The sequence below is a fragment of the Microtus pennsylvanicus genome, chromosome 7, assembly GCF_037038515.1.
Source record: "Microtus pennsylvanicus isolate mMicPen1 chromosome 7, mMicPen1.hap1, whole genome shotgun sequence".
Lineage (NCBI taxonomy): Eukaryota > Metazoa > Chordata > Mammalia > Rodentia > Cricetidae > Microtus > Microtus pennsylvanicus.
Genome location: NC_134585.1, coordinates 8,484,520 through 8,770,310, shown reverse-complemented (window position 1 = coordinate 8,770,310; position 285,791 = coordinate 8,484,520). Strand labels below are relative to the sequence as shown.

Below are 285,791 nucleotides of genomic sequence, written 5' to 3'. Positions count from 1 at the left end.
TAATCCCAGCATTCAGGAGGCAGAGGCAAGATGATCTCTGAGTTCCAGGACAGCCTGGTCTACAGAGTGAGTTCCAGGACAGTCAGGGCTAACAGAGAAACTCTGTCTCGAAAACAAAACAAAGCAAAACCCCCAAATCAAACATTTCTATCCCTGAAGGAACGATGCTGAGGAGGCTGGCTGACTCCACATCCCCCTAGAGAATCACAGGAGCCCTGGTTGGGGATGCCTTCCTGTCTGAGATGATCCCAGAGGTGTCAGCCTATCATCTAACTTCCTCCTTAACTGAGGCAGGAGGATACCATATGCCTCTGGTGCTTGGGGAGGTCGGGAAGTGTGGCATATACCACAGGGAATGAGGGACCACCAGCCTGTGGGGAGCAGTGATAATCGCCAGTGTAGCATACTTCATCCACCTGAGTTTGATGTCACCATAGCGATTCTGAGCTGGAGACTCCACTGTCATCCTCAGCGAGAAGCTAAGGAAACTGAGGCCAGTCAGGTGGGAGAGTTGGCCCCAGGTCAAGCAGCCAGAAGCAGGAGAAGAGAGAGATCAGGCTGAACCTTGGGTCCTGGTGTCAGCCCCATCTCCCAGCTGTTGTGGAATATCAGCTGAAGATGTGTTACATTTGTTTATGCTGGGAAACATTCATTTAATGATGTGAAGATGTGTTGCATTCTTTTATGTTGCATTTGTTTAACTCTGTGAAGCTGTGTTACTTTGCCTGTCTAAAACACCTGATTGGTCTAATAAAAAGCTAAATGGCCAATCACTAGGCAGGAGAGGGATAGGTAGGGCTGGAAGAAAGAATAAATAGGAGGAGAAAAAGAGACAATGGAGGATTGAGAAAAGAAGGAGAGGAGGGTGCCAGGGGCTTGTCACCCAACTACACAGTCAGACAAGGAATAAGAAGTAAAGAAAAGGGCTGAAGAGATGGCTCAGCGGTTAAGATTGCTCTTCCAAAGGACCGGGTTCAACTCCCAACATCCATATGGCAGCTCACACCTGTCTGTAACTCTAGTTCCAGGGGAACCTGACACCTTCACACAGACATACACACAGGCAAAACACCAATAAACACAAAATAAAAATAATAAATTATTTTTTTAAAAAGTAAAGAAAACATATACAGAAATAGAGAAAGGTAAAATCCCAGAGGCAAAGGGTAGATGGGTTAATTTAAGAAAAGCAGGCAAGAAACCAACCAAACTAAGGCCGGGCATTTATAAGTAAGGATAAGACTCTGTGTATTTATTTGGGAGCTGGGTGGTGGGCCCCTAAACTGCCAAAAACCAAAAAATAAAAAAATAGCCACTACACCCAGCCTTGCAGTAGGAAGCCTAGGAGGGTAGTCTGTTGTCCTCTACTGGGCTCTGCAGGGGCTCCCCCCCCCACCTTAGGGGCTATCATCAGGGGTGCAATTGTTCCCTACGGGATTCCACGGAGGCTGACTGCCCCACCACCCAAACTGGCTGCGGTCAGTGCCCAGTTTGCTTTACATGGGCAGGGCACTCTCCCGCTCCAGGCTGGGGTGCTACGGAAACCCTTCAGTATGAAGTTCACTTCCTCCCGCCCTCGTGGCTCAGGCTCCAATCTGAAGAAATAAAAGTCAGGCAAGTCCCTGCTGCTTCCCAGGGAAGTCCCAGCAAAGTCCCCATTCCTGCCCAGTGTGGGCAGCAAGGGTAATTTTAGCCCAAATGGGAAAGGGGCTTTCTTCACCCCGGGAGGCTGGCTGGACAGACTGTGTCCATCACTTGCTCTCCGCAGGCTCTCTGGCTGTTGTTCAAAGGTGGTGCAGCCACGCCTCCAGGCAGTGGGAAGGTTTAGTCGAGAGCCCACAAACACCTACAATGTAGTGTGTATGTGTGGGAGCAACTAGACACCCCCTAGGCTGGCACCCCGTGATTAAATAGCACTAAAACACTTCCCTAGGGGAGAATGGTGGCTCTCATCTGTAATCCCAGCACTCAAGAGGCTGAGGCCACACACACGTGAACTATGAGCTCCACTTATCTCTGGGGCTTGTCATTGTGCGTCTACCCAGCTGGTTGTCACGTGAGCTGTCTGAGGATACCAGAGCAGTGCTGCCTCCTGGAGCAGTGTACCCTTCCAGTCACCAGCACCTATGACAGGAAGGCAAGACCAGAAACAATGTGGGGAGAGGACACAGAAAAAGAGGTGCCTGGGCTCCTGACTATAACAGGGACTCAGGGACAGACCCCTGGTTGCAGACAGCAGCATTGGAGGGGCTTGGATACATCCACAGGTCATCTTGAAGGTCACGATGTTTTCTCCGCTGTCCTGCACATTCTGTTCCTCCATTTTTATTTATTTGTTTGTTTGCTTGTTATGTCAGGGTTTCTCTGTGTAACAGCCCAGCCCTAGCTGTCCTGGAATTCACTTATATAGACTAGGTTGGTGTCGAACTCAAACTCAGAGATCGGCTTCCCTCTGCCTCCCAAGTGCTGGGATTGAAGGCGTGTGCCACCACGCCTGTCTCTGTCCCTCCATTTCTGCTCTGCTCATCGACCCCAAGAGGTCTGGCTCCTATTCCACAGGTCTGCAAGAGGTATGGTCCCTGGGCCCTGAGGCAGCAGAGATAGACAAGAGAGACCCCGTGGAGCCACGACTAGGGGTACTCCAAAAAGTCAAGTATGAAGAAAGAGGGGAACGGTAGTGGGAGAGACACCAAGCAGAGTGGTTAACACCAGAGGAGGGGTGGAGGAGTAGAGAGGACCTTTTGAGACAGAAGGAATGATAGTATGAAGATCCTGGGGCAGAGATGTTCAGACTTAGAGGGGTTTAGGTCAGAGCTCGAGGGCCAAGGTGGAGCTGGGGGCAGCGTACTCTAGGAATACGGCCTGAACTGAGTGTTAGGACGTGCCACCCCATGCAGACAAAGCTTCTACACGGGCAGGTGTCCCTTCGGGGCACCAGTTCTGCCAGCCAGCACTATCCCGTGCCTCCCGGCTGACCTGGAGACTCCACTTTCACACTCGGGGTTTCCCCAGGGCTGTCTCTGTGACAAGGCGTGTGTCTAGGAAAGTCCCTAGAGCCAAGAACCAAGAAGGAAAGTTCAGCCTTCGGCTGTGGTCACTTAGACTGTGGAATGCTGGACAGGAGCTAGTTGCCGGTCCTGCCTGTGTACACCAGGATGCTCTGCGGTTGCCAGGTGTTATGTTTCTGTCTGGGGGCACTGGACCCCAGGATAACATTCCTCCCCCTCCACCCTCACTGGACCCAGCGGCCTTCTAAGGTCCTCTCCTCTAGTTGACTGGGGAGGAGCATGGTCCACAGCTGCAGGGCAGAGGGCTCCCTGGGGCACTGGGTAAAGCAAAGGAGAGGGAAGCAGGTTGTACCCTAACTGTCCTTCAGAAGCTGAAGAGGGTGATGTAAGGGCAACCGAGAGACAGGGGGCAGGGGTGTGGGTAGCATCTGCCCACAGAGCCTGCCATGGCCACAGAGGTCATCATTTGTTGGGTCTGGAGGACATGTGTCTTGCCTTTGGGCCTCAGCGGGTCGCGAACAGAAGAGCCTGAAGCCAGGGGACACAGTTAGAGTCCACGAGGCAGAAAAGGACGTGTGGTCCCCTACCTCACAGGAGGGGTCTTACGTACGACCTCAGCTAGGACAGCCTGACAACAGCCTCCAGCCCATTTCGTAGTGACTAGCAACTTCTGGAATTCTCACGTGACATCTCTGGGGCACCCAGTCGTCAGAATGAGTGGAAGTAGACAGGGCTGAGCCAGGGATGGAAGGTCCGGTGTGGCCCAGGTGAAGAGGACCACAGGAATGGTAACTGAAGGCAGCAAGGGGTTTATTAGTCCAGATACCCAGGCTGTCAAAACACAGAGACTAAAAAGTCAAAAAATAAAAGGGCTAAAAATAAGACGGAAACCCCCACTCCCTAATGATCGGGCCCTGACTGACTGCTTAGATCCTGGCCCAGTAATTGCAATGCCTCGTACGAAAAATTCAACCTCATCCCAATGACCCTGGCATCTGACCTCAAAGAGCAAAGACTTACTACCTCAGGATCGAGGTGCCCTCTTGACCTCTATTCTGTGATACCACAAATATGGCCCAGGAAGTGAGAACAGGAGACTTGCAGCTGTAAAAAGAACCCCATTCTCTCAGGGAGGCAATCTCTCTCTCAGACACACACAAACACACGTGTGCATGCACACACGAACACATGTTGTCGCTTTCTGTGTTTTTGCCATAATGTCTGTCCTTCACTAAAATTTTTCTGTCTATTCTGGTCTGGTATCTGGGGGTCATCATTTCTAGCGTGACAGACATCAGGAATAAAAGGCCACACAAAACTCAGAATGCCACCCCAAACTCCCATTAGCCCACTCGAGGCTGTGGGAAGCATGTCTGCAGTATGGGGGGGGGGGGACTGAAGGGCTAAGCCGTGTTGGGGAAGGGGGAGTGCTGGAATTTGAGTGTGCTGAGGGGCGAGGTAGGGGTGCAAGCGTGGTCTCCCTTGGCCATTTTCACTATGGATCCGAGTGTGTTCCTCTCTGTAGACTTTTCAGGGGTGCACAGCACCTCTGTAAGTAGAGGGAAGTGTGTTCATTGAGGCTGAGTCAGGCTAGGAGTTTCTGACGGGCTAGGGCCTTTCCTGCCTCTGCCGAAGAGGGAAGGACTCGAGTCCAGAGACTTCTGGCTCAGCTCCACTCAAGACTGCACCTGCTGTGGTCCCCAGAGGCAACTTTGGACACAGGAAATCAAACAGTAGTGCAGGGGTAAGAATCAATGACTTCCTTTTAGGAAGATTAGAAAGTTCTGGAATGGTCACACAGCCATGCTAGTTGCTTAATACCACCAGACTGTACACCCACAAACGGTTTCTAGACATGTATATTGTTATGTCATATATTTTCAATACAATTTTAAAAATACTGGTTTTTAGAACAATTTTTTTCAGTAAAATATGGGGTGAACATCTGAACATCCGGCGTTAGGAGCCATGGAACCTGGCCTCAATGTTGCCTCCCCAACCTGCAGACTTTGCTTAAATGGACGTCTGGCAAGCTGTTGGGGGCTCCAAGGAAACGGGAACTACTTTTGTGGTGTGGGTCATGGGCCAGACAGCTTTTACTACTACCCAGTCATCCTGAAATCCAAGCCAACACTCAGGCACTGAACACTTCCTAAATAGTCCTGAGACCAGAGACCAGACTTCCAGTGACAGATGACACTTAGCTAAGATCATAAGAGCCACAGCCCAGCGAATGGGTGTTCTGGGGTTTTCTCTCTACTGCTTTCTTGGGGCGCATGCCTCATCCACCTGTGGTTTTACTGGTTCTATCTGTGTCCGTGTGGAGCATGGCTAGTCAGGGAAGGTGGTCACTTGGTATCTCTGTCCACGTTGGTCTAGCTACCCAGAAGATGGCCTCTGAGCAGAAGTAAGCTCTTCCCCCACAGCCTGTCTCCAAACCTGTCCTCATCTCCAATAGTGAGGCGAGCAGGGTCCCTCCCGCAGTCTCAAGCCTCCAATAAGGGCACTGTGGAGCAGCCTACAGTTGAGTCTGGGTGTTGGTCGACACTGGTTCACTCCTGCCCAGATTGGCTCTGTCACTGCAAACCTGGCCTCGCCTGTTCCTCCAGCAGGTATCCAACAGCAGGTTAGCAAGAGGACATGGCTTAGACGGCGCCAAGAGCTGTCATCAGGAGGGCATGGTCAAGTCAGCCCAGAAGCACTGGGGAGGAGGTTGGATGGGTGGATGCCGCACACCCAGGCTTCGGAGTTGCAGAGGAAGGGAGGGGAGGGGCTGAGAGTACCTTGGGAACCCGCAGGCTAGAGTGTCCTCTTGCCCTGCCTTTTGGGGATCCTTGCTTTGAGTCAGCCACATGGAAGCGGGGGAAATGGTGACAGTACCGTGTAGCCATGCTGCTGATTCCTGGTGAGCGACCACATGACTTGGGGATAGCCTTCAATGCCAGCACAGACATCTTGGCTTGGCCCGTGGCATTCCAGGACTTCAGAGATGGGACCTGTCCTTGCATCTACTGTCTGGTTTCCCTCTAAGGGGGATTCTCCTTATTGCTGAGAGATGTAGAAACGGAGGCACGCGCAGATTGCCCTAACAGCTGCCCAGAGGTCCCTTACTCAAGCGCTCTGGCCCTGAACACCAGGATGGACAGGGTGCTGCACGGCCCCTGGTGGGCGGGGGGCAGCAGCTGGTTTCCCTCTGAGGTGAACCTTGTGGCAGTATATTCTAGAGCCCCATATTCAAAGGCACTTCTTGGAGAATGGTTAGAGTAACTTCCAGAAGCTCCTGTGAGTGGGATCTCCCCCCCGCAAAGAGGGGCTGAAATATCTGGGCAGGCTCAGGCAGCTGTGATCTGTGTGTCCTAACAGATAAGCAAGTGTGTGGTCTAAGTTCGACACTCAGGGGCCAAAGATCCCTATCTGCTGTTGTGAGCTCTAGACAGATGCGCTTAGGCCTGGCAGCCAACAGAAGGGATTTCAGTGTGGCTACCAATGCTATGAGTGGCGTTGACAACCCGGGGCCACTCCTTGCTCGGGTTTGGTCTCCACTGTACAGGAGGCCTTATTCAGGATGGCTGCAGGACAAAGATAGGTCAGCGTCAATACAGCAAGGATGGGGAAAGACAACAGGGTGTTGGTGGGCTGCTGGAGGGATTGCCAACCATGGGAAAGGATCCGTGCCGAAGGTGGGTCATGGGCACAGACATCTAAGGTGTGTTGGGAGGTCGGTCATTATTTGAGGGTCACATTCTGAGGCCAGGGCGGCAGTCTTGTGACTCTATGTTACAAGGCCACACGCAGAAGCCATGTGAAGTCCAGGCTTCCTCAGGAAGAAGACTCAGAGCCTGCACTACAGCACTGTTGTCAAGTCACTCGGTTACGGTGTGAAGCCACTTACCACGGTGGAGAGCTGTCCGTGCCGCAAAGTAGGAGGCATGCAGAGGCAGATCTGTGACACTAGAAGGGGGATGGGGGGTGCCAGGTATCTGCATCTGCATAGGCTCTCCGAAGAGACACTGTTCAAGGGCATGCTGGGGCTGTACCTGGGAGCCTTTGTCATGTCAGTGAGACCGCGTCACAAAAAGGTTCCCCCCAAAAGCAAAGACTGTCAAAAAACAAACAAGAGAACAACAACAAAACCGCACAGAAGCAGGCACGAGGAATCTCTTTCTGATCTGTTGGTCACGAGAGTCTAAGATACCTCCAAAAACAACACAAGCTATTGCTGTGGCCCTTGGTGGCCTTCCAGAGGTTGAAGGTAAGTCTTTATTGCTGAAAACACTATACGTTTTGAACACAGGACTTCTCCGCGAGGACTAACTTTCATAGAACCAGAACACACTATACATACTGCCAAGGAAAGGAAGAAATCCAACAGTCCTTCCCAGCTAGGACACCTAGAAACCACAACAACAGCATTGTACGATATCCATAAGGGTGCAATAGTGGTCCTCGTATCTTGGTAGTGACCAATAGCTCTTGGTTAGGCTTAAGGCTGGCTCAACTAGAGAGAAATCATGCCTGTTACTGGAAACCCATGCAATTACCTGAGGCTGGGGAGGTCACGGGTGATAGAGGAGAGCCTACTGTTGGCACTTTACTAAGCCAGCACACTTCCTAACTGCATTCTAAATACTTACAACCCCAGCTCTCACCACCCATCAAAGACGCTTCTCTCTGCAACAGATGGAGACCATTACAAAAACCCACAACTGATCAAAATGCAGAGATTAACTAATCACAAGGAGCCCGAGCCCAATGGATGCATCTACAACACAACCCTTGCATCTCAGGCTTAGGGATCGTCGCTGAAGAGAGTGGAAGGATTGTAAGAGGCAGAGCACCAGGAAATCTCTTGTGAGATTGTGTCTCCTAGAAACGACAGGGAAACGTCACTCGTGATACGTCAACAACATGGCCACCTAAACAAGACCTGGATAAGGACACCACCGACAGACATGCTAACATGGAAGGGGGAGATCGCACAGCCCCCCCCCCCCCCAAGACAAAGAACCGCAGGCAGCCAACAAATGCCGAGAGTGGGAAAATTCATCTTCCCCAGAGCTCATTCCCTTAACTGACTAATACCATCTGGTCAGCCCCGAACCCATATACATATAAGCAACACTAAACAGACTCAGCAGGTTGTATTTATACAGCTAGGGCCATTCCACAGAGAAACCCTGTCTTGAAAAATCCAAATAAAATAAATAATAAATCAAAATAGATAAGAGACGGTAAGGTGGCAGCAACCACCTGTGTCTCAGAGGGAAGTTACAAGGGTACCCCCAAGCTCTGAGCAAACACTGCAGGAGAACTACATCACTCTGAAATCCAGAGTGAAGAACAGGTGACAGACAGCTGGGTGCCCAAGCCCCCTGGGGCCCCAGCTCCCGTTGATCCAGAGTCCAGCTGACCTCAGACATTCTAGGAAGTGTCCCTGCTTCCCTGGCAACAAAGAAAGGGGGAAGGGCCTCTGCTAGGGCCAGCTGACCTCCAGTGCATGGTGGACTTTGCCTGGGCCATAAAAGAGGTCACAGAGAGTGGGGACTCACTGTAGTGAGCTCTGTGGACTCCTAGGGAGGCTGTGGGGCCTCCTTGCCTAGGTCCAGGCCAGCTAAGCTCCCTGGGCCTAGGGGAGGACCCCACACTAACTGGATTCTGTGTGCCCATGATGTCCATGGGTAGGTGGCTCTGTCCTCCAGGACAAACTACTGGACTTTGTTCTTGCATACAATATCTTCATTGCTCAGAAAACACCCTGAGGAGAAAGTCCTCAAGACTAAAACACCCTTCTTGGCTCTGTCTTCACTGGGGAAGCTGAACACTACTCCAACATCAGCTATGACAACAGGAGTCCTGAGGGAGGTGGCAAGAATGGCTGTGGCCTCAAGGACACTTTGAGGGGGCACTGGGTCACATGCATCACCAAGATCAGGGACGCTGCCACAGTGCATTCTAGGCAGTGGCTGTGTACACCAGGATGCACGAACACCATACATTTTCTTCCTCTTGCCGTTTCCACTAACCTGATTATACTATCTCTACAACAGAAACTTAATGGTGAACAGGGATGGGGATTTGGGGCAGACCCGGGGCAGGCGTTCCTTCTCCCTCCAAGGCAGCTGGGGTCTCCAGCGATTAGGATACATCATCCGCTCCACGCCCCCTGAGCTGCAGCATCTCCTACTTCCTAGCGCCAGAGTACTCATGGTCCAAGACATCCTAGCTTCCCAGGAAGGCCCAGAGGGGGCTGAAGCCCCTCTTGGAAAGGGGTGTTGGGGTTGAGACTCTACGAGGAGTGCAGGGAAGAGGTCTGCGAGGCCGCTCTCACTGGAGGTGACGGGCTGCAGGGCAGGGACAAGCTGAAGTTTTGGGTTTGGTGCTCCAGGGATCACTGAGATGGGCTGTCCTTTTGGTTAGGGGATTTATGATGAGTTATGAATATCACTGGAAAACAGCATGGCAGGAACTCTGATGAGTTTGGGAACAGAGTTTCTTCTTAGAGGTTTCAGAGAGAGGGGAGGCTGGGTACCAAATGGCTGATGAGGAGCCGGAGGGACTTGTTCAGAGTCAGGTGGCTGAGTCTTACAAAGCAGCAAGAGAGGGTCCTGCATTTGGGGGAAGGAACGCGACTTGAGGATGTAGGGAGGAGAGAGGAGAAGGGGCTCCTTTAGTCAATGTTTGTCTATCTTACGGGGTGTGTCACCAGCAGGCCCCAATAGCTTGGAGTCTGGTAGCCTAGGACCTGCATACAGGACCAGCTATGAGAGAGAAGAGGGGCATAGATGCAGATGGGTGCGACTTGAGCAGCCTCACCTGTGGGTTCTGATTGGCTCAGATGCCCAGGGCTGGTTCTGGGAGTTTGGGAGTCGGAGTTTCTAGCCTTGCCTTTAGTTTGGTGCTGTCTGATTCTGGTAGGTCACCAGGGCAGGGAAACTCTTAGAAGGAAGCCAGTCTCTGTCCTGGGGATACAGTCAGGCCTAGGAGAGGAGGTACATGTGTGCTCAGACTCTTTCCCTCCCAAGTCTGGGAGGCAACGCCCCTTCCTGGGCAGATGATCTGGGAGTCCTGGACCAGAAGGCTGTCTCTTCTGCCTTCTCCAGAAGCCATGCAGGCTCTAGATGCAGCTCCAGTGCAGCAGTGAACTGAGGGGCACGGAGGTCAGGCTGTCCTCAAAGTCCTCAAGGTCACTACACGATGATTGATTGGCACAGTGGCTTTCAGGATGTCCTTCCCTGGGAGAGCCTGTGTGACTGCAACTGCCGAGGAGAGATGACCGCATTTGCTGGACACAGAGACACCACCTGTTTAGCACCACCCACGAGGCAGGAGCAAAATGGTACCACTGAGGCTTGGCAAGATCCAAGCTCAGGTCCCTAGCACCCACGTAAGAGCTGGCTGTGGTAGCATGTACCAGCACACTGAGAGCTGGGGAGAGGCAGAGATGGGTCCTGGAGCTGACTAGTTAGCTGGTCTAGCCCAAGTGGTGAGCACCTGGTTCAGGGATCCTTTCTCAAAAAATAAGGCGGAGGGCAGCCATTGAGGAAGACATCCGATATTGACCTCTGACCTCTACATGCATCCACACATAAACACATATAAACATGCACATCCACAAAGTCCCACCTATAAACTTAACAAGTGCACGTTGGGAACATATAAGCACATGGTTGTATTAAAAGTCTATTGCAGGAAGGGTGTCAACAACTTTACCTGGATCCCGGGAGGAAGACACTTAACGCTGGTGAAGGGGATGGAGTGTCAGGGAACTGATAATCGAAAGATTCCTCATTGTTCCTGAGCCTTCCGCTCAGCCTGGCCCTCACTGTTGGTCACTGCTTTCTCAAACTGTCTCTCTCCATCTGTTTTGGTTTTTTCCTTTTTTGTTTTTTGGTTGTTTTTCCTGCATGTATGTCAGATCCCCTGGGGCTGGAGTCACTGATGGTTGGTCAGCAAGCATGCAGGTGCTGGGAATTGAACCCAGGCCCTGTAGAAGAACAGCTAGTGCTCTTAATCCCTGAGCCATCTCTCTAACCCTCTGTCCATTTATTTGGCCATCAGATGTGATCCAGTACCTCGCTCCAAGGCTCAGTTCCCCCTGTGGGCCACTCCCCGTGCAAGCTGTTAATAGGGTGTCTAACCACCATGATTCTTCTTATCTCTGTCTGCCTCTGTCTCCAGGAAGCCTCTCAAACTCCTTGAAGTCAGGGGCTGCTGCTTTAACCCTTTGCAGCCATCCTGAGACCCCTGTATCTGTACGGAGACTGAATCGCTGTGTGATGTGTAATTGTGACCCAAAAGTTAATAGTAGCGATCAACACTAGAATGAGTGAATAAGTTGCCCACTGTCCTCAGAAAAGATCAGATCTGCTTGGTAGACTGCAGCTAATAAAGCCAACCTAGCTTGCACACGTGGTTTTTATTTGATAAATTCTGACATCGTGCGGAGATATGAATGGTCCTCCGATATTACAGTGTGGAAATCTGGCCCGTGTGCTCTGTTTTCTCGCTATCAACTGTGTCTCTGGTGACTCATTTGATAAAGAACTAGTCTTTCTTGTCCCCAATCGAAAGAGTCCCTGGCTGGGAATCCCCTGAGAAGATCAACTTCCTCTCCAGACAGCGTGGTAGTGACCGTGACTGTCTCCCTGTCACCTGCTCTGCGGTCAGGTAGCACCTGCCCTGGCCTGGCCCTCTATAGGAACCTCTGGGTTAGGTGAGGGGTCAGGAACCATGGGAGGCTCCCAAAGGCATAGGGATTTACCCTGCACATCACAATCCAAGTGTCCAAGCAAAGACACACACACACTGCCCTTCCCGTAGGTGACCACCCGGCTATCCCACTGCAGAGGCTGCTGGGAGAGTGACTTCCCTTCCCAGGAGCTATGTTTCCCTGTCCCTCAGCCATTACCCATGACCCTGTCACCAGCATTCAGCAAGCGAAGCTGAGACCACCAAGACTTCCCTAGTCTTTCTTTCTCCAGGTCTGTGGGTGAGAGGAAGATGGGGGTCCTGCCCACGCTGCTAAGTTAACTCAGGTCCCCTATGGAATCAGTCCTGGACAGGATTACCTGTCCCTTCCTTCCCACTTCCTTCCTCACTGCCATCTTTCCTCTGCGATCCTACCACATGCACTGGGAACCCCTCCCTTCTCTTGACTTGGTCACCTGGGGACCTCACAGGTGGCTTATGTCAGGAACAGTGATGTCCTTTGGAAGTACCAAGTCTCTTCTGAACGTGACTGCATCCCTGGTTTCCTCATATGAGTACTGCAGAAGACCAGACTGAAACAGGTCCAGCCATACAGAGTGTGCAGAGCTAGGCATGAGGCCTGGGCACCCCAATGGGGAGGGGGAACATCGATGCTATGGCTGAAGTTCCAATGTGTGTCCTTTGCTATGGTAGCATAGTAAATTAATTACGGGGCTTAATCCAGACAAATCAACAGTGTTCTGTCATTTTCAATGCAAACGGGCCCAGTATCTCCCAGACACTGCCGGAGTCCTGGGGCACCCATGGAGGCCAGAACACAGCCTTTCTGTGACAGACCCCTGGAACTTCCTGTTTGGGGCCATGTCAGAAACACCAAAAGATGCTCAATGTGAAATATTTTAGTACTTCTGCTATTTGGCTCAAACCAGGAAGTTCAAGGATGCATGACACAAGACAGAAAACAGTAAAAGAACATTTTAAAAATATTGAAAAGATGCTGTAATGTGAGGACAATCCCAACAAATTCCCTTCCTTGTCTGGAAGACTAACACCCTTCTCTCTCAGAGCCAGGAGCTAAGGGCACACATGGGCGCATGGGTCTCTCAGGGAGCTGCAAGCAGAGTCCAAGAGTGAGGGGGTCAACAGCCCTGCTGTGCGATGGTTTCCTTCAGGAAGTGCTGGCCCTGTCACAGAGCTGGGGCTTGGCGGGGGCGTTTTTGGCAGTGTCTGTCCTGTGAAGTATCCTGAACCGCTGTCCTGCAGCCAGAGTCCCTGAATAAGGAGTACCAGGTAGCAGACGGGACACAGCCCTGCCTGTGAGGATCCAGGCATAGGCACTGAGTATAGATGAGGAGCTCACTGAGGTCCCTCCTGTGAACCACTGTGTCTCTGACATGCACCCCACTCGTGCCTCAGCTTTGTTCTGTGAGTGGGCTCATCTGTGTCCTCAGAGAATTCATTAGAGACATCATGTCAGTCTCAGAGAACGGGACCTTCTCTAATGGCAGATGTGACTGGAATTGTATTATTTAGGACTAGGGTCCTCTAAGAGGGGACATTGTGGATATGGAGGAGGCCATGAAGATGTGGAAGTCATGAGGAAATGGAGGCCATGAAGAGACAGAAATGATGAGAAGGTGGAGATGATGAGGGGGATGGAGAGGATGAGGGGATGGAGAGGATGAGGGGATGGAGAGGACAAGGGGATGGAGAGGACAAGGGGATGGAGAGGATGAGGGGATGGAGAGGATGAGGGGATGGAGAGGACGAGGGGATGGAGAGGACGAGGGGATGGAGAGGACGAGGGGATGGAGAGGATGAGGGGATGGAGAGGACGAGGGGATGGAGAGGATGAGGGGATGGGGAGGACGAGGGGATGGAGAGGATGAGGGGATGGAGAGGATGAGGGGATGGGGAGGACGAGGGGATGGAGAGGACGAGGGGGATGGAGAGGATGAGGGGATGGAGAGGACGAGGGGATGGAGAGGATGAGGGGATGGAGAGGATGAGGGGATGGAGAGGACGAGGGGATGGAGAGGACGAGGGGATGGAGAGGATGAGGGGATGGAGAGGATGAGGAATAGAAATGACGAGTCATGATAAATCAGCGGCCATAAGGAGAGGAGGGAGGTCATAAGGAGACAGGGACCATAAGGAAATGGAGGCCACAGTCAGGACAGTGCTGCTCCACACTAACTGATACCCAGGATGCCCTGCAGTCACTGAGAAGGCCTAGGATGGGTCCTCCACAGCCTTGTAAGGGGCTAGCTCTCTGACATTTAGGACCCTATGATGCCGGCATGCTCATTTTGCAGGTATGCAATGACTAGATGAGCTAAAACATGTCTGTTGCCTGTGAGTAATAGGGGACTGGCAGGCTCCAGAGAGCCAAAAGGATCAGATGAGATTGTGAGCCAAACCTTGAGAGTAACCAAGGAACTGAGGATAGACCTGGCAGCTGGGGTGGAGGAGCTAGAATATGGCCCAGAAGGTCCCAGATGGAAGACACACATTCCCACTCAGCTCTCCATATCTTCCTGTAATTATTGCCAACATCACTTGTATCAGGAGCCAACCATTGGCCTCGAAGCTGGTAAACTAGGGCCAGACAGGGTGTGCCATTTCTAGAGCCCTGCTTATGTGCGATCTCGCTTGGCCCTCATAGAAATCTAGAAGTGGGTTCTGTGGTTGTCCCTGGACTCCACATGTACCTCATACATGTCCAGACAATAGCTCGTATGAGTCAGACACAATCCCTTCCAAACGACTACCCAGAAAACCAAGCAAGCGTAAAAAGGATCGCTGCTACGTGACAGGCTTTCTGTGGGCATATGCCAGAGGGCAAACAGCACCCAGGGTGGAGATGTACCATCACCGGCAAAGGGGTGCTCAAGTGACTATACCCACAGCTCAGGTCAGGAGGAGTCTCAGGAGCGGAAGCCTCACCCCCACCTCCGGGAGACCCAGGGCACAGAACAGCATGTCCTTACCACAGATGGCAGGCATTAACTCCCTGCCGGCTTCTGGTTCTCCTGGCTTCTTCATGCCCAGTGGTGAGAGGCTTCTTAGAGCCCTGGCTGGACAGCACCAATACCTGCTCAGCTCACTCCTGTTCCCACTCACCCTCTGCCATTCCTTGCTGGGGCTGAACAACCTCTCTAAGTGTTCAGCCTGGTGGCCCTGGCTTTCTCATAGCTGTACTTTGTTCTAAGCAGACGGTTCCCACTGCTGAGCAACAGACTAATGGCTTCTGGGACAGGACACAGCCTGGCCATTGTCTGCCACTCCCCATTCGATGGCCCACCTAAGAACAAACACACATCCTAACTTACACCCCACAAGCCAGCCACTCACGTTTCCAGGCCTGTGATACGGCACTAGGAACCATGCCTGCTGGCCTTGGATAGTAGGATGTCTTTCGTGTGTGTGTCTTGAGACAGGGTTTCTCTGTGTATCCCTGGTTGTCCTGGAACTTGCTCTATAGTCCAGGCTGGCCTAGAACTCACAGAGAATCACCTGCCTCTGCCTCCCAAGTGCTGGGATTAAAGGAGTGTACAACCACTGCTTGGCTCCTGTGTCTTTGTATCCTTTCTGTTGCTATGATAAACATTATGACCAAAAATGACGCGGGTAAGAAAGGGTTGTCTCATCTGACCCTTCAAGCAACAGCTTGTCACCGAGGGGAGCCAGGCCATGACCTGAAGGAGAGACCGCAGAGGAAGGCTGCTTGCTGGACTGTCCTTCACGCTCTACCTCTCCTACACATCCCAGAACTACCTGGTGACGGTCCTCCCACATCAATTAGCCATCACGATAATGCCCCACAGACATGTCTACTGATCACGCTGATGGAGGCATCCCTCAGTTGAGGGTCAGGTGTGTCAAGGTGACAGCTACGACCAGCCATCACACAACATCTTCACCTCAACTTGGAGCCCCCCTGCTGTCTCCACTGGAACTCCCTTCCTGTGGCTCCTCCTCGGATCCTCCCTCTTGGTTCTCAGCACCCAACCCCATGGGTAAGAGGGATGTAGCCAGTTGGCAGCTGCCAGCAGTCTGCCCTGGCTCACCTGGGTACCGTAAGTTCCCAGAGTTCTGCTCAGCCTGAGGCCTCAGCTCTCCACCCCACCACCCCGCTCCTTTTCCAACCACCACCATCCTGGATGGGCAGGTGTCTGGGAACCGGGTGACACCTGGCAAGGGGCATTTGGGACAAGCACCCAGCTGCCTGGTCGGCTGCAGCAGCTGCTCACTCATCCCTCAGACGCAGCTTCGGTGCAGGCTGTAAGTGCTGTCACGTGTGGTGGTGCTGGGACCCAAGGCTGAGTAGGAATGGCCCCTGGAGTGCCGCATCTCATGGGGACACGGCCCTAGGATCGGTAGAGCGAAGGAAAGTCACGAGTTTCCTGCCTAGGTGGCTTCCTGGTGTATAATGTACTCTTCCCAAACTTGGCGGCTTCAAGTAGCTTCCCTTCCTCTGCTCAAGATGTCAGCCAGGTGCTAACTTTCCCCAGCATCCATGGCTCTGCAGTCACTTGGTCTGTGGCAATGGTACACTCCAGCCTGTGGTCCCAGTGCCTTGTCTCTCAAGTAGCCAGCAGGTCATGAGAAGGAAGGAGATTGAAGACGTGGCTGAGACCGCCTGGGAAGATTCAGGCCCCGCCCATTCTTCAGACTATCCCTTGACCCCTTCTCCTCTTCCCATCTAGGGTTGGTGACTCCATGAAAGCAGCAGAGGCCCAGGAGGAGCCCTGGGAGAAATCAGAGCCAGGAGCAGGCCTTCATTCTGTAGCCCTGAGGCGGCTCCAGGCAGCAAAGGCCAGGGCCCCGTCTGAGAACTCACAGAACTGGCCTGAACTGAGTTTAGGTTAAGAGCAGTCTCAGGACAGAAGGCCCACAGTGAGACACAGGGCATGCCAGGAGCCGAAGCCATAGAAACAGCTCTTTCTTCAGGCTAGGCTCCAGGTGAAAATCAGCTGGGGGGGGGGGGCTCAATATCCTGCCAAGTGGGGGAAGGAGCGTCAGCCTACACAGTGGCAGGCAGCAAAATCAGCCTTCAACATCAGGAAGAGGTAGAGAGCCGGACGAAACAGAGCGCTTCAGATGCTCACCGTAACACAGGCACCTTCTCCTCCCATAGTTACATTAATTGCTTCAGAGAGGGTCAGCGTCAGAGCAAGGAAGTATCAGGGATAAAGTGACCCTCCACAATAATAAGGGGTCAGGGTGAAGTGAGTTCCACAAAGATACAGCAATCTGTGGCATGCTAGGACGGACATGTGCCTAGCAGGGTCAAGACCCGAGGCAACACTCACAGACCACATGGAGCAGCAGATACACCCACGATTAGTCAAGACTGCAGCACCTCTCCAGAAGAAAGGAAGTCAGAAAGACAGTGCTGAGGTCAGCAATACCATCGACTGTGGCGATGGATAGTTCTGGGGGCTGGGGCCAGCAGAGGCAGAAATGCGTTCTTCTCTAGCTTTCAAGGAATGCCCCTCAGTACAGACCACACTCGGGGCCATGAACACCCCCCACTGAAAGGGATAGAAAATCAGACGTGGGACATCCTCGGATGATCACGACAAAATTAAATTCCATAGCTGGAAAATCCCCAAACACTCGCCGATTAAACAACACATCATAAATAACACATAGGTCAGGAATCTGGAGAGAATTTTACAAACATTTTGAACTAAATGAAAACGAAAACAGAACTTAACAACAATTGTGGGATTCAGGGCAAACTGTGACTGGGAAAAAACATCTGCCCTGGAATGTGTGTATCAGAGATGATGGAACCTAAGCTGATGCCTCAGGACACCAAATACAGAAGAATAAAATAAATCCAAAGTGAGAGAAGAGAGAAAGAGACCAAAATGGAATCAATAAAACCTAAAGCTGGCTCTCTGAAAAGATCAATGTCCTCATTCAGTTCCTAGCCAAACTAAAGACGATATCGGGAACAGGAGAGGGGCCACCATGAATTGTGAACACCGTGTCCACAAATTGCATACAATGGGTGCAATGGGCACAACCTGCCAACACTCATACAGAAGAGACAACAGTCTACAAAGGTTCCATCCATCCGTCTGTCTGTCTAGGTCTATGAATCTGTCTAAGAAACAGAAGTGACTGTCAACTTTCCAAACCGAAAGACCCAGGTCCAGAGGCCCAGAGGCTCACTGGACAATTCTCCACTTGTGGGAGGACATTATGCAACTGCGACTCTCTCTTTCAGAAGACAAAAGCAGAAGGAATGTGTCCTAGCTCATCTGCGAGGCCCACATTTCCCTACCCACACCAGACAGACGTCACAGAAGAAGAAACCTCATCCTCTCTCACGACAACAGATGGCAGAGAGCCTCAGCAGGGTTAGCAGATCCGGGCCAGTGATGTAGGAAAGGATCCCACACCACAACCAAGTGAGACCGCCCAGATGCGTTAGCAAACACAGGCCAACAATGTAGGAAAGGAATCCCACACCACAACCATGTGAGACTGTCCAGATATAAAAGGCTGCTTCAACACCAGGAATCTGGGCTATATCATCTATATCAGAGGTTAAAGAAGAAAATCCCATCAATAAGAGTGGTAGAGGGGACATTCCTCAGCTCAATAAAGACATCCGAAGAGCACGAACAGCTAATATCACACAGTGGCGAGAAACTAGGCGGGCGCCCCTCCCATCATTCCTCCTCAGTATCACACTGGAGATCCTACTCAGTGCAATATGGAAAGAAAAGGAAAAAAATGATTATCTATGTAGAAAACCAAAAGAATGGGTGTGTGCGCACATGTGCACACACACATACACACAGGCACACACACACTCCCCTACCTACCTCTCCCAAAACTAAGAAGCAACATATGAAGGTTGCAGAATTCAAAGCCAATCGCTTTCCTACAGGCCAACAACAAACAGCTAGAATTTGAAATTTAAAATACATTGACCCTAGTATCTACAGACTGAAACACTTAGGTATAAACCTAACAAAATAGGTGTAAGATATATGAAAAAAGAAAAAAAAATCAAAGTTCTGAGGAAACAGTTATCCCACGAGCTCGGACACAAAGGCTGTGCTTGTCCAGGCGAGGACCCCGCTGCCTCATCCGTGGACTCACACAATCCCAGCTGAAGTCTCAGCAGGTGGTTTTGCAGTGGAATAGTTCTGTTATCAAGTGTGCACTGAAAAGTCTCCACGTTGCTGAAGAACAACGACAGGAAGCGACGGGGCCTGACAGGACACTTGCCTGTGGTGTCCGGCTGAAAGGATGGAGTGGTGATGGTCAGTGGGCAGACAGCCATGGGAAAGCACTGACGTCCATGGCAGACCCTCGGAAATACAGTTGGCTGGCCTGGACCACAGAGTGGACGCAGTACAGGGAAGCAAAGAAAGTTCTTCCAAAAGGTGGTGTTTGTGGATATCCACGTTTTATTAGTTCCCTTTTCGTTTGTTTCTGGATATAACACCGTAACCAAAAGCTTCTTGTGAGTTTATTTTGGCTCACCAATCCCAGAGGGGGAGGCATGACAGCAGGCAGCCAGAGCAGGAGACTGGCTGGTCACTTTGCATCCACACTCATGGGGCAGAGAGAACAGGAAGCAGGTGAGACTACAAACCCTCAAAGCTCACCCCCAGTGATGCACTGCCCCCAGCAAGGTTGCATCTCCTAACGGTTCTGTAACCTCCCCAAACACCACCAACAACTGGGACCAAGAGTTCAAATACCTGAGACTGTGGGGGAATGTTTCCCGTTCAAACCATCACATACAGGGCTGGAGAGATGGCTCAGCAGTTAAGGGCACTGGCTACTCTTCTAGGGGACCCAGGTTTAATTCCCAGTACAAATATGGCACTTTACAACTGTCTGTAACTCCAGTTCCAGGGGATCTGACACCCTCACACAGATACATACACAGGCAAAACACCAATACATATGAAGTAAAAACAAATTAAAAATGACAAAACCCATCACACAATTCAAAAACAAAAAGCCAGAATACAAGCACATCTTTCACCTTCACGTTAGCTCGAACTGGAGCACAAACTTAAATGCACAAAGCAAAGCTTGGAAAGCCCCAGTTGATCACAGAAGAAGAAAGCTAGAGGATTTTTTTTTTTTTTGAGACAGTCTCATATAGTCCAGACTGGCTTCCAATTCTCTGTGCAACCAAGGATGACCTGGAGTTCCTAATTCTCCTGATTGCCTCCCGGTGCTGGGATTCCGGGCATGTGCCGCCACACCTGGTGTATGATGCTACCAGTGTGATGGCAAGTGGGTTTGAGTGACAGCTCCACAGTCAGGAAAGGATGGAAATAGAAGAACCAACCAGAAAAGGTAGTGTAGGGGCAGAAGTCCTTGGAAGCCCCGAGAGTGTGCATATGTTGACATGGGCATGGCTATGTCGAGGGTGCCGAAGCCTCAGTCCTGCAGGAGGGGCAAAACCTCACCCAGGTGAGGACCAAGAAGATTGGCAAAGCTCTCCTCGGGGTCCACACGAGTGTTGATGATTGATCAGAATTTATAAAGACGAGCAAATGCCGCTTCCTCCTCGCAGGTGTTTACAGCCTGAGACTGCCTGCCCGCCCACAGAGACACGGGGAGACTAGCTATCCCTTCCCCCTGTGCTGTTCATAATAAACACGGCGAGGTTCCTGCTGGCTGCAGCAGGTGTCCTCTCTCCGTGTGTGCACACCCACCCCGGACCCCAGCCTTCCTCCATGTGTGTCTGCCCCTTCTTCCTTCCCTTGCCACCGCTGGTCAGGACTCCAGGGCCCAAGCTTCAAGGGTCCTGAAATGGGTAGGAGGAGAGAGGCTGAGGTAGGTGCTCAGGGTGGCCAAGGCAGGTGGGGTGAAGACAAGAGGAGCCCCTGGGAACTCATTTTGAGACTTGCTGGCTTAAATGGAGGCGTGTGTGAAGTAGACCTGAAGGCAGGGGCCGTGGGATTCCCATGAGGGCTTCTGAAGATGGTAAAGTGTAGGATATAAGCGGGGGTGGGGAGTAGGGGACAGTTTAGCAGGCCCTTGGTCATGATCAGCTCTGAGAACCCGCGGAAGGTCCCAAGGTAGGTCCACTGTGCCCCCTAGTGGTGGTACCTAAAATGACAGCCTTACTTATGAGCTGTGTGGACTCGACTCTATGCACATGTCTCTAGGGATAGGACTTATTACAAGAATCACAGATCTCAAAAATAAAGTAGTTATTATAGTTAGTTTTTTTACTGACAGGTAGTTCATATAAGAGTGTCGTTTTCAAATACTTCAGAGAAGTGGTTAGGGAGACGCCTCTGGGTAAAGGTCACCAAGCCTGATGACCTGAGTTCAGTCCCTAGAATTCCACTTGGAGGAGAGAACTCGGACCCCCACATGCACACCTGTGCTAAACACACAGGTATAAAATAAATTCTTAAGAAATGAATAAAGTATTTCAGAGAATGTAAAAAACAAAAAATCACTCACCCTGGCTGCTCCCTTGTTGGTGGGCCCGACCCCTTCCCTGCCTCCCTGTCAGTGTGTCCACTCCCACCTGGAGCTCATCTGCCAACAAGCCCTTACTAGCTCCACGAAAGCAAGGAGCGTGGTCTCTTATTCGGTGGATTGCACCTGGCAGACAGTGGGGACTCGATCATTTCCAGGTGCTAACAGCTAAGTTCTGGCCTCACCGAATGCTTCCTCACCACAAGTACAGTCACAGCACACCTGTGACACTGATGGTCCAGGCCAGGCAGGGGTCTGGTTTATGCTAGGTGTGCTGGTCACACTTGGTCACTTCTGTGTGAAGTCAGGGAGGATGTCCATGGGGACAACTGAACCCACCCGCACAGCTGAGCACTTGAGCAGAAACTGCCCAGGGACCACCCAGTGCCTGTCGCTAACAGCGCTGACCTTGACCTTGGGGGTCTCTCATGGAGTTCACTCCCCTCTCAGTTACCTGTGGTGTGTGGCAGACATGAGAAAGGACAAAAGCAGGTCACACCTAAGCTCAAGTTCCACTTGTGGACACGGGACATTCCGGAACATCTAAGGACATCCAGGCCACATTGTAGGTAGGGCCCGAAGTGGGTGCAGGTTCTGGGGGTACCATCCTCCTTTGGGGTGCTCAGAGGCCATTGTACCCTTATGCTCAGCTGGCACAGCTCAGCAAGGGGACAAGCAGCTGCCAGCCTAAACATGATGGGGCGGAAGCTTCCTCTCTAGAAGTAAACCTGAGCTCCCTGCCCACCAGACACCAATGGACATGGCTTACCAAACGAAGATTTGTCAGAAGACTGCAGATCTCTAGCTGCAGAAAGGCAGACAAGTGGGGAGCGGCACCAACAGACTCTGCCCAGGGGATGCCAAGAGGGCAGAGATGTGACTAACAGCAGCAAGCACCTCAGGAGACACCACCAGACCTAGTTGCAATCCCGAGTCCTAGTGTAGTGAATGTTATATGGTGCATCTACCAATCACGGTGGGAGAAATACTGAGTGCCCTCTGGGCTCTGCTGGAAAAGCCAGTCTAGCAGCCTACAGCTGGTGCGGTGCTGGAGCACGGGAGACCCACGAGGATGCAAGGATGCTCATTAGCGCCTACATCAGCCAACTCAGTACAGCCAGGTGGGCCGACGAGCCAACACAAGGCTGAAGCAAAAATATTCAGGAGCTGGGTGGGGAAGGCTGAGCAGAGCAACACGCGTCACAGGACAGGGATGTCACTCTGGGTGGCCTTGGTGGACTAGACAGGCAGGAAGCAGGGGCTTTGGGTGGATGGTATCAGTTCTGTATGTCTACTGTGGAAACTCACTTAAGGGAAGCTGTATACATATATGAAGCTTCAAGAGGTTCACTTCTGGGGAGTGAGGAGGTCAGACCCAGGGGTAGGCTCTGCAGGTAACCCAGGAGGGGGCTACCTGGCCTGCAGTGCAGGGACCATGAGTGTATGCCATAGGTCCTGGTAAGATGTCTAAAGCTCAGACCACCAAGAATCATGGTCTCTGGAGGAATCAGTCTGAGAAGCAGCAAGGGCCATTCTCCCTGTGGCTGTGTATGTGTGTGTGTGTGTGTGTGTGTGTGTGTGAAGAAGGGTACCGGGAGACGGTAGACATCCTGCTACGGAGGCTCCCTGCCTGGCCTAACTCCGCTTCTGCCCAGCATCTGACATAACTGAGCTAAAGGAGTCTTCCAGTGCAGTGCTACAGTCACTGCTACCAAGGCCAAGAACCCTCAGGCTGCCTGGCTGTTCAGAAGAGAATGTTCTGGATCAGATGAAGTGTGCTCAGACCTCCACCAGACCACTCTGACACTTTTCCATAAGGGGACAAGTGCAGAGGGCAGCACCAGGGCACCACCGCCCTTCACTTTTCCTTCTTTACCCAGGTCCCACAATCTCACAGCCTGGGGCAGCTTCCTAGACCCGGCAGCGGGCCAGCACATGGAGACCCACTCCTGGGGACTTCCCCGTTTCCCTGGGACTCATCGAAACCTCACAGTATGGGTACCATTCACTAGTTTCAGAAGGCCTGAGACAAAGCTGAAAGTAGTTTCCAGTGTGGAAAGGAGTTTATTCTGTGGCTGCAGGGACTGCCTGCTACAGAATTCCCCTGGCTTTAGTTAGCCTGTGTTTACTTTGGGTGCGAGAATGTTTCTTTATCCACAAACAAGGTCTGTCTTCTTATCACACGGGGGTCTGATAATGAAAACCTAAAATGTTTTCTTCTTTTAAAACTTGAGTCCCCAGTCCATCTGACCTAGTATTGTAGAATGTAAATGCTTCAAGCAGATCCTTCCAATGGGGACACAGAGAGGCAGGCCCCCACTGCTGAAGCTCCCGATGCTATTGAGGCCCATGGAGGAGCTCTGAGCTTCCTGCTGGTAGAAGGAGCTGGGTCGAGCCCATCACGGATGGAGGCAAAGCTCCTTCTTCAGGCAGAAAGCAACTATTCTTCTAACAAAAAGGCAACTCTTGTCCTTGCTGAATGGAGCCCAGGCAGTGCTACTTTCCTGTGAGTTCCAGCACCTTCTTCACCATAGCCCCAATCCCGTCGTGGATGTGATGGAGTGCTGTCTCGCACATGAAGGCCGGGGTCGTGACCACCTTGTTTTTCTGGTCTACATGAGCTTCGTGCGTAGCTGTTAGGGAAAACACAGCACCGGCAGGACCACAGGGAATGCGGGGAAGAGGCCCACCCACTCTGTCTTGCAGCTCCTTTGCTGCTCAAGGACACCACGGTACCAAGTCTGCACCTGCTGTACTGCTGTCACCCAACTAAACAAGGAGGACTAGCTCCCGACTCACAGGTACTCAAGAGAAAGAAAATGTGACCTACTGGGGAGGGGGGCACTACCTGATAACAGCTTGCATGCTGGCCCCACATGGCAGGGGGAGGTAAAACTCACCCTAGCTAGGCCCCCGCAGGCTTCAGCAGTGGAAACTGAGGGGCCCGCTAGAGCAAGCTAGGAGCCCTGCTCACTTCTCCCACACTGTCTTATTTCCTTCTGTGGTCACCAGCAACAGTTCCTAATCCTCCAGGTCCCAGAGTCCTGCCCTAGCCGGCACTCCTCATAGACCACCTAACCTTGTGGGGACCAGGCATTGCAGCAGAAATATGGATCCCCTGGCCAGCTGTGGAGTCAGTATTCCACCAGCCTGTCTGTGGCATACCAAGATAGCTCCACCCCTCAACACGGGTAGGCCCTGTCCTCCTGCCAGGGGCTGCCTTAAAGTAAGCCCAGCAACCATAATCCCTGTAGAGAAGGCTGTCCGCCACAGACACCTTCAATGACCAAATGAATGACACTAATGTGCTACCTGACACCACACTGACCGACCGCCAGAAAGGATATGGTCACACCCTTCACACAGTGCTTGGCACCCAGGGCTTTGATGGCTTCTGCAGTTCCAGCGTAAGGCCACTTGCCACCTTCCTCTTGCTCGTGGCCCACGGTGACCTCGACACCTTTGATCACTTTGGCTGCGAGGACAGGCGCGATGCAGCACAAGCTGAAAGTTGAAGGAGCTGTGTCAGCATGGGGGGCACACTGAGAGCGAGGACTGAGGATGTCTGGTCCCCAGGCGCTGCTGCTTGAGAGCCTTGCCCCAGGCTTGTGGCACTGGGCAGCCCTGGGCACAGATGGCTGCGAGGGAAGCTGAGGGGTCAGGGAAGCCAAACTCTGCACTGCCATCTGGTGGCCCACTGTCTACAGCAGCGGCTTTAAACCAGGGGTTGGGTGGGGTGGACCGACCCTTTCACAGGGCTTGCACATCAGATATTTACACTATGATTGTTAACAGTGGCAAAATTACAGTTATAAAGTAGCAATGAAATAATTTTATGGTTGGAGGTCACCACAACTTGAGGACATGTAGTATTAGGAAGGTTGAGGATCACTGGTGTAGAGTGCCTAGCATAGGTAACAGCCCTGCATGTCCTCATGACCTTCAAAAGTGAGCTGCCCCGGCACAGGTGGTAATCCCAGCACTCAGTAGGCAGATGGATCTCTGCGAGTTCAATCAAGGCCAGCTTGGTCTGCATAGTGAGTTCCAGGCCAGTCAAAGCTGGTAAGACTCAAAACCAAAGTGAGCAGCCCTGAGACACAGGAGGTGGGCAACTGGGCCTAGTGAACATGGGCTGGGCTCACATGGCTGCCCTACCTAGGGGCCAGTCCCACTTCTACCACACTCCCAGGCCATCGCTGGTCTTACTGGGTTCTAGCTGGTGGAGCTATCATACCAAGAGCTGGCAATGTGCTAGGAACTCCCACAACCCTCTGGCATCCTCCTGAACCCCTGTGCATCACCTACCCGATGGGCTTCCGGGCCCCGTGGAACTCCTTTAGAACGCGCTCTACTTCCTTGTTAACCGTGCAGTCCTTCCCATCCACGGCAAACGTGCTCCTGCCACGAGAGGAGAGGCTCTGCTCAGTGGTGGCCCCATAGTCTCCGGGTGGCCCGCTGGACAGCAGTGTGTCCCAGCGTGGCCACATGCCAGGTGGGCAGTCTATCACACTGAATGCCTAACTGTGTATCTAGCTTCTCATTCACCAGCCAGCAGGTGCTTTCAGAGGGTTAGTTCACAACAAGCATGGCATGAAGCATGGCAGCAGGCAGGCATGGCACTGGGGCAGTAGCTAAGAGCTTACATCTGATCTGCAAGTTGGCAGGCAGAGAGACAGACAGACAGAGACTGACCGACTACATGAACTTTTGAAACCTCGAGGCCTACCCCCTTTGATAACTTTCTGCAACCACACCACACCTCCTAATCCTTTCAAAGGATTCTACCAAATAGGGACCAAGCATTCAATCATATGAGCCTAGGGCCACTGTCATTCAAACCACCATGGAAGGACAGCTCTGTGTGAGAACTGACACTTGCAAGGACAAGGCAGGAGAGTTTGCTGAGACCTGATTCACAGCATGGAGGTCAATAAGACTGCCCAGCTCACCCAGAGAGCTTCCAGGCAGAAGCAGAGAACCCCCTGCTGGTTTTGCTAAAGTGACCCCAGCCCCTTGTAAAAGAGCTGGCACTACTGTGCTCTAGACCCTTACACTTGGACACGCACAGGTTTTTGGCAGCTCCAAAGCCTCCAGGAAAAATGGCGGCATCATGGTTGGCAGCTTTGAGCTGGGCCAGACTGGTGATCTTGCCTCGGGCAATCCTTGCTGATTCTGCCAAAACATTCCTGGAAAGAACACAGAAGGAGCAAAGGATCAGGGTGTAGGCAGGGCCAGGACACAGGTACCACTGGAGACTTTTCTTGGACATGGCTCAAGAAATGAGTAGGCTCACACATGGAGACTGAATTCTCCCCGATTCGCACATCCAGGCAACATCTGGAGACAGTGACAGGATTCTAGTGACCTACAAAAACAACAGCCTTGCAGGCTGGCCTCAGGATCCACAATAGGTTACCTGGAATCAGGGGTCAGTAGCAACTGGAGGCCCATCAAGTATCCACAGCAGGCAGGATTCAGTGCTCCTCACCGGAGGGGGGTAGTACAGGAAACTACTTTTAAGGATGCCTGAAGCCACCTGAACATCAGACACAGCAGGAAGCTACTGCTGCCTTACTTGGGCTTGTATAACAGGGAGGAAGGGCAAATTCAGGGGCCTGGGGCCTGGACAGAGAAGGAAATGGCTGGGATCCCAACAGACAGCCTGAGCAGTTAAAGTTCCTCTCCCTACTCTTTCAGTCTCAGCCCTCAGGCCACCTTGCAAGCAGGCCTCAGATAGGAAATGTAGTTGTGGCCAGGTGGTGGTGGTGCACGCCTTTAATTTTAGCACTTGCGAGGCAGAGGCAGGCAGATCTCTGAGTTTGAGGCCGGCCTGGTCTACAGAGCAAGTTCCAGGACAGCTAAGACTGTTACACAGAGAAACCCTATCTTGAAAAACCAAAACAACAACAAAAATGTAGTTGTGCTGGGCATGGTGGCACATGCCTTTGATCTTAGTATTTGGGAGGAAGAGGCAGGTGACTTTCTTATGAATTCAAGGCTAGATTGGTCTACACAGTGAGTTCCAGGCCTGTTAGGGCCAAATAGACCCTATCTCAAAAAGCCAAAAACCAAAACCAAATAAAAAAAAAGTAGCTGTAAATTAGCTAGAGGGACACAACACAGTGCCACACAATGATTAGCAAGAACACACTACAACCACCTCACATCCAGAGGGAGGACAACAGTGGCTACTGCCATTCCCACAATGCTCGCAGGGAGGTCAGAACCACTGTGCCCATGGACGCGCATTTCCAGAACAGCTGGATGATGGCTGGTGTGAAGAACACACGCTCCACCGCATAACCTAGAAGGCTGCAGGACAGAAGCTGCCGTGGGAAGAGGGGTCCTGAACGGTCCGTCCCTTACCCCATACCTGCTTTCGCTCTCAGAGGGCTGTCCCTTGGTGTGGTCAATCACATGCATCTGAGGGACATCAGGAGCAAAGATCTGGACCTCAGCCCCGCCTCGGCTCAGGTGGACCAGGATCCTACGTGGAGAAAATCCAACATGGTGTCACTTCCAAATGTGTCCTGTAGACTCATTTTACAAATGAACTTTCACCAAGTGCAGGATGTGAGGGGGGGAGTCCTAATTTGTAGGACACCTTGTTGCTTTTTATAAACCAGTTCCCACCACTAATAGACCTCTGAGAGGGGCGGGTGGAACCAGAGCACGTAGGTAGGTGCACCAAGCGGTCTCTACAATTCCTTTTACCGACTGGTGAGCAGCGGCGGTTGCTGACTCAGCAGATGTTGCTTTTTTGTGGGGGGTATGTTCTGGGCCCCAGGCTGCTGCCAGGCACTTTGCCTTCTTCACCCAGGCCCCAGGAGGCACCTTTTAGTCTTGCCTGTGCTAACTGTGGGCTTGAACTTAACACGATGTGAACTCACTGTATGTGGTTATGCTTCTGCCGTTTAAACCAAGGGAGTGTTTACGAACTTTGAGGACTTACGCAGAGGCCTCGTGGATCTCGGTCCCGTCATAGACTCCGCAGCCCGACAGCACCTGCAGGAGGAGAGGCACTGATGAGGGCGAAGGGCCCGGTAGGAAATCACCAAGAGGAGAGGAAGGCTGAATTCCTGCAGAGGCCGACCTTGGGAGGCCAGCTGGGCGACCCCAGTCTGCGGGGAGTGAGCCAGGGGAGGAGGTTGGCCTGGGAGTCTGTCTGGCCATGCACTCACCAACGCCACCCTGGCCCCGGGCCGCGGTGAGGAGCTGTGAAGGGCAGCGCGCTGGGAGGGAGTATGGTGGCGTCCCGACAGCGGTGCGAGCGCAGAAACCAGCCTCGGCGCCACCAGAGCCCTGACGGCGGCCATAGCGAAGGACACACAGCAGCCTTGTTGGTGAGCAGTAGGGCGGAGTCGCTCCTGGCCAATGGAGGCGCGCGATGCGCGCCCTTTCCGCCCCTGAGGGCCGGTGGGCGGGACCGCGCCTGCGCAGTGGTCAACAGAGCGCAGGAATAGCGGGTAACTGCTCTGGAAAAGATTATCGAGCAAGCCCGGCCGGCCGCCGAGCTCAGAACACGCCGCCCCCACCCCCGACAAAGGATACTGGTAGGCGGGACTGCACCTGCCCAATGCACGGCGATATGTGGGACACGCCCCTTCCCCGGTTTTGAGAGGGCTGAGGAAAGTCTGGGCAGTTGCCAGCTTAGGGCTTTGCCATGAGTGTTTTGGTGGCTAGGCCCGGCCTGCCTAGTGCTTGAAGGGCACTCATTGCGGAGTAGGCCGCCCAGATTGCCCACTGCAGCTCCATTCTGTGCAATCACCAAAAATGCCTGTAAACAGCGTAGTTCCCCAAACAATGGGGTCGTAACTGCGCAAGCCTAGCTTCTCCCATCACCCAGTGTGCTCTGAATGCCCCTGCAGGTTCCTCATTGGTCACGGTCCTGCCAATCACTGTGCACTGGCTGCTTCAGAGGAGGGCTGAGCACCTACCTGCTCTTTCGTTTTTTTCAGTTTTTGTTTTGGAGACAGGGTTTCTCCGTGTAACAGCCCTGGCTGTCCTGAACTCCTGGCCTCTACCTCACAGAGATCTGCCTGCCTCTGCCTCCTGAGTGCTGGGATTAAAGCCGTGGTGGCTGCATTTGATGGAAGGCTTGTTACAGTCCAGTGTCCATAGCTCCCAAAGTGTGACTGCTGGTTCCTTACCATTGTGAGAGCTGTCAAAGGTGGCTTCTTTCAGCTCCTAGGGGGCGATCCTTAGAACAGCGTTTGGAAATCAGCTGCCAGGTGTTTCTATCTTAAGATGGCAGCCCTTTCACATTAGAAGACATATGATGGAGATAGGCCTGGGGAGTAGAGCGTATGTAGAAGCCAGGGAGTGCACAGACGTGGGCGTGGTAGTCCAATATTTATTGGAAGCCGGGGCACAGATACTCAATGGAGTGGCAGTAATTTGCATCTGACCTCGTCCACAGGGACGGAATGGGCATGGTTACCGAGAAGCAGGCCTGAAAGGCACTCCAAAGGGTGTGAGCCCTGCTTCTGGTATAGTAATTAAACTTCAAGTTCGAGATGGGTGATGGCTCAAGTGTGGCTCGGTAGTACCTGCCTGCCACTCCTCAAGCCCTGTTCCACGTTCAGCACCACACAGACAAAAAGGGTAGGGCTTCAAAAAACTGTATCCACTGCTGCAAACAGAAATCTCAGGAGGGCTAAAACAAGTGAGGCCCCATTTGGGCAGCCAGGATCCTGACCCTGTGCAGGCAAGACGTGAGCCCCCATTCCGAGCTACACACAGAAACACTGTGCAGGAACAGGAAACCCGGAGATACCAGACTGAGCTCTGGTTTCTCTCCATACTGTGGTCAAGCCCGAGTGTATTTCAGGTGACCAGGACAATGGCGCACCCCGACTGTGACACTAGGTGTCACATAGATCCATTCCTGCGGCCTGGACAGAGGCCAATGGGCAGTTTCCGGCATGAGAGTTGGGACCTGTGGGAGACTTCACTGGTGAGCTGACACGCTGGAGTTGGTCAACCGCTGAAGTATCAGTAGAGCGCCCCTCTGGCATGAAGGGACTGTCCCCTCTCCCGTGTAACCTGTGCACACTGGCACTGATCTAGCATGAAGGGACTGTCCCTCTCCCGTGTAACCTGTGCACACTGGTACTGGTCTGGGCAGGCTTCCCTAGCCAGCTGTGAGCTGTCACATCCACCCTCCTGCGTCAGCCCAGCACACTTTCTGGCTCACTCCGTATACCTACAGATGACCAGGGCCACAGGCCTGAGCAGACAACCACTCTGGCCTTTCCTGCTTAGCTGAAGACAATGTCTCACCCAGGACACACTATAAACATCAGGAACTCAAAGTCGAGAAGTGAAGTCCTCACATTTTTAAAAAAGCTTTCCAACCCTAAGTTGGGAAAAAAGGTTCATTCTCAGAAGTCCGTATTAAAAATATAAATAACCGGCAGAAGCTTGCAAGTCCACACTTCTCAGAAGTCTATATGCAGGATCACCACAACGCCAGCATTCTGGACCTACAGCACACACGTGCCCATGGTATGCATCCCAATCCTGGACCTGAAAGGTTGGCTTATTGCCTCATGACAGCATGTGCAGTCTCACAGCAAAAGAGTCCTGGTTGCAGGGTTCTGAGGCCTCTGGCATCGCTCACTTTCTGGGCTCAGGGGGCGCAGTGGTTCCATCTCTAATCAGGCCATAAGGCGGTGCTTCTACACCAGCATCTCCAGTCAGTCAGTCAGGCTGTGAGGTGGGGCTTCTACACCAGCCATCAGTCAGTCAGTCAGGCTGTGAGGTGGGGCTTCTACACCAGCATCTCCTCTTCTTCCTCATCATCCGCAGCCATCCCGAGTAGGTGTAGACTGTCATCATCAGACGCGTCTGTGTCCTCTTCTGTGTCTAAAGGCTCCAGAGTGCGCTTTACACCCCGCTGCTTGGAAACTGCCAGAGCGTACTGGATGTTGTAACGGTTCCAGTTACAGCTGGGGACACAGGACATTAGGTCAGCAAAAGCATCCCACTCTGCCCCCACCAGCAGGACTGGATGCAACTGTTCCCCAAAATTACTCCTCCTCTCTCAGGCTGATTCAGTTCCTGCTGCACCCAGTGCAGGGCAGCGTCTGGCCTGCTCTCCTTGCTGGCCCTTCCATTATAGCCTTTACAGAGTCAGGGGCCCACTCTCTACATTCACAGGACTAAGGGGAAGTCTCAGACCTTATCTGCCAGAGCCATGGTTGAGAGCAAAACCCAGCAGAAAGGAAAAGCCGCACCTTGCATTTATGGGTGCCATGGCTATCAAACAGGGCTGCCTCACAAATGTACACAAAGCTAAAAATGCCTACTATGCCTTGGCAAAACAAACAAACAAACAACCAGGAACAAGGCTTGGAGGAGGAAACGGAGATGTGAGAGTATTCTCTTACAGATCTGTGGAGTCAGGGATGCATCAGCCAGGGAAAGATTAATTAAGCTTAGCCAAGCAGACCACCATACCCTAGCACAAGCACCTCCAACACCAGTCTTTCTGCAGCTAGGCAGGAAAAATGGGCACAAGGAAGAAGGGCTTGCTCTAGATTCAGAAGCATTATAAAGATAATCAGGAGGACTATGGGACCACAGTGCCCAGGTACCAGCCTCTCTCACGGACCTGAATGGAGAGACTAGTAGCAGGGTATCTCACAGATCACCACAAACCACCTGGAGGAGGCTGAGGAAAGGAAGGACTGACATGGGCTCATTCTAGCTAGCACTGTCAAAGTACTGCATATCAACACTGCCATCCCAGGGAAACCTGCACACACTGGTCAGATCCCAGAAATCAACTCTACCTGGCAGCAAGATGCACGCACAGCCACCTCTCATTGCCCAGAGACGATGTGTGAATCCAGGCTAGGCGGCCTGATCCTGCAATTCTGAAGTGACCATCCCCAGGGTGGCAGGCTCTCACTACATCTCAGGCATATCCTACCTCCACCCGACCAACTGTGCAAGTGCTCGTGTGTCCTCACTTTAACGTCAGACAGCCAGAGGTGATCATCACACTCAGATCACAGTTCACCCAGCAGAGCAGAACATGCACTGTGACACCAGAGTATTCTGTCCCCAAATCAGACAGCACAGGGAGCAATCCTGACTAGTATCAGCCTCACTAGCCCTACCCTGCCCTGCCGCCCCCCCCAACCCCCAGGCACGTACAGCTTGGAAACGTCATCCAGATGCCGCTGGAGGCCCTTCTGAAGGAACTGGACCACAGGCAGCAAGTGCCCCGCCCTGGAAAGAAGAAGTTGTCAGTGTGCATGTGCAGAGAAAGCTTCCCTGTGGCCATGATCAAATGGCTCGGTGACTTGACTAGCAGGTGAAGAGCAAGGGGGAACCCATTTTATACCTGGACTTCAGCTGCTGTCCGTGTGACATAAGTAACTTCTGGGTCCATATAAGGTAAAATTCAAGGTGCCTGGACTCTTCAAAGGAGGCAGCTAAGAACTCAAGCACTTTCTCTACATACAGCTCAGGAAGAGAAGCGCTGACAACATCAACTGCAAAAGAAAAGCCAGGCTCAGTTTGCAAAGAAGTTGCCAGGAAGGAGGGACACGGAGTTCCTCTATATTAGCAGAACAGGGCTGGTGGTCCTGGCTTACTTTCGTCCTGTGGCACAGCCTCCAGGGCCTCCTGTGCCAGTTTCCTCTCATTGAGCCGGAAAGCCATGAGGATGGCACGGGTAAACTCCCTCTGTCGTAGTGCCTCACGGATCCGCCCAGGCGTCACACTGGTGTCCAGCTCAAATGGGTCGAAGAGCATCTGGGCATCCAGAGAGAAGATGAGGAGCCCTTCTGTGCTGGTGGCCGCCCAGCAGCGTCCTATGGAGCAAGCAGCACAGGAACTTCCTCAAAACTTGAAAGCTCATTTAGGCCCCACTTCAGAGCGTCTGTCAACAGACTGCTGGCAGACATTCTCCCAGGATTGCGGCTCAGATGCCCACTTCCTCAGGTTGGTCCAGGAGTCAGCAGGCTTCCCAAACAGGGAAGAACAGGACAGACCTGAGCCTTGAAGGCTATAGTTTGTGCTGCAGTTGCTCAAGCTACCCACGCCAAGGGTGTGCCCACACACGGCATAATCAATCAATGGTGACCTATCTTAGAAAACCAAAGCTGCACAATTGTGTAACAGGGCAGATGGGACAGATCTGGGCTTCAGGCTGTGGTTTATGGACAGCTGGTCTACCTCCCACAATGGGAAGCGAGACACAGAGTGATCACCTTCAAACGTGTCTGACACAGAACGACAACACACCATACCTCACCCTGTCCCCTCCACCAGTGCAGCAGTGTTCAGGACCCTAGACCCTGGCTGCTGCAACGGAGGATACAAACCTAGCAAGCCTCAGGCCTAGGCAGACCCTTGAACACACTGAAGGAGAGAGGCACTAGCAGTAGCTGAGGTTTTGAGAGTCTGCCACCTAGGAAGGACACCTGGACTGCCATTCCCAGGAACAGGGTTCAGGACCCCACTATAGCTAGTATGGTATGGAAGGAATTTCACAGCTGTCCACATCAAGAGCCAGGCTAAACATGGAACCAGCCATTTCCTATCCCCAGGACATCAATGCTTAGAGCCTGCCAGCGGCAGCTTAACCCTCCCCCTGCTAACGAGGGTAACCCAGGCTCACCAGTGGGAGAGAAGCGTAGAGAAGTTACCCTGATTTCAGGTTTGAAGTGTCTGGAACTCATATCACCTGAGGAGGAAAAACAATTGTACTTACTTGACTGCCCTCTGCGGTCAGCCTTCAGGTCCACTGTGCTGCCCAACGACAGTCACAGGGACCTACAAAGAACAGCTTTCTCAGAGTTCAGGAGGGAAGCAGCCCTTCTAACCCTGTCACAGTGCTGTGCCTCAGGGAGCTGGGCATCAGTGCACAGGTCTGAGAGCATCTGCTGGCCAGCAGACAGCTCTGGCTGGCCCAGGGAAAGCCTCCAGAAAGGTAATGCAGAAACAGCTAGACTCCTCACTGCAGCCCCACGGAGGGAGCAGCAGTGTCATCAAGAAAAGTAGGTGGTGGACAGGTAAAGGGGCACCTGCTCACCTTTCCTTACACCCGGCAAGGGAATTGCGACGCCATTCTCCTCCCCAGCATCTTGATCAATGAGTGCCAAATTGCCAAACTCTGTCATCTTTCTTCGGTTCAGAAATTCCTAGGATAGAAGCCACCCTCATCTCACTCTTGCCCATATCACCAACCATGCCTTAACCCTACCCAAAGCACCTTCCTCCAGAGCATGCGCACGTACGCATGCCCACAAAGACAGCTGTAGGCAGCCACAGGCTAGCTCAGAGGCCTCACCCATACTCCTGAGGCAAACCGAAGTATGAGGAGGGTTTTGGGCACAGACTGGTGAACAAAAAGGGCAGATACCCGAAGGGTAGTGAGGACACAGCCCTTTAACACTGGGGCTGCACAGAGGGCAAGGACAGGCAGAAAGCTGTGCCTGGCTAAGACCTGCCTTTGTTCTCTTCCTTCCTTAGTTTCTTCCTTTACAGGGCTCTGAAGAAGCCTGTTAACTGTCCTGAGCCAGTTTATACCATATGCTCCTGTCTTCCAAGCAACCTAACCAAGCACTATCAGTCCCAAAGAAGGTAAAGATGCCAGGTCCTGGGGTGTGGACTCTTCTGGGCAGTCAGGCCAGTATAGCCTTCCCACTTTGCCATAGCCACATGCCACGTGCCAACCCTTTGGCTCACTCAAGGCCCATGGAGCCAAAACACCTGCTTACCTCCATGGCATCCAGAGACAGGTTGCAGGAAAGCTCAAACCTCTTCACCAGGATCTGCTCCCTGACGTGATAAAGGCACACAAACTTGGACATGCCTCCTGCCAGAATGTTCTGCCCATCCGCAGAGTAACACAGGGTAGTGAAAGCCCTGGGAGGAAGACACAGTTCCTCAAGCACTTTGACATGTGGACTCAAAAGTCACCTGGAGTAGGTGGGAACCCCACAGTGACACCCTCACACTATTGTTGCTCAAGGTTCTCTGGTCAACCTTAGCAACCTTATGACCCCCAAAGCAACACATAGCCAGATGGCACCACCTAGGGGGCCCACGGGAGACAGTCCAGAATCGGTCAGAACTATGTGGTTCTAGTTGGGCACAAGAGGGCAGGAAAAGCAGCACACATGCTATCGGCCCTCTTGGCCTCTCAATGGGACCACACCAGGCTGATGGCAATGGCTTGCCAACTGGAGAACTCCTTATCTACAGTGTAAAGACCAGCAAATCCACAGCACCTCCTTAATGGGTATGATATGGACTTGCTTGGATCTCTTTGCTATAGAGGCTCAGGCCCCACCCACCTCCACTAGGGACTAGTTGCATTTAGCAAACAAGCCAGAAAAGGAGCCTCTGTGCCCTGTGCTGGTCACCCCCCACTCCTGTCAGAAGAGTTGACACTCACTTGCCCTTGGCTGAATGTTTGGCTGTGATCTTGTCCAGCTCCTTCCTGCCTGTCTTGAGATCATGCCTGCCCTCGATGGAGCCCACCTGTACAGCGTTCTCAGGGTCCCAGAAGACGATCTGTGAGTTCAGTGTGGCCACAGCTAGCTCTGCACCATCAGGCCGAAAAGCCACTGACAGGGCTAGAGAGAGACCAACATCAGGCCCAGGAGAGCAGCACCAACCCTGAAAGGCAGCACAGTCCAGCCAGGAACAAACCAGCACCACTGGCTACCTCGGTGATGATGCAGAGGGGGCTTGGTGCCAAGACACACCAGTCTGACAGAGGGCCGTCGGGCTGGAGGTGAGTCACACCAAGATTGCCCCGAGGCAGTACAGAGTGACAGAATCTAAGGACAGGTCTGAGGCAGGAAGCACACAGGTCCCGGTAGCACAGTCTGCTCCGGGCACTCCCTGGGACTCAGTGGTGTTAGCTCTGGAAAGCAACAGGGAACTTGACAAAAGCACAAGGGCTCCCTGCCTGATGCAGCCTGCCAACGGGCTAAACAACCAGTTTCCTCTGGTCACGACACCAACCTTGGGGGCTGCTGCCTCTGCGGGTCTAGCATCATTCTCACCCCCACCCCCACTGAGCTCATGCCAAACACTCAGCTAGGATCAAGGAGGGGGCACTCTAGAGGAGATCAAGGCTGGAGAGCGATAGGAGAAAAATAGCTCTGGCCCTGGCCTGTCTGCAGACCCCAGCTCACCATCAGAGGTCAAAGCTAAGGTCTCTTTGGTCCTCCAGCTGTCAAACATGTCCCACAGGCGCACTGTCTTGTCCCAAGAGGCACTGGCCAGGATGGACTTCATTGGGTTAAAGCAAAGACCACTGATGGGCCCCTCATGGCCAGACAGAACCTACAGAGGCAGAGGAGCAGAGGCAGATGTGGGAAGGGCTGGAGCACTGATGCAGGCTGTCATGAGGGAGTGCGGGAAGGCCAGGCCGACCCCTCCATTAACCGCTGCGGCTTGTTACATGGAGCTCTGGGCCAAGCTCTGAACCCAGGTCCCTGAGCCCCAGCCACTGCATTGGTTTTATAAGGTGGAAAGCAGTGACAGTCCGGCCCACCTGCCACCCAGCACCCTAAGTCCATGCATGGTTCAGGGGAGCAGATGGCTCTTACATCAAGAAGTCTGCCCGTCTGCATGGACCACACAAAGATCTCGAAGGAGTCCTGAGCCCCTGCAGAGACGATTTCTCCACTCGAGTCAACAGCCACACAGGAGAACTGCGTGGGGCGTGGAGACGTGAAGGTGCGGAAATTCCGGTACCTGAAAACAAATAAGGTCAAGGCAGACTGCAATACACACCTGCACCTCTGGAGTGCCTGACCACACAGGAACTGGAGCCCTAGTGCTTGGAGGGGAACTCACCTGTGAAGGTCAAAGGCCCTCACAGTTCCATCCAAGGAGGAGGTGACAATGACGTGGCCAGTGGTGGTAAATGTTACACCAGTGACCCCGCTGGAATGTTCCGTAAAAGTGACAAAGCAGAAGCCACTGAGGGTATTCCATACCTTGACCTATAGCAGGAGCATACGGGAGCCATCAACACAGTCACCCGACCCCGTCCATGCAGCCTCAGACACAGGCACAGTGACTATACCAGGTGACGTCTAGAGAGGCCACCTGCCCCGCCAAAGTGGAGACTGAGGGCATGTGAGGGTGGCAATAGAGTTCTAGGCCCAGTAAGCGCCTGCCACTTCAGATGCTGGCTGCTGCCACTGTTACCCTTACAGAGTCAGAAACAGGGACATTCAGACACTCAAGACTCTGTCCTTTCAAAGTCTACTAAATAGTTAAAGTCTTTTGGGGCCCACTAAGGCTGTTAAACCTGAGAAATCAAAGCCAACTCTCCACCCACCTGGCCTACCCACAGCTCAGCCCAATGAAGCCCAATGCCCACCTTGCCATCGTCCCCACCAGTGACGATATACTGCCCATCAGGGGAGTAGGCCAGCGACACCATGCTGTTGAAGTGGCCCTGTTGCTTGAGCACATAGGATTCACTCTGCCACTCCCACACCAGCAGCTGGCCCAGGCCTGTGGGTACAGGAAAGCTGAGGTACTGTCTGGACACCTACCTCTGCACATAGCATGGGACAGGGTGTCCCCAACTACTCCTGCAGTACAGTCAGCTGGGGCTGGGCTCACCTTGAGCATTCCCTAAGAGCACAGCCCAAGGCAGCCCAGGGCATGGGGACTGGCCCCACCACTTGCAGCTGGGCAGGCTGCTAGACTGGAGCAGAGGCCAGGTCCAGGACACCTGCTACAGGCCAAGACCAAGGGGTTGTTGAAGGACTGACATTTAAGTGTGAGCCTCAGAAGATCAACAGTCTGCAGCCTTCACACCATCTTCGACTGCTGAGCTTCTGCTCAGGACAGGCCAAGGAAAGTCACTCTCCCCAGGGGAGCTGGCTTCTACTACAGGAGGTACAGTGCGGCACTCTGGCGCCTTACAAGCTCCAGTCTGGCTTCACTGGGCTCTGTCCCAAGACTCGACTTCAGGTCAGCTTTAGGGTGGAAGTTTCCCTTCTACTGCAGAGCAGAGAAACCAACCTGAGCAGCCGAAGGCGATCCAGTCCCCAGAGCTGTTGATGGCAACTGAAGCAACCCTCTGATCAGAGATACTGAAAAGGGCACAGGAAGAGCAGGGTGAACAGAAGTGGCCACCCTGTCCCCCGCTGCTCCCTCATCCCCCCCTGAGAAGAAGCACACTGGCATCTTCCTGCGGTTACTTGAGGAACTAGCACTTTAACACATTGTGTTCCTGAGGTAAGAACAGAATGAAAAAACCAAGGACAGAAAATGGACACCCAGGCACCTGAGACCGACACCTGTGGCTGGCGCGGAGGGCACAGATTGGTGGGAAGCCGCAGGCACATTCACCCCGGGCCTCACTGTGCATGTACAGAAGTGCCCCAGCGAGACAGACTCACCTCAGGGAGTGGATGAGGTTGAACTCTGGGAGCTCATGAAGATGGAAGATTCCAGAAGCAAAACCCGTGACCAAAAGATGAATCTTCTTATGATAAGCGGCAGCTGTCAGGTTGTTAAAGTCTCCTTCTTTATTCAAGAAGTACCTGGATCAATAGACAGAGGCACACAGGCTCTGTCACCAAGCTCGGGGTGGGTCTGGGTCTCCACTCGCACCCAGAAGCCTGGGTCAGGGGCACGCAAGATCAAGCTGCGCCCTGTGCTGCAAAAGCAGCACCGGCAGCTGCCGGGCCCAATGTTTCCTTCTAGCACGCTGCCTTCCCTAGCGGGTCCTGTCTGCATGAGGGAGACCCTGGGAGCACTTCTATGTTTCCTGAGTCTTCTTCAGAGGTTTCTTCCTTTATTGCCTGCAAACTCTAACCTTCTGTACTGGCACCTGCCCACAGGCACAGTGGATGCTCTCCCACTAGGATGAGACCAAGCACAACCCATCCTGGTCTTCGTCCTGCAGAGCCCTTCAGTCCACCCCTACCTGACACAGCAGGGTGGTGCTTTCCCATCCCACACATATGCCCACTCACAGCTATGAACTCTGCTCTCAGAGGCCATGAACAGTCTCTGTATATGACATCATTCATTTGGACCTGTCAGACCATGAGGCAGCAAGTCCTCTAGCCTTTAGGACAGGGTCTTACACCTACTACTTAAGGACCTCAATCCAGGCTTACAGACAAGGAGCTTGTTCTCTGGACCGAGGTCTAGGTGCTCCCCATTAAAGTCCCCACTTCAGGAGCACAGACCCAGAATACTCAGCCTTGGAGACATACTTGGCCAGCCGTGAGTACTTCACTTTCCCAACTTTCTCCTGTTCAGCTGGCATGGCCTTCCCTCGGATGGTGGTTTCTCGCTCCCCTTCCTCTTCATCCTCCTCCTCCTCCTCCTCTTCCTTCTTCTTCTGAAGTAGGTCTGCCTTCCAGCCCCTAGGGGCTTTCAGCTTTAGGCCCTCAGGGGGTGTGTCACACTGCCACACACACAGGGCTCCATCTTGGCTGAGCGAGTACAGCTGCAAGAGAAGCACCAGGGCTGGAAACAGGCCGTTCATTTGATGCCCGAGCCCTTGTATCAGGTGCCCCCTCCAGTGTGGCTTTTGGATTCCAACTCCACCAAGGGCCCTTTGACCTGGGGAGTGTCCAGGGCGAATCCCGAAAGACCCACAAGCAACCTAGCGGCAGCCTCATGGAGACTCAGAGTAGGAACTTCAGGCAAGGGGCGTACGTACATCCAGACTGTTGGACTCAAAGAAGCAGGCCACGATGGCGTCCTTATGTCCACCCAGGGCATAGTAGATGAGGTTGTCCCAGCGCTCAGCTCCAAACACCCATGTGGACATGTCTTTGCTTCCAACCACAAAGCACCTGGGATAGAGAACCATGCTCAGAGGCCATGACAGTGCCGCTCCCCTTCTGACCCCTCATGGACGACCACCAACCTCTCCTCAGCACCCAAGATGAGACAGAAACCCAAGATGCCTTCAGGGTAGGGACAATCAATGTATGAGGTGGGACCCAGGCCTCAGCAGCTCTAAAGCTCCCAGACAGCATAGCTGGCTTGGATGATCTTGACAAACTGAATGGAAACTTTTTTTTTGGGGGGGGGTTGGGGTTTCTCTGTAGCTGTGGAGCCTGTCCTGGAACTAGCTCTTATCGACCAGGCTGGCCTTGAACTCAGAGATCCACCTGCCTCCACCTCCCGAGTGCTGGGATTAAAGGCATGAGCCACCACCACCCAGCTCTGAATGGCAACTCTTATTTCTACAAAGATCTGAATTCTATTAGGTTTCCAGTGACAGATCAGAGAAGGAAGAATACTACAGGCCTCACTCAGAGCCAGGAGCTCAGTCTGGCTTTTGGAGGTTGCACCTAACCAGAAGAAGGCACATGGCACATTTTAAAATGCAGCCATGGCTTACAGGAAGGAGACTGCACTCTCCAGGGATAGTCCAAGGTGCCCCCCCAGCCTCACTTAGAGTCATCTGTCCAGTCGATGCATGTGGTCTCATCGTAGGGCCCAAAATAGGTTTTGTCCAAAACAAATGCATTGAATTCTCGCTTCTTTCCGGGGGCATGGTACATCTGAGCAATGTTGCCCTTAGTAATAACAAATTTTCTGCAGAGGAAACAGGGTCACAGGTGATACGGGGAACCGACAGTAGCTGGTCCAAGATCAGTACCCTGTATCTGCTCTTTACGGAGGGGCACCCACAGTGACACCCAGTCAGGAGACTGATGCTCTTACCTGCCATCGGGGGAGAAGGAGACGCTGTGCACGGAACCCTTGAAGTGGAAGTGGTGGAGCACCGACCTGCAGGCCAAGCTGACTAACAGAGCCTCGCCCCCTGCAAGAAGCCAGAGCAAGAAGGTGGCCACCCGACTCCAGGTGCAGCACATCTGCGATGAAATGCAGGAAGGTGCTGGACATGGGCACAGGTTGCTCGCACCCATGCCATCAAGTTCAGCTTGGCTGTGGTGATGCCCTTGTCACACAGTGCCTACCCACACGGGGACTATTACCTTCATCAACGATGATTGCAAGGCGACCATCTGGAGACAGCCCCACGCACTTGATGTTGTACTTGGTAGCCAGAGGCAGCGTATCTGATCTGTTGCTGAGAAACACAAAAACACGTACACAATTGGTCTCGTCACTTAGACAAGGGAGCCAGCTGGACTAACAGCTGACTCTCCTGCCATCGGGGCCTTTATGCCCTCCCAGGTAGGCTTGGCATTGACCCTGGATATTCTTTTTTTTTTTTTTAGAAAAAAAAAAAAAGATTTATTTATTATGTATACAGTATCCTCAGTGCTTTGCCTGCAGGCCAGAAGAGGGCACCAGATCTCATTACAGATGGTTGTGAGCCACCATATGGTTGCTGGGAATTGAACTCAGGGACTTTGTAAGAGCAGGTGGTGCTCTTAACCACTGAGCCATCGCTCCAGCCCCGACCCTGGATATTCTTAAAGAATGAGAACAGGGAAAGTACACGAAAGGAAAAGAAGCAAGCTTTGACTGGGCCGCGCAGGGTGTGTGTGTAATATCTATAAGTCCAAACAAGATCCCAATTTCATTATTTTGTCTGAGCTTTCTTTAATAAACGGGTTCTCTTTACTCCAAAGTCCCCGAGAAGATGCTATTTAAAGAAACAGCGACATAGAAGATGTCTATAACTCTACAGAGCCATCCGCAGTCATCACCAATAGGCAGAGCAGGTTCCCCTGCTGCCACATCCTACAGAGCCTGGAAACGGAGGTCCAGAGCTAGCCAACAAACTAAAGCAGCAGAACAGAGAGCACAGGGGCCTGAAACACTGGAGCCTCTTGCCCAGGCCATACAGGGTCAGCCCAGAGCCTCAGACAATCTTGGGTAGAGTTGAGTCATCCCCAGCCAGACAGAAAGGGGAAAGCACATTTGCTGGGGCTCACAAAGCTAAACCTGACCTTGAACTGCCAAGCTGCCCATTCTAGACCTCATCATCTCAGCAGGGTAGGGCTACTGAGCAAGGGTCCAGGGCAGCCTGAACGCTTCAAACCACTTGGCCTGGGGTCCTCAGAGGCTTTCCCTGATACAAGTGCTCACCTTTGAGCTAACCCTACTTGTCACCACCTCCGCAGAAGAGGTAGGGTCCCTTGGCAGGCAAGGCTGAAAGGCTCATGACTTTTCCTTTCTCTTTAAGGGTAATGTCGGTATCCCAGACACTAAAACAAAAATTAGGTACCCCAACAGCTAACTCTACCAGGACCTGTGGCCTCCTACATCTAGTAGCCCTGCAAGCCACATAGAGGAAGGCTAAGAGGACAGCTAGCCTTCATGTGTAGGCTAGAGCTGTTGTTGCTAACATCGCTTCTCCATACTTACTTCTTAAGGTCAAACACAGTGACTCTATTTCCCACAGGGCTGATAACAGAATTCCCATCGCAGGTAAAATTTAAGTTTCCACACCGATAAACTGTACCCAACAAATTCGAGAACTGCAAAGAAAATGAGGCCGTCTTAAAACAAAGGAAACAGTGCCAACTTTCTGAAATGGTGAAGGGAGGCGTTTGCGGAGGTGGCAAAGAACCTTACACCCAGGCAGGACAAGAACCCAACCTAATTCTCAGGAGCCCAGGGTTCCCACTAAGGTTAAGAAACTCCTAAGGCAAGAGGCCTTTGCCAGGCACAGAAGGGCATAAGATGCCCACTCCAGACCAGAGAGGCTGCATTAGTGAACAGGGCTCCAGGAGGAGCTCACCACACCAAACAGTGCTATACACCAGCGTCCCAATCTACTCGTTCAAGTATCAAACGCAAGCACTGCCATCCAGCAGACACAGCTCAGTGCAGACACCCGGACCTGTGTGCTATGACCAATATGAAGAGAAACGGCACACAGCCAATCGGACTGATACCCAAAAACAGCAGGGTCAGGAGTGCAGTCAGGTAGCTGCTAAGACGGACTGCCGAGGCTGAAACCTAAGGCAGGAATCGGTCAGGCCAAGGCCTGGGTTGTAAGTGGACAGCCATGCAACGCTAGAACACTGGGCAGAGCTTGGCTTCTAAGAGGTGTGACAGTTGCCGGGCGGTGGTGGCGCACGCCTTTAATCCCAGCACTCGAGAGGCAGAGGCAGGCGGATCTCTGTGAGTTCGAGACCCTGGTCTACAAGAGCTAGTTCCAGGACAGGCTCCAAAACCACAGAGAAAACCAAAAAAAAAAAAAAAAAAATAAGAGGTGTGACAAGTTCCAGGCGTGCTATGGAGACTGCTCCTAGGACTGGCGGCCCTGCAGAGAGCTGGATGTGGCTTGAGGTTCTTTCAGCAGCCAATTCTGTAACGTCTGACAGGATGAGTGAAGACAGGCTGGGTACAGCCCTTGAGACCCACTCTAGAGGAGTCGGAACTTCAGTGTGACTGGTAGAGGAAAAGGAGCAACAGCTTGCGACGGGCAGGCCCACCAGTGCTTCCACAGGCGGCCGATATGCCAAGGACCTCAGTTTCTCCTGCGTCCGCCAAGCCTTTGCTCGCCCTCCCGCTGCCCCCGCCCAGCCCGCTGCTCACCCGGTAAGCGAACTTCATCTTGCAGCACACGTGGGGGTCCGTCCTGAGCCACTTCCGAAATCCGAACTACCTCCGGCGTGCAGAAACGCACTTCCGGGGCGGGGCCACAACAAGAGCGTCCGGAGATGCCCCGCCCCCTCCCCGCCGCCAGCCGGCACTACGCAGGCGCTGGGAGAACTGGCTCAAAGAGACCCCTAGGACCAAGGAGAGCCCCGCTAATCTCTGGGTCTCGCTGTGCAGTTTCTGTGGGCTCCCGGGCAGATCACCGCATACTGGACTGTGACCGAGCCATCGCAAAAGAACCAAGTTCAAACGGAGTTTCTTCTTAAAATGTCTATTTTTAAGAGTTTAATGCTTACACTTATAACAATCTTAGTACAGTGGCTTTCCTCTGTCATATAACAGAATACTATGAAAATGGCACCAACTCCTTGGCTGTCAAGGCAGCCTTTACCTTCCCTAGCCCGAGTTCCAGAGAACAGCTACCAGCTGTCTTACAGAGAAAGGGCGTCTTTATGAGAAATAAAATCTTAAAGTTTTGTAGGGCTTATTTTAAACACCACAATGGAAGGGATTTACAGTGATCTGCCCAGTTCTTACATAAAAGGTGGCAAGTTTAATTTTTTTTAAAAACTTAACCTTGTTTTAAACTCTAGAGGAAAAGCCATGTTATTGCCTCTTCATGTGATTTCTTTTCTTGCCTGACTGCACAATGGGGCTGTAGGCAGGAGACATTAAATAAATTCCTACGTTACAATTCTTCCAATCACAGGAGACCCCAAGAAATTCACAATTATAACTTTCTTTCCTCCCGCCTGTAGCTACACGCGGTACCAGCTGTCTGTAAACACTGGTGCACTGGCTTCTGAGACACACTCCCTCTCTGGCTTTCCAACGTCTACCATCAGTTACATCTTCACCAAGCTAGCCTATCTCACACATACCCTTACAACAGAATCCAGCGAGTCTCCTAGCTCTTCCACAAACAGAAGAAACAAGGGTGAGTCTGGGTGACATCTCCCATCTTGAAAACACACATGTAGTTTCTGGGTAGCTAGAGAGGGGAAAAAATTCCTTGACAGATTTGATTTCATCCTATTTCCAGATGACAGAACTACCATCACCATTTTAGATTCCTCATTGTTTTATTCTAAATATATGTGATTAAAAAATCTTGAGAGAACTCAGGACTATGAAAAATCAAGGAGTGGTAACCTCGGGGCTAGACTCTACGCTCTAAAGGTGAGCAGTTCACCACACATGGGAGAGGGAGGCTAACAGGGCCAGGCGGGAGCTTTCCAGACAGGGCAAGTCTCAGAGACCTCCTCCTTCGTGGTCTTTGATGTCTGCAGGGCAATTGTAGAGTCTGACAGCAAACAGATTTCAGAGGGCCATAAACATTCAGTACGTATGCATAACTGGCTTGTCCAAGCTTATTAATTTTAAACTGCACATAAGTTTCAATAAATGTTTATTTTCTTTATGCATTCCTCCAATTCCTGCAAATGAGAGATCGGGGGCAGGGATAACACTGTCTTTTACTTACTGACTAAATTAAAAAGGAAAAACACCAAATACTGAAAATGTTGGCTTGGTTCTCCTGGCTTCTGCCTTGTGTTCCTGATTCCCTGTTCCCAAGCTGGGTTCCTGGGGGGCAACCACTGCTGAAGACGGCTCCTTCTTCCACTTTGCATCTCAAGTTCCACTCATGTAAGCCATGCCAATGAACCCGAGCACTCTATCTCATATGTACAAAAATACATCACTTCAGAGGAATGAAAATGTTTAATACATACAGCATGTATTTACAAGCTATGACTTCCACACCAGTAAAAACGAACACACATTTATTTTGCCTTGATTTTTGGTGCGACTTATACACAAACATTACATCAGTTAGTCTGTACTCTTAAAAATAATAAATCAACAATATGTACAATTAAATTTACAACCAAAAGTAAATGAACCCGTTGGTGCGGTATGACTGCGACCCAGGGGAGCTGCAGAGGCCCCACCAGGCCGAGACCTCCTTTGACCGACCAGAGCACGAGAGACCTCTCTTATCTTCACTCCACATGGAGCGTCTTCAGTTCCAAGACTTAAGGTGCAAAAGATGTCGATTATACAGCTACAATACATGAGCAGACTTTAAAGTGAGAGAAAGCATTTCACCCCCACATCCAACAATTATAATAAATATAGATTTAATTCCAAGTGCATATGATATTCAATCATTAGGGAGAATCGGGGATCCAGAACATCTAGCCTAAGCCATCTCCACACCACACTTCCCTGTGCTCTGGTCGTCTCTCCAGTGCCTTTCATGTGGCTTCTACAGATGGACCTTGTGATCTGCTGGGCATCCCAAGGCACAGAAGGGGCTATGTTCCTCCCACCCACCCCCACCCAAAAGGTGTTACTATAAAATCATAACTAGGGAATCTGGAGTGTAGGACAGGGTTTCATCCCTCAGGAGGCCCACAAGTCGCCAAGGGGCTGGACTGTATGAGCAAAGGGCACACAGTGCCGTAAGAAGGCTGTGGGATCTGCTCAAGGTCCACCTGGGAGAAACAGAAATGGACGGGAGCCACCCAGAGAAAGGCTGTGGGAGGAGACCAGTCTTGTGGGGAAGGTACATGAGTTAGGGATACCAGCATGGGGACAGGGTCAGGGATGAAAAAATAAAAATGAATCCTGTGTCATAGACAACATGAGGTGATTCTCTACTCCACTGAGCAGCTGAAGGACACTGTTCTCTGCGGCATCTGTAGCTAGGCAGAACTGCCAAAGTCTGGTTAGAGCTAGTGTGTTACCACAGACCACAATCCAACCAAAATCCCTAAAGTGCACTCATGGCCACTCTGGCTTCGCTGGCCCATGACATCGTCAGGTAACACTGACTTCCAGGACGTGGTCGTCTTGACTGGGAATGACCAGGATCTGCATGCCAGTGCTGGAGTTGAAGACCTGGCCAGCGGGCAGTGCCTGGAGCCGGGGCATAGGTAAGCCCTTATGTTCGCTGCTGGAAGCTGAGTGTGTGCTGCCTCTACTCCGCATGCTGCTGCAGTCCAGCTGGTCATCTAGGTGCTTGTCCACTGACAGGCTGTCATTTTCTATCCAGCTGTCTGTGGAATACATAGGAAGTCAGACTAAGCCACCGCAGCATGAGCCTGGGGAAGGGGGAAGCCAACCTGGACTATCACGTGGACCCAGGCGAATCACCTGAGTGTCACATTGTTACACAATTATTGTGGTTTCTGAAACTGGGATTTGGATTCATTTCTACTGGCCCTGAAAATATGTTTTAGCGTTTAAGCCTACCACATGAAGCTACAGTCTATTTAAATACAGAATTTATAATTCTAAAAGGTCTCAAACTGTTTAGTAGAAATCACACTTCAGATTTGGACTCTGAACTGGCAGTGTGGTTTGGTTCTCTCAAGATACCAAGTAGTGGCAGAAACTACCGTCCCCAGTTAGTTGTCTATTCATTCGTTCCCCCCAACCCTCCATCGCCATGGCTGGGGATACACCAGGCTGGCACTAAGAAAACTGTGCAGCCCACAATTTGGGAATTTTGTACTTTGTTTTAAAGCCTATCTTGTCTACATCTGTACTTTTAATTCTATTTATTTATTAATTTATTTGCTTATTTATTTATTTTGGTTTTTTGAGACAGGGTTTCTCTGTTGTAGACCAGGCTGGCCTTGAACTTGCAGAGATCTGTCGCCTCTGTTTCCTGGTTACATCTGTACTTTTAAACAAACTCTGTGCAAATGGTTTTGCACAGAGGAGGTAGGTAGGAGGCTATGCTTAGATGCTCAGTGGGTCTGGGCAGTGTATCAACTGACTTGTAGTAACTTTCCACCTGGGACGGGTTATCAGGACATGACCTACTCTATGTAATGAGGGGAGCATCTGTCCTTCTGTAAATGCCTTACCAGCATCCAGTTGAGAGGCATGAGCAGAGTGGTGGGGGAGGTACTTAAACAGCCGAACATCAGGCAAGGGGAGGTAACCAGCAAACAGAGGCATCACTTCCATATGGACTCTGTGAGTGGCCTGGGCAGCCACAGGCATGGATATGACACCACAGCTCTTCCCACATACAGCCCAGTTGCTGCTGTTGTCCACAACTGGAAAGAGGAGAACACACCATTTGTACAGACAGCAAAGTGAGACCCCCGCCCTTTCCAATCCTCACAGTCGACCTCGCTGTAGCACACGTCTCACCTAAGTACACCTTACAGTGAGTATGTGCTTGAACAATCAAGGCACACCATTGTTTCAGTGCAACATTCAGTTCTAGTTTAGACTGGATCACATTAGATGTAGACAGAAAACCACTCTTTCCATCAGACAAGTGAGGCGGTATAAACTAGGCTGCCTGGAAGTAGCTGCATCAAGACCTTGATCTGTGCTGTGCTTTGGTCCTCAGCTGGTGGTGCTACTGCAGGATTACATCGTAAGAGTGATAACTCCATCAGTGGGGTCTGTGATGAGTTCATGCAAATGGCTGCTAGGAGGTGCGCCTGGTTGGAGGAATGTCACTGGAGAAGAAGGGCCTTTGAAGGGTCTATCTTGTCCACAGATCCTTTTTTTTTCTCAGCTTCCTACATGCCACGAAGTAAGCAGACTCCTTCATCACACTCCCCAACCACCACGTTTCTGCCTTGCCTCAGTCCCAAAGCAATGGAGCCAGCTGAGGACGAGTAGAGCCACAGCCAATGAAAACCTGTTCCTCTGGATTCCACAGGCACCTCTCTCAGGGAGAGAAAGCTGCCCAGCACTGCCTGGATACTGCTCCTGGGTGCCACCATTCATGGAGTGAGAATAATGCCATCAACCTTCAGATGCTTCCCAAGGATGTAAAAAGATGGTACACTTTGCATTACATAGCTTGGTCACAGTAGGTCATCAGTATATGGCAGCTGTCATTAACATAAATTATTTTGTTGTTCTGAAACAGGGTCTGGCTGTCTGGAACTCACTATGGGAACCAGGTTGGGCTCAAACTCAGAGACCCACCTGCCTCTGCCTCTGGAGTACTGGGATTAAAGGTGTGCACCACCACTGCCCAGCTGTCCAACATGTTTGGCTCTTAAACCCCCTCCCACCCCTTACTGATCTAGGATGATCCTGACACCCAGTCTGAGGTCAAGACAACAAGTGAGGAAGGACAGCCCAGGCCAGGATGGTGAGCAGGAAAAGACCCTTCCCACAAGAAGCAGACAAGCAGCAAGGAGGTCACAGCTTCCTATGCCATGCCTGACTTGAAGGCCAGGAGCAACAGAGGCAAGTGGGGTGGCCATGAGGTTAGCTGGTGCGCAGACAGGCAGGGAGGCGGCTGCAGGGTGCCCCATCTCCAAGTGAGCGCCAGGCTGCTGCCTCCATGCCACACTCACACTGGTTCTGATGAAGGCACAGGCCACTCTTCACCAACATGGACTTGCTGGGAATGGACAACTACTTGAGAATTCCCTCCGCAGTGACAGTCATCTACTGTTCAGTTCACTCCTCCTCCTCCTCTCCTTCTTTGGTGTGTGTGAACATGTGTTATGGAGAACATGTGGACATCAGAGAACACCTTGCAGGAGTCAGTTCTCTCCTTCCACCATGTCGTCTCAGGGATCAAACTCTAGGTTTGGTGGCAAGCATCTTGACTCACCGAACCATCTTGCAAGTCCAAAAGCATTGTGAAGTGTGTCTTGACAGTTACAGAGGTCACATGAACTCAGCCTTCCCTACTGTGAACAGCATGGCCACCAGGCAGCAGTCTTCAAAGGCACTTGGGTCAGACTTTTTGTTTGTTTTTGGTTTAATTCCACAGGACCACAGACACGGGCTGCCTGCCCTCATTCTGACCTTTGTCAACCTCAGATCCATTACCCTTCCTGTAATGCTGCCACTTGAGACTGTCCCCATCTTAACTTGTAATCTCTTCAGAAGAGGAGTCAAGATGTCCATCAAAACCCTGTGTGTAGCCAGAGCTTACAGCTTTACCCCATCAGTCAGTAGCTGAGGAATCTGAGCTACCTCAGTCTGGTGCTTTACGCTTTTCACACTCTGAGCTGCAGGACGGCGGTGAGAGCGGAAGTGTGGAGAGCGTTCTGCACTGTGTGCTGCAGTGGGCTGACGCCACACTAGCTCAGTGCGTGAGCTAATGACCGGCGAGCTATGGGCATCAGTGCTAGTATCCAACAGATACTTTCTTGAAAATGAACCACACGAGGCTACCGTGTTATGTTCAAAACAAACAGTTCAGAGCAAAGCCAGGCGATTCCCACCCGTCATCCCAGAACTTCAGAGGCTGGGGCACGAAAACTTCCATGAGTTCCAGGCCAGCCTGGGCTACAGAGTGAGCCTCTCTCTGTCTGAGATCCCTTCACCACCTTCCCCCTCAAAAACCAGCCCATCAGTATTTGTCATGGTGGTGGCACACGCCTTTAATCCCAGCACTCGGGAGGCAGAGGCAGGTGGATCTCTGTGAGTTCGAGACCAGCCTGGTCTACAGAGCTAGTTCCAGGACAGGCTCCAAAGCCACAGAGAAACCCTGTCTCGAAAAACCAAAAAAAAAAAAAAAAAAACCAAAACTTTAAGACTTTAAGCATAAAATGGAGTTTGCGAAGTTTGCATTGCCACTGTGCAGGTGAGCTGCTCAGCTGTGGAGTCTGAGGCTGTGAGTGAAATGAAACATTTTTACAACTGTGCACAATTAGGAAACCATGTTTTCTAAATGATTACTCATGGTGCTACAAAGTAACACCTGGCCAAAAAGTGCTCAGGGCAGGACAGATAGGAAGACTGCACGAAATGAGCAACTTCCCACTTCTAAGCAGTGGTGGTCTGTAAAAGCTTCCTCAGGTAATTCAATTAGTACACTGTCTCTCCTCAGAGTGGACAGATGAGGCACAGAACTTCCATTACCTCTGATTAAGCTAGACAGCAAAGAGATCAAAGACCCCGGACATCACAGCACTGTCATTTTTCTACTCGGGAACAGAGTTATTTTTCATGAAAATGAATGTCATGTTATGTGTATGTACACGATGATACACTGTGTGAATCAGATACACACGTGTCACTGCAGACATGTGGAGGTCAGAAGACAAGTTTTAGGAATGCGTCAGTTCTCTCCTTCCAGAGTGGGCTCCAGGGGTTGAACTAGGTTGTTAGGCTGCAGAGAGCACACTTTCACTCTTGAGCCATCTGCCAGCCCTGTTTGATTTCATGTGCATTGTATGTTCCTGTGTTTGCACATGTGGAGGCCAGAGGTCAACTCTGGCTGTCATTCCTCAGGCACCATTCACCTTGCTTGAAGATACGGCCTCTCACTGGCCTAGATCTTGCTAATCCGGCAGGTCTGCTTGTCTCTGCCTTCCCAGTACTGGGAAGACAAGTGTTTGTCTCCACCCCCAGCTTTTCCATGTAGGTTCTGGAGACTGAACTTGGGTCCCTGTGCTGGCTTAGTGATCGAGCTACTTCTCTAAGCCCGTTTTTGAAAAAGACTCTCAAATAGGCCAGACTGGCCTAGAATTCATTTTAACAGAGGCTGGCCTTTTAAACTCCCGATTCTTCTGTATCTGTCTCACAAGTTCTGGTGTTACAGGCAAGCACCATCACACCTAGAACATTGGTGTGTTAAAAAAAAATCTTTATATTACTATCAATGTATGTGCATTGTGTAAGCATAGACATGGCATGGCACACATGTGGACATCAGAGGATGTTTGGGAACTGGTTCTCTCTTTTCACTGTGGGCTTCAGGGGCTGAACTTAGGCCATCGAGCAGGAGCTCCATGTGGGTGCTTTCACCCACCGAGCCATTATGCTGCCATATTATTTTAAAAAACTATAAATATTTGGTTCACCAATCATGTTTAGAGTGATTGTGAGAACTGCAGAGCCTGGGGAGAATAAGAGAGGATAGTGTGTGGTCAGGAGCTTCAGCTGTTGTGAGCACACTGACACAGCTTTAGGGTAATGGTGGGATGCTAACACTACACAGAGGGCAGATGCATCCGTGGTCCTGAGTCCCTAGACTCCTGCCTGGTGCCTGTTAGAATGCACAGTAAACCAGAGCTGTGCTCAGTCAGCCCAGACTGTGCTGTATCATGAATCTATCAGGCAAATGCTGGGATTCTAGAACTCCCAGGATGCCGCATGTCACTGGAGACCGTGTAGCATCGCACCATCAGGAAGAGCTTGAAGCCTACCTTCATACATAAGCTTGGTGGAAAAATATTCCTCAGACTCCACGAGGGCTTCATCCTTGTCCACATCCAGGAGGTCGGCGAGCCGTGTGATAGACACCTCCAAGGAGCAGAGTGAGCCCGTCCTACAGTACTCAGCCCCTGCAGCAGGGAGGATCTCAGCTCTCACACTGTACAGTGTCTGGAAGGAAGGGACAGAGAGGACAAGGCACAGCTTACCCAGTAGCCAGAGAAAAGGCTGCTGAGGGCCAGGGCAGAGCTGTCCACTCACTTTTCAGCACAGGGAAAGCCGCCCCTACTACGTGGCCACAGAGCAACCTAGGCAGCTAGTACTTAGAGACATGGCCTTCTCCTCTTTTCTTTTCTTCTTACATTTATTATTGCTGGTGAGAGGAGAATATGAGTATGCATACACCATGACATGTGTGTGGAAATCAGAAGCCAACTTTGTAGAGCTGCTTCTCTCCTCCCACCTCTTCACAGTTTCCAGGGATCAAACTCAAGCTTTTTGCAACACCTTTCCCTTCAGCCAACGAACCACGGGAATTTTCAAAACATGGGCGCAAAGGCAGTGGAATGACCCTCCATGTGTCTCTCCCACATCAAGGTTACTAACATTTGCTTCATCTGCTTGATCTAAGTCTCCATTAGAGTTTATAAATCTGCCTAAGATATTCAGAGGCAAATTCCAGACAACCTGCTGTCTCACCTCTTACGTAAACTGAATATTACTAAAGAATAGATGCTTTCTTGCCAAAACACAACATCATTACCAGAACTAGTAAAGTTAACACAAACCTCTGGGTTAATTTGGTCTATAACCCCCTTTTCCTTATCAGCCTCATTCTTGATGTTTTTTTGCACAAACCAGTATTTTATCAACACCCAGCACAAACCAAGGCTCCCAACCTGCCTGCTGCTAGTGGCATGGGTGAGAGGCTCATATCACACATGGGCAGTTCAGCCTGGCATGCGTGGAGCAACAGATCATATCTCAATAGAAAACATTGCCTTGCTATTCAAAGGAGGTATCTGAGATCAAGAATCATGTTCTTCTGAGGATTTATGGAAAGATGACAACTTCTCTGGGGATTCATGAAGGTAAACCAGTTCTCAGGCAGCCTTGGTCGTGACTTTCTTATCAAACACTCAATTAAGTCTGATCAGAGAAAGGTAAACGCTCACCAATCTGATGGGCTGCTCTCTTGCTCTCCCATTATGGAGCCCTGGGAACTGACACATGCAGACATGAGAACACGAACCCAGCCCTCTGACTGGGGTGAGGTGGGGGCAGGGGTGCTGCAGAATGCTGAGTAGTCCATCCACACAGGCCAGCTCTGGGTGTTCAGCAGAGATACAAGGTTACCCATTCACACATCCTACACCAGGCATTAGTTGGTACACTAGGTGGAATGAGTTTTGAGCCTAGCAGAGGACACATTTCCTAAAGGCTCAAAGGGTGCCGTCTACGGTGGCAGTGGAGCTGATCTCAAGTTATCCTCTCACACCGGTTTCTGGAGAAAAGTCAATGGCTGCAGGAAGAGCTCGCTCCCGAGAGGTGTCAGCACCAGTCTCTGTCACGGGACTGCTGACTCTACAAATCTGTGACCAGAACCAGGCTTTTCCAGTACGAAACTACCAGTCACAGGCAGTGGCATCACACCATTCTGTGGCAGCATAGGGACAACTGATGAGCACAGAACAGAGTGGCTCAGTCAAAACGTAAACACAAGCACCAAGACTATCAAGCCTTTAGAAACCTTTCTGACCTTGACTTCGGTGATAGATTCTTAGATCTGAAACCAGAGATTCAAGTGATGAAGGGAGAAAAATTAGATTTCATCAAAAGCAAACACTTCTGTGCTTCCATGGATATCGTCAAGCAAGTGAATGTTAACTATGGAAGGGGTACATGTTTACAAGTTATACACAGTAACGGACAGCCACTTGAGATATACCAAGAACTTACAATCTAATGTAAGTGAACAAAGGATTCAAGCCAGCATCTCTCTAGATGACCTGTTAACTACAAAACCACATACCACTTGGCCTCTTGGGAATCCTCCTACCTCACCCCCCAAACACTCTGCAACCTCTTCGGGATGGTCTTGACTAAGGAGCCAGCAGCTGCAGTGCTGTGAGATGCAACCCCGGGACCCCCGGAGAGCTGCTGGAGTCCTGCTTCTCAAAAGCCTACCCAGAGTTACACTGTGACCCAACTCCACTTGGGGGTATTTATTCCAGAGAACCAGTTACGTGTCCTGTGTGTGTACACAGAACTCGTGTGTGGATTTCCCTAGCATCATTGTCGCAGGAGCACATTATCAAGAGGAAGATTCTGGCCACTGATAATGGATGGACACGTGGTCCATCGGCCGTGAAATAGCATGTAGCAAAAGGAACAAAGTCCTGACGTGTGCTTCCAAATGGACGAGCTTTGAGGACACTGCCAAATAGAGGATGCTAATCACTTGTCACATGGTATCAGGGTGGGAAACTGAGGAAGACACAGACAGATCTGCTTGCAGCTTATAGATTCACCTGGGTAAGGAGGAAATGAGGAGTAGCCATGGCTGAGTAGAGAGAGGCACTTTTGGAACACAAAGTATTCCCCAACAAGCTCTGAAAAACGGTCACATAACCGAGTGTTAGGACATGTGGAAGGCACATGCTGAGCACTGTCACACACAGAGACACCTCAACAGCTTCCCACACAAAGGTCCTGACTGACGCTCAGTCTCAAGAACATAGTTAAGAAAGCAGCCCACCGAAGGTCCGTGACTACAACTGTTCAGGAGGAACCTGGTTCTTAGCTTGCAGGACCCCTGACCTGGTGTGAGAGGAAGGGAAAAGACACAGTGGTAACAGAAGCCAGACAGACTCCTCCACAGCAGTGATTCCTGACTGCTGATCGTCACATATTGGAGCTGTGTGTTGGCACTACATAAAAACAAGCCACAGCACTGGCTATATTTAACTCGATGGCTAATGTACAGAGTTGAAAATATGGGCTTCAAAATAATTAGACTGATTTGCTTAGAGGGAGGTAGAAAATAAAAATGGTTAGTGTCAAGAACTATAAACACAAATGCCTTTCTATCTGCCCAGCACAAAGTCAAGGAACTGAGCTGACTTAACCAAACCCAACCAGGCTTGTGTGCCCAGCTCACGGCCATTCAAAGCAGCACACTCAAACTTAAACAAGAGGCAGATTAGGAGAAAGTAATTAACTTTCTCCTGTAACACTTCCTTGCTTTGTGTTTGAAAGCAGAGGCCTGGAGCAAGAGCTCAGGACAGAGATGAAATGACTCTCACATGTATTCCAGATTGTTAGGACAGCAGGAGAAGGCGAGGGGTCAAGGTCACAGACCATCAGTATTATCAAGAGCAGGTGCACCCCAGGAAGGACACGTACCACAAAGTGGACAGGCATGGGCTTAGCTGCTCAGAGGTCACAGTCTTCCCTGAGCTGTGGCTCCAGTATATTGAAAGAATCCACCTGAACCTCTGGAGTATCAAGAACATGAACTGCTCATACTTCCATCCCCACCTCCTTTCCCAATAATAGATTACATACAAAAAAGTTCTCCACTTGGAATTCGTAAGTATAGGGCTTCAAGGAGACAGTCAGCTGCTCTTCAGAAGCTGGGGAAAATCCCACAGAGAACCGGCAGTGCAGAGGAGGGGGAGGTTCCTGAGTCCACGTCAACTCCCAGACAAAGAACACGGACTGCTTGCTGTGAATAAGCTGTAATGAGAAGCACAACTTTGGTCACAGTTCTGGGAGCCCTGGGGAGGACATAGGCCTTTCGCTTTATGCAAAGGGGCATGTGTCAGGCAGTCTGCTGTGAGCCTGTGGGTTCCTGTGATTTTGCAGCACCTACCATGTCTCAGTACTGCCTGCCTGGTCTGACACAGAGCCTGGCCCCCGGCTGGTAAAAGAACTCTGCTTTATGACTACATAAGCTTCACAGCATCAGCGAGCATGAAAAGGAGCTTTCAGAATCATTATTAGTATACAGCAAGCTCCCAAATGGCTCCATAATGGGGCATTAATGCCACTGTCAAAGCCGGACCAATGGCACTTCCTGGAGGTGGTAGAAACTTCAGGAGGTGGGCTAGTAGTGGAGGAAGGATATGAAGAAAACATTTGGGCCCTGCCTCCCTTCTTCTCTCTCTCCTCTCTCTCCCTGGTTCCCATAAGGCCAGGGCAACAGCAACTTTGCTGTACCACGCTTCCCCGCCCCCCCCCCCCCCCATGATGGACTGACTGCCTCCGCACAGGACCAAAAGCAACCAGGCAAAGTGACCATGAACTAGAACCTTTGGAACCAGGAACCAAAGAAGCCTTCTTTCCTCTCAGGGACTGTAGCACAGCGACAGAAGCTTAATATGACTGTCACCCAGTTTGCATCCATGTCAATCATTTCCTATTAACATAAAGTAACTTAGGAACAAGTCTAGCCAGACACATGGCCTAAACATCAGGGGCCACACCTACAGGCTCAGGGACAGGTTCAACAGAGATGGAACAATGGTCAAAGCCAGCAACACTGACTGTCCAAAAGTACACAGGAAAGTACAAAAAATGCCAGGGAGTGAGGGCCTAGTTGTGAGCTTCTCATAGCAACATATATATTACATACATACATACATATATACATACATACGTATATATGTCCCACAGGTGGGCTTAGAAGGCTGAGGGGACAGGTGGGCTACATAGCACACAGTACTGCAGCTCTGACCCAGGCCCTCCATCCTGCCCAAAGCTCATCCAATCAGCATCAGGCTCTGCTCAGCTGCAGTCAGTCCCCCTGGTCTCCTCCCCTGACCTGCTGAGAATCTGGTGCTCAGACCAGAGCAGTTACCTGCTGGGACTGCGTGTTCAGGGGCGTCAGCCTCAGGTCGGCAGCATGACCCATGTCTTCCAGCTTACTATCTGACAGCTCAAAGTCCAGCTCTGACAGGTTCTGGACACGGACCTGCACGTATTTCCTAGAGCACAGAAACAGAGTGCATCACTAGGGCTCTTACCCAGGTCTCGACTACGCAAAAGGGAGACCCTGTCTGAGGGACTCATGACAGACATAGGAAGAGTGTGTGGTGTCAACGCTTTCATTTTGGTTTTGTTTTTTTTTTTTTTTTTTTGGTTTTTCGAGACAGGGTTTCTCTGTGGCTTTGGAGCCTGTCCTGGAACTAGCTCTTGTAGACCAGGCTGGTCTCGAACTCACAGAGATCCACCTGCCTCTGCCTCCCGAGTGCTGGGATTAAAGGCGTGCGCCACCACCGCCCGGCAACGCTTTCATTTTGGAACACAGTTAAAGGTGTCAGAATAAATAACTAATTTTTTAAACAGGCAGCCTGTGAGAAACGGACCTGAGGAAGTTGATCTGATGTGTGGCCAGTTGGTTTCTTGCGGGGAAGCCTGACTACCCTTCCCCACTTCAGGCCTTCCCTGCTTACTTCTGCTATCTGGAGAACATTGAAAAGCAAGTCTTTAATAAAGACTTAGGATCACCATGGAAACAAATCTCTGTGCATGTCTAAGATGGGTGTCTAGATCAGGTTAACTGAGGTGAAGTCCCACCCTCACTAGAGCGGCACCACTCCACGGCTGGCATCCCAGCCTGAATCAACAGGAAAAAGCAAGTGGAGCACCGACACCCACGTCTCTGTTTCCTGACTGTGACACAAGACGAGGAGCTGCCCACCGCCCTGCTGCCACCCCTTCCCCGCTATGCTGGACTGTGTCCCCAGAACTATGATCCAAGTAGGCCCTTCCTGAAGTTGCTTTGCTCACAGCAACAAGACGGGCATAACTACAGCTTTTCTTTTTTTTTTTTTAGCTGCTTTTAATGAAGCAGCCATATTCTTTTAGAGATTACTGAGGTTTCAACCTTTGTATGTAATGTGTGTTACATGAAGAGAAAAATACTGTTCATATAACATTTCATTCTTAAAACTTAGCCAAATCCCATTAGTCTGTGTGAAAGAGGACTGTTACAGTAAGAGGGAAGTATCTGAAGCAGGAAGAGCAGACCCTGTACAGCCCTGACACTGCTGTCATCTCTAGACGCTCCCTAGGGTGGATGATACTTCTAGAGTGGGTGCTCAGCTAGGCAATGTGGCTCCTTCCAGAACACCAGCACACCCGAGTCATCTGGGGCTGGGATACTGGTGTAGTGAGAACACTATGCAGCAAATGGAGCAGCTAAGAACTAGGCCCCAAGTGATAGTGCTTTAAAAACTCTACCCTGTGGGTATCTGATAGAGAGCTAGCTACACAAACCCATGAGAAGGCACTGGGCAGCCCAAAACACAGCACCTTATAGAAGCTGAACACTGAAGTCTGCCAGAAAGTCGGTAGTTAAAACAGAGACGGGGGTAGAAAGAGACTGTTAATCAGTTGAAGATCTTGTTGTTTTAAGTTTGGCACACTGTCTGTGCCCTAATCTACTGCTATTTCAGCCAGCAACTACAACTTCACAGTTACCAGCCTGCTTCTCTAGGAGTGGCCTGGCCACTAAGGTTGTAGTCCGATGAGAATTCTGTTCCCGCAGGCACTGGCTCTGTAGCTGCCACTAAAGGGAGCTTTAACTAAATCTCTATCATTCTATTTATAAGTAAGACTTGAAATTCAAAGGTTGGGATGAAAACCTGTGAGCTCAGAGAAGGCTGAGTAGCAAAAAGCGAAATTTCTCTCCTTGCTGGCATCTCTGAAGGATCCATGCTTCTGCTCCACCAAAGCAGAAAAACCCACGCCACTCCAAATCCATCCCTACTACTTCCTGTGTCTCTCTCTACTGGATGCCCTCTGATGCTCTATGGTCACTTTCTGTCAACTAATTGCTGGCTCAGTCTTCTGACCTAAGGTTAATTTTATTTAATAAATGCAAATACAAACTGGGGGATCACAGTATGACTGAACATCCCCAACAAGATCTGATTTGGATTTCACCTAAAACTTTATACTGACATGTCAGCTGTGAGGCAGAGGAGAAGCTGGGAACACGGCCTGGTACTCATGACACAGGGAGCTACTCTGGTAATGTGTAAAAACCCCAGTGACATACAAGGACAAGCTATGCACTCTGTCCAATGGAGGGGTGAGGGAGAAGCAGAGCTGGCCCCCATTCCCCCTTACCGGGTTCCAGCAGAGAGCAGAGTGTGTGTGGTCCTGAAGGGCACACTGAATGTCAGTGCAATGACAGTGGAGTAGATAGACCACGGGCAATCAATGGACACCTGTGAAGAAATAGAGGCCACCTTTAACCCACCGCCCAAGAGCACAACCCTGTCACCGTCCACCCAGCTGCACAGTGGCTTTATTGCGGTTCGCCATCACTGTCCCAAGAGGAAATTCTTGGGACATATTTTCATATGAACAAGGAAAACAAGGAGCTGCAGAATCAGCAAGAAATGGAGACAGAATTGGAAACAGTCCCAGAACACCAGCTCAGTTCATAGCACAGGCATCTTGACAGGAAAGAGCAAGGCCACCTGTGCCTCATGCATCTGGGGTCCAAAGGCTCCTCACAGTACAGCATGTGTCCTACGGCTCACACAACCATGAGCCACTGGAAAGCAAGCAATCATCCAATTACTTCACCTGTCTGACAGAACCTCGCTAAAGGCCGACCAAAGTGGAGCTACAGTGGAGAGCAAGAGAGACACTCCTAGGGGCGGAAGAGGAGAGGTCTTGAGTTTGCTTTTATCCCCACACAGAATAGGCAAATCTACAGGTGCAAATGACATCTCCCACTAAAGGAGACATTATCTTTATCTTCTGCATTCTCTGCACAGGGTGCAGGGAGAAGTTTCTTAACTACTCTTAAGAGACTGTGCCAAGGCTTGAATGCGAATGGCCCCTCAAGCTCATGCTTGAATATTTGGTGTGGCCTTGTTGAGGCAGTGTCGCTGGAGGCAGGCTCTGAGGTTTTAAAAGCCCACCATGTCAGTTAGCTCTGTCTCATGCCTGTGGATCAAGGCTAAGCTCTCAGCCACTACTCTAGTTCCATGCCTGCCTACATGTTGCTAAGCTCCCCACTATAATGGACATGGATTCTAACCCTCTGAAACTGTAAGCCACAAATTAAAGGTTTCTTTTTTAAGTTCTCTGGGTCATGGTGTTTTATCACAGCAACAGACTTGAGGACTGGGAAGGAAAATCTCTTCTACAGAGACTATCTTATACCTTAAGCCACAATGCATTTAAAGTGACTGCTGTCTGAGGCCTGCCCTACTTGTCCTACTGTTCCTGTACCCACACTGCACAATGTACAAGGCTCAAAAGAGGCCAGAGAATTGGAACCTGTATCACAGGAGGAGGACAAACCTTGCAATACTCCATGAGCTGATTTCACATATACCTTTGACCAGAGCAGCAATCTCTCTGAGTAACTTTTAACAAATGCCAGCCCCAGAGCCTCCCTCAATGGAGCATTCCTGGCTGAGTTGACCCAGGGTCTGTGTGACACAGACCCTGCAACTTGGTCACAGGATGCATGGATCCACCCTCCCTCCCAGTGTCATGGTGACTCCTCTCTGGCTGCAGCAAAGTCAGAGTTTTGATGTCTTCTATGGTGGCTGCAGTCCAGTGTACAGGGGAGCACAGGAGGACAGGCTCCACATTCCTCCTACCCAGACAGGCAGAAGCTACTGCCTAGTTGCACAACCCAAGACCCTCTCTACCTTGTGATCTGTGGTGACCATGCAATGGTCAGTTCTCTGCATGTCTTTCTGCTTCCTGTGAGGCTCTGGTGTCCCCAGCATACTGGTATCCCCACCAGATGCTGGAGCTGAAGGCAAAGACAGAACCTCGAGCTCAAACTCGATCACGTGGTATGCAGGTGCAGTGGGAAGACCGATGCTTGTGACCTTGTCAGAGGACTGGATCCGGAGCAAAGCAGAGGAGCACTCTTCTGTGGGAGACAGAAAGACACCTCAGACTTGACTCTGTTTCATTCACCAGTCAAGCAGGGAATAGGCATAATGGGAGGTACTGCCAAGCTCCTGCTGTCCTGTGTACATGAATGAGGACAATGCTAGGCAGGAAAATCCAAGACCCTAGACAGGGCTCCCTAGGAGGTTCACAGGCCAGGCACTGCTCAAAGTGCAGACAGGCAGGGACAGCTCCCACATGGCTGCATGCTCCATTACATAGCAGACTGTAGCTCGACTCATAAAAACCTAGAGGCAGATATTGGGGTTCAACCTGAAGGTCAGAAAAGCAAAACAGCCAGCCACTGGCTCTAACCTCTACTTCAATCTGAAATGGCCACCTGCCTCTTGGAATCTCAGAACAAGACTGTGTGTGAGAGCCGTTCCCTCCCATCTTCTATTCCTCTCTAGGCCTGGGATTAAAGGCATGCACCACTACCGCCTGGTTTCTGTGGCAACCTAGTGTGGCTACTGGGATTAAAGGTGTGTGTCACCAATGTCTGGTCTGTAAGGCTGACCAGTGGGGCTGCTTTGCTCTCTGATCTTACTTATTAAAATACAAATGAAATACCACTACAGCAGACCATCTCCTGCCCCAAGGAAAAAGAAGTAGAAAGTTAGGGATTAGTTTTTGCTCTTTAGTGGTGCCAGGCAGGGGTGCACAGGCCTGGAGGAGCACCGCTGAGGAACATGGTTCCGACACTGCACTCAAGGTTGGCAGCACTTGGCACCTAATGAACACACCATGCTCAGGATATGTCCCTATATGTATGCTTCGTTCAGGGGCCAGCTCAGGCCACCTATAAATGCTGACCTCAGAAGCCAAGACAAGGTACTGCAAAGTGTCAGGGCCCTATGCCTGGCTAGTCTTCTGTCCCTGAAGAGTCTGAACACAAGTGCACCAGCCCTGGCTGCCTTACCTCTTGAGTTGGAGTAGACCACGGCTCTGTTCTCAGCCTGGCACAAGATGAGCATGGCTTCAACATTGCTGAGCTGGAGGCTGTCTCCGTTTTTTACTGCATAATGGCCCGTAGTGACAGTAAACTTGACTTTCTGAGGAATGCCAGCCAAAAGGCTATCTAAATGAAACAAGACAGCAGTTAGGATCGCTGTCCCCCAGAGAGCAGCTGCAGGAGCTGTGGAGAGGTGAAAAGAGTCGCTAAAAGCCCATTAGCCCTGGGCACCTCTCCCTCCTGCCTCACCTTTTCCTCTCAGTGCCAGTCACAGAACTTCCCTGAGAACAAAGGACACCGTGAACCTGAGGGAGGAGGGTGCCCCAGTGAGAAATTGCACTGTTCACTAAGTTACCAAGTCAGACAGGCAGCTCCAGGACAGAGTAAGGAAGTGGGCATTGGAGCTGCTCAGAATGGAGTAGAGGATCAGGCAGGGGAGAGGAGGGGTGAGAGGCCAGAGTCAAGAAAGAAAGGCAGGACAGGGAGGTAAGGTCACAGCAGAAAGGGGAACAGGGCCAGGGCTTCCAAGGAGCAGAGCTCAGGCTGTGGCCAATACATTCCCATGGAAGAGCCCCTAGGGACAACTGCGCATAACCCCTGAGGACATCTGCTGGTGGCCCAGGGAGAAGCTGAAAACTAAAGATGTAGAAAGAACTAAGGAGATTTAACAGACAAAGAAAAAAAAGGAAAAAGCTTTCCATGCTGAGTTTTCCTTTTGTTTTAAATAGGAGGTTTATCACGGCTCACAGCTAGGGCTCAAGTCAAGGACCTGCAACTGCATCTAGTATTGGCCTCTCAAGGCAGCCAGGGCTCTGCATGGAAAGACAGGGCGTGCATGTGTTCACGTGTGCACCTGTGTGTGCATCTGAATGCGCACCAGAAAGCTGCAAATAAAGGCCTTCCCAGTCTAAGACCTGGCCTCTCTGGCGTTCCAGAACATGCCACATGGCAGCAATCTTGTGAGTGCCACTCCTTTTACTTTGAAAGCGTACCGGCAGATCGGAATCTCTGGGTTTCTTAGGGTCATGCTGTGGAGTTAAGCCCACTAGGAACTTTCAAAGAGGAAACCGATTAGAGTGTGAACTACACTCTGTGTGCTGCTACCAAAAGGGAGTCAGGTGTACAAGTTCCCTGCAGAACACCTTTGTGCCTTACTTTCAGATACACATGGTTACTATGCATGGTGGCTAACAATCACAGGACAGAGCTGCAGCCAGTGGCTTCCAGGCCATTTCCACTACTCTTTCTAGGAGAGGAGCAAGGAGCTGGGAAAGATGGTATTGAGACCCTCCCTCGAACCCTCGGTGGCTTCCTGTGTGGCTTTTGGCTCCACTCACCAGCCAGGGGTTCCACATGCAGCTGAGGCTCCTGAGAGTACACGTCGTACTGTACAATGGGGTGGATGTGTGCAAGGACAAACCACACGGGGCCCACCGAGGCCCGTAGCTGTCGCAGTGTGTATGTTCCAGGTTCCTTGGCCTAGGGGCAAAACAAGGTACTTGGTAAGACAACCCTTTCGGTGTTACAAGTTCCCAAGATAAAGACGGGCTGTCCTCTTACTCAAATGCCACCCATCTTCCCTGTAGCCCTCTGTCCTGCCCATCACATCTGCACCTACGCTGCTCCAAGAAACATCTGGCTCTCAAGCCCTTTCTGAGCAACTGATGCTTCTGAGTCAACATTAGTCTCTGATGAGGTAGACACGGTAAGGACCTGTTCGTGGCCCACGTCTGGAAAGGTACTAAGTGAGACATTCAACAGGGTGATTGCTACTAGAAGACCATACCCAGGTGGAGCAAAAACACCTTCCTTCGATCTTGTCTGTGTATGAGGTCAAACAAAAAGGGCATGCTCCATCAGAGCAAAATGTACAGTCCTGACGCCAGGCAGCCTTCAAAGGGAACAGCTTAGAGGCCAGGTCACCTTCAAAAATCTTCTTACAAAGTGAGGGGGTATCTTCACACACACAGGAACTAGCTAAGAAAATCCAATAACCCAGCCAATTAAAAAGCTAAGCAAAAACCTAAACAAAGATGTTCAAAAAACTTCATTCAGTAGCTGGGAATTGTGGTTCATGCCTGTCAAGAGACTGAGACAGGACTGTCACATGCTTGAGACCACTGTAGGCTATACAGTAAATCCCAGGCCAGCCTGGGCTACAGTGTAAGAGCCTATCTCAAAATAAAAACAAAACAAAACTAGGAATAAAATTCATTTAAAAATTAATCAACAACCAAACTACTGTGTAGATACAAAGTTGAATCTTCTCTAGGATAAAGAAAAAACACTGGAAGCCACAGAGGACCTCACAGTGTACTCAGGCTCCCTCCCCATCTCCACCAACTTGAGAGCCATGTCCTGAGCCCAGCCCTACCCATACCTGGGTCCTGAACTCTATCTTGTTGGCTCCTGGCTGCAGAGTCACACTGCTGCACTTCAGGACATGGGCGCCATCCTCCAGGGCCAATCCGGAGGGTGCCTCTAGAGAGGAAACACTTTCCTGCCTCCTCAGGAGCATGTGGACATTCCTACAGATAATGCCTGTGGTGTGCAAGGAGTTATCAGAAGGGCTTCTCTCCAGCATCTCCGACAACTCCAGGGCAGGCAGGCTGTTCTGAGATGCAGGGAACAGGGAGGCTTCGGCTGGGAAGGTGATGATCCCGTTGGAAGTTTTGTGCTTGGTCAGCCACTCAGCTGTCTTCCGGTAGTTGTTTTTTTCAATACTAAAGTGGACGTTGACAGCAATCTGGTCCACGTGGACAGGGATAGGCATCTGGCTGCAAACTGTTATCTCCACTGTCAGGACACCACCCGCATGGACCACAGCGTTGGGAGGGTCAAAATGGAGATCCTTTAGCCGTGCAAAGGAGTGCATGGGGAGCACCACCTTGTGACCTGCAAATACATACTCCATGTCCCACACTCAAGCCACGTTTCCCGCTAGCACCGGAAGATGCTGCCAGCTCAGGAATGTGGGTGTTTATTTAGAACAAAGATTGCAAGCTTCCCAACCTCCCACATTCCTTCTATCACAAAAGCAGACTAGACAGCACTTCCAGAACTCTGGAGATGAAGAAATTAACAGCGGTGAAGATTTCCACAGCTGTTTTGTCACTTTAGGAAGAGCGAAGAACAACTGCTCCCTCCATTTCAAACTAAAACTAGCCAGCAGTCTGATCCCTAGAGTCACCCCCAGGGACTCCACACCCTCCGAAACAGCTCTTAGAAGATCCCTAGGAAAGAAGCCAAGTGCTCCACTGTGCCCTGAAAGTTAGTCCCGGCATCTGCCAGACTATGGAGACAGCAGAGGGACAGCTGCCTATGGTTTGGGGATGTGAGGGGACACGAAAGCATGAAGACATCTTCAGCAGACACGAAGATGGGTGAGAATTCACAGTGTTGTTCTCTCCGAAGTGCCATGGCGATGTTTAGGGAGAGTACAACGCTATAGAACCATTGAACAGGACTGATAAACCAAAGGAGAGTCCGGAGATGGGTTTGGTGGAAATATGCTTAGCAGGCATGAAGCTGAAGCTATGGCTGCGGCTGTGGGTTGACCCATCCAAAACCAACCAACCAACCAAAGTCTGTCCACAAGTTAAGCAGACTTGCCATAGCTGAAGAAGGGGCAAATGCTTTTGGAAGTTGTTTTCACACAAAGAGACCAGGGAGCAGGAAGGAATACCCTCACTCCCATCATTCCCCACACAGCAGCAAGCCAAGAAGGCACACTGAGGTCTGTAAATCAAACCACCATCCTGATGCTGCTGAGAACATCAGGAAGGTGGCTCTGTTAAAGGAAGAGGCGATCCACCTCTGCAGCCGGTGATCACACAACCGGGAGCCAGAACCTTGTGGAGGACTCTGTCATACTCAGCAACTGCTACAGACTGACCAATCTATGCAACCCAACCCAGGCACATCTGTGGTAAATAAAACAAGCCCTGGCCCCCAGAACAAGGGTACTTGGATAAGGGTGTCTGGGAGGTCAAGGGGCATTTACAGGAAGACATCCCCGAGTGCTTGCTGTCTTCTGCATTGTATGTAAGGACATGGCAAGGAAGAAGCTCTCACCAGAACATGACTCTACTGTCAGAACTCAGAAACAAATGCCTGCTATTAAGTCCCTGTGCCACAGCATTTTATAATGGCAGCCTGAAGAGAACACAGTATCTCTTTTTAAAAGGGCTCTTAGTCAACTAAACACAAGGGGCAAAACTATGCAAGTGTCGTCTAGCTACACAAAAACATCAAGTGCATCCCTCCAATCTAACCTTCCAGAGTCTGTAATTCGGAGGCTCCCAGGTGGAAACCCAGGAACAAATTCCAGAGGGTGGATTGGTCTGAAAGACAGTTGGCTCAATGTTTTGGAAATAAAAAGAAAATGGTATAGTAATACATGCCACACCCCATGAGCCTTGAAAGCAGAGTCAAAGAATGCAGTCACGAGAGACTCCATGTAATGGGGTCTCAGAAAGCAGGGGTGGGGGCTGCAGGGCTGGAAGGGTTAAGTACAGGACTCTGTTCTAGGTGATAGAATGGACTGTGGTGGTGAATATGCAAATCTGTGCACACACTAAAAGCCACCGAATTGCATGCTTTAAATAGGAATTCATGATATGTAAATTCTATCTCAATAAAGCAAGATGTGAGAGTAAATGTTCTAAATCAAAAGAGAACTGAAGCCGGGTGGTGGATCTCTGTGAGTTCAAGGCCAGCCTGGTCTAGAGCTAGTTCCAGGACGACAGGCTCCAAAGCTACACAGAGAAACCCTATCTCAAATAAACAAACCAACCAACCACCACCAAACAAACAAACAAAAGAACTGGGACATATATCCAAGCTTAATATGTATGCTAAGAATGAAGTGATATGTGGCTCTTCAGTGGGTTAAGTGTTTGGTATGTGCACACGTGTATCTCAGCAACCACATAAAAGCCGACATGGAGGTGCGTATCTGCTACTGCAGCACTGGGAACAGACAGGCAGAGCTCAGTAGCTCTCTGACCGCCAGCCCAGAAACAACATGCTCCAGGTTCAGTGGGAAACCTTGTCTCCAAAAACACATGGACACACACGTACACACGTGTGTATGCACACACACGTGGTAATGCATGCTTAACACTTGGGAGGCAGATGCCGGCAGACTGTTTCTAGTCCAAGGCCAGCCCTTCGGTCCCTGGGAATGCCTCTTGTGTGGTAAGGAGTCTGGAGCACTCTTCCGTTTCACAGAAGCATGCTAACCTGTTTGGGTGAAGTCTCACTCAAGTTCACCAAAGAGAAAGACCACGGCTGGTGCACAGGCAGGCGCTATGGCTTCGCTCCTCCTCTTTTCATACTGCATGGAAAATGCCCGAGACACAGGATTAGCCACCAGTCTCACCTGGGTTGTCTTCTTGCTGGCTGGCATAGCTGAGGATCTCCTGGCAGAAGTACTTCCGCTCCTCCTCTGTCAGATGATGGTCACTGGCTAGAAGGCTGCTGGTCTGCAAGTAGCTGAAGTGGAGAGTTAAGGGCCAGGAGTGAGGACCTCCCGAGTAGGACGGTGGGCAAAAGGGCTCCAAATATCCTCTCTTGCCTTCAAAGTACAGCCCAAAGGAGAGCTGTCACTTAAAAAAAAAATTTAGAAACTCAAAAGTTAGATTTAAAAAGAGTGGACACTTGCTCTATGCTCCACAGGAGCTACCAGCACACTCATTGTGAGCAACGCCACCATATATCAGACAGTGACAACACTGGACTCAAAGGATACTTTTCCATCTGCCCAAGGTGTTTTTGGCACTCGGCTAGCTGCTTCCTTGTGTGTGTGACAGGTAGGGCCCAGCCCTCAGCCAGGTAATTCTTCAAAGCTCCCTGAAGATACATTTCTGCCTTCTGGGGTGACCTTTTCCTCCTTGCAAAGGCAGCAAACACAAGTTTGTTAGGCATCACAGGGGCCAGCATGGCAGACCCTGACACTTGCACGTCCACAGTCCTCCCACAGCCCTTCCCACCACCCCTCCTGTGAGGAGCCATGAAGGACGGCCAGGGCACCTTCCGAGCAGTAGACTCGTGCTGATAACACGCTGCTCTCAGACATCCGACACTACTACTGTACACCCTTCCTAGCTAGACTAAGGTCAGCGGAAGAACACTTTCTTACTGGCAGGTGGGATGGCTGGGAAAAGAGAAGGGCATGTCCCTAGCCCTGGTGGCTAGCCACAGCCATGCTGCCACACCACACTGGACTCATGCCAACAGTCTACATGGCCCAGCTATTGAGCTTAGGTCAGCTATGACTGGGCAGATACGAGCTGCTTACAGAGACCGAGAGCACCGAAGATTAGACAAGCAAAACCAGAAGGCCTTCCTAGTTCCAAGGAAACCACAACAATGTTCAGAATAAAACCAAGTAAAGTTTACTCCACAGATTCACCAGGGCCTGTTATACTTTGAGGAGATCAGGGCTCCCATTCCTTCCCCAGAGGCTAGGATGCTGGGCTAGCCAGAAGCTAATACTGCCAAGCTCTCCAGGGCATCCTTGGAGAGGAATCTCCATTTCCACTACTCCAGACATAATCAGAATTCAGAAGTCCCAAATTAAATGTTTCTCAAATAAAGTAAAATTTAAACTTAGCAAAATACATTTTTTTTTTCGGGATTCTTTTGGTTCTCCTGTGAAAGAAACACTGTTTGCTTGAAAGGTCCAGAACTTTCCATACCTCTTCAGTCATAACCTCTAGTACTAGAAAGCACCCTAAATCTCCAGTAAGCCGACAGAGTCTGGGGAATCTAACAAGAAGGAGGAGGCAACTGTCACTCAGCTAGTATGTGGCCAAGGTCAACTGAGCCTCCAGGTTCTGAACAGCAGGCCAGTGCCTGGCACTGGGATTCTGTGCCTCTGGATTCTGCAGTGGTCAAGTGCACTAAACTCACAGCACCCAGAGATGTAGTTTCCCCCAAATGCAGAAGTGGAACGTGACTGCTTGAACCTGCTCATAGCTCCTGCCCCGCCGTGAATGAGCAGGCGAGGGACGGCTGCTCCAGAACACCTGGAGCCACTCAGGCATCTGTAAGCCCCATCTAGCAATCCACACCAGTTCTTTTGTTTTCATCTACTAAAATTACTTTAAGTACAGATTTCAAAACTTGGCTTTGAATACACCTTCCCATCCCTTTAGAACTGCTATCTCTTTGCACAGCTTTGAAGCTGAATCCCACTAAGCCAGGCTAAGATTGCTCTTCTTCAGCCAACGAGCAGGTTCCTGTGCTCACTCCCAGCTCACCCCTCCCACCTGCATCCAGGGGGTTTGTGACAAACTAGAAAAAGACTACATGACCAACTACTGTTTACTGACCTGGAAGGCAGGTTCTGAAATAGTTCTCATTACTTATTAAAGTTAATTACAAGATTTTGTGCACAGGTATGTGGATGTGTATCATTAGAGTTAATTAAGTATAGCAGGTCAAAGATCAGTAACAACGGTAATCAGCCAAAAACCTCCCCATATGGTTCTGGAAGAAACTCAAAGACAAAACAATGACTGGCTAATGGATTCTTCCTGTTCCTATCTACCAAGTTATGCAAACTTTACACTCTATGTATAAACCTTCTCATATGCGTGTAAAATGTTTAAAATCAAAGAGGTCACCATCAATTACATGTAAAATTCTGCCAGATCTTTTCCAACGAGCTTGGCAGATCGAATCCTCCCAATACTTGTATACATCTCAATGGTGGCATGGGACAAGTCCTGCGAAAAAATTAAAAGAGCACAATTATGTACTTCAGTTTATTTTTTGCTTTTATGTTTTTAATGATGTGTATGCGGGTGAGGGAGTATGCATATGAGTGCAGGCGCTAGAAGCACTGGATGCCCCTGGAGAGTGCGTTATAGGCCATTCAATATGGGTCCCGGGAAGAAAACTGGGTCCTCTGCACAAGCAGGGCATGTTCTCAATCACTGAGACTGCCCTCTAGACCTGTACTTGAATTTTCAGGGCACACCTTACATTTACTTTACCCAAAGCTGCAGCAAAATACTGAGATGAAACAGCTTTCACCCTGTATCCACTTTCAAACTGTCACATGACATGCCATAATTTCCACACATGATCAGCAACTTGTACACGTGTTATGAAGCATGTGATGAGAGACAGCCATGGGCTCACACAGTGTAGCAGACTTAACTCCCTCCCTGGTTCCGTCTGCACATACCCGTCCTGGCACTCTTCCCACCCACACAGCACCTTTGCAGGTGCTCCCAGCTCATGGTCTGCCTTCCACTGCTTCCTGGAACCACTCAAATTCAACCTTTCAAATCCAGCATGATAGCTCCGCCCAAGCACAAATGGGCACTTTTCACAAAGAAGAGTATTCACAATCTATTCTTACAGATTCTACTTAGTAAATGGGAAAACCTACATTGAGCTAAATTTAATTATTTCAATGTTGTGCTTGTGCCTAACTATAGTATCAGGGGCACTAACATGTGATCAGTTACCCAGTGTTTATACAGAGCCCCCCAGCATACTAAGTAAATTACCATAACAATGAGGGGTCTGAAATACCAGTGCATCCAATACCAAAGGCCATGCAGAAGAACAAAGCCAGCTAGGGTGGCTCTGTGGACAGAGGAGGGATTCTTGCCACACTTACCAAGTAGTGCTTTTCAAAGGCTTCTACTGATGACAGCGCTTCCTGGAGTTTCTTGTAAGGACTCTGAGCTGTGTTGGCTGAAACACAAAGGTAGAGCGTACTTACACGGCAGCAGCATAATGGTCACGTGTGTTCACTCCCTTTCAGACCTCAGGGTGGTGACCAGACTCTTACAGACATTGCAAAAACACTAACTTTACCAGTGTGGCCCAGATTATGATGTCTATTCCTTTCCAATTTATGACACAGCCCAGGACCCTCCCAGAAAACTGTTCTCTGAGACTGGACTTCCCAGAAACATGCACCACCAACACTGAAATAGGACATGACTCATGAGCGGCAGCACAGACTCGCACACTCTCTGAGTCCCCCGCAGACTGCACTCTCACATCAGCAGCCCCCACCGTGCTCCAGCAGTGATCATACCTGTTTCAGGTCTCTCAGCCCCTAATCCCGCCAAAAGATCAACTGTTCTGTTGAGATCTTCTGAGTTGGGGCCCTTTTCCGACACAAGTCCACACAGGTACCCTAAGGACTTTAGCTGTTGAGGGAAACCCATAGTTCGAGTTCATTTGTTGTAAGTCAGTAGGCAATCCACAAATGTTGTAAATATATAATCCTGACGCCCGTTCATCGTGGGAAAAACTTAGCTTTCTTATCTAAATGGTCTGAATTTTATAGCACCCCTTATGGGATTGCTGCCAGCTCACACCTTTTTCAGGTTAGTTCCAGAATAGAGCTGAGGTTGTGAATCCGCTCCCTGTCATTCAGCTAACTGTGCCCCACTTTTTAAATGACAGATCTATGTGCACCCCTCCCCACTGTGCCCTGCCCCTGCAGTCCACCCACAACACACACTGGCCCATCCCTGCATCTCTGCAGCCTACTGCACCTCTTACCTGCCCATCCCCGACACTGACACTGTCTCACTTGTCACCTGCTAAAGGAGCTGACAAGAACTAAGAAACTCCGACCCATTGCTGTGTTCAGATGCACTGTAAGGACGTGAGAGTATCCAAACTAGTCTAAATAATCTAGATTTCTCCTAACAGCCCATGCTATCTGCCACACAGGCACCCTTAGAGACAATGCAAACACTTCACACACAGTAGCAGGTACCTTTTCCATTGCATAGCTCCACAGTCCCACCATGTGGGCAATGTTGGAGTCTATCTGTGCCCGGTCACAGCAGCCTTCTATCCTCTGCAACACCTCCAGACAGCTCAGGAATACCCAGCAATCTAGAGCACCGGGTGGGACAGAGACCTACGAGGACAGAAGTACGTGCACATGAGGATGCTCTCAGACAGTGTAGCACAGCCATGACCCACAAAGTTACAGAAGGATAACCTATCACACGCCACAGACAGGAGTAACCTGTGTACAAACGTATCTTTGAGTCATGTGTCTGGTGACAATAGAGGACTTAGTTTGCATACAATTTTCAGTTACATATTTTAAAACCTTATTTGGAAAAGTCTATGTGAACTGGAGAGTTGGCTCAGCAGTTAAGAGCACTTGCTACTCTTCCAGAGGATTCAGGTTCAATTCTCAGAATTCACATGGTAGCTCAAGACCACCTATAACTCCAGTCCCAAGTATTCAATGCTCTCATCTGGCCTCTAAGGGCACCAAGCACACGTATGGTATACAGACATACATGCAGGCAAACACTCATACACAGAATATAAACAAATAAATGCCTACGGAAAGCTGACTATCACCTGGCTCAGCATGAGGCCTGGCTATATCTGCCTAGAAGGTGAGAGGGGAGCACCAGGACCTCAGGTGACTTTGTGGGCACACTAAGAACAGACTGTTTAACAAAGCAGAAAAGACATCAATAACATTCAATAGCAACAGCTGAATGCTTTACAACAGATCAAAGCAGTGTTAGAATTAAAGAATTCCTATAGCTTAGGCAGATACATACTACAACATGCACACAGACTCTATTCAACACTCCAAGTTTGCCTGGAGCATCATCACCACAACTGGTGACAGCCCCAGGAAGGCCTCTGGCCCACAACCAACTCTAAGTGCACCTTCCCCTGATGACTGACATGGTTTATCTTGTAGCTGATATCTCAGTTTTGGTGAACATGCTACTTGGATCTACTCAAAGTGAAACACAAGTGAATCCTGCGCTGGTGGCATGTGAAGGCCACCTTGTGCTCATGAGACACACTCCCGACAGCCTCCTTTAGATCCCCTGAGCCCAGAGAGTGTAGAGGCTGGAAAGAAGTCGGGGTGCCCTCAGTGTCGCTGTAGACGATAGCATGGTCAGTTTCATCCTAGCATGGAAAAGCTCCCTTCACGGTTGCACGGCTTCCATCAGAAGCAGGCACGCTAAGGTATCAGCACTAGAACCCACAAGAGCATGCCCCTTGGGATGGCAGCATCCCCACCTCCCACACTAGGGTGAGTGGGGAGGCATTATCACGACAGGCTGCAAGTCTGTGAGCCTAAGTGAACATACCATTCCCCCGTACACGCTGGAGAATGAAAGACCCTGGAGAGGACAGCACAGAGACCCACTAGAGCAGGGTTCCCCCACCAAGTATCATCATAGGTGTCACTGTAGAGAACTAGTTCTCCTACTTACTTGATTACATAAAAGAAAAATAACTTGGTAAAAATAATTGGATTAAAAAGAAAAAGAGGGGGTACCATGGAGATGCCTTAATAGGTAAGAGTGTTCCCTCTGAAAGCATAAGGACCTGAATTCAAACCCCAGTACCCACATAAAAAGCCAGGCATGGCTGCACATACATAAGCTCAGTGATGGAGGGTGGAGGGCAGAGACAGATAGATCCTGGGAGCTCACTAACCAGTCACCCTAGCCAAAACATTGGGTTTCCAGTGCAGCGAAATTCTTTCAATTGTATTTTATGTGAAATATGTATATCTATACACCACATCTGTGCCTGGTGCCCAACGAGGCCAGAAGAGGGCACTGGATTTCTTGAGACTAGAGTTATATATGGTTAAGAGCGGACGTGTGAATGCTGAGAATCAAACTTATGTCTTCTGGAAGAACAGCCAGCACTTTTAACTGCTGAGCCATCATGGCTCCAGCCCTAAGAGACTCTGCCTTAAAGAAATAAGGTGGAGAGCAATAGGCACAACCACAAACACGTACTCTCCTCACACATGACCACAACGTGCATAAAGCTTTTAAGATTATTTCAAAGATATGTTGGGCCTCTCATTTAGTATTGTAGGGTATAAAACAAAGTTATTGTATTATGAAATACTGCCCTACCAATATTTTAGTGAACAGAGCAAATTTACATCTATTTCTTGAATCTGAAGTGTCTCCCACAGGCTCATTATTGAACTAGCCTCCAGCTGGTAGCTGTGTTACCTTTAGCAGATGAGGTCTAGCTGGTGGAGGAGGGCTCTGGGGCAAACTCTTGAAGGTTATTGACTGGCCCCTGGTTCTGGCTTGTTCTGTTTCCTCATCCGCTGAGATGGGAGGAGCCTCCATCAGACACTCTGCTTACTATGTAGGGCTGAAAACCTCTAGAGCCATGGGCCATTTCCTCTAAGCTGAAAACCTCTAGAGCCGTGGGCCATTTCCTCTGAGCTGAAACCTCTAGAGCCGTGGGCCATTCCCTCTAAGCTGAAAACCTCTAGAGCCGTGGGCCATTCCCTCTAAGCTGAAAACCTCTAGAGCCGTGGGCCATTTCCTCTGAGCTGATTCAGTCAGCTGTTCACAGCAACGGCATGTGGCTGACATGGCTCTCCACAGGCTCTCTGGGCCTTACAAGGATGATCCCTTGGGAAGCCTGCAGCAGGTCATGGGATGACAAGCCCCTGGGCATGGATGATGAAGGTTATGTAACAATACCCTATGGCTCTGGGTAAGACACTTTGGAGGTTTCAACTGAGAAATGTGGATCTGACATCCTATGTATGCACATGTGAAGTTTCTGGGCAAAGAGGCCTCTGAAACACCATCTTTCTGAAGTATGCGTGGCTCCAGGCAGTGAAGAGATCAGTACCCCTTAGGTGAATTACTCTCAAAAGAATTAAGATACTTCTATCACTTCACGTAACAATTCAACCCCTTCCTGCCACTCACTGGCTTCCTCACATACTCATTAGGCCCAACACTTCCCAGGGTAAGTGGGGAGAGGAGCCAACTCACTTCTAGGAGCTTCAGCTCCTGCACACAGCTGTGCAGCAGCTCCAGGGCACGCTGAGCCACCTCCCATGGTCGCTGTAGGAAGAGGAGCAAGGTGCACTGGCGGGAGAAAAGGTAGCTTCGCAGGTCCAGCAGTGTGGCTTCTTGCCTCTGTATCAACTCACGCTTCTCCATGTCTATGGGCTTACGGAGCACCAGTCCATTCCAGCTCTTCACCGGCTGGCAGAAAAAAGTCAGCCAGTTGGCACCATCTAAACAAACACACACCATGAAAGATGCTGACTTGCAGGCACTTCACCTAACTAAAGTTCCTGCCCAGACCACCAGGTCTCATACAGGAGCAGGCAGCTTTCCGACCAGCTACCACTCCCCTGCCCCACCAATCACCTAGTGCTTTGGGATGGGGTGGCTCCTGTAAGTACACCCATTTGGATCACGGCATTGGTGGTTGAACAGAGTACATAGCATCCTACCATGCCCAAGAGGTCCTGTGTAGGTATACAATGAGTAAGGCAGTCACCTTGATGTTCACAAGCTGTAGAGCTGGGGGCATCTATGCTTACCTTACTCACTTCGTAGCTCCTCCTACCAGCTCCTTGAGGGGAGGTACTGGAGGACAGGATGAAGGACAGGGAAGAGGGTGCAGCAACCAGGGGAAAGGCAATTCCTGTCAGCTTCCCAGCAAGGTCCCCAGGTCTAAATTATAGCCTTGATACTAAATATGATCTTAAAACAAAAATCTATGGTGCTGGAGAGATGGCTCCATGGTTAAGAGAAACTGCTGCTCTTCTAGAGGACCCAGGTTCAAACCCCAGCACCCACACGGCAGCTCACACCTGTCGGTAACTCCAGTTCCAGAGGATCCAACACCCTCACACAGGCATACATGCAGGCAAAACACCAATGTACATAAAATAAAATAAATCATTACATAAAAAAGAATCTATACTAACTCATTTCATCTGTATGATTTGACCTCACAGCCACTCCATGCTCAACCTGGTAACTGACATCATTCAACAGCTGACGTGTCAACCCAGCTTGTAGCCTCCCTGACCACACCCACTGTGATCACCTAAGTGGACCTGCTGCATCAAGCCTGGTGATACCACACAGGCAGTTCGCTTTGTCAGAATTTATGGTCACTGTCATGTTCTATTTAGGCCTCTGGGCAAATGACACTTCCCAAGAGGGGTGGTCTCTGACATCGCTTTTCTCAAATCCCTTCTATGTCCATGACTACTCCTGCTGCAAATGGAGCTGATCTCACTCATGTTCAAAAGGCCACCCCACGAGAGCAGGATTCTGCACTGCTCCTAACTGCGTCCAGAGGTGCTCCAGAAGTCCATGATGAGGCAATCCTTTCATTCCGCTACAAAACTTGGCCTGGGCTTATTTTTAGATTTTAAACTGTCCCACATTACTTAATTAAGATTTTGCAGGGCAAGATTTCTCTGTGTAGCTTTGAAGCCTGTTCTAGAACTCATTCTGTAGACCAGGCTGGCTTTGAACTCACAGAGTTACACATGCCTCTGCCTCCTGCATGCTGGGGTTAAAGGCATGCTCCACCACGGCTCAGCTTTTTTTTTAATTGAGAAAAAACAAAGAAATTGTGAGAAGTATAAGAACAATTTTATATTGAAAAGAAGTGTATATATTACATGGATATGTATTAGAAAAATAAATGTGAGAGGGCTGGAGAGATGGCTCATCAGTTAAGATCATTGGCTGCTCTTTCAAAGGACATGGGTTCAATTCCCAGCACCAGCATGGCAGCTCACAACTGCCTGTAACTCCAGTTCTGGAGAACCTGGCATCCTCACACAGACACACAGACACACAGACACACACACACACACACAGGCAAAACAACAATACACATAAAAAAATAAATCTTTAAAAAAATAAATGTGAGAAACAGTTCCTCTAGTTTAATTAGCAAATGTTTTACTTTGGTTATAGACTGGTATCTAGATATTAGCAGAGTAAGGCATCCAAACTATTATATAAGGATTGGTCTGGACTAGGGGTCAATTAGCGACACTTTGAGACCCATCTCAGAACTACGGCAGGCCCAGGTAAGCTGACTGTCCTAGTAATTCATCATTCCGCAGGTTCTCACCTGTTGCTACAGTCCCTAGACATCACTGCTTCCTTCAGACACAAGGACAAGGTTCTTAAAAACATGTCTAGCTTTGCCTGGGGATTGGGAGGGCAAGGAGAAAACAACCCAGGGGACATCTGCACCTACGCTTAGGAGACAGCTCAAATACTGTGCATCCTTTAACAAAAATAGCTGGGCATTTGATTGGGTCTTTGGAGAGATGCCATGACAGTGCAAACAAGAAAGAAAGAGAAAAATGTCTCAACAGGGACTGAAGAGATAGCTCCGTGATTAAGAGTGCTTGCTGTTCTTGCAGAGGACCCGAGTGCAGTTCCCAGCACCCAGATCAGGTTAGCTCACAATTACTCTAACTCTAGCTCCAGGGGATTCAATGCCTTTGTCTGGCTTTCTTAGGTACCTGCATGTACATGTGCGTATACACAGAGGCATATATGCACATATGGGTAAATTTTAAAAAATCTTTTTTCTAAGAGTCTCAACATATGCTACTGTCTCTATCTAAATAAACAATGAAAACAGGATGACTTATTTTATTTATTACTATTATCAAATTTTTTTTTTTTTGATCACTTGTTTTTTGCAAGACAGGGCTTCTCTGTGTAGCCCTGTCTGGCCTTAAACTCAGATCTGCCTGTTTCTGCCTCCTAAGCACTGGAATTAAAGGCATGCACCAGCACCACCCAGCCAGTTCTTTTATTTGTGTGTATATGTGTATACCTGTTTGTATGTATGCACATATGTGCATGTGGAGGCCAGAGATCAGTGTTGGTTATCTTCAATCGCTCTCTCATTTTTTAGGGCAGGGTCCCCCCCACCCCCGAATCCCAAGCTTGCTGAATGGAAGAGTGGCTGACCAGTGAGCCCCTGCCATCGGACTGCAAGCACACACCAGCACACCCAGCTTTCAGATGAGTTGTGGGGATTCGAAGTCAAGTCCTTGTGCTTCACCGAGTGTGTGTATGAAACAGTGCAAGCCCTTTACCTACTGTCTTTCTCCCCGGCTTTCAACTGCTTTCTATGTGTTTCCATTGTAGTAATTTTGTAATTTTAAAAGAATTTAGAACTACTTAAATGTTTGACAGATCAATGGTGCTCCTGGGATAGTGTCACAGTAAGCTCACAGAAGGAACGCTGAGGGCCGCAGACACAGAAGGACATCTACTCTCCTGAGAACTATGTAACCTGAAAGGAGCTTTGTAAGTGCTTTTACTACTTGAGATTCCTCAAAAAGTGACAATGAGTAATTCTTAATTATCTATTTTATTTCCAACAGGAATGAGAGTACCCCTTATAATTTGCATAAATAACAGCAAATGATTAATTACAGGACAAACAGACTAGCTGAATGAAAAGTAGGGGAACTGCTGAGCAATGGCTTAGTGGTTGAAGCATCTACTCACCCCCAGCTCCAAAGTTGACCACATACTGTGAGAACAGGGCATCCAGCTCGTCGTACTGTACCAGGGCATCTTCAAACTGCTGCAGCATCTCAAAGACAAAGGCAAGCTCCTCCTGTCACCAAAACACCAGTCAGTTCCTGAAGCCACATCAGCCATGGAGAGCAACAGTGCTATCTAGGATCACAAAGCCTCTATAGCACATCAGCCCTCACTCACATAGGAGGATGGAGAACACAAGGGAGAAGGAAAAGCCAAGGCCAGGTCTAGCCTTCCAACAGCACTGGACATAGCTGGTCACAGTGGTACCCATTACCCGAGTTACATGATAACCCAGCCTTTCGCTCTTCCAGGTCCACAGCTGCCTCTTTTCTTGAGCTTCCTACTAATCTCCACACAGCTTATTTTTTGGCCTCTCCCTAGATGTTTATGTCCCCTGTTCAGACTTGTGCTTGAGGCCCTAGAACTTCTGACCCCTGGTGCCGTCCTTCTCCACTCTGACCAGTTTACAGTAGATTCATGAAAGTGATATGTGAATATCACCTTGGTGCTGGTGTGTGCAGCACAAACAGCTGCTTAGTATTTGTTGAATGAAACAACAAACAGGGATGGCCAGGGGCCAAGTTCCTCTCTCCCCACCCTGACCCCAATTTCTATCATTGTAATTACTGTAATTTGCCTTACTGTAAAGGAAAAGTCAGAGGGTCAAACACATCTGTGTAAATCCACACTGAAGCACTCAGATCCACTCCATGTGGTCGCAATCACTGTTCTTACAGCCTGGAGCACCACACGGCACTCAAGGGAAAGGGATCAGGAACACAGATGGAACCCACAGCCCACTTCAGATCCTGACTCCAGCCTCATCAGCCCTTCCAGCTGCAGCTGGGCTGACCAGAAGCCTGGGCCTTTGGTTCCTCATCTGGTTCCTTACCTGGATAGTGGAGTTGTTCCCTCTGAATGAGGATTAAATTCCTGTCTGCAAATCCAACACACTCCTGGCACAGTAACGAGGTTGTGCATTCAGCTGTTACCTGTAACCCAGAGGGGAGCTGCAGGAAAGCAGCTAGCTTGACCTTTGAAGCTGAGGACCCCTCCAGTTCTGTGTCTTGCTGCCTCTGAAAACACTACTAGACAGTGTCTCACAGACACTGCAGGATTCTCCCGATTTCCTTCCTTCCTTTCCTTTCCTTCCCTTCCTTTCCTTCTTTTCTTTTCTTTTTTGTCAAGTGCTTTTCAGGCTGAACAAGAAGTTAATCTTTTTCAATTGTGGTATTAGATTTTTCTTTCAAGATAGGTTTTCACTATTTGGCCGAGGTTAGCTTCAAACGTGTGATCTTTCTGCCTCCAGCCTCTCAAATACTAGGATTACATGCCTGGCTGGCATGCACCAGCTTACCTATACAGCAGTGTAAAGTACATCCACACTTAATAAGCAACATCCATAACCTTTTCATCCCCTCAAGCTGTAGAGCTTGGCCATCCCCTTCATGGCTTGTGTGTGAAACAGGCTACTCCAGGAAGCTGATCTAGGCAGCAGCATGCAGCAAAGCCCTGTGCAGGTTTCTTTCACAAAGGCATAGGTTGGACTCTTTCCTCATTCCCTCCATGGTTGCTCTTACTTTTAATCTGAACTACTTTCAGATTTATAAAAATCTGTTGCAAAGAAAACGATGGTTTGTACAGAATTCTTCGTCAGTTTCCCGCCACACTGACACCTCATGTAACTGCAGAACCATTCTCAAATTCTGAAATCACTGTTTGTACTAAACTATTAACTACACAGCTCTGACTTGAATTTCATGAAATTCATTCATGCACCTAACTCTTACTTTATGTATATGGATGTTTTACTTACATGTATGTCTGTGTACCATGTGTGTGCAATGACCAAGGAGGCCAGAAGGAGGTGTAGGTGTCAGTTACCCCTTGGAGGTGGACTTATAAACAGTTGTGAGCTGTCATGCTGATGCTGAAAATCAAACCCAGATCCTCTGCAGCTAGTGTGCTTAACTGCTGAGCCATCTCTTCAGCCCCTGTATCTTCATCCATCAGTCCACCCACTCTTCTACCCATTCTTTCATCTATCTATCCACACACCTATGCATCTGTATATCCATCCTCCCACCCATCCATCCACTTGCCTCCCCAGTCCATCTAACCATGTATCTATCCACCCATCCACCCATCCCATCATGTATGGTTCAAACTGACCTCTATCCTAATTCCGGCAATTTGTCTTCATCTAGTCATTCCCCTTCCTTGTCTGGAATTCCTAGACTAAGCTTAATAAGCTTCAAAAGTGAGGAGACAGAGCCATTAGAAAGGTGTCTACAATCATATAGAGCTGGATGGTGGTGTCCCACGCCTTTAATCCCAGCACTTGGGAGGCAGAAGCAGGTGGATCTCTGTGAGTTCAAGGCCAGTCTGGCCAACAAAGTGAGTTCCAGGACAGGCTCCAAAGCAACACAGAGAAATCCTGCTTTGAAAAACCAATAAATAAATTATATATATATATATATATACACATATATATATATACACATATACATATACATATATATATATATATATATATATATATATATATATATATATATATATATATATAAAGCATACTCAAATCTCCTGACCTGTGCTAAACCTTCCTAACAACCTTAGATGCTTCAGAATAAGAAAATCCAATTTCTAATCAGGACGGGTCTTCTATTTATTCAAAATATGCCATTTCTTCAGCAATGAATGCATGGCTGATATCTAAACATGATGCTTATGCTTTCCCAGTCAAAAGATGGGGGAAAAGCAGAGAATTCTAAGAGCAAAGGTCCTGTGCCTGCACTACTACAGCTCCGCATCACATGGAACCCAAGAATTTTCCCCTTCAAAAACAAAAGGCTGATTGCAAACAACAATTCAAAAGCCTAAATAATTTGGTGAATTCCAGTAAAGAAATGGCTTAACACAATCCTTTACTGAAGCCTGGAGCTAGGGATGCTCCCAGAAAACACCCTAAACCCCAGTGTCTGGACAACAGTGAACCAGCACACCCATATCAGTCATTCTCCAATGCTGGGCGCCTCTGCCTAACTCACGGCAGACTTTACAAGCCCCTATGTCCAAAAAAAACAAAGATGAATTCAATGAGGTGGGGCAGTGTTGAGCTGTGAGGCAGCAGGAGACCCACAGAACTCACGGTCATCTGCTTACAATGAAAACACCACTCTGGGCTCCACAGCTGGCTCTGAAAGCCAGTAGGAACTAGCCTGAGAGCTGCCTCCCGCCGTCAGAAGAGGCCAGTACCTGAACCATGAAGTATTCACAGAAGCTCCAGCCTGGCTCTGTTCTCTTCTCCCTCAAGGTCCGCATGTCATCCTCAAACTTGCCAAGATTTTTGGTAAAAGACATGAGCAGCAACGTCCTGAGTTTGGTCAGGAAGGCATTCCAGGATTCCTGAGTTCGAGAAGAGTCTTTCAAGGGGTCAGAGAGCACAACACACCTGCAAAGACACGAAGGGCAGGCTGGGAAAACCTTGGGACAACACACTGGCTCAGCTGAGCCTCCTTCCCAAACTCCCCAGAGCCTCTCCTGCTTTTCTTCTCCCATCAGTGAGAGCCCTCAGGGAGGGGCCAGAACAGGGCACTGCTGCCTGTGCAGGAAGCACTGTGAGTCTGCAGGGATGGAGTCAGAGTGGGACTGAAGAGGAGTGGCCCCTGCAGGATGGTTGTGACACAGAAGCCACAGCACCCTCAGTTCCCAATCCTCGTTCTCACACGCCTCACAAACTCTACCAGCTCCTAATGCCCTCAACTCAGGATGGGAGAACCACAGTCCAACTGCAGCACCGGGCTTCACCTCCCCTCACTCCAGCCTGGGTTACTGAACATGCCATGTCCTCCTTCTCCCTCAGCACTCTCTTCTTCACTTGCCGTCTCTTCTACACAGAACCCACTCCACTGGTCACTGAAGTACATCCTGGGAGACCCCTGCAGCGAGCCCTAGCCCTCCCCGTAGATCTGCTTCTACCACCACACCATGACTCTGTAAGGACAACATTAAGACAGATGACAGACAGGTGTGATGCGATTTAACTGCAAGGAGACTGTGCCCATGATGCAAATAAACCTAAACTCAGAAACGATTTTAAAATCTTAATAGGCATCAACAGTTTTCCTTAAGAAAAATCTTATTCAGTTGCTAGCAAACAGCGAAACGAACCAACTCTATTCCAGCACATCCCCTCAGGGACAGCAGCTTCCATGGAACCACCAAAGGTGAGGCAGCATAGAAAAGTCAGCCGTTCCATCACCCACTCAGTAGGCACTGATCCCTCCCAGAAGGGCAGAAGGCAGGGCCAGCCCCACCTGAGGTCACCTGTCAACAGGAGCTGCAATCGCCAACACCCTTGTTGAGCAGCAGCACAGTTTCCTATACTCTCCACACTGCAGGGAAGGAACCTACAACACACTCTTGAGGCAGGCTTTCCTCTACCAGCCCGTGGCTACCTACCTACCCAGCAGTCCCCATGCTGCATCACACTGTCATTCCCTTACTCCTTCCTTGGTAGGCCTTTCAACTCCCACGGTCTCTAGGTCATCATCTGCTTGCATGAATCAGAAAGGTGGGGCCCAGCACAGCTACTATGCAAGGAATGAAGTCTCATCAGGAGACCATCAGTGTTTCCCAGAGCACAGAGCAGTGGAGCCACTGCTAGCAGGGCACATGGGAGGAGGAGCTCCATGGAGGGCCTCATACACTGATGCTACCACCATCTCAAACAATCACTGAGTCAGCATCTGACTTAGCAGTATTTGCCAAAGGTTTGAAGAATGCACAGAACCTATAGCCACACAATTTCCCTTTAAGGTGTTTATCCTAAGGAAGTAGTTAAGGACATTCATAGTATCTAAGCTGAAAAGACACATACAATGTTGTCTAGAATAACAGTAAGCAAACAAGAGCCCAACAGTCTTTGAGGTGTCTAGAAATAACATATGGCTTATTAATGTAAGACATTATAATGTACTGACTAGCAATAACGGGGCAGAGAACTCACAATATACTAAGGTGACAACAGCAGCCATCAATGTTGCACAGAATGACAACACTCTAAAGACACACAGAAAATGCTCTGCCCTAGGTTGCTTTCCCACTTACTTCATGTAGCCTGCCTGTACTTCCTGGCTCATCCCCAACCCCAGCACACCTCCCTCAGGCTCCCAAAGCAGGCTGGCTATACTCTTATAGGTTCTTGCAGCATGGGAACACTCCACTGGAGTGGAAATGACAACCTGTAGCACCAGGATGATGGAGGAAGGACATTGGTTAAATAAAAGATGGAGGAAGGTCATTGGTTAAATAAAAAGAAACTGCTTGGCCCTTATTGGTTAGAATATAGGTGGGCGGAGTAAACAGAACAGAACACTGGGAGGAAGAGGAAGTGAGCACAGACTCCACATCTCTCCTCTAGGGAGCAGACGCCTCAGAGAGACGCCATGCTCCCAGCTCCCAGGCAGACGCACGTGATGAAGCAAGCCGCCAGATCAGACATGCTGAATCTTTCCCTGTAAGACCAGAGCTACACAGATTATTAGAGATGGGTTGATGGGGATATCAGAATTAGCCAGTAAGAGCTAGAGCAGAATGGGCCAAGCAGTGTTTAAATGAATACAGTTTGTGTGTAATTATTTCGGGTAAAGCTAGCCTTGCGGGCAGCGGGGTGCTGGGGACGCAGCCCATGCCGCTCATATTTCTTTTTCTTTCTTTTTTTTTTTTTTGGTTTTTCGAGACAGGGTTTCTCTGTGGCTTTGGAGCCTGTCCTGGAACTAGCTCTTGTAGACCAGGCTGGTCTCGAACTCACAGAGATCCGCCTGCCTCTGCCTCCCGAGTGCTGGGATTAAAGGCGTGCGCCACCATCGCCCGGCGCTGCTCATATTTCAACACCAGGACAGGGTCCAGTCTCCAGTGCAAATCCATGAGACCCGGCTATCAGCACACGAGTCAGCACAGAGCCAGCTGACCAACTGGGCACAGCAGTGCGAGGGAGAGAGAAGTTAGAGCAGGCACAGATGGGCAGTAAGCCACTGTAACGAAGGGATGAAGCTGGCGTTCTGCAACTTCCTTCCAGGAATTTTTAACAAGTGGACTATAAACAGAGAAATGTGTGTCCCACAGCTGAAAAGCTGTTTAGGGAACTCTACACTATTCAAGGACTGATCTTCCCCAGGACAACTTAGCCCAGAAGCCTCTCTCCTTAGGCTGCACACTTAGAGAAGATCTGCTAGGCCAGGAACTGCAGGATGGAGGGGCTGGGAGTGGTGTCCAGCACCCTCTGTAGTTTTCTAGACTGGTTGAGTCAATGGTTATCACTGACATCAACCAAAAAGGGTAAAATGCAAGACACGCTTACCTGTCACTCTGTTTATTACAAAAGTCATTTCTTATTTTGTCCACAATAGAAGTTCGAGGAAGGATGTTGGTTTTGTTTTTCTTCTTGGCATCATTTTCAACTACCACTATTAACCAGTCCACAGAGCTATGCGCTTTCAGAACATTCTGCCACTTGGTGAGGTCATCTTTTACCGTAGCTTTGTACACTTCAGTATCCTAAAAATAAATAAGTCACTGTGAAGGCAAGCTCTCCAATGCATGGGATATCAATAACAAAAAGACACTAGTCACAGCATGTTAAAACATCGGGGCAGCCAGGGGGTAAACTGGAATGGAGAAAAGCCCAGAGGCCTGAGCCTAAAGTGCCATGCTCAGTTTCACACCTGTCCCAGCCCCAGTACATTCTGGCACCCAAAGGCATGAGATACAGCACACAGGCTGAAGAGCTGAGGTCACCCAAGTGACACTGTCCATGAGTGAGAAGGAGCTTTGGTCAGGGTCTGTGCCTAAGCCCCATAAGGCTAACACAGACATGGGTCAGCCAGGAGCCTAGCCTCCTGACGGCTGCCCTGTAGCCTCTAGGAGCTCTAGGGTCCTGATCCAACCTCACGCCCCTTGACTTCTCCACATAAGACCAAGCTCCCTCAAGCTGCCCCAGCTCACAGAAGCTGCTCCTCTCAAACTCAGTTCTACTTCTCTCTCCCAGGACTAACCCAAGTGGTCAGATAAAGCACCCCTCCCCAACGAAGCCAAGGAGCCACAGCACAGAATTCCTCTTGTTGGTTGTTCATCTCTAGTGCTCCTATGTACCATACTTAAAATTCCATTTACACTTAGAAAACTAAAACCAAGATTCAAGGACTGGGGCTGGCTTTGGTGAAGCCCTTGTTCAGCATATGCCTTGGGTTCAACAACAACAAAAGATACCACAATTCAAAAATTTGAGTTAACACTTTTAGAAACAACTATTGTTTAACTACACATACTCCTTTTAAATGTATACAATTTATTTGTTTTTATTTTATGTGATTGAATGGGTGTTTTGCCTGCATGTTTGCCTGTGCACTATATATGTGTCTGGTACTCACAGAGGTCAGAAGAGAGTGTTAGGTCCCCTAGCACTGAAGTTACAGATAGTTATGAGCCACATTGTTGGTGCTGGGATCTGGATGGGCAACCAGTGCTCTTAATTGCTGAACCATCTCTACAGACCCTCCCCTCTCCTTTAACAGTTCCCCCTCACTGTCTCATTCCAGGGCTCTTTGGATTTTCAGCTCTCTTAATACTGATATAGACCCATGCTGATTTTACTGACCCACCAAAAAGCTCTTCTGTTTTTAGGTCCTAGGTTCAAGAAAACTTACCATGATTAAAATTTTTCTTAATCAATAATGAACTAAACAAGACAATTTCAATCAAAACTCCCATGTCTTCTCTCCTCCCCCACTTTCTTTTCCCTCTTCCTGTCTCTTGAACTGCATTTCCAGCTACCGCTGGGTAAAAACTACTCCAAATGGCAACAACTTCTAGTACTACTGTGCCCATAGATGTGCAAACAGAAAATGAGGTTGGGCAGCTGCATGTTTTAAGGTTGGAAGACCCACACTGGGTGGATCTCTAATGGCCTGGGTCCCTCCTCATAGCCTTCTGAGAGCACAAGGTTTCTCACAGCACAGTGACTGGGGTCTGGCCAGCAGATAATATAGACTGCTTTAACAATCACAGCCCAACCAAGCTGAACTAGATGATATATATAAAAGACCCAGCCTCTCAACAGAGAAAAGTCTCTGGGCACACAGAGAAGAATATGCGGAGCAGGGCATACCAGAATAACCATCTTCAGAAAATACATCTTACACACTTGACATACTAAAATGTGTCAGCAAAGGATTACTTCAAAAGAACAGACTATACAATAGGTAAGAAAAGCTTGATTGCCCCATAGCAGACAACAGCTAACAGAGCCAAAGTACCCACAGTGGTGTGTGTACACAGAACATGAAAGGGGGAGACTATTAGGAAATGGTGCCCTGCCAATTTGCTGCCCATTTAGACAAGAAGATTGGATGTCTAGCCCTCAACCTACGTTCCCATCTGCAGAAAGATAGTTTGCAGGAGGATGTCAGCGATCTGAAACATGCCATCACTAGAGCATGTAAAGACAGGCCGCCAGGACACAAGCCACAACACAAGGGGCTCTGCAGCACACGGACAAAGACAACTATTAGGACCCACATTTTACCACCACAATCTGCAAACGGAGTCACAGAGGAAAATGAAGTGACACAAAGCAGAAATAGTATGAACAAGTCTTTGGGAACACAATGCAATCAAATTACCAAAGTTAACTGTTTCTAGAAACTGAGGTCAACCTAGAAAAAGCTAGGTGTGGATGCCCCACACCTTTAATCCTTGCCTCCAGAGACAGAGGCAGGAAGCCTCTGTGAGTTCAAGGCCAGCTTAGTCTACACAGCAACTTTCAGGCCAGCCAGGGTAACACACAGTGAGACTCTGTCTTAAAGAAAAGGAAAGAAAAGAAAGGAGGAAGAGAAGGAAGAGGAGGAGAAGGAGGAGGAGAAGGAGGAAGAGGAGGAGGAGAAGGAAGAGGAAGAGGAAGAGGAGAAGGAAGAGGAAGAGGAAGAAGAAGAACAACAACAACAACAACAACAGGCTATAGAAGAATGAATACAAACAGAAAATTCTTGGTTTGGGGAAGATAGCTCAATGGTATAACACTTGCCTGTAGCATATGAAGCCCAATACCAACCCCTCACAAAAATAACTACCACAATAATAATAATGATGACCATGTCTGAAAAATAAGACACTAAGATGTATTTAAAGTGGCAACCAGAGTAAAGTTTGCAATGTTAAATAAAGATCTGTTATTAATAAAAATTTAAGAATAAAAATTCATACATTTTAGACTAAAAATAAACAGAAGAACAAACTATATAAAAACGAAAGCAGAAATTAATTGGGTAGAAAACAGACTAACAATAAATCAGGCTAAAAAATTGAATTTGTGGATCTCTGACAAACTAATCAAGGAAAGAAAGCATAGACACACAAAGTAAGAACTAAGACCCAGGCACCCAGGTCAGAATAGACCACTTGGTGCAATTCAATGGAAACAATTTAAAACTTAACTAAGATGAGCAACTTCTAAGCAAAGCATAGTCTATCAAAATTAACAAATGGCTGAAACAGACCAATTTCATGGAATCCAGGAAGCTTTCAAGGAAGGTCTCACAGGAAGATACTGCCTCAGTCTCACACACAGAACACCCACACACTGTACAGCCAGCAGCTCCAATGCAACATAAATGGTCTCAGAAAGAGACCATAAACGGAAACTCCCAATTTTTTTATGACTCAAAGATTATATTGAGGGCCTAGAGAGATGGCTCAGAGGTTAAGATCATTTGCTATTCTTCTAGAAGACCCAAGCTGGTTCCCCAGAACCCACATGGCAGCTTACAGCCATCCTTAATTCAATTCCAAGGAACCCAATGCTCTCTTCAGCCCTCTGAGGGCACCAAACATGCATGTGGTACACATACATAAATACATACATACATACAAGCAGGCAAAACAAACACATAAAAATAAATGTATCAGTACTTAAGCCTCATAAAGACAGCACAAACCAGAAGTTACAGAGCAACCTTGTGTGACTAGAGAACAGAGGGCAGAGAGTCCCAAGGACTCCAGTGAGCATTCTCCAGTGTCAGGCTGAGCAGGAGCAACCCAGGTCTGTTTTGATAGGAGAAACACGCCTAGAGCTCCAAGTACTTGTACATACACAGGAAATTGAGGGGAAAGGCCTTTAGGAAAATCAACTTATATTCCTAGTGTAAACTAGTATAAAGTCTTGAGAAAAATGGGAGTAGATGCTGTTTCCTTCACAGAAGCATGTGTCCTAGTCCTACCAACAGAGAGAAGCTAGGGACATCCCAAGAAGGTCAGGCTGAGGCAGAGGTCCCCATGACCTCTCAACAGAGAAACAATTCTACCAGTTAGAACTGAAAAAGTAGAAGGCTCGCTCGCTCTCTCTCTCTCTCTCTCTCTCTCTCTCTCTCTCTCTCTCTCTCTCTCTCCCCACATCACATGATCTGGACTTGGGGTCCAAAAAAGTTATCAATAGGGCTGAGAGATGGCTCAGAGGTTAAGAGGTCCTTCCTTGTTCTTCCAGATGTCCTGAGTTCAATTCCCAGCAACCACATGGTGGCTCACAACCATCTATGATGAGATCTGGTGCCCTCTTCTGGCCTGCAGGGATATATGCACGCAGATGCTGTATACATAATTAACAAATAAATCTTAAAAAAAAAAAAAAAAAAAAAGTTATCAATAAACTAATGCATACAATCAAAGAGGTCACCAAGGTCAATATGAATAAAAATCAACAGGATTCCTACACACAAAAATGAAAACACATGCAATGAAGCCCCACTCACAATCCCAGAAAAAAAGAAAAAGGTAATGCACTTGGGTTGAGATGCATCTCAGTGTTCCACACTGGCCTAGCACATGCTAAGCCCAGGCACAGGCCTCCAGAGTCCTGTTCTATTCAAGTTACAAAACACTGCTGCAGCCTCAAGAGCAGGCTGGAATCCCAGAGGAAATGACTTCTGTATTCACACACTGCTAAGTGCTTATTTTATTACTTAGACCGGAAGAAATAACCCTCAGAACTTCCCCTTAGTTCATGTGCAAGAGAATCCTATCTGAGCTTGTGAATATGCAATTACAAAACACACGTGAAAGCTACAGTGCCAAGCAGAGTAAAGAATGGGGCCTACCAAGTGGAGCAAGTCCTGGTGGGGAAGAAAGAACATGACAACACAAGGTGAACAAGCTCAAGCTCATTAAAACCACAGCTACCAGGGCTCACAGTCAGAACCATGCTATACTCAGGGATTCCCCAGAAAAGCCACAGATAGGTGAAGCAGGAACACAGGGACAATACCACCTGTCTGAGGAACCAGGACAACATAACACCAAGAGAACACAGTCCCATACACCAGATCATGAGGTCACGCTTCCTCTCAGACAGGCTTTCTGCCCCAGCCAGTACTCACGCAGCACTCCGTCCAGTAGATGTGGAGGAAGGGGAAGGTGAGCAGGGCTTTGTTCCCTTCTTTGGGCAGCAGCTCCTCTTTGAACTGAACAAAGTTGGATTCCAGATGAATCATCTTTGGAGCTCGGCCATAGGACCTAAAACAGTTTTTAAAAGTCACTGAGAAAACAACTGAAAAACACAGACAGGAAAGTAAGGCTGTGACAAAACAGGATCATTCATATCTAAGACCTCAAAAACATGCTACTCATGAATAAAAACTGGGCAGAAACCCTGCATGAATGATTACAAACAGCTCTCATGTCAAAGCCCCCTCGTCAGACGGCCTTTCATTTATTCAAGAACACAAGGTACAGTAGCTCAAGGGTTCCCTGAGCAAGGCTGCCCCAAACTTGTGAGAACAGCACTCTCACAGGGACACCTACCCTAGGCTCACTCTAAAAAAGGAAGACAAGTGTCCCAGGTGTCAGAAGTATAGAAAGTTATTTAGCTCTCAAAAACCCTAATGCTTTTATGACCTACTGATATTGCTGCAAAAGAACAGATTTTTGTTTTCTGAGCTCAAATTAAAGAGTGGCACAAGCCTCCCTTTCAACCCAAGGAAGCAGCCAGAGAGACCCATAGGGCACCTGCGGCTCATCGACAAGGTAAGAAGCCCCTGCTGCTTCCCGTGATGCTCTGTGTCTAACAAACGGGGACTGTCTGCATTAACCATGATCGTACTTATATTCATACTTGCGGGCTTCCTATCTGCAAGGTCTCTACTGCCTGTCTTCTCTAAGATTAACCAAATTTCCTTTCCGCATGATTTGTTCTGCTGCCTTCAAAGTTTAAAATCTATTTCCATTCTGCTACTGAACTTCATTTTTACTTCAAAATACTCCAAGCTCCACATATCGCCTGACTTAAATGCACTTTTTCTTCAAAGACGGAAGTTTCCTTGGGATTACTGCTTCTCATCTCCTAACAATCTAGAGACATCCTGCTTCCAGCAGGACTTCTGCCCAAATCCAATAGGCTCCACATGGCTGCCCCAAGGCCTAGCAGCACAGGACCCTGCTGTGGTGGCTACTGTTCACATGCCTGGACATGCGGCCCTAGAGCTCTACACAGAAGAAGCCTCCGGGCATCAACAGAGGTGACCAGGAGTTACTTCCACTCTACAGAGGGAGGAGAGACTCTGAGGCAAGAGTTCCTTGTCTGCACCTCTACCAATCTCCTTCCCAGCTCTGGCTTCTCCCTTCATTCCAAAGTTCCACACTTTGTCACTTGTCACAGACTAGTCTTCTCTGATAAAACAAGATCTAACATTCTATCTCGACTTCTCCAATTGCTTTTCGTCCCCAAAACTATATCCATATCCTACACCTGCTATGCTGTCCCCTTCCTCTATGTCCACACCTGCACCTGCTATGCTGTCCCCTTCTCCTATGTCCACACCTGCACCTGCTATGCCGTCCTCTTCCTCTATGTCCACACCTGCACCTGCTATGCTGTCCTCTTCCTCTATGTCCACATCCTGCACCTGCTATGCCGTCCTCTTCCTCTATGTCCACATCCTGTACCTGCTATGCTGTCCTCTTCCTCTATGTCCACATCCTGCACCTGCTATGCCGTCCTCTTCCTCTATGTCCACACCTGCACCTGCTATGCCGTCCTCTTCCTCTATGTCCACATCCTGCACCTGCTATGGTGTCCCCTTCCTCTACGTCCACATCCTGCACCTGCTATGCCGTCCTCTTCCTCTATGTCCACACCTGCACCTGCTATGCCGTCCTCTTCCTCTATGTCCACACCTGCACCTGCTATGCCGTCCTCTTCCTCTATGTCCACACCTGCACCTGCTATGCCGTCCCCTTCCTCTATGTCCACACCTGCACCTGCTATGCCGTCCCCTTCCTCTATGTCCACACCTGCACCTGCTATGCCGTCCCCTTCCTCTATGTCCATATCCTGTACCTGCTATGCCGTCCCCTTCCTCTATGTCCACATCCTGCACCTGCTATGCCATCCTCTTCCTCTATGTCCACACCTGCACCTGCTATGCTGTCCCCTTCCTCTATGTCCACATCCTGCACCTGCTATGCCGTCCTCTTCCTCTATGTCCACATCCTGCACCTGCTATGCTGTCCTCTTCCTCTATGTCCACACCTGAACCTGCTATGCCGTCCTCTTCCTCTATGTCCACACCTGCACCTGCTATGCTGTCTCCTTCCTCTACGTCCACATCCTGCACCTGCTATGCCGTCCTCTTCCTCTATGTCCACACCTGCACCTGCTATGCCGTCCTCTTCCTCTATGTCCACACCTGCACCTGCTATGCTGTCTCCTTCCTCTACGTCCACATCCTGCACCTGCTATGCTGTCCTCTTCCTCTATGTCCACATCCTGCACCTGCTATGCCGTCCTCTTCCTCTATGTCCACACCTGCACCTGCTATGCCGTCCTCTTCCTCTATGTCCACACCTGCACCTGCTATGCCGTCCCCTTCCTCTATGTCCACACCTGCACCTGCTATGCCGTCCCCTTCCTCTATGTCCATATCCTGTACCTGCTATGCCGTCCCCTTCCTCTATGTCCACATCCTGCACCTGCTATGCCGTCCCCTTCCTCTATGTCCACACCTGCACCTGCTATGCCGTCCCCTTCCTCTATGTCCACACCTGCACCTGCTATGCCGTCCCCTTCCTCTATGTCCACACCTGCACCTGCTATGCCATCCTCTTCCTCTATGTCCACACCTGCACCTGCTATGCTGTCCCCTTCCTCTATGTCCACATCCTGCACCTGCTATGCTGTCCTCTTCCTCTATGTCCACACCTGCACCTGCTATGCCGTCCTCTTCCTCTATGTCCACACCTGCACCTGCTATGCCGTCCTCTTCCTCTATGTCCACACCTGCACCTGCTATGCTGTCTCCTTCCTCTACGTCCACATTCTGCACCTGCTATGCCTTGTCCCTTCCTCTATGTCCACATCCTGCACCTGCTATGCTGTCCTCTTCCTCTATGTCCACATCCTGCACCTGCTATGCCGTCCTCTTCCTCTATGTCCACATCCTGTACCTGCTATGCCGTCCTCTTCCTCTATGTCCACACCTGCACCTGCTATGCTGTCCTCTTCCTCTATGTCCACATCCTGTACCTGCTATGCTGTCCCCTTCCTCTATGTCCACATCCTGCACCTGCTATGCCGTCCTCTTCCTCTATGTCCACATCCTGTACCTGCTATGCCGTCCTCTTCCTCTATGTCCACACCTGCACCTGCTATGCCGTCCTCTTCCTCTATGTCCACATCCTGTACCTGCTATGCCGTCCTCTTCCTCTATGTCCACATCCTGCACCTGCTATGCCGTCCTCTTCCTCTATGTCCACACCTGTACCTGCTATGCCGTCCTCTTCCTCTATGTCCACACCTGCACCTGCTATGCCGTCCTCTTCCTCTATGTCCACACCTGCACCTGCTATGCTGTCTCCTTCCTCTACGTCCACATTCTGCACCTGCTATGCCTTGTCCCTTCCTCTATGTCCACATCCTGCACCTGCTATGCTGTCCCCTCTTTCTCTGCTGCTGCTCTTATGAGTCCTTCAAAGCCTCCATGTAGAGACTTAGTTTCCTGGTGCTGAGACAGCCTTTTATGAAGCAGCATGTATAATGTCCCCATTTCAGAAATGACATAAGGAACAAGCTCAGACTTAAGGAGTCAAAGGCTCTCATTAGAAGCCATCCCACCTTCTCAGAATTCCTGGCCTCCAGAACCACAAGTCAAATAGATTTCTGTTCATATACATAACTCAGCTCATAATGCTGTTTAAAAGCCCTGTCCCTGTGAATAATTGCTAGTTAGTCCTTTACACTCATCCACTGGGACTCGAGGAAAGGGAAGAAATAGAGAACACATTTCTTCTTGTGTCTTCAGGAGGTTTAGTAATGTACTTACCTGACATCCTTTACAGATCACATCATTTCTTCAGGGACTAACCACCCCCTTCCCAACGTCAATCTGCTCAACTGCTTTCTTTCCTTAACAGCATCAGACCTTTTCAAATGTTGAATGATTTTCTCTAAGAGCACTCTCCCAGCACTGTGCACTTGTTCCGTTGTTAGTGGCTAAATGAAACACCAAACTCAATCACAAAAATACTAGACACTCCCTAGACAGCCAGGGTAAGACACCCGCTTTATCACACTAATCTTTTGTTTTAGTTGGGCAAAGCGGGTAGTCGCAAAGAAGACGCACATAAGAGTCAATAGCATACCCACAGGAAACTTAAAATGCTCTAACTAAAATCAGGTCACCTGGACTAGCCAGTCAAAATCCACACATTTTCTACAAGTGTCCTAGCTTACCAGGACAATTTCCTAATCAATGATTTTTGTCTGGTCAAATCACTAGGCCACACACTCCCATCCTCCAACCCCTTCCCCCCCACACACACAGGAGAAACAGGGCAACTAGAGGACTAAGTTACTTAACTAGCTTTGACCTGCCTCTGCCTTCTCTTCTATTTTTTATCTAATTTTCAAGCAATGCCTTTCTCTATGGTTTCTCATCCTTAAGAACAGTATGAGGACAGCTGTGGGGACACACACCTGTAATCTCAGCACCTGGGAGACACGCAGGAGGATTGGTCTGCATAGTGAGCTCCAGACCAGCCAAAATTACAGAGTGAGAATGTGGAGAGGGGGAAAAAAGAGGCTAGGGCACCAAGGCACCCAGGTGGAGAGAGATTCTGGTGATGCAGCGGTAGCCCACACCTTTTACCTGCAGGGCGATGCTAAGAATACAGTTTCCTCTGTAAACACCCTACACTTTTCAGGTACTGATGAGCTAGGGGAAAGAAATCAGTCGTCATTTCTACAGAATAGATCTCTAACTCAAAGAACTGTCATCCAATGTCTAAAACAATAGCTCCCATCCACGACAAGTGGGCTAGACAGGCCAGCTATCCCAAGTACTCAAGCGTCTCAGACAGAAGGATCAGTCAGGACACTGCTCTATCCTGTGGCCTGCACTTCACAGCACAGGCGTTTACTGTCTCACTTGCTCACTCGAGCACCTGAACCCCAAGAAGAATCCAGCCCAAACAGACACCATACCTTCTCCATTCCATTGGTTCTCTTGGAAGCTGCTGAGAAAGTGTCGGATAAATAGAGGTAAATAAATTCTGATCTCCAGCACCTACAACAGGAACAAAGTAAAATCCAGTTATGTCATTTTAAGATAAATACAGAAGAAATATGCTTTAAAGTTTACAATGCTGATATTCTTAGGCTATTTTATATTCAGTAGAGTGGATGGAAAAGCAAGGTTTTTTTGTTCCTAAATTTAAGCAACTTCTTTCAGGAACCTAGCACTTAACACACACTGTGAACAGGGCCCCTCACGGAGCCTCCACAAGGCAAAGAATGAAGTTTGCCTTGGAAGCAGCCTGGCCCAGCCTCCTTGGCTCTGTGGTCACTGCTTTATAAGACCACAAAGGAGCCGAAAACGCCACACAAGCAAAGGAGGCTGAGAAGTAAAGAGACCCTTCCGTCCCAACACAGTCACTCAGAGCTAACAGCACTGAAACACAGCGACTCCATGTGATCACACCCATGGGGGCATCCCCAACTAAGAAGAGGAAATGCCCATGATCCCAACTCAAACTGGGTACTTAATCTGTGATCCCCTGACACTGGTGAAATTGGAGGTGAGCAGGTAGGGGCATAAGTTTGGCCTGGGAAGTTACATATAAATATGTCTGATTTCACACTGGCACTCAGCAGCCTGCATCCTAATTTAACAGAACTTAAAAGTTCATTTGGCTCTCCTGAAATGACAACATGACCATAACATACACAAACTAAAAAGGAATTGTTTACTAAGGACAACTAAACTGTTATACCCAGGGTCCACTTTACGAGAAAGCACTCCCCTAACTGCCTTTATTGATTTTAAAGAGGAGATGGGGAATTGATGTGAGCCATTAGCACAGTTTCTTATTTTGCCATCATGAGCCGAAAGCAGATCCTGAAGATTCCACTGCAGCGTCAACTCTCTGGGGAGAGAACTGGTGCATCTGGGCACCTGCGAGTGCCGGCCAGTGTGGCGCTGGAGGGCTGGCTGCCTGCTCCTGACTAGCAGCACACGCCTGCATTTTGTGCTTCCTGTGCCTGTGCAGCACGAGACAGGAAAGGGAAAGGACAGCTCCCCAGCAGGGCCAGCAAGGCCAGGGTGTGGCTACACGCACCACCACCACCACCACCACCACCACCACCAAGCGAGACCTGGCAGGAGCCATTACAGTCTGCTGTGGTTTTTATCCTGTTCATTTACTTGCTAGTCATCTCTCTCAGAAATCAGTAAAGAAACCCCCAAGTCATTCTCCACAGGAAACCACTCCACAGAAAGGCCTGTAAGGGCAACCTGCAGAACAACCCTTCCTGCATTCTGTAACTGACTAGCCTTTAGCTGTTTCCTGTTTGAGTGTTAGGGGCCATGCACCTGCCTCAGCTGCCACACTGTAGGATTTAACTTGCGTTAACACCTGGCTTCCACTCCTATCAGGAAATGAGTTTTGTCTTCCAAGATCGCAATGTCTCTGATGTCTGAACTGCAGCACCTCAGAATAGAGCCTCGATGAATGACTGGGTCTTTGGAATTGATAATTCAGCTGGAACTAAGTCTTAAGGGGGCAGGTCCTAAACCCAACCTAACAGTGTCCTGATGAGAAGAAAGTATATAAGCTCAGGGAGCCACCAGGGATGTGAGCAAAGGAAATGGCACTGATGAGGCAGGGAGAGGGGGCCTGGAGCCCAGCCCGGCACCATTTATCCTGAACTTGTGGTCTTTCGAGTAGCCCTCACTTATCAAAGCCTCACTTTGATAAGAAGAGTAAAGTCTTCTGAGCCACTGAAGCCATAAATGAATAAGAATATAAATACAGGGCTGAAGAGATGGTTCGGTCTGCAAAGTGCTTGTCCCACAAACATGAGGACCAGAGTTCTGTCCCTAAGAGTCACGTTAGAAAGCTATCATGGGGGCACATGTTTATAATCCACCCTGGAAACAGACGGACCCTGAGGCTTACTGGCCACCCAGTCCTCTAGGCCATGAGGTGAGTTTACAGGAAGGTGAGAGACTCTGTCTCAAATAACAAGATGAATGGCTCCTGAGCAATGACACCTGAGGTTGACCTCTGACCTTAATGCACAGAGGTGCACACTTACCCACACACACACCTGTACACACAAAAAGAATATGAAGTCAAGCCACCGTAAGTATCTCAGATCACACAGCCATTACTATTACTATAGTCATAAGTATTTGTATCAGTGTTACAGCAGAGAAAGGTGCTTTCCCCAATGCCTGACAGAGAGTGCTGACATTTTCAGAAGAATTTAATCTCCACTCACAGGGAGGAGATTAAACGAGCAACATTTCTTCCTAGATTCCTGAAGCAGCTCACTAGAGAAGGGAGTGTCTCTAAATCATGAGAGCCTGGCTCAGAACAACTTCCTCTGAGCAGCAGGCTGTAACAGGCAGGCCAGCTGCTCCTAAAACTGTTCCTGATGCACAGCTTCCAAGTACCCTACCCAGAAACCTCTGTTCTACCATCCTGACTCAAAAGGCTATGAAAAGGGCCACCTCCAACCCATTGATTAGGAGGCCTTCCAGATTACCGCGAAAAGGTCATGTGAAACACTGCCATGAGCAAAGGTCTCCTTCCCTGTGGACCCCAGTGCTCGGAGCTGACTAGTAAGAGAGTCAAGAAGATAGGTTAGGCCGTCTACAAATCACAGTACCAGAGAACTTGGACCACAATGAGGACCCTAAAAGACACATACATGGATCTAATCTACATGGGAAGTAGAAAAAAGACAAGATCTCCTGAGTAAATTGGGAGCATGGGGATCATGGGAGACGGTTGAAGGGGAGGGGAGAGGCAGGGAGGGGAGCAAAGAAAAATGTAGAGCTCAATAAAAAAAATCAATAAAAAATGAATTATTAAAAAAAGTTGGATAAAAACTAAAAAAAAAAAAAAAGCTAGGTTAGGGAGTCATACAGAGACCTGACTGGTGAAACACCCAGTTACAGGGGTATGTTGGGCCACCTAGACTGAAGTCCCTCTAAGCACAATGGAGCCAGACTAAAGGGTAGACACAGAAGTCCTCAAACATTCAGTTAGAGTAAGGAGTGGCATGAGATGGCTGTGCCCTGTGCAAGGGTGGGCACCGCCTCAGTGTGCTGCTTGGACCACCAACAGCCCTGAGGCTCAGAGCAGAAAATTGCCCACAGGAGAGCCAGAGCTGAGACTTCTACTGATACAAACTACACCTGAGGCTTCCCCAAGAGCACATGTTCATGCCTTGCCCAGGCAAATTAAAACTCTGGACATTCAGAGAAGAGGAGGGCTAATTACCCTTGGGTGGGGCCAGAGAGTGCTAGGAGCACAACCAACAGCACCTCTTCTCATCAAACTAGGTGCCCTATGACCCAGGCAACAGCAGAACACTCTGGATGGGGTTCCCAAACAGCAGAAAGCACATCTCAGAGTTCTGAAGCCAAGGCCCAAGAAGAGAGGCACTGTTTGATTAGGGCTTCCAATCCTCCTTGTCAGTGTCCTCTGGCGGTGGAAGGGGTGAGGAGGTCGTGGGCGCTTTGACAAGAGAACTAGTAATCTTTGTAGGGATCTGGTCCAGCACACCTGAAACTTCAAGTCGGCCTGTGAAGGAGGGCCACTGTATAGACAGGAACTGCAGTGGGGGAGGGAGGGTGCTTCCCAACAGGCCACAGTCAAGTAGCTGTTAAGGGTCAAAAAGTGCTCTTCTAGGTCAGCACTTTGACCTGGGAGACCTGTGTTAGGAGGAAGATCTTCAGTGCTCGCAGACACTGTCCCTCAGTAAAACCTGAGCAACAGGGGCCAAGCCATGGACAGCCAAACCACTGTTTCAAGAGGGGATTGTCCTAGCCGGGCGGTGGTGGCGCACGCCTTTAATCCCAGCACTCGGGACGCAGGCAGATCTCTGTGAGTTCGAGGCCAGCCTGGTCAACAAGAGCTAGTTCCAGGACAGGAACCAAAAGCTACAGAGAAACCCTGTCTCGAAAAATCAAAAAAAAAAAAAAAAAAAAGAGGGGATTGTCCTGGCTCTCACCAGCCACATCTATTTTGAAAGTTAGATGAGCTCCAGGGACCACTCTGCTCCACAGCACTCACAGTGGGGAGCAAGGACAGACTTTAGCTAAGCCAGGGCTGGACAAGTATGCATGACTGGAGGCACTCGGCCAGGGCTAAGACTCACGTTACCAAAGAATCCTGCCACCAAGGTAGGAAACACAAGAGTGAGACTAAACTAAGATGATCCTCCAAGAAAGACCCTAGGGTTCCGTTTCTGAACAAAAGAGTCAAAAGAAATGCACACTCTACCTAATACATGCTGTCTATACACCTTCAGATAGCTGTTTTCTACACACTGTCGCAGAGTGAACAAGATCTGCAGCCCAAATACAGGCAGCTCCCACATGGCCAGAACATCTATCTCTCTGGACGGCCAATCTTTGAGCCTAAGCATGTATGTTCTTGATCCGACAGCCAACACACATTAATCTCCTGAACAGCATTTGCTAAGACAGACCTTCAGATGGACAGTAAAACACCCAAGGACACAGGCTGGAAAGTTACCTCAGCCTGTTCTCAACTACTAGGGAATTTGCTGTAACACACAATGTCAACACTATAATAAAAAAAAAAAGTCACTAATAAAAACTTCACACTGGAAGCTGTCATAGGGAAATCTAGTACTAAACATATAACCTGACCCCAATGGTCCTTCAATGACCTGTCCCTTCGTCATTGGCTGTCACTATGCCTGTCCCATCTAGCCTTCCTCCTGGTCCCTACTCTGGTCCATGCATTCATCCACACAGGCATGTTGCATACATGCACATGCTCATGCACACACTCATGCACAGGCACACACAGACGTAACAGTGAGCATTCCCACACGAGGACTTTTCCCCTGTTCTACTCTATGCGACAATAGTTCCCTCAGTAGGAGTGATGAGAGGGAACACAGGATGGTGCCTTTGCGGCCACAAGCTTTATGCTGTGGAGTTTTGCAGAAAAGGAAATGTGACTGACACATGAATACCAGTCTCAAGACACAGGTGCCAAGGTCCTTTTCTGTATATGCCAGCATCACTTAACTAAGGAGACAGCAGTCACCTTCAACAACTCACAGAGCCCAGGCTAATCTGGAAGCTGAAGAATCTCAAAAGGAAAAGATTGCATAACTGCGTCACAACATAAGATCACAAAAAGCCCTAGTCAATGGTAGCTTTTTAACATAACTTTATTTATTGTTATTACGCGTATGTGCACTCACATACACATGCATTATGTGAGCATGTGAGCACATATGCCACAACAACATGTGCAGGTCAAAGGACAATTTTCTCTTCTGCAGCCTTCAAAAGGTTCTGGAAATTGAACTCGGGTCATCAGGCTTACATAGTAAGCGCCTTTACCTGAGAAGCCATCTCAAGGGCTCCAGTTCGTAGATTCGTTTTTTGATTTTTTGACTTTTTTTTGAGACAGGATTTCTTTGTATAGTCTTAGCTGTCCTGGAACTTAACTTTGTAGGCCAGGCTGGCCTTGAACTCACAGAGATCCGCCTGCCTCTGCTTCCCAAGTGCTGAGATTAAAAGCGTGCACCACCAGCGCTGGGCTAGCTGGTAGGTTTCTGTCAAAGCAAACAGGAACACTGTGGCCACCTGGGTGAGTGCTGTATGTTAAGAAGAGCCCTGCCTTGGACGAAGGGTTCCTTGTTTCTTTTCTCATGTTCTCCCCTCATCACCCTAAAGCCTTTGTTCAAAAACAACCTTCTCAATGGGGTTTAACTGCAGCTTCAGCACTGCACAATGAAGAAAGAAAATAACCTGGCAAATCCAGCAATGGGGCATAGCACCTGGCATGGCCAGAAACAAGACAGACATGGGCACAGTGGAGCTCCTCAGGCTGGGCCCACACTCCAGGTACAGCACAGTACAAGGCACACTGAGGGAAAAGCAGAGGTGTAGAAACCAGTGGAGTCGGCAATATCTCACCTGAGAGAGGGAAATAAAAATGTTCACATTCTATTTTAGATTATATGTTTAAAAAAAATGATGGGGGGCTGGAGAGATGGCTCAGTGGTTAAGAGCACCGGCTGCTCTTCCAGAGGTCCTGAGTTCAATTCCCAGCAACCACATGGTGGCTCACAACCAACTGTAATGAGATCTGGTGCCCTCCTCTGGCGTGCGGGCATACATGGAGGCAGAATGTTGTGTACATAATAAATAAATAAATCTTAAAAAAAAAGATACTTTAAAAAAATGATGGGGGAGCATTGCACATGGGCCATGTGTCTATGTGGAGGTTAGGGGACAGGAGTCAGTCCTTTCCTCCACTATGTGGGTCTGAGGGATGAAACTTCAGCAAGTGACTTTACCTACTGAGACATTTCATCAAGCTTACTATTTTATATAGTAAGAGAAACCATTTCATAAAACTGCATTAGGATACTTAGGTGAAGGAGATGCCAAAGTAGAGAGCAGAATTCAGTTATCCCTTAGATCTGAGAGACTTGCCCCAAATCCCAATGGATACGGAACTCCACCAATGCTCAAGTCCCTAACATAAGGCGGCACAGCACCTGCACGGAACCTACACACACTGTTCCACACACTATAAATAGCTCTAATGTAAATGCTGTGTAAGCCTCAGTATACTGATTACATATAGTGTCATAAGTTGAGTTACAGATACAGGGGGAGAGTTCCCCCCAGAAAGAAAGAATGTATAGAAGATAGAATAGTTGAGTAAATAAAGCCTTGTTGTATTGAATTTTAACTCCAACAATCTTGAAAATACAAAAAGACCCCACCGAATACACCTAGTAATGAGCGTCCAAGTCAAGATAAGCTTGTAGACTGCATTTCTATTAAAAGGAAACAAGGTTCCTTGGATGATGGTGGCTGCAGATCGGAGGCAGGAAGCACACTGATGCAGCAGCAGCAACAGCAAGTGGCCAAACACACCAAGGATGCTCATGATACTGGAAGAGCTAACTGTCACTAAGGAGAACAGTGAGCCAGGTGGTGAAGGCACATGCCTTTAATCCCAGCACTCAGTGGGCAGAGACAAGCGGATCTTTTGAGTTTGAGGTCAACCTGGTCTACAAGAGCTAGTTCCAGAACAGCCAGGGCTGTTATACACAGAAACCCTGTCTCAAACATTCCCCCGCTCAATAGAAAGAGAGAGAGAGAGAGAGAGAGAGAGAGAGAGAGAGAGAGAGAGAGAGAGAACAGTAGGGCAGCTCTGAAGACACTTTTGTGAAGGGCATACCAAGTACTATAAATAGGCATGTATAAATGCTTTTTAACTCAAGTATTCCTACTAATAAATGAGGAAAAACCACTCAAATTAGAATCTCACCATTTTACAGTCTTTAGGAATTAGTGGAAAGACAATAAGACATCGTGTACCTGCTGATGGAGGAACACACCACCAATAATGAGACAATCTTGCAAAAGCAAAACAAAAAGGAATAAAATGTTGAGCTCCTAGCTACAGCTACTAAAACAGTGAGACTTCTGAAGGACAGCTGCAATAGGGCTGCAAAAATACTGGAAGCAGAAGGAAGAGGGGAGCAGAGGTTCTAAGAGAATTAACTTACTTAAAAACTTCATTTAGGAAGCTGGAAGATGGTTTTGCAGTTAAAAGCACTGTTTAGATCTTCCACAGGACCTGGGTTCAAATCTCAGCACCCACAAAAGCTAAACAACTTTCTGTAACTCCAGTTCCAGGGGATCTGATGCCCTCTTCTGGCCTCTGCTACACTGCACAAATGCAGTACACAGGCAAAAGACCCATGCACATAAAATAAAACAATTTTTTTAAAAAAGACCTTTATTTGAATACTAATCCAAATTATGTTTTTAGAAAAGTTAAGGCACACAGGAGGCCAGGTATGGTAGTGTACAACTGTTACTATCCCAGCACTCAGAGACAGAGGCTATAGGATCACGAGTTTGAAGCCAGGCCGGGCCACATGGCAAACATCTGTCTCAATGGACACAGTGAGTTAAAATTCACGAGCTCATATTTTTAAAAAATGCTTTAAGTGCAAATTTTGTAGCTATGTTTTTAAAAGCTTGTATCTTTGAAGATTATTTTTATTATTTTACAAATTGTGCGTGTGAGTGTATACACACACACACACACGTATGCGGGGAGTGTGTGACTGTAGAATCCAGAAGATGGTGTTAGGACCCCTGGAGATGGAGTTACGGGCAGTTGTGAACTGTAAGTGGGTTCTCTCTTAACCACTGAGTGATCTTCCCAGCCCCTCTAAAAGGGTCTGCAGCTCTGACAAAGCCACCGTCATCTTAACCAAAGAGAAGTGGAGACCCACATCTGTGTGCCTCCACTCTCAGATCTGTGTGCCTTCTACAAAGAGGGAAAGGTCCTCACTGCTTTCAAGGGAAGTCATGTTATCAGTAAGACCCCTAACCCATTTCAGATAAAAAGGGCCAAGGGGCTCCTAAGTCTCTGAGAAACTCCTAAGGAGTCTGGACTGACCATAACAAAGAGGTTAATTTAGGGCTACCAACATGATCTTAGATACCCAACAGGAAAGCCCAGCAAAGAGTAATGTAATTAGCAATATCCCAAAGCAAATTTCTACCAGCACTGCCCAGATTCTCAGCCCGACCTGGGTAAGCCAGGGTCTGGCACGTCTAAAAGTTTACAAAGCATCGTTCAGGTGATCACTCCAGCCAATGTAAAAGACTCTACCGACTTGTCAGGACCCTGTTCATCGGTACAGGTTAAAATCCTGTCTCCCACAAAACACAGGAGAGGCAGGAGAGCCTATTCAAGTGGTAATCAATTAAGGACCTGCACTTTCTCTTCAAGAGACCCCACAGAAGCCTGCTCGGATCCCTCTACATGCCCTTCATGTACAGAACACCCTAACCCCTTTGGAGCAGCCATGGCCTCCATCTTTCTGGGTACTATAGCCCACTTCTCATAAGCCTCCTAGATGAGACAATGCAAACCTTCTACCAAAATTATGCCAAGTACGGTTCCCTTTTCATGGCCTGCCAGGAACTCCTGCCAAGTAATCAACTACAGACAGGGCCGAGCATGCAGCACCCTTGCTCAGCTCAAAGAAGCTACTAAAGAAGAGACTTCCAACCAACCCCCCAAGATTGGGCAGAGCATGGCCGTGTGAAAGGAAGGCCATGATGGAGAGATCAAAAGGAGGAACGTGTCCCCAATGCAAGCCTGGTCTGCAGCTCCATTCCACCCACACTGAGGAAGAGTGAATGGTTCACCAAACACATCGGAAGCAATCCTATACCACAGAGCTGCTCCATCTGCATGGGGGAGATTGCATACACAGTGGTTTGCCCTAACCAACAACAACCAATCAGGACTATCCTCGTTTACATGTGGGAATTACATGCCAGGAAACTGCAGCCTAACCAAAATGTAGTCCACGCTCACTGAAGAGGGACTCTTCAACAGCCCGTCATCTCACACAAGGTGTCCTACATCCACCACCGCTCTCTCCATGTGCGATATCAGCAGCTCTCAACCCGGGGTCGCGACCCCTTCGGGAGTCACGCATCAGGTATCCTGCACATCAGATATTTACATTATGACTCATAACAGCAGCAAAATTACACTTATGAAGTAGCAGCAAAATAATTTTACCACAACACGAGGAACTGTATTGAAGGATCACAGCATTAGGAAAGCTGAGAACCACTATTCTAAAGAACATGGGTTCTTCTAACAAAAGAGGAGCCAGGGAGATGATTCAGGGGATAAAGTGCCATGTCTGGCCGGACATGGTCAAAGGTGGCTGTGGTTGTTTGTAGGGTCTGCAACTCTAGCACTGACAGAAGGAAGGTGATGGGGGACAAACAGATCCCTGGAACACGTCTGTCAGTCCATCTAACCAGTCAGTGAGTACAGAGTTCTGAAGAGACCTGCTCTCAAAAGACAGGGTACAGAAGACACCCAATATCAACATCAATCTCTCTCCTCCTCACACATGCACACACACATGTACATGCACACACACAAAAGGAAAAATCGACAGTAAGAGAAGATACCTTCAAATATGTAACTGATAAAAAGGTGCATTATCGGGAAAATAAAATTGAATAACAATTCAAAACAAACATTTCACTACGGGCTGTAGTGTGGGGCACTCATCATCTGGAGACTGAGGCAAGAAGAGCTCCAGTTCCAGGCCAACCTGGACTACACAGTAACACAGTGAGACTGTCTCAAAACAAACAGAGAGAGAGGAATCTTCCACTACAGGGAGAAGGCAGACAACAGGCTGTCAGTGAGGATGTGGGAAGCTGCACAGTGCCAAGGATGTTAAACAGTATAACCACTTTGGGAAGGAGCTGGCACTTTCCTAAAAAGCTAAACATAAGCTCACCATGTGACGCAGCCATTCTCCTAGAATCCTCTATGAAATAAAAACGCAAGTCCACACAAAGACCTGAAGCAGGACTACAAGAGCCAAAGTATAGAAACAATCCAAAAGTCCACCAACTAGTGACCAAATAAATGGGAGGCAGACTGGTCACATGGTGGCTCCCTGTTCAGCCATCGGTGGAAGGAACTGCTGACGGCAGAACAAACTAATGCACAATGTCTCTCCAAGATGCCAAACACAGAGTGCATGTTGTGATCTTGCAGATGACTGGAGTGACAACTGCATCTTCTGAGGCCTCTTCTAAAAGCCAGGTGGCTCCCCCAGCACAAGGCCAGCCTGTGACCAAGAGGCCTCGGTTTGGCTGTGATGTTAATTGTGCACTGACTTGCAATGAAGAAAACTTACCCAAACACAGTTGCCGCTAGCTTTCAAACGTGCCCCTAGCATACCGGTTAGGTTTGCTTTACTGGATTAACATGTATTCCCCTACTTAAAAGTCCAAACAGAATGGGCAAGTTCAGTTTACCTAAGAACAAGCCAAGTAGTCTCTGAGAGTTTTCTCTACAGCTTTTAGTGCAGAGGAAGAGAACATTACGGCATCAGAAACGTACCTCATGGAAGCGTGAAGAGATACCCACAGGATGTTCCCTGAGAGAACACGCACTCGCTTATTTCATCTGCCACACAAACAGACTCAGCACCCAGCACTTGCCAAATGCTATTCAAGGTGCCAAGAACACAGCAGTGAAATAGATCAAGCCCCCTAGTCATGAAGCTTTACACTCTAGCCTGATTCAGTGTGAAGAGAAACAATAAGCAAAGACAAAAACAAATATTTCTCTTAGGAGCTCTGTGCCAAGAAAAATGGGTGACGTCAGTGGGATCCCAAACACAAGTGAGGTATGATAGGCAAAGCAGGCCTAGGGGTCAGTGACATTTGAGCAGGTACCACAAGGCAGGCAAGGAACTAGTGTGTCCCCAGAAGCTGGGAGAAGAGGGAGGCAGAGAATCAGAGAGTGCCACAGAGACCACTAGGCCAGAGGCAGGGGCAGACTCTACAGCTCCAGGCAGCCTCAGAGGCTAGCTGGGGAGGGGTGGGGCTCTTGAGAGGCCTTGGAAGGTTCTTCGGTTTCTTTTGGTTTTCATGGTGCTAGGGTAGAGTCCTAAGCAAGCAGACACCACTGAGCCATAGCTTAGCCTTGGGAAAGGGGGTGTGATAGCAGCAGGCCTGAGCTGGGGAGCTGAGTGTTATGCCTTCTCTGCAAGGTGGAGTGGATACAGGAAGGCCACTGCAGGAATCCCACAGACAGAAAGAAGGGCCCACTATAAAGGTAAGAAAGGTGACTGGATCCTAGACTTACTTCAAACACAGTAAAATATTTGCTGAGACTGAATCAGTCACGAGAGGGGGAAAGTCAAAGCCATCAATCTGCAACTTAAAAACAAATGCTCTCTTAGACCACGTTCTGTGACTAGGGGAGCAGCTTGTGAGCAGACATAGACAGGTGTGACCTGGATAGAACAGGCAAGAAAAGGTGGGACACAGAAGAACACTTAGAGGAGGCTAGGGGGCACAGAAAGGTGCCAGGGAGTCCTTCAGCCTGCAGTCTCTCACCCCACCCCCTGCAGGTGGGGCACAGAGCTCACCCTGTGATGCCCCAGGAAACCTCACTCACACTACTAAACCATGTCATTCACAGGAAGACACTATCTGCCAACAAAGAACTTTGCTAGTACAACAGCCTTTCTGTGACTGCCAGGACAGACGGAGGGAAGGTCTTACTAAATACAATAACCAGATGACACTCTGTGACATTCAAGACACTGAGACCTGAAAAAGTTTAGGGATCTCTTCCTGGCTAGTTTCTTTTACATACACTGATTCCTCTAACTTCATGTCAACCTAACTGTCCATTTCACTGCTGAGGTTCTCCAAAATAAAAATGGCCAAATGGCCTGGAAAACACAAGAACTCCTAACCAGCATGGGTGGACGGCAGGCAAGCCTACACAGCCAGGTTTGCTAAAGCAACCCTGTAATCTCAAAAGTTACTTGAAAGGCTGAGGCAGGACTATTCCAAATTTAAGACTAGTCTGGGTATCTTAGGAAGTCTCAAAACGTAAAGACAGGACTGGATATACAGCTCCACAGCTAAGCACTTGCTGGGCTCCTGTGAGAGCCTGGGTTCTAATCCCACCACTGGGGAGGCAGGGCAGGTGATTATATGGTTTCCTCTTCTTGCCTGCCATACCTGCAGAACCCCTCTGCTCCCACCCACACCTATATTTACTTTTTTTTTTTTTTGAGACAAGGTTTATCTATGTAGCCCTGGCTATCCTGGAACTCACTCTATAAACCAGGCTGGCCTCAAACTCAGAGATCGTTTGCCTCTGCCTCCTGGTGCTGGGATTAAAGGTGTGTGCCGTCACTGCTATGTTTACTAATTTTAAGAAAAACACACTTCACAGTTACTTTGTTTTGTACTTTCAGACTGGGTAGGAAATCCAAATTTATTAACTCTCACCTCCAGGGGAAAGTCCAACTCCAACCAGGTACAAAACACAGCAGACTCGCTGGTCTCTGCTGCCTTCTTTCTCCTTTCAAAACTACAGCACTAGACCTGTCCCTGGTGAGCTGCTATCTCTTAGATGTTTCATGTCCCAAGGTGAACACATGTGCTGCACCACGGAGGAAAGCTACAGACAGTGGGACATCAACTGTCTCTGCTGCATGAGCACACGGGTCTCCCCTAACAGATCTTGGGTCGGGAGTCTGTCTTTCTTTCTGAAACAAAGAAACCTAGTTTTGGTTTTTTTTTTTTTTGGGGGGGGGGACTAAGCTGAAACTTAACATGTAAACCACTGGACCGGCTGGATTTCAGTATCACTGAGCATGTTTCATGATGAATAATCTATGGTAGCATCTAATCATTCTGATGAGGTGATTCACTGGGCTGCCCAGCTGGCACCCTGCACATTCCACACAGGGCACAAACAGACCCTCTGTGGACGGGGTCTCTCCTCCACAGCCCATAAGGCAGGACATTAAGAATCTTCCAATTATGGTTAAAAAACGGCTTTGTAGCCTCAAAACATTAACTCAGCAATATTTTCAAACAACAATCTCTTCTGTTTTGCCCTAACCTTTTGAGAACTTTCCATTCTTCCCATGCCCACAGTCTAGCAGATTCACTGTCCAAAGAAAAAGGCAAGGAGGACAGCTCAGCTCATAACATGCTTGCCGGGGAAGCGTGAGAATCCAGGCTTGGGTCCTAAAAATCCATGTGAAAAGCAAGCCACAGTGACAAGCTTGTGACCCCAGCAATGGGGAGGTGGCTACAGGTATTATTCCTACAGCTCGCTAGTCGGCAGACTAACTGGAGAGCCCCAGGTCCCAGAGAGAGACCCTGTATAAAAACAAGCCAAGGTAGAAAGTTCTGGTGGGCCAACTCCTGAGACTGATCTCTGTTCTCCACAGGTAATGAATTCGTACATCCACGAACATACACAAAAAGATAAACATGAACTCTGCTTTCATCTTCAAATGAACAGACTGGCTGGGTTCAAGGAGATCTAAAGTAAGAACTTTTTGAATAAGATGAAACATTGTCTGGTGAGCAAACACGAAGAGAATTGTAATGTGCAGCATTGAAGTGTTGTTAAGAGTGAACTGGCCTGTGGGTAGACGTCTGACCTGCTTTTACTGCTTCTCCTTCAAAGCATAAAAAGATAAAGAAGGAATGAAGTGGAACCAGGGTGAGTGCTCGCCAAAGCTCCAGTCCCAGGAACATAAAAATGGCATCGAGTGTACACTGTCAAATCAGGTTTTCCAAGTGAGAGAAAGAAAGAAAGAGGAAGAAAGAAAGAAAGAAAGAAAGAAAGAAAGAAAGAAAGAAAGAAAGGTTTTACTTTAAAGAGATTGTTTTTACCTTTCTCTGAAATCACTTTGTTTTCTGAAACTCCAATGAAGAGTTGTACCTTCCAAAACGGGGACACCATCCGCACACTTTCTTACGATGCTACCTCAAAGCCATGGCATTCCCCACCAACATCCCAAACTCCAACAGGCCTACAGGAAGGCACACTGCACGCTACCACTGTCCCACACACAGGAAGGTAAGAAAGGGAATATCACACATTTCCAAGCACTAACAGAGTAATGAATCCCTCCCCTTTAGTCACAGCAGATACCTCAGAGCATGGAGCTTTACCTTCAGAAGGGTACTGATAAATGCTTCTGAGGGTTGGAATGCCTATGCTCAAAGTTAAGGGCGGGAAATACAACCAGGTGCGTGGACAGTGCTCCAGGCAGTAAGTGCTTATCCGTGATTCCTACTGTGCATAGCACTTGGGGGAAGTTCTCAGTACCTGGAACACATTGGACCCAAGCATGAATCGGGTGCAACTTCCCTGAGGGGACCAGGGAGCACCTGGGCAGGGTGGGGAGCCTCCAGACCAGATCTGCCATATCTGTCCACCTGCCTTCCCATGAAGTCTGGCACGGCTTTCTTTCAGCTGCCAAGCATTCTGGAGGGGAAGGAGGGGGAGTGGAGAGAGCTACTGCTGAACTATGCAAGCTTCCCAACTCTAAGGGAGACACATCCACTTCCCTGAGAAAGTTCACCTAGAGACAAAGCAGTGAAAGTCTTTAACTATGAAATGTCTGGGAGGCTACAGGAGGGGGCTGGGAGGAGTATGCCCATTCCTCCAAGGGCCCAAAGAAGAGAGCAGAGCAGGGTGTGCTGGGGACCTGGGGAATCCCGGGACCTAGCACCAGGTTTTGCAAAGAGCGTTTCCTGTTTAGAAAAAGTACCTTCATAAGGTCACATACACGCTGAACTTCCAACAGGCAAATATCACACCTGTGATATCTGAGAGACTATACCTACACCTGTACTTTGAGAGACAACACTGCAAGCCATCAAAACGTCAACTAACATGTCAACACTTCCCATGAGTTCATGGTTTGCAAACCTACTCAATTCTTAAGTCATGCGTTAAAAATGGGAAGAATTTTCTTTTTCTGTAGCAGAGAAACAATCCCTCTGCGCGGGCACGTATGCACGCACGCAGGTATGTGTGTATTGAGAGAAGGGACAAGTGCACAAGGATGTGTGTGTGTGTGTGTGTATTAAGTGGGAGAAAGAACAAGAGCAGAAGAGGGTGTGTGTGTGTGTGTGTGTGTGTGTGTGTGTGTGTGTATTAAGTGAGAGAAAGAACAAGTGCAGAAGGGGCTGTCCGAGCGGGAACTCGCTAGTAGAGCAGCCCTGCCGTCTCAGGAAAGAGCCTGCAGGCACAGGAAGATTCGACCGGCCAGAGCTGGGTGCCACCGGCCACTCCGGTTACTTGAGGAAGAGCACCTGCGCGCTACGGAGAGCAGGGGCCTGCCCACCGGGGCTGCGGTCAGTGCGCAGCTCAGCCCGCAAAAGAGCCGACCCGCGGGGAAGGCCGGCCCGGTCCTGAACCAGTAGCTCTGACAGTACCGAGCAGCACCCATTGCTCGGCACCGGCTGCACAGCGGGTCGAAGGTCACCGGTGGAAAGGTCGGAGATCAACTGTGTCAGCCTAGGTGGGAGCTGCCCCGCCCAGCCGCGCCCCCCCGACCCGGTCGGCCGCACTTACAGGTGACGATGGGCTTGTTCTCCATGGTGTAGACCACCGGCGGCTGTGGCTCCTCAGGGGCGTCCATGAGCGTCCGGCGTCACCGGCCCGGCCCCCCGCCCCCCATGGGTACCCGAGGCCGCGCGGGGCCCGCTGAGCCCGCGCCTTCGCGCTGCCGGCCCCAGGCAGCTCCTAGCCGGCCGCCCGCCGCCGCCGGCCGCGTCCACTTCCGGCCCCGGCGCCGCCGCGTGACCACTTCCGGGGCGCGCGCCTCAAAGGGGCGGGCCCCGCCGCCGCCTGCCCTCCCACGGAAAAGGCCGCGTGCCGGGCGGGCGGAGCGAGGCGAGGTTGCTGCTGCTGTTGCAGGGCAGGAGACGGCTCTGTCTCGAGGCTCGGGCAGTCCCGAGGGCTGCGGGAGACAGCGGGTAGTGCACCTGCCTGCGCTCCGGGACCCGTGCTTGTCACCTGCCCAGGCTCCGGGACCCTTGGACCCTTGGTTGACTTCGTCTTACCTCCCTATATTGGATGAACCTCATCCTCGCTCCTATCCGTGGGCCTCCACTGCCACTCCTTGCGGGATTCCCGCTATACCCCAAGAGAGCTTCCTACTTTCCGGCCTCTGCAGGATGCCTCAAAAAAATCCATCAAAACCTTGGATCGGTTTTTACCTCTGGACGAGCTCAGCTGCGCTGTGCCAAACTGAGTCCCTGCACGCTTGTTAACACTGATTTGCCAAGTGTGCTAACTCAAAGCAACGGAGATTGAAAGCGTTCCCACCCACCCGCTACAGCTCAAAATCCTTTGTGTGCACCATCCCCTTGCAGGCCAACTTCCCACTGTCCTTTCTTACAGTTTGTTTCCTCGTAGAGTCAACACTCAGTACTCTTTCCCTTGGCTCGCCAAATGTAGGGCTATGCTCTTCCCGGGCCCCACCTTCGCCAGCCCTGACCACCCATATCTGGTACTACTTTGAAGTCACAGGGTGTTGGGAATGCCGCAAAAACCAAATCTTACTTGGAACTGCGTAAAAATAAAGCAGATAGACCTATGGGAGCTTTCGCAGATAGAATTCAGTGTGCACATGGAATGTCTGAGCATGCGTGTTGGTGTGGACTTCGGGCAACTGATTAGGGCAGTCGTCGCTGGCAGAGGGGTCCAGAGACTGCAAAAGCTCCCAAGGTGGTGGCCCTTGTTCAGTTAAGCGTGTGTAGGATGACGGTGCAAAGACACAACTCGCCCCTCTAATGGAATAAGAGATGGTTTATTTTGGCACTAAATTTGAGTGACCAACCTCCCAGGAAACAAGGGTTTGGAGAACTCTTCTGAGGCATCCCAAGCAGGTTACCCCAGGTTTCATGTCCCCCCACCACGGAGGCAGTTTGAAAAAGTTTTATAGTAGCAGAGCATAAAAAGTCATAAATCAAGACAATTTAAAATACATTTGTGGGTACATCAAAGACGCAGTGACAGCAAGATGGAGGAATCTCTCCTGCTGGTCTCAAGTGACATTCTTACTTAGCTCTGGAGTTGATGGAAGCTAGTCCGCTAAGTTGATAGGCTCCAAAGGTTTTTAATCTATTGGTCACAGGGTGCTAGTTCTGGCATGGGCAATTGTTAGGAATAATTCTTAAGAAGAGTCTCTCCGCCGACACAAATAATTCCAATCAGACCAAATTAGACCAAATAAAAGATGCCCATGTTTAATGCAGTGCTCCCGGGTGGCCCCAAGAAAGCCTGGCGAGGGGAAGAAAGCAAGGGAGACCACACAAACCCCAGAGACCACATATTCCTTCTTTGGGCAGCAGCCTAAATAGCCTATAGGAGTGGTCCTGACCCTCCCTGGGGAGGGGTCACTGCTCGGCAGGCTTTCCCAGAGGTGTTCTGACCATGGCAACTCCCAGGAGAGGGCCTTAGGATGGCTGCCAGGGCCTGGGGTGACACTTCCAATCAGCAATGAGTGGCAATTTAGGGGGCGAAAGCCAGGCTGTGACAACACAATTAGCCTCCAGACCTTCAATGTCACACACTCCCTCCATCACTGTAGTTGTAACTAGGCAGCCTTTGCACACGTAGCTCCTTTCCAGGAATTCTGGTTCACAGAAATGAGCAACAGGGACACTCAAGGCCAAGCAGCAGGACATTCCGCTGAGAGGGTAAAGACCCTGTCCCCAAGCCACAGGCTGCCTCTACAGAGTGACAGAAGGACTTCTGGTTTACATGCCAGCACAGTTTTTGGCCCTTCCCCTGCTTTTTTTGTTTCTAGCAGCCCTTTAACAATTACAGTCGATCCTTAGCCCTATATCAGAGGCTGTGGCAGTCCCTGCCCTCCAATAAAGCCTACAGCAAGGACTGGATATAATCTGATCGAGTTGGAGATGGAGTCCTGCCAGTTAGAGGGACTGGTGAGGGAGGCACCTTGAATAGTCTTTAACACAGACAAACCTGCAAAAACCTCAGAGACCAAAAGGGGCACATAGACTGGGCTGGCTCCCACGAAACAGAAGTTGCCAAGGAGAAGAGAGTGAGAGTAAGACGGGGGGAAAGTTAAAAATAATAGCAAAAAAGTCACAGTGAGAGCTATTTATGCACAGGTTAGAAAACTTGGCAAAGCTGGGTGTGGCGGCGCGTGTCTTTAATCCCAGCGCTTGAGAGGCAGAAGCAGGAACATCTCTGGGAGTTCAAGGACAGCCTGGTCTACTAATTGAGTTACACAGAGAAATCCTGTCTTGAAAAACCAAATAAATAAATAAATAATAAATAAAATAAAACTTGGCAAACTCTGAGTGAGATACTGTGGAGGTTTGAAAGAAAATGGCTTCCAAAGGGAGTGGTTCTATTAGGAGGTGTGGTCTTGAAGGATGTGTGTCACTGTGGGGTGGGCTTTGAGGTCTCTTTTCTCAGGCTTCACTCAGTTGGCTTCCTGTTGCCTTCTGGTTAAGATGTAGCCAGCACCACATCAGCCTGCAGGTGCCATGTTCCCCTTCATGATGATAATGGACTGAACCTCTGGAACCGTGAGCCACCATCTCAACTGTTTTCTTTAAAAGAGCTGAGGTGGTCATGGTGTCTCCTCGCAACACTAAAAGCCCTAAGACAGACACATACAAAGATCACAGGCAGGTGAGCTACTGCAGAGCAGAGCTGAAGAGGGAAGTGTAAGGCAGACAAAAAAACATGGGCATTACCTTCAAAGGCATGATGACAAGGGTGGGGCTTGCTTCTTATCAGAAGCCGGAGATCTGAAACGAGGTGGAAACTCATTACAATTTTTATTTATTTCGTGTGTTACATATGTGTGGCACAGGCACGTGTACGTGCTGTGCTGTGCATGTGGAGGTCAGAGAAAACTTTCAGGACTCAGTTTTATCCTTCTACTCCAGGGTCAAACTCAGATTGTCAGACTCAGCAGCATAAGCCTCTACCCCCTGAGCCAGCGCACCTGCTCTCTGAAACAGTCAAAATACCAAATTTAAAAACACGTCAGCTTCGAACAGTACCAAATGCAAATTATCCTTCAAAGTAGCAGCAGACAATAAAGACATCTCAGGTGGCCCGAGGGCAGAGTGTGCAAGACCCAGAAGACCTCCTCGGACAGGGGAAAATAGGACCAGATGAAGACACTGAGGCGCAGGAAGGAAGGCACCAAAAACAACCAATAAGGTCTGGAGAGCTGGCTCAGCACTTAAGTGCACTGACTGCTCCCCACAGAGGTCCCATGTTCAATTCCCAGCAACCACATGGTGGTTCACAACCATTCATAATGAGATATGGTGCCCTCTTCTGGACTGCAGGGAGACATGCAGGGAGAATGTTGTATCTATAATAAATAAGCAAATCTTAAAAAAAAAAAAACAAGTTAAGTAGTGGTAGTATGTGCACCTTTAATCCCAGCACTGGGAAGGCAGAGGCAGGAGAATCTCTATGAGTTCCCAGCAAGTTCGAGGTCAGCCAGGGCTACACAAAGAAACTTTGTCTCAAATAACCAGAAGAAAACAAACAAACAAACAAAAAAACAACAAACAGTAAATATGAAGTTCCAGGCTAGCCCCTCTAGCTGCTACTCACTTTTTTGTTTTATTTACTGTTTTTACATCCCAACCAAAGTTTCTCCTCCCTCCTTCCCCCCAACCACTCTTCCTTCATTTCTCTTCAGAAAAGGGCAGGCCTCCCGTGGGTGCCAACCAGCCATGGTACATCAAGGTGTAGTGAGACTAGGCACTGCCCAGCTCTCTTCGCTTCTTTATTAGATTGACACGGGGCCCTGAAGTGGGAAATTCTTTAATATGATAGCAAGGACACAGATGGTCACCCCTATAGCTAAACCGCCAGGGAAAGGAGTCAAAAAGATTTAGCTGACTCGATGAACGCAAAAGACAGAAGGGACTGACTGAGAAACGGCCTCTCAGTTAAGAGCATTGACTGACCTTCCAGACACCTGCATTTGATCCTCAGCACCGACCTGGCAGCAAACAGCCATGTGGTTAACTCCAGGCCCCCCGAGATCCTACACCCTCTCCTGGCCTCTGAGGGAACCAAGCGTGCACATGGTGCACAGACACACAGGCAGGCAAAACACCAGGCACACCAAAAGAGAAAAAAGAACAAAAACATAAAAACAAGAAGTGGACAGAAGGCGGCTGCATAGCCCAGTACAAGCGGAGCATGTGCCAAACCCTGGATTAATGGCCAGCGCCACAAAAATAAACATGAAAGAGAGAGGAGGAGGAAGGGAGGGAGGAAGGGAGGGAGGGAGGGAGAGCTTGTGGTGCTGAATTGAGACTGGCCCCCGTAGGCTCATATGTTTGAATGCTTGGGCCCCAGGTATCAGAACCATGTGGGAAGCGTTAGGAGTGTGGCTTTGTTGGAGCACGTATAGCTTTACTGGACTAGCTGCACCACTGGAGGTGGGCTCTGAGGCTTCCAAAGCTCACATCAGACCCAGGCTTGCTTTCTCTTTCTCTCTGCCTCCAGCCTGCAGGTCAGAGGTGAGCTCTCAGCTACTGCTCCTGTGCCATGCCTGTCTGCCTGCCCTCCACCACACTCCCCGTCATGATGGTCACAGACTCACCATCTGTGAGGTAAGCAAGCCCCCAGTTAAGTGCTTCCTTTTCTAAGTTGCCTTGGTCGTGGTGTCTCATCACAGTTCTCCGGTCACTAAGACAGTGCTCACCGTACACTAGCCTTGTTGTGATCTATTCACTACTTTTGTTGCTGTAACCAAATACCCGATATGAAGAAGCCTAAGAGAGGACAGAGCCAGGTGGTGGTGCAACCCTTTGATCCCAGCACTCAGGAGGCAGAGGCAAGCGGATCTCTGTGAGTTCGAGGACAGCCTGGTCTACAACGTGAGTTCCAGGACAGCCAGGGCCACACAGAGAAACCCTGGAGAGGGGAGGGGGGAGGGTTTATTTTGACTCATGGTTTGAGAATACAGCCACCATAGCCAGGAAGGTATGGTAGATTATGGTGGCAAGAGGATATGGTTGAAATTCCCTACATCTGGGCAAATCAGGACCAGGGCTGGGGGTGGGGTGGGGTGTGGGATGGGGAAGTGACCAACCTCAGTTTGATTTCTCCTTTTCCCTTTTAATTCACAGGGAGACCCCAGGCCTTGGGATGGTGACACTCACACTGTGGACACGGCTTCTCTCTCTCTCTCTCTCTCTCTCTCTCTCTCTCTCTCTCTCTCTCTCTCTCAATTTTAGCTAATGGTGTAGCTGGGTAGGAGAAGACTTATTGAGTAAGCACAAGGCTATGGGTTCAATTTCCGGCCTCTTGATTTCTCGCTCACATATTTCCCCTCCCCCACTATGTCACAATCGCTAAAATTAAGTTAAAATTCAAAGTTCCTAGGAACGAAGGTGTGGGCTCCACAGCCTGCTCTCCATGTCTCTTGTTTGTCAGGACAGACAGCGGAGTACATCCGGTCGCCCCAAGGAAACCCCCACAGCTGCTCCTCGTGAAGATGTGGGCACTGGCTTGGAGCCAGGGCAGCGCCACAGGAAGGTTTTCCTTCCGAAGGGAGGGATGACTAGGGTGAGCCTGCAGTCTGTGCTAGGTGGCACTCTGGCTCCACTGGCCTAGAAGTGGGCTTTCTGTTCCCATGGGAACTTAGAAAATACTTGGACTTGGCAAAAAACGGTTCCATTGATTCCTTCCCTTTTCTACTAGAAAATGCTGCTTCCCCCATTAATCAATACCCGTGGGTTTTTCCAGATCCCCTTCTCATGAGACAGCGCTTTGTTTTGATTTGTTGGTTTGGGAAGCCAATGGGCCCAGAACGGTCTTTCCCGATAGCTCATGATGTGCTCAATTATATGCTTAGTTATTATGTATGCTTTATGGAAGGGAAGACTTTGCTTGCCCCACCTCCAAAGTTCAGGGTAAAAAAGAACGGCAAGTCAGCAAATGTTCATAGCCAGTTTACTCAGGGTGGTCCCAAATTGGGTACAACATAGATGTCCTTCAGTGGGTGGACAAACTGGAGCCCAGCCATACCTTAGAACACTAAGTCAGCAAAGAAAAGGAATGAACTCTGTCGCTGCAACAACCCGGGGAGTCTCCAGAGAGCACGCTGAGAACCTCCAAGCCTTGCTGCGTCAAGCATGAAACATGGGTGGAAAAACAAACACCAGAGAAGTGGAGAGACCAGAGGTTGCCATGGAATGTGGGGGTACAGTGAAAGTGGGGAGGCTATGAAGGATAGTTTGTGGGATCCCCCTGGAGAGGAATGGCCTGTAGCAGAATGGTATTAACAGTATTGATGTTGGTAACTGGTGTTTTGGTTTGGATATGAAGATCCCTCCCCCAAAAGACTCACATGTTGATGGCTTGGCATCTGGTTGGTGGTGCCATAGAGAGATGATTGGATGGTGAGCTCCAATCTATTATTATTATTATTATTATTATTATTTGTGTCTTTCACATCATGCCCACCCAAAAGAAAATAAAACAAGTTAAAATTTAAGAGAAAAGAAAGAAAAAAAGGAAGAAGGAAAAAATCTCGCCATGGAAGGTGCAGTGTGACACAGTGAGTCTCGCAGTAAATCCCTTTATCCATACATCTTTACACACAGGTGTTTATTGCAAAGAATCATTGGTCTGATTTGAGGCCCCTGGGCTCTGCTGCACCATCATCACTGGGCCTCACTGGGACTCTTCCTGGACTCCCATTGTTGCTGCCCTGTGTCTTGGAGATCCTGCAGCCCTGGATCCACAGGACTGACACCCCACCCCCACTATGCCCCATACTCCAGCAGATCACAGATGGGGTGAATATTGGGGTGGGCCAGCACATAACCCTGGTTCTGGGCCTGAGTGGCCGTAGGGCTGGTCAGCCCCTCAGCTCTTCCATCTTTGCCACTGGGGTGGAGAGCGCCAATCTTCTTGACTAATAACCCAATGACTGCTTCCTAAGTGAAGGGACTGCTGAGAGGTGGAGCCTAGGTGGAGTAAAGAGGGCTTGCCCTGTGACCTATGGCCTGTGGCATATGCCCTATGACCGAGTTTCATTTCTGTTGCTGGGATAAAGAGCCACTTAGCAGATAGAGGTTTATTTTTACTCACAATTCTAGACTACGGTCCGTCAAACAAGCGAGTAAAGAAGCAGGGACAGCTAGTGACATCCTGACAACTGTCAGGAGCAGAAAGAAATGGAGCCCATGCCACTCCTCAACTGACATTCTCTACATTCATACAATCCAGGGCCCCAAACCAGGGAGTGGAACTGCCCACTGTGTGTGTGTGTGTGTGTGTGTGCAGATTTCTTCTGCCATGATGCTCATTCAGCCTCCCAACAATCCAAAACCACGGACCATGGAGCCCACCGATGACTGGAAAACTGAGCCAAAATCAACCTGTCGACCTTTAGGTCATTCTTCACAGGTATTTGTCACAGTCATGGATAAGGACCGGACACACCTGGTTAGAACATTGTCCGCAGTTCTGTAAAGATTTGACTACCACACCCAGCGGGGAGCAGGGACTTACGAGCCCATCCCTCCTCTGAGGACTGCCAATTTGTATGCTCTCAAAATTCAGCTTAGTGTTTTATTTTATTTATTTATCTATCTCTGGCTATTTGAGACAGAGTCTCTCTATGTAGCCCTGGCTGTCCTGGAAGTTACTATGTAGACCAGACTGGCCTTTAACTCACAGGGATCTGCCTTCCTCTGCCTCCTGAGTGCTGGGATTAAAGGCGTGCACCACCACGGCTGGCTGTCAGCTACTATTTTGAGAAGCCACCCAACTTGAAAGGGGTATTGTCTGAATTTCAGGTCATTCATGAGGTGTCTCAGGCATCTCTCCCCCCCCCCCCCCCGCAAGCCCCTCATGAAATCTCTAGGCATCTGGGAGCATCTGCGCATGCAGGCCAGACATCTGACTCAGCCATCCCCTGGAGGACGCTTCTCTGCTGGCATTTAACGAATGCTTCCCTAAGGAGTATTCATTAGGAGCTCAGAGAGTCTGCCAGGGAGGTAAAAACAGTGACAGTTATAGGGAGATAAGCAAATGGCATGCAAACATTATTCTCCTGCTAAATTAAACTAAGTCCAGGGCGGGAACAGAGTCGAGGTGGTAGGATGTGAGAACATACATCCCAGACTGCCCAAAGGGAAGATGCTCTGAGAAGCTGTGGCAGCCACTCCCCAGGGCAGCAGGGATACCTTGGGGGGTATCCCTACCACATACACCCACTCTCAGACCTCTTCTTCAGGGTCTCATCTTTGCTGGCCCTGTTCTGTGTGCTCTTGTCAGAGGTGGCTCTCTGCATCTGCTTGTGCAGGCACAGTGTGGCTTCTGACGTCTCTTAAATGAGTATCAATAAAGAAATCCAACCTGGCCCTGGGGACAGCGGTTCCCGACACTGTTCGATGTTTCTATCTTTAGCTCAGCTGTCTTTTTCCTTGGCTCCTCACTCTCTCCCACCATGCCAAGCTTATTCCCGGGAAATCTGTCCCTGCCTGTGCCCATGAACCTCAGGCCAGGAGCCACCACTGTACTGAGGTCCTCACCTGAGCTTCACCTCAGCCAGGGCTGTTGTCCTGGAAGCCAAAGCCAACTTAGCCACAGGAGCGAGGCCAGTGCCTCTCACCCCAGCCCCTGGCCTATCTCCAGTTGAGGTGACACAGCAGACAGCGGTGATAGCAAAGACCAGGAAATGTTGAACTACCCAGCCTGTCAACCTCCGAGAACATGAAGACTTCACAGAAGAGGTCAGACCAGGGCAGTTGGCTGACCTGGACGGCTACAGTTGTTCCTATGTAATTGGTGCCATCCATTGTCCAGCCTGGGTGGCCTAATGGTAAGAGAAGAGCAGTCCTCCTGAGGGCACTGAGTGTCGGCTGTCTGGGCCACCTGTTCTCAGCTTACCACAGGAAGGGTGCCCAGCTGGAGTGGTGCCTCCAAGACTGCCATGGGCGCCACCCTCCTGTCCCAAGCTGAGAACCTTCTTGGCACCACCAGGAAGGTGCTGGCACAAGGTTAGGAGAACCACGCTTGTCCTTTGCTCAGTGTGGCCGTATTCAGCTTCAAGGGGATGCCACACAGTCCCTGGGTGGCTCCTGGTTCTCCTCTGCCCCTCACTGTCACCCCCGGGACAGGGCCCTGCAAACTCTACTGTAATGGAGACATGTTGCTCACTGTTATGCAGCCCAGCACCAGGGAAGCAGCAGGTCACAGGCTCTTGTGAGTGTTCCGGGTATCGACTGTTCCAGGGCTGGGCTGGCTCAGAGAGTTGCTGCCAACAGGTCTGCTTTGAACCTCATCTGTTCTCACTCATTGCCCCCAGAAAGCCCAGTGTCTCTGACACGCTTTCCATACAGAATTCAAGTTTGGAAGAGCAGGCCCACAAGGGGCTGGTGGTTCTTCTAGCAAGCCCCCAGTACTGTGGCTGGGGCCAGGGAGCAAAGACCTTCCTTCCTCCCCAGCAGCTGGCTGTCCCCTCCAGGACAGAGCAGGACCAAAGTGACAGACATCATCATACTGGCCTATGTCCTCTGAGGCTTGCCATTGTTCACCTGCCCTGTTCCCACCTGGGATGTCTCAGCAACAAATTCTTTTTTTTTTAGATTTTATTTATTTATTATGTACATAGTGTTCTGCTTGCATGTTTGCCTGCATGCCAGAAGAAGGCACCAGATCTCATTATAGAACAAATTCTTTATGCCATTCTAGCTTTGTCTGGCGCTCAGAGCCGATCCTGCCCATCCCCCACCAGGCTTTGTGAACATCCTGCCCAGGTTCCACAGAGGCTTTGTGTCCATGCCCTCAACCTAAGCAGACAGTGAAGTCCATTTCTAGAGTCTCCAGGGAAGGCAGATGTGCCATCTCTCAGCGCACAGATAAAAGGAAATTTTTGTTGAAGACCCTGGGGTGGAGCAGGACGGTTCAGTGGTTAAGGACACTTGCTGCCTCTTCTATTTGGTTTCTGGTGCTATGATAAACACCAAAGTCCGAACTGAATTTGGGAAGGAAATGGGGATTTGGCTTATAGATTAGAGTCAGGACAGGAGCTCAAGGCAGGAACCTGAAGGGAGGGGCTGAAGCAGAGACTCTGGAGGAACGCTGCTCCTTGCTTACTGGCTTGCTCAGCCTGTTTCTTCCTCTTCCTTCTTTATTGTATATCTAGCGTTCTGTCTGCATGCATGCCTGCAGGTCAGAAGAGGGCACCAGATCTCATTACTGATGGTTGTGAGCCACCATGTGGTTGCTGGGAATTGAACTCAGGACCTCTGGAAGAGCAGCCAGTGCTCTTAACCACTGAGCCATCTCTCCTGTCCTCACCCTACTTCTTTATACACTCTAGGATCCCCTGTTCAGGGATGGCATCCCCCACAGTGGGCTGGGCCTTCCCCCATCAACCATTTATCAAGACAACATTCCACAGACTTGCCGACTGACCAGTCTCATGAAGACAATTCCCCACTTGAGGTTCCCTCTTCCAGGTGACTCTAGTTTGGGTCTAGTTGACAAAAACTAACTAGCATACTATTCTCCCAGGGGCCTTGAGTTAGGTTCCCGGCACCCACTTTGGATGGCTCACGCCACCTGTAACTGCAGATCCAGGGGATCTGATGCCGTCTTCTGACATCTATGGGCACCTGCAGTCGCATGCATGTACCCCCCCTCATAATTAAAAAATAATAAAATGATTTTTTTTAAGAAAATGCATCCGGTTGCTGAGTGTGGGGATACATGCTGTAATCCCAGCTTCTGAAAAGTGAGAGACTAGGAGATTGCAAAGTTCAAGGCAGTTGTACTAGTCAGGGCTACAGATGCTGTGATTAAACACCATGACCAAAATCAGCTTGCGGAGGAAAGGGTCTGTTTCGCTCACAGTTCTATATAACAGTTTATCATCAAAAGCAGTCAGGGCAGGAACCAGGGACAGGAGGTAATGCAGAGGCCATGGAAGGGAGCTGTTTACTGGCTTGCTTATCATGGCTTGCTCAGCCTGTTTTCCTGTAGGACCACCAGTCCAGGGGTGGCCCCACCCACAATGGGCTGGGTCCTCCCCCACCAATCACTATGGCCCCACCCAGAATGGGCTGGGACCTCCCGCATCAATAGCTAAAAAAATGCCCTACCGATGCATCTTATAGAGGCATTTTCTCAATTGAGGTTCCCTCCTTTCTGATGACTCTAGTTTGTGTAAAGTTGACATAAAACTAGCAAGCACAGCAATGCATCAAAATCCTGTCTCTAAGTAAAAACAAAAAAATCTCTCTGTACTCAGTGGTAGATAGATTGCTTGCTTAGCATGCACAGGACCTTAGGTTCAAACTGCAGACTAAACAAAGAAAAATTTCACAAAGATGATTCCTAAGATTGGGGTGAGGGGCTTGGTGGTAGACTTTGCCTAGCATGTTTGTAACTCATGGTATACTCTCAGTTCTGCAAAAATTAATACAGTTTTTAAAAGAACACATATTCGAGATGGGTGTGGTGGCTCATACCTGTAATCCTGGCCCTCAGGAGGCTGATGAAAGAGGACTATCAGAAGTTCAAGGCCAGGCTGGCCTCCAGAGTAGGACTTTGCCTCAAACATCAAAAGCAGCAGACTTTTCCAAGAGAAACAAAGAGAATGGCTGAGCAGGGCTAGGAGCAGCCGCATTTGTTATTTTTCTGTCGCTGTAATAAATCCATAGTCAAGGTAACTCACAAAAGGAAAGTTTATCTGAGCTCATGGTTCCAGAGGAACTAGGGACACAGCAGCAGGCAGCTGTCACGACAACAGGAACAAGAAGCTAAAAGCTCACATCTTGAACCATAAGCCCAGAACAGAGGGAATGAACAGGAAATAGGAAAATATATAAACACTCAAAGCCTACGCCCAGTGATGTTCTTCCTCCAGCAAGGCACTACCCTCATGAAGGTTCCACAGTCTTCCCAGACAGTTCCCAGACAGTGCCACCAACGAGGGACCAAGGACTCAGATATCTGAGCCTGTGGGGGATATTCTCATTCAAACCACCACAAGTGAGGCTGAAGCTGAAGGTGAACCCATCCACAGCCCAAGTACCTTGTCCACAGTGCAGATGTTAGGGACATTCTTGCAGCCGGCAGCAGGGGGCAGCTCCTCTTCTCGTGGCAAAGAAATACTCAGAATGATCTGCAGACTAAAATGCCCAGGAACTCCCAAAATGGAGGATGACACATTACACAAAAATTAACAAAATTTGGAAACTAAACAAAGCCAAACAGGTAGTCTACCTGCAAATCTACAAAGCTCCTCTTAACTCTCCACTGAAGGCCCGCCCCATAGTACACATAAACCCAATAACACTAGTTCTAAAACCCGGATGATGAGTTCACTGCTGGCAGGGCTTAGAGCAGGCCTCATAAAACAGTTTTGACCCAAATTTTATTCTTTTAAAGGAAGAACGAGAAGAAATGAACCCAGCACTGACTTGAAAGATTAGAAAATATTGTTTAAATGAAACGAGAAGGAAGGAATCAATAACAATAAAAGCTGAAGTCCCCAATGAGAACAGAAAGGCGGACTAACTTGTCGCTTGGATAAGCAAAGGTCAAGCAAAACTTTTAAAAGAAGAGAAAAATCAGTACTGAAACAAGAAAATGCTTATCCCTAAAGCTAACATTAAATTTTAAATTAGGATGAAATGTTGTTTTCTGGGGGGAAAAAAACTGACTTTGGAGCATTGTGGGGAAACTAAATGGATCCTTTACAGAGAATAAACCAAGAAGGTTTGGAAGAATCCTTTCCCTTCCCCCTCCCCACCACAATACCACCTGACCAGAGAGTGTCCCAGGAAAGTCTACCAGCTGTGAAGCCCAGAGCCCAGGAAAAGCATGAAGACAGACAGCTGCCTCTTATGGCAGCTCTGTGGCATCAATCCGAACCCCAGCAAAGATGGCACACCTAAGGAAGTGTCGTCACCAGCACACCTTTCCAGTAGCCAATGAAATGTTGGCAGACTGTCCACAGCAACAGTAAGGATGACTCCGGTCACAAAGTGAGGTGTGTCACAAAAAAACTCAGAAGCTTGCCCCTGTCACCCCTCCTATCAAAGATGTGAGAAGAAAACCCTCATGATTGTCACTGGAGTTTGACTGTGCCCCCAATGCCCATTTTTGGAATTTAATCCCTAGTGCAGTGCCAGGGTGGGCTGAGTGGCTGCATTAGGTCCCAAGAGCTCTGCTTACAGAAGGGTTGGCGCTGCAAGGCTGGTCTCTCTCACTCCGACTGGTCTGTTCTGCCACATTTTGGCACCAGAATTTCCAGTTCCCAGAACCACAAGAAATACATCTTGACTGTTTGTGAATTACTTTCCTGTGGAATTCTATCCTAGGGCAACTCTCTTGTTCAGCGTTTCTTCCTGATTCTGAACAGGGAGACATATGCCATCTCTGCATATGTAAATACCAGCCCCAAAGCCTGCTGGCATGTGCAGTTTAACCCGTGCCAGTATCAGGCCAACGCAACTTAACAAGAGGGGGAAATTGGAGATGTAAGAGCTCTTAGTAAGTAACGAGCACTCACCTAGACCTTCGTGGTCCCCTCTCAGCTGCAAGCTCAGGGGTGTTATAACCACCTCACACTGACCGATCTCGTTCAATCCTAACGGCGCCAACACAGAACTCTTCAATACTTTGCCATGAATCCATTAAATAGACCGGGTAATAACTATGCTACTTCTAGGTCCCAGATAGTCAAAACTGAGTCTTCATAGAGAGATAACATGCCTGTCCCACACCACGTCACTCCCCTGTCATTCAGAGACCCTTCCCATAGCCAGATGATGCCCCCAAGTCTTCAGACCAAGTGAGGGTCATCCCAGAAGCCAAACACATGACTAGTAAACAGCAACTCATCTTTTCCTAATCAGTCCTGAGCTGGCACATCATAGGGGACAGTATTCCCTGTACTTGGAAGCCCCAGAGACACCCCCACACTGCCCTTCCCAGACTTCTACCATCCAGCTAGGAACAAGTTCAACCACACTGCGGCTCGGGTCGCTGTTTATACTGCGCAGGTCCATGGAGAGCAGGGAGGCTACTCATGGAGCTGGATCCTTGTTCTTACCCAACAAGCTGCTGAGCCAAAGACCTAGGGCAGGAATGGGGGAGGGGAGAAAAGAGGAGAGGTAGTAGAAACTATCTGTCCTCACGTAGGCCACTGGTCCACCATGTCTCCAGTTACAGGCATCTGGGGACAGCGGAAGCCCAGTGGAGGGAAGGGGAGAGATCAGGGAGCATGAACCCAGGTGATGGAAGAGGTCGGGGAGCAGGGGTCCTGGGCTGGGCTGCTGACTCTGTGATGTGATGGTGGAAACACACTGTCTAAGTGTCACTCTCTGCACCTTGGGGACAGGACATCTAGAGATATAATGTGAACGGTCAACTGACCAAATCCAGCAGAAGTCGCGGGGCCTAAGTAAGACTCTAGGACTGTTGAACAAGAGGACCAAAAAGCTAGTGTGCTTTGCTTGGACCCTGTACTGAAATCCACTCGGGGCCACGAGCTGGTGCCTTGCAGCCTCTGGAGGAAGGCAGATAAGCGATGGCTTCTGGGTGTGCTTCCTGTATTTGGAGACTGCCACCTTCTGTCTGCAACCCTATCTGAGCAGCTGAGGGTTGTCCTTGATCCCAGAGGATACATGGGGATCCTGAGCCCCACAGACAGGGATGTTGGGGAGCTCATAAACTGGGGTAAGGCTCTGGCAGATTTCTGGAGTGAAGGAAAAGTAGGCAGGCTTAAGCCAGGTCCCCCGCTCCCTGAGCTTTTGTTGGAGATCATGGGTTCGATCTTCCTCAAAGCCAAGGAGCTGGCAGGAGCTGTGTCATGCATTTTTAAATGGCCATTAGTGGAGGGCAGTCTCTAAATGGGTTGTGCGGGCCACAGAGGCTCCAGCAGGCGCTGGAGTGGCCATAGGACACAGTTATGTTTCAGCCTCCCAGCAGGACTGTGGTGTGCTGCCAAGAAAACACTCCTATTTACCCTGGACCAGCACAACATGCCCCAAGATGGCATCTCAGGCCAGGCCAACGAAAGCAACGTAGGCCAGCCTGATTGAAACAATTCTTTAATTGTGTTGCTCTCTTCCCAGGTGATTTGAGGCTATGTTAAGTCCACAATAAAACTAACCAGGAAAAGGACAAATGCTTAGAACTCCCATGGGCACAGGCTTCTCCTTCAGGGACTTCCATCCTCCATTGTGGCACACTGGTCCCGAGAGACCCCATGAACACTGGCAAGGCAGTGACTTCTGATTCCAGAGTGGACACAGACTCCAGCTACAGGCCTGCTTTCCTTACTAACAGCCTCTGGCAGCATCAACATTAAAATTGTTTGTTACATTTTTAAATGTATTTATTTAGGGGGATGAGATGATGCCACTATGTATAATATTTGTGTGTGTGTGTGTGTGTGTGTGTGTGTGTGTGTGTGTGTGTGTGTAGTCAGAGATAATTGGGCCCCATGGATAGAACTTGGGTCATTAGTTTTGGGTGCAGACACCTTTACCCGCTGAGCCGTCCTGCTGACCCTAGTGCTACAATTTAAGAGCTCTCTTGGAGCCAGGCTTCTCAACACAGGACACCAGTTTACATCAGGCCTAAGCAAAAAAGTCATAACTGCAGAAACCACGCATCTATCACTGACTCCCACATCGGCTCAAGTAGATGGCCCAGAAGAGGGCCAGCCAAGGTCCCCCAGCCTAGCCCTAGGGCACAGCGGGCAGATGTGCTCAGTCACCAGCTGGGTGTCCCGTCTCAGTCACCAGAACAGAGCATAGATTGTTCTCTCAGCCCCAGAAACCCACTTGCAGAATTTGTTTCATCCCTAGGAGAAAATCAGACAGCAATTGAGGACAGATCACCAACTGAGAAATGAAATACTTTCTTTGGATTTCTTACCCAGAAGAGCAGAAGGTGGAGAATGTCTTAAAAACCAAGAGAAGGGCTGGAATCTTTGGGAATGCAAACTTGTACAACAACTCTGGAAATGAGTATAGTAGTTTCTCAGAAAATTGGGAATCAACCTACCTCAGAATCCAGGAATACCACTATTGGGCATATACCCAAAGGATGCTCAAAGTTACTACAATGATATTTGTTCAACTATATTCATAGCAGCATTATTTGTAATAACCAGAACCTGGAAGCCACCTAGATGCCCCTCAACCGAAGAATGGATAAAGAAAATGTGTGCTCTTGGTGACTGGAGAGATGGCTCAGAGGTTAAGAGCTCTAATTACTCTTCCAGAGGTCCTGAGTTCAATTCCCAGCAACCACTTGGTGGCTCACAACCATCCATAATGAGATCTGGTGCCCTCTTCTGGCATGAAGGCAGACATGCAAGCAGAATGCTATATATGCAATAAATAAATAAACATTAAAAAATAAACAAATGTAAAAAAAAGAAAAAGAAAATGTGGCACATTTACACATTAGAGTACTACTCAGCAGTAAAAGAAAAATGATATCTTGAAATTTGCATGCAAATGGATAGAATTAGAAAACACTATTCTGAGTGAGATAACCCAGACCCCAAAAGATGAATATGGTATGCACTCACTCATAAGTGGATACTAGCCATAAACAAAGGATATTGAGCATATAGTCAATTATCCTAGAGAAGCTAAGTAATAAGGTGAACCCTAAGAAAAACATATATAAATACACCTGGAAAGTTGAAATAGACAAGGTCGTCTGACAAAATTGGGAACATCCGGGTGGGGAAAGAAGGGAGGGTGGAAGGGGAAGAGGAGAAGTGGAGGGGCAAGGAGAACTTGAGGGAATGGAATAGTTGAGATGGAAAGAGCTATCTAGATTGAGGAAACCATTATGGGGCTAGCAAGAAACTTGGTTCTAAAGAATTTACCAGGAATCCACAAGGATGACCTCAGCTAAGACCCTAAGCAATGGTAGAGAGGGTGCCTGAACTGGCCTTGCCCTGTAGTCAAATTGATGACTATCTTAAATATCACCATAGACCCTTCATCCAGCAACTGATGGAAACAGAGGCAGAGACCTGCTTCAGAGCACTGGCCTGAGCTCCCAAAGTCCAGCTAAAGAGTGAGAGGAATGGGAATATGAGCATAGGGGTCAAGACCATGATGGGGACACGCACTGAAACAGTCTACCTCAGCCAATGGGAGCTCACTGACCCCAGCCAGACTGGGAAGGAGTCAGCATAGAACCAAACTAGCCCCTCTGAATGTGGGTGATAGTTGCACGGCTGGGGCAGACTGAGGGGCCACTGCCAGTGGCACCAGGATTTATCTCTACTGCTTGTACTGGCTTTTTGGGAACCTATTCTCTTTGGATGGATACCTTGCTCAGCCTAGATGTAGTAGAGAGGGCTTTGGACCTTCCCCAAAGCAATGTGTCTTGCCCTTTCTGAGAAGTGGATGGGGTGGGGGTGGGGTAAGTGGAGGGAATGGGAGGAGGGGAGGGAGGAGGGGAGGGAGTGGGAACTTGGGTTGATATGTATAATGAAAAAAGACAGTTTGTTTTCTTTCTTTTTCTTTTTCTTTCGTTTCTTTTTTTTAAAGAGGGGCTGGAGAGCTGGCTCAGCATCTGAGAGCACTGGCTGCTCTTGCAGAGGGCCTAGGTTTGATTAGCAGCCACTTGGCAGCCAACACCATTTGGATTTCCAGTTCCAGGGGATCTGATGCCCTCTTCTGGCTCCAGTGGGCTCTGTGCACACGTAGGGCACATACATACATGCAGGCAAAGCACTCGTAAATGTAAAATCATTCCTTAAAAATCCAGAGGAAGTAATAATAGACTATGGTTATTCACACAGCTACACACTCCTTTTAAAACCAAAATAGGGGCATTTTCTGAAAACCGAAATTGAGTTTTTACCATAGGAACTGCAGAACTGGTTCGTTCACACTGAAGGAACTTTGGGTGGAAACATTAAGATCAAAACCAGAGCAAGTATGGGGTGGCCCCCAACTATAAACTGACTGCTTTGCAAACAAAAGGACCTGAGTTAGATCCCCAGAACTTCCATTTTAAAAATGCAAAGCACCTGGGAGTCAGAGACAAGCACAGGACTGAGTTCATCAGCAAGGGACGAGGGGCGTGGCTTGGTGGGACTGGGGGCGTGGCTCAGTGGTAACCACTTAGCTTAGCATATACAAGGCCTTGGGATCCATTCTAAGCACCCCAATGCCTAAAAGTCAGCTGCAGGGTCCCACATCTGAAGTCCAGGCACCCTGGAAGCTCACAGTTATTCTGAAGCAATCTGAGTGGCAGAAGCAAGAGAGACCCAGAATCAATGAGGTGGAAGGAGATGCCAACTCCCCAAAGTTTACCTCTGACCTCCACACATGTGCCCTGGCATGCACGTGACCCACACCCAATGATAATAAAGAAAATCAAACAATTCTTGAAAAGCAAAGGGAAGAATAAATAAAATGGATTTCATTTAAATGAAATACAAATCTCAAAGACAATGTAAAGAAGAAAACCAAGCTATGTGTGTGGCTTCTACATGCATCCGTGGGAGCAAAATTAATTCATCCAAGCTACAGAGTGTGCATGAGCCACCAGAAACAGCCAACGGCATGGGGAGGAGAAGGAACAGTCTGAACCATTCAGAAAACGGGCCCCAGGGGTGACTCCACGACCTGGCTTGGACAATGACTAGGTAGGGATGGGTAAGCCAAAGCTACTTGTCACCTCTTGCTCCATCCCAGTGCACTTGAGCCATGGCGAGTTCACCACTAATCTGTGTGCCAACCCATGGCAATGCTGAATCTTTCAAAAGGGCATGCTTATTTGAGAGGGACCCAAGATGAAGAACACAGAAAACCCAGGTCTCAGATCCAACTCCCTGAGGTAGGGTTTGAAGGATATATCGGGCAGAGAAGCAGGTGCTCTGAGGATGGAAACAGGAAAACGGAGGGCAAGGCTCTGAACATGTGACTCTCTTTGGGACGCATACTCAGAACGTGGTGGCATCATGGTAATTACCGTACTCTAACAATGCAATCCATTGTCTGCCATCTATTGGGTCCAAGTGAAGGGTCAGTGGCTTCAACAGTCACTGAAAAGTAACTCCCCCTGACCCCCACATGAAGGCATTGCCCCAACAGAGTTGGTGAAGTAATGGCATATAGCTCACCTGTGTGACTGCCAACTTTGACGTTTTCTCCCACATTGACTGATTGGCTGATGAACACGCGTATATCCGGAAGTCAAAGGACAATGGAGAGCAGTCGATCCCCGCCTTTCATCATATGGGTGCTGGGGATCGAACTCAGATCCTCAGGCTTGGCAGCAAGCGCCTTTGTTGTCTGAGCCATCTCATTAGCCCCAAAGCTGGTGATTTCAAATACCAATGAAAAGCAAGAAATGGAAAACCAGTAGGTTTATGGGTTTAGTCATGTGTCTCTTTAGTTCAAGATGGACAATGATGTCATTCTGATGTGGGTGGCAAATCTGGAAATACAGGGCCCCTGGGGGCTCCTCCTGATATCTCACAGCAGGCGCCTTCCACAGGTGCCTCCCCTTCTCCCCTCTCCCCTCTCCTCTGCTGCACTGGCTGTGTACTCTGGGCCACACACAGAGGACCTGACCCTGTCTTCCAGCTGGCTTCTAGCAATGGGAGCCCAGCAGGACACAACCCCATTTGTATATTGCAGAGGACAACCATTGGCTTGAGCTAGCCTAGTGGACAGGTGGATCTGACCAGTGAATTACAGCCATATGGGACTCTGCTAGGAGGAAGTGACCCATTTTAAAACATCTGTTGGAAAGAAGCCTAATAGCAATGGAGACCCAGGAAAAGCTGAAAAGCAGCCCTGAACACAGGTGTGAATGGTGGGTGTGCGCGAATGGTCTGGCCCAGGGGACACATTAGGCAAAGGAAAGCTCTTGTCTCACAGCAGAGCCAAGGCCGAGCAACAGCATGGTTACCTCAGAAATGTCCCTGGATATCTGGACTTCCTCTCTGGGGTCCTTGGTCATGGTGGGCATCTGTCTACCACCGAGCTGCTACTCTCAGATTTGTACAGGATGGTTTCCAAAGCCTGCTTCCTAACAGGGTTTTCTTCTAAGGCAGACAGGATTCTCTCATTCTGAGGTGTGCACTCACGTGTACCTGTGCCTGTGTTCCCGCGTGTGCTGTTTGTGTGGGTGATCCATGTGTGCTTAGGGGCATGAACATGTGTGGGGCTTCCCAGAGTTCCGGGTGGAGGCTGAGCTAGTGCCACTGCACTGACGCTGCCCTGGAAGGACATATCCCACAGCAAAGGACACGTGTCCCGGGCTGTTCCCGCAAAGCAGGACAGCACAATTCTTGCGGTGCAGTTTATTTTTGGAAGACAGACAATACAGAACTGGAGCAGCCTTTGGTTTGTTCTCACAAGGCCTTTGCCCTGCCCCCTTCTTTGCCTTTGGTTTTCTGAGATGAGGACTCACATAGCTTACGCTGGCACTGGGCTCTTTACCCCACTACCTCAGCCTCCCAATTGCTAGGATGATCCGTGTGGAATACTATGCCTGCTTTATGTGGTGCTGGGGTGGAACCCAGTGTTTCGTGAATGCTAAGCTACACCACCAGCTGAGCTACAGACCCAGCCAATTTCCCTTTTAATGGAGAAGTGGCTCTTTGTTATCTTCAAAGAAAGAAGGTAGCTTTTTATCAAAGTAGTTCAGGATATAGGCCTGCTGATTTTGAAAACCATTCATTCCTCAGCGGTGTTGAACTCTGAGAAAAGATTTATCTTTATGTTTATGAATGTTTTGTCTGCATGTATGTCTCTGTAACACATGTATTCTTGGTCCCCAAGGAGGCAGAAGAGGGCGCTGGATTCTCTGGGAGTTTTAGATGGTTGTGGGGTACCACGTGGGTTCTGGGCATCAAGCCTGGGTCTCCTCTGGAGGACCGCAAGAGCTCTTAACTGCGGAGCCATCTCTGCAGCCTCCTCAATGGCTTTTATGTATACAGTGTTCTGTCTGCATGTATGCCTGCACACCAGAAGAGGGCACCAGATCTCATTACAGATGGTTGTGAGTCACCATGTGGGTGCTGGGAACTGAACTCAAGATCTCTGGAAGAGCAGCCAGTGCTCTTAACCCCTGAGCCATCTCTCCAGTGCCTCAATGGATTTTAAAACCCAATGTGGAGGCTTGAGCCCCTCAGCATTTCACAGGCCAGCTGAGTTCCCTTTCTACTGCCCAGAGTAGAAACCCTGGGCTATGGGGCCCTGAGACAGTGCTGCTAGCTGAAGGGAGAAGAAAGAAGGCAGGGCACGAGGGGTTGGAGAAGGTGGCTCCAAGGAACAGGAAGCATGTGAGGGTTGTCTCCTCCTGGAAATCTATGCAGACCAGAAAGAAAGAGGCAGAGAGTCACTTTCTCATATATTGTGGACATTTTATCCCTCGTTCACAACAATGTTTGTAATAAACAATTATGATACCTATGCATTTTGCCTAGAAAGTTCCACCAAGCAGGCGTGCCACACTGCCTGGGTGACCTTCCACGTGCTGCGGACAGGGAGAGCTTTGCATAGCAGTCAACACAGCCGGGCAGTAGATCCTGGGAAGCATAAGTCAGCTCCCAGACCTGGACGTCTTCCTAGAGCATGGACTGCTGTCCTTACCACAGAAAGCTTGTGAAGAGCAAACTTGTAAAAAGAAGTGTACAAAAGGAAACATCCATATAACACAGTTGCACCCTGTAGACAAAGCATCCCTTTGAGATTGCCCACAGTCAGAGACGGCAATGGGAAAGAAGAAAAGAAGCTCAGATGTCCGCCCACCCTCACAGCACGAGATCAGAAGAGTTCGTGGTTTGCGTGGCTCCAGAAAGAGCCAGTCCTGTAGTTAGAGGACTCGCTGGTACAGACGCGGGGAGGGGCAGGCCTTGAGGCAAGTCCCGTTTGATTGTCACAATGTTGCTACTCTGAGACAATAAATACAAGCAGAGCAGTGCAGCTCTTCTTTGAATCAAGTAACTCCAGTTTAATAGAATACAATGTAGTGCATTTCCGGGCCTCATTCACAGTCTGCCTCTCTCCCAACACCTTTGCAGCAGAAGGAACCCAAAAAGCTAGGGAGAAAAGAAAACTCCAGGAGACCTGTCAGAACAGAGTTCACAGTTTTCGCAGGTCTGTGAAGAGATGATACCACCGTCTCCAGTGGCTGCTCTCAGTGGTTTACTTCTGGAGTGGTTTGTAAGAATGCCACCGTTCCCCTGAATCAACTGATTTCAAATGCCTGTAATAAACTCCGATCCATATGTCCACCCTATCAGCCAAGCTGCTCACCCAAAGCCTGAACTTGCATTTTCAAATCCTGGCCCCTGTAGGCAGGGGTCTGGGGCCTGAGTGTCAGCACCCAACGGACAGCCCCGTGGCAAGACTCTGGGACAAGGCCTAAGGCAGGGCAGGGATACCCTCACCCAGGCCCAGGTGCCTTTGGTGTGGGGCTGGCCTATAGGCCAAAGATGTGTATAGAGAGAAGGCAGGAGGCATCTCAGGTGCGCCATTCTAACCCTGAGCCTCATGACACTGCGGGGGGCTAGAAGCCACACCAAACGGCTAGCACTAAGCATCACATGCATCTAGCTAGTGGTGGGGTCTGTGTGTGGGACAAACAGCTGAGGTGCAAGTCATCAGGGCTAGAAAGGCTACTTTTGGCTTGTCCTATAAGGTCTCAGGCAGAGACAGGGCAACATGCAGGAAGAACCACTTACTCCATCCTGAACCTGATACAAAGTAGTCCTGGTGGGCATGGATGGTCTCCTGACGTCTCTTGCACTGCATATGAATGTAACCCACTGCAGGGTCTAACCCTGACTTTTCCTGATGGCGTAAAGGCAGGACTTGAGAAGAGACAGAAAAGATTCTCAGGGCAAGGTGCACAAAAAGGGGGGGAGGGGAGTCAAGGCATCGTGGAGACACCTTTCTACAAGAAAGAGTTGTTACATTGTTGTGGTATATTATCTAGCAGCCTGCATGGTCAGAGCTCATCAGACCGTTTCGAGGACAGGGCCTTACAGCATTGCAAATGTGACTCATGGATACAGTCACCAAATACCCACAGATAGCAAGTGGCTTCTTTCTCTGGGTTAAAGGTCTCATCAAGAGGAGTGCCGCTGATCTCTGAACTGCCCACATGCTGACCATTCAGCCTCCCTAGCTTATTGTCCCTGCTTCTTGCAGGACGGCCACCAATGAGGATGCTAACACAAAGCCCTCAGAGGGAGCAGCCAAGTCCCTGGATGCTCTGTGTGGATAATCTCCAGGTGGGTACCATGAAACACAACTGGCAGTCAGGAGAATGGCAGCCACAGTTGTAGCTCAGGACAGCTTCAGAGAGGCCTACATGAGGTACATGGTGTATCCAGGGACCAGGGGTGAGAGACCACCTGAACAGTGGAAAGGTTTATCAGGGAGCTGGCAGGCGCCCTCATGTATCTGGCTCTTGAGCCTGAGTGGTAAGGAGTCCACATCCCAGTCTGAGCTGACGTTATGGGGTCTCCTCCGCTGGGGAAGCTGAAGTAGAGCCAGTCTAGCAGTCCAGGCCCTTCCTCCCAAGGCCACCAAGCACTCCAGTTCCAGAATGCCTCTGGCTCCTGAGCCTACTGCTTCTAGCAGGGGCTCCCTGAAGTCTAGCAAGCTGCTACAGCAGCACCTTCAATCTGGATCCAGGCATGACATCAGCCATGCCTGTAGCAGGCATGTGAAGCAGGGTGTGAAGGAAGAAGAGAAGATCATTATTCTGGGATTTATTAATTTAATAGAAAAATCAAAGAGGCTCTCCTCCCCGTATCCTTCTGAAGCAGATGAAAAGCAAAATCCGACCCCACCGAAACAAAAAAACCCCAAAACCCCAAAACCACCCACACCCACATTCCTAGTGTAGTTTGTATTGCTCTCAGAAGCGCTGCGTTCGAGATAAGCAGGGGGAGGCCTAGGAGAGCAAAGCCTGCAGCCTGGACTCCTCGGGCCATTCACAAACTGATTTCAAGACTCAGGGCTTCTGAGGAAGTCAGAGGCATTAGCGAAATGGTGAAGGCTCTGAGCTCTCTTTATCCGGGGCCAGGTGCATGCATGGCAGGCCCACTGGCCTGTTTCCTTCGCATTTGTGAGGTGACGGTGGGTGGGGGGAAGGACAGAGACCTCAAGCAGGCAGAAAGGCAGAAGAAAAACCCCATCAGAAAGGAAGCTGGCCCTCAGGAGTGCCCAAGATGGCTCAAGAGCTGGCAGAGGCCAGGGCAGGCAAGCCTTCACCTGGAGGGAGAGAATCAGTGTCTCGGTTTGCTTGACTTAACCCTTCACCCTTACAAGCAGTCGTGATTGTTGCCACCGCCCAGGAGCAAGAGGAGCAGTCCACAGCCACTCTGTTGTGCACGGACCGCGGAGGCCAGGAGCATCGTCTGTAAAGTGGACAAAGCTGCCATGTGGAGTCAGGCCCGGACTACTCTCAGGCTTCTCCAGGTCTCCTTCTTCTGGTGTGCCCTGTTAATCTTCTCTGCCTTTACTCTGAACTCTGGCTGCAGTATGCCAGAAAGAATACCCGGTTTTTCCTTGTTAGAAAACGCGAAATGACTGTAAAAGGGACTATGGAAGGTTCCAGACAGAAGGTAAAAGTATATGACGCTGTTTCCCGAGGACCTAGATCTCCCAGAAACCAGGCAGGCCTTCCTGTGCTGAGTAAGGAGGAAAATGTGCCTCTAGGGCCAGCCCACGGGACCCTGGCAAGGCACCAAGTGCAGGCAGAGGACCCCTGTTGTCTGCCAGGACAGCTTCTGTCACTGAAGTGGTATTGGGCAACGGTGGATGTGGATGGCAGCCATGACACTTTCCTGGGCAGAGGCAAGAAAGGATGAGGGCAGGGAGAAGCTGCGAGCCAGCCACAGACCAATTTGTAAAAATAAATTCTAATTCTAACAAGCACTAAATGTGTCTGACTGAGAACAAGGAGGCCTGATGGTGACACCACCTCCTGAAGAGTGTCCCAGAGGAGTCCCACAGGCTGGAGCCCCCAGACACCACAACTTGGAGGTGTGGGGCCCAGGTGCAGGACTTCAGCCTGCTGGCTACAGAGGACGAGGGGGCCATGGACCTGTATGGAGGTGCTGTATGAACTCAGGGATTCCACATTCTGCAGAGTTCTTGGGCGTTCACTTTAAAAAGAGACATAAGGTGCTTAAAACACAGCCTCCAGAGAGGCAGTGCCAACGGTGCTGCAGAGGATGGAGGGGTGGTCTTCAGCCCCTGGACAGAGCAGGGGCAAAGGGGCCAGATCTACATTCAGTGTGTGCTTATCTCTAAGACTTCCTCCCCCTGGCTAGAAGCAGAGGTGCTAAGCAGGGCAGGACAAATGAGCTCTGTAGGAGAAGGATCCAGCTGACCTGTCCCCCAATGAGGACAGCGGCACCCATGAAGAGCCAGTGTTCTGGGGTGCAGGGCACAAGGTGGGGGGCAGGTTAAGTTCCCAAAATAACAAATAAGAAACAAAAGCCTCATTCTAAGTTTAAGAAGGGAGAGCAGCCAAGGCCGCCTCTTGGAGGCAAAGTTCTGGGGGAGCCCCACAGCCCCACCACCTTCCCCAAGCCCGCCTCTGTCCCCGCAGAGGGCCGATGGGACCCTGGGTGCTGGCTGACCATCTTCACCTGGCAGCTGAGTTCTTTGCTCTTGGCTCAAGTTTTGTTAATATTAGTCACCAGTTAATAAGAAAAATAGTCTCTAAGTGTCTCTTTCCCTCGTTCTCGTGTGTTCTGTTTTTAATTGAGTTAATTGGATACCGCGTCAGGTTATGGGTGTTCAATCACAGCATTAATTATTCCTTTTTCTTAAGCTCTTGGTTGCCATAGCTGGAGCCTTTTTCTATCTCGGTCACTCCTATCAGTCTTCGGACTCCGAAGGAAGCTTTAAAGACAAGAGAGAGAAGGTTAGAGGCTAGCCTCACGAGGGCACCCTTGCTGGTCTTGCCATTCCCTACCCCTAATCCCTTCCTCTCAGTGTGCAGCCGCTCTAGAACAGGAAGCCACACTAGAGTGAAAGGAGGGCACAACTTCCACAGCCCAACATGCAGGAGCCTCCCAGGGTCACCATGATAAGCCATCAGCCCTGGGTGGTGGCCCAGTGACTCCAGCATGGGAGCTGGCATATCTGTGCTTCTTTTACCTGCTCCTACAAACCCCAAGAACGTCAGGATGAGGAGAGGGGATCCACTGGCAAAGACACCCAGGACAAAGCTGAAGAGGGGGGACAGTAGGATGGTGGCCCAGCACAGGAAGTTCAGGAGGGTCCACGGCCTTCGGGCAGGCTTGATCGGCTCTCCTGGGAATGTGCCCTTCTGCTTGTACATCTCTTGCAAGGCGTCCTGAGAGTGAAGGGGAGAACAGGAAGTTGAGACTGTCAAATGGGACCCTGATACAGGAGAAAACTCAGCAATAAAAGCCACTGGCCAAGACACAAGCCACAGAATAAAGCAGACAACACCCTGGTACAGGAGGAGCAGGAACCACTTCCGCGGAGGACCTTTAGTCACTAGTACAGAGGACGTGTCATCTGGACCCAGGAGTTAACTAGGAAATGGCCAGTCAAAGCTGCATGTGGTCACAAGTGGCAGATGGCTGGCTGGTTCAGACCCTAACAGTTACCAAAGCCCAGGCAAGGGATAGCAGCATGGACCTGCTTGGGTGCTGGGCCTGGCCACAATCCACACTCACCTCTCATACCATGGCATCCAGGGACCAAACTTAGAACATTATCTTGCAGAGCAAGCACTTTTACCCACTGAGCCATCTTGATGGCTCCACACCATTCCTATATTGTTTTCCTCCTCCTCCTCCTCTTCATCCTCTTCTTTCTTTGTCTTCTTCCTTCTTTGACATGGGATCCTTGGTAACCCAGGTTGGTGTGGAACTCTCCACATAGCTGATACTGGCCTTTAACTTCTGCTCCTCCTAAGAGGCTAGGATGTTGGAATAGCAGGCATTAACTGCCACCAGCTACATTTTCTTCTTGAGAGGTGTACTATCCTCTCTGTGTGTGTCTATTTATCTATCTACCATCTATCTAAAACTTAACTGACATATTTATGGGTCATGGTCTCTCTCTCTCTCTCTCTCTCTCTCTCTCTCTCTCTCTCTCTCTCTCACACACACACACACACACACACACACTGTGTAAGGAGCAGAGGCTGGCTGGGCACTACCTCACATCTGCCATCTATTTGTGTTGAGAATAACTAGAGTCCTCTCCACTGAAGATTCTGAAATTCAGAGTTGATATCAGCCACGCCAGTAATCCTAACACCGCTTTGGGACGTCCCACGCCATCAGCCACACCAGTAATCCTAACACCGCTCAGCTCTAGGATGTCCCACCCTTCCAGTCTTCTACCCTCTACTATGGTGAGACTGGCTTCCATCGGTAAGGGAGCATGGGCTGTGTCCTCCCGTTCCTGGCTGGCTTTACTTCTGCACTATTCCTTCATTTCCATCCACGTTGTTCCAAATGACAAATTTGATATGTAGTGGCTGAACAGTGTTACCCTGTGTTTTACACATCATATTTTCTTTTCTTTTTATTTCTCTTTGTTTTGTTGTTGTTATTGGTTTTTCTTTCTTGAGGCAGGGTTTCTCTGTGTAGCCCTGGTTGTCACTGAACTTGCTCTGTAGACCAGGCTGGCCTTGAACTCGGAGATCTGCTTGCTTCTGCCTTCTGAGCCCTGGGATTAAAGGTGTGTGCCACCACCATCCAGCTTCATCATAGTATCTTTATTCGTCCATCAGAGGGTGGGAGGACTTCTACCATGAACAGCACTGGTAATGCTGGCTGCATGTGCCTTTGGCTCTCAAATTAAGTTTTCTCCTGATAAGTCCCCACAGGAGGACTTCAGGGTCCCATGGTGGTTTAGCTCCTAGAGTTTCTTTGATTTTGTTTGGATTTCTCTTTCAGCGAGTTCATTTTGGGTATATGGAAATACCTTTTGGACACTGGTTCTGTACCCTGAAACTTTAGGGAATTTTCCAGTTCTAACATTTTGGCAGTTCTGACTTTTGTGAAATGGAAAGTTGTGCTGTCTGAGGACAGGGTGGTTGGATTAGCCTCCTTTCCAATCTGGACTTCCTTCACCTCCTTCTCTTCCTAAGCGCTCTGTGAAGTGCTATGCTGGATAAGGATGCCTCGACAGACGGATGTGCTGAACCCCAGGACTCTTCCATCAGGATGATGAGTCTGTGGCACATGGTCTGAGCTGTGTGAGCCAAGAACCTTTTACACCTTCTTTGGTGGTAAAGGAGATGGGCATACGTTATCCAGGTTTCTAAACAGGTGCACATGAAGCCAGTAAAACCAACCTCATATGATTTTGATTCCATTTGTTGGTTGTTGTCTTGTGTTATTTTTGTTAATACTAATTCCATTGTTTTGTTTAATCAGTCTTGACCAGAGTTTTCTATTTTATTAATTTTTTTTTTGAGATAGGGCCTCACCATGTCCAACCTTGGATTTCCTGAATGCTGGCCTTGAACCTCAAACCTCTGTCTCTTGAGTGCTGGGATCAAAAGTGTGCTCCTCTACACCTGGCTCCTTCTTTATTATTTATTTAACGTGCATTGGTGTCTGCCTGCATGTATGTCTGTGTGAAGGTGTTAGATCTTGGTGTTACAGACAGTTGTGAGCTGCCACGTGAGGGCTGGAGATTGAACCTGGGTCCTCTGAAAGAACAGCCAGTGCTCTTAACCTCTGAGCCATCTCTCCAGCCCCTTTGTTAATATTCTTGAGAAAAGCGTTTGGTATGCAGTGGGAACCTGATACACGGTAAGCGCTGCACACAGGGCACAGCCCACAGCACCGCTCTGCTGGCAGGCTGATTTTGTTCTCCACTTGCCCCAGGCCTTTCTGCTGCTTCGTTCACTCTTCTGCAGGCCTTCTTGTCTCCACTCTCATCGTTACATGCTCATTCATTCTGTATCTGCTACTTCTCAAGTCCCTCTGAGGACTTTGATTGTCCTGCCAGGCATTGGCAAGGCTTTGCTGCCATGGACATTTTGTCTTGTGGTAGCTTGCAGCTGGCCTTCACCTGGGTCCCACCTGTACAAACCCTGAACAGTCTGCCTCTGGGGTCACCTCCTCCAGTTGTGCACGGGTCTCCCTCAGGAACCTGAGGGAGCTCTCTGTATACCACTTTCTATTCCAGTGTCTCCATCTACTGGAACTGAGGGTGGGCCAAGACAGTCACCAGGGCAACACTCTCCAGCACGAAGGAGGAGGAAGTCCCTAGGCTGACTTCCTAGAAGGTGGGGTCTCTAGGGTGGTAGCATGGGTCACATGTAGTCACTATATAGTAACACGGGTCACACGCAGTCACTATATAGTGACATGGGTCACATGCTACCACCTTATAGTTCTGTGCAAAGTCACATCTCACCATCTGATCCCATGGGGCTACGAATCAGGACTTTGGGGGAAACCAGCAAACACTAGCAGAGTGTGTATCATCAGCATAGGTCCCTTCCCCTCAGGTCTCGCTCTCTTTCCTCCTTGGTCTCTGGAGCTCCCTTACTTCCTTGGGAGCTGCTCAAAGCACTGGTAAGGACTGTTTCCCGCAGGCTTTTCTGATCATCTGATTTCCAACAATGCTGAAATGGACACCTATTGTCCCAGGAAGTGAGCATAGGATAAGCATGCACTTTGGAGTGAACTGGACACATGGGCCCCATGACATAAATATGCTGTTGTAAATCTAGGGGCTGTCCACAACATAGGCATGTTATTGTAAATCTGGGTCATGTCTGTTACACTCATAAAATTTCTTTAAAAGGCCATCAACACAGTCTCACACATGGGACACTGTGCAAGGCTTCTGCACAGCTGTGCACACCAAGCACCGGGCCAGATGTCACTCTTCATTGGAGGGCTAATTTCTCAAATTTTAAGAAAAAGAGAAGAATCTAATGCAGGTGAGAACTACCAGTGCTTGTTGATGTGGGATTCATCTCTGCACGCTGTGAATATTCTTTATTGACACTGGTTAATAAAGAAGCTGCTTGTGGCCAATGGCTTAACAGAATAAAGCTAGGCAGGAAAACTAAACTGAATGCTGGGAGAAAGAAGGTGGAGTCAGGAGAAGTCATGTAGCCACTGTGTAAGCCACAGTCACATGGCAATACACAGATTAATAGAAATGGGTTAATTTAAGATATAAGAGTTAGCCAGAAATACGCTTAAGGTATTGGCCAAACAGTATTGCAATTAATACAGATTTCTGTGTGATTATTTTGGACATCTGGATGGCTGGGAAATGAACAAGTTAGCCCCGCCCCCAACAGAGAAGCATGCAGCACCTGCCTATCCTCCTTACCACCCCACCTGCTTTGGAGGTAGAAGATGGGCAAGCAGGAGCCTTTACCTTCTCCTGGTACAGCTTGTGAAGCCACTGGGCTGCGTCATTCTCATCTGCGGGGATGTCTTCCAGGGGGAACCTCCTGTCGTGCCAAGAAGATTAAGAGCAACGTGAGAGAAGGGAAAACTTCTGCTCGTGGTTGGGAGGGAGCGAGTGAAACCAGCAGGCAACAAAATAAGTCTTGGTGGTCAGCCGACACACTGAAACCTTCTGGGCTCCCACGAGGGCTAAAAGATGCCTCTATATCTGGGGACCCTTTGAGCTACCTGCCTGGCAGAGCATGCCTTGACTTCCCCATAGGGTGATTGCAGTGGCCTTGGTCTCTCCTAACACAGTCACTGTTGGAGATAATCAAGACAAGGTCTGGGCCTTTGACCTTGACTGTCACCCTCACTGGGCTGAGGGAGACTGGGAGATGAAGAAAGCACACTCTGGGCAAGTCTATGAGACTTCTTCCAGAGAGGTCTCTGACCTGACCATTTGTTGAATCCATTGATGGATTTAATTTTGAATAACTTTTGGGAGGCCCTGTAACTGTGTAAGGCCCCTGGCTGGGGTGTGCCTCTAAAAGGTATATACTGGCCCCCTCCTGTCATTCTCTCTGCTTCCTGACCACCACGAGGTAAGCAGCTTGGTTCTGCACAAATGCTCCCTACCCCTGATATTTGAATCTCTCCTTAACCCCCACAATAATGGAGCCAGATGACCATGGTCTGAACTCTGACACTAGGAACTAAAACACATCCCTCAGGTTGTTTATGCAGAAGTGACAAACACAAGGTGAGTTGAAGTGCCCAGAAAGGAGCAAGGGAGGGGAGAGAGAGGAAGGAACAGAGGAGGAGGGAGGGAGAGAGACAAGCAGAAGTCAGCAAGGGAGAGATAGACAGGGACAAACACTGCTCCTGGGTTAAAGACTCTATAAGGCCAATTAAACAAACTTCAAGACTATGGAGAATTCAATGTGCAGACTACAGCCAAATTATCTTCAATTATTTTCAGTCTCGTACAAAGCCATCCACTACCTACCCTGTGTCTGATCTAGCATCCTGGAGACTATCAAAAGCTAACAATATATTCTAAGCAGATGACCAGCTCCTACAAACCCAAAGGCTAAGATGCCATGAGCTAGCTTCCGAGACCTGTAGTAGTCCCTTGCTCTACCTGTGGCTCCTATCATGCATGTGATAAATACTTCCTAACTTTCTCTGGTCTGTAACTAATAATAATATCACATAACTACTTCCACAGTGGGAAACAGCATTTGGAGGAGACTTCAATGTGTGGTTTGGGGCCATGGTCACTCATACCTGACTCTAAAGCAAACCGTCTCTTATTCCTTTTGAGATGAGGGCAGTTTCTGTGCCAATAATTGTTGAATTATCTCGGCTCGAGAAATAATCAGGCTAGCTAAAAAATAGAACAATTATATTTTTCTTTATTATAAGGGGCAAACTCACGAAACAGGAATGAGAAGTCTGAGCTCAGCTGTGTAGAGCAGGAACCACAGAGACAGAGAGCACACCAGGGCTGCATTTTTTCCAGGTACCCAGAAAGTCACGCCCTAACTTGGTCCCACCTCTTAAAGATAATTGGCTGACAAAGATTCCCCATCAAATAACGTTTTGTTAGACACGTGGATCACTGCTTCAAGACAAAACTACATATCCCAGGAAGGAAAAGTATTCAACATTGGGAAATTTTAATCTCAGCTTACAATAAATGTTTCCATGTGGACCCTGAGCTGTCTTAGCCCCTATTCTGGGAGTCTGTTGGTAAACAAACAGGTGGCTGCCTAGCAACTACAGGTGAAGCCTTTCCCAGTCACGTGGCTCAGCCCTTGCTGTGGAATCCAATCAGACTGTGAATAAACAGAGAGTGTGAACTACACAAAGAAGTGTATGGAGACCTTTCCATCACTTTTCCACTGGAGACCCGGAAGAGATAGACATGCTGTGCCCATGCCCCACAGCTCACAGGGCAGGTCTGGGAGATGAAATTCTGCCACATATGGAAAGTACATATCCTCACCTTCTAGAAGCATCTGATGGCAATGAGCATCATTGCTCCCAGAGGAGCATCTCAACTACTGTGCTTGACTTGAAATCACAGGCTGAGAGAGTGATGCTGAGCCACTTGTGGGGACAGTCAGCTAGGACTCTGTCACCACCTAAGAATAAGTGTTTGCGTCATAAGCTTCTTTAAAAAGTTAGGCCCGAGCTGGGCTCATGGTTTTAATTCCAGCACTCAGGAGCCTGGTCTGCACAGTGAGTTCCAGGGTAGCCAGGGCTACACAGAGAAACTCTGTCTCCAAAAACAAAAGGCAAGACCCAGAGCTGGGTGTGGTGGCCCACACCTTTAATCCTAGCACTTGGGAAGCAGAGACAGGTTCCTGGCCAGCCTGGTCTACATGTCAGGTTCTAGGCCAGCCAAGCCTACATAGTGAGACCCCATCTCAAAACATAACTATTATTGGAAGGAAGGAAGGAAGGAAGGAAGGAAGGAAGGAAGGAAGGAAGGAAGGAAGGAAGGAAGGGGAAAAAAGAAAGAAGGAAGGAGGAAGGAAGGAAAGGAAGAAAGGAAGGAAGGAAGGAAGGAAGGAAAGGAAGAAAAGAAGGAAGGAAGGAAGGAAGGAAGGAAGGAAGGAAGGAAGGAAGGAAGGAAGGAAGGAAACTAGACCCATTGGCATATTCTTGTAATGCCAGAACTTGGGACGTGGAGCAAGGGAATCAGGTGCACCAGGCCAGCCTCACAGGGAGGTCCTGCTTTCCACAGGGAACTGCAGTACTTCACAATGCCCAGGAGGTGGCAGAGAGCACACAAGACTAGAGTGATCAGCGCCCTCCTCGTGGAGACACATCCCATGTCCCCAGGTGACATGGGAACTCCTAGGCATTCTGCACCCTCTGCATGCTGTGTTTTCTGGTGTGCCACATGCTTCACACCCTAGAGTTCCCTTTGTTTCACTACTCTTGTACGCTGAAGTCATTATGAAGTCACATAGGGACACTTAAACAAACACTGTGAGTCTGTGCGGTCACCAAGAAGACTGCTGGAAGAATGGGGGGGTATAGACACAAGGTGGCTACACGCGACAGGTGCTTTGCATCCAGGGGGTCGAGGGAGGCCACAGTTTCATCTGTTTAATGTTTTAAAGACTTCATTTGCTGGATGTAAAGGGAACTATGAGTAAGGGGGAAGGGCTGTGATGAGCATGGCTCTGGCTTGGTGGCCCTCACAGTGGCCCGCGGTTCTTTCTTCCAGAGAGAAAAGCCACATGAAATGCCCACAGCCTGAGACAGATCTGTGCATTTAAAGTAAGGCCCTCAGGGGCTGCGGCTGTGTAGGCTGTTAGGGACCTTTCCACCTCAGCACACACACCCAGCAAAGTACCACTGCAGGCTCAGAGCCACATCAGGGGGAGAGGCAAGAGCATTTGAGCAGACAAAATTTAAACCTCTGCCTTCCAAGGGCTCCATCCACGTGTGGGGGAGGAATTGACACAGTCAGTGGGTGTAGCTGGGGGGGGGGGCACCTCCTACAGCAAGAAGGCTATAAGGCTTAGACCTCCTTCATGTCTCTCCCTGGTGTGTGTGTGTGTGTGTGTGTGTGTGTGTGTGTGTGTGTGTGTGACGCCACATACACATTCACACTACCATATACATTATGAAAGAAGTAAAAATAAAAGCAAACGCTGACAAGACGCATGTAGATGAGGTCCCGCTGGCTTCCCTCTCTTGACAGCTACAGCTTGAGCTCTAGTTACCCTGAATTTCCATGGAAGTACTCCACATCCCAAGGCTAACACAGGCATGCCAGCACAGAGAACAGAGGGCCCTTGAGGGTACACACATGCAGGCTTGCCCTGTCACAGCTTCTAGAGTGCTATCACCCTCAAGGGAGGCTGAGGGAAGGCCCTTAGATGTGACTGCAGGGGCATTCTGGATGATGGGAAGGGCATATCTGTGCAAAGTCCATGGTCAAGGGCAGACCAGCCAAGGCCTCTGCAAGCTCTTGAGATGCCCACTGAAATATAGCGGGACACAGCTACAGAAATATCACAGAGGAAGTATCAGAGATGGAGGAGGCCTCCTAGTCATAGCTTGGTGTCCCTGTGGGGGCACTTCAGCTAGATGGTTGGCTGGGCAGCAAGAGGGGCTGGATGAGTGGGACCTGGAGCAGTTAAGCCAGGGACAGAAGTGTGACTGACCTCTGAGGGGCTCACTTCTGGACATGACCAGATTCTCAATCATCGTCATCTACCCTAGCACTATGGTTTTGGTCTCTGCTGTCTCTTGAAGACTATGAATTAGCAGCTTGGTCTCCAAGGAGGCCCTACTTTAAAAAAAAAAGTGGGGCCCAGTGGGAGGCCCTGGGTGATGGCCATCCCTGGAGGGGTCAGCACCTTGGTCCTTCCTCTTTTACCAACTGGTCGATGAGGCGATTGCTATAATCAGTCGTGTGTTGTGTTCCTGCCATTATGTGCTGACTCCACACTGGACCAAAGCAACAGACTCAACCATAGACTGAAACTAAGTTTCTTCTAAGTTGATTGTCTCGGGTGTTTGTTACAGTGATAGGAAGCTAACTAACACACCTGGCATTGGAAGCCACCTAAGGCCCAGGGTTAATCACCATAGTCCCTTGGGTGGGCTGGACCCTTGCTGGAAGATAAACAACATGAAGGAGAGAATTAGGCTCACTTGCTGACTCCAATCCAGGGCAAGTTCCCAGGACAGGATACAGGGTCCTGAACCTCAGTTTAAAGCCCAGGAGAAAAAAAGCAACAAGCTCTTTGCTTACGTTCACAGCCTTATTTCTGGAAGCTCCCACACAGTGTAATTTGTAACCAACATGAGCTCAAGTCTGCTTAGAAAAACCAAGCGCAGGTGTCAAACGGAAGCGATTTTGGGTGGATTATTTCCTCAGGAGACACAGAGAAGAACATCACCTTGGCCGTGGCTCCAGTCAACACTGAGACATGACTGCACCCACACTGTCTAAGGCAGGCTGCCGTGTGTGAGGTCTCAGAGCAGGCAGTTCCAATGGGTCCTGACAGTGTATGTGTCTAAGAAGATGACCAAGCAGTTCCTGAAGGCGCCATCACCTGGGCTCTGAAGAGCAGGCAGGGCCTTCCCCAATCAGAACTCCCTGGAGATGCCCAAGCCACTATCTAGAAGTTACCAAGCCAGATCAGAGCCACCTGGTGACAGTCCCACTCTACCGGGGGCTGTGCAGGAGGTCCCATGTCACTGGCTGAAAGTGAGAGACCAGAGGTTAACATTAGTTCACTAGACTGTGTGACTGGGAGAGCAACTGACAGTGGCGGGATGTGGGACAGAGCTTTCCTCAGAGAGACATACACGGTATCCGCTGAGACTGAGAGACAGACAAGAAATGACCCTCACACTGATTAGGGGAACACAGCTGGGGACACTAGGGACTCTGGTGTTGCCATCTATGTCCCACATCTTCAGGAGTACTGCGGAGGGTCAGCCTCGTCAGGGCGCTCACCTCACACACATGTCCGCCTCATATTTCTTCCCATAGAGGATTCCCAGCAGGGACGGGTTCTTACTACTCCTGAAGTTCAGGGTCACATCGTAGATGGCTCCAGCTGTGGGGAGGAGGCAGGACCAGTGAAAGATGGATGACGGGAGACACTCTACAGTAGTGACATCACCACCAAGCAGAAAAGTCACTTTTACACTGGGTCTGCCCCTCGACATGCAGAGCGGGGATGGAGGGGCGACGATCTTCACTCCCGGCTGGCTGCGGCGTGCTCAGACCCTCTCTGCTGATGGTTCCTGCGTGCCCAGTGCTCTTCAGCCCTTTCTGTGGCTTCCCTAACTCCTCCCAGGTGAAGCAGACATCTCTGATCTGACTTCTTCTTCCCATGGCTTGCAGTATTTACTGTGTTACTTTGACAGTTTTCGACTAAGCAGCATTTTATCATCCGCAAAGAGCTGCGAGATCTGAAAACATGTCAATCCTACTTCCTCCTCCTCCCCTAGGCTTTGAGTGTATCTTACACTTTATAGTTTGTATACTTTTTAAAGCTTTTCTTTTCTTCTCTTTTTAAAACACAGGCTTACGTAGCCCAGGCTGGCCTCAAACTATGTTGCTGAGGATGACCTCGAATTTATACAGTCAAAAGTGATCTTCCAACCCTGATTTTATCTCCTGAGTACAGGCCTGTGCCACAATATCTGGGTTTATGGGGTTCAAGGACATAGGACCTCATGTATTCTAGGTAAGTCTTCTACCAACTAAGCAATATCCCCGGCTCCATTTAACTTCTTGCTGCATAACAGTAGCCTAGAAGGTAGTGGCAGACTCCAGTTTCTCACCATGGGTCCCGGTCTCCTACCTGTCCCCCGGAGGCACTGGACCGCAGTGGTAAAACCCTTGGTCCGGGGCAGTAGATGGTACTTGAGTGGCGGCAGCCCCTTGGAGGTAGCCACCTCCATGCTGATGCGGTGCTTGGTCTCTGTGAAGCGTGTTCCTTCGCAGTAGAGAAGAAACTAGGTACAGAATGAACGTAGGGTAGGGAGAGGCAAGAGGGTTATTCCAGGCCAGCAGGGAAGGAACCAGAGCCCTGCCAGGCAAAGCCCCTAACATTCTGGGTCTCACATGCTACAGCAGCATAGCACAGGCTGCTGGGTGCACAAAGAACTGAAGCACAGAATCATCCAGCGACAAGCATGTGGTGTCATTGAAGTGGCATTTTATTCTAGGGCTGCAATCTGCACTCCCATCACACAAATGAATGCATACAGAACGGTTTTCTGAAAGAACTATCCAGAAGAAGAGAAACCTGAAGGTGTCTCTGAGCAGCAGCCTTTATCAGAAGACAGAGCATCTGTTGTCCCTGAGAAATGTGAACTAAGAGGCCAGGTTTCCAAGAGTAGACAAGAAAGATGAGATTTGTTATGGCTCTCCCATCTCCCTGCACCCTAGGAGGGTGTGTGCCAAAGTTAGGCTTGTAGCAGAGGGAACAGATGAAAACTATGTCCCAGGAAAGGCGCCAAGTCTGAAAGGTCAGGTGAGATGGTCTTGTGGGTACATGTATGCACAGATGTGTGTGTTAGACTGGCTGGCCAGTGAGTCTCAGGGGGTCGCTTGTCTCCACCTCCCCAGCGCTAGGATTATTCGCATGCGCACCACAGCCTGGCTTTTCTGTTTGGGTGCTGGGGCTCAGACTCAGTTTCTTATTCTTGTGTGGCAAACACTTTACCAAATGAGCCATTTCCCCAGCCAGAGATCCTACAATGTATGACTTGGGCCATGGCAAACACACAGGAGGACTGAGTTGCCCCCCTCGGCCACCGCCATCTCATGGTACATGCAGCACACTCACCCACATGCATTCTGGGTAGTCCGCCAAGCGCTTCAGCCCCTCTTTGACAATGTCCCGGTCTTCCTCCCATTTCCTTTTGCAGAATACGATCTCCAGAAAGTACCACGTCCAGCCGATGAGAGGCACGCACAGCAGCTCCCTCTTAGCCAGCACCTTGGAGCTCTGCAGGGAGCAGGGAGGCCAGTGGCATCTGTCAGAAGTGGGGAGGGCCTGGCCGGAAGCCCTGACAGCCACCCCAGGGGCTCAGGCTTTACTTTTCCTGGTTCAAAGCATTTGCCATAAACAGGACCCTGGCTTATGGATCAGCACACCTCAAGCACACTCAGGGAGGGGACTTCAGAAACTGTTCAAGAGTCAAATTTTGGGAGGAGGGCAGGTGCACCAGGATATGGAGGATAACACCTCAGTTCCAGGTCCCTTTTTTGACCTCCATTTTCCTGCCATGAGTTAGGGGCTTTGGCTGCACTGAAATCCCTGGCCCTCTTCGTGTCGTTTAAATTCATCGGAGGCCACTCAGCTAACTGCAATTATTCATTTGGTCTTGAGTGGAATCCTCTGGAAGGTGAAAGGTGCTGACAAGAAATGAAGTCACAGCTAGTCCCAAGAATAGGCAGGAAACTGAAGAGGGTGCCACACGGGGAAGACACACACCCCATCTCACTATTAAGGGGGCAAGTCAAGAAACCTCCAAGGGACAAGCCTCTACAGTCCTGGGAGCTTCAGATCCCAGAGGTTTCCTCCTAGGGCCCTATTTCACCATTACTCCTCCAGACCCTCCCCGAACCCCCTGGGAGTCACCCCCAGACCCCATCGCTCACCCCCAGCCCCTCCCTGACCCCATCACTCACCCCCAGCCCCTCCCTGACCCCATTGCTCACCCCCAGCACGCCAAACCGCTCGCACATGGTCCACCCACAGAGGAAGTCGATCTCGAAGTTGTGGTTAAGGATGACAACTGCGTGCTCCTTCCCAAAGCGGTCCACGGTGGCCTGGTCGGTGAAGAGAGTGCACTCCGTGCAGGACCACCACTCCAGGAGCATGACCAGCTCTGCGGGAGGGCGGGGTCAGCACTGCGAGATGCCTGCCCAGCGCCCCCCTCTAAGGTCTCCGCAGGCTCTGGGAGTGCAGTCTGAGGGCCACTTCCATTTTCATCTGCAGGGGAGCTTCCTCCTAGAGCTGAGCTCCCAGGGCTCCTGCTTCTAAGCTTCCCCAAATCACAGCTGTGTAGTCTAACGGGAGCTGGGTGGTGGCAGACAGAGGAAGCAGGGCCTGGCAGACCTAAACGGACCCCACTGCCTCAGCGCGCAGCCACCATGGCACTAGTTTGCTCATGCGGAAGGAGGGGGGCTGTGTCCTCACTGACAGGCAAGGAGAACACCTGCAGGGCTGTGGAATTAGCAGCTGGAAAGTGATGATAAGGTGGACATGTTGACTCTTTTGCCTACAACTTTCTCTGGTGTAAGCTGTGGTTCATACACAGTTTTGCTCACCCCAGGCCCAAGGAAAAGCTCAGATGAGATCTACTGCTGCCCAGGAGGCTGTAGGACCCCCAAAGGCATGGAACGGTGCGTGGCCAGGAGTGTGGAGTGTACTCAGTAGCTGACCCAGCATCTCCACCACAACACAGAACTGAGCCTCCCCTGCCTGCAACTCATAGGCCAGTGGCAGATTCAGGATGGACCAGGATCATAGTATCGCCTGTCCCCTCTGGAAGATTTAAGGGAAACACATGTTCACTTTCATAAGGTCAGGGCCAGACAGTTCCATGTTAAGAACTTTGCATGTGTTTGTTCAGGAAAGAATCTGGACATAAATGAGTTCTGGTGGGAAGTACAAGATGGCAGGCAGGCGTCCCACGTGCACCCCATGGTCTCCAGTGGGAATCACACCATGGAGACCAGGCATCTGAGGAGCGTGGACCAGAATAAAACTGCCACCCAAAGGATGGTCACAGGAAGATCCATACTTCTGACTCTGGCCACTGCTCTGAGAGAATCCCAGAATCCTCTGCAAAGAACTGTCTGTTGGGGATGGAGCCAGCGAACACTGCCTGCCTCAAACATGGAACCCACAAGCCTGGTGAGGCCTCGGGGGCATGGGAACTCTCATCCAGAGGGATGCCAAATGGCTAGGTGCTTTAGAACATGGCAGAGGTAGGGTCCTTAATGTTTTCCAAACACATCAGCACATGGCCAGATGGGCATCCCATGCGTGTGCCTGAGAGCCACGCGTGTCCACACAAGACACACAGCGGTGGCTCTGCCACTAGAGAGTGGTGACAGTCATCACCCTGCAGCCCAGCACAGGGTACCACCCAGTCACAACACAGATTGAAGCTCTGAGCACCAGCACCCAGAGAGTCCCCAAGGACGTGCTCTTTAGTCACCAGGTCAGGGCCCTGAGAACTGGCTTCTCTGCCCTTCCTGGGACACGTGCTGTTCTGGCTTCAGAGTGTTACTAGATGCGGGAGGCTATGATTTAGTGTTTCTTTGTAAACATTTGTGTGGCCTTGTCACCCGGTCACACAAGCACAACAGCATTATGTGTGGATGTGGGATTCCTAGTTCACCCTTTGTGAAACAGCTGTCCCCTTTTGAGTCAAACTGAGGAGGGGACTCGGGCAGAGTGTTGTCACTGATGGGGAGGGCATAAAGGTGCAGAGCCTGAAGACACACTTCCCTGTGAGATGACACATGCCCTCTGCTGTGACAGCCAGGCATAAACAGCAGCATATTGAATACTTATTTGTGTATCTGATTTTTTTAAACTTAGAAATGCAGTTGGAGGGCTGGAGAGATGGCTCAGAGGTTAAGAGCATGGACTGCTCTTCTGGAGGTCCTGAGTTCAATTCCCAGCAACCACATGGTGGCTCACAGCCATCTGTAATGAGATCTGGTGCCCTCTTCTGGCTTTCAGGCATACATGGAGGCCGAACACTGTGCACATAATAAATAAATCTTTTAAAAAAGAATATGGTGGTGATCGACTTTTTTTTAAAAAAAAAAGAAAAGAAATGCAATTGGAAGAAGGTTCTCTGGTACAGAAAGACCACTCATTTTCTCGGTGTCTGCGTGGGCCCCCTGTGGAGAGATATGGCCAGTACTAGCCTTGACAAGACAACCTGGTGACTTGGGTCCATATGACAAGACAAGACGAAGGTGCCGTGGGGAGTGCACATCTACAGAACTTTCAAAGCTGTATTCTTACTCTGCAGAGCAACTGAGTCAACCTGGCTTCCTGTAAACTGCAGGTAGTCACACCCAGGTCAGTGCCGCTCCCGGTGCACAGGCTGTGAGTAAGTGGCTGTCTCTCCAGGTTTCTCACAGAAATGCGCTCTCATGCACTAGTGCATCTGACAGACAGTGTGTGGCAACATGCACACACTCGTGACTAAGGGCACTCTTGCTTTTTCCTGTGCACTGTGATGTGAGCAGGCAGAGGGCCATGCGACACTGTGCTGGAGTGGAGGCTGGCTCTCAGCTCACTGAAACTACTCTCCTTGTTTTTGCTGGTTTGCAAGCACACAGAGGGCTGTGACGTACCCTGTGAAAGTCTAGTGACACAGCCCACTATGGAAATACCATGCACTTGGCAAGTCACATGGCCTGCTATGGAAATATCGTGTGGTTGAGACTAGTAAGGCTACTCTGGACACCTGTTCACAGGGCTCCTGGGAGGGTGTGACCTCAGGGAGGATTGAACTTCACCTACCTCTATTCTGGGATGGAGAGTCAGGTGTGGCCCTGTCCTTACTGCCCCTTGAGAACCCTGGCAGGAGACGCTTCCCTTTCCCACTGGAGAAGAACCTTTGCACAATGCCTGTGGGCGGAGACACTTACGGCTCCAGAGCGAGTAGGCCAGGCGGCAGTTGATGCGGCGGTATAGCTGCTTGCTGATGGGCCAGAGGGCCAGTGTGCACAGCTGGGTGAAGTTGATAACCAACCCACTCACCACAAAGACGAAGCCAATGAGCAGGTGCACCACGAACTGGGTCTTCAGGTAGGCAAGCAGGCCCATGGTCGCTGCTCAGGGGCGGGCGCACGGTCCTTCACTGAGAACAGCCGTCCTGCAAGCACAGGGCGCAATCAACGGTCAGTGGATGCAGGGACTCAGCATAGGCTGTGGCCTGGGAAGCACAGTCCTTATTCAGGGCCCTGAGGAGGAGCTGCCCTGTGCCTGGCTCAGAGGGAGGCCCCTCTGGAAAGCTGAGGAACTACATTGTCTATGTGCATCTCACACATCACACACTACCACCACACACACGCACACGATGGCTCTCTGAGGCTGGACTGTTAGCAGGATGGCCAGCTACCAGGCCCTAAGGACATGTACACATCAGGTCTCGCTCTTGTGATAGAAACTGGACCTCGTGCTGTGTCGGGAGCCTCAGCTCCAGCCAGATCTCCAGGTGACCAAAGCCTGTGGCAGCTTAACTGTGACTGTAAGAACATCCCAAACCACTTGGCTAAGTCACCTGGTCCTAGAGAAATTAGTTAAACCAGAAGTAGAAGATGAATGCATTGCCTGAAAGGGCAAAACCAGAACAGGGATAACCAGAACAACTCTCAGACACACTGTGCTCCAGGGCCCGGTACAAACACTTCTCACCACAACTTGTCAATGGTCATGAAACCCCGGAGCGGATGTTCTTAGGACTGTGTGGAAGAGGTGAGTGACCAGCAGCAGGAATACTGAATGGTCTGTTCAGGGTCACTCGCGGAGCAGCAGGAAGAGATTTTATTATGGACTTTGAGGCTTAAATCTAAGCTCACATCCCAAGAGCAGTCCTCACAGGCAGGGCCTTGGGCCATGTGCAACACAACAGCTCCCTCCCACACAGTACAGGATGGATCTGCACAGACCTCAAGATACAAGGGGTCAGAGTCTCCACAGTCATCCCCTGGCACTAGCCTCGTTGTGACAGCTCTGAGCCAGCAGTCCCAGGAAAGGGACAGCCCTCATCATCCCATACTCATGTCATGTCTCGCCCATTGGTTTTGTGGCTTTCCAAGGAGATGCGCAGGCCTGTGTCACACCTCCAACCCCACAGTCAGGGCCCCAGAAACAGACCATGATTTTTCATAATGAACTTCAGCGAGGTCTTACACACAGTCACAACACACTCAATTTTGGGTGGCAAGTTTCAATGGCCAGGCAGCCACCACCAATACACAGAATGAGTCATTTAGGCTGGTCCCACCCAGACCCTGGTTGTGCCCATCTCTACTCTGACAGCTTGACTTTTATTCTTTTCCAAGGTGTAGAATGGCAGAATTTGGGCCCAGATGGCTTGGCGTCACACTGCTGAGCCTGACCCTGCCAGCATGCAACAGCAATTCCAGCGTCCACTTCTAAGTCCTCAGCTGTCCTTTACCTGATGAACCCGGGGTGTCGAGCTGCAGGGGACCAGGGTGAAGGAGCCACACTTGTTTGTGCTCCAGGCTGTAAGGATGATTTTCTTGGAGCAACCTGCTCTAGCAACCATCCCTGTGCTGCACAGTGGTGGCTTCCTGCTCTACTGTAGGAGTCTAGAAGCAGAGAGCTTGTGCAGGATCCCAAGTGAGCCCACAACCCCTCCATACTCATCCCTGTAGTGCACTGCCACCTACCACATTCACTTCGGATCTCTGGTGTTTCATGGTCAAGGTCCCTGGTCTAATCAGACCTGGCAGGGGCAGATAGACATAGCCAAATACTAGCTTGGAGATCAGTTCAGGTCCAGAGACCACTACTCTATGTCTTAACCTGACATCTGCCTACCTGCCGGGTTACCCACACAGGACTATCTACCACAGTGTCCCACAGGCCGCATGTGCTTGCTGCAGACCGCTGACCTCAATTGTCACTCTCTACTCCCTAAACACTCCCAAAGACAGACACAGAGCCTGCTTTCTCAATGCTGGCCACACGTCGTTCCCAGGACTGTTTCCTTACTGCTTTTTTGACTTCAGTGCTGTATACAAGAATGCCACTCAACCTTCACACCAGCTCCTGTCTGCTCTGTTCTTGGCTGCAAAGATTCTGGTCCATCAGAGCAGGTAAGTGTGGGGAAGGGTCTGGACTCAGTGACTAGAGAGTTGTTGGCCCAGGTGCCTCCAAAACAAGTATTTGTTATTTTAAGGCAGGGTCTCACTATGTAGCCCTGGTTAGCCTAGAACTCATAAAGATCCACCTGCCTTTGCCTCCAGTGTTGGGTACCACCATGCCCAGCACAATGCAAGTTTTAAAAAGTTTTGTGTCCTCAGACTATTTCAAGTTGACACCTATATTTCAAACCCAAGTTTAAATATGCAGAGTGTATAGAATCTGGCATGCTATACATTCCGACTTTTTAAGGTAAACTTTTAATCTTCCTAACACAACCATAGACAATGGCCAGCCTAGAGATTTGGCGTCTCCGTGGCTGTTTCACAGCCTCCCTATGCAGACACTTCCCTGCTTGCTTCCTGGCTGGGTATTTCCACTGCTTTGCTGCAGGATTTTATCACCAAGTGGCACACCAAGAGTCTCTTTGGCTTGAAATTATGCTTGAGAGCTTTTTATTGATTACTGTGACCTACTATCCCAGCAAAACTACCGTACCACCCTCATTTGGATACTTCTGGCACACAGGCTCAGAGGTGAGGCATCTCAGAACTCCACACTTCAACTGTCCTAGGATCACCTACTTGTAAAGCTGCGATCCCAGCCCAAGCTTAAACCCTTGGAGAGCAGTGCAGGACATCCACCTGGACCCTGGGGACACCTCACAGCTCTTCTCAGGCCTCTATCTTTGTTTTTCACTCTGATCCTGATCCTGAGATCTGAGGTCTACATAGCCATCTGAATGGAATACTTCCTCACGGTCACCTTAGGTTCAACATTTTTGGCCAAGGAAACTCCACAGGACTGATAGGCAGTTCACTCACAGAGTGATGTGGGATTTCCCTCTGTATGCTCTGAATGTTTTATTACCACAGGTTAATAAAGAAGCTGCTTTGGGCCTATGGCAGTGCAGAATAGAGGAAGGTGGGAATTCCAAGCAGAGATAGAGGAGAAAAGAAGGTGGAGTCAGGGAGACGCCATGTAGCTGCCAAAGGAGACAGATGCCCCAGAATCTTACCACCTCATGGTAAAATACACAACAGTAGGAATGGGTTAATTTAAGATGTAAGAGTTAGTTAATAAGAAGCCTGAGCTAATAGGCCAAGAAGTGTTGCAATTAATATAGTTTCTGTGTGATTATTTGGGTCTGGGCAGCTGGGAAACAAATGAGCAGCCTCTGCCTACAACAGCAGACAGTTAAGGCTGTCCCACCAGGGCAGCAATGCCACTAGATATCCTTGGCATAAGAGCACGGTGTCAGCTAATCCCCATAACCCCTACAGGGGCTGCCTGCGAGTGGGCTGACCCTGACCATGAGATATGTCATCTGTGAGTCTGCCCCATGATCCTGCAGTAGGATGGCACTGTCAGACTCACAACCTTTCTCCCATGTCCCTCTCGATTCCATGATTCCTGCCCTCGCATCTGGTACCTGTTATGATCTCTGGACACTGGTGTGACTTTGAAGATTGGATGTGACTAGAGGCTTGGATATGGTTTCCAGAGCTGGAGGACAATGTGGTCCCTACAGCTCACAGGGTGGTTTCCTGAGCTTTTCAATGACCCTCATTAGATGATGGTCTAGTATGCTCCCAAAGCCAGCCTGGTATTGGAATACCTTGTCCCTGAGGGCAACACAGTGGCTTCCAGGGTTTCATCAAGGCATTTGAACAGGCTGCGGATCTAGCACCTTCCTGGGTCAGAAGATGGTAGCAGGTAAGAGCAATCCAGTCTTGGTTTCCAAGGAACCAATGACTGCTTGCCATTTGGGGAGGAAGGAGCCCGTGGCTCAGCAGGCTGTGCTGATTACAGGGTTCACCGGCACCTTGTAGGGATCTTACTCAAACCCTTGCATCTATCACAGCTGGGAAGCAGAAACTACAGAGATGCTGTCCTCAAAAGGATGTCCCTGAACCAGACTCGCCAGTCACCGAGAAGTTAGCTAACTGCGACCTGAAGGAGCCCTTGATCTTTGCTGAGATATCTGGGGCTCAGGGCTCAGCAGGACACTGAACTAGCCCACCGCACACAAGGAGGGCCTTCCCTGATCATCTGCCCGATTGTCTCCTCACTAGAAATGAATTGAGTCACTCTCAGTGGTAAGCTCCCAGGACGTCAGAATGTGGCGGTACTGAGAGACAGGGGCTCACAAAGTGACAAAGGCTGTTGATTCTGAACTGATCGCCCATGTGCTCGGTGGAGAAGAATGAAGGCACCAGCTCTGCCAGCAACTGAACCAAACTTCGGGCCTTATCTCCAGAGTTCTGAGCCCTAAATCCCACGGCACAGCCCAAGGTCTGTACAGTCATGCTTCTCACAAATACACAGGCTTCTTGGCTCCCTGACCTGAGATCTGGGAACCCTGCAGGTCCCTTCTCACAGTCAACTTCCTGGTCACAGTCAATTCTCATCTTCCCATTCTCTGGGAGCCTCTTCATCATCCTTGGTCCCTTAGCCCTGCTTCCCTAAGGACCGCTTCCCAGAATGCCCTCTTATCTGTCAGAGCACTGTCTCTCCAGAGATACCAGACACACACTGCCTGGCTGAGGGGTAAAGGTCTTTCGGAGAGCGAGGCTGGCACTCAGCAGAAGGGTTGGCAGAGGAAAGACACTAAAATATGAAAAATGGGCTACTTGTGATGTTCCGGACAGGAACCTCAGTCACAAGATAAGACATTTGCACGTGAGATCAGTGATCAAATTCCAGTTAACAGGACCGACACAGCTCTCACCTTTCCTCCCTCCCTCTTGTCCCGTTCATTCACATTCATTTTCCATCACCACTGCCCATCCCCAAGCCGGTCCTATGTGCAGCAGGATGGCGGACTGTGGGAATGGCTGGACCAAGGGCATTCCCTGTATACCTTCCCCGTCTTGTTTTGTATGGGATGAACTCAGCTGGTCCAGAATCCACAGATGATAGAGAATTACTAAGAGAAATGAGTAATGGGGATAAATAAATGTCCCCACAAATGGGGACATGCGGCAGCAGAGACAGGAGAGAACCTCAAACTGTCTTAATTCAGGTGTAACACTTACTGCTCATAACAGCCAAGGACAAAAATACAAAGTCCCACCCTTCTGAGTGGCCAAGTGGGTATGGAAGAGCAGAGCATGCTCAGGGTAGTGGCCCAGAGAGAGCGCTCACCACCCCCACCGTCCTCACAACAGGTGCCACAGTGGCTTCATGGCCACAGACTGTATAAGCACTGGTGAGGAGCTGGAAGGGACATGGAAGGGACCGACTGAGTGCTGGTGGCAGCTGACCAAGAGGGCTGCACTGTCAAGTTTTGGAGTGTCACTGGGGGCATGCCTGTACCTCACCACAAGGAACCTCTGTTCTTCAGGGTGTTTGACCAGAATGGATAGGAAATAAATACAACCCAAGGGACAAACTTCAATCCTTGGGTGAGTTCATCATCAGACCATCCGGTCTCTCCACAAGATGGGAGACAGAGTGTGAGTCCTTGCCCAGCTTCTGGAGAAAAACATGTCTACCTGTGGTGAAGGAAGGACTGCCATCGGCACCACTTGCTCTACCTGGCCAAGCACTGTCACACTCAGCAAGACCACAGGGTGTTGAGCAGAGGTAGTACAGCACAGAATCCAAGATGGCAGGGGCATTGTATGCTTCTGGAAGCTCTGGGTCCTGGTAGCTTTGCTCAACCTGGTTAGTGTCATGCATTGGTTGCATGGAGCTCTACCAAAGCCAAGCAGCAGCTCTGCTGTCTCCCAAGCATGACCTTGTGGCCAAGTTGCCTTTAGGGCAGGCAGGAAGGAGGGAGCTAGAATTCCCAGGGCCAGAGCTTTCCTTTACAGTAAATAGGGTGTGGCCTTATAGGCCTTCACAGGCAGACGAAGACAAGCCAGCCCCTCGTGTGACCAGCCTACAGGACGTACTGTGAACAACACACCCACATGGGACACAGGACCGTGCAGGTAAAATGCATTGAGCAACAGAAAATCCAACTGAGTGAGGCCACACACAGCAGGCTGCAGGGGATCTCTCTGAGCATGCTCTGAGTCAGTCCACACTGCTGCTCCTCAGAGGTGGGCTGACCTCTGGCCCAGGACCTAGGCAGGCTTCCCGAGTAGCAGTGGCGTTTATAACCCCAGGATTGCCTTCAGAGACCTTGTAGCTGGCTGTCAACCATTGGCCATTAAATGGGGATGCTTGGGTCTGTCTACTGGATAAGCCCCACCCAGCCCAGGTCACCAGACCACAATCTTGGGGTAACTGTCAGTGAAGAGGAACTATTCCAGGGTGACCAGAGCCCCCAGATAAGCCCAGATGAAGCTGCTGACCCACATAAGCACGGTGGAGTGGGTGTGGTCTTAGATTGCTTAGGCACACCATAAGCCATTTCAGCACATAAGCTGCTTATAAACACGACTGCAGCCTAATTACAATAGATAAAGCTCCTGCCGCCTCATAACAAACTGAATCCACAGTTCCTGGCAAACAACCAGGAAAGAGATCCAAGAGACTGAAAAGGTGCCACAGCTACGAAGCCTGTCACCAGCAGCTCAGCCTGGCCACATCATACACAGACACAGACCAAGAACAGACCCGCAGGTTGAGGCTTCAGGAACAAGGTGCAATCCCACCCCTTTTGTACTGAGCGGGCAGCCCACAGCCATGGTCTGTACCTCAGCGTCTGAGCTACAGCACAGCATCTCACACTGGCCTCCCAGGCTCCAGTGGACTTAGGTTTCTCCAGGATTTAGACAAGTTTAAAAAGTAACAAAAATCACCTTTAAACCATGGCTGAGTTCATGGGGATCTTGTAGCATTATATTTTCTTGACTAATGGATTAAAGGGTACAATTAAATGTCACACAGCAGCCCTCCAATTCCTGATAGCACCTGGCAGCTGGGGACAGAGAATAGGCAGTACAGCAGCATATATCCTGGTCCCGAGAACAGAGCCCAGCCCGACACCAAAACACAAGGCTGCATCCTCTCCTCCTGGAGCAGGGGCCCAGGAGGACCTGTGATCCAGTTCTAGCTAGTGGAGAGGGAGGGAGAGGAGGGAGGGAGGGAGTCTCCAGGTGAGTTTTCTGCTGTCCCAGGAAAGATGGTAGACACCACTCTTAGCTTCTCTTCCCCTCTGAGCTAGGAAGGGACATGCAAGGCACAGCAGCAGTTTGGGGTTGTGAAATGATGTGTGTGCAGAAACATGGCCAATGATGAGGTTTCTGAGGGCGACAAGCCAAAATCTGCCAGCACTGCTGCACACCTGAGGTCACACCAGCAGCTGCCCACTCAGGAGGCAAGGACACACACGAGTCTCTAGCTGTCACCCTGGACCATTGTAAATCTGAATCTACCATTCACACAAGTGAAGCGTACAGCATACAGACGATGGTCCCATAGCAGCTAAATGTGTGACTCCAGTCTGCTATAAGCATATTATGACAAACATCAGTTAGATTTCCAAGTCTTATAAGCCATGCTGATTAGGTTTCCTGTTGGGGAATATTAAGATGTGTTACATTTGTTTATGCTGTGGAACATTTGTTTAATGATGCAAAGACATGTTGCATTTGTTTAACTCTGTGAAGCTGTGTTGCTTTGCCTGTCTAAAATACCTGATTGGTCTAATAAATGCTGAACAGCCAATAGCAAGGCAGGAGAAGGGATAGGCGTGGCTGGCAGATAGAGGGGAAAAAATCTGGGAAGAGGCTGGGCGGTGGTGGCACACGCCTTTAATCCCAGCACTTGGGAGGCAGAGACAGGAGGATCTCTGGGAGTTTGAGGCCAGCCTGGTCTACAAGAGCTAGTTCCGGGACGGGCACCAAAGCTACAGAGAAACCTTGTCTCAAAAAACAAAAACAAAAACAAAAAAATCTGGGAAGAGAAGATCAAGGAACAAGAAAAGGAGAAGAGGAAGACTCTAGGAATCAGCCACCCAGCTATACAGCAAGCCATGGAGTATGAAGTAAAGAAAGATATATAGAAAGGTAAAAGCCCAGAGGTAAGAGGTAGACTGGATAATTTAAGAAAAGCTGGCTAGGTAGCTGGAGAGATGGTTCAGAAGTTATGAGCACTGATTGCTCTTCCAGAGGTCCTGACTTCAATTCCCAGCAACCACATGGTGGCTCACAGCCATCTATAATGAGATCTGATGCCCTCTTCTGGCATAGAGCACCATATACATTAAATAAAATAAATCTTTAAAAGAGAGAGAGAGAGAAGGAAAGAAAGAAAGAAAGAGAGAGAGAGAGAGAGAGAGAGAGAGAGAGAGAGAGAGAGAGAAAGAAAGAAAGAAAGAAAGAAAGAAAGAAAGAAAGAAAAGCTGGTTAGAAACAAGACAAGTGAAGGCCAGGAAATCATAAGAAAGAATAAGCCTCTGTGTGTATTTATTTAGGAGCTGGGTGGCAGACCCCCCTTAAAGAGCCAAAAGAGCTTTTAAAAAATCAACTACAGTTTCCTGAAAGAATTACTCTGCAGAGGACTCCTCAGAGCAGAAGCCTAAAGTCTCAGAAAATCAAAGTCCATTCCACGTTCGCCCAGCTCCATGCCTACTGAGCCACAGCTTTGCCAGGGAAGCCAAGTGGGATAACTTTGGACCAGAGAAAAAGAAAGCATCACCCCTGGAGCTGCAGGTAAGCCATCCCAGCAAGAAGAGGGCAGGCAGACTATGTGTGGACTCTTTGGCCACTGCACAGGGGCTACGGAGCCACTCATAAGAGATCGGCATGGTCTGGAGGCCCTCTGAACGAACACCTTGAAGGAGTCAGGGGGACAAGAGGCAAGTGAAAATGCCCCTTGAATGCTTTTAGTACGAGATGGGTGATTAAGGCTGAGTCCTAATGGCCCCTGGGCTGTTTTCTATAGAATGAGACAGGAAGACAAGGCAGTGAATGAGCACTTGGGAGGGAAGTGGACAGTGGGGCAGTAGACACAACTCTAATGATAGAGTGCCACCAAGCAAAAAAGGAAGTAAAGAGCCCTAGGTCTCTCACTTACCCCAAGTCCCCAGCTCCAGAATCTTTGCGGCCTCCAGGGTGTTTCGGATGGCCCGAGCAGTGGCCCGAGCAGTGGCGATGGTGGGAAGGGAAGCAGAGGGAGGCACAAAGCTCCCAGGTCTGATGACTACACAATGGGCCTGTGACAGGCCTCTGGGCTAACAGGCGTGGCTGTATTTCTTACACTAGGACAGGACACCACCCTAGGCCAGGGCACAACACCACGCTCCAAAACACGCATGTACATAATGTAGGACACTTACACACACAAGCACACAAACTGAATAGCATACAACTGATCAGTAATCATACATGCATATGACACACAGGTGCATTACACATGCACGTATGTACACTCACATATAGCACATGCGTGAACAACCATGCAATGCACAATGGCCACAAGTACACTCCACACACACGACATACCAGTCATCTCACACACACTGCATGGGATAATGACAGATTGCTCTTAGAGAAGTGGGTGGGTACTTCCTGTATAATAACCATCACAGTGACCATTCTTAGTCATACATTTTACTACACACACTGCACTCACAATGGCAAAAACTGGTGGAGCTGAATTCTAGCTTTTCCCGGGCATGGGGAGAGCTGTTGTTCCTAACCTCGGCCAAGCCCAGTCCCCGTAAATGTGCAGCCTTTCCTCAGCCTACCAGAAGTCTCAGGTCCCAGGACTGCCAACTAGAAGAATCAGATGAGAGGTAATGTCTGCCAAGGGGAGAGGTGGAGAAGCCCAGCCGGGTGGAGGGTGACCAGGCGGTGTCCGTGCCTTCAGGCACCTTCTCTACTACTTTTCTCCACAATGTCCCCGCCCCACCCCAGACTCCCAGATGCCACAGGAACACTGTCCTGCACGCAGCTCTCCGGGACTCTCTGAAGGCCTTCTACATACGTTAGTCAAGCACAAGGGCATGGCCACATCTGCATAAATTGGCACCATACTCAACACATTTAAACTAGGTTTTCAGGAAGGTAGAGATTCAAATGCAACAAACTAAGCTGGTCTCAGAACAACCACCTTGGTCTCCACACAGCACACAGCAGTGGAGTCTTAGCACCCGGGACCTGCAGCTACCAAGAAGCCTGGCCTCATCGGTGACCACGGGAGTCTGGAAAGAGTCCCACTTTCACACACTGGGGTCATCTACTCATCAGTCAAATATCCAGCTCCGTGGCTGAATATAAACTCAGAAAATCTCAGGAGATGTGTTTAGGTGAGAACATTCCTAAAATGCTCATCCAGCCAGTGGTATCTAAGAGAAACTCGAGCAGAGTAACAAAGGCCATTCCTAACCAATGCAGGGACACAGTTCTCTGTGGTGAGGCTCATGCAGTAGCCTATGACTGTCACAGAGCCCCAGCGCTGCATTCCCACCTCTAGGCTGTCCCCTTCACTCTGTCCTGCGGCGGTGGCCACTCCCAGTACCTGCCACCTTAACACCCCTCCTCATTTATCTTTAAAGTACTAAATACTGCCACAAGAGTGGGCTACAAGGGCTAATTGGTAGAAGGGAACGGGCCTTCTGACGCTGGGAAAGGCCTGGCTCAGATGTCGGGAGAAGCAAGTGGACCCGTCAGGAGGAAGGCCTGATCTGAAGAACTCATCAATGAGAAGAATATGTAAATTCATACCTAAATGTTCCTAACTCCACGTCTTCCAACACTTATCTTCTTATGTGTCTCTTCTCTCTCCTGCCCCCAAACTTTGCACCAAATCCAAGTTTTGTCCTATAACTTATCCTCGGAACTCCACCCTACAGTGGCCAAGGCCAAGGTCCCCAAGGTCGAGGTGTCCTATCAGGCCACCCAGCTTGGTTGGCTGCCTGGGAACTGGTACAACTTTCTTGTAGTTGAGAGATGAGCCTGGCTTTCTATATTTGGGGCAACAAGGCTCTTTCTGCTCAGAGAGTAACCAGGAAAACTAGGTCAGCAGGGTCGGTGCCCTCACAGTCACTCTGAGCCTGTCCTGCCCATCCCTTCCCATCAGGAAGCAGGACCTCCAGCAGGGGAACCTCAGCCCTCTCAGCCCAGGCAGGGACTTGGCCTCCCTGGCTCCTTACCGGCACTTCCCCTTTCCTTCTCTCCCTGGGCTCTGGATTTCGGATGGCTGGGGGAGTCTGCAGCCTCTTCCCACAGCAGGGCAACAGGACTCAGCTGGCACGAGTTTGGGATAGCACAGTGACCACTCAACTATGTCCCAGAGTACAAAAATAGCCATCCTGCCAAGTAGGTGAAACGTCAGGGCCGGCTGTGTGGCCAGCTCATGTTCACACTTGGCACATGAGAGGCAGGGCTTGTGGAGCGGGGCAGGAGAGAAGAGTGCAGAAAAGCAAGGCCACAGCAGCAGAGATGCCCAGCCCAGACTGCCCACACTCTCAGCAGCCTTACCGCCTCATTGCTCCACAGAGCCCAGCCTCGTGCAGGGCTGTACTCCCCAACCACAGGAAGCTGGTGGGTGGGACAGTGCCATACACGGGCTCACACAGGAAGGCTCTGCTCTTGTGGCCTCCGTACTCTAAGTACAACTCAGTGTTCCAACCTGTGAGCTTTCTGCCTGACGTCACCAACTACAGCTGGGCCGTACCACCTCATGTCAGGCCGGCAATGTAGGGTTTTTCCCATAGGTTCTTCCCTCGAGCCCTCAACAGCCTCATCTGCCTTTCTATGCTGGGTAGGGACAACAGTCCTTCCCCTGGAGTAAGAGCCATAGGCTGAGAGGCTCAGTCTAGGGTTGCTGAGCAATAATTGAATGACCCAGTGTCGGCTGATGGAGAGCAGAGGAAAGTGGGGGACCACTGAGTATAGCAAGGCAAAGCAACAGGCAGAAAGAGAGGATGGCCCGGGGCTGTCTGATGAGAGGGAGAGAGAGACGAAAGCTGAGCAAGACTACAATCCAGAAGATGAAATGGACCACCATGCTGGCCTGCCACTGACAAGGCTGGGGACAGGGCATGCCAAGCTGAGGACTGGTTCTTCCCCTGAGAGGGTGGGGGGATTTCTTACTAATGCACCCCAAGCTTACCTGGTGCTAGCCATACAAACATGATCAATAGCATCTTGTGGGGAGGGGAGAGATATTTCTGGTTGATACACTGAGTGGCTAGGAACACCTAGAGTTGGGACCTCCTGCTGTCACCCAGTAATGCTTGAGAGCTGCCAGAAAGACAGTGTGGCGAATGAGCTTGACACTCAAACCCACAATCCACTGCTCCCCTGGCATGCAGGAGACAGGTCCGTCCACACAGGTACCCACAGCCTTCTCTATGAAGGAACCAGCCAAGGCCACCCTGGAGCTAAGGGGCTGTCAGACTCAGGGTCTTCTCAACTCTGGGTCCAGCATGCAACACAGATCTGGGAATTCCTTACCAGCTACTGCCCCTGACTCATACAGTGCCCTAAGTTCCTTAGTAAGAAACAGAAGCATTCTTCTTCACTGGGGCTAGCACCTCCCTCGGGGTCCACATTGGTTTTCTCTGTGGGGCCCATATGGGCCTCTGTAAACAGCATCAACTGTCTTTATATAAGCCACAGGTCCTAGGTCAGGTTTGATGGCCTCTGCCCACTGCTCCATCTACAGACCCTGTTATCATCAGAAAGAGGCAGTGTCATCCGATCCATCAGAGGGATCCCTTCAGACCACGGTGACTTGTGCTCAACCAAGCATGGACTAAGGTACAGGACCTTTGGAGGGCTGGTACTAACTCCAGCTCAAAAGAATCCAGCATCTGTGCCTCCCCAGGACACAGGTGACACCTCTGAACAACTTCCAGATGATTTAGGACCTGGAAGGTCAGATGACCTCCAGTCCCTTGGCCCCATCCCAGCTCTTAGAGCCCCAGGGTGGAAGCCAAGGGGTAAAGCAGATCCTGAGTTAGGAGAGCAGAGACAAAAGCAGCCACCCAGAGTCCCACTGTAGCACTGACACCTGCACCATCTGCACACAATGCTCAAACCTGCGCTGTGCACTCTGTACCATCCGTACCCACAGTGTCAACACTCATACTGCCCGACACTGCCCACACCCACATAACCCATACCTGTACCCTCCCAGTCTACAGCCCATCACACACCTGCATCACTCAGACCACAATGCCCACACGGCCTACGCCAGACCTCCCTCACCAGTAGAAGTAATAGGCCAGGGCCACAGCCAGCAGTGCGACGCAGACCCCAGAGAAGAGGCAGGTTGAGGAGCTGGTCAACATCGCTACCCTCTGTCTTGTAAACTTCTCAGAGGTGGTGAGGAGAAGCCTGGCTGTGAGCACAGGTCTCTGGCAGATTAGGGCGCAGGCCAAGGAAAGAGCTGGTGACTGCGCCTATACTGTTCACATCAGGAAGGCACGGTGACAACTAGAGAGAGGGACAGCACTCTCACAGCCAGAGACAGGGCAGCCTCTTTTCTGGGCTACTGCTGCAGGCTCTACTGTTGGGCACACACTAATCCAATAAGCGGCTTTTACCAGGAGCTAAGTAAGAATGGCATAGGTCACTGGGCCCTGACCAGCACTGGCCCCAGGGCTGGACTCTGAGAACACTATAGGTTCCTTTCCCAGCGGCCAAAGGTTCCAGGTCCAAACAGGAGGCTGGTCAAGTCCCAGAATCCTCAATTCTGTGCCCCAGACACAGTCCTTTGGCTTCCTGTGTCTGACGCACTGTAAAATAAATCAGCCCATAGCCTGGACACACTGTTTGGATGCTGCAATCTCAGTGCCCTGTGCCCACAGCCTAGGCACACTGTATGGAAGCTGCGATCTCAGTGCCCTGTGCCCACAGCCTAGGCACACTGTATGGACACTGCAATACTCAGTATCCTGTGATCTGAGGCTTCCAGACCAAGATTTCTGGATCTAAGAAAAGAGTGTAAAAGCTGAACCAAAAGATGCTGAACTAGTAAGAAAAAAATGACCCAGTGGCCAGAGAATCACTCCGGGGCCCATCCCTCACAGATGGCTCAGTAGCTCACCCATATGAGGATAGCAGGCTCAGCTCCTTAGGGCAGTGCTTGGTCAGGGCTCCCATTAGTGTTTTATCTTTTAGGGTCCCGGAGGCACTGCACACCATAGGTCTCCCACAATCCCCTCTCAGGTGCTCACTACCTGGCTGCAGGCCGTGGCTTGTCTTGGCCTTATGCATAAGTCACCTGCTGCTAAGACATCGGCACCCATTCTGAGCACTGAGCCCTGAGGGGCTGTGGTCAGAGCCCCCAGCACAGGCTGGGATATCCCATTCAGCTTTCTCAGGGCCACCCTGGTGAAAGAGCTGTAGTGATGTGTTGTCCTGGAGTCTGGTGGCATTCTTCCCCAACACAAGTCTTCAGGTGGCTGACAACTGCAGAGACCAGCACCAACCCACTAAAAGTCCCTGTGTCTCTCACTGGCCCTTAGCAGATGATAGGTAACAGACATTTGTCACCTTGACCGCAGAGTGATCTATAATGACAAGCGCAATCAGCCACCTGGAAGATGGACATCGGGTGCCCTCCTTACCCGAATCCCTCATGACTATTTATAGAACTGGGGTTGACATCTGGAGAAAACAGAACATTAGAAAATTCAGGGATCCCTTCTCCTTGCCTCAGGAACTTCCTTCCCAAGAGCAGTGGTACAGAACCCTTCTCTGGTGAGACACGGACACTGTGTAATGAAGGAAGGGTTCACTCAATCCTGTTAGCAGGGGCAGGGCAGGTGGAGCCAGGCTTTTCCACCTGGCAGTAGCAAGAGTACCACCTGTGTGGCTCCCACTGGGAGGACCTCATACCTTCTGCAGACTGACATGTTTACACAGCCTCAGGGGGTCACTTTTGCACGAATTCAAGGCAGAAGTGACAGCTGATTGTGCAACACTGACCTCACACTTGCTTTCAACAAGGCCCGGCTGAGCATCGTATCACCCGCGAGGCCGGGAGGTCCAGCTCTGGGGGGAACCAGGACTGCTCTAAGCTAGCTACTAGGGGTGGCCTTCAAGGTAGTTCATAGATGCCCAGAATCTAACAGGGCATCTGCTCCAGTGCCAGGGTACAGAAAGATACTCCCATGTCTATATCATGGTGGGATTGCCAAAGCAGGGGACATGTCAGCAACAAAGGGCCAGCCTGCAGTGAGAAACATGCCCGAGCTCAGACATACCCTCAACATCCATCTTACAGCAGAAGCTGCTTTTCCAGCTGAAGCGCCACCACCCTGTCCAATGGGCCTATTGGCTCAAAGGATGGGGGTCAGCTACAGACACCACTGGGAGAAGCACAAGTCAACAGGGTCCACACCCGAGCACTCACTGTCCTCGGATTTGGGAGATAAGCCCCCTTCTCTTAAAGCAAACACAGCATGTAAAGAGAGCATTTACTCCTAAACATGCCTTGGAGGAGGCACTTAGGGACAGGTACCAGGCAACCCATGGCCTTCTGTGATTCGCCTGCCCGTTTTCCTTAAGGAAGACATGGCTCACATCAGGACTGACAAGGTTTTGATGAAGCTCCTGATTCCTGGAGGTGCTTCCTCGCAGCGGTGTTTCTGCCTCACATCCCCAGAACCTGAAGAAACGGATGTCCTAAAACAACTCACTATGTAGACCATGTTGGCCTCAAACTACCCAGAGATCTGCCTTCCTCATTGCTGGAATTAAAATGTGCACACAACCATGCCCGGCAAGACTAGAACTTTTTAAACTGGACCAGGACCAGGAAGATGGTTCATCAGGTTAAGGCACCAAGCCTGACAACCTGAGTTCAATTCCCAGAACCTACATGATGGAGAGAACCAACTCCTGAAGGTTACCTCTGACTTCCACATTTGTGCCATGGCCATAGTAAATAAACACCTGTTATAAATAAAGAAATAGATAGAGGAAGTAAGCCAGTCTCCTGTCCACAGGGTCCTCTTTGCTGCCCGCACAGACGTAACTTGCTAAACTGGTCTTGGTAATACATACCACTCAGGGAACCTGCAGAGATTCCATGACTCCGTCACCTCACCTCCTAGTCCTCTGTCTCAATCCCTTTCCAGTGCATCAGACCTGTCCTTAGGATGCCCTCGGGATGGAGACCTCCTGTGTGCGGCCAAAGCTTGGCCAAAGTATTCCTGCACGTTCATTTCTTCTGGTGGAGTGTAAGCACTCAGCCTCCTATCAGGCTTTGGGTCTACTCTAGGCTGGCTCACCTGTGCCCCATGGCACAGACCAAATGATAAGTGTAAACACCCAAGGGTAACGGCCCTTCCCACAGTCAGTGCCAGCTCCTCCCAGCAGGTACAGGCGCCCTTGCCACTGCAGCCTATGATGCTCCCAGCCCCTCCCCTCAGCCATGAGAAATGCTCCATCTGTGAGCTTTCCAGCTCAACTCTTGGTGCTGTGCTTATCTACTACCCTGGGGCTCTGGGGACCCGGCCTTGGCCTCCTCTCTACTCAGGGTTAGGCTGTAAAGACACTGGAAGGAATGGTTAAAAAAAATAGCACCTAGCATTTGCTGGACATAACAAAGGCCAAAGTGGCTAGCTGTTAGGGGGACACCAACACTGTGGCTAAACCTTTCTCTCTGTAGGGCTAGGCCAAGACTCAAAAGAACACATGGTAAAAGCAAAAGCAGACAGAAAGGACTACATCAAACTAAGGTTTCTGCAGAGCAAAGAACACAAAAACAGCTTGAGGAGGTGGCCACAGACTTGGGACGCCTGCCAGTCAAACAGCTGTACAGTCCTGTGATGCTTCATACTGACTGGCAGTTTGACAGGATCCGCAGTCACCAAAAAGACAAGCCTCTAGGCTGCCTGGAAGAGTAGGGCTAGGAGGTGGCACAGTGTATAAAACACTTGCTTTATGGGGACCTGAGTTTAAATCCCAAGAACCCACATAAGGCTAGACGTGGTGGCTGGAGGTAACCCCAGTGTTTCTTCTGGGAGAGGGGCGTGAAGACAGGAGTCTCCGAGAAGTGTGTCAGTCAGCCTGGAGTATACAGCAATGAACAACAGAAACTCAGCCTCAGACAAGGTGGAGGGTGAAAACCTCGGACACAAAAGCACCTGCTTCCTCTTACACACACACAATGGGGTAGAGATGAAGACACAGACAGACAGACAGGGGTAGGGAGGAGGAGGATTAAGAGGAACTAGGTTAGCCTCTGGACATGCCCCTTAAGGATTATATAAGTTAGGGTAATCAAGGCAGAAAGACTGACCCTAATGTGGGCTAGGACCCCAGACGAAGTAAGCAGGAAACAGGGAGCTGAGCACCAGCACTGCTCCGTCTGCTCCTGACCTGGGAACACTGTGGCCAGCTGCCTCCTCACACTCCGGCACCACGTCTCCCCTGCCAAGATGGGCTGTGCCTCCCGACTGTGAACCCAAGCAAATGCTTCGGTCCTTACATGGCTTTCGTCTCAGCAACAGGACAAGTGTCTGTACAGAGACCAGTGTCCAACAAGGGGCTCAGTTCACAACCAAGCCACAGGGAACAGGTTTTTTTTCTAAAGACAACATGCTGATGGTCAAGAGATGCTGTGAGCAGTATTCAGTGGTATGGTGCCAATCAAAACCTAAAGTAGCCGTCATCAGGACCAGTGTTGGCAAGGGCGTGGAGAGGAGGGGCCATTGCATATCAGTATAGCCGTTATGGTACAACACTATGGAAGTTAAGAAACCAGAGCTATCTTATCCATCAGTGGATGAATGGGCAGTAGAATTAGTGCAGCACACAATGTAATATTATCCAGTCATAAAACACATAAAACAAGTCTTAATATCTGCATCAGTGTGGATGAAATAAAGAGCATTATGTCAAGAACAGTCAGGCAGAAAAGACATTCTGCACACTCTTACCCAGAGGCACAGGGTAGAGCTGCTGAGGACCGTGGTTCTAAGCTTCAGGCAGACTGGAGATGTGGTGGAGCTGTGTGGCACCGTGACAACCACAGTGACTGACAGCACTGTCCAGACACTTGTAAAGAGATGACATGCTTTGGCCTCCTCAGACATCCTGCCCTCTTGATGCTCTAAGTCTGAAGAAAGCACCCCAGCTTAACTACAGTACGATGCCAGGTGCCCCCTCTCCATGCTAGGCTCTGAGAGCTGGGGAAACACCATGTCCAGGCAGCCCGGCACCTCTGCCCACCACCTGGCTCTGCTTACTCAGTCAATGGGCCCAGGTCACCCTTTCACCAGCTTACCAAGTTTGCTGCAAGTCAGGAGGCCAGGGAGGCATCAGAACCACAGTGCTCACCTGTCCAGCCCACGCTTCCCTGGTTCTCACCACGCCCATCCCTCCAGCTCTGCCTCTGGACTGGCAGCTGTTTCTAGCAGTTCCAGGAAGGAGCCAGAGTTGCTGCTGGTGCTGGGTGGGGCTCCCTCCTGGGCCTCATCTGCCCACAGGGTGGAGGGCTTGTGTCCCACCCTCAGCTAGGCTCTGTAGGGACCCATTCACTGGACAGACGCCTGTAGAAAGTGACTGCTGTCCGGCTTCTCAGCCCAATCTGCCCTCCCCGTCTTTACATGAGCAAGCGCATGCAGAATAAAGACAGAATCCCACCCGTGGCAAGGCTCCGTGCTGCAGTGACGGCAGAGAATCTAGGAGCAAAGCAGCTGGGGATCTCGGGGACGCAGCTGGTAAAACGCCCTTCTAACAACATGGGGACACGTGGGGAATGGAGTTACTATGTAGACCAAACAAAGAGTAAACAGGCCATGGTATGAGCCCAGGAGTCTGGGGCCCTGTCTCCAGGGTGCTGGACGTATTTGGAAACATTCTCTCCAGGTGCCGTCTGGGCAGTTGGTAATCACCCCAAGGCATTCTTAAAGGTAGGCAAAAGAAGATGAGAGACACCCTGGACTGTATCTGTGAAGGGTGGGTGTGCCTGGTCCCAGTCCGGCTTTCCCTCCCCTGTAATGTGTTGGCTGTAGCATGGGGACATCACGCTATGTGTGGCTGACCCTCCTGGGACATCTGATACCAAACTGGCCCTAGAGGGGAACTCAAAAATAAGTGATTCAGACAAAAGGGTTCTGACCTTGCAACAACCCATAGGAAGTGGCCTGTACCCAAGCCTACATCACCACTGAATTTCTGTCACCTCTCAGTTGTGTATCTTGCCACGGGAGCATCATAACCTCTGGAAAAGGAAAGAGGCTTCTATGCCAGGAAGCGCCCCCCCTCAGTCACCAGTGGACTGCCCACGCTGTTTCTGGAGTATCTCAAAGGCATCTCCCTAACTAAAAACAAGGTTAGAGCCATGTGACATGGCTTCTGGACACAAGCACCATGTACATCTCAGCTCTAAGCCCTCCTGGTGGCTCTGGGGGAGGAGTGATGCCCATACAGGCACCAACTACCGCCCCCACCCCCACATAGGGCCGCCTCTGCACATCAAGGTTTCTGTGCTAAGCACTCAAATGGCACTACCTGTCACCAGCTTGTCCCTGGAGACAGGTTCATGGCACCCCTGAGAGTCACTTCCTGCACTGTTCACACGCCCTGGCAGTGGGTACTGCTCTTCCTGATGGCACAAGGAGACATAATATGACAGAGCTGCTGGCCAAGGCAGGAGCACGACCCCACAGGGCAGCAGTGAGGGTACAGGAAGGAGCATTTAGCTCTCGAAGGTCACCGCCTTGCTCAACACATAGGAAACCTTGCCCATCTTTCCTTTTTTTGAGTCTATCTAATCAGCATACTCTGGACTCTTTTGCCTAGATTCCTACATGCTGGGATTACTACAACACCTAAGGACCACACTACCTGGCTGGAAAATCAAAGCTTCATTGCGCCACCTTGGCAGAGTCACACAGGGACAAGCCAGGGAAAGCTGTACCAAAGCCAGAACCGTCTCTGTCTGCCTCCCCACCCACCTGTGCTCACCTTCAAAAACATCACAGTCCCCACGCCGCCACCCACCTTCTCACCAGCAGGACAAGAGAGCTGACAGAAGACAGTCCCCAGCCACCTGCATTCAACTGCTGCTTCTGGCTTTTCAGAGCAGGGGGAAGACAAGAGGCCAAGGAGGGACTATTTTTTAAATATATTTACAAAAGTGTAATTTCTAAAGGGCCCACCTCCTTACATGAACAGATCCAACAGGGTCCAGGCTGGGCCTGTCAGACTGCTGGCTTTCGCCTCTGGAAGCCGGGTGGTAACTGGTGCTTCTGGAGAAATTTCTTAGGTTCCAAAATAAAATGTTCCAAAGGCAAGATGAGGGAGACTTTTGTTTTGTTTTGTTTTTTGAGACAGGGTTTCTCTGTAACAGCCCTGGCTGTCCTGAAACTAGCTTTGTGGACCAGGCTGGCCTCAAACTCACAGAGATTCACCTGCCTCCCAAGTGCTGGGATTAACAGCATGTGCCACCACCACACAGTGAGGGAGACACTTTTACATAGGCCCATTTCCTCCTAAGCTATGAGTCAACAAGTAAGAAGATGGGGCCCCATGTCTCAACATGGCACAGAGCCTCAGGACAAACCTAGGCCTTATGCAGCATCACTCCACCCTGAACAGACCAAGTTTACATGGGACCAGCCAACAGGGCAGAAAGGGCACTGCCTGGGGTGCCTGGGCACCTGTAACACAGCAGGGAATCAGAGGAGCCTCCCATAAGTACTTGGGACAGGAAAGGATATTGAGAATTCAGACACAAAGATGATGAGCAAGCAAGTCTGAAGCTCAGAGCAGTGACATTCTGTGCTCAGGAGGCAATGCAGAGAAAGGCTACTGTATTCTATTAAAGTAAGATCATTGATATAATCTTCAAATCAGAGAAGGAGATAGGAAGGCCAGGGGACCTTCAGTCACAGGGCCTGCTCTGTGGGGCTCTGCGGTGGAGGGATGGGACTTCAACATAGAGCTTGTAATCCACTAGGGGAAGACTAGAGGGTAGAGGAGAAACAACGTAATCCTGAAAGAAACATGCAGCCCTCTGGACAACAGTGACTGAGGACAGACAGCACCGCCACAGAAGGGGGCAGATTGAACAGGAAGAGCAACCTTGGCAGAGGTCATCCCTTCTGTCACCACCCCCTCCTGTCCAGTTAGACCAACAGTCTTAATACGCTTGGTGCCTCCCTGAAGGTGCCGGGTCACCTACTTCCACAAAGTCACCTACTAAAAATACAGGGCTTACGGGGAGGGGAGGGCTAGCAAGGTGGCACTGTTCCAGCACAGCTACTGGCCAGAGGCCACTGTTCACCCAGGGGGTGGGGTGAAAGGGTGAACAGGTGGCTTGGGTTCTTCAAATTCAGGGCCAGTTGCTCTGTGAAGGAAAAGCTTGAGGCTGCTATGTTCTGACGAAGAGATACCCAGAGATGAGGACACTAGCTCTCTGTGTCCCCAAGTCAGTCTGGTCTCAAATAAGCTGCAAAACAGACTGGTTCCTGGCTGTGGGCCCTTGAGGTTGGTCACATTCACTTACAGAGCATGCAACAGTCACCGGCCCCCAACTCTAAGACCACTGGCAGCCCTCATTTTTCTGGGTAGACTGTGGAACCAGGGCTAGAGCCTGGGCCTTCTGCCCCTTGCAAAACCCTCGTTTCTACTCTCCTGCATACACTTCCCAAACCACGTTCAGGGAAAGGGAGTTCCACAGCCTGGCTGTTGGCTGCTGGCACTGCTGTTCCCACTTAGCAGAGGGAGGCATAGGAAAAGAGGCACAGCACAGCTCTCTTAGGAGAGGCAGCCACTGCCTGGGTACAGCTGGGCACAGCACCAAGTTCCTAGCGAGAGGGGTTCTGATGACCCCTGCTGGGCATCTAGAAGAGCCATTTGCCTGTGTGTCTGCTCTGTCCCCAACTGACCTGCTCCAGCCCTGGCCTCCAAACAGCCCCACAGCTCTGTCCCTGTTCATGCCATGCTTGGAAGGACACAAACTATCCATTCCCCACAAGTCCCCCAAGATGAACTACATCCTGAGTATATCAAATACAGGTAGGAATCACATGTCACTCAGAGCAATCACAGGCCTGTCCCCAATCCCAGACGTAGCATGCTTCAGCAGTCAGTATCAAGCTCTGTCTCTGGACCCATGGGCTCTGGCGGCTCTTCTACTTTCCCAGGACAGAAGACAGCAGGAACCCCTGTTGGGACCCCCGACCCATCTACTTAAAATCAAGTCTGTAGCGCTCCATGCAGGCTGTTGTCACAGGCTCTAGCATCCCCACCCCCTCCCAGTACCCATGTGGATGCAACCTCAAGGCACCCCCACTTGCTAATCTAGAGCAGGGCTGCAACATCCCCCCCCCCGAATACACTGATTTTCTGATGATGGGAAAGAGATCACATTTCAGGGTGCACACTGGTCCTTCATCAGTCCCTGTGGGCTCCTGCCCACCCTCACTGTCCCCTCAGCACACAGCAAGCAGGCAGACCAGGAACACAGGGGAGGGGCTGGCCTGAAGATCACAGCCTCTGATCCCCCTGCCTCAGCGCTCCATGGGTCAGCCCATCCTGTAAGGCAGCATTTTCCTGGTACAGGTTTGGGCCAGGAAACCATCTTGCTGGACACATGAGCCGTATTCTTCCTAAATCAGGAGCAAACACTGATGTTCTTATGCCCCGCCAATCTGGCACTGTGTTTATCCCCTCCTCACTCAAAACCAGGAGGGAAAGCAGGCGTCTGCCTCACAGGCTCCTGCTTTTCCTTGCTCTCTAGCACCTGAGCCCGCATACCTAAGGGCTCGGTGAACTGCATGAGAACTTTCACGGGACAGAGCTTGACCCCAGTCATGGGTTCTAGTCACCTTATCCAGTCTGAATCCTAACAGTGACCCTACATGCCTAGCTTGGTGTAGCCCCTGTGAAAGTCCACAGCCACTTCCTCTGCCTCCCTCAGCATCGGAGGTCCTCTATCAGCACCAGGACAGAGGTGGCCGAAAGCTCACAGATTTTTGTGAGTTTGCGGGCAACTTGGCCTACATAGTGAGTTCCAGGACAGCCAGAGATATGTAGAAAAACTCTGTCCAAACACACACACACACACACACACACACACACACACACACACACACACGAACCAAAATCATAGTGCTGAAGGGCAGCTCACAGTTGCAGAGAAGCCCAGAGCCCACCCCAGCATGACAGACGGCGACTGCCTACTCTACCGAGGTTAATGGAGATGGCAGTGAGGCTGCCCCAACCACCTTGCATTCTGGCCACTGGATGTCCACTCTAGTCTGCTGAGATGGCTGTGGAGCTTTAAGAACCCAGAAACACTCTGTTCTTGTTCCCTTCTGCCATGGCTTCACCAACCCCTCCCAGCACCCTGTGCTCGCAGGGACTGGGAATCAGCTCTGCCGTCTGAACCCAAGCCAACCCAAGCCACTCCTGCTCCATGGGGGCCAGGACATGTTTGTGCACACCCATTCCCACCATTACTTGAGGAGTGACAATCATCACCACCTGGTACTTGATTATGAAATGGTCATGTCATGGATAACTCTGGGAAAGACCGCCTAGTGGAATTTCTAACACACACACACACACACACACACGAGCAACCCATTACCATGATTTGGCTTCCACTATTCAAAAGAGCAATGCAAAACCCCAAGAGTAAACAATGTATGTTCTAAATTATTTTTATTATAGCGTGCTGTTGTCATTTTCATAGTTTCATAGTGAGCGTGTTAGCTGCTGCTCATCTGTCTCTATGTGCACATAATCTTTGAATTCAAGTGCACCGAGGGCATGCTAATAAATGTCCATAGGGCTTGGCAGCAGCTGCGCTCAGGGATCCATCCCGATGACAATAAAGGGGCTGGGCCTTTGCAGAAGAGAATCTTTTTAATTTTCCCCTCACACCAACCTGCAGCCCTCTGGATGGCTGGCTGGCTGGCTGTGGGTGGCCCTGTGGGTAGAGTGAGCACCTGACCAGTCAGGGGAGTGTACTCACACTCCACTCTCAGGACAAGTCTGTGCCTGAGAGAGCCACGGTCGGGTGGAAAATGATTCACCTGCAGGTCTGACTCCCCTTAGTCCCGCGGTCCCCTCCCAACTCCCTACCTGGTCATGCAAGGACAGACAGTGCAGTTCTGACTCCCCTTAGTACCGCGGTCCCCTCCCAACTCCCTACCTGGTCATGCAAGGACAGACAGAATCCAAGGGTCTCTCCATTCTGTGCAGTAGGAGCTTGTCTCCTTAAGACTACCCCACTCTCGCCCCCTAGTACAGCTCAGAGTTCCTTGTCTCCTAAAGATCTCAGTAATTCTGCTGTATAAAACATACCTTACTAAAGGACCTGCCGGTCTGAGTTTATTCCAATTTTTGGGTCCTATGCAGGCACCTGTGGAGAAAGTGAGTGCAAGGCCTAAGATCATAGCCCTCATCTTAGCCACACTGAATGGACACCCCTTCCCTCATGCCCATTCCAGATGACGGTGGTCCAAGAGAAACACTGGCTCTCCAAAAGACAGCAAGTGACAACCCTATCAGTGTGCTTCTGCAAGCATGAGACCAGTTGCCCAAAGATCGGTTACCCAAGAGCTCATTTCACAATCATGGGAACAGAGCCGAGAGAGTGCTGCAAGCAGGCATTAGCGCCTCAGGACGAGCGATATCAGCAGCACACAGCACCAGTTCAAACCACAGCAGCGACATGAAGCTGAAACAACATTCTCCATAAGCAGCGCAAAAACCCAGGAGGAGGACACTAACCCAAAGGTGTGTTTCATCCACCCTATACACTCAGAACGCCAGGTCAGCTATGTGAGTATCAGAAAGACACTGGGAGCTGCCATGCTGCGTCCCACCCACCCTGTGCAGTCCAGGAACAGTCAAACTCAAAGCCTCAGTTTATCCTCACTGCCTTCCAAGGGTGCAGGCGCAGCAACTATGTAAGGCTGGAGGCCACCACGCTGGCAGCCTGGCTCTGTTATCTTCTTTACTCAGTGACATCTGTCTGCACAGAGATGAGGCACTCAGGGAAGTCCTGCTGCCATGGCAGCAGCAGCAGCGGCAGACATCCCAAAGAATGCACCTGAAGAGGCTAGTCACAGAAAGTGTCACTCACCCAAGTTTTCAAGGGGCCTGCTTTGGAACTCGGGCCAGGAGGAACCACAAGTCTGAAAAACAGAGTGGAGGAAGACCCTCATCTAGTAGCCAGGATGGGGGTAGGGGATTTGGAGAGGGCCACCCATCAAGGGGTAGACTTAAGACCAGCAGGGTCTAAGAGATGCCCCTATGACTCCCCTTCAGTACCATGTGGGTACACTAACCTCAACAAGGTGGGGTTGGAGCACAGTCACCCTTACTTGTACAGGCAGGCCGATCACCAGCAGAGCTGCAGGTGGCTCCAGAGGTGTCAGGAGGCTTTTATCCCCATTCAGCCCTCCCACACTGGGAGGAGCAGGACCCAGGTCCTGTACCTGGATCACACCAGACCAGTCTTTGGACCAGAGGCAGAGTGGGGTGTGGCCCAGCCAGCCTTCTGTCCACACCCACCAATTACCCGCATGTGCCCCTGTTCCAGTGCCCAAAATGGGCCCCCCCAGAAAAGGTCCTTATCTAACTGCCCATAATGAAACCTGGTTTGACAACACACGCATTCCACTCAATCAGAAGCATAGTAACAGCTAGAGAGGAAGGGGCTCCGGATGGAGGGCAGAGAAGTAGTGAGAGAAGAAAATGTCTCTTTCTCCACAGCCCAGTGAAGGACAGAGGCTCCTCAAGCCTCCCTCTCCCCAAACCCATTCCTCCCTTCTTCCTTGCTTCCTGACCATAGTCTGGGAGCCATGTCTAGGAAAGCTGTGGCTCAACAGCACAGAATAGCCTGGCCGTTTCAGGCAGGATAGCCACTAAAAGGGTTTTACAGTGAACAAAGCCAAGGCGAGTGTCAAGTGCCCCTGGATCACAAGTGAAGACAGAAATGGAAGCAAGCAGTGCTAGGACCCGAGTCCCTGCAGCACAGCCTCACTCCTCTCTGACACAGGGAGCACTCTCGGAAGAGAATCCTGATCCTCAAGGCAGACTTCTTGGTCTTGGTCCCCAGCCTGGCATTGACAGTCGGGCTCCTTACAACATGGACTCATGGTTTAGAAGTTCCTAACCAGCTCTTTCAGTCACGCCATGACATGGTAATGAGGGCTTAGGTGAGCCAGCCACTACAGCCTTGGGCTGGGGCTGGCGGCCAGGGAGACCACGATAAGAGAACTGACATAACACGCTGAGCCTGAGAGGAGAGAAAGTGGGGAACATCCTTGAACGCACTGGCACAGGAGACAGCTTCCTGAACACAACACCGATAGCACAGGCACTGGCATCAACAACTACTAGATGGGACCTCATGAAACTGGAAAGCTTTTGAAAGAAAAACACCACCACCATCACGGCAACAACACGGCAGCCTATAGAATGAGAAAGGATCTTCACCAGCTCCACATCTGATAAAGGGTTATTATCCAAAATATATAAAGAACTTAAGAAACTAGACATCTACAAACCAAATAATCAAATTTTTAAAATGAAGTACAGATCTAATTAGAGAATTTTCAATAGAGGAATCTCGAATGGCTGAGAAACACTAAATGTTTAACATCCTTAGCTATTAGGGAACTATAAATCAAAACTACTTCAAGATTCTATCTTACATTTGTCAGAACAGCTAAGGTCAATAACACAAGTGACAGACAGCTCATGTTGGTGAGGCTGTGGAGAAAGGGAACATTCCTCCATGGCTGGTGGGAATAAAAACTTATACAGCTACAATTGAGGAAATTAATACAATGATTTCTCAGAAAATTGGGAATCGATCTACCTCAAGATTTAGCTATACCACTCTTGGGCATATACCCATCCTACCACAAGGACACTTGCTCAACTATGTTCACAGTGGCTTTATTCCTATAGTCAAGAACTGGAAACAACCTAAATGTTCCTCAACTAAAGAATGGATGAAGAAGCTGGGCGGTGGTGGAGCGCGCCTTTAATCCCAGCACTCGGGAGACAGAGGCAGGCGGATCTGTGAGTTCAAGGCCAGCCTGGGCTACAAAGCTACAAAGAAACTCTGTCTCAAAAAAACACACCAAAAATTGGCTGAAGAAAATGTGGTACATTTACACAATGGAGTACTACTCAGCTGTTAAAAAAAATGACATCATGAAATTCGCAGGCAAACGGAAGGAACTAGAAAAAAATTATCCCAAGTGAAGTAATCCAGACCCGAAAGACAAAGACAAACATGGTATCTACTCACTTAGAAGTGGATATTGATATTAGCAGCTCAGTAAGACCCAGAGAGGCTAAGCAACAAGACAGGCTCCCGGGGAGGGGGACAGAGAGTAGATTTTGTGAGTGTTTTGTGAGTGGACTGGTGGCGGTGAGGAGGGGACTGGAGGGGGAGAGTGCCGGAGAAGATGACTGGAACTGGAGGGCATTGGCGGGGGGGGGGGTTGATGTGAAGACCTAGTGCAGTGGAAACTCCCTGGAATATACGAGGGTGACCCTAGAGAGGACTCCTAGTGATGGGGGATACAGAGCCTGAACCATCCACCTTCTGTAAACAGGCAAGGCTTCCAGTGGTGAGGCTGGGACATCAACCCAGTCAAGAAAGCTTCTACCTAGCTGGGCGGTGGTGGGTGGCGCACGCCTTTAATCCCAGCACTTGGGAGGCAGAGGCAGGAGGATCTCTGAGTTCAAGACCAGCCTGGTCTACAAGAGCTAGTTCCAGGACAGGCTCCAAACCTGTCTCGAAAAACCAAAAAAAAAAAAAAAAAAAAAAAAAAGAAAGAAAGCTTCTACCTATATTCCGTCCTGCCTGCAAGATGTGCTGAGGCAATGATGGCACAGAAGCTGTGGGCGTGGCCAACCAATGACGGATCTGATGTGAGGCCCATGCCACAAGAGGGAGCCCATACCCAACGCTGCCTGGATGACCAGGAATCTGAGGCTGGATAGGCTAGAGACTTATGGTAGAACCAAACACAATTATGGAAATAATAATAATAAATCAATGAAATGATTGCTAATGATGTTCTGCTGTAATCATAGATCAGTCATCATCAGAGAGGTTGCCTCTGGCAGCTGATGGGAACAGATGCAGGGAACATCAGGTGGGGAGAGAGCCCAGGTGGAGCCCACTGGGAGAGCATGGTCCGTGGAATCAACTAAGTAGGCCTCATGGGAACTCACAGAGACTGAAACAGCAGTCATAGAGCCTACATAGATCTACGCTATGTTCTCTGCATATATGTTATGGTTGTGGGCTTGGTGTTTTGGGGGGACTCCTGACAGTAGGAATGGGGGTGACTGACTCTTTTGCCTATTCTTGAGATCCTTTTCTTCTTATTGGATTGCTTCACCCAACCTTGATGTGAGGGTTTGTGCCTGATCTTATTTTATCTTGTTATGCCCGTTTGGTTGATGTTTCTGGGAGGCCTTCTTTTTTCTTGGGGGGAACCAAGGGGGACTAAGAGAGAGGGGTAGTGGGGAGGGACTAGGAGGAGTGGAGGGAGAGAAAGCTGCAGTTAGGATGTATTATATGAGAGAAGAATAAATAAAAATTTTAAAGGATTTATTAATTTGTATTTTATGTGTGTTTCTTTGTATCTGTATATGTATACCATGTACATGCAATGCCCACAGAAGCCAGAATAGGGTATCATATCCCATGGGACTGGAGTTACTGGTGGTTGTGAGCCACCATGTAGGTGCTGGGAACTAAACCCAAGTCCTCTGCAAGAGCAACAAGTATTCTTAACCACTGAGCCATTTCTCCAGTTCCCTAGTCTTCTTTTACTAGAACAAAAATGTCTGCAAGAGGTCCCAATAGCAGATGTCATGAGACAGGCGATTTCATGAGTCCGCTGGTATATCTGAATGCCACTTCGTAGACAGGCGATTTCCTGAGTCCGCTGGTATATCTAAATGCCACTTCTTAGACAGGCGATTTCCTGAGTCCGCTGGTATATCTAAATGCCACTTCTTAGACAGGCGATTTCCTGAGTCTGCTGGTATATCTAAACGCCACTTCTTAGGCGATTTCCTGAGTCTGCTGGTATATCTGAACGCCACTTCTTAGAAGCAGAAAAAGACACTCCACAGAGTGAGGCCAGTGGGACATGGGACCTGAATGGCAGCCTGTCACTATTCTCGGTGCCACAGGTTCAGCCCCGCCCCTGCCCAGAGCTGAGAGGCCTATCTCAGGCCCACAGCTGTGGGGCCCTACTTTCCTCATTCATTTATTTACATCAGCAGCAAAGAAACAGTCAGGGCGAAGGCAGAAGCAGAGACAGCAGCAGCATTAGCTCAGACATCGAAGGAACAGCTACCCTTGCTCACTCAGAAAAGAGTTTCTCTTTATAAACACACAGGTTGGCACCTTTTCCCCTTCCCATGCCTGCTCTGGTGGGGCTGTCCTGCACCTGTGTGCCACACACTCATGAACAGTCTCAAGAACAGGATTCCCAGTATTGCACGCCAACCTTTGGGAGGGGTCAACCCCCATGGCAAGGCTGGTTGCACGTGTGTTATATAGGTGGTTAGCTGCATCCTTGGCTCCACCCATAGGAGGCCAGGATCCCAGTGCCTCCTAGAGTGCCAAATAAAACCAATTCCTAACACTGCCAAATGGACTTAGCCTGGTTGAGAAGAATGACAGATCTAACTCCCCAACAAAAGCTCTTCCATCAAGAGGCCCAGGCCTGAGCTCGCAGGAATACGAGAATGAAGTCCCTTCCAGGAGTTTAGCTGGCAGAGCAGGCAACGCTCCAAGGCCACAGCCCATAACATTTAGCTCTGAGGAAATCCAATGGGCTTACAGCATTTCTTTGGTGTGAACACTGGACTGCTGCCTAACAAAGCTCAAACGTACTTCCTGATTAGACAGTCATGCAGGAGTCAATTTATGATATTCGATGTATGCATTATAGTAAGTTACCTGAGCTGACACTTCTGCTCTGGCACCTTGCTCCAACCAGCACGTTACTAACAGGAGATGCAGGAAGTTCCAGGAACGAGAGGGGCTCTTTGAAAAGGCCCATCTCACTCGAGTAGATAAGACAGCCTGCAGATTAGCCCGGACTTATGCAACAAACCCAAATGCCATCAAAGCTGCTTTGTCCAGGACACAGGAAGGTGAACCACAGAAAGTCAATCAATGTGACTATTGACAATAAAAGATAAAGGGAGAGAAATAACAGGATAGTATTATGAGACGTTAGGAAGAGCAGGTCTGAAGTCAACCCAAGAGTGCTGAAGGCACTCATATCATTGTGGCTCATGCTCTGGAGCCCATCCACAGCCATTGTGTGAGGAAGGACAGGAAGTTAGAACTGGTAGGGTTACACTTGCCTGAAGCCTCAGCATCCAGGACGCTGAGGCAGGGGGATACTAGAGCTCATCTTAAACAGAGGTCAGAGGAAGAAAATACATGAGTTTTCAGTGTTGGTGGGTGACAGGACTGTCTCAGGAAACCTGAGATGTTCTCAACGCCAGTCTAAGAGACAGTGCATCCCACAAGGCTTCGGTGTGGAATGCCATGCTCCCGTGAACACAACCCATCTCCTCAGGGTTCCATTCAGCTGGGGGGACAGATGCAGAGAGGCAGTTCTGCGTTACAGGGAAGGCAAAGTTCACTTCCACGGAGACAGCCCTACTGGGGCAGCCTGCAGGGCAGTGAGGCCCAGGGCTGTCAAGTTATCTGGACAGGTGGATGCTGGCCCCAGTTGGCCATCACGGGAAGATGAGTGTGTGCCAGCTCTCCACTGCTTTCTAAACACAGGCATGGGTTAACTACCCCAGAGCCATCACAGGGGCTGAAACGCACAGCTATGTGCATGAGTATGTTCACAGGAACAGGCATTGGTGAGAGTGTGTACACGTTAGGACATTAGTGAAACAAGAAGGGCTTTTTAAAAGGAGGCGGGTCTGTGCACACTGAAAGTTAAACCAGCTCTGGCGGCTGCCCCACATAGCTTCAGGTGAGAACTATTTCCTGGTTTGTTTATTTGTTTGTTTTAATTTTTGTTTGCTTGTTTGAAGCAAGGTACAACCTAGGCCAAGTCCAGGCTGTTCTCAAACTTGCTGTGTAGCAGAGGATGACCTTGAACTCCTGACCCCTGCCTCTGCATCCTGAGCACTGTGATTACAGGCATGGTCATCATGCCTGCTTTATGCAGTGCTGGGGAATCAAGCCCAGGGCTTCATCCATGCTGGGTTAGTGCTCAAACAGCATAGCCCTAGCCCCTTTGTATGTTCTTAGGAGCTTTTTGTGAGTTCTGGAAGATAAATTACAAGCCACTCCGGGCTTGTGGATCCTCCCAGAAGAGTGAGCTTCGAGATGGAGTAAGGAACATAGCTTTATTTATTATATTTGGTCCTGGTTCAATTTTTACAAGCATATGCTACTTCTATAATTAAAACTTAAGTGTGGAGAAGAAAGTTAACTGGCTTACACATCAGGCTTCTACCTTTTGTGTCTGCACAGCGTCAGTCTGCCCACTCAGTCAGCACTGATAAGACTCATCTCTCCTTTCAGGAAAAGCACTTCCCTTTGCAGGATGTCTACCATTACTAGACAGCGACATCTGTGCCCTTTGCGCTCCACTCACACAACCCTTGGGAACACAAAGATAATCCCTGCCCAGCACAGCAAGATGCAGGAGCTGTACAATGGTTGGGGTGGGGGGGTCTCAGCCTTTAGTAAACTCCCCTTTTCTGCTTCTGGAGGGAACATTGGGCCTCCGGCATCCACCCAGCACCTGCTCCCTTCTTGCAACCTTTGTCACAAGGGCAACACACCTGGGCTGCAGTGCTTAAATGAGAATTGTTCCCTATTGCACCAAGAGACACAAGGAAGAGCCCCTCTGGAAAGCTCCACTCCTCTGGAGATTTCTGCCCCCTTCCCAACCTGACTGGAAACAGCCTGAGCTTAATGGCTAGGCCTTGCTGGGAAGTAACTGTCCCTGGTATAGACTCAGAAAGGCTCTGCTAGGGACAGGCTGCACTTCCTGGAGTCCTGTGTGTGTGTCTCTGAGTAACCACACACACACCACCTCCTGTCCCCCACCCCCTCCCAACTGCTAATTCAGCTTGGCACCAAATCCCCTTTGGCCAATTACTTTGCACTGTTAGGTAAAGGCTCCAGCACTCCCTGAAGAGTCTCGCTGAGGCCCGGATCTTCAAAGAACTTCCTCCCACACCAAGACTCTCTGAATGTCAGGTATCCCAGCACCCACCCTGGCTCTGTCCCTGGAGCATGCACCCTTTGGGTGTTTACTAGCTATCTGAACAGCTTTGTTTGTTTAATTCTTTAATTATTTTACATGCATTTATTTGGTGTTGCCTGTCACAGCATGCATGTGGAGGTCAAAGGACAACATCCAGGAGTCGGTTCTTTCCTTCCACCATGTAGTTTCCTGTATCAAACTCAGGTCGTCAGGCTTTACAGGAAGTGCCTTGACTCATTGACGAGATGTCACTGGCCCTTGCACAGCTTTCAAGAGACACCAGTTGTAGGAAACAAATGTGTTGCCATAAATTTCAGTATGGTGATGGGTAGTGGGGACGGATGAAGCCCCAGCCATCTGACTGTTCCTGTCCTGGCTCTTACTCAGAGTTGGGGGTCTGTGCATTGTGGACATTGAGCTGACCGCGGATACTGTGCTATAGATCCAACTTGAGAAGCAGCAATGTTCTCAGCCTGAGGCTCTTCTCCCAACTCATTTCCCAGCCCTCAGATGTGACAGAACCAGAGTCCCTGTCCCATGGTGAGGGATACCCAGCGCCTCTCACAACTGACTTTCTACACAACTATGCCAGACTCTGCCCCCGTCCCCAGACTCAGAGGGGTCACAGCACCAGCACGGGCCCATCTGGGCAGCCTGCCGTCCCACCCTCAACTGGTCTGGGTGGGACCTGACTGGAGTTATCTGTATGCCTTTGGTGAGAAGTCCTGGTCCACAACCATGTGGCTCTGTATAAGCGGAATGTTTACTTTGCAGAAACAGCAGGAATATATGTGCATATGTGTATATGAAGCTGGAGGGGCTGCCCAGGGCTGCCCAGAGCGCCAGCCAGTCCGAGCTACTGTGGGCACCTGTCTGACCAGCATTCGATTTGGGCACAAAGGAGAGGTTAGAAATTATTTTCAGGAGATCATAGCTATAAACAGAAAAGGTATGGGACTAGAATTTGGTTGCAGTAGTTCTAATTATATTTGGGGGGAGGGAGGGCTTAAGCCAGGGTCCCACTCTGTAGCCTCACAGGCCCAGATCCATGCTGCTCCTGCCACAGCCTCTCGAGTACTGGCAGCTGTGTGTTATCACAAAGACCCGGCTCCTACTTAGACAAATGTGCTTGTTGTTGTTGGAAATAAAAGAGTGGGTTTCAGCATACCCTTGGCCACAATTTGGCCCAGAAAGTTAAACTACCTGCCCACTGCCTTCTAAGAACTGGAACTCTGACCTAAACCATGAACTTGCAGTCTGGACCAAGGAATCAGCTGCACGAGCAGCACCCGTTCTGAAGATATCTCCTGGATCATGGAGGAAAAGCAGGCGGCCACCTGATTCAGGTTTGACCACTGAGGATGAGTCTGTGGCTCGAGCTCCTTCACTAACAGGCCCTGGGGATGACACGAAGCTCCAAAGGAAGAGGGCACAGGAGCAGGGAGTGATGTCTCCCAGTCACACAGAGTGCTGGGCTCTTGCTCTCAGGTCTGGTGGCACAGAACCCACTTCCTGACTGACCCAGCTATGGAGGGCAGTTTTCCACCAAAACCAGTCCCTGTGACCTCCGGAAGGAGGTGCACCCACCCTGTTTCCTCCAGAAAGCAACTCTGACCCCCAGGTCATATGCTCAGGTCTTGGCTATCAGATGGCTGTCAGCTAGTCTCAAGGAGACCGGTGGGCTACTGGAGCCATTCTGCCCAGGAGATGCCATGCGAGAGCCTCCTGGCAGCCACCTCAGCCCAGCATCCTCGCCCTTCACAGCTTCTTCCTCAGACAAGTGATAAACAGCTGTAGACCATAGAGCACATTGAAGCATGTACTGCTGGTCAAAATCAGCACGAGTATTAAGACCTGGCCATGCCCAGGGCTCTGGTGGGCCCACTAACCCTATCTAATTTGTGGGCACTTTGGGGTCAAAGGCTGATGGTCTTCCACTAACTGGAGCTGGCCATGTCACTCAGGGGACTCACACCCAGGCTCTGCCCACGACAAACACACAGACTTGCAGGAACAAACTCATGAAACCCACTACACTGTCTTCACTTACCAAGGCACGGGGTAGTAGGGCCAGGTGATGGCTGTCCTCAAGGGTGTCCGACCTGCAGGGCCTAGAAGAGAAAGACATGGCCGTGAATGTGGCATACAGGGCTTAGGTGATGCAATTTCCCTCAAGGAGGAAAAGCAAGAGCTATGTAGAAACTTCCCCAGGAATTCAAGCCAACTCCAGGATTATGGCCCCTAGTGACTCATCAAAGAGCATGGCTAAGCTGGGTCTCTCCGGGGGAGCCGGAGAGCCTAATATTAATCAATAAATCAAAGGGAAACAGCAAGCATGGTTTCAAAACCAAAAGAGTGCTGACTTCACACCACATGCAGTACCTCCGAGACAGCCTCGCTCAGGTACCCTAGGCTGACTTCACACTGGCTATGGAGCCAAGGTTGGCCTTGATCTCCTCGTTTTCCTGGCTCAGTCTTCCAGATCCTGGGATTACAGGTGTAAGGCAACACCCCTGGCTCTCCAGCTTTCTTATGAACAACTCTGAAGAGTTGAAGCTATAGCAATAAACATCTGGCTAAGAGTATCTAGATTTTCTAGATTTGCCTTGTTCTTTTTTCTTTTTTTCTGGTTTTTCGAGACAGGGTTTCTCAGTAGCTTTGGAGCCAGTCCTGGAACTTGCTCTTGTAGACCAGGCTGGCCTGGAACTCATAGAGATCCACCTGCCTCTAGTTCCAGAGTGCTGGGATTAAAGACGTGCGCCAACACTGCCAGGCAAATTTAGCATTTGCCAAATGTCTGGTGCACACACACACATACGTGTGTTCTCTCCTGAGCCCTCTGGGGGCTCCTTTCAAACCCTGCACTACCTGACGCCCATACCCCGGCCTGGCTCTCTTAACAGCACTGTTCACAACCACAACACCGTGAGTATGTGGGGATGAAATGGCTCCCCCCTCACACCATCCAGCAGCCGATCCACATGTAATCTTCTCCAAATGTCACAGAAACACTCTCAGGCCTGATTTTTGAGTGTCTCTAGCAAGGCTCAATCCTGGCACCTGGCCGTTCTGCCAGGCCCCTTCTGTCTGGAGCTGAGACTGGCAGCTGTACAGGGAAGACAGAAGAACCTCTGGCTCCCGAATCAGTCTGCTGCCAGTCCTCTAGAGCATGGGCAGTGAGGAGACTGAGCTAGCAGAACACACTCCGAGCATTTTCGGGGAAAGCAGGGCTCCGCTTTGGAAGGAAAGTTAACATAGGACAGCTAACTCTGAACTCTGTAGTGATGGAGGGCAAGGAGAGCTGAGAAGAAACAAGTTACAAATTAGCTAGCACCCTGACTCAAGGACAAACTCAGCTCTTTGTGCCTCTGAGACCAGCACAAGACCTTTCAGCGCCACTGGGGAAAAAGGCTGTGCCAGGAAAAGGGCCCCAAGCAGTGAGCCAGGTAAGCTAGGCCCTGGCGGGCGGGAGCTAATGGCCACAGATTGCTGCGATTAGAAGGACATGCTCCACTGAGCAGAAAGTGACGTCTAGAGTCCTGATACGGAGTTGTTGGTCACCAGAAGCCTTTTCACTGACAAGCATTACCCAATGCCTCGCCACCTACATCTCTCTAGGGCATGGGAGGTGGGGAGGGGCACTGGGGAGCCAGGCCAGAGGAGCCAAAAGAAAGTGCCAGGAGCCTGGGATGGACATGTGACTTGGCCCCAGCTCTGTGGTTGTTTGGGATGGCCAAACTCAGCTGAGTTGAAAACAGGAACAAGTCCATGCCTGCTGACACAGATCCTGTCATGGGGTCTAGCTGCTAACACTACACAGGGTACCCCACTTTTCAGCAGCACAGACACTAGGACCCTCTACCCAGGGCTCAGCTGGGAATCCCAGGGCTGTGGATAAAGAAGTTGGGGCTCTGGGCATGCCTCAAAGGGCCTAGGCCACAACTGCCCTTGAGAGGTCAGAGCAGAGCTCCGAGGTGAACATCACAGCCAGGAAGGAACAAGGAATACACCATTAATGTCACAGCCACATGTAGAGGCTTATTTCGTGTCTGTTGTGTGTCTGGGCTGGGATGGAGCTGTCCCAGCTCAGGGCCTCACACAGAAAGGAAATGCAGTACCTTCTCGGCTGCAGGCAAACATGGACTGGAGAAACTGGGCAGGGTGACGGCTGCCTGGCATTCATTCTGAGTCCCAGGAATCCAGGAATCACGTGAGGACATTGCTAACCAATCACCTTAGGGTCCCAAGAGCAGAGATGACAGACAGAGCTGGACAGCTGCCTCCTGTAATCCATCCAGATGTGCATTTTACCAAATGTAACCTAGGGATCATGTCCCACTGCTGGCTCCCGATACATTAGGTTTGCTTATGGAAAGAGCACCTGTTGTCACAGTGAAGGGACAGACACGCTGCTGTCTCTTGAGTAGGCCTTACCAGGCACCAATCCTTAGAGCTCAGAACTTCACTCCCAAATGGCTAGAGAGGCCCAATACCTGGTTTCCCAGGCACTGAATCTCCAGGAATGCCTGCTAACCAATATTCAGGAAGATGAATTTTGCCCTGACCACCCCACCAGGGATGGCAACTACGCTCTCCTCTGCCCTTCCTGGGCATCTTGAGTTGGAGGGGACCATTCTGCAGCCAACACAGATATGCCCAAGCATTCTCACACAGAGGTGGGTGCCATTTTTAAGTCCTAGGTTCAGCCTATGAAATTCATTTCCATGCATATAAGGGACAGCACAAAGAACTTACTGTAACAATAGTCACTAAGGTCTGTTGACACCATGCTAGTGGCCAGAGACAGCCGGCCACCCAGCTACACCTTTTGCTTTTGGTAGATGTGGAGGAAGATGGAGCAACTGGCAGAATCACTACTAATAAACTTGTCCTATGTGAATGTAATTATATGCTTCTCAGTTTTGCTTCACAAGGCAACAGATGTGTATGTGACCCGTCTCCACACATCTACTGAACTGGGAAATTCTCATCTCAGGTCTTTAGCCCCTCCCCTACTAAGAAGGCCTGCACACTGAGCTTAAGCATAGCACTCCCAGGGGTACAGAAGCACAGCCCCGACACACCATCCTGGGCCAGCAGACAGGGACAAGGACAGACACACAGGGACCCACCTGAGCCCTTGAGCACACAGACACCAGAGCAATACTCTCAGATTGCTGAGCCATGTGTGACAAGGAAAAGGACTGGTGTGACACTGATGTGCGGGGACAAAGGGCAGCGCTACGGGGACAGAGCTAATGTCCACACATTAGCCAAGTTCCTGCAGCAGGTGAGTACCTGGCATGGCTGTCACATGCGCTGCTGCCATGAGAACAGAAATGGGACCACATTCTCTTCAGCTGCCTGTGGAGGGAGCAGGAAGGAGCAGGTCAGAGGAGGAAGGTTCGGGAATCTCCTGGAAACCACGGCCGGTTTAGACATCTCCTTCAGACTGAGGTAACTCCCAGGGGAGGGGGCTTGAAATGGAACTTTCCACCCAAGCATTCCAAAATGGATGCCAGGGGCTGGGATGAAGCCCCAACCAAACATTCCAAACTCTTTGGGTATAGGGGTGTCAGCAGCTGGGGTGATGCTTCCAACCAAACACCCCCACTAGCCCAGAGCTTGTTAAGTAGGCAGGTCAGCTGACCAGTGATCCCAGGGATCCAGCTGTCTCTGCCTCCCCAGTGCTGGAATTACAGGCATGTGCCACTATGCCTGGCTTCTTTACATGGGTTCTGGAATTATCAGCTGAGCCATCCACCGGCTTCCCCACCCCACATACTCATCTTTTTAGAACTGTGTTCGAATCACTATTTGCCACCCTTAAAGAGCTATATGTTCACAGTCTGGCATGATGGCGCATGCCTTTAATCCCAATACTTGGGAGGCAGAGGTAGGTGGATCTCTGAGTTCGAGGCCAACCTGGTCTACAGAGTGAGTTCCAGGACAATCAGAGCTGCACAGAGAAACCCTGTCTTAAAAAAGAAAAATAAAAAAGAAAGAAACAAAAAGAGCCATGTTCACAAGGTTGAACAGTTATTTGACTCAGTGGTTAAGAGCACTTAAATTCAGTTCAAAGTACCTACTGCAATGGTATGTCCTGTCCCTTTAAGAGACAAGCCACACCCACCCCCTTTCCTGTCACCCACCAAGCTTTCTGCCTGGGACCCAGCTGACTTCGTGGTGCCTTCGTTGGGGACCTGCATTTTACTTAAACCATTACACCTACATCAGGTGGCTCACAACCACCTGTAACTCCAGCTCCAGGGGAGGGGATTCAATACCTTCTTCTGGCCTCCTTGGGGATACACACACACAATTTTTTTTAAAATGCTAACCGTCAAAATGGCACACACCTATGATCCCAGCTCTTAGATGCCTGAGCCGGGAGGAAATCACAACCTTAAGGACAGCTTGGGCTGAATCTTATCTAAAATAAGAAGAAACAATAGTATTTAACTATCACTGGTGTGTGCTGGTTGTGGTTTGTGTGCGGTTCTTCAGTTGCCAGAGACTCGGTGGGAAACACGACGAAAATGATAACCTTGCTTGCGGCGTCTGTGGCAGACACAGAGTTGATGAAAATCAAGGCTTAAGACAAATCAGGCGCCCTCTGTAGCCACGTCCCCTGAGGGTTGGGAGCCCCTGATAAAGACAGCTGAAGAAAGAAGGGTTCCTTCCTAACCCAAACTCCCTGGAAGGTGTGTTGTGTCTTCCACAGACAGTTTGACACCAGGATGGAATCCCCCAAGACAGCTGACTCATTTGGCACAGCTACACGTGCTGTTCCTTAGGGCTCCTCGCTGCTCAGCTCTGCTGGGCTCATGCATTCACCCACCGCCAGCAGTAGTTTCTTCACTCTCTGAGTTCCTCCTTGGTAATCCCATGTCCACACAGCTGTGGCTCAGAGCCATCCCTGACTCTCGTCAGGAGCACGGCGAGATTATTACAAATAAATCCTGCAGGGTCTGCAGACACACTCACCCAAAATGTGTGCACAGCAGCCTGGAGACAGATCAATGGGAAAACACTTGCCTTTCAAGAGTGAGGGCCTGAGTTCAGACCTCCAGAAGAAAGTGGGTATGTGGGCCCCAAGCTGCACAGCTGCCCACAACTGCCATGGCAGGAAGCACCAGGTTCCAACCATAAGCTGACACCACCCAGGGAGGGTCAGCATCTATAGGAAAGTACCTGACATTCCAACCATTAGATAAGATTAGATAAAACCATCAGATGTTTCTGACCTGGACTCACGTATTCTCCTTTTGCCAAGACCCCTCGACAAATGTCAGCCAATTGGGGTCCTGAACCCTGGAAATCCCCTCACCCCAACTTCTACTATGATTAAAAAAAAACCTCTGACTATGACTGGGCTGGACTCCTGCTCTCAACCGCTGTGTCAGACAGAGTCCAAGCTTCAGCTTGAATAAAGGCTCTTTGCTTTGACATACAGGACTCGGTCTCCTAGTCAGTTTTTTGGGAACTCCATGATCTGGGCATAACAGGTGCATGTCTATAATCCTAGGGTAGGATGAGAGGTGGGGACAGGCAGACCCCTCAAGGGCCAACTAGTGCTTGTGACCTGAGGGTCATGAGTCTGGGGCCACCCTTGAACTACATAATGAGTTTCAGGACAGCCAGGGCACCACAGAGACCCTGTCTAAAAAGAAGAAAAATAAATAAGGAAAGGAAGAAATCTTACTTCCTTGTAAGTAGGAAGGAAGGACAATCCTCAGCCTAGAAAGAAGACATGTGGAAAAACCTAAATGAGGGAGGGAATAAAGGATGCATGGCGGCTGAGTAACTGAAAATCAGCCATGATGGCAGTGGCCAGAGAAACAGTCTCCTTGCTAATACAAGTGTGCCCCCAGGAGACAGAAACTGGCTGAAGAGGGGACCGCCGGCCGGATCAAGCACAGGACCATTTGTTTCATGTTTTGTTTTCCAGACAGGTTTCTTTGTGTAGCCCTGGCTGTCCTAGAGCTCACTCTGCAGACCAGGCTGACCTGAACTCAGAGATCTGCCTGCCTCTGCCTCCTGAGTGCTGGGATTAAAGGTGTGTCAGCACACCTGGCTAAGCACAGGATCATAAAGTAAGGGGAGAGAATGGCTCCATACCTAGAACCTGATGATTGAGAGAAAAAGTGGGAGGTGGCACAGCCAGACACTGCCACAGGGGTTCACTTCCCTCCACATCTACCCCTCGTCTCCAGAGCACAGGGCCCGGTGCTCTTCTGCCCACAGCAGAGCCTGGCACTTCTTAACAGTAGAGGATGAAGGGTCACCAGGGTGTAATAATCCCAAGATAAAGTCAGGAGGATTTCTGTCTTCTAAGTATGGGCTCCATCTCCCTTCCCTGTACACATCTCTCTCTGCCTTCTTCCCCCTATTCTCTCCCTTGTACCCCTCATGTGTTGTCTTAAATGGTCAAGAAACCCCATTGGCACAAACTAGAAAAACCCTGACTCCTGGTGGTGGCCACACAGGAACCTGGAGTCAGTTCCTTCCTAGAGGGGCTTTCACAGAAGACTGCACACCGGGCACCACACTGTGAAGAGAAATAACCCCACGTGACCCCAAGTGACACTCCAACCTCTGGCCCACAGGAAAGTGAGATGCCGTGGAGCCCAATGTGTGAGGTACCTGGATCCCTGGAGGAGATCAGGGAGGCACAGGAAAATGATGCCTCATCCAGCAGGGCAAGGGGATGTGGACAGGATAGTGCTCACTACAGAGATGGAGCTGGGTCTTTAAAATGTATCTTCTGATAAATCCGAGGGCTGGGAGGATGGCTCAGCTGGTAAAGGGTTTGCCTTGCAAAGATAAGGCCTGAATTTCATCCCCAGGGCCCATGTAAAGCCAGGCCCCAAAGACTGTAGCTGTAACCCCAGTACTGGGAGGCAAAGGACAGGGGGAGGCCTAAGGTTTGATAGACAAGCAGCCTAGCAAATTAGTGAACTCGAAGTTCAGTAAGAGACCTTGTCTCAAAAATATAAGGTGGAGAGAAAAGAGGACGATGGCTGACATCAACCTCTGGTTCCACACACATGCACACCCATGTGCACACACATGGAAATAAACATACACGCACACAAAATTTAAAAACCAGGCCCAGACTAAGAGCCTCCTTAAGAAACACGTTCCTCCAACCTCACACAATCTCTCTGTCTCGGTTAATTTTCTGTTGCTGTGATACAACACCTTAACAACTTAAGACAGAAGCGTTTATTTGGGGCTTACAGTGATGGCAGGGAGTGTGGCAGCGGGCAGCAGCTGAGAGTTCACATCCTGAAGCACAAACAGGAAACAGAGAGTGCTCTGGGGACATCACAAGGCTTTGAAACCTAAAGCCCACCCCTAGTGACAAACCTTCTCCAACAAGGCCACACCTCCTAATCCTTTCCAAATAGCCATCAACTGGGGACCACGTTTTTAAACGCTGGAGACTTATGGGAAACGTCTCCCTCAAACCGCCCCCTGCTTCAGCCTGAAATTAGCACAACCCAGATTCTGAAGCACAAGAAAGATGCAGGGAATGGGGGGAGCCAGACTGGCTTCCAAACAGACACAGGAAGTTCCAAACAAATTTTAACAAACCTACAGGAGACTGCTCAACACATCATACAGATCACACCTCCTGGCCAACCAGAGAAGCTGGATGGGCCCACTAAAACAAGAAATCCAGCACGTAGTTCACCCAGAGAACAAGGAGAAGGGGGTCCTGTGCCCAGCTCAACACATGCAGAGAAGGCCTCTGCCCATTCGGTCAGACAGTCTGGGAAACAAAAGGAAAAAGGGGAAAAATGGAGAAAGGGTCATGCTATGTACCCAGGCTAGCTTAGAACTCACCATCCTCCTGCCTCAACCTCCCAAATGCTGGGATTACAGGCATGTACCACCAACCCCTCTTGACGAGAAAATTGTCCTTTGCATGAAGTGGGCCTTCTCTTTCTCATGGGGCTATGGCAAGCAGACACCAAAGTCCACCAAGCCACCTACCTACCTCCCACCCAGGCGGCCCCTTCTGTGAAGTTACTATTTATTTCCATGTAGGAATTTTGGAAACATGTTCTTCCTTTCCATTCCATATGAACCCTCATCCTGATGGCCCCACGAGCTGTACCTGGAGACTCCTCCTTGGCACACATCATCTGTTCTTCAGCCAACAGTGACCCCCCCCCATGGACAGGCTTCAAGAGTCACCGTGTGACCATCCATCCCTCCCCAGGGCCCCCTCGGTTGAAGGTGCCAGCCTAGGGATGTGAAATCTGTTCTAAGAAGGTAGTTTCGGGTCCACGTGACTTCAGTCACTGCATCTGATGTGTTGTAGTTCCTGTGCCCTCCGTACCTGGAAAGGACTTCCACGGCTTGATCTACATAGCCCAACACAGCCCCACGCCAGCGTTTTCCCAGCACAGGAAGTCGCAGGGATTTGAATGTGTAAAGCAAGCACTCTACCACCGAGCTGTACCTGAGCCAGCCTGTCGCTGTGACGCCTGACTACACAGCCAGGGAACAGGCTCTTTTCCCCCGTCAGCGCAGTGTCCTACCTCTGCACATAGCTGTCCCAGTAACACACTGGTTCCCCTGTCTAGCCTGGCTGTGACTTGGACCCACAGTAGGCTGTGCACACTGGCCAGCTGCAGCTCTCTGACACACGTATGACCTAATGTACAGCCTCAGCCATAAGTCCCTTTCCCGAGGGAGGTGTGGGAGAGCACCCTAAGCTCTGGTGTGAGCCTTTTTCTTAAAGGATGACCTGCTCCACACACATCTTTCCAAGCTCAGGCCTGGACATCACCTGCTCCTGAGGAGTAATGACACACTGCCTGCTTTCTGTCCCTCATGGTCAAGCATCTCTCCATTGTTCTCTCTTAACTTCCATCCCCAGGAAGCCCAGGGAGGCCCCTCAATGCAACCAGCTCCCATTCCAGCAAAGCGTACTGACCAAGAGTCAGGAGAGCATGGTGAGACAGCTCTGGCTTTCTAATTATGTTTTATGGGCTCTGCCTTCTATACTGCTAACTTGTTTAACTTAACTCCCTGTCACTCCTTACTTAGGAATAATATGTAAACTGGCGACATATCTTCAGTGTGCAACCCACAAACTGAGCACACAGTCCAGCCGGCACTGAGGTCATGAGCTAAGTCTGCTGGTCCACATGAAGCTCAGTGAGCATCCTGGGCGAGGCCACAATCCTGCTGGGCTCTGAGTGGACTCAAGCAGCACATGTATGTCTCTTGCTCCCTTTTCCACATTTATTTGTATGTGTATGTTACACATGTGTCACAGCACACACATGGAGGTCAGAGGACAGTTTGTGGGAATCAGTTCTCTCCTTCCACATGCGGGTCCACAGGATCAAACTCATGTCCTCATCATGCTTAGTAGCAGGCAACTTTCCTTCCGTGGTGAGCCATCTCACTGAGCCCTCGCTCCTCTTCTTCACAGCTACTGCCTTGCCCACAGCGTGAACAAGGTACTCCCTGCTATCCATCCTCAGGCTGCCTGGAACTGTGGGCAGCACGGCATCCTGTACAGTGGTTTCCCTGCAGGCCCCGAAACACAGCAGTGAGCAGCAGTCTGCCCCTCTCTTCTGTGTCTCACACCCTGGTGCCCACTGAGAGCCACTGGTAAGCAAAACAAGGGACTTAACACACAGAACCCGACATTTATCACTGCGGCAATGAAACCACCTGCAAGAGGACAGACACTAGCTCAGGGGTTCAGAGAGCTCTATGGCTTGGCCCTGCATCCTTGGGCAGAGTCACAGTGATGGACGCCCATGAAGGAATGCCGTACTTCACTTCCTGAGAGGCAGGAAGCAAAGAAAGATGGGCACAAGAGGAGCCAGGGAAGATACACGTCCAAGGACATGCGTCCAGGGACCTAGTTCCTCTAACCAGACACCACTCCCAACCTGTTACCCCCTCTCAACAATGCCATTGTATTATAAGCCCACAGAGGGGCTGATCAGGATCAATTTCTCTTTGGAAAGAGCTGGGCTTTTCTAACAATGGATGTGATTATTAATTCAATCAAGTTGACAGTCAGAATTAACTGTCACCAGGATGACACCGTGACAGCAACCTGACACTGAAGGAGGTAGAACACACGGTGTGGATACAGTGAGGTGGAACAGAAGGGTGTGAGTTCAGAACAGGACATAACTTCAAAGTGATAAACTCTTTATTTATGGGGGTTTCTATTTAATATCTTGAACCACAACAACTGACTATAGATAAAACCACAAAAGCATGCACAGTGGCAGTACACTATCATTACCTTTGCCCCACAGCGGGCCAACACTCGCCCCAGGGGCCTTGCTACAGCTGAGCCATCCTGGTAGGGTGGCCAGCCTCACCCTTGGTTTCATTTCAGCATCTCACAAGGTGGACCTTTCGTTTTGATCTCCTTAATGTCATTTTCATTTCCCTGCACTTTTCATGGTCACCTCCTCCTCTGTTCTGAGGAGAAGCGACAGGAAAGCTGAAAATTAAGCGGCAATGTTTGAATCGACAGCAAAGAGGGAAATTAGGATCACTTCCTAAACTCAGACACTAGACAAGGATGGCCATCACTGTCCATGCAGCCCCATCCCAGTGCCCTGAGCCAGCCAGGAAGGCAGAGAGAGGACGACTATTGGCACAAGGAAGAAACAAAGCCATTGTCATTCCTGATGTCATGGATGTGTGTGCAGAACATTACAACTCAACAAACAAACTATGAGGGACAGCTAGCTAAGTGACCAGCCATGACAATAATACCCAACAGCCACCTCAGTATAATACAAATGCAAAGTAATGCAAAGAGTGTACTTTTAAAATGCTGTTTTCCAAAACAACAAAGATAACAAGGGCACCTGGGAATAATGGAACATGGCAGGGGCCATTACAGCACTCATCAGAAGGATGCTCCGCAGAGACTCCGGACAGCAGAGTGGAAAGTGGACTTTAAACCCTCTACAAGAAGCCGGGTGGTGGTGGCACACGCCTTTAATCCCATCACATGGGAGGCAGAGGTAGGTGGATCTCTGTGAGTTTGAGACCAGCCTAGTCTACAAAGCAAGTGCCAAGACAGCCAGGGCTGTTACACAGAGAAACTCTGTCTTGAAAAAAAATAAATAACAAAAAAAGACAAACAAACAAAAAACCTTTACAAGAACACACAGAGTGCACTGAGCCTTGGTTTATGCACTGTGCAGCTCTCAGGAGGCACTGACCAGAAAAGAAAATGATTACTAAATTTAAAACATCTGCTGGGCCAAATGGCGCATGCCTTTAATCCCAGCACTCAGGAGGCAGAGGCAGGTGGATCTCTGTCAGTTTGAGGCCAGCCTGGTCTACAGAGCGAATTCCAGGGCAGTCAGGGCTACACAAGGAAACTGTGTCTCAAAAAATCAAAAATAAATAAATAAATCTGCTCCTTAAAATAAAATGAAATAAAAAGATAAACCCAAGCAGCAAAGAGATCGGTGAGCGCAGACAATGGACCCAAGAAAGTACACTACCGCAAACCAGGCAGGAGCGATAGGTAAGCAGGGGTCCCAGCAGCAGTCAGCAGAGCAGGAGCAGAGAAGCCGCAGAGGAGAACGCACAACCAGCCAAGGGGCACACAGGAGTGGCGAGCACAGAGTGAACACACCAGGGGAGAAACAGAGGAAGCACATGGGGCGCAGCACACAGGGAGTGAGGTGGAGGACATACTGGGAGCTCACGGGTGAACATACATGAGCAAACACATGGGAGCTCACGGGTGAACACACATGAGCAAACACATGGGAGCTCACGGGTGAACACACATGAGCAAACACATGGGAGCTCACGGGTGAACACACATGAGCAAACATATGGGAGCACACAAGGGGAGACAGAAGGACAAATGCAGTGGAAACACACAGGAGAGACATGGGGCAAACACCTGGACATATAGGAGAAGACACAGAGGAAAGTGCAGGGTTACACATGGGGTGGGGGGCGGGCTCTAGGTAGAGAATCCATATCACCAACACAGCATCCCACAACACTCTATTTGCGAAGGTTAACAGGGACACCATGTGCCTGAGAGCATGTCCAGCTCACTGACCCCTCCGAGGCACTTACACTGGGTGTTGAGGGCCACACACATATGCACCGGACATGTGGATAGAGCTGGCTTAGGGGACGGGACCTAGCTGAGGGCCCTTGTGCAAACAGGTGGTCCTGTCAGGAGAAACATCTTCTGGTGCCACAGGCAGGGGAGTCACTGTTTCTCACCTGGCACTCACGCTGTTTTCTTCCTCAAACCCTCATAGGGAACCCCATCCTGCCCTCCCAGGAGGGATGCTACACAGGCACGCAGGTCATTGGCTGCTTCCACTGTGCGTGGATTCTAGGAGGACCACTCGGTCCATTTCACAGACTCAGTTACTTTATCTCAAGAGATGAAGAGGGGAAGCTGGAGACTCACTGGCGGGTGCCGAGTGTGGCCGACAGCAGTGCTGATACGGCACAGCCCACACTAAAATAGAAACTTACACAACGTCCAGTTTCAGGCTTTTTCTTGGAGGAACAAAGACTAATAACTTGAGTCCCATGACTCCCCGGCCATGCTTGACTGAGGTCGGCAGCTGGCAGTCAGGTGAGCCAGGCCATGTACAGCACAGGCCCCCTTTCCCCCCGCAATCTCACACCCATATCTCACTTCCTCCCCTTGCTGCTGGGCCCCTATTGGAATCTGTCTTTAAAATCTCCATCCATGATGTTGTCATCAAAAAGGAACACTTAAGAGCCAACCGTTCATCAGCACATAGACTACGACACAGCTCGTGCTCCAGGAACGCAAGCGCCAGGCCAGGTCTGACTTAAAATGGTGGCTACAGTACTATTTTCTACCAAGCCTAGAACCCAGGCTGTGGTCCCCCAACCACTCTGCGGGGAGAGTGTCTGCTTGCTCTGAGCCCCAGCTTCTCCAGGGTGCCTGCTCCTGACTCCACATCAGTACAGAACTGCAGATCTCTGTGTGGGCACTTTCTCCTCTAATGCCAGCTTCCTGCCAGCTACTGCCCAGACCACACAGAGCGACAAAGGCCTGTGGGGCCACAGGGCTGCTCCTAAAACCCCAAAGCTGCCTGCATTGCTGCATCACACGCTGACAGTAGGGACGGCTTCTGCTGTGCCCTGATTTGTTTTATTTCCTTCTTTTTCTGAGTGAGTATCTAAAGTTACCCGCGTTCAGGAGGCAGAGGCAGAAGGATCTCTGTGATTTCGAAGCCAGCCTGGTCTACATAGTAAATACCAAGACACGAGTGCTCTATTAAGAGACCTTGTCTCAAAAAAAAATTATTGAACTTAAGGCTGGAGGGATGGCTCAGCACTGGCTGTTCTTCCAGAGAACCTTGGTTCAGGTCCCAGTATCCACATGGCAGCTCACAACTGTCCTTACTCCAGTCCCAGTGGATCCTATGCCCTCTTCTGACCTCTGGGCACCAGGCACTCACAGGCGCACAGTCCTGTATGCAGGCAAACACTTAAAACACATTAAGTTACTAAACTTTGGTGCTGGGGATGTGGCTTGCCTAGCACACATGCACAAGACAATGAGACATGCTCCTGCCGCAGCACTTCCCCCAACAAATGCCCCAAAACAAAGTTGTTTAAGCTTTAAACCTTATCTCTGAAGCAGCCAGAGCTTTGCCACTCAGCCTTCTCCGTCATCAGCAGTGACAGGTGAAGTAGGAGCCCACGACACTCAGCCAGCAGTTAGGAGGGACAGACACTGGGAGCCTGTGAGGCATGGCCCTCTGTACATAGTCCTAGTTTGAGGCTGCCTGGGGCTACGGAGCCTTCCTCTGCACTGGGATTCTCCCTCCTCAGGCCTGCCTCCTTCCACAGACCTGCCTGAGGGCTCACCCCAACGCTACCACCCACAGCATTTTTCCCAGGAGACTTCTTATACTTTGAACTCCATTGTGGCACCCATTTCCTGTGCAAACTCTAGCTCATGTGGTCTTCATTTAATTACCTGACTTCCGCCTTACTCTGGCAAAAAGCTACCTCAGCACATTTTTTGAGGTACCGGGACTGCTCCTTCTGGGTCTCTCTGATAAAGAGCACACTGGTTCACTCAGCCAGTACTCCAATTACACAGGGACAATGACCTAAAACAGATATCAACCACTAGGAAGCCTGACTGATGGTCGGCACACGCTGTGTGTTAAGGATCAGCACACGGTCTTTCACACCCAGGTGGAAGACAAACCCAATGAGCATATTGTCTGCATAATTCAGTTCCACTCCTAGCACATAGCTGCGGCTTGAATTTCACGTGGGGTTGTGAGCCCAATACAGCAGAACAGCCTCTACAATGTGTATGTAAAGTTAATCGCTCAATTTGTTTTAGAAATGTGGATTTTGGGCCCAGAGAGAAGGCTCAGAGGTTAAGAGCACTGGCTGCTTTTCCAGAGGTCCTGAGTTCAATTCCCAGCACCCACTTGGAGGCTCACAACCATCTATAATGAGATCTGGTGCCCTCTTCTGGCGTGAAGACATAAATGCAGGCAGAACATGATACATAAAACATAATGAAAACATAAATAATTAAATCTTTAAAAAAGAAAGAAATGTGAATTTTCACATATGGGATGTTCTGAGCATCAAGTGGACTGGCGAACAGAACAACACCTATAGATTCGATGGCACCTGCGTTTGAAATGCAGAGCCAAGCCAAGCTGCCTGCCCAGGGCTGCCACTCCATTTTCTCATACACGTCTTCAGTGTTGCTTTGAGTGTTCAACTAGATGTATCTAAAACAGCCATGGTGGCTGCATTCTCTCCTGCACAGAGATAAGCAAAGGGTAACACACAGTAGAGGCAGGGGCTGGGGGGTCACACAGCGTGAGGATCTACAGATCCCTAGCACCTATGTAAGGAGCCCAGTGCAGCAGCTCTGACCTAGAACCCTGGCTCTGGGGAGGGGGGGATGGACAGGAGAGCACCTGGTGCTCGCTGACCGACCAGCCTAGCCAAATCAGTCAGGTACAGGGAGAGACCCTGTTTGAAAAAAATAAGAAGACGAGGCTAGAGAGGAACTCAACAGTAAGAGAGCTTGCTGCTCTTACAGAGGACCCAAATTCAGTCCCAGCAGCCATGGTGACTCACAACCACCTGTAACTCCAGCTCCAAGGGAACCTGAGCATGTCTCACACACACACACACACACACACACACACACACACACACGCATACACACACACACGCATGAGTGGGGGAGGGTGGGAAGGAGGGGGGAAGGAAGGGAGAGAAAAATAAAAATAAATCTTGAAAACTAAGGTGGCGCTGGAGACGTGGCTGAGTGGTTAAGAACAAGCACGGGCTGGCTGCTCCTGCTACTCTAGAGGTCCTGGTTCCATTCCCAGCACCCACATGGTGGCTCGCAACCATCTCTAACTCCAGTTCCAGGACATCAGGACAAGCATGTGGTGTCATTACACACACGCAGGCAAAACACTCATCCACATGAAATAAAAATAAATAAATCCTGCTGAAAAATAACCAAGTGGCAATCACGTGAGGAAGCTCACCAGTGCTGACCTCTGAACCCCACATGCACCCACACACACGCATGGCCACGCAAAGGTACACATACACACTAAATGAATTTGTTTTCAAAGCAGGGGCAAATGTAATATCAGCATACACTTCTGGACTGTTCCCGTCAGCAAATCAGCAGAGGGAGAGCACCGCTGGCCAGCCAGCAGTGACAGGAGACAGAGGGCCAAAGCCCGAGCTCCAGGTTGGGCCGAGGCTGTGTCCGCCCTGCAGCAGGCAGCGTTCTGCCACTACTCTACTCCCTGCCACTGTCATTTATTATGGATCTCACCCCCACCTTCCCAAAAGGAATGGAGACGCTGCCCATTAATGATGCATGGCTCCTGGGTCATAGAGGGACAGGCCTTTGGGCCGCTGGCACCTTGTTCCCATCAAAAAGACCTAGCTTCAGCTTTTAGCATTAAGTGACATGATGCGCTCCAGCCAGGAGGGGACTTCTGCCTGTGCTGCCCTCCACACACACTGACATCTAGAATACATGCTGCCTATGTCCCTTCTGTCCATATGTGAGAGAGAAGTGGCCATTGGGCACACTACCACCTACTACAGTCGCCAGTCACAGACCCAGCAAGAACCATGGGCCCCGTCAGCCTGCCTCTCCATCCCTTACAATGAAGCACAGCTATGCCCCAGTGACAAGTGTGCACTCCTGGACTTTGCCTGACAAACAAGATCGGGACACGTTGGACTCTAAACAAAGCAGCAAGAGTCTTCAAAGAGGAAACACTGTGGCAGTTGCCTGAAACAAAACATTCTGAGGTTAATAAGCTCAGGTTAACCCTGCAGTTATCAGGGTGTTCTAGGAATGATGTGCTATTCCGCTGCTCGCATTACAACTTGGAAAAATTCATTTAAGATCCCAAGGTTCTTCAGTTGGCTGAAGAAAAAACCCATGAAGTCCCTGAGCAACTGTTTACAAAACTCAGCACAACCCCCCAGCAGCAGAAACTTCTCAGTGAGAAGATGAAGCAGTTACAGAGCTCACATCAGACAAGTAAGCAATATGCCGCTGGCCGAAGGTGGCCGGTCACGCCCAGAGACAAGCTGTTCAAACCTCACCAGCCACGGTCTGTGGTGGGGGAAATCACAGTAGTGTACACAAGGCCAGAATGGGGAAGAGCAGGTGAGAAGGCAGAATGGTGTGGGATCAGGGAGAGGAGAGTAGGGGGAAAGCGGTTGTTGCTTTGGCGAGAGAGGGAGTGGGGGGTGCCAAGGGGCCACTGCTAGATTTGACAAGCTATGATACTGGGTCACACTGCAGGACCTAAGCAAAGCCACAAGTCAGAGAAGGGGACAAACAGGCAGGCAGAACCAGCTCCATCTTGGGAGGGGTAAATGGAGCTGGGCCAGTTAACCAGTGTCAACTTGTCAGGAGTGAGATTGGATCAATGATGCCATCTGACCCCTGAAACAACAGTAAGTTTCCACCTTTGCTTTCCCCCAATCATACCATGCCCTACCGTGGTATGACCACGCCTTACCATGCCCTACCTCCCTCCAACTGGGCCAGAGACAAATTTACGAGCTTACTCCCCCGCCCGGTCTGAGAAGATGGGAGTCTCTTCACTCTTAAATTCTGGCTGTTGTAATTTGTGACATAATCCAGGGCAAACGGCTAGTCCTGCTCCTCAAACCCCAGTGTGGCTCAGAGTCTGTCAGTAGAGGGTGGAACCTACAAGCCCCAGAAGGGAATCAAAACAAGGACCACTGTGGTGGATGCTCTTCCAAAGACCCCATTACTTTCTGCACACTGTTTGCCCAGTCCTCTGTAGCACACAGACACTGTCCTTCCCAGGCGCTGGGCCTTTATCTGAGAGCAGCCTAGGGTGGGACAGAGACCTCCCTTCAACTCCAGCATCCCTTCCCCGTTCCTTCCCTAGGAGACACTGTTCAACCCACTTTCCACCCATCCCGAAGGCAACTTCCTTCTGTGGTGATGCTGAGACAGGCATGTGTGGGGCCACACGCAAGGCCTGTAGCAGGTTATGCTGAGTTAGGTCAGTCACTCAGCTGACATCCACCTGCTGAGCACAGCCACTCCAAGGAGCACACACCACCAAGACCAAAGAGAGGCCGGGAATGCCATCACAAGTAACTGTTTTCTGAAACAATGTAATCACAGAGCTCAGGACATGATACTAGAAATCAGCTTTATAGGCTAACTTCCAAAGTGGAAAGGGGTCCTGCTTAGTAAGGGGAGAGGACAGTAAGGAAGTGATCAAATAAGACCAAAGTGTACAACCCACCGAGACCTCTTGGAAGGGGTACAGTCCATTTCACAAATGCCATCGCAGCAGAAAGGGCTGCTCCCACTCAGTACCAATAGACACAAACCCAGCACCCCCAACCAGCATTCTATGTCCAATCCCAGAATCAGAGATCTCGGCTTCGGACGAGTCATTCCAGTCTGTCGCCTATCCAAGTAACCTCCTAGTTTCCCAGGGAAAAGAGCCCAATCTCTTAAGTATTCTCTTAGACAAGACTTTCCACACTGCTTTAAAAGTTAGGTCTGGAAGGCCATTTCTAAAACCATTTCCCTGTGCCACTAAACTTCTCTCAAAGTTAAAAAGGAAACCTGCATATATTGCACACAAGCGCTCACAATGCTCCTATCATTGGTACCTGGGGTTATGCTCCAGGGCTCCTGGTGGCCCACCGTGGACAGGTGTTTTCCTCCAGAGGCTCTGGTTACTGAATGACCCCAGCGCCTGAGTGAAACGTGGAAATTCACAGTCGGCCTTTGGTCTCAACGCCAAAGTCAAAGGGAGCCCTCACACCTTCCTGCAGGGCGTCCCACCTGCATCCCTCCCTCTGTGTTGAGCAAGCAAAAAAAGTGAAACTAGCCCACAAGGCCCCGAAATCAGGCTTGGGGCTCCGCAGTCCGAGGAGCCAGATGCAGAGCAAGGTCCCCTAGAGAGGGGCCGGAGGCCGCCCAGGCCCTCTGCCTGGCCTCGCACCCCCATCTCTCCCGATCGCTCCTCCCCAGGCCGCCGCGCATCCCGCACACCACCGGCGAGCCCCGCAGGCCGCACAGGGACCGGGGCGGACCCGGAGCCTCCAGCGCCGCGTTCCCAGGCCGCGCGCCCCGCGGAGCGCAGCCGGCCACTGCGGCGGGGCCCGGCGACCGCGGGCGGGGACCACCTCGGGTGGCTCGGCAGGGCGCGGTGCGGCTCACCTGCACTCCACCTGCTGGTCGCGATCCTCGAGTCGGCGCGTGCGGCCGCTGCGCTCGGCCTGGGCCCGGCCCGGCCCTCCGTCGGGCCTCAGCGAGTGCGGCGCCCGCCGCCCCGGGCCCCCATCGCCGCCCTCCGCCTCGGCGCCGCCGCCACTTCCTGTGCGCGGCGATCCCACAGTTCCGCCGGCGCGGGACGGCGGGCGCGGGGACGCGGGGACACGCGCGGACGGACGCGCGGGGGAGGAGTCGGGCCCGCGGCGCAGCGGCGGGCTCCGTGGCCAACGGACAGCGGGCGGGGGAGGGGACGGGAGGGGCGCCCCGCGGGACCATCCTCGACCCTCCCGGAGCACCGGGGTGTTCCTAGACCCAGCCTGAACCTCCTTCAGCCCCCTAGAGTCCTACCGGGGTCCCACCGTGGTGTTCCTGGGCCAGGCTTGGACCCCGTTTCAGCCCCCTGGAGTCCTTCTGGGGTACGCGGTGTTCCTGGGCCCAACGTGGACCTCCTCATCACCCTGAAGTTCTTCGGCGTGTTCCTGGGCCAAACCTGGACCCCTTTGGTTCCCTGGAGCCCTCTGGGGTGCCCTATCCCCGAGTAACCGGGGTGTTCCTGGGCCCAACCCTAGAATCCTCCTCAGCCCCAGCCTAGACTCCCTTCCCAGCTCCCATGGTCCCCTTGAGCCCAGGGACGATTTGATGACTCAGGCTAGACCACCTTCCCTCTGGGTTCTCCTGGGATGCCCGGATATTTCTGGGTATCCGGCCAATTCCTTGAACCTCATTCCCAGCCCCTTCCCCCACCCCCACCCCTGGGTCAGGATCCCATCCAGGGATCCTGGGGGACTGTCCTCAGTGTCTGTTGCAGCACCAGGATCGCTTTTCACTCCCACGTGTTGTGCCCTTTGACTTATTTATAGTTGGCAACTAGCTGGCAACACTGTATCCACATCCGACCCAGGAGGAAGCCTCTATCAACCTAGTCCAGGGTCCCCTTCCCCAAACAGCCTGTTGATGACCACAGATCCCCTCCTGGCCATAGTGAGTCATCTGAGCTGAGGATCAACTTCCACTGGAGCCTCCCTCCCCCCCACCAAGCAGATGGCTAATCCTAAAACAGGCCAGGAAGGACTGCGCAGGCTCAGGTGCTGCATCAGGACAGGGCCATCTGCATACCACTTGGAACCTGTGTGGCCTCATGCCTGCTCAGGCCCTTGGATCCAAGCCCTACTTTTTGAGTTCATTTGAAAACGACTTAGTTCTAGGTAGGACAGAATCTACAGGTACCTCTGCCTGCGTTTAAAAGCCTCTGGGGCAAGATTGTGCGTTCCCATAATATCAAAACAGACTGAGTACCAAACCCACAAGCCTCTTCAACTGCGGTATCTGCTGTGACCGCGGGCAAACAGGTTCTTTCTCCCCGACCCAATCTTCGACCCAATCTTCGTTACTCACTGTATTAACTCAGCACACCACACCACTGGACAGGTTACAGAAGGCCTCAGACGAGTTGAGGAGGCTGTATGACTCAGCCAGCCTGTCTGGAAAGCAGAGGCTGAGCTCACAGAGGTAGGAGAGAACCAGGGAAAGTTTAAGGAGGGGAAAGAGGAGAGCCCCTCCCCAGCGGTGAGGTTGAAGCCTCCCAGCTGAGAGCTGATTTCAACACACTTTGCTGTGAAGATGGCCAAGGCGCCTTTGTAATATTTCAGATAAGGATGTTAATAACACTTAAGGGTGAAGCATGTTTGACCTTTGAGTCTAATCGACTGCTTTCCCAACGGTAACCCTACAATTAGTGAATTTCACAACTGAGATCATGGATTTTGTTTACAGTCAATAGACATGCCTCCACTCTGCTCTGGCTCAATAAGGAATTCTTTTACCCCTTTGGCCTATGTTTTGATCTGCAATTCTGTCTGGCTCTCCTCATGAACCGCCCCACGGTCTCCTTAAGAGGGGTACCAGCTCCCTGACAGTTAAATGAGTCAGGCACCAAGGTGGCCCAGGCCTTCAAGCCCAGCACCCAAAAGGATGAAGCAGGAGGATTGCTGCAAGTTTGAGATCTCTGAACTACAAAGTGGGAACCAATCTAAAGAAGAAACACTTCCAAGTAATATAAAGTGGGAAGATATCGTCAAAATCATACCTGTGACTCTTTAATACACAAGTCTCTCCTGGCTAGTGGCGCACACCTTTAAACCCACCAGCGCTCGGGAGGCAGAAGCAGGTGGATCTCTGTGATTTTGAGACCAACCTGGTCTACAAAGTGAGTTCTATGACAGCCAGAGCTACACAGGGAGACCCCCCTCCTGGAAACAGACAAGTCTCTCTTGTGAAGCCTCTGTCCACACCTGGGGATGTACTCTCCTAAGCCTCTCCCTCCTGATACCGATGCCTAATTTGTGTTAATATCGGTCCTAATAAGCCAGTGCTTTGCTCCAGGTTGACTCACCCTGAAATTCTTTGCTGCACTAAAGTCAAGGACACAGCTTCAGAAATGTGGCTCCCACGGCTGTGGTCACTGACAGCACAGGGGAAGGGCTCCGTGGGGACCACACAAGGCTACACACAGCTGTGTTGTAAGGTGGCAGGCAGTTTCTAGCATCAGTGTGTGTGTCTAGCATCGGTGTGCGTTCCAGGCAGGAGAAAATGGACTCCAGCCTAGGGACAGGCACATGGAATTCTCTGTTGTGCTGGCTCTCATGGCCGAGGCTCAGGAGCGTCCTGACGTGATAGCCAGTGTTCCTCTTTCGTCTGTCCTCGGTGTTCCTTCTTTACAGCCCAGCCGAGGGTCACATCTGGATAACCTCCTGTGCCTAGCATTTCCGGTAAGCTGATATAGTCACCGACATCGTCATTTCTTGGTCCAAATCTATTACTTTGCAGTTTGTGCCTTCTGGTTTGCCGGCAAATGGGGGTTACTTCTGCGAACAAGATGCAGAGACTTTCTGTCATGGCGACTGGACTCAAAATGGAGGAGCTCAGATCGGCCTGTCACTTTGTGTCACCTCTGAGCCAGGCACTGCAAAGTTTCTTCTGCTGAGAACCATTGACCCCATTCCCGTCAGCTATCAACCATCGCTTTCAAAATTACTGTTTTTGTGGGGAAGTTTACCAGGATTGTGGATCCCCACACTAATTTCCAAAGATACAGAAAGCATACACTCTCCACCTACCACAGGAATGGGTCACAGAGAGATCTGGCCGGCCTAGAATGGGCAGGAATCCCACAAACCCAGTTCCTTTCTCTTTGAAAATGGGGGCTCTGTTCAGACTCCCATTTTCCTATGCCAGACTTAAAAACTAGAAACAGTCTTGGGCCCAAGTACGCTTCCTCCAGGAAGGGACGGTTATCCCTCCTCACAGCTAGGCTTATGTGTGGTCTGGTGTTTGTCTAGTGAGCCTCTTACAAATTGTGAAATGGAGGCTGGCAATGGCTCAGCAGGTAAAAGCTCTTGCTGTACAAGTCTGAGGACCTGGGTTCAAATCTTGGAACCCAAGTAGAGGTGGAAGGAGAGAACTGACTCCACGAAGCCACCCTCTGACTTCCACATACTCGTTGTGGCATGAGCCCTCACATACTAAAAATAATTTTTAAAAAATTGTAAAAATGGGGGCTGGAGAGATGGCTCAGAGGTTAAGAGCATTGCCTGCTCTTCCAAAGGTCCTGAGTTCAATTCCCAGCAACCACATGGTGGCTCACAACCATCTGTAATGGGGTATGGTGCCCTTTTCTGGCCTGCAGGCATACACACAGACAGAATATTGTATACATAATAAATAAATATTTTTAAAAATTGTAAAAATGTTAAATTTTAAGACAGCTACAGACAAAACAGGAGGGACTTGGCTGTGTGTCCTCCTGTTCCTGTGTTTCAAAAAACTACAAATAAGTCCATTTCTTTTTATCAATTTCTGTTTAATTTTTGTGTCTTTGTGTGTACGTGTGTGTGTGTGTGTGTGTGGTATTATGGTGTGGACTTGCATGTGGATGGATACATTTGTATGCACATGTGTATGGGAGTCCTAAGGCTGATGTCAGGGGTCACCTATTACTCTTCCGCCTTGTTAACTGAGTTGGGATCTCACAATCCGAACCAGAGCTCACTAATACAGCTAGAGGCTGGACTTGCAACTGGGCCACCACGGCCTCTGGTGTTTACAGGGGATCCGAACTTGGGCTCTCATGCTTTTGCAGAAAGTGCTCTCCAGCCCATTTCTTCTTTAAATTTTGTATTGTTTATTTTGTGTGTATGTGTGCACACATCAGGGAACTATCTGGAGGGGTTATTTCCCTCCTTCCACCATGGGGGAGCCTGGGAATCAAACCCACATCCTCAGGCTTGGCCACAGGTGCCTTTACCCACGAAGCCATCTCTCACAGCCCCCAATTTCTTCTAGAATACAGGGAACAGGGCTAGATGGTGGTTCAGCAGTTAAGAATATTTTAAGATCTTAAAGAAGATGGGAGTTCCGTTCCTAGCACCCACATCCAGATCCAGGTGAGGACACCCTCTAGCCTCTTCAGGCACCTTTCGTGAATGCTGACACTCATAAATAGAAACAAATCTTTAAAAGATAATACAGGGGGTGGGGCTGGAGTACTGACTGCTCTTCCAGGGGACCTGGGTTCCATTCCCAGTACCCACCTGGCAGCTCATGACTGTCCGTAACTCCAAGATCTGACACCTCACACCGACATTCATGCAGTCAAAACACCAATGCACATAAAATAAAAATAAATTTAAAAAAATACAGGAAAATAATGTGGTAGGTAGATTTAACAAATCCAAGTACCCAGTAAAAAGTTTTGTGAGCCAGCCAGGAGGCAAGCCTGTGGCTGATTCATTCCCCAGAGCTGTTGGGATACTTGTGGGTCCCTGACCCTTAGGTACCAGTTGCCCCATACCCTTGTTAATGAACTGGTAATGGAAGGGGGATTCGATTCTACTTCTGTAACTCTAATTATTTGGGGTTTTGGTTTGGTTTGGTTTTGGTTGGTTTTTTTTTTAAGACAGGGTTTCTCTGTGTAGCCCCGGCTATCCTGCAACTCGCTCTGTAGACCAGGATGGCCTCGAACTCAGAGATCCACCTGCTTCCGCCTCCCAGGTGCTGGATTGAAGGCGTGCGCCGCCACTGTTCACTCACTAATTATTTAGGTTTAAGATCTGGAGAGTTCCTTGTCACCTTGCCATGAGGACCTTGTTTTGGTTTGTGGTCTTGGTGGCACTTTGTAAAGAAGGTGTGTTTGAAATACATGTCACTTTGAAAGTTCAGTCCAGCTACTTCCTGCATGGTTGTTTGGTCAGTGCCCTGGATGGTTTTGTGTCAACTTGACACAAGCTAAAGTCATTTGAAAGGAGGGAGCCTCTCAACTGAGAAAACGCCTCCAAAAGATCCAGTTATAGGCCAGGCAGCAGTGGTGTATGCCTTTAATCCCAGCTCTTGGTAGGCAGAGACAGGTGGATCTCAATGAGTTTGAGGCCAACCTAGTCTACAGAGTGAGTTCCTCAAAAAAACAAAACAACAACAACAAAAATCCAGTTATCCAGTTATAGGGCATTTTCCTAACTAGTGATTGATAGGAATGATGGGGGAGAGTCCATCCCATTGTGGGTGATGCCATTCCTGGGCTGGTGGTCCTGTGTTCTATAAGAAAGCAGGCTGAGTAAGCCTTGACGAACAAGCCGGTAAGCAGCACCCTCCATGGCCTCTACTTCCTCCAATGACGTGGAAGTGGAAGCCAAATGAACATTCTCCTCACCAGCTTGTGTTTTTGGTCATGGTGTTTCATCACAGCAATAGAAACCCTAACTAAGACAATTAAGGAACTTCAAAACTCTGATTTTGCGTGCTGTGGTGGCAGAGTGCTTTTCTGGTGTCCTGGCTTGGCTTCCTCCTTAGGGTTTGGTATAAACTTCATCTCCACATGCACAGAAGAAGGCCATTTGGATTCATCTTGAGTCACTTAGCAGCACTAGCTGCTATGGGATGAAATCCACACGAACCAGGCGGAATTTCCCTGAGACCCCACAAACCACAGTAGAGATCACTCAAAAATATCACCCAGATTCAAATTTCGTAAGGACCTCAATCTTGGGAATGGAGCTGCAGCTCAGTTGGTAGAATATTTACCTAAAATGCCCTGACTTCAACCTGTATAAACCAGTCACGACAACCTTGGGTCTGAACATTCCTTTGTCTGGAAGGAGTGGGGGCCCAGCTTTGTAGGTCCCTGAGGATAAATTAGTATACCAGAAAAGCTCGGTTTGTAACATTTTCAGCTGGGAAAGTAGAAAACAGAAGCCCAGAAGCTGAAGTCAGGAGACAGGGTTAAGTAAAACCTCTAGGGTCATGTCATCCAGTATAATCATCATCGTGTGTTGTCGGCTGCCCCCCGCCCATCTCGCAGCCTGTGCTGAGTAACCCAGTGGTCAACTCATGTTTTAACTGTAACCAAGTTTAAAACTGTGTTTGTGAGGCTCTCAGAATTTCCAGGTTTACAGCTGGGTACCCAACAAGGTCAGGCTCAAAGATCACCAGGGCCTAGTTTTAGAATTTTCATTTGAACTCTCTCCCGCTCACCCCTCCCCATCCCTCTCTTAAGAAACAGTTTTGAAACAGTTTCTTTGTGTATCCTTGGCTTTCCTGGAACTAGCTCTGTAGACCAGGCTGGCTCGAACTCACAGAGATCCACCTGCCTCTGCCTCCCGAGTGCTGGGATTAAAGGTGTACATCACCACCGCCCAGCTTAAATAGCTCCCATTTAAAAAAAAAAAATTAAGACCATGCAGTGGTAGCACACGCTTTAACCCCAGCACTCGGAAGGCAGAGACAGATCTCTGAATTCGAGGCCAGCTTGGTCTACAGAGTAAGTTCTAGGACAGCCAGGTCTACACAGAGAAACCCTGTCTTGAAAAAAGCAAAACAAAACAAACAAATAAAATAAAATAAAAATAAGTAAAAAAGGAACTCTGGGGACTGGAGAGATGATCCAGCAGATAAGAATGTGCTGCTTCTTCCAGAGGACCTGAGTCTAGTTCCGGAGTCAGGTGGCTCACAGTCTCCTATAACTCCATTCTAGAGGACACACACACACAAATAATCCAAAGGGGAATGAAAAACCACCTAAGTTTATTTTCGTATTTTGTTTATCAGACAGGTTGCCCAGGTTGGCCTGAAATCTGAACTTCCTGGTCCTCCTGCATCCTCTGCCTCCTGCGTGCTAGGACTGCAGCGTTGATTATGGGCGCCCAGAAGCTACTTTTGCTGAGAGGCATGGACTCCACACTTGAGCCCCGCCCCCTTCCTTTAATTTTCCTTCAAACTTGTGGGGGTTTTGCTTTGTTCAGTTGGAAAAGGGCCCCCTGTCACATAGGCTGGCCTTGAACTCACAATGTAGCCGAGGATAACCCTGAATTTTTGTTCCCCCTGATTCCACCTCCACAGTGCTGGGATTGCAGGCCATTGTCACCTCAGCAGGTCAGATAGTTGAGAGGCAGGGATCCTGACTTTAAGTTCAGATCCTGAAGCAGATGCCAATGACAAGAGACACCTGTACACTCCACCTACCAAAAGAACAAAGTCACAAACGACACTGCCAGGACTAGTTTGGGTGGGAATCCTACTTTCCACAAACCCAATCCTTTTTTGGGGAAGGGGAGCTCATTCAGATCCCATTTTCTTCTACCGGGACTTAAACTAAAAGCTATATAGAACTAACCTGAGGCCCAAGTTCCCTCCCCACACCCCCCTTTTAGGAAAGGCCAGGTTGCCTATTGTCTTAGTTAGGGCCTCTAGGGCCGCGAACGCTATTGCTATGAAGAGACACCATTACCGCGGCACCTCTTTTTTTTTTAAGATTTATTTATTTATATTTATTTATTAAGCATACAATATTCTGTTAACATGTACACACCAGAAGAGGGCACCAGATCTCAATATCAATGGTTGTGAGCCACCATGTGGTTGCTGGGAATTGAACTCAGGACCTCGGGAAGAGCAGTTGGTGCTCTTAACCTCTGAGCCATCTCTCCAGCCCACGGCAGCATCTCCTATAAAGGAAAATATTTATTTATTTATTTATCTATTTATTTGGCTTACAGTTTCAGAGATTTAATTCATTACCTTCATGGCAGGAAGCAAGGCAGCATGCAGGCAGACATGGTGTTGGAGAGGTAGCTGAGAGTTCTACATCTTGACCTGCAGGCAGCAGAAGGAGACACTGTGCCCCACACTGGGCAGAGCTTAAGCATCAGAGGCCTCAAAACCTGCCCGCACAGCAACACACCTACTCCAGCAAGGCCACACCTTCTGATAGTGCCACTCTGTAGCCCAAGCATTCAAACACATAAGTCCACGGGGGTTGTACCTATTCAAACCACCACACCTACCTTTTGTGGGGGAGGAATTAGACTGGCCCCTCCACCAACTCCTCCATTTGGCCAAACTAAATCTATTATCCATTAACAATTTGGGGGAGGAGGGGTGAGACAGGCTATCTCTGTATAGCCTTAGCTGTCTTGACACTCCCTTTGTAGACCAGGCTAGCCTTGAGCTTAGAGATCCACTTGCCTCTGCCTCCAAGTGCTGGGATTAAAAGTGTACCAAGGCTGCCCCGGCCTGGGCCCGGTCATTACCAATTTTTGTTTCCTAGTTTCTTTTAAAATATAAGAAAACCAAGTGGTAACTCTGATGACTCTTCAGACCAGTAACAACATTGTTGCCATGATGGAGGTGCTGGGACCACAAAGGCCGCTGATACAGGCAGTAGCTCAGACCTGGAGGGTTACAGTAGCCTCGAGTTATGTAAAAGTACACATCTGAGCCCTATAGGCCTGGCTCCCTCACTCCTTACGAACAAGAGGATTTGCTCTCCCACTGGAAACTCTGGGTTTCTACAGCTTTTGCCCGTGTGGCCATTCTTAGTAATCCAAACCCAAAGACAAACTCCCACAGACACCTGCAGGTGTGCTGGCTTAGAGCCTCGCCTGTAAGTCCAGAAACCAGACACCCTCTGAAGGCCCAAGGTCACCTGGTCCAACTGCAAGACATTTGTTTAAAATATTCCTAATTTAAAACATTTTTCATAGTTTCTAATGTGCTGGTCCTGCATGTACCAGTAGAGCACAAGGTTAAAGATGGATTTTCTTTGGGCTGTCAGTTCACAAATAATGACACAGAGACTTATTATTAATATGACTGTTTGGCCTCAGCGTGAGCTTGTCCCACTAGCTCTTAGAACTTAAATTAACACATTTGTGTTCATCTACATTTTGCCACATGGCTTTTTAACTTTCTTTCATTGTGTATCTCTGACTCCCTCCATGTCTCCTGGGCATCTCTCTTCTCCTCAATTATCTCCTCCTCTTTTCTCTCTCTGTGCCCAGAAGTCCTGCATATCTCACAACATAAGGTCTATTAATTCAAAATAAAATCTCAATTACAGAGCAGCTAGGTAGCAGGATTAAGCCTGTCTGCTTTTCTGAGTTACTCAAAAAAATAAAAAAACCCAAAAACAAAAACACCAAACACCCACGACTTTCCAGACACTTTGGGCTTCCTCACTCTCTGTGACTCACTTCCTCACCTGCTCCACTATGTGGCTACTTCCCAGCCAGCCTGACTAGGAACCCAGCTCGGCCATAGCACAGTGACTTTTCTTGGTATAAATCAGTATCATTAGTATCCAGGCATCTGCACTGGCCTGACCTAGGGGTCTACGTCCTCCTGAGCTGTAGCCACTAAGAGCACCTCCTGTGTACATTCGCCTCTTTCGCCTTTAAAAAGGCCCTGCCCATCTCCCATCTCTCTTCCCCCTCCCTCCTCCCTTCCCCACTGTCTCTCCTACCTCTCTCTCCTGTCTCTCTCTCCCTCTTCTCCACCTCTCCTCCCCCTTTCCTCTCTCTCTTCTCTCTCTCCTCTCTTCTATCTCTCCTCTCTTTTCTCTCTCCTCTTTGTCTCCTCTCTCTCTCCTTTCTTCTCTTCTGCCACTCCTGGCCCCAGAGGTCCATCTCCCCTTCCCCCTTTTCCCATTCACTTTCCTCCAATAAAAACCTGTCCACCTGAGCTCTGTCAAAGGGCACCTTTATCTCCTGTGCCACTTTTTCTAAATTAAAACAAGCACCATGCTTCTGTTATTTTCCTGTTAGAGAAACCAAGGTACCCACCTCCACTGCCAATTGAGAAAGAAGAATCTGTCTAGAGTAGAGTTCAGTGGCCATGTAAAGCCTTCAGGAAGCAGGAAGTTGGCGGCGCTGAGGCACCTACAGAGCTGACCAAGGCAGCTCCCTCCTCTCAGGTGACTCTATTGTCAGAAGGGACTTTCTGCTAACCTCTTCCACAGATTCAGAAACCGAGTGTGAGAGCGGACCCCAAGACCAAGTGGCAGAGGGCTGCCCACCTCTATCTAAGCCAGAGGGACCTCTCAGTTCCCAGGTGGCTCCACTGTACAAACGACATGTCTCAATCTCCTTAACTCCGGGCCTGGACAGGCATTGGCCAACCGTAGGTCATACTCCTGGGGCTGTTTGGCAAGAACATCAGCTTATTTGGCTTCCAAGAGACTATAGGCCAAGGCTCAGTGCCAGCCTGGCCCTTGGACAAGGACAGTTCAGCTTGGGTCCTGGTTTCCTTTGCTGTAATATAAGACAGTTTGTGCTCCAAGAGTATCAAGATGGTCCTGGGCCTTGGACAGATCAGCTTCTTCAAAGGGTCGGGGTTTTTTTTTTTATTATCATGTTTTAGTTATGTGTCTGTGTGTGAGAGAGTGTAGCACAGACATGCGAATGCATTGGCCCCTCTGAGGCCAGAGGCATTGCATTGCCTGCAGCTGGAATAGGCAGTTGTGAGCCACCCCCATGAGTGCTGGGAGCCAAACTTGAATCCTCTGCAGGAGTAATATGCACTACTAACCACTGCGCCATCTTCCCGGGCCCCCGATGAGGCATTTTAAAAGCTGGGATTGTGCACAGGTGTTAACATTTACTCAGAGTGCAGGTAACTGCTGGAAATGCATGGCCACTAACCAAAATGTAGAGCTTTTAGAGAGTTTCCGCTAACTCATAGTACTCAATAGGAAAGCAGGATGATGAATCCAGCTTTTTCAAGAAACTAATTATTGTAAACTCAGCCTTTTGCAGAGGCAAAGTTGTAGCAGAAGCTCTTCTCTGTAGAGATTAGGACCCCAGCATGTGCTGAGACGTGGCTTATAGAAAGGATAGGTTGGCAGGTATCCTTGGCAACAAACGCCACATCAGGCAAGACTAGAAGAGCTAGAAGCCAGATCTTGATGACAGCAGACACTGGGCTAGCGCTCAAGTCGTGGGGAAGCTATTTGTGCAGCCACGAAGGCCTAAGGTTTGAGGCTAGGCTCCTTCTCTCAGTATGAGGAGTCTCGGTGTCCTGTGGAAATGGTGACTTGAGCAATCTCTGCACAGAGCCTATGCAGGCGATACCCAGAGCTGTCATCAGCATGTCCTCAGTGACTTCCATAGCATCCTGGGGCAGGAGAGATGGAGGGCAACCAGCCGGAGAAGAGAAGGAGCGACAAGGAGGCCAGAGTGAACCTCCTTAAGGCCATTATTTCTTTTTTTTTCTTTTTTCTTTTCTTTTTTTTATCCAATCATTTACCATGAGGCATCGGTGGTTGACTTTTTTTTTAAAATTTTTTCGAGACAGGGTTTCTCCGTAGCTTTTTGGTGCCTGTCCTGGAACTAGCTCTTGTAGACCAGGCTGGCCTTGAACTCACAGAGATCCGCCTGTCTCCGCCTCCCGAGTGCTGGGATTAAAGGCGTGCACCACCACTGCCCGGCCTCTGTGGTTGATTTTTGAGAGCAGTCATTGAAAAGCAAGTTCTTTTAAATAAAAGAAGAGTAATAATTAAGTTTTCAGTTAGTGATTGCCGCGTGATAGCTTGAGTTTGTTTTCACATTGAAACCTGTTCTGTAAGTTTATCTTTTTCCAATGTGAAGTCTTCAGAAATGTAAACTTGTCCAGCAGTCAGCCTTTCTCACCAGGAAGCCTAGTAGCTCTAGAAAAAAGTATATTTACATATGAAACGGACTGCCGGAACAGCTGCAGCTTTGGGGGAGGAGTTAGCTAAGGTTTGCTTGCTGCAGCTAAACTTTGAAGCGTCCATCATCAGCGCTCCCCATCAGCACTGTCATAAACATATCAGAGGGATAAACCTGAGCCAGAAGTATAGTCCAAACGGTCTGTGTATCAGTTAAAATGACAGAGACTTACACACTGCCTGGACAGCCACCCTGGGATCCTCCGTGTTGGGGGCAGAGGTTGTCAGCCTTCAGGTGTCACGCGGGACAGCATTAAATCTTTGCCTGCCATACAGGGCAGCAGCAGCCTTCACCTGTCAGACATAAACGGTCTGAGAGATTTTCCTGTGCAGGAGGAACTTGGGGAAACTGACCTGACTGCTGAGTAGGGCGGTCAACCCAACAGTGTTTTTATCTTGGGTCAGATCCTGACTGCGGGCAAGGCATGGTGCAGTTCTCGGCCCAGTGGTCAGCATCACCACTTTTGAAGCAAGCTCCAGAGGGAGTCTGTTGCTGTCCACCTTCTCTGGGGATAGCCTTAGCTGCTGCTACCAGAGCTGGTATTTTTGTCTATCAGGGGAAGACTTTGTTCATTAAACACCTTAAATGCCGTATTCAGCGAATCTCTCCCAGGGGCTTGAGAGCCACCATCTAACCTAAGGTATAATTAGGTATACCTGACTTCAAACAAATTTTACTTATTTTTTAGTTACTTGCTTCAGGCTTAATGCTTGCAACATATATAGAGGGGTACAGTTTGCCCTATACATGAATTCCATTTGCACTCAGCATGACATCAAGCTTAGTTCTGAGCGCATTAAAGAATCTGATCATTTTTAAGGTGACTACTAACTTGTGTGTCCTAATTATCTGTAACAGTTCACAGGTTAATGTTTTTTTTTAAAAAAAAGATTATTGTTTTTGTGTTTGTTTGGAAAAGAAATAGAGCTAGCATAAGATACCCCAAGACCAAGTTCTAAGCCCAAAAAAGGTTTATTTGCCCCAGAGGGATAGAGGGCAGGAAATAAGAGACAAACACAGGAGAGAGGATGAGGGAGAAGGGGAAAGGAACAAAGGGGGGGATATTTGCCCTGGAGGGACAAAGGACTGCCTCTTGATAGAGAGGAGACAGATGTGGCCCATGAGCAAATGCCGGTTTATAAAGGTAAAGGGGGGAACCCTACGCTACAATAGGTGTTTAGTTTTGATTGGGTATGTTAATGAAAGCAGTCAAAAGAGGCTTTTGATTGCTGGACTTTAGTGACTTTGGTGGTCAGCTTCAGGAGGAGGAAGTGGTCAAACGCAGATAGCAAAGACAACAGTGACAGACACCTCTAAGTCAGTATCTGTTAACCTGAAAGACCTTTATAACTTAGGAGTTTCTAAACCTTAATCAGCAAACACACCTTATTCATCAAGGATACATTATTTTTAAGTCCTGTTTTCCAGGAACCTTGTTCGTGGTTTGTCCTCATTTGTTATTTTTTACTCTTATGACAAAAAAAAAAAAAACATTGTACAAAAATCCATTCCTAATCCAAAGTATCTTGGAGACCCTGCTGTTTTCTCTTTATTCAGAAAAAAGGAGCCATAATGATAAGCAGAGGGTTTGGCAGAACTAAAACGGTTTATGGGCCTTGCCTCAGTTGGTTTATAGCGCTTGCGCCTGGTCACTTTAGTTAGGATGGAGATGAAGCCACATAGCATCGCCTCTCTATACCCTTAATAAAGATGGCTGCCACATGGTTGCTTCCATCCTGATGAGGTCATCAACCTAGATGGTTTCAAGCCACCTGGCTACTATTTACTCTAAAATGAGCCCATCAGGTACATACCCTTTTTTCTTTTTTTTCTTTTTTTTTTTTTTTTTAAAGATTTATTATGTATTCAGTGTTCTGAAGACCAGAAGAGGGCACCAAATCTCATTACAGATGGTTGTGAGCACACGTGGTTGCTGGGAATTGAACTCAGGACCTTTAGAAGAGCAGGCAATGCTCTTAGCCACTGAGCCATCTCTCCAGCCCCCCCTTTTTTCTTTTTTAAAAACATTTATTTTCCTAAGCAAGAGTTGAATCCAAGTTTCCTATAAACATGCTGTAGTTTTTACCTATTAATCCTTTTTGTTACAAGCTTTAAGCTAACTTTTTTCTGTTACAGATTTTTCCAAAGTTTTTAAACTACACCCAGTGAATTTACAAATAGTAAGATACTGAAAGTTTGCACAGTTATAAATCTTGAAATAAAGTTTTTATTTTAGCAAAAGTTTTAGAGAGAGAAGAGAGAGGAGCATTTAAAGAGTTAAATATTGGAGCTGTGGGAACTCCATGGAAGATGGGGAGGAAGAACAGTGGGGGACAGAAGGGTTGAGGACACTGGGAGAACATGGCCACAGAATCAACTAAGCAGGGCTCGTGGGCCCACAGAGATTTGGGAGGAATTTTTATTTATTTTATTTATTTATGTATGTATTTATTTTGGTTTTTTGAGACAGGGTTTCTCTGAACCTGTCCTGGAACTAGCGCTTATAGACCAGGCTGGCCTCAAACTCACAGAGATCTGCCTGCCTCCCAAATGCTAGGATTAAAGGTATACATCACCACCGCCTGGCAATTTTTAAACAAGCATGTTTGGGCCTAGAAAAGGAGTGCATAACCCAGCCCCAGAGACAGCTTTATGAAATAGAGCAGCATGTGACAATATTTAAATACTATTCTTACCCAAAAGACATTTGAATCTCCATGATACTGACTTAGAAATCAGAGGGGAAAGACCAGAGAGAGCAGAGCAAAGAAAGTGCAAAAATAAGAGATTTGGGGATTCTTTGTTTGTGCAGTGGCGGAAATCATTACAATCTGTGATAAATTGGAACTCAAGAGCATCATTGGCCACTGAACTGTACTGAGGCCAAGATGTTTGCAGTAAGACAACGGGGCTTAATGGAACCTCTGAGAACAAGGAGGAAAAGAAACCAGAGAGGCAGGGAGGGGTGTTCTGAACGGGAAGAGTCCACGGTTAGAGACCAGAGCAGGCTGAGAGACAGACAAGCAGGGAGAAGGCATTCTCTATAGGAAGTGGAGAGGCTTAGGGAAAGGGTCACAGACAGGGACTCCTCTGCCAGAGGGAGGATTCCAAAGTCTTGAAGACCCAGGAGGGTACAGAGAGTCCCTGATGTACCTAAAGGACTTAAAACAGAAGGTTCCAGCAAGCCAACAAGAGGGACAGAATTGAGCAGGCAGCTCCTGAGGGGTGGATGAGGAGAGGCAAGGGGTTAGCCATAGTTAGAGACAGAGTAAGCTCCAGGAGAGAGCTGAGAGACGGAGCTAGCAAAGAGGCAGAGTTAGGGATGGCAAGAGAGACAGATCAAGCTACAGGTGTAAGTTGGGAAAAAGCAAGGAAGGGAAAGAGAAAAGTGCCCTGGTGACAAGAATCTCAATCTGGGGCAACCCCAAGTCACCAAGAGACTTGCCAGAGAAAAACGTCCTAGATCACAAAGGAGAGATGTGCCTTTCCCTGTGATAGGTGCCCCCAGCAGGGAGAGAGACGTTGCCTGATGAACCGGAGTGACTTTTTCAGCAGTAGCAGGAGCCAACAGAGACAAAGGAGGCCATTCTGAGGTAACACTTATGCAAGCACCAGGAGAGATTAGGTGGAGAGAAGGAACGGATGAAGAGTGGACTCTAACATTGGGAGTTGAATTCAGTGAGTGGCAGAAGCCAGTAGAAACAAATGATCCCTACCTTAGGAGAGTCAAACCAGAAGCTTGGTTAGGTGAGGAAGGGCTGAGCCCTCTGGAAAGGGGTTCATCTGTGTCCCCCCTGGGTGTTTAGCACCAGATGTATAAACTGGTGGCAGGACCGCTCCATGGTAAGTGGCAGGTTTTTATTTATTTATTTTAGTTTTTTTATTTTTAGTTTTTTTAGTTTTTTCGAGACAGGGTTTTTCTGTAGCTTTGGAGCCTGTCCTGGCACTAGCTCTTGTAGACCAGGCTGGTCTCGAACTCACAGAGATCCAAAGCAGCAGGTTTTTATTGTAGGAAAGAGAAAGAGAGAGTGAGAGAGAGAGAGAGAGAGAGAGAGAGAGAGAGAGAGAGAGAGAACAGCCAGAGGCATCTGTAAGAGTCCAGAGCAGAGAGAAAGAAGTAGACGGGACATGGCCAGGGCTGTCTGTGAGAGAGGAGACAGAGGATAGAGAATAGAAAAAAACGCAGTGAGAGAAGCAGGAACAGAGCATAGAGAACGTAGCAAAAATAGCAGGGTCATAAGGAGAAGGAGGAGCTGGAGGGAGGGGAGCCTTAGAGGGCTAGCATGGATTTTGAGGTCTCCAATAGGGATCTGTGACAGCAGCATGAGCTTTGGTATGCTGACATGCACAACAGGTAGCCATTTGTCCCTTCTACCATCTCCCAGAGATGGGAACAGTTTTCACAAGTTCCTAAGGAAAGCTGGCTTTTCTCTAACCACCGGAACCCCCCCCCCCCCCCGGTCCAGGTTGAGCTCATTTCTGGATATGTGGATGGCTTTTTAGGGTGTGGGGAATTGGAGTTTTCTTTAGACATATAATAAATAATAATAATAAGGACACTGGTCAGTTGGATCAGGGCCACCCTGGTGACCTCATTTTAACTTAATTACTTCTGAAAAGGCTCTTTCTCAAAGATTATCCCACTTTGTGGCCTTAGGGTCCACATGAACACGGAGAGAGACGTAGCATCCCAAACAAGCATCCCAAACAGCGACTTGCAACATTCGTGTCTCAAACACAGATTGCTTCTGTGATTCTAAAAAGGTGTCTTAATAGAATATGTGTCTGAAGTGACAAAGGCGTAGGGAAGAAAAGCGCTAACGGGAGCTAGCTGTGAGCAGAAACCTCAGGAGCCGCTGACTGCCCGGTCAGCTGGAGACCCTTATGGTTCCCTTCCTCCTTGTCACTACTGCCCTTGAGACTCAGCTTCTGCTGCCTCCTGGGAATGAGTCAAAGGAGCTGGGGACCTGGAAGCAAAGAAAAGACAAGGATACTAACAGCAACAACAGCAGACAGAGGAGTGCCCCCCCCAACCTGCCCAACCCAGTGAACCCTTCCAACTCAGGGAATCAGGATGGGGCAGACACTAGTGATATTTGACAATAACCAGCATTTAATGGAGGCTCTCAGTGCAGCCCTGGGAGAGGGTCTGTGGGCACCCTAGATGAGGGCACTAGGGTTTCACAGTGGGAGACTGTCCTGTAGAGCTTCTTTGTTCAGTGGTCTGGTCCCCCTCCCCACCCCTACCCTCTTAAACAGTTGGGATGATGAGTTCAAGGCTAGCCTGGTCTACAAGAGCTAGCTCCAGGACAAGCTCCAAAGCTACAGGGAAACCCTGTCTCGAAAAACAAAAAAACAAAAACAACAACAAAAAAAAAAACCAATTGGGATGAAAGTTAAGAGTCACCCCCCTGCCTCCCCCCTACCTCCAGCTATTTTGGCTAGAGAAGCAATTAGTCGAATGGGAAGTGCTGGGGCAGAAGCCCCCACAGGGAAGGGTTGGCCTAGACTGCCCCAAACACTGGACCAAGGATGACTCTTAGTGAATGAGCAGGACGCCAGTGTGGGCATGGTGCCTGTTCCTGTCTCTTCCTTCCCATAGTCGGCATGTACTCTCTTGGCTTTGTGTGTAAAATGGCCGGATTCCTACACAGCCTCCCTCCCTACTTCCTGGCCTTCAACTGGGGCCTGTTGTTCAGACTCTATAGAAACAAGGATCTGAATTCCTACCCTGCAGCCCTTCAGAATTGGGAGATGACGTGAGAAGGGGATAGAGGGCCCCCGACTTTGTCCCTGCCAAGAGGTCTGAGCACACAGTGTCCCCCTTCATCCCAGGCTCTCTTAGCACACTGTGGCAGGAAGGTGGCTGACTGTGGCAGAGGAAGGCCCTCCCTGGGGCCCAGCAGGATGAGCTGAGCATGCTGGGAGCCCTACAAAGCCAGGTATCTATAATTGAGCTCTCATTAATAACACAGCAGGTGACCTGCAGAGAATGGCACTTGCTCACAGTGACCGGCGAGCGTTTATTTTAGAACCCAAGTAGCCAAGAGGTCATGGTCCCAATGAAATCTCTAAATGTTTGCCCTGCCAGAGACGGAGTTTGGATTCCAAAGGTTCCCCTAGACCAGTGGTCTGCACAGCCACTGTCATTCCTTTGCTACTCCAGATAACAAATTCCTGGGCTTGACCAGTGGCTTGTCTGGCTTCCGCTGCTGCAATCAGCAGAGCTCAGGCAGGTGCGGGCTTGTGTGCCCTGCTGAGGACCAGTCCTTCCCAGTACCTGGGTTCATGCCTCACCCTGTGCTTGTAGACACTGAGTTCTAAGCTGACCCTGGAGCCAGCGCCCTCCCAGCAAGGCTCAACAACCTTAGGGGACCCCGGTTGATAAATGGCACCCTGACCAAATGGCGAGGAGGGGTTCTGGAGTGCTCTGCACCCACGTGCACCCTTCCCCCTCTGCTCGGTCACAGCCAGCAGCCATCGAGAGGTTAAATGTCTCTCATCACCAACGCCAGGCTATAATTTATGTACACTTTTTAAAACAATTTTTGGATGGCGTTACAACTTGCTACAGATTAATCGAAAATTAAACTTATTCAGGGGATGCTCAAAGCGCTTGGTGACTATTCTGAAGCAATTTAAAAACAATCTCATGGCACAGTAATGGTAATTGTAAGTAATTATCTACTGAGAGAATACACAGAGCTCTGCTGGCTTGAATTTCTGTGGGTGCCCACAATTAGGAGCTATAACCGCCAGACATCTGCTAAAAGGGTGCCAGCCTGCCTCAGTCTCCCCACTGGTCCCCAAGGTAAGAAAAACTCCATCCTTTTTCTTACCTCAGCAAATTCCTTGGCCCCGTCCACTCTCCCCCATTGCTGTTTCCTCTGTCTGGCTAGGAAGCAGAGGACACCGTCCTTAGATCTGTCATCTGTCACCAACCTAGGCCAGAATTTACAACCTGATCCCCCAGCTGACCGCTAACTGTGGACCTACTGGCAGGTTTCTTAACCTCTCCGGCCCTCAGTTTTCTCACTTCAGATGGAGAGAATCACAATGTCTAGGTCCTAGCAGTGTGCTGAGGTAGGGAATGAGCACCTGACACGCCCATAGTTAGCCCCTGGTGTGCCAGAAGCTCCAAGATAATCACGGACGACAGCCAAGCCTGGGTGGGCTGGCCTTGGGCTCTACCCGCGTGGTCAGGGGCTACTCTGTGATTTAAATGATTTACTCATTCAACTCTGAAGCCGTGGTCCAAAAGAGTGGTCCCTGCCAGTCCAACAACGAGACCACAGAGAAGCCAGGTGCAACCCACCAGCATTGGAGGGGGGGGCATCCTCTGTGTACTCAGATTCGCTTTAAAGAACAAATGAAAATAAACTCAGGGCCCCTGTCACAGTGAAGTGAGAAAAACATGTCTGCTAAATCCTGACCTGACCTCAAGCTAAAACAGGGGTCAGCCTGCCCCTCAGACACGCAGTTACAGGAACCATTCATAACTCACCTGCCCTGCTTCTGCAATCACAGTGACAGCCAATGCGTCTGCCTCAGCACAAAGAGCCCAACCCGTAGGCTTTCCCTTAAGAAGCCCCCGGCTCACTCAGCTCAGGGGCTGTGCCTTTGGGTGTGTAGTCATAGGAATACGTGCCCCCAGCCAGGTCTGTGCGGGTCAATAAAAACTTCAAACTCATAAAGAGCTCACCCTGGTCTCTCTTGTGGGAGCAGAGCCCAGTTATAACAACGGGTGTGTAAGAAGAAAAGCAAACAGAGTCTGCCCTCCTCCTCCAAATGAATCAAAGCCTCTTCACTGTCTACTACAATGTTTTTGTTTTGTCTTGTTGCCATTGTTTAGGGTGAGGTCTCATGTATCCTGGGCTGACCTGCAACTATGTAGCCAAGGCTGGATTTGAGCTCCTCATCCCCTTCCCTTCATCCCCCAAGTGCTGGGATCACAGGTGTGTACCACTACACCTGCTTTATTCCATGCTCTATTGGATTAGGGAATCCAGGTCCCCTCTAAAACTGAGCCACATCACGGGAGCCTTGCTGCCCCTGCTGCTGCTGCCCCTGCTGCGGCTGCCCCTGCTGCTGCTGCTCCTGCTGCTGCTGCTTCAAACTGAGACTTCAGAAAAACAGCACGGCCTTTTGCAAGAAGCTCAACCTCAGTCATAACCTCAGTACTCAGAGAATGTCTCGGGTCATAATGGAAATCATAACAAAAACAAGGTTTGCTTTTCCAAAACTGTTACATGCAAAAATATGCAAATTACCTCCAGCTAAATGAGATCACAGTTATTATCTGTTTAATATTTTCTGTCCTAAAGAATCATAATTTAAAGTTAATTAAGTCTCTTATCGAACCAGAGGAACCCCAGTCGAAGTGGCAAGTGCACATTTCCCCTACTGTTCAGTTTGCCCAGGGCTTGTGTCACAAACATATTTTTAAAAATTTGTGGTATTGGGGGGACTGGAAAGATGGTTCCGTGGTTAAGAGCCCTGTTTGCTCTTGCAGAGGACCCAGGTTTGATTCCCAGCACCCACATGGCAGCTCACAACTGTAACTCCAGTTCTAGGGGACATGACACCCTCATACAGACATATATGCAGGCAAAACAATACACATAAATAAAAAATTAATTAATTGGTTAATTAATTTTAAAATTGCAGTATTGGAGATTGATTAGGAGACTTCATACATGCTGGGCAAATGCTCTACTATGGATCAACATACCATTGCCGGCCCTCTTTTAATTTTTCATTTTGGGACAGTCTCTGTAAACTGCCTAGGCTAGCCTTGAACACAATCTGTAGCCCAGGGATCCTCTATGAGAACCAAACAGGAACAATCTACCTTGCAAGTTAATAGGAGACCAAATCAGGAAAAATAGAGCTTGCAGGTTCAGGGGTCTGTTTGCAGCTAAGACCGTTAAGAATAAGCTCCCTAGCTGGGCGGTGGTGGCACAAGCCTTTAATCCCAGCACTTGAGAGGCAGAGGCAGGTGGATCTCTGTGAGTTCGAGACCAGCCTGGTCTACAAGAGCTAGTTCCAGGACAGGCTCCAAAACCACAGAGAAACCCTGTCTCGAAAAAAAAAAAAAAAAAAAGAATAAGCTCCCTGGAGTCATATATGTTAAGTCTTGAAAGCTAAGGTTTCTTTTGTAATTAAGAACATGTTTCTGTTTGTCCTGGGCTAAATCCTGCTTAAAGAATAAGTTCCTGTTTCTTCTATGTAAGTCGTGCCAGTTAAGGTTCCTATTTGTAATTAGGAAGTTCTTGTTTGCCCTGTGTTAAAGTCCTAGTTAAAGTATAAGTCCATTTGTCATGTATTAAGTCCTTGCAAAGTAAGTTTTCTATTTGTAGTTAAGAGTAAGATCCTATTTCTTACTGTAGACCTGCTGTAAACAGCATGGGACCCCATTCACATGATGTATATCTTTGTCCTTGTCCCGGCCCTTTCATTGTATCTTTCTAACAATGTACAACAACCAACCTCTCCGTCCTGCGAACAATCTTATCTCTCCTAGAAAAGGACCTTCAAGCCGGTTGTGGTGGCACACAGCACACCTGTAGGATTTGCTGAAGGAGGCAGAAGCAGGAGGATCACGAGTTCAAGGCCAGCCTGGGCTACACAAAAGAAAAGAAAAGAAAAGAAAAGAAAAGAAAAGAAAAGAAAAGAAAAGAAAAAAGAAAAGAAAGGGGCCTTCAAGAGGTCAACAGCTGCTGCTCTCTCAGATCCCGACTTAGGGTGAGATTGCGAGCTGGCCAATCCCAGGTGCATTCTCAAAGCACAGCTCTCTTCAATTGGACAATCATGATCAATTTGGTCTTTGCTCCTTCAATTCTCAGCTCCAGAGTAGGGATTCCAGGCCTGCCCACCAGACCTGGGAAACCTGGATTGTTCAGGACGGCATGGGAGAAGGACTGAGGGCTTTGTCACAAACCAGGTGCAGGAGTCACTGTGTATACAAGGCCCCTTCCTGGGGATACTGCTCACCTGCCACAGTGGCTCTGCTGATGCCCACTGGAGGAAAAAGGCTCTGATGTCCCTACCTGAGTCCTTGCCAAGTCCAGTGGGGAGGTCAGCTGCGTCCGGGGTTAGCCAACAGGCAGAAGCCATCCCAAGACCTCCCTCAAAGGCGCCATCTCAGTGGGGATGTGATCTCAGACTGCGGAAACCCTCCTCCCTGCTTCAGGTTGAGCTCCCCCTTCCCCCATCCTAGTCCCAAGGCCTGTTTCCAGATCCGGCTGCATCTGTAGGTACTGAAGGTAGGCCCACTGTGCACCGTGCGTGTGCATGCCACAGCAGCCTTCCTGGGGCTGGGCCTGCCTTCCCCAGGCACAAGCAACATCGATGCTATGTGGAAAGGTGAAACACATGAGGGCCCAAAACCCCATGGATGGTTGAAGAGTAAGGGGGACTGACTCGTCATCTGCTCTTGGCTCTTTGCCAAGCGTCTTTGAGTTAATCCCACAATGCTGTGAGTGAATGCCTGAGGTAGAAGAACTTCACTTGTGGGTCTGGAGGCAGGAAGGCCAAGGACATCGTCCCACCAACAGCATAAGCCACCAGCCACCAGCAACTGCTCTGTACAGACCCCCGTTGGCTTCCAGGCTCCTCTCCCACCCTGTCTGCCCTCCCTGTCAGGGACCTGTCTTACCACTCCCATGAGAAGCTTCCTGCCTCCATCCAATCTTGCTCCCCTGCCCCCTTGCTGCCTCCTGGTGGCCTCCTCAATCTGGCCTCTTGCCCTCTGCCTTTTGGCTCCAGGTTGGCAGGTGCTTTCTGGGCCCTGTCCCCCTGCATTTGCAGCTGTATTTTTCTCTGTCAGTGTAAAACCCATGACAGGAGACACAGCGCTCATGCCTGCAATGAAAGATGCCCAGACCCTGGTAGGTCATTCTCTGGGACTAGGTCAAAGGTTACACCTTGGGGACCCAGATAGGCCCTGGAAGGACACCCACCTAACAGTGCATGTTAGCACCCAAGACCTGGCTGCAGCCAAGAGCTTCTTGCAGAGTCAAGGATGCGTATGAGACTTGGGAACAGCTGTAGTCCCTGGAGGAACTGACCTCAAAGAGTTCATGGAGCAACAGACCCAGCAGGTACTGAAGCCAGGGTCCCACACCTCTAGGGTCCATCCATTCCCACCAATAGCAGCATGGAGGTGTGGGGATGGTCATCAGGTGACTGGGGCAGGAACTTCAGACAGATGAGCACCCTTCTCAACGCTCTGAGGAGAGGACCAGTCACCACCTGAGGGCATTCTCACAGTCTGGCACTTCCCCTCCCTCTGTTTAGAAAGAACAGAAGAGGCCCTGAGTGAGTGACATCCTGAGTGAATGTATATTTTGGCATGGACACAGTCATGTCATGAGACAATTGGCAAAATTACTGCCCAAATGGCCCAGCTCAAGAGAAATGGCAAAGCTATTTCCAGGAGTCTGCCTGAGTCTGGGTGTTTCTGGACAATTGATCAGTGTGTTCAAAGACTATCAACTGTGGCTTCCTCCTTCACAGCCCTAGACTGCTGGTCTACAGAGACCTCCAACGGAGACTCACTAATGCCTTCCCCTGTGCTATACCTAGCAAACACACTGAGGCTCTGTGTTGTGGCAGGAGTGTTAGGATTAGCAAACCCCACCTGATGCCAGCTTCACTGCACATGTGTCTATGTGTCTGTCCCTTCTTCATTCCATCACTGTCCCCAGCCAGGGTTCCAGGACCCCCCGCTTCATAGGACATGGCTCATACTGCTCACCCCACTCATCCTCCCACTGTTGCTGACACTGGCCATATTGTGATACAGTCAGGGAACCCATCTTGGGCACTGGTCATGTTGCATTGACTTTGCAAAAGCCAAAGTCATGAGCCGAATAAACCTCTTTTCTTTATAAATGACCCAGCACGGTGGCTAACACTGATTTCTGTATCCAACAGGACCCAGAATCACCTGGGAGACAGGCTTCTGGGTGTGTCAATGTGGAGTATCAAGACTAAGTTAATCAAGGGGAGAAAACCGCATACACATCTTTAGGATTTCTCTGTCATCTTCTTTCTTCTCCTTATTTCTTTTCTTACCTCTATCCAGATGTATCCTCCTGTCTCTCTTGATCCCTTCCTCCTAACTAACTTTTTTTCCCTTACAGCATATATACCCCAGCAAAATCTTTCAAGCAATATAAAAATTAAATGTGGTCCCAAGCTATTTTTAAGTGAATGATTACAAATGAATACAAATAAAAAAACATGTTTCCAAAATCCTTTACATGATTTAACATTTTACATATTACAGGTGAAAAACTATCTCCACGAACCTACATACATTCATGTCCAGGCAACGTGTTATAGATGAACAGAGTACAAGCAAGCAAGATATTTTTATCAGCCAATTCTTTTACTGGCAGGCTGCATTTTATGGTTACAAAGAAAAGATCAACCATTTTATTATTTATCTTTAGGGTAATCTTATATAAATATCTTAAAAGAATAACAAATTTCAGGATGCGGTGGCATGTGCCTTTAATGCCAGCACTTGGGAGGCAGAAACAGGTGGATCTATCTCTGTGAGTTCAAGGCCAACCAAATCTACAGAGCTACTTCCAGGACAGCCAAGGCTACACAAAGAAACCCCGTCTTAAAGAGACAAAGAACAAATTACAAATCTAAACTTTTATATATGAAAAACTACTAGTCAGCTTTGTTTTAAATCCTCAGAATGCACACCCACCCATCAACAGTTTTCATATCAGGAAGCTGAGGGCAGAAATGGGTACAAGGTATCGATCATCCCCTTAGATCACTGATCCATCCCATCAAGAAAGGTACATCAGCCAGCAATAGTCAATAGATCAATCAGCTGTCATTGATCTTGTTTCTTGACCTCAGCAAGTCCCTCACTCAATTATGTGCCTTTCTTTTTAAAAAAATTTATTTATTTATTTATTTATTATGTATGCAATATTCTGTCTGCATGTATGCCTGAAGGCCAGAAGAGGGTACCAGACCTCATTACAGATGGTTGTGAGCCACCATGTGGTTGCTGGGAATTGAACTCAGGACCTTTAGAAGAGCAGGCAATGCTCTTAACCGCTGAGCCATCTCTCCAGCCCCCAACTATGTACCTTTCTAAACTTTAAGTTGTTCCCCAAGATTTTCTACTTCAAAACCATTAACAAAAACACCTTATGGACAGGGGTGGTGCACACCTTTAATCCCAGCACTCGGGAGGCAGAGGCAGGCGGATCTCTGTGAGTTTGAGGCCAGCCTGATCTACAAGAGCAAAAACACCTTAACCTAATCTTACTAACAATTCTGCATGTCTAAATACTTTCTAAGGGTGGTGGCCGAATCATTTATCTGCTCTGGCAGCAATGCTTGGAAAAAGTCAACCACTATTACTGTAAGCACCAGTAACACTGCCTAGTGAGGGGCTAGAAACCCCAAGAGTTTTCATACAACCCCTAGATTATGAGAGCTGTGAAGACCATGAAGGCAGCAATCAGAGCTATGCTCAATAACAGCATGAGGTCCATGGGAGATGTAGTCCTCGGGACCTTACCTTTCCAGGGCTATCTCAGGCGTGGCTTTGCCAACCACTCAGCCATGTTCCATGAGTTCCCATGCTGCCTTTGGCCCCTGGCATGGCCCTCGACGTGTGAACATGCCGTATCTGTCTCGGCTTTCACCCTTAGCCAAGGGGTCAGGCTCCCAGCAGGGTCTCACTGCTCTGGTCCCAAGCGCTACTGCAGGGGATCATTGTCTGTAGACTTTTCCTATGCTTCAAGTCAGACTGGAAATAAACAGAACCCTTTATAGATGTCATAAGCCAGAACTTCACATTTTATTCCTCCCTTATGATAGGGTAGGCTTAGGACATCAGGTGTCAGGGACACGGTGATGCTTCTGAGCTGTTCCCCAAATTGCTGCGTGGTTGAGGAAACCTGACTAGTTTAGCAAGCTTCCCCTGCTCCTTAGAGGAAAATGGGTCTATTTAAAGCCAAGGTTGAGTTCTTGTCCTTCACTGGAGAGAAGAGCTGTGAAGAGAGAAGGGGCAGCTGGGGGTCTGAGCCCTGGCCAGGCCCACAGGCTGAGGCAGAGATGGGGTGTTGTCCAAGCATGACGAGCCTTGGCTTTGTGGGCAGTTTAAACTGTTAAAATGTGCCCCTGCTTTAAAACTAGCTTCGTTCGGAGGTGTAATTGTTTAAGTTCCCTGTGGAGCCATGCGGTGCCAGTGCTGGGATGTGGGCAAAATCATGGGCGCTGGGCTGTTGGCAGGAACCCAGAAGATGAGGTCCTCTCACCAAGAGAGCTATGTGTGCTCCTCTTCTGGGTCTGTTGCTGAGCCCGTCCTAACCATCCACAGCTAGGGGTGCTGATTGGGAAGGTTGTGGAATCCTTAGGAGCTGGAGTCTCACTGAAGGAAGTGGGTCACTGGAGGCAGCCATCAGACCTCAGCTCACTTCCTGTTCACTTCCTGCTGTCTGAGTGCGGATGAAATAGGAGTGGGCACCCTCCTGCTCCTACCACGTCTTCCCCCGCCACGAAGGACTGTGTCTCTCTGGAACTGTGAGCCAGAGTAAGCCCTGTCTCCCTTAAGTTGCTTTTATCGGGATATTTATATCACAGCAGTGTGAAAATAAGGAAGAGTGTGTGCTTGACAGTGGGACTGCCATCGAGCACCGCGGCCAGCTCCCCTCCATTTGACTGGGACCCACCTGCCCGGCTCAGCTGATCTCAGTCTTTCTCAGTGTCTGACTCCTCCTGGACCTGAGGGGCTGGAGTGAGGAGAACCAACACTTATTTAGGAGCTCTCCTAGACGACCCAGGTTCAATTCCCAGCACCCTCATGGTGGCTTACAACCATCCCTAACTCCTGTTTCAAGAGATCTGACCCCCTCTTCTGAAATCTCCTGGCACCACACACACATGTGGTACACAAACATACAGGTAATCAAAATACCCATACACACAATATAAAAGTAATTAAATTTCAAAAAGGTGGAAGGCCAGCAAGATGGCTCAATAGGTGAAAAAAAGATGTTTTTCACCAAGCCTGACAACCTGAGTTCAATCCCTGGAAGCAACATGGTAGAAAGACAGGACCTACCCTAGCCAGCTGTCCTGTGACTGCCGCGTACACACTAAGACACTTTACCCCACCCCACCCCAAATAAATAAATAATACAATTTTTAAAAATAAGGTGAAGAGCAACTGAGGAAGACACCTCAAGTAAACCTCTGGCTTCCACATGCACGCACACACATACACACACACACAGACACACACACACTTTTTGTAAACATTTGTTACATCAATATAAAACCATCATGAGCACTGGGCGATAAGGACAGAGGGCAGCCAGTCGAAACTATCAGTTGTGTTCATGCAGTCAGACTAGTAGGGGCTTCCTTACAGTGTAGTTTTCTGAATTCTTCTAATTCTATTGAGTTTAAAAAGATGAATTCCCCGAAGCTGGAATCCCAGTTATCCCGAGAGAGTCGGCGCCTGCCATGCAGCCTTTGTACCCCGCACAGAGCGGCACGTGTACATGACGACTCTGCTCCCCGGGGACAGAGTGGTAATTAGCGCCTGGAAGGTAACAAATGGCAGTTACTAATCCTGGCCCCAGCACTCAGCTCCCACCCACCTTGCAGTCAAGCTGAGTATCAGACAGGAGATGAGAAGGCTCGTGGGGTCTGGAGGCCAGATTAGAAGGCAGGATTTACAGAAAAAAAGCCCAGATTCAGAGAGTGGTTTTAAACTCTGAACACCAGAGCACACTTGAACACTCTTCCACAGGAGTTTGGATCTGTGGCAAAGCTTTTTCTGGAAGAATGAGATGGGGGCTGGAAAGACAGCTCAGCAGTTATGAATACTGACCGCTTTTGCAGAGGACCTAGGTTCCCAGTATCCATGTCAGGCAGCTCACAACTTCCTGTAGCTCCAGCTCTATGGGAGGGGATGCCCTCTTCTGGACTCTGAGAGCACTGCACTTACATGGTGCAAATACTCAAACATACACACACACAAACTATAAAAATAAAATCTTTTTTGTTTGTTTGTTTGTTTTGAGACGAGGTTTCTCTATAGCTTTGGAGCCTGTCCTGGAACTAGCTCTTGTAGACCAGGCTGGACTCGAATTCTCAAAGATCCACCTGCCCCTGCCTCCCAAGTGCTGGGATTAAAGGCATGCACCACCACTGCCTGGCAAAATAAAAGCTTCTTAAAATAATAAAATTAACTCCTTAAAAAACACAAAATATTACTCATTTTTAAAATTGATTTTTATCGAGCTCTACGTTTTTCTCTGCCCCCTTCCCTGCCTCTCCCCTGCCCTTCAACCCACTCCCATGGGCCCCATGCTCCCAATTTACTCAGAAGATCTTGTCTTTTTCTACTTCCCATGTAGATTAGCTCTCTTAGGGTCCTCATTGTTGTCTATGTTCTCTGGAATTGTGATTTGCAGGCTGATTTTCTTTGCTTTATGTCTAAAAGTCACTTATGAGTGAGTACATATTGTATTTGTCTTTCTGGGTCTAGGTAAACTCATTCAATATGATGTTTTTTAGATCCATCCATTTGCCCGCAAATTTCAAGATGTCATTTTTTTTCTGCTGTGTAGTACACCATTGTGTAAATGTACCACATTTTCCTTATCCATTCTTTTGTCAAGGGGCATTTAAGTTGTTTCCAGGTTCTGGCTATGACAAACAATGCTGCTATGAACATAGTTGAGCACATGTCCTTGTGGCACAATTAAGCATTCTTTGGATATATACCCAAAAGTGGTATTGCTGGATCTTGAGGAATTCCTAATTCCTCAAAATTAGAAATTTCCTAATTTTCGGAGAAATCACCATACTGATTCCAAAGAGGCTGTACCAACTTGCACTCCCACCAGCAATGCACATCCTCTCCAGCATAAGTTGTCATCAGTGTTTTTTATCTCGGCCATTCTTACAGGTGTAAGATGGAATCTCAGAGTTGTTTTGATTTGCATTTCTCTGATGACTAAGGATGTTGAGCATTTCCTTAGGTGTCTTTCAGCCATTTTAGATTCTTCTGTTGAGAGTTCTCTGTTTAGGTCTGTACTCCACTTTTTTTTTATTGGATTATGTGTTCTTGTGGTGTCCAATTTCTTGAGTTCTTTGTATATTTTGGAGATCAGACCTCTGTCTGATGTGGGGTTAGCGGAGATCTTTTCCCATTCTGTAGGCTGTCGTTTTATCTTGTTGACCATGTCCTTTGCTTTACAGAAGTTTTTCAGTGTCAGGAGGTCCCATTTCTTAGTTGTTTCTCTCAGTCTGTGCTACTGGGGTTATATTTAGGAAATGGTCTCCTGTGCCAGTGGGTTCAAGTGTACTTCCCACTTTCTTGTCTATGAGATTCAGTGTGGCTGGCTTTATGTTGAGGTCTTTGATCCATTTGGACTTGAGTTTTGTGCATGGTAATAGATATGGATCTATTTTCATTCTTCTACATGCTGATATCCAGTTATGCCAGCACCATTTTTTAAATATGCTTTCTTTTTTCCATTTGTTATTTTTTTGTTTCTTTGTCAAAAATCAAGTGTTCGAGGGTGTGTGGATTAATATCCAGGTCTTTGATTCAGTTCCATTGGTCCCCTGTCTGTTCTTATGCCAATACCAGGCTGTTTTCAGTACTGTAGCTCTGTAGTAGAGCTTGAAGTCAGAGATTGTTATGCCTCCAGAAGTTCTTTTATTGTACAGGATTGTTTTGGCTATCCTGGATTTTTTGTTTTTCCATATGAAGTTGAGTACCATTCTTTCGAGGTCTGTGAAGAATTTTACTGAGATTTTGATGGGCATTACATTGAATCAGTAGATTGCTTTTGATAAGATTGCCATTTTTACTATGTTAATTCTTCCTACCCAAGAGCATGGGAGAGCTTTCCACTTTCTGGTGTCTTCTTCAACTTCTTTCTTCAAAGATTTGAAGTTCTTGCCATACAAGTCTTCCACTTGTTTGGTTAGAGTTACTCTATTTTATGGTATTTGTGGCTACTGTGAAGGGACATCACTTTTTTTTTTTTTACAGCTGGGGAGATAGCTTGGTGGTAGAACACTTACCTAACACATATGAAGCCCTGGACTTCACCCCCAATATCACACACAGAGAACTGCTCATTCACCCACTGCCTTGTTCTCTATTACTCGCTCAGCCTGCTTTTTATACAACCAGTGACCCCTGCCCAATGGCGACACCTCCCACAGTGATCCAGGCCAGTGACCCCTGCCCAATGGAGACACCTCCCACAGTAATCCAGGCTATCACACATTGTCCATTGTTAATCTAGAAAACGCTCCCACAGACTTGCCTGCTGATGAATGTGATGGAGACATTTTCTCATTAAGGTCTCCTTTCCAGATAACTCTAACACGTGTCAAATTGACAAAACAACCAGAACCAAAATGTTTTCTTTATGTTGTTTGGAACAAATATAAAAAATGTACCAAATGCATAATCTATACATAGTATTTTGGGGAGCAAAACTAATACTTTAAAACACTTACCAAGGGCTGGAGAGATGGCTCAGCGGTTAAGAGCATTGCCTGCTCTTCCAAAGGTCCTGAGTTCAATTCCCAGCAACCACATAGTGGCTCACAACCATCTGTAATGAGGTCTGGTGCCCTCTTCTGGCCTTCAGGCATACACGCAGAAAGAATATTGTATACATAATAAATAAATAAATAAGTATAAAATATTAAAAAATAAAATAATAAAACACCAATATAAATTTAAAAGTTAAGTCAGAATATATATAAGGGGCTGGAGAGATGGCTCAGTGGTTAAGAGCATTGCCTGCTCTTCCAAAGGTCCTGAGTTCAATTCCCAGCAACCACATGGTGGCTCACAACCATCTGTAATGAGGTCTGACGCCCTCTTCTGGACTTCAGGCATACAGACAGAATATTGTATACATAATAAATAAATAAATATTAAAAAAGAATATAAAAATAAATAAATAAAAATAAAAAAGAATATATATAATACTTGCATATAAAAAAATAAAGAAGGCTTATGGTTGAGCATGGTGGCACACGCCTTTGACCCTAGCACTTGGGAGGCAGACACTGGTAGATCTTGAGGCCACCCTGGTCTACATAGTAAAACTCTGTCTTAAAACAATAAAACAAAACAAAAAAACGAAATCAAACAAACAAACCACAGCTCTTATAGGAGAAAGGGCAGGTGCTGTCCAAACCCCAGCCTATCCCTCCCAAGTTTACCAGTTGTCCTCAGCCATTCGTAAGAACACAGTTCAGTTTGTTGGGTGTAATCCCAACTCATCCCCTGTGTCTTCAAGGACATCTGTATACCTCAGTTGGAGATGTACAGGAAGAGAAGAGAATTCAGTCGTGTGGGTACCTGCAGTGTTCTATCACACCAGGGCCCCTACCCCAGGCTACTCCCCTCAGAACACCCTGGCTCCTCTGGCACCCATGGTGAAAGCCCATAGCAAGGTGAGGGTTGTCGGGGCAACTGCCTACCCAGCGACAACTGACCTTCAGCAGTGGCAGCAACCCTGGAAAGCGGGAGGGATCAGGCTACTCCCTAGCCCCGCCCCCAACCCCCAACCCCTCTGTCCGCCACTGTGTTTCCTGGGATTTCCATGGTACCTAGAGTCAGCCGGCTTAGTTTGTTTCCTGCACTTAGTTTGTTTCGTCCCACTCATGATGTTTTCCGTTGTTTCTCCCCTCTCCATCCCGCTTCCTTCCTCCCACATCCATTTTTATTGTTTTACTGTGTTTGCTACAAAGCCGGAAGGTTTACTGTATCAGGTTACTTGGCACCTCCACAGGCCCTCAGGAGGACACAGTTCCTGGTCGTTCACCCGCCACTGTCCATCAGCACATTCACCTTAGATTGCATTTAGGCTCTGAGTCCCACACCAGAAGGGCTCCCCCAGGCAATAAGCTTGTCTTCCAGCAGCCATGATGTTCTGCCACAGTCTGCATTTCTTCCTTCCTTTCTTTCTTTCTTTCTTTCTTTCTTTCTTTCTTTCTTTCTTTCTTTCTTTCTTTCTTTCTTTCCTTTCTTTTCCTCCCTCCCTTCCTTCCTTCCTTCCTTCCTTCTTTCTTTCTTTTCCTTCCTTCCTTCCTTCCTTCTTTCTCTTCCTTCTTTCTTTCTTTCTTTCTTTCTTTCTTTCTTTCTTTCTTTCTTTCTTTCTTTCTTTCTTTCTTTCTTTCTGGCTTTGCTGTGTTTGAGACAGTAGTATCTCACTGTTGCTCTGACTGGCCTGGAGCTGACCATGTAGACCAGGCTGGCCTCGAACTCACAGAGATCCGCCTGCCCCTGACTCCCCAGTACTGGGATTAAAGATGTGCGCCACCACCACAGGGCTTGTCCGCTCTTCTTTAAAGTCTCTGTCCGCCTTTGTCCCCATGGCTAGCGCTTCAGGTTCCCTCTGTGTAGCCCTGGGTCCATCCAGACCAGTATCTCTGACTCTAGCTCAGAAACCCAGTCCTCACATACGCCAGACAATTCCAAGTGCATTATGGGTGTGTGCCTCTGAGCTCCTATTCTATGCAGTGCTGGGAATCGAACCCACGGCTTCACACATGCTAAACAAGCACTCTACCAACTGAGCCGCATCCCAGCCACCAGTTAGTCATTTCTTTTTTTTGTTTGTTATTTGTTTTTTGGGTTTTTTTTGTTTTTCGAGACAGGGTTTCTCTGTGGTTTTTGGAGCCTGTCCTGGAACTAGCTCTTGTAGACCAGGTCTCAAACTCACAGAGATCCGAGTGCTGGGATTAAAGGCGTGCGCCACCACCGCCCGGCTCAGTTAGTCATTTCTGCAAACTGCAAGATTCAGGAAATCTTTCTGGAATAAGCGCCAGGCAGAGTGGAAGAGAGAGTTCTCTATTGGACCCAAGCCAGGAAAGCTCACGAAATGCTTTGGTCCCAGGTCTAGTTTGTGAGGTCTCATTTTATACTCTAAAACCACGAGGTGGGGCTGGCAAGTGAGACTTTACAGAAGCGTCTGTGGCAGCCAGTCTTTTGTTCCCAAAGACACGTGTCATAATGAGCTGACAGGTGGAGGCTGTTGCGCCCAGGTTGTTAAGGACAATTACCCGTTGTTTGGTCTATTTCTCTAGGTGCCCGTCCTAGGCATCAATTGAAGCCATGTTTGGAAAGGAGCTCTTGCAGCAGAGCTTTAAGGAAATCAATAAATACATCAACAAATCGCTATCTGATAATTGGTCTTTTGTTTTACCTTCTTCTACCTCACAAGTAAGTAAAGACAGAGAGAGAGAGTGGTTTGCTGGGCCACTGGCCTTGGTGACTTGTTTGTGGGCAGGAAAAGGAACTGAATGCTGAAGAGAGGTCCTGACAGCCGCTGGGAGCAAGGAATGTCAACGGAGGGCTCGTGACCCATAACAAGCTGTCTTCCAGCCTGGGTTCACAGGGCAAGTGCTGATCTTCAGGCTGACATCCCAGACAGTGACATTTGCTCTCAGAGGCCTTGCTGGGGGCGGAGGCAGCATATGACACTCGTAAGAGTCCACCAATGGCAGCTGGGAGACCCCCTGAAAGGGTAAGTCTTCCTGAGGTAAGAAATGAGGCGCTCTGTGCTCCATATGTAGGCTTCTGGGTATGGCCTGCCACTAAGGAACCTGGGTATTTGGTGGAGCCCTTTGAGGGACACTCAGGGAAACTGAAGCCAGCCAGTCACTCACTGTTTAGCAGAGACCTGGTCCTAACTTCAGGCCCAGATATTGAGCTTTTGTCCTCTCAGGAGAAGACTCTGGGCTCACCAGGAGCCTGTGTCCGGAGCAGCCCAAAGCAGCAGCCCCCTGCCCGAGCAGAGGCCAGAGACCTGTGATTCCTCCCTCTCCCTCCTGAGCACAGGGTGTGCAGACTGCCTTAGGCTCAACCCAAGCCTTCCCTTGTCTGCGGGCAGGGGCAACAGCTGCCACAGCGTCCTCTGAAAAGGCAGACTGACGGTGCCGATGAGTGTCTGGGGCCTTCCAGATGTTCCACATAAAAGGAAACCTCTGGAAACTTCTGCAGCAAGATGCAGGTCCATGGGGAAGGAAGCTACAACTGTTTTTTGGTTGTCAACCCGACAAGGCTGGGAAGAGCGAGCATCTGCTGAAGGACGGCCTGTGGGCAAGTCTGTGGTGAATTATCTTAATTGCCAATTGCCATCAAAGAACCTGGTGGTCCTGTCCCTAGACAGGTAGGCCTGGGCTGTATGAGGAAGGTAGTTGAATGGGAACCCAAGCTCAGGTAAACAGCCCTCCTCTAGGGTTCCTGCTTCAGTTCGTGCCCTCAGTGATGGACTGTGACCCGGAAGAGTAAGCCAAATAAACCATTTCCTTTCCTCCCCCAAGATAAACACCCCCTCTACTACCTCCTGACCCCACACCTCACCGGCAGCTGTACTGGACAAATGTCATAGGTCATACACAGAGAACTAGGCGACCGCGGGCATGGGGTAGGAAGCAGAGTTTAATGCTGTGTTGGATGTTTCAAAGGCCAAGCGTCAGAGGCTGGAAAGATGGCTCAGCAGTTAAAAACACTTGCTGTTCTTCCAGAAGACCCAGGTTCAAGTCCCAGCACCCACATGGCCACTCACAACCATCCTAACTCCATTTACGGGAACATAAATACCCTCGGCTGGCCTCACAGGGCACCAGATATGTATACAGAGTGCAGACAAACATGCAGGCAAAACACTCATACACTTGAAATAAAAGAATGGGTAAATAAGGCCAGTCGTGAGGGCTGAGGGGGGCTTGGGGCTCAGCTGATGGCACACTCAGAGAACGTTCATAAAGCCTAGGTCCAGTCCTCCGCACCATGCACACCAGGCTTGGTGATGCCTGACTGTAATTCCAGAACTTGAGAGGTGGAAACAGAAAGCTCAAGGTTCGGGGTCATTCTGGGCAACATAGCAGATTAAGAGACAGCCTGGGATACATGAAACCCTGACTCAAAACCAAAGCCACTCTGGTGTCATGGGCCACCTCTGTCAAATCATACATCAGACCCCATAAAACTACAAGAGCACTGGAAAAAACATGAAAAAATCAGTATTTTCAGAACTCTGGAAGTTGAGCAAAGACTCACAATCATGGGATGAGCATATTCAAAAAATATAGATAATTCTGGGTGTGGTGGTGCACAACTTTAATCCCAGCATTCGGGAGGTAGAGGCAGGAGGATCTCTGAGGTCAATCTGGTCTGTATATTGAGTCTAGTCTAGGACAGTCAGAACTACAAAGTGAGACCTTATGTCTTAGTTTGTGTTTCTATTGCTGTGAAGAGACACCATGACCACAGCAACTCCTATAAAGGAACATTTCATTGGGGTGGCTTACGTTTTCAGAGGTTTAGTCCATTACCATCATGGTTTGACATGGTGGCATGCAGGCAGACATGATGCTGAAGAAATAGCCAAGTGTACCATATCTTCTCTTATAAGCAACAGGAAGTGGTCTGTCTCACTGGGTGTGGCCTGAGCATATATGAGACCTCAAAGCCCACCTCCACAGTGACACACTTCCTCCAACAAGGTCACACCCACTCGAACAAAGCCACACCTTGTAATAGTGCCACTCCCTTTGGGGGGCCATTTTTTTTTTAACCACCACCTTGTCTTAAAAAAAAGAAAAAGAAAAAGAAAAGAAGGAAGGAAGGAAGGAAGGAAGGAAGGAAGGAAGGAAGGGAAGGAAGACAGGAAGGAAGACAGCAAAAGAAAAGAATTCTTAGTGTTGCGGCATTCTGGCTCTCTCTGTTCCTACCCCAGCCTCTTGGACAGTCCAAACTCCAGCAGCTGAAATAAAATGGAGGGAGGGGCAGAGCAAACTCGCTGCTGCCCAGGGCCTCATCCTCAATGGTCAAGTGGTCGTCAACACGGTCAACATGGGCAGAGTCCAGCAGCCCCACAGCAGAGCCTGTGGTTATCTGACCTAACTCAGACCTCGTTCCTGGGAACAGCTTTTCCCTGGGGACCGTTGAGGATCTGCAGCAGCAGCTGTCTAACGACACAGCCGCCTGAGGCGGTGTTTCGGTTCAGGACTGAAACCTTCGAAGGAAAAGCTGGGAACTGGGTGCCCATAGGGATGTTGGGAAAGGCCCCAACAGACTCCTAGAAAGCTGGAAACCACTCTAAGAAGGACATTCAGAAACACCCCCCAAACAGCCCTTAGGCCAAGCATCCTGTAGACTGCCACTCCCTGGGTCAAACCTCCAGTCTTTTTTTTTTTTTTCTCGAGACAGGGTTTCTCTGTGGTTTTGGAGCCTGTCCTGGAACTAGCTCTCGTAGACCAGGCTGGTCTCGAACTCACAGAGATCCGCCTGCCTCTGCCTCCCGAGTGCTGGGATTAAAGGCGTGCGCCACCACTGCCCGGCCAAAACTCCAGTCTTATCCTTGAAGGAACAGGAATAGGCTTGAATTCTCTGACCTTTGGTCCAGGTGGAGCGGATCCACCCCTATGGGCCATCTTAATATCCAAAATACCAAGTAACCACACCCTAGGTCAGGATATCTTGTTTGTAGTCACTCCAAAGTCAGACTTCTTGTCAATAGCTTGAAAGAGCATCTAGCTGCTTACTATGAGCTTTCTGGGTACTCCCCCTCCCCTGCCAGTCTCCATCCCTCATTTCACCATAGGGTTATAGACATGTGCTACCACGCCCATCTTTTGTAGGTTCTGGGGATCTAAACTCAGGCCCTCGCATGTGTGGTAAGCAGTTAGCCCATGGAACTCTCCCCAACACTCTCCTTTTCCGTCATGATAAAGGCTAGTCATGGTTGTTATGATTCAGCCGCAATATGGCTGACACTTCCAGGTTCCAGGGCAACAGATGTGTGGACAAGTCCTCAGGCTTGATCCACGAGCGGCATGGTTGCATCACCTACATAAGACACAGCTGTGTGAGCCCTTGAGCGCATGTGTAACCTCCATCATCTGCATATGACGTAACCACGTCACCAAGCCTTTACACCCCTGCTTAATAAATTCCTAAGCGGGTTTGTTGCATGTTCCATATTTCCTTCTCACTCGAGCCAGGTAATTTCAATGGTCCCTCAAGACAAAGTCTTACTTCCCCATTCAAAACCCTTTCTTACCCAGGGAATATTTTCATACTTTTGCTTGCATATATGTACAGTGCCCATGAAGGTCAGGAGAGGGTATCAGATATCCTGGAATTGGACTTATGGATGATTGTGAACCACCATGGTAGGTGCTGGGAATAGAACCTGGATCCTCTGCAAGAGCAGTAAATGCTTTGAACCTTTGAGCCATCTCTCCAGTCCGTTAGTCTATGAAAGTACTTTCTAGTTTTCTGTTTTGAGACAAAGTCACACTTTATAGCCCTGGCTAGCCTGGAGCTCATTTCACCTGCCTATGCCTCCCAGCAATGTGATTAAAGGCATACTACTACGTCCAGCATGGATGAAAATACTTATCATTCATTCATTCATTCATTCATTCATTTTTTTGGTTTTTCAAGACAGGGTTTCTCTGTAGCATTGGAGACTGTCCTAGAACTAGCTCTTGTAGACCAGGCTGGCCTGGAACTCACAGAGATTGCCTGCCTCTGCCTCCTGAGTGCTGGGATTAAAAGCATGCACCACCACCCCAGTTGAAAATACTAAAGATTGCTGGGCGGTGGTGGCGCACGCCTGTAATCCCAGCACTTGGGAGGCAGAGACAGGCGGATCTCTGTGAGTTCGAGGCCAGCCTGGTCTACCAAGGGAGTTCCAGGACAGGCTCCAAAGCTACAGAGAAACCCTGTCTCAAAAAACCAAAAAAAAAAAAACAAAACTAAAGATTTCGCCAGGTGGTGGTGGATTTCTGTATTCGAGGTCAGCCTGGTCTACAGAGCGAGCTCCACAACAGCTAAGGCTACATAGTAAAACCCTGTCTCGGAAACAACAACAACAACAAAGATTTAGTCAAGACAAATTTACTAACTCCTTAAAAGCCTTGAATCTAAGCTACATTCACAACACAATGTAACGGTCTGCTGCAGCGATCCACACAGCGCTAAAGGCTACAGCTCTGTCTGCTGTGGGACTTGGGACAGGCTTTTTTTGTTGTCTGTTAGAAAGGCTTTCACACCTATTTCTGTTAGTTTCCCACAAGTTACAGAATGTTACATTCCAACAGGGACTGACTAGCTTTTCAGGGCCTTGAAATACCAATTTATCTTAGCAAGAAAAGGCAGAAGGAACAGAAAATACACAGAAAAAAATAAAACAAAAGAACTCACAACTTTGTTAAGCTGGTAATTGCCATTTTGGATACAATGAGACTTGGTCTCTTGAAGACTAGGGGAGCTCACAAATGATTGCTTTCTCCTGAAAGGCCCAAGAGAAAGGAAGAATCCAATGGCTTAGGCTGAGTGGGTAGCTCACAGGTGAGCTTGGTGGTGCAGGCTGGACCCAGAACATCTGTTTTGTTTGTCTGTTTGTTTATGAGACAGTGTCTGACTGTGTGTCTATGGCTAGCCTCAAACTTTGTTATGTAGATTAATGCTCTCAAACTCATAGAGATCCACCTGCCTCTGCCTCACCGGTGCTGGGATGAGAGACATGTATCACTACATCTGGCTGTACCACCACATCTGGCTCTAGAACATCTATTTTTAATTATTTTTATTAAATTGTGTATATTTAATACACATACATGTATGTCTGTGCACCACATGTGCCTGGTGCCCACAAAGACCAGAAAAGGGCATTGGATCATCTGAAATTGGAGTTGCAGATGTAGGTGCTGGGAATTGAATTCAGGACCTCTGGAAGATCAGCCATTGCTCTTAACCACTGAGCCATCATCTCTCTGGGCCCCCAGAATACAAATTTTTTGTTTGTTTGTTTGATTGATTGATTGGTTGGTTTCGGTTTAAGACAGGGTTTCTCTGCATCAGAATATTTTTTTACTTAAATAACATTTTTTTTTCATTTATTTTTACATACCAACCAGTTTCCCCTCCCTCCCTTCCTCCTGTTTCCTCCTCTTTCCAACCCCCCATCCACTTCTCCATCTCCATTGAGAAAGGGACAGGTCCCCAGAGATTAGAGAGGCAGCAGAGAAAACCTTATTATTACATGTATTTGTTTACTTACTGTGTGAGTGTGTGTGTGTGTGTAAGGACAACCTGCTGGAGTCATTTCTCTCTTTTCATGTGGGTCCCAGTACTGAACTCAGGTTCTCAGTCTTGGCCGCAAGGGCCGTACTCGCATTGCTGGTGAGAGCAGAATGTGACCATGTGTTAGGTATTGAGTCCATGGGATGACTTGGTGTCCTTGGCTTGTTCCAGGAACGTGCTGGTATCTTATCTAATCATGTACAACACACAATCCAAGAAGCTATTACAAGAGGTGTTGACAAAATAGCCTAATGGTTTGTCAGTTCTCCCAACGACTTAGCCTGCTGAGCGGCCTCAGAGAGTAGATAAGAATTATATTGAGGGGCAGAGGAGGAGGGCTAGAAAGGAGCAGAGCCTGGGCAAGAAGAGAGGATATCAGGGGTCTCACAGAGGGCTTTCTGGCAGAGAAAGTAGCTAGGAGAAAACCCACACCAATCCCCAGAATTGTCCAAGAGAACAGAAGTGCCAGGGCCAGTGTGGGTCCCATTGAGATGTAATGTCAGCCCAAAAGAGGCTCCTAGAGGGAGACTGGTCTCTTGCATGTCCACAGAGGACCCAATGCAATGCTCCAACCTGGGATGTTCTCTGAGTATGCGGGGGGGGGGGGGCAATCATGAACGTTAAACCTAATTTTTCTTAGCCCTTTCCATGCTCATGAACCTAGAGGGTCAGCCTGGTCAGGCCAGACCAGTATTGAATGGAGACTCAGTTACAAGGGGAAGGGTCTCAGCATCCTGCAGAAGCAAAAACTACTCATCTGATTAGAAATGGGGAGCCAGGCCATGGATAGTGTGTATGCTGTTAATCCCAGCACCTGGGAGGCAGAGGCAGGTGGATCTCTGAGTTCGAGGTCAACCTGGTCTACTGAGTGACTTCCAAGACAGTCGGGCTACACAGAAGAACACTGTGTCGAAATACCAGCACACTTCAGCTATGGTTCCAGCGGGGGTGGTGGTAGTGGTGGTGGTGATGATGAAAATGACAGTCACACATGTTTTACTCCCTCCTTCTCCAGGATGCTTAGACAAGAGGAGAGGGCTCACAGACAGTCCTCACAAAATGTGTGCCTGAGCACTGGACAAACTTGCCGCTGTCAACCCTGCCACACAAGAGTGAGGGGGTTCCCAGAAGGAAGGACATGATTCTGTCCTTCCAGAGTACAGTGGGCTGCCCTCTTTCTACTGCCTTCTGATCCCTGGAGAGCAGCCCAAGCCAGAGCCTATCAGTTTCAAATATGAAACAAGGCTTTCTGGATAGGGATCAGTCAGGGGCTAGAGAGATGGCTCAGTGGTTAAGAGCATTGGCTGCTCTTCCTGAGGACCTGGGTTCAGTTCCCAGCACCCACAAGGTGGCTCACAATCCTTTGTAACTCCATGGGATCCAACACCCTCTCTGGCCTTCAGAAGCACGCACACGGTACATAGACACACATGTAACAGTAAAAACAACATTTTAAAAAAGAAGAAAGAAAGAAAGAACAAAAATGAAATTTTAAAAAGGAAGAAGAAAGAAAGAAAAGGGACCAGTCATGGCCTGAAGCCCTTTGTACAGTAGCCCTAAGGAACTTCAGTTGCTATCGGGTGATTAGCCAAGTGCCACAGCCACAAGCCCTAGGGAGAAGGCCGAGAAGCAGGGGGGATGTCCCCTTGTGCGGCTCCAAAATGCCCTGGGAAACAGCGTCAGGCAGGATGCTGCTGCAGGAGGTAAAATGCTTCTTTACCAAGAGAGAAAGAGAATACATCCCGAGAGCTGAGTGTTCCCAGAGAGCACTGTGCTGCCGTGGGGGGGAGGGTGTTCTTTTACAGCCGTTCAGGGGGGAGGCGTTTGATCTTTTCTGGGACTCCTGTGTGGGTTCCTGTCTGAGGGGGCAGGTGGGCCTCTCATTATCTTGCTGAGTAGTAAATTTTACAGTGTGTCTTTCTAGAGACTGGCTATTTCTGTAATGTACCATGGGCCAGCAACGGCCAGGCTCCAGGTGTCCAGCACACCCTGGGTCCCTGAGGTCAGCATCCGGTTGGCCTCATTCTTCAAGTACAGGATTTTTGTTCTGACTTTGGGTCTTTTGTCCCCACGGGCACCTGACAGTGAGCTCAGGCCATTCCAAGGCTGTGTCAAATGTCCTTGGAACTCAGCGGCTACTGGGATAGTTAAGGAGAGAGAGGAAGCAGGCAGGCCTAGGACGGCTTGGAAACATCTCTGTTCTTGAACCAGTTCCTCAAAGGGACAGTGTTTGGTACAAGCTGCCTGCCATCTTTCATACGTCTTCAAACTTCCTCAGTCTGGCCTTACTGCAGGGCTGCTGCCCACCCCACCCCCACTGAGGGGCTGGACAAAGCTGGCTCCTGCTGCTCAACCTGACCTGGAGCTAAGGCAGGGCTGTGCCCTCCCCTGATACCAGTCCCAGCTTTCCAGTCTAACAGGCCTTGCCCTCTCTGTGACGCATCTGGCTGTTGAGTGGACCCCAAGCTGTTCAAACCATTGCCCCCATACCCAGCAGGTTCATATAGAAATACTTGTCCTCGGGGCTGGAGAGATGGCTCAGTGGTTAAGAGCATTGCCTGCTCTTCCAGAGGTCCTGAGTTCAATTCCCAGCAACCACATGGTGGCTCACGGCCATCTGTAATGAGGCCTGGTGCCCTCTTCTTCAGGCAAACACGCAGACAGAATATTGTATACATAATAAATAAATATAAAAAAAAGAAAAAAAAGAAATACTTGTCCTCCTTGGGACCAGTTTCATCATTTTCCCCCAATATAGTTTCATGGCCATTGACCATTAGCCTATGCCCATCACCCCTGATGCCCCCAGGAGGACTCCAGGAACGAAGGCACACCCAGATGCAGCATCTGCTGGAGTCTGAATACTCTGAAAGTTATCAGAGGACCAACAGATCTATAGTTCTGCAGGCAACCTTGGGCACCCTTTGGGGAAGAAGTTAGAGGCTGGCGAGGTTCCCACCCACTAGTTAGCTCTACCCCCACAGGGGTGGGCACACTGGGGATCAGGGCACCTTTTCAGTGAACGGTTCAGAAGCCAACAAACACGGCGCCTGGAGTTCTGTAAATGTCTTCTTGGACTCCTCCAGAAATCGGCCACATTTGCTTTGACCTGACCTGACAGGCCCCACTGTCTGCCTCTTTTCCCCTTTCCCTCATCAGCTTTAGGATGTTACAAAACCCATTTCTACACTAGCCTAAGTCACCCGGATCCTTCGAGCCTCCCCAGACTCAGAAAGCTCATGTCCACGATGAAGGTAGAGACCACTGAAGTCTCATTTCAGTCCTGAGGCCCCTACTGAACTAACATCCCCTTCCTTCCTTCCTTCCTTCCTTCCTTCCTTCCTTCCTTCCTTCCTCCCTCCCTCCCTCCCTCCCTCCCTCCCTCCCTTTCTTCCTTCCCTTCCCTTCCCTTCCCTCCTCCTCCTCCTCCTCCTCCTCCTCCTCCTCCTCCTCCTCCTCCTCCTTCCTCTTCTTCTTCTCTTTCTCCTCCTCCTTCTCCTTCTCCTTCTTTTTTTGAGACAGGGTTTCTCTGTGTAACCATTCTGGCTGTACTGGAACTCACTTTGCAGACCAGTCTGGCCTTAAGCCCACTGAGAACCACCTGCCTCGCTTCCCGAGTGCTAGGATTTAAAGGTGTGTGCCACCTCTGCCCATGGATATCTTAAAGGAAGGAGGGAGAGAAGAAAGTGTGGAGTAGGTTGGAAGTTGAATTGCCCTCAGCTTGTGGTAGCTGGTTCTTTTCTGTACCACAATCTTTGTGCCCTGGCTGTTTGGGGTAGCTATCTCTACCAGGCTATACATGGTCACATGGTTACCATTTGGCTTCTCAGGACAGACAACACAGGCATTATCCAGGGCAGACTTGTATCCCCCCACACACTAACCCGAGAGTGGGTGACTGTGGCCAGTAGGTGGGCAGGTTTCTGGGGCCCAGCTTCTCCGTTTGCCTGGCTGGCTGGGACACTGCAGGCACCACAGGGCTTGAAAAGGCGACTCTCCCCCTGGCTCCTCTCCGTGCAGCCGCTCAGCGCTACCAACCCCGCATTCCAGGTACTTGTTATTCCCTGCACCTTCCATGTCCCTTGCAGCTCTCGGCTCTGATTGCCCCGCTATTTATAGCTCTTTGGGAGACACAGATTACTGTTGTAGCACAGCCTTTAGGCTCCAGGAGAACACTGAAGACAACACTTAGCTGACCAGTTTGCTAATGAACTTCTCCCCGGCGACTCAGCGGTTACCCTGCCTCCCCTTTCCGACGCGATGACTGTACTTTCCTGTTCCAAGAGGCCGCTCCAAAAATATAACCGCCTTTAAATAAACTGTGCTATTGCACTTCCCTCAGGGAAGGAACATTCCTCCTCCCCCTGATCTGCCTGTCACCCAGGAAAGCAAGGCCACGGCGTCTCCACCAGCCTTAGAAAGCGAGCTGGGACTTCTGGGGTGGCTTTGTGTTTGCTGATGCATCCATACATACGCACGTGCACTTGCACACATGTGTTCCCACACACATGTGAGCACACATGTCCCACACCTGAGAAAAGATGTGTTTATGATATCCCACCAGGAAACAGCCCCGGGGCACCAATAGTTAGAGAAAAAAAAATAGTTCCACTGAAATGACCTCTCTGACCTTTGGCAGCATTAGCTAAATCCACCAGCCCTCAGCAGGCACCCTACCACAGGGGATGGCATCTCCCAGAGGCAGGAACTTGTCTCCAGAGTCCCCTCCCTACCCCAACTCCAGCCCATCACAGGCTCCCAGCCACCTAAAACCATGCACGGGCCAGCTAGATGGCACAGCGGGTGAAGGTACTTGCCACGTGCACCTGACAACCTATATTTGGAGCCCAGAGCCCATGGCAAAAGAGAACTGACTGCTGAAAGTTGTTGCCTGGCTTCCACGTGCACTCCATAGATAACAGATTAAAATTAATCCATATAGAGACGTGGGCAAGAAGCCAAAGAAGCCAGCAGTCCATTGAGGCACAGACCCAATGAGCTCGGTGACAGCCTGTTCATGTCCATTCCATCCATCCACAGTTGTGCTCCTCAGGACAGCGACGATGAAGGCAAGGCCATCCACAGTAGTGACGTGGATGTGTATACTCAACTACAGTCATACTGTCTCGTAAAGTAATCTGAAGAGTACTTTAAAGGGCTGGGCGGTGGTGGTGCATGCCTTTAATCCCAGCACTCGGGAGGCAGAGGCAGACAGATCTCTATGAGTTTGAGGCCAGCCTGGTCTACGAGAGTGAGTTCTGGGACAGCTTGGACTGTTACACAGAGAAACCCTGTCCAAAAAAAAAAAAAAAAGAATATTTTAAGTGCTAAAACTAACTTGGGTAGACTGGTCTCTGGTCCCTCAGAATAGCCATAAATTCCTAAGTAAACTAGTCTCTGGACCAGCTATAAATTCCATAACAATGTGACCCTGACCTAAGGTTAACTGCCTGGCCATTTCTGACCACTTAGCTGCTATCTCTCAGCTTCTGTAAACAAGGTTTGCTTGCTGCAGATGTCCAGAGCTGCCTTTCTGTATACCTCACAACTGCCATTTGTCTTAGTTATGGTTTCTGTGGTTGTGAAGAGACACCATAACCATGCAATTCTTTTAAAGGAAAAACATTTAATTGGGGTGGCTTACATTTTCAGAGGGTTAGTCCATTACCATCATAGTGGGACATGGTGGCATGCAGGCAGACATGTTGCTGGCTATATCTTGATCAGAAGGCACAGGAAGTGAACAGACTCACTGGGCATGGCTTGAGCATATATGAGACCTCAAAGCCCACCTCCACAGTGACACACTTCCTCCAAAAAGGCCAAATCTACTCCAACAAAGACATACCTCCTAATAGTGCCACTCCCTTTGGGGGTTATCTTCTTTCAAACCACCACACCATTACTGCCTTCAAAAACTGGAACAAAGTGGAGTCGAGGCTGCTTCCCCCCATTCCCTCTCTTCTGATGGGACAGCCCCTTCAGTGGTGAATAAGGACACCATATGACTTATTTAGGCATCTCAGGAGTTTTTCTCTTCAGGTACCCCATAACAGCAGATTCACCCTGGAGAATATTACACAACCTTTAAGAAGGGATGGGGTTTGACACACATCAACCTGAGTAAACCTTGACCTTGTGTTCAAGTCAAGGAGTCAAAGGCCACCGTGAGATTCCAATTCTATGAAATGTCTAAAAGAAGACCATCCACGGAGATGGAAAGCTGGTCTGTGGTTTGGGGGCTGAGAGAAGAGGACCATTCACGTCCACAGAGATGGAAAGCTGGTCTGTGGTTTGGCGGGCTAAGAAGAGGCTGGATGAGCATCTACTGCCGATGGGTATGGTTTCCTTTGGTGAGAATTCACGGCGATGGGACACTGTGAATGTGCTAACTGCCCTGGCACACCACGTGACCATCCATGTGGAAAGTTCTGGAGAGCAAGCCCTTAGCATTCTTCCAGGCAGTCTCTACCTCCTGCTTTGCCCACTGCAGCTGCATCATGGCATACATACCTAATGCCCTCTTTCCGCCTGTCTGGGGAGCTCTTCCACGGCCCTTGTCATCGGCCTGTCTCAGCCGTCCAGCAGGGCAGCTGCTACAGGTAAAGTTTGCATTTGTGTGCCACCACAATGAAACTGTTTAAACATAGTAAGGGGGTGCTGTTGTTTTTAGACCCCCTCCCTCCAAGAGAAAAGCCACCCCACGCACTTTGAGATACAGAAGAAAAAAAGCTCTTCTATAAAATAGTGCATGTCCGACTCTGGCTAATGCCCCAAGAGAAATTGGCCTCAAATAAGGTTTTGCTAACTTATATACACCTGAGGTTTATGTATTCCACTCATGTGGTCATCTTTAAATCTTCTTCAGGTCATGACCACAGGTCACATTTTGAACAATTTAAACATGGACAGGAGATTGTAAGTCTGGTCACTTAGGCAGATTTGGCCTAGCACAGGTATTGACAGAATTATTTAAGAACACCAGTGTTGGTGTTTCCCAACAGCTACCCCAGTTCATCTTGTCCGCCGGGCAGAAGATGTTTTTCCTGAGAGGAGCACAGGGGACTTACGGGCAGACCAGTGTTTGCAGATGGTTGTGGCCCTGCACTGTCCCCTTGAGCTGCTCATTAGAGGCATGCTCTTTGATATGGGAAGTCCTCAGGTCACAGGAGGGACAGCTTTGATGGGGACTGTGGGACCTCAGCAATGTCTTTCTCTAGGCTTGTTTTCACATCCGGGTCACCAGGTGATCAGTTCCCACAGAGTCCCATCAGAGTCCACAGAGTGAGGGAGCTGACAAGGACTGCAACCTTCAAAACTGTGAGCCAAAAGCCCTTTCTTCTTTGTATCATGATCTTCCACGCATGTTCAAGAGACAAGTGTGTGGAATCAGTGGACTAGAGTGAACTAGAGTGCAGACAACCCTCTCCACACACATCCAGGCTTTGCGTGGGTGTCTGGACCTGGTTTCCTGTGCCTGAAGTGGCCTGGGTGCTGCACAGGGCCTATGTCTGTGCCCCGTGTATTCTGTACCTGCTCTCTGCCCACATGGTGCTCTTCAGTAGCTGAATCAACAGCGCCCCCTTCTGGGCTCAGGTGGACTTTCCCACTGTGGCTGTTGTCTCCAGAGAATGGCTTCCACCTGGTTTCCAAGCTCTGGCTGCCAGCTGGAGGTTGAGCTGCAACTATTGGCAGTGATGTAGAGACACCTACGGGAAGGAAGTGGAAGGGCCAAGTCCCTGACTGTCTCCCTGTCCTTTACTGTAAGAACTAGGAAGCCAGTGGGCTATGCTGGCCTGGAGGGATAGCTCTGCCAGCATTGGGCTTTTCAGAGAGAGAGAGAAAGAGAGAGAGAGAGACCGCCTCTCACTCATACCTAGGTGTAAGGCCCTCAACCACATTGTTTCTAAGGGGATCTTTACCTTTTTCTCATCACTTCAGACAGACACCAGACACCTGGGGACAGTTGTAGCATGATTAATAAAAACCCAGAGACAGATATTGGGATTCATCCTGAAGGTCAGAAAAGCAAAACAGCCAGCTACTGGTTTTCACCTTTACCTCGGTCCAAAATGGCGATCCTGTCTCCAGGAATCTCAGAATCAGACTGTGAGAACTATCTCCTCTGGTCTTATGTTCTTCTCTAGGGTTGGGATTAAAGGTGTGCACCACTACCATAAACTATGGCAAACTAGTGTGGCTACTGGGATTAAAGGTGTGTGTCACCACTGCCTGGTCTGTAAGGCTGACCAGTGGGGCTGTTTCTGAACTTCAGGCAAGCTTTAGTTACTAAAATACAAATGAAATCTCACTACAGATAGAGACCACGCTCCAAGCCCGATGGAGTGTCCCACACCAGCCCGTCCCCAGCTACCTGCCCTACCTCACCTTTTCAAATCACAGAAGCCATTCTGGACGGGCCCTGTGTCTCTCCACTTGGATCAGGAGGCTGACACAGGGGAAACCTGCGCTTCCTGCCTTGACTGTACCTTGTAGAGCCCCAGAAATGCGTCTTCAACCCAGAGGCTCCCAGAGACTACAGGCATCGCTGTGACGGGGCGGGGCTATGGGGATGGCCTTCCGGTCATACACCCCTTGCTGGAGTCTGGACTGTAGGAGCCAATCAGAGTGGTCTCCACTTTAGTGCGGGTGCCCAGCTGGGAATTCCCTTTCCTGTTTAAGCCAGTAGAAGCCTGGCTTGGTCCCTGAAGCTTTCTGAGTCACAGCATCCCTATTTTGTACTCAGGCACCCCTTCAATTTTTATCAAGTCAGAACTTAGTAAGAGTGGCTGAAAACCCTTGCCCCAAAAGCCTGTAATTAGGAGCAGCGGTGGGAAGAGACTGACAGCTGGAACACAGGTCACAGAGGCAGCACTTCGGCTGTTGAGAGGCACTGGGAGGAAAGTTCCTCCCTGCCAGCCCGGAACCCTGTTTCCTTGGAAACCACAGCCTCCTTTCAAGAAACTGGAGATGCTGCTAGCTAGCTGCCTCTAGAACCAGAACCCAGACTGCCCCTCCAGGCAAATGCTGGAACTCCACCTGGGAACTTGGGAGGTGACGCAGGGAGAGGCCCAGTGCCCACTGACCCAGTGCCCCGTCCCTCCTCCAGGGTGCAGGCCAAGGTTCCCTGCCAACAAGGGGGTTCAACAGTGATTTCAGTGAGGGAAATGGCATTGAGGGTGAGATGACACCATGTGGAGATGCCAACAGAGGGGTCACCTTTGGAAGGGCTCTATAACCCTGGAAGGATGGTTGTTTTGCATGCAAAATTGTAATAATCCCCTGTCCTCTGAAGTCATAGATAAGTAGATGGACTGGACCAGTGGGCAGAGGGATAAAACCATGGGGACGGGGTGGTGGGAGGGCAGATGGTGGGTGGGTGATACGAGACACACTAGAAGTTAGGGAAGGTAGGGAGGCAGAGGGCTGGCTACAAAGGCACACGAGTCATTGATAGATGGGTGTAGATGTCAGAGCAGATATATGTACAAGTTCCTGGGCACAGGCCGCAGAGCAGTCTGTAGCGTGACCTTCTTGGTGTCTTGTCTGATGACCATCTGAAGGAAATGAGATGCAAAGGGAAGAAACTGAGGGATCTCCAACCCAGAATCTTCTGGAAGCTACTTCAGGAAGATGAGAAATGGTGATGGTCCCCTCCAGCAGGGTCCTGTGATCTTCCAAAGGGCAAGAAAGACACAGGTCACTGTATCCTGCCACTTAACTGAACAAGAGAGTAAGTGCACCTCAGCCCGTGACCCACAGCCTGCGCCTGCCATACAAGGCTGCTGAGCATGCAGCCTTACCCCGACTCCCCCAGGTCTGCTCCAGGGAAAGGAGCATGACTGGGAGGCTTCTCTGGAGGTGATGAAAAGGTTCTAAAATAAGCCGTGGGCCTGTACCCGTGACAGCACTGACCTGAACTCTTCTGACAGGCGAACAGAATACGAGGCGGGATAAGAAGCCCACTTCAGTTTTAAAGATGGAGGAGCCCAGCAGCCCTCCTCCATGCCAGCATGGCGCATTGCTCCCACTGGCTGCAGCCTTCCAGACAACCTCAATGGTGCCCTTCTGGTGTGCACACCCAGGGGCAGGGTTCCTGGCATCTACCTGTGCTGGCTTCTAGGGACAAGGGGTTGCTACTGAGTTTCCCCGGTGGCTGTAGTCCAAAGCCGACCAAGTCCATCACTTGACTTATTCTCTCATGTTGGTTGCTTCTCTGTAGATGATGGAAGTCTTAGGAATGTTATGAGACACTATGACCAAAAACAACTTAGGGAGGAAAGGGTTTACTTGGCTTACACTTCCACATCACAGTCCACCATCAAAGGAAGTCAAGCTTGGACTTAAGGCAGGAATTGATGCAGAAACCATGGAGGAACGATGTCCAAGGATGGCAATACTCACAATGTGATGGGCACAATCATCGATCATTAAGAAACCAATAAGAAATCGTCCAGCTTGCCTGCAGGCCAATCTGATGGAGACATTTTCTCAATTAAGATTCCCTCTTCCCAGATAGCTCTTGGCTTCCCTCTCCTGGGGACACTGCTGACACAGGAAGTGTCAGGACAGAAGGAAAAGAAAGGTACCCAGGAGGCCTCTGGACTCAGTGCCCCACATTCTCTCACAGATCCTCAACGGCCACAAGAGGACTACACTGTGTGGGCAAAGTCTCCACAGACCAGGCTGGCTAGGAGTCCTCGTGTAAGTTGGTCCTGTGTGGTGCCCACGGCTGTCATCTGGCATGAGAGTCAAGATAGGTGTGCTGGCCTCCAACCCATGATCCTCCTGCCTCTGCCTCTTCGGCATCTCCTACTGGCGCCTATGGTTGAGAGGCTTTCAGCGTTTAAAAAGATTTCAGAATTTTACAGGCCTTGGGGTTTTATTTGTTTTGTGTGACAGGGTTTCATTGTACAATAGTCCTGGCTGTCCTGGAATTTACTTTATAGACCAGGCCGACCTTGACCACACCGAGATCGTCTGCTTCTGCCTCCCAAGTGTTAGGATCAAAGGCGTGAGCCACACCACCAGCCAGCCAGTAGGCTCTTAATAACACAGTCTTCTCCTGTGTGTATGGTGCATGGTGTCCTTGTCTTTTTGTCAATCTGAAGAGGGGCTTTAGTGTTGATGGAGCCTAGTGTTTGTGGGGTCCTGGAACCCACCCCATCAGTACCAAGAAACTCTCTCTCCTCTATGTGTTCATCTGTATATGGGCTTGGGGAGGAACCTGTTTTCTGGCTGAAGTCACACACTCGGAGGCTGAGCCAAATCTACTTCCTGAGACCAACTGGCCTGGCCAGAAAGGACATAGTAGAACAGGTGAGCCTCCACACGAGCCGCCACCCCAAGAGGGCACAGCAGGTTCCCAACACTGAACATAGGGTACTGCTGGGTCACCCAGTCCACTCCCACATCCCAGGACTGACAGCCTTCCTTCAAGCTGCCCCAGGGCACAGAACTGCACACACAGGGTCACACAGGGCACAGGGCCTGTCATCCCTAAGCTGCTACAGAAGCCTGGCGGTTCTCCAAACAACTGCCCTGACAACCCCACTCCTGGGGGTCTCCCCCAGAGCAGTGAAGACACGTGTGTACAATGAACCGTGCACATTGGAGCAGCACACCCTCACAGCCCAGTGCAGACACCCCAAATGTCCATGCTCTACACCAGGAAACTTGAGCACATGCTACAGACATGAGCCCTGAGAACACCCAAATGAAAGCCACCAGATGCAAAGACATGTACTGCACAGTCCCAGTACACACGTGCAGAGAGGGGAGCTGGCAGACATGTACTGCACAGTCCCAGTACACACGTGCAGAGAGGGGAGCTGGCAGACAAGTACTGCAGTCCCCAGTACACACGTGCAGAGAGGGGAGCTGGCAGACATGTACTACACAGTCCCCGTACACACGTGCAGAGAGGGGAGCTGGCAGACATGTACTGCACAGTCCCCGTACACACGTGCAGAGAGGGGAGCTGGCAGACATGTACTGCACAGTCCCTGTACACACGTGCAGAGAGGGGAACTAGCAGACAGGTACTGCACAGTCCCAGTACACATGTGCAGAGAGGGGAGCTGGCAGACATGTACTGCACAGTCTCAGTACACACGTGCAGAGGGGAGCTGGCAGACATGTACTGCACAGTCTCAGTACACACGTGCAGAGAGGGGAGCTGGCAGACATGTACTGCACAGTCCCTGTACACACGTGCAGAGAGGGGAGCTGGCAGACATGTACTGCACAGTCTCAGTACACACGTGCAGAGGGGAGCTGGCAGACATGTACTGCACAGTCTCAGTACACACGTGCAGAGAGGGGAGCTGGCAGACATGTACTGCACAGTCCCTGTACACACGTGCAGAGAGGGGAGCTAGCAGACAGGTACTGCACAGTCCCTGTACACATGTGCAGAGGGGAGCTGGCAGACATGTACTGCACAGTCCCTGTACACACGTGCAGAGAGGGGAGCTGGCAGACATGTACTGCAGTCCCAGTACACACGTGCAGAGAGGGGAGCTGGCAGACATGTACTGCACAGTCCCTGTACACACGTGCAGAGAGGGGAGCTGGCAGACATGTACTGCACAGTCCCAGTACACACGTGCAGAGGGGAGCTGGCAGACATGTACTGCACAGTCCCCGTACACACGTGCAGAGAGGGGAGCTGGCAGACATGTACTGCACAGTCCCTGTACACACGTGCAGAGAGGGGAGCTGGCAGACATGTACTGCAGTCCCCACACGTGCAGAGAGGGGAGCTGGCAGACATGTACTGCACAGTCCCTGTACACATGTGCAGAGGGGAGCTGGCAGACATGTACTGCACAGTCCCAGTACACACGTGCAGAGGGGAGCTGGCAGACATGTACTGCACAGTCCCCGTACACATGTGCAGAGGGGAGCTGGCAGACATGTACTGCACAGTCCCAGTACACACGTGCAGAGAGGAGCTGGCAGACATGTACTGCACAGTCCCCGTACACACGTGCAGAGAGGGGAGCTGGCAGACATGTACTGCACAGTCCCTGTACACACGTGCAGAGAGGGGAGCTGGCAGACATGTACTGCACAGTCCCAGTACACATGTGCAGAGGGGAGCTGGCAGACCTGACACGGATCCAAGCATCCAAGCGAGGCTGCCAGCACAGGGAGGGCTGCTAGCCAAGGCACACCAGGCATAACTGATGTGCTAACTGGGTTGGTCGCCCACTTCTGAACGAATGAGACAGAGTGGGTGCATGGTGTGGACTGTGACTGCTCTCAAAGCCATTCACACAGGGAACTGAAGACGACCACTTTTGCAGCCGCCGCCATCCTCAGGTGCGCGTGAAACTATCTGACCTCCATCAATAAAGAGCCACAGTCAACAGCAGGGGACTCGGTGACTCATGTCTGAAGTTAGGCAGTTAGCAGAGGAAAAGTGCAGGTACAGAGGGCTTCATTGATGGTGGCCTTCCCCAGGGCCTCACTCAACACCAGGGACCCTACTACTAAGCACTGACTTTGGCACCAAAGAAACCACACTTCAGAGTGTCACCATACCCAGGGAACACGCTAAGCATGGCAGCTCCTCCCTTAGAATGATAAGTCACACTGCCTAATGCTGACTCCAGCTTAATCTGTAAGGTGCTGAAGTCACCACAAGCTCTAGGAGCAGACAGGTGGCTTTGGTACTGTCCTTCCCAGGACCCCTCACCTGGACCCTGGAGCCCTGGCTGCCCCAGTGGTGGACCCCTAGGGAAGGACAAGCCCACAGCAGCAGCCCTGAGTCTACTCTTCTCTGAGGAATGAGAACCCAGGTGAGTTGTGCCCAGGCCCCCTGCTGGGGTCTCAATACATGCTGTGGCCACAGACACACTACGACATCCCAGAGAGGGGTGATGGCAGCAAGCAGGCCTCTCTGCCATGGCCCTGTCACCTCAGTCACAGGACCCTCCTGAAAACCCTCAACAGTACCAAGTTCATGAGGCAGGAGCGCAGAGCCCCAACCCACAGCTGCCTGGAGGGCTCTTCTCAAGGGTTCTCAGATACATGTAAACACCAAAGTAGATAAAAACATACACACCGCCCAGGAAGTGGCACCTACCACCCCACACAGATGTCCACACAAAGAACAGAAGCAGCCGTGTGCTTTGAGGACCATAGTTTATTTGTGGGCAGCCCAGGGCAGAGGTGACAGAACCCACACAGATGGAGTTATCTAGTTTCATTTTTCTTAGTTTGGGGGAGAGAGGCCTCTGGGACCCAGGCTGGACTCAAACTCTAGACGCCCTGGCCTCTGGCTAGGATTAGGTGTGCACACAGTACAGGGGAAACTATGAGTCTTAGGAGTGAGTTTCTGGTATGTAAGCAATGGCTCTGAGGCAGGCGCATTCCAGCACTAAACGGCACTCAGAGGCTACAGGGGCATGCCCAGGTATCCTGTCCCAACAACCAGGGGCCAACAAGGATGATGGCCATCTTAGGCCATGACCTCACTTCTCACTCTGCAAGGGCTGTTTCCTCTTCCTCGCTGACTGCTGGACACCAGCCCCCTTTGCTCTAGCACCAGGCTTCTTCTTCTTCCCAGGAGGCTCTCTTTGGCCAGTCTTCTCATCCTCCCTCCTGCTCCTCTTCATCCCTGGGCTCATGTCTGAAGTTGAGGCTTCTGCCTCGCTTCCTCCTGCAGAACAAGCAGCTGGGACAACACGGTGTGTTTCACTCACCCGACTCCTGTACCACAGGTCCTGGGCAGTCAATCCAAGAGCCACAGGCAGCACATACACACCCGGAAGGGGGGACGGACACCAACAGTGACATGGGTGGCGAAGGTGAGGACCAGTGAAGGAGACAGGACAGGTGAGGCTCAGCTCAAAGGCTGCAGGAAGGTCAGAGAGAGGTAGCCCAGGCAGAGCACAGGCACCACAGTTTGAGGGCAGTCCCCACAGACTGCAGGGCTTCTGGTTAAAAAGGGGAAGAGTGCCAGGGTCCCCAGGCCAGGTGCACTGCAGGCGTCTGTGCATGATGGGAAGGGGAGAAGAGGGGGTGAGGCAATCCATATGTTAACTGCCACCCAGGGTCCTACCTTGCTCGTTCTGGGGCTGCAGCGTGGACAAACGATTCTTTCTCTTCTTCCGCTCCCGCCTCCCTCCCAGCAGTTTCTTATAGGCTTTTTCAGGGACATCATCATCTGGGAAAGTGCCTGAGAACGAACCAGGGTGACAGTGGGGGATTGAGGGCATGGATCACCTCCCCTCTGCAAGGTCTGCTGTCACACTAGACTCAGTGTATTCAGCGATGACCAAGCTGCGGAGATCCACATTACAGGTCCACACGGACCCAGCTGGGAACCAGGAAGATCCAGAAAGGCAAGCCACATGTACAGTGCCAAGGTCTATTCCTCAAACAGGCTTATGCTGCGTAGTGGTGACTGACGTTCTGTACTGCAGGGGTTCCTGGACACTGGTTAAAACCTATCCATCACACAATACACACACTCTCCAGTGTGAACTTCATCTAGAAACACTGGACACGAGCTCAGACCTGCAGGAAGCATCATGGCACATTCTGGTGAATGAAGAGAGGCTGAAGCAAGACAGAAGAGGACAGTTAAAGGCTGCAAGGCCTCAGAGGCCAGGAATGGCAATGAAGTCTGAGCAGCACTCAGCAAGCAGAAGACGACTGAGTGCTGGGCAGCCTCTGAGTCGATCCCTTCTCCCAAGACACAGACCTCTGCAGAGACCTCTCATGCCTAAGGGATTGTGTGGAACCACTCCATCCCACAAGCGTTAGCCCTTCCTAAGTCATACGGGGGGGGGGGGGGTGCACCCCAGTGCCCACCAGATCCTCACCTCCAGCCAGAACCCGAAACCTGAAAGAGAAGACCAACAATGTCACCACTCAGCTATGGCTCTGCCAGACCACATCAGTACTGCCTGTAGTCCTCATGGGGGACCATCTCACAGGACAACACACAGCAAAGACAGTGGGGGTGGGGCCGGGTGGTAAGGACACAGCTGACCATCACTAAGGACAACAGCAGGGGCGAGACCAGGCCTCTTGACTCACTTCTGGATCACTCTGTAGAGGCGCTTCCTGTTCTGAGATGGGGTGCTCTGTCTACTGGCAAGCGTGAACAGTCTGTTAGCAATGGCCTCGTAGTCAAACTGTCTCAAAAGATGCAAGAAAAACAATGGTCAGTGTCCATATACCCCCCCTCCCTGGCCCGAGGAGACACTCAGTCAAAGCAGACATTCTCTGCTCAGCACAAGAACAGACCCAACACACTCAGCGCTCTTCCAGCAAGGCCCACAGACAGACACACCACCCTGCTCCAGGGCCGCACAGTCAAAAGCAGCCTCAGATTCAGAAGGCAGCCTGCTCTTCGCTTTATTTCATCATCTTTCTGAGACAGGGTCTTACTAAGTGGTTGGCCTGGAGCCCACCTCTGGAGTGCAGGGACCAAGTCCTCTCTAAACTCCCTACTCGCCACAGCAGACAGGGTCTTACTAAGTGGCTGGTCTGGAGCCCACCTCTGGAGTGCAGGGATTAAGATACAGCTGACAGGAAAAAAAGGAAATCGGTGGAAATAGCCCAACACATTTTATTTAACCCAAACTACTCCAAACTTACTCATGTGATGGGTCGTCAGTATTAAAGCCTACTGACATCTGACCTTTCCAATCCCCCTGACCCCACTTCCTGAGCTGACTCAGAGCTATAACCCAAATGCAAACCACTAAGCCTGTTATCACCCTGTTCAAAGCCAGCACCCCAATGACAGGGTCAGACCTGGAGTGCAGCCCACCTGCTCAAAGCAAAAGGAAGGATATGGGATGCAGCAAGACTGGCTCAGTCCTTGCGTCAACCTCTCAGCACCTACCAGGAGCTGCCCAGTTGCCCATCACCCACCCTTTCCCCAAAGCCACCCTCCATGAAGGCTACCCATTCACCTCTGGGCAGTGAGGCCAGACATGGCTGCCTACCTGGAGGACAGGGCCAGTGTTTTCCTCGTCATCCCACACATACTCCTTAGGTTCAGCCCTATATACGGAGCCTAAAAACAAAATGGAGACTGAACTCAAGGTACCGTGCCTGGTGTAGGGTGCCCCAATGCCAGCACCAAGGCACAGAGGACCCTCTTGGTCATGCCCTGGAACAGGCTGGAGAGAGCACAAGCAGCTGGTGTCCAGGGAGTGCGGAGACGAGGAAAGGCGTGTTCAGCAGGCACCTTGGGCGGAAAGGCAGATTCAGGTGTCCCAGCAGTAGGGCAGACCAGGGACACTGGAGCCAAGCTCAGCTCAGCTCAGGACACTGAGAGCTTTGACAGCACTGCCTTTGGTAGGAAACAAAGTTAAGACAGGGCCTGCTGGCCTGGCACTCCCTTATAGCCCAGCTGGCCTTCAACTTGGGCAATTCTCCTGCCTCAGCCTCTCAAGTGCTGAGATTATAGGTACACACTCTCACAGACCACTCAGCATCACCTTTAGGTGAGGGACTTCTGGACAATGGTGCTGGGGGACTTTGGCAAGGACAAGAGTTGCAGGACGGTCTGCTGTACAGAGTGGCTGCTGAGCCACAAGCAGGCACCAATGGGACTTGCCAGGAAACTTAGGATGACCGGGCTACCGAGAAAGACAGGGAAGACACACGCAGGATAGCCAGGCACTGACACTAAAGCTGAAAGAGGACACCAGCGATGCAGAGAACCCCTTCCCTAAGAGTCCATGACCACAGCATCAAGACAAAGGAAGCCTGGCCTAGACCCAAAGCCCTTCAAGGGCCATTCACAAGCAGAACGTGCAATGCACTCACTTGTCCCTTGCTGAGACATAGTCAGACACAGACTGCCAGGAGGGCAGGGACAGCAGAGAATCCCAGGGGAGAGCAGCATGAGGCCTGGGCATGACTCAATGCTAGGACAGCTGCCCCATGCATAAGGCCCCGAGTTCCAGCCCTGCCACCACCAAAACCAGAAACAAAACCAGAACAGATGCTGCCTGGTGAACAGGGAGGTCAGGGTGCCACGCAGGACCCAGGGAACATTATAGCCTAGAGGGGAGCACTCTAGGACTTGAGATGGTAGCTGGGAGTCAAGTGCTAAAACAGGCTTAAGAAAGCAAACATGGCTAGGCGGTGGTGGCGCACGCCTTTAATCCCAGCACTCAGGAGGCAGAGGAAGGCGGATTTTGTGAGTTCAAGGCTAGCCTGGTCCACAAAAGCTAGTTCCAGGACAGCTAGGGCTGTTACACAGAGAAATCCTGTCTTGGAGGAAAGGAAAGACAGGGAGGGAGAGAAGAAGGGGGGGAGGAAGGGGAGGAGAGGGGTGTGTGTGTGCCATCCTACAGTGAACTCTGGAGAGGACAGTCAGGAGACAGAACAATCCAGTAAGAGTCCTGGGCTCAGACTAGGACAGGCTGGGCTCCTCACCTGCATGTAGCCTCTTGGGTGGTGTGTCTTGCAGATCTTGCTCATCCTCTGAGGACTCCTCACTACCATCTGACTCCTCACCACCATCTGACTCTTCGCCCTCCTCACTCTGTGTGTCCACTTCCTTCATTAGGTCTTCAATGGCCAAGGGAGCCTGTTCCACAATCGCCTCGAGGATGCACCGAGTGATCTTATGCAGAACTAGGGAGCTGAGGTGAGGAGACGCAAGAGAGCCCATTGGGTCGGGCTCTCAGACACCAGGCCAACTCTCACAGCATGGAGAGTCGAAGGCCACTGGGGCTTGAGAGGAAAAGAGTGAGAAAGGCCAGACCCCAGGAGCGCCCACCACTCACTCCTTCGTGTGGGCTGCTATCTGGCAGAAGGGGTCAATGAACTGCAGATTCTGGTCTGCGGTGAGCTATGGAAAAACCGAGAGAAGGAAGTTGTATTCTGTGCTGGGACATGCACCCCACCCCACAGACCTCACCAGAGCCCACTTTACCTCTGCAGCGCCCACTTTGGTCAGCTCCTCCAGGAAGACCTCAAGGAAGTGGCTCTTCACCCCATTGGGGGCCTGGCTGTCAGGGTGCAGTACCTCGGTGGTGAGCAACTCCAGCAGCTGCTCAATTTTTCTGAGAAGAGAGGAAAAAACAGTGATAGCCATGGAGTCGGCCACAGGTCAGCAGTGTCCCTGCTCCCTCCACACAGGTTCTGGAGGAGCCACCATCCACAGGCACAACTGACCTCTCACACACATAGACAAAGACCAGTAGGTCTGGGTCTGAGCAGTACAAAGGAGCCCTGCTGCCCAGGTCTGTGTGGCCACAGCTGGCACCAGAACACAGGACAAAACAAGTCCCTCTTGGCCATACCACATGGGAACATACACATCTTCAAGACAAAAGTGGGAATCCGGCCACTCAGATGCTCTGTGGGCTGCTCCTCTCTACTTGGGAAAATGTGCCAGGTCAGAAAAGACCAGAGGCCAAGAGGAAGGTGTGCCAAAAGGGCTAGGCCTACAGGCCATCCACTGGCTTCCCAGGCCCTGCCATCTGGCCAGCTGGTTGGCAACATGAGGAATTTGTGCATCTCGCACACAGGTTAGACCAGTGGTTCTTAACACGTGGGTCATGACTCCCCTCGGCAAGGGTCACCTAAGACCATCAGAAAGCACAGAGATTTACATTACGAGTCATAACAGTAGCAGAATTACAGCTATGAAGTAGCAATGAAAATAATCTTATGGTTAGGGATCACCAAAGCATGAGGGGCTGCATTAAAGGGCCGCAGCACTGGGAAAGATGTGGACCACTGGGAAAGACTGTCTCAGAGCCCTGGACTAGTACCAGAGACTGAGCAGTCTTCAGCAGCCTGGGTGCACACAAAACTCCTGGGCTGCTGACAGTGTAGACTTCCTGACAGCCCAGAACTGTGGCACATGCTGTTTAAGGGCTGCCTGGATGGCTCCATTGAACGGTCACTGACCACAGAAAGGAAAAGCAATACTTTACTAGGCTCAGGGGCAGAAGAGCCCAATAGCAAGATGAGGCACAAAACCCAACAAGAGACCAGAGACAGGCAAGCTCCAGATGGCATTACCACATGTGGGAAACACCAGAAACACCTGAGCCAGACTGTGCCACACCAAACACACAGCATGGGCTCCACACAGACCAGGTAGGGACCAGGGCCCTTCAGGATGCTCTCCAAAAACAGCACTGTTACCATGAGGAAGTCACAACAGTAAATCAGAGAACATTAACTAAAACAAAATGAATTCTGTGTAAGTTACTGTATCCCCAACTGAGCCCTGGAATGACTAAGAGCCACAGATCCTGAAGTACTTAATAGGGGCTAAAAAGTAATTGCTTAGGTGCCAGGTGGTGGCCGCACAGGACTTTAATCCCAGCACTCGGGATCTCTATGAGTTCAAGGCCAGCCTGGTCTACAGAGCGAGTTCTAGGACAGACTCCAAAGCTGCATGTGTGTATGACCAGCACACATAATCTGCCCAGCTGTAACATGACTGGGATGGCACAGTTCAGAGAAGACAGCATCATCTGAACCATTTTATTACTTCACAAAAGTCACTTAATTTAGCACCACTGTGGCACCAAGAAACACAAAGGCCACCACCTCCCTACAACAAAGAATCACAAGAGAAATTCAGGAATCCTGAGATGAGCCAGAGGCTACAGGTCCTCTCGCCAACCCGCCTGTGAGATCTGACTCTCAGTGTGGACCCACCTTTCTTCCCATCTGCGGGTTCTCACGGTCATCAGTGACTCACGCAGGACCAGCCTCATGAGCTTGGACACAAAAGAGATTCATGTTACTGAGAGGACAGTTAATAGGCCACCCAGTTTGCCCATGTCCCAGAAGCCCCTGTCCCAAGATGCATGCCAGGGTGGAGTGCCTCAGACAGGGCAGATATGGGGACATGACACTATGGCCTCTGGACCCTGGGCTTCATGGGCACCAGGAAGCCAGGCTGACCTGAGGGAGAGGGAAACATAAACTAGAGCCGAGCAGAATGGTCAGGACACACACTGGGCTCCTCCTACAGCAGGAGTCACCACAAAGCCAAGCTGGGCCTAACTCCCTGCAAGCTCTCCCAAGCCCTCCTTTCCCCAGCAGAGAGCAAGACACAGGCACACCCTGCTCTGAACCACTGCAGCATTAACCGAGGCTCAGTGTCTTCCCATGGTGCCCCACTATCCCTTGACAAGGCTCAATGTTTCCTGCAGTTTTCCTGCCTTTAGATCTTATCATATGTCCATGCTGGATCCAAGCCACAGTAAAGACAACGGATGAGAAATGGGACCTAAGAGCCTTGGTGCACAGAGCACACCAGGACACTGGGGACACTGCAGGCCTGACTCTTATGCCTACCTACACTAACACTGAGAAAGCCACGAAGCAAGACTTGGTCACACATGGTACAAAGATGAAATGGACCTTGGGGGCTGGAAAGATGGCTCCATGGTTAAGAGCATTTGTTGCTCTTACAGAGGACCCTGACTCAATTCTCAGCACCTATGGGGTGGCACACAACCATGCATGGTTTCAGAGGATCTGATGCCTTCTTTGATCTCTTAGGGTACCAGGCATGCATGTGGTACACATACACATAGGAAACACACACACACACTGCACTTTAAAAGAATCTTTAAATGGGCCTTGGAAAGCAACAGCATTCACCACACCAGAGACCCAGCAATAGCAGCCTAGCAGATTACATCTTAGCATAGCCACCCCACAAAGGACCTTCCCCACAGAGCCACTCCCTGCTACAGGAGGTGTTGGACCCCCACATGTAGCCACAGTCCCACAGCACACACAGCCCATCTTCAATCTGTTTCTGTGGGCAGGCTCCAGCACTACAGGGAAGGACAAGACTGTGAATCCACCAGGGCATGGGAAGCACGGCACAAGGCAAGCCCACAGAACTCAGGTCTCTATTCCTATGCAACTCACTGGACAAGAGGAGCACAACACAGAAGAAGGAAAACAAACAAACAAACCAGGAGCCAAGCCCTCAGCTAGAAGGGATCTTCACTGCAGGGGGACTCAGTCCCCTTCCTGCCATGTTCTGGGGCCAGGGTTTACTGGAAATCACAATGGCTGGCTCCTTTAGGAAAGCTGCAAGGTTCCTTCTCTGAACTCCTACTGACCCCCAAGATGGGGACACTTCAAGCAATAGCAGCACTACAGCTGTGCATCCCAAACCAGCCCTTGCTGACGCCTTCACCGCAGGGCTCATGGGTCACCTGCTTTGTGTCTCACCAAGTAGAACTTGTCCAGGCGCAGTAGATCGATGCCCATCCACTCTCGGATCATGGTCTGCCAGAACGCCCGCAGGAACAGGTGCTCTAGAGGGAGATAGCACACACGCATCACCAGAGCCATGAGGAAGTCCCTCGCGGGCAGCCCTGGAACTCCCTGCCTGTGTATTCTCTCACAAGCTCAGAAGCAGGAGTTTCCAGGCTCCACAGAGAAAACACACAACACGGTTCAAATCAAGCTGTCACTCTGTGATCTGAACAAATGCACAAGGAAGCAGGGAACTGGGAAAAGGAGTGATTACTGTTGCAAACATCCTTCCCAGGCCTCTATGTCCCTGCCTAGGCTTGCACTGAGGACCTCCTGACACCCACGCTAGACCTTCAGCACAACGTCACCGAAGCAGAACTGTGGGTAGAGGCCTGGCGCTGACCCAGCTAGATCCTTTAGTCCTGCAGGTAACAGATGGGTCAGATATAGGACACAGATTCTAAACTGTACCCCATGTCTAAACCCTTGGTACCATAAAACACAACCAGAGTAAACAGGGGGACTGTGCTGGGGCACTAAAGTAGGTCCTGAGGTGGGATCTCACCCAACCAGAGGAAGGCGCCATCTGCAGGACAAGGAGTAACTAGCCCTGGGAACTCTTGGTACTTGAACACAACGAAGACAACTCGGTCCCAGTGGTCTGGTGACTAGATCACAAAGTGTCACCAAGTGGCCAGCTTTGTGCTCAGCAAAGCAACTCTCCTGCCAGTTCTCAGAGAGCAGAGTAGGGAGCTCAGATCCACTCTATCTTTTACAAGCAATTAAAGAGATACCCCTGACACACATCCACAATGGAGGATCCCAAGTTCAAGGTCAGCCTGAATTCCAAAGTAAGAACCTATCTCCAAAAGAGAGATGGGAGGAGGGATCTCCCAACTCAGGAAATGTGCAAACACTCCCTCAATCTGCCAACTTCAGTCTACTACAACTAAAGCCCAGCTCGCTGAGGACATGAACACAAGCATCCAGCTTCTCTGTCAGGACGGCCCTCAGAGCAGCACAGAGCCCCTAGCCAGGCTATGCCCCGGGGCTGGGCTGGCCAGAGCCAGGGTCTGGACCTCAGGATTTTCAAAAGCAAGCAGGGTATGGGATATGGATGAAAAGCAGAAGAGCTAGGAAATACTCTAAGACTGTGGTTCTCAACCTATGGGTCAGGACCCCTTGGGTTGAATGACCCTTTCACAGGGGTAGTCTAAGACCATCAGAAAACACAGATATTTACATTTCAACTTATAACAGTAGCAAAATTACAGTTATGAAGTAGGAATGAAAATAATTTTACGGTCGGGGTCAGCACAACACGAGGAAATGAATTAAAGGGTCGCAGCATTAGGAAGGGTGAGAACCACTGGCTCAGCAGCTAAGAGCACTGGCTGCTCTCCCAGAGGACCTATGTTCAATTCCCAGCACCCACATGGCAGCTCACAACTGTCTGTAACTCCAAGATCTAACACCTTCACACACACATGTGTGCAGGCAAAACACCAATGCAGATAACATAATGAATGAATGAATACAATGACTGTCGTAGCTATCAGGTGGAAACCACCTAACATGATGGTATCATGACACTGAGCTTTTCTCTGTATGTTCTCTGTATGTTTGCCTTTCACTCCTGAGCCCTGTCTGTTTGGTGAGTACAGACTGAGCACTGGGTGGTGTTCCACACAGCCACCTCCCTGTAGCTTGAGGTCTGAGAACACGCTGCTACATCGGTAGCGACTCTGGTGTTGACAGGAACAGGCCTGGCTTCAGGGCTGTACTCACGTGCCTCTGTGGTCTGAAAAGCATGGACGAGCTGGGCAATGGTCCTTCCTAGTTCTTCCTGTGAGGGGAAATGAAGCGCAGTGTCAGCCCTGAAGCACTGTGCTCGGGCAGCAAACACGACCAATGCCCACTCGCTCCACACGAAGAACCAGCTGCCAGCTGGCCTCCATCCAGGGGCCTCCAAGCTGCAAAAGGCCTACTCTGTGGAAGCCATCAGACTCTCCCGATAAACAATGCTGGTCTCCTAAGGCAGCGGCCCTGCAAACGAGGGTGACAGCCCCAGACAGCATGGCAAGATGGAAAGGAGCCTTGAGACACAGCTGTCTTCCTAGCAGGAAATGGGGCCAAGTAGACACAACAATCATTCTCTATCTTTCTGTCTCTCACTGTCAAGCATGACCCAGTATACTGGCTAAGATCCCAGCACATCCCCCTAAAGAGACGGTTGTTTTAGCAGGCACAAGAATATGGGTCAGGAAACTGCATGGAAGGCCCCTCCAACGGGTAAACAATTCAGGACCTGAGAACCGCTGGTCTAAAAGGCCTGCAGGAGAAATGGCCTCCCAGGAGACCTGGATTCGGCCCTTACTTCCATTATATCAGTACTGGGTTTCCAATGTCAGCCCACCCTGGCCTACACTGTTTGCCACATCACTAAGATGCTCTGTCAGCCAACCACTCCCGTCCTTCCCAAGTGCTGGGACCTTCCAACACAGGCCCCAGTTCTGCCAGCCACACACAACAAGGGATATAGCTGAGTGACGCTACCCAAGTCTCTGGCTATGTTACAGGGAGGACAAAGACATGTCCATCAGCCTGCCATCCACTCCTGTCTAGTACCTTCCCAGGCACTCACCTGCAGGAGCGGCTTGTCCTGCATCCACAGGCAGTAAAACAGCCCTTTCCATATCTTCAACATCTCCTCTGTATTGAAAGCCCCTGAATCACAAGAGCAGTCAATAGTCAGTGGGTTCAGAAGACCCTGGAACCTGCTTTTCTGAGCTGGAAGGAAGCATGACTGCCTAAGCTACTCCAGAATCTTATTGGGCAGGAACAGGGCGGCCAGCCCCTCCCCAAAACATTCTCCAACAGAGCTGCAGTACCTGTGACTAGGGGAACTCCCCCTGTAGCTTCCGCACCAGCTAAAAGACAGGTTATCAGTCCCACAGGGTAAAAACTCAGAACCGCCACACATTCCGGACAGGATGGTGGCCCACAGAGAACGCAGTGATAATTAAGCCAGTGTTAGACCAAGGAGTTGTAGCCTTTCTGTTACATCTCGGAGATTAAAACAAGTGAAAGTTACTAGCAAAGGACATAACCATCTTTCAGTGAGGCTCATCCAGACTTGCGGTTCTCTGGCTGCAGCGTGGAAAACTACCCTGTGTCCTAAAGCCTAGGGCTGTGACCTCGGCCAAATCACTGTTCAAGTAATCTAGAATTTGCATCAGTGAAGGGATATCCAAAAGAAGCTGAGGCTGCTGGGAGGGGTTGCCCTTCGAGGACCCGTAAAGCATAGAAACCACTCAGCAAAAGGCGTGTTCTGGTAAACTCAAGGCTACTCCGTTAGGTACACAGAACACTGATAAGGGCCGCAGAGCACGAGCGAGCTACGGATGCAGCCCGACGCGGACGGCCTAGGCCAGAACTGCCTACGCACTAGGCCCCGCGGGGCCTACGCAGCGGAGGTTCCGAGCTTGCCCGCCCACGTACCTGTGGCCCGCTGCGACCTGGTCATGATGTACTTCCGTAGTTTCCGCAACGCGCGGTCCCGCATCACCTGCTCATTGCCGGCCAGGCGCTGCGCCAGCTGGACCTCCGGCGGGAGTGGCAACCCAGGAACCATGATGAGGACCCTAAGACCACGGACTCAGCGCTTCCAACGCCGCCGAGTGATGCGTCACGTCTGCACGCGTCTGCACGATACCACGGCTAACGTCACACTGCGGCGACACAGCACAGCTAAACGTCAAATGTCCCGGACGTTGCCGACGCACGCACGCTGCTGCCCCCTCAGTGGCCTGGAGGCGCAACTGCCGCCTGCAGTGAAGATGAAAACCTGGCGTCTGGCTGGGGCAACTAATTCTTGGAAGGGTCAGAGCATTGTCTTGGGCTCCCCCTCCTCTTTACGGAAAAACACGCACAGCGCGTAGCAGTGATGCTGCATTACAAGAAGGTCTTGATTTGGCACTACCTGTCCATAACTACAACGCCCATCCCTGGAGGGCTGCATGGAGCCGCCCCTCGCTGAGCATCCTCTCCCTACACCACTGAGAACTGTGGGCCTTACCCAGAGTCCAGATAAATCCGGGTTCCCAGGGAAATCCACTCAGCCAAGCCTGTTGGAGACCATCCGCTTTCCTTGACAAAGAGAAAAGCAAGAAAGCGATCATAACTCAGGTTTTAGGATAAGGTGCAGAACACTATCCTTACACTGGCCAGGCAAATACATACACTAGAGAGGGCAGAGAGAGTGTGCAAAACTTGAGTGTGCCTTGGTTAGGGAGTTGTGATGACAGCCATTTGGGACACAATTACAAAAGCCTCCATGTAGCCCAACGTCTGATATGTCAGATTATAATACAAAATGATTGCAGATTTCTTTGGTGTACCCTAGAGTTTCACAAGACCATCACAAGTCTGAGGACTTGCTGGGGAGATTCACGAGACCAGTGGAAATTTGGACTTAGTGTAACCTTAAGATTCCCAGTTGGTTGCCACACCATAGGTCAGCGAAGCCTGGGATCAAAGTAACAGACAAGGAAGGTCACTTTATTTGGAAAGTTAAATGCTGGGGAAGACGGAGGAACTGATGCCCAGCGTTATCTGAAGAGGAAGTGGAGCAACCGGAGGGGGAGAGGGCATGTCTAAGCATGTCTAAGCACTATGGAACACAGACAAGTCTGTACTTTCCACAGCGTCAGAATTTATTGAACCGATAAACCACATCAGCAGCAACTTTCAGAGGCATCCCATTTTCCTTCCTGGCAGATTCAGGCAAGCTATCTTAAATTCTTAATATTAATGGCCGGGTGGCGCACTACACATCACACAGTAAATATATCTACCTATACATATATGCATATGCCAAGTCCTTCTTGGCTTGGGTCCTGAAACTCTGGCTAAGGGTAGTGAAGGAATAAAGAAAGGATGGACACACAGACACACGTACAGAAGGGTGGAGTCGGATGAGGTAAGAGCACTCTGATGGAGACACCTACTACCATTGTGACCAGGAACCTCAGCTTCTTTACTGTGTCCAGCACAGGGAGGGGAGGTAACTCATCTCTATAGGTGGCCTCTGTAGATGAGCAGTCTCAGACCATAAACATCGAAGACATTGTACACTAGTCAATCACTTGCACATGAACCCGGAAGGAAAGTTTCATCGTCCTTCTAGAAGAAGCTCACCTGAGGAAAGTTTTGCCATGCCCATGGGGCTGAGGCATTAGAGTTCTTAACATGTCTGTGATGACATGGCCACAAAGGGTTAAAGGAGCCAGGGCAGAGTTCAAGGAGTCTCAGAGAGTCCCAACAGAGACAGAAGTGAGGGTGGGGAGCCAACAGACACAAGAAAAGTCCCAGAGCACATAGCTTTCAGATAAAACCCTGCTGGAGGCTCTGCCTGTGTTCAGTGTGCAGCCTCAGGGCAAGTGTGAAAATAAGGTGCTGGAGCTGGGCGGTGGTGGTGCACACCTTTAATCCCAGCACTCAAGAGGCAGAGGCAGGCAGATCTCTGTGAGTTCCAGGACAGCCTAGTCTACAACACAAGTTCCAGGACAGCCATAGCTACAGAGAAACCCTGTCTCAAAATACAACAACAACAATGAGGTGCTGTAGAATCAAAGGCAGGGTAGAGTCCAGCTGAATGACCCAATGGACAGACCGACAGCAGGTCCAGATAGATGAGTAGGTGGACACATCAACAACAGGACCAAGCTAAACTGAAGCCCATGGGACGGTCAAGAGCTCTCTCCTGTTGGCCCCCCACACATACAATGTATGGCCAGACATACAACATAGTAGTTAGTGGAGGCATCACATGTTATGTGTCTTCTTCATGGGGTCCAGGTAAGGCAGGCACACTCATCCCTTGGTGTGTAGCATGATTAATAAAAACCTAGCCACAGATCAGAAAAGATCAGAAAAGCAAAGCAGACAAGCCACTAGAGAGCTCTTACCTCTATGAAACCTACAGACTGAAAGAGAGTGAGTTCCTGTCTCATCCCACCTTATATCCCTCTCTAGTGCTGGGATTAAGGATGTGCACCACCCTGCCTATCCTCTATGGCTCACTAGCATGGCTGCTGGGATTAAAGGTGTGTGCCACCACTGCCTGGCCTGTATGGCTGCTGGGGTTAAAGGTGTGTGCCACCACTGCCTGGCCTGTATGGCTGCTGGGGTTAAAGGTGTGTGCCACCACTGCCTGGCCTGTATGGCTGCTGGGGTTAAAGGTGTGTGCCACCACTGCCTGGCCTGTATGGCTGACTAGAGTGGCTAGCTTTGCACTCTGCTCTTCAGGCGAGCTTTACTTGTTAGATCATAAACAAAATATTGCTATATTGGTCGGTATGTAAATAAGTCCTTTGGCCTATCTTTCCTGGTATGATTTTTTTAAATATTTATTTATTATTTATACAGTATTCTGTCTGCATGTATGCCTGCAGGCCAGAAGAGGGCACCAGACCTCATTACAGATGGTTGTGAGCCACCATGTTGTTGCTGGGAATTGAACTCAGGACCTTTGGAAGAGCAGGCAATGCTCTTAACCGCTGAGCCATCTCTCCAGCCCCCTGGTATGATTTTTAATAGGTCCACGTGCTCCTACAGTTAGAGTTTACTGTGCTAAAATTCTAGGGTGGCACTCTTTACTTTCAAGAGTAAGTTATTTGTGAGTCCGTGCCTCCTGGGTGGGGCTGGGTGGACGGTACCATTCACATGCACACCCAAGTGCACAGTCATCTGCCATCCTAAAACAGGCAAAAGTACCTTGGGATGGGGCTCTCTAGACAGGGGAGGAGAGGAATGGGCAAAGCACATCATACACACGTCTCACAATATATCACAATGAACCCACTGTCCTGTGCATCTAATATACAATAACGTCAAACGTCCATCTTGCCAGTAGGCTAATTTTGCCAGTTTAGGAGACAGGTGATCATAGACCAGTGGGCACCTTTTCACTGGCCTCTGGAACAGATAGCACAAATATCTAAGTTAGGGTCTCTATTGCTATGAGGAGACACCATGACCACGGGAACTCTTATAAAGGAAAACGTTAAATTGGGGCTGGCATTCATTTCTGAGGTCTAGTCTATTATCGTCAAGGCAGAAAACATGGTGGTGTGCAGGCAGACATGGTGCAGAAGGAGCTGAGAGTTCTACATCTTGATCCACAGGCAGCAGAAGGAGACACTGTGCTTGTAAAACTTGGAGCTTGTAAAACCTCAAAGCCCCCCCCCACACACACACACAAAATGACACACTTCCTCCAACAAGGTCACACCTACTCCAACAAAGCCACAGCTCCTAACAGAGCCACTCCCTATGAGTCAAGCATTCAAACACATGAGTCTATGGGGCCCATGCCTGTTCAGGCCACCACAACAAACCTCCTTCTAACGGTCTGGTCACAAGATGCTTGTGAAGTCTTCATATCTCAAGAACAACACTGGTTGTTAGTCATTAATTGCTTTTAACCAGAGCAAATCTCAAGAACAAAGACCAGTGTTTATTCAGGTCAGGCTTATCCAGAATCAGCTGCCCTAGTACATTTGCTGGAATGTTCTACAATGGACATGGAGAAAGCAGCTGCTCCGAGGCCTTGACATCCTCCAAACTTCAGGTAATGGAAGAAACTTTATTTTCCTGTAGATGCCAGGGTTGGGTGCTATCAAACAGGGAGTCAGCCAAGATCCCAGATCACTGCTCAGCTTCAGTGTGGTCTACTACAGGAGAAGGACCCAGAGAAAGATCTTCTGAAGGAGAAGAGGTGTGGACAGCCAGGTCCAAGCTTACCTGAGCTCTCTGGCCTGGATCCTCAAGTAGAGACCAGAGCTGCAGGGCAGGTTGGCCTGGGTCGAGGGGTGGCGCAGCTGGGGGACATTCGCAGCCACATGTGTGTGAAACAGAGGGTGGTTTTATAGGAAACAGAGGCAGAGGAGACTCAAGGGATGATGGATGCAGAATTAAGACTCTGGGTGCAGAAGGACTAGGATAGTCTTATCTTAGTCCTTATCTTCTCAGGTAACCAGACGGGAGTCTCAGAAGCAGAGGACAACATCTGGATTTACACATGAGGTAACTGAGTTAGCAGGCAGACTAGAGGACAGTCTACAAGCCAATCAGTTGTTTAAGGTCGTCGTGGCGGCACCGGGCTTTAGTCCCACCCAGCAGAGGCAGATGGATCTCTGAATTCCAGACCAGCCTGGCCTGCTGTTGGTTGTTTTACTCTTGGCTTTTGGGGGGCCCGCCACCCAGCTCCCAAATAAATCATACAGAGTCTTAGTCTTTCTTACAAATGGCCGGCCTTCGCTTAGCTGGTTTCTAGCTTTTTAAACTTATTATCCCATCTACCTTTTGCCTCTGGGCCTTTTCTGTTCCTCGCTTCTGTAACGTTCCTCTCACTCTTACTCTGTGGCTATCCTCTTTTCTCACTCTTTGATCTCTCTTCCTTGATCCCTCATTTCTCCTGTTTATCCTCTCTGCCTGCCAGCCCCCCCGTCCTTTCTCCTGCCTCGCTAGTGGCTGTTCAGCTCTTTATTAGACCATTAGGTGTTTGAGACAGGCAAGGTAACACAGCTTCACAGAGTTAAACAAATGTAACATAAAAGAATGCAACACATCTTTGCATCATTAAACAAATATTCCACAGCATAAACAGCGTAACACATCTTAAACCAGGCAGTGTGACACACACCTTTAATCCCAGCACTCCAGAGGCAGAGGCAGAGGCAGGCATATCTATGCAAATTCAAGGCCAGCCTAGTCTACAAGAACTAATTCCAGGACAGGCACCAAAGCTACACAGAGAAACCCTGTTCCACACACCCACACTTATTGAAGGAATAAACATAGGTATAGATCAGGAGGTGTATGTAGGCTCCCCAGAATTTCTGGTAACAAATTTTTGAATGAAATTTATTAAGAAGAGGTGTGAGGTCAATTAGGAGGCACTCTGAAAGGTCTCATATACATACATACATACATCATACATACGAAAATAGCCTGATTCAGTTTCTGGCTTAGGAGCTAGGACACACACGTGTGACTTGCTGCCGTTCTCATGGGGTCCTGTCTTCTTTGGGAGTGTAGCAACAGCTCCTCTGCAGCCACACGTCACTTTCTGTGTGTGGAAATACCACCTCACGCCCCACGTGGCTAGGCGCTCACTCCTGGGTCTGATGAAGACAAGGCTGAACAGTCAGGACCATGGGTCTTCAGGAGAGACTAAAACCACTATGAAAAACACTAAGAAAGAAATTCCTGGGTCCTGACACCCACCATCCCTGGTGCCTCCTCTACCTCCCTTCTCTATGGAATTGTTCCTCTTGTTTTTATTTATTTTTATTTTGTTTATTATGTAAATGAAAAGGCTGGAAAAGTTAAAGTTCATGTCTAGCTGCCTCCCCTTCCCCTCAGAAATCAGGCCACGCCTCCCCTGCACCCTGCTCTTTACCTTCTATGGAGGCCCCAGGGACCTGTAGGCAATTGACTTTCCTTACCTCTGCCACTCTGAGCAAACAGCCCTACTGCCTACCGCAAAGCTGGCTTTGAGTTGTGGGCAGGCTCCTCACCTGCTGTGGCAGTTATGAGAGATTTCTCTAAGGTGTCCTCTCTCTGTCCCCGTGTCTCCTTCAGACCTCCTCACCCTGTCCATTACAGCTGTCTCATATTCCTTTATCTCTCTCCCTTCCCTTCCCCTCCCTTCTCTTCTCTCTCCATCCCCCATAGTTTCATTACGTAGCCCTGGCTGACCTAGAGAAACAAGAAAAAAGACCAAGCCTGGGCAAGAATTTTAGCAGGATATAGCACAAACCTCTGACAGAAAAATTCATCAACACAGAAACGTAATACATAGAAATATTCCTTAAAATAGACTTTAATTATATTTAAAATAGAGGGTCAAGGTGATGGCTCAGGGGCAGTGTGCTTGCCTTGCAAGCCTGAGGACCTAAATTGGATTCCCATAAAAAAAGCCGGGCGTGAGGGCAGGTGTTTACAATCCTAGCAATGGGCAGGAAGATAGGATTCCTAGGGTCCAAGTTAAGCAGTCTCATCTGTAGGAACTGGGGTCATAAAACTATTTCCCAACAGTATAGACACCATACACTCCCGAAGCAGGGATCTGATATGAGGAGGCCCAACTTAACATTAATTCCGCCATGACAGGCTGCAGGCTAACAGGTCTGGGCAGCACCCTCACAATAACCAGAAAAAACCTGGGGACCTGCAGGGGACCAAACAGAATTGAGACAAACAAGTACGAGATGCTCCAGAACATTGAGAATAGCTTGCCTAACCTGTATATAGATTGCCAATTTCCTTATAGCAACGCCAGTACCAATTCCTGTTTGACCAGACTTTCTGTTACCTCACTCCAGCCCAATCGGGAGTTCAAGCCCCATCTGAATCCAGAATCCCCTATCCCCTCATCCTTTACTCCTTTAAACCCTGCCATAGCTGAGCACCAATGCTTCCCCTGATCCAATCGCTGTGTTGGAACTGATGGACGGCCCAAGCTTGCAGTAAAGGCTCTTTGCTTTTGCGTATGAACTTGGACTCCTGGTGGTCTCTGGGGGGCTCATGGAGCGGGCATAATGCTAAGTTTTTTAGATAGTCTAGGCTAGCCCACATCTTCTATCTTGCTTCAGTCATTTAAGCGCTGCAATTACAGGTCTGTGCTTCCATGCTGGTTTCCATGCTGGGGGAGCGGGTCCTGTCTGCTCTGTTGTCAGACAGCCTTGGGGACACAGCCTATGGGAGATAGCTCATGTCGGCCACAGAATGACGTGTGTTTGTCCACGCCACCAGCCTCTTCTCCCTGTGATCTCATGCTGACCCACTTCCTGTCTTACAGAACTGAGCAAAGTCCATATGTGTGGGCTTGTTTGTCCTGCATTTTAGAAGCCCCAATCTTTCAGCTCTAGGCTCAACTCTCGGACAACAGGTGGGGCCAAGAGCCTGCTTGTGACAACCCCTAAGTCATCTCCTGGGCAGACTTGGTAGCGAAGACCTGTAATCCCAGCTACACAGAAAGCTGAGGCTGGAGAATCCGAAGCCCAAGGGGACTTGGTGCATGAGTTCAAGGCCAGCGCCAGCCTGGGCATCTTAGACCCTATATCAAAATGAAAACTGAATTAAAGAGCCCAAGGTACAGCTCACCAGTAGAGGTTGTGCCTAGTGAACTAGGCAAGGAATTCAACTTTTTTATGGCCAGTTCTAGCCATGACACCTTCCCCTCTCCTGCCTGCCTCCGTCTCTGCCCACGGGGATGACACACTGACTCCCTCACACGGTGAGTCCTGAATAAACAACCATGTTTTCACTGGGGCTAGCCGGCCTGTTTCCACAGGTGTTTACCTCCTACTGGAAAGTGTGGGCACCTGCAAGGCAGGGCCAACAGAGAGTTGTCTGTCTGCTGGGGAAATCCCAAAGGCACAGGACACCAGGCCATTCTGTGGCCTATCCCTGTCAGGATCGGAGTCAGCAGCTGAAGGGAGGAAGGCTACCACTACCCCTCTGGGGTCCACATCTCCTCTCCTGGTCCCTTCCATATTTCTAGGCTTAAAAAAGAATGCCTGCTTCTCTCTCTCTTTGGTTTTTCAAGACAAGGTTTCTATGTAGCTTTGGAGCCTGTCCTGGAACTAGCTCTTGTAGACCAGGCTGGCCTCGAACTCACAGAGATCCTCCTGCTTCTGCCTCCCGAGTGCTGGGATTAAAGGCGTGCGCCACCACCACCCAGCATAGCCACGGCCTCTTAAAACTTCTCACAGGCCCACGCCTGCAGTCCCAGGACCCAGGAGGCTGTGGCGGGGAGCAGTTTAAAGAGTTCAAGGCCAGCCTGGAGCAGCTTGACTTCTAGGCCAACCTGGGACACAAGTGGAATCCTGTATCAAAATGAAAAACAGATAGGGGCTGGAGAGATGGTTCAGAGGTTAAAGCGCTACACAAAGTGAGCGCCAGAATTCAGCTCTCTATAACCCACGTAATCCACAGAGTGGGAAGGCACAGATGGGTTGGTGTTAGGGTTCCTTGGAGCAAGCCGGCTATTTAAAGTGGCTGTGGCACAAGCTAGCTAGCTAGACTAGCCATGTTGGTGTGCTCTGGCTTCAACTGAGAGAACCTGCCTCATCGAGTAAGCTGACAGCAGTCTAAGGAGGATATCCGATACAGGGCCTCCTTGGGCCTCTCCACATGCACAGGGACACACATACACATGCATACACCCACATACGTGCAAACATGTACATGTGTGTGCTCGACCATGTGTTCCCACGAGAACACACACACACAAAATAAAATGCATCCATTTCCTCCCTTTTGTCAGCCCTCTTCCCCTTCAGAGATGGTTCACGTAGAGGGTTCCCAGCAAAGTCCCACTGTCTACTTCATGTGAGTGTTCCCTGCCTGCCAACCAGTGCAATCCCAGCATGGGAGGCAGCACGCTGATTGGCCCACATGCCCCCTATCCTGCAGCATCCTATTTCCTATCGTTTCCCTCAATACTGAAGACAGGGCAGCGCATCAGCAGACCCTTAACTGGTGAAACACATCTTCCTCCTTTTCCTCCCAGAGTTCTGAGGTTGGAACTTAACCTACAATAAATTCTTTATTATTATTATTATTAGCATGTGTATGTGTGCTCACACACACGTGTGTGCATGTGTATGTGGGTGTACATGTGGAATCAAGCACATGGAGACCAGGATTGAAATTCAAGTGCCATTCTTCAAGAGACTCCCACCTTGTTTTTTGAGACAAGGTTTCTCCCTGAGATTTAGCTCACTGATGAAGGTAGGCTGGCTAACCTGCCATGCCCTGGGGGTTCACTGGTCTCCTTCTGTCCACTGTAGGAATTATAAATGCCAGCCATCCTACCTGTCTTAATTTTTTAAAAAATTATGTATATGGGTGTTTTGCCTGTGTCTTAGTTAGGGTTTCTATTGCTGTGAAGAGACACCATGACCATGGCATCTCTTATATAGGAAAACATTTAATTAGGGGCTGGCTTACAGTTTCAGGGTTTAGACCATCATCTTCAAGGCAGGAAGCATATCAACATGTAGGCAGACGCGGTGCTGGAAAAGGAGCTGAGAGTTCTGTATCTTGATCTTCAGGAAACAGGAAGAAACTGAAACACTAGACCTGGCTCAAGCATCTGAGACCTCAAAGCCTGACCCCAGTGACTCGCCTATTCCAGCAAGGCCAAACCTCCTAATAATGCCACTCCCTATGGGCCTATGGGAGTCATTTTTATTCAACTCACCATATTCCAGTTCCTGGCCCCCATAGGCTTGTAGCCATATCATAATGGAAAATGTATTCAGTTCAACTTCAAAAGTCCCCATAGTCTATAACAGTTTCAAACTTGTTTAAAAGTCCAAAGTTCAAAGTCTCTTCTGAGATTCATGCAATCTCTTAAATGTAATCCCCTGTTAAATCAAAATAAAAAAGCAGATCACATACTTCCAACATATAATGGCACAGGATATACATTATTGTTCCAAAACATTGAAGGGAGCATAGTGAGAAAACATTGGACCAAAGCAAAACCAAAAACCAGCCAGGTAAACTCCAAACTTTGCATCTCCACGTCAAATGTCAAAGCGCTCTTCAGATCTCCAACTCCTTTCGTGAGCTGGCTCCACTCCCTGTTAGCAGCTTCCCTCAGCAGGTATCGCATGACTCTGGCATCTTCAGTATCTTGGGGTCTCCAAACCAATCTAAGCTTCACCTTTACAATTTCACACAATGGCCTCTCTAGGCCTCCATTCAGGGACAATCCTGACACATGCCTGGTTTCAGTGGCTTTCCTTGGTTGTAGAGGGAAATTCCATAACCCCTTTCTTCTACCCTTGACTCTAAAACCAGAACCACACAAGTGAAGCCGCCAAGTTCTGTTGCTTGCTGGGTTTGGAACATGGCCCCTGTACAATCACATCTTCACCTGCTTTCTGTTTTGATGAGTTCCTTCATTGCCTAAGTTTGACTGTTCTGAAAGTCAATTTGTAGACCAGGCTGGGATTATTGGCCTCAAACTAGAGCTGGGATTATGACGTGCACTGCCACACCTGGCCCTAAGCTTTTCTTTAATTCCTTTCCACACATTAGAAGCTTAGCTGGGTGGGATCTTGCCCTGAGGTCATCCACAACTCCCTTTATTCCATTTAATATCAGGAGTTTCTCTAAACTGATACAAGGTGTAGCCCCATTCTACTTCCTGGCACCCCTTTTCTACTTGAACATGTATTTGTAACTGTATAATACATTTTAATAAAAATAACATTTATATTTGTGTTTCTCCTTGTACATTTCGTATCTTTCCTTCCTTAGCTTGCTCCGCTTCATTATAGATCTTCTTAAGAGTGGACGCTAATAACCGTAGGACAGAGTCAATATCAGGCTGTTTTTGAGGTTTCCTCTGCCAACACAACTAATCCAAAACTCTTGACTTCAGCCTCGGGAAGACTTTTCAGACAAGGGCAAAAACAGTCACATTCTTAGTCAAAATTTTACAGAATGTTCTCTAGGCCATATGCAAAGACTCCTCTCTGAAACCCCCACAGTTGAAACCACCCTCAGCGCCGCTGTCTTCCATGATCCCACTGGTATGGCCCGTTAAGTCCCACTTAAAGCATTCAATCGCTTTTCTAGTCCAAAGTCCCAAAGTCTACATTCCTTTGAACAAAAGCATCCTCAGGTCTATCCCAACAATCCCCCAGTCCCTGGAACCAACTGCTGTCTTAGTTTGGGTTTTATTGCCACCATCCCAGCCTGCATGTGTGTCTAAGCACCACTTGCATGCCTGGTGCCTACAGAGGCTAGAAGTGGGCATTGGGTCCCCTGGAACTAAAGTTACAGTTGGTTGTGAGCCACAGTGTGGGTTCTGGGAACCGAAAAGGGTCCTCTAAATTGCCGGGCAGTGGTGGTGCACACCTTTAATCCCAGTACTCAGGAGGCAGAGGTAGAGGCAGAGGCAGAGGCAGGCAGATCTCTGTGAGTTTGGGCCAACCTCAAACAAGAGCTAGTTCCAGGATAGGCTCCAAAGCTAGAGAGAAACCCTGTCTCAAATAAAATAAAAAAAAAAAAGGGGGGGTCCTCTAGAAGAGCAGCCAGCGTTCTTAACTGTTGAGCCATCTCTCCAGCCCCTAATGTGGCTCTTTAACTGGGTTTTGAGGATCAAATTCAGGTTGTCACACTTGCATGGCAAGCGCTTTACGATGAGCTACCTCTGCAGCCCCAAATTCTTTTTAGTTTTTTAAGACAAGGTCTCACCAGGCTAGGTTGCTTACTTAGCCTCTCAAGGGCCGGGAAAATAGGTGTGCACCATCAAATCCAGCTATCAAATTCTGACAGTTTTGCAGATGGAAAAACAAGCAGCAGGGAACTGGGACTGAAGCTCATGTTAGGCCCTAAATTACCCGGTAAGCCCCACCTACCCAAGAACCAGGTAACTTCCTGGAATGCTGGGAGTTGTAGTTCTTGAAAATAACAGCTGCCTCATGGCAAGCTATTGTGGCCTAGGGAAGGCTTGTCTCCCCAGGTGGTGCTCCTGACCAAATTCCATCTTGGTTAGTATTTGATCTTTTAGTAAAAGCTTGCTTTAATTTGGACAAAAAGGTGGAACCGGTTTTTCTCTGGCGAATTTTAGGATTAACAATCACTCAAGCAAGACCATTGACAGTGCATACTGAGGTCCTCATGGTTCCCGGCCTGTGCTGGGTATGAGAGAGTGGGGTATGGACTACCCCACTCTGTGCCCAGTGGTGGGGCTAGGATCCCCAAGCCCTTACAGCCAAACAAAACTAAGTATGTCCACACCCATTTCATTCAGGAATAATTGACTTCCCAGATCATGGTGGACCCCCCCCCATAGGTTCTTGTTTCATAGGGTTATCAGGACCCACAAACTCTGTTTTTGTGCCCACCCCACGGAAAGAAGGCTAGGGACCCACCCAGGCTCCCACCCCCCACTTCATGACCACAGGGCAAAGGGGAATCGACACGGCCAAGGCTGGACTCGTGTCTACCCACTTCATGGAAAAAATGAGCCTCCCCCTACGCCTGCATCCTGTGTGAGGATTTGAATGCTCCTAGGACAATCAGAAATACTCCCGCACCAAAAGCTACGGAGAAACACTGTCTCGAAAAAAAAAAAAATCCAAAAAAAAAAGAAATACTCCGGCAGTCACTTCGCGCCATTAAGGGGCGATCACTACTCCCAACATCTCAACATCTCAACCCCACTTACCCGTTCGGGGAAGGGGCGTGCGGTCTCCACTAGGACTCACACTCCACCCACGCCCAGTCTCGGTCTCGTGACAGCCTAGAACCGAGGGTGACGACACTGGAGAGCTGGTGGGTGCAGCGCCCCGCCCCGCCTCTTGTCACGTGACACGCGACCAGGGGGCGGAGCCAAGCCTGGTTTTTCTAGGGTCCCGGCACTGAGCTCCAACAAGACTGAGCTGTCTCTGTCCTTAGCTTCTCTGTTTGTGTCGCCAGGTCCACTGCATCCAAGATGATGTGTGGCGCGCCGTCCGCCACACAGCCGGCCACAGCCGAGACGCAGGAGATCGCCGACGAGGTGAGGATGGGCCCAGGTCAGGCCAGCAGGAGCGCGGCCTAAGGGACCGGCAGGCCCAGACTGGCTTGGTCCTGCAGCAGGGTTCGGGCGTGGTGGCACTAATGGCTGGGGGCTGGGACTCCATGCTTGGTTGGAAGATTCAGAAACCCGGACTGGGCCGTGTCTGCAGCTGCTTGCGTGCGAGAGGACCGCCCACCTCTTAGGAAACACGATGCGGGATCCGAGGCGGGATAGGACGGTCCCAAAGAGTTTAGGAAGGCAGTTCACAGAGCTAGAGCCCAGGGGTAAAACCAAGCTTGTCCGAAGATGAGGCACCCTCTGACTTCAACCCGGGTCTAAACAAGAGGCTCGATAGGGCCAGCCTGGGCTGCAGTGGGAGTCTCCTTCTCAAAGTAGAGAGCTACGAATGCATAGCTCAGTGGCAGGACACACCTCATCCCACACCCCTGGGTAAAAAAATAAGTTAAAACCAAAAATTGCAGAACTTGCTAGTTAGTGCCTAGATTTCCTAGTCTGCAACCAGAGGGTAGACCTGGTTGGGAGGGGCTGGTGAACTTTGAGACCTGATTTGTGAGCCTGGGCTGCTGGTCCTGTCGTTAGCAGAGCAGGTTTTCCATACAGGCTAGAGGTTCAGGGTATTAAGAGAGAAAAGTTAAACATGTCCTCCCTCCAGCTTTCCTGCCACCTCCCGAGTCCAGGGTCCTGTCCACCCAGCTGACTGCCCTTGGGAGGTTTGCACTCTGACCAGAGTGGCCAGTCAGCTCCATGAGACTGAAAATGAGGAATGGATACAGACACACTTGCCAGGAAAGCACCTGCCGATGAATCTGAGTCGCTCCCTTGTCGCCCCCCCATCCAGGTGAAATCCCAGCTTGAAGAGAAAGAAAATCAGAAGTTCTCCGTCTTTAAAGCCATATCCTTCAGGCGGCAGGTGGTGGCTGGCATTAACTTCTTTATCAAGGTGGGTACTGAGGTGACCTGGGAAGGACTGAGGACATGGTCTCAGAGTATAGCAGAGAGTTCTGCAACATCCTCCTTTAGACACACACAGGTTCTGAGAGGATGAATTTGGGGTTCCGGGGTTCCTGGCCTTGAAGGAAGAGACAGGCCTTACCACTGGCCGAGTTGCTGGCGGCCTGTCCTGCCTCAGCTCTTATAAGGCTGGGCTGAGCCTGGAGCTGGGACCTCACCTGTCCCTCCTGGGCCCCTCTCTCCCTCCAGGTTGATGTTGGCGATGATAAATTTGTGCACTTGAGAGTGTTCAAAGCCCTCCCTCATGAAAACAAGCCCCTGACCTTGTCTTCCTACCAGACCAACAAAGAGCAACATGACGAGCTGAGCTTCTTCTGACTCTGCAGGCCCTTTTGCCAAATACTTCATCTTTTTATTCTGTGGTTGGGACCACGAAGTAAATACCCCTCTGGATGGAGGGGATGGGGTTAGGCAGCTTCTTCTGTGATTCCCAAACTGCACTGTGTTTTGTTCTCTTTCAAATAATTATTTTCAAAAAGCTATATATGATCTCTCTCTCTAAATATATATATTTTAGAGTCTAAACAAACTGTCTCCTTTGTTTAGAATTTTCCCTTTGTTTAAAAGTCACAGTCACCACAGCCAGGCGGTAGTGGTACACACCTTTAGTTCCAGCAACTGGGAGGCAGAGGTGGGTGAATCTCTGAGCTTCAGGCTAGCCTGGCCTACAGAGCAAGTTCTAAGACAGTCAGGGCTACACAGAGAAACTGTCTCGAAAAACTAAAACAAACAAACAAACAAACAAAAATCACAGTCACCACATATATGTTCCAATAAAAAGTAAGTAATTGTTATTTACTTGCTATTTACCTTTTTCTACATTTGTTTACTAGGGCGTGTGCACATACATGAAAATATACACACGCGCACACACGCATGCCATGGTGTACATGTGGAGGTCAG

General features: G+C 49.8%; 6 protein-coding genes and 2 long non-coding RNA genes across 22 annotated transcripts; 2 read left to right on the top strand and 6 right to left on the bottom strand.

The window, feature by feature from the left end:
- Positions 1 to 23,574: 23,574 nt before the first annotated feature.
- On the bottom strand, positions 23,575 to 28,561 carry Gatd3 (glutamine amidotransferase class 1 domain containing 3). Its single transcript, XM_075979816.1, has 7 exons — positions 28,382 to 28,561; positions 28,153 to 28,205; positions 27,574 to 27,687; positions 26,267 to 26,386; positions 25,506 to 25,598; positions 24,556 to 24,704; positions 23,575 to 23,833 (listed from the first exon to the last, which is right to left on the bottom strand). The coding sequence occupies exons 1-7, from the start codon at positions 28,514 to 28,516 to the stop codon at positions 23,697 to 23,699; spliced, it is 801 nt and encodes a 266-aa protein (XP_075835931.1). The 5' UTR covers positions 28,517 to 28,561; the 3' UTR covers positions 23,575 to 23,696.
- Positions 28,562 to 30,517: 1,956 nt separating this feature from the next.
- Pwp2 (PWP2 small subunit processome component) lies at positions 30,518 to 43,766 on the bottom strand. Of its 3 annotated transcripts, XM_075979814.1 has the most exons (22): positions 43,686 to 43,766; positions 42,507 to 42,619; positions 41,165 to 41,259; positions 40,890 to 40,989; positions 40,617 to 40,760; positions 39,874 to 40,009; positions 39,422 to 39,657; positions 38,597 to 38,740; positions 38,217 to 38,287; positions 37,564 to 37,700; positions 37,032 to 37,180; positions 36,782 to 36,929; positions 36,365 to 36,515; positions 35,617 to 35,797; positions 34,937 to 35,084; positions 34,249 to 34,357; positions 33,835 to 33,900; positions 32,807 to 33,025; positions 32,554 to 32,704; positions 32,364 to 32,438; positions 30,964 to 31,150; positions 30,845 to 30,918 (listed from the first exon to the last, which is right to left on the bottom strand). In XM_075979814.1, the coding sequence occupies exons 1-21, from the start codon at positions 43,701 to 43,703 to the stop codon at positions 30,973 to 30,975; spliced, it is 2,769 nt and encodes a 922-aa protein (XP_075835929.1). In that variant the 5' UTR covers positions 43,704 to 43,766; the 3' UTR covers positions 30,845 to 30,918; positions 30,964 to 30,972. The 3 variants fall into 3 exon arrangements, with proteins under 3 accessions (XP_075835928.1, XP_075835930.1, XP_075835929.1); XM_075979813.1 differs by having other exon boundaries at positions 30,518 to 31,150; XM_075979815.1 differs by lacking the exon at positions 42,507 to 42,619 and having other exon boundaries at positions 30,518 to 31,150; positions 43,686 to 43,760.
- Positions 43,767 to 45,451: 1,685 nt separating this feature from the next.
- Positions 45,452 to 110,892, bottom strand: Trappc10 (trafficking protein particle complex subunit 10). The gene is made up of 23 exons (XM_075979812.1): positions 110,682 to 110,892; positions 94,675 to 94,756; positions 89,576 to 89,711; positions 84,511 to 84,707; positions 81,405 to 81,600; positions 78,108 to 78,219; positions 74,586 to 74,833; positions 71,552 to 71,698; positions 70,859 to 70,973; positions 70,433 to 70,509; positions 69,436 to 69,527; positions 67,547 to 67,687; positions 67,178 to 67,290; positions 64,175 to 64,689; positions 63,132 to 63,273; positions 61,762 to 61,920; positions 60,593 to 60,822; positions 59,046 to 59,146; positions 56,770 to 56,896; positions 55,476 to 55,646; positions 51,902 to 52,079; positions 47,627 to 47,821; positions 45,452 to 46,810 (listed from the first exon to the last, which is right to left on the bottom strand). The coding sequence occupies exons 1-23, from the start codon at positions 110,746 to 110,748 to the stop codon at positions 46,572 to 46,574; spliced, it is 3,780 nt and encodes a 1,259-aa protein (XP_075835927.1). The 5' UTR covers positions 110,749 to 110,892; the 3' UTR covers positions 45,452 to 46,571.
- A 1,044-nt stretch (positions 110,893 to 111,936) lies between these two features.
- On the bottom strand, positions 111,937 to 115,343 carry LOC142853636 (uncharacterized). The gene is made up of 3 exons (XR_012911224.1): positions 115,085 to 115,343; positions 113,846 to 113,899; positions 111,937 to 113,748 (listed from the first exon to the last, which is right to left on the bottom strand). It is a non-coding gene; the product is annotated as an uncharacterized LOC142853636 (long non-coding RNA).
- On the top strand, positions 115,299 to 116,347 carry LOC142853637 (uncharacterized). Its single transcript, XR_012911225.1, has 4 exons — positions 115,299 to 115,481; positions 115,632 to 115,738; positions 115,897 to 116,005; positions 116,258 to 116,347. It is a non-coding gene; the product is annotated as an uncharacterized LOC142853637 (long non-coding RNA).
- A 16,735-nt stretch (positions 116,348 to 133,082) lies between these two features.
- On the bottom strand, positions 133,083 to 206,510 carry Agpat3 (1-acylglycerol-3-phosphate O-acyltransferase 3). Of its 9 annotated transcripts, none has more exons than XM_075979804.1 (11): positions 206,237 to 206,510; positions 205,282 to 205,367; positions 187,118 to 187,178; positions 152,705 to 152,931; positions 149,744 to 149,913; positions 148,866 to 149,027; positions 147,876 to 148,029; positions 147,020 to 147,122; positions 141,515 to 141,590; positions 137,279 to 137,477; positions 133,083 to 137,020 (listed from the first exon to the last, which is right to left on the bottom strand). In XM_075979804.1, the coding sequence occupies exons 4-11, from the start codon at positions 152,880 to 152,882 to the stop codon at positions 136,932 to 136,934; spliced, it is 1,131 nt and encodes a 376-aa protein (XP_075835919.1). In that variant the 5' UTR covers positions 152,883 to 152,931; positions 187,118 to 187,178; positions 205,282 to 205,367; positions 206,237 to 206,510; the 3' UTR covers positions 133,083 to 136,931. The 9 variants fall into 9 exon arrangements, with proteins under 9 accessions (XP_075835919.1, XP_075835923.1, XP_075835918.1 ...); XM_075979808.1 differs by lacking the exons at positions 205,282 to 205,367; positions 206,237 to 206,510 and adding exons at positions 177,915 to 177,966; positions 205,835 to 205,975; XM_075979803.1 differs by lacking the exon at positions 206,237 to 206,510 and adding an exon at positions 205,835 to 205,912.
- Positions 206,511 to 259,169: 52,659 nt separating this feature from the next.
- Rrp1 (ribosomal RNA processing 1) lies at positions 259,170 to 283,653 on the bottom strand. Of its 5 annotated transcripts, none has more exons than XM_075979794.1 (15): positions 283,524 to 283,638; positions 271,341 to 271,411; positions 270,764 to 271,090; positions 269,907 to 269,989; positions 269,051 to 269,108; positions 267,236 to 267,321; positions 265,697 to 265,758; positions 263,952 to 264,081; positions 263,803 to 263,867; positions 263,450 to 263,658; positions 262,006 to 262,076; positions 261,089 to 261,186; positions 260,872 to 260,891; positions 260,106 to 260,222; positions 259,170 to 259,718 (listed from the first exon to the last, which is right to left on the bottom strand). In XM_075979794.1, exons 3-15 carry the CDS (start codon positions 270,894 to 270,896, stop codon positions 259,516 to 259,518), a joined length of 1,335 nt encoding a protein of 444 aa, XP_075835909.1. In that variant the 5' UTR covers positions 270,897 to 271,090; positions 271,341 to 271,411; positions 283,524 to 283,638; the 3' UTR covers positions 259,170 to 259,515. The 5 variants fall into 5 exon arrangements, with proteins under 5 accessions (XP_075835909.1, XP_075835912.1, XP_075835910.1 ...); XM_075979797.1 differs by having other exon boundaries at positions 259,170 to 259,703; XM_075979795.1 differs by having other exon boundaries at positions 270,764 to 270,993; positions 283,524 to 283,621.
- A 17-nt stretch (positions 283,654 to 283,670) lies between these two features.
- Cstb (cystatin B) lies at positions 283,671 to 285,417 on the top strand. Its single transcript, XM_075979799.1, has 3 exons — positions 283,671 to 283,856; positions 284,716 to 284,817; positions 285,078 to 285,417. The coding sequence occupies exons 1-3, from the start codon at positions 283,791 to 283,793 to the stop codon at positions 285,204 to 285,206; spliced, it is 297 nt and encodes a 98-aa protein (XP_075835914.1). The 5' UTR covers positions 283,671 to 283,790; the 3' UTR covers positions 285,207 to 285,417.
- The last annotated feature ends 374 nt before the right edge of the window (positions 285,418 to 285,791 follow it).

Bases quoted from the DNA above. Each gene is read 5' to 3' on its own strand.
- Gatd3 (XM_075979816.1), bottom strand. From the start codon at position 28,516: ATGGCCGCCGTCAGGGCTCTGGTGGCGCCGAGGCTGGTTTCTGCGCTC. The intron at 26,387-27,573 runs GTATGGGGTAAG...TGTTCTTTCCAG, and splicing joins CCCTCTGAGAGCGAAAGCAG to GAATGTTTTGGCAGAATCAG. The intron at 25,599-26,266 runs GTGCGTGTCCAA...CTCTCGTGGCAG, and splicing joins TTTGGAGCTGCCAAAAACCT to GAGCACGTTTGCCGTGGATG.
- Pwp2 (XM_075979813.1), bottom strand. The intron at 34,358-34,936 runs GTAAGCAGGTGT...CTTCTATCCTAG, and splicing joins TGTCTCTGGATGCCATGGAG to GAATTTCTGAACCGAAGAAA. The intron at 32,705-32,806 runs GTAAGCCAGGAC...TTTCTTTTGCAG, and splicing joins GGCTGTGCCACAGGACGAAA to TTGATGTTGTCAGCGCTTCT.
- Trappc10 (XM_075979812.1), bottom strand. From the start codon at position 110,748: ATGGACGCCCCTGAGGAGCCACAGCCGCCGGTGGTCTACACCATGGAG. The intron at 70,510-70,858 runs GTATGATCACTG...TTTGTGTTTCAG, and splicing joins GGCTGAGAGACCTGAAACAG to CCAACACAGCTCAGAGTCCT. The intron at 60,823-61,761 runs GTAAGGCAGCCA...TGTCTCCCACAG, and splicing joins GGTCTACTCCAACTCAAGAG to AAGAGTGCTCCTCTGCTTTG.
- Agpat3 (XM_075979804.1), bottom strand. From the start codon at position 152,882: ATGGGCCTGCTTGCCTACCTGAAGACCCAGTTCGTGGTGCACCTGCTC. The intron at 148,030-148,865 runs GTGAGTGTGCTG...TTCTGTACCTAG, and splicing joins ACTACCCAGAATGCATGTGG to TTTCTTCTCTACTGCGAAGG. The intron at 147,123-147,875 runs GTAGGAGACCGG...TCCTCCCCACAG, and splicing joins CCAGTGCCTCCGGGGGACAG to CTGGAGCCATCTACGATGTG.
- Rrp1 (XM_075979796.1), bottom strand. From the start codon at position 270,896: ATGGTTCCTGGGTTGCCACTCCCGCCGGAGGTCCAGCTGGCGCAGCGC. The intron at 265,759-267,235 runs GTGAGACACAAA...TTTGTGTCCAAG, and splicing joins GCCTGGACAAGTTCTACTTG to CTCATGAGGCTGGTCCTGCG. The intron at 263,868-263,951 runs GTAAAGTGGGCT...GTTTTTCCATAG, and splicing joins CCAAAGTGGGCGCTGCAGAG to CTCACCGCAGACCAGAATCT.
- Cstb (XM_075979799.1), top strand. From the start codon at position 283,791: ATGATGTGTGGCGCGCCGTCCGCCACACAGCCGGCCACAGCCGAGACG. The intron at 283,857-284,715 runs GTGAGGATGGGC...CCCCCCATCCAG, and splicing joins CGCAGGAGATCGCCGACGAG to GTGAAATCCCAGCTTGAAGA. The intron at 284,818-285,077 runs GTGGGTACTGAG...CTCTCCCTCCAG, and splicing joins GCATTAACTTCTTTATCAAG to GTTGATGTTGGCGATGATAA.